Genomic DNA, 243793 nt, shown 5'->3' with positions numbered 1-243793 from the left:
ATACAACATTTTTTTTCTGTAGAATACAGTTCCTCGTCCTGTCGCCTTCCACAGTTTGCCTTTGCTTTTACATTGTGTTCTGACCCAAATAGCTGTTCACTACAGACCAGCTGTTGCTACTACTTCACAGTAGCCTCTACAAACAGATCATGAAACTGAAGGTCTTGTGAGGAAGTAGTGGAACAGGTTGCTCGGAAAGGCTGTGGTGTCTCTCCATCTTGGGAAATAGTTAAATCCCAGCTGGATGTGATCCTGAGCAAAGTGATCCAGGTGACCCTGCTCTGAGCCGAGGGTTTGGGCCAGACAATCTCCAGAGGACCCTTCCCACTTCATCCTTTCTGTAATTCAAGCACACAAAAGTGCCGTAAGACTTGTAAAAGTTCTTTATATAAAGGATATAAAGATATATTATTTACTGTTGTAGTCTGGTAGGGAATAATTTTATAGTGAGATCAAAACATTAATCTGCGTTACCAGTTTTAAAGAACTTCATTTTGCCTGATTGATTTTTGTTAGGGTTTCTTTGTTTCTGGGTTTGAGTGTTTTGTTTTGTGGTATTGTGGGTTTCTGTTGGTTTTATTTAGGTTGGGGGTTTTTTTGGAGGGATGTGGTGGGGGGTGTGTTACCAAATACAGATCTACTTGGCTGATTTTAGGCCTGACTAATTCCATGCCATTTTAGTCAGTAGGAGCAGACTGAAAATATTTTCTGCTAATTAAATGCTAGGTAGGTTTTAAACCAGATTTCTAAAGAGGCAAGCCACAGCAAACTTGAAGACCAAGCCCTAAAGATTGTTTTGAAACAAAACTTTTACTTCAGATGAATCACAGAAGCACTCCGAGAGGAAGGAAGAAGAGTTTAATTTTCCTGTCTTTATGGTATTTGTAGATCCTTTTTAAAATCTAATATTAAAATGTTCTGAATTCTAAATATGCTTATTTTGTTGTGGTGGCTGATTTGGCTTTAGGAAACGTAATGAGTATTTGGAAGAAATGTTAACTGTTGTATGCTTAATGGTTTTTTCATGTGGAAGTGCAACTGTTGTGTTACTATTATTTTAATGCTGGCTCGCTTTCTCCTTTTTGGTCTACAATCCATTGCCTGTTCCTCTTTAAGAGCATGCTTATGCACTTTACAGTGGGAAGTAGCAACAGTCTTAAAAAGACATTGTTGCCTGGATTTTTTGTAGAGAAATTTTCTTTTTAAACAAATTGTTTTCAGAAGTTGATAGGATATTGAGTTGTGTATTACAGAGAATGAAAAGAGGATGACTTCTTCTAAAAATACGGTGCTTAGCTTGGTGTGCAGCTGCCATAATTACTTAAGTAAGGTATTGGTGTGTTTGGATTAGGACTCTGTGCATTTGTATATGCAGACTTGTGCCTACACATACACACAGACTTAGGTTATCATATGTCAAAGACGACTGGGAACTTCCCTGCAGCCCACATACCCAAAGCACCTGCCCCTCTTCAAAACTTTGGTGGGCACGATTTTCAGAGGTACTGAAAAGAGAAATTAATTTATAACTACACAGTCTCTCCTGAAAAATGGTCAGTAATTCAATTGTGATAGTAGCTCTTTGCCTGGCTATTGGATAAGTTACTTGACGGTTTTTTAGCAATATGCTCTGCTATAAATTAGAACCAATGTATAAAATAACAGAAAATACTGCATCAGGGAACATATTCCTAAGAGAGAGGAATCTAGTATTACACCCTGCTATTAATTAACATTAGATTTACTATCTGAAAGAACGTGTTTAAAATTCTGCAAAATGAGACATGTTTCTCTTCATACAGTCTCTTTCTCATAATCTTCATTTTCTAAAGGCACAAAGGGACATTATATTTGGAAAATGGAAATTATTTAAGGGTAGTTAAGATGGAAGTTTTATTTGGTAGAGGAATTCTCATAATGTTTGGAAATACTCGGTTTAAATCTCATCTCAGTTCATACTCTTGCTTTTTAGAATGAAATTCTATGTAATGAAGGGAAACCACAAAGAGCCAAGCCACGTTTCAAAACTGCAGAGACATTACTTGTGTCCCTTAAAGAAGAAGAAAAATTAAACTTCTCAACATCCTGCGGTTTTGGTAACCATCAAATGGATAGAAGATAGGACTGAGTTAAATAAGAATCACAGTACCTTGAGGAAACAGAAAGAACTGAATGGGAGGTACGAAAATACACTAACCTATAAAGAAATTGTTGCAGGTGGCATAGAAGGGCTGCCACATTTCAGCTAAAAATTAAAAAACTTGTAACAGATGTGGGCAGAGGTATTCTATTGAAGACTTTTTTTGCCATCCTAAGTTCTTATTCATAGATAAAGTGACTCAACTGATATCTTGTTGAAGTTAACAGGAATTTTGTCAATACTTTTAATTGGTCTATAATGTTCTGAAAGCATTAATTTGTGACTGGTCAAATTGGTTGTGAATAGTCTGAACTGGGAGGTAGACTGAAGTTTCTTGGTCATGACGCAGTAGAAGCTAACAACAATCTTATTTGACTTTAAATTGCTTCCTACTGAGCAGATACTTGATTTTCCATATGCCAGTGTTTGTTTCTCTGAGCCATACCCTGAATCCAGTTGCTTTTCCAAGATAGTTAGCCATGTGAGTCAGTGTTCTCCTTGCTTCTCTCTTGCTCATTGCAAGGAATCCATTTGCAATGGAAGCAAAATGTTACTCTATTCCTGCCCCCCCCCCCTCCCCCCATCAGTTCAGCTTGTCTTGGCTAAAACTTTGAGAACAAATGTGAGGCATAACCAGCTCCCCCATGCCTGTTTCCAGGGGAGGAATGATGACTGTACCACACCTACTTCTACCCTAAACGTCAGGATGTGCAGGCTGTGGGAAGACGCTGGGCTGTGAAGTCTTTTACCTCTCTTTGTCTTCAGTCTAGCTTTAGAAGGAGCTAAATGTAGTCATTTTTTCTTTATATACTGCCTACTATATACTAAATTGTTTACTTTAAGCCAGAAATATCTGTAAAGAATATAGAACTAGAACAAAACTGGGGAGCAAGAGGGTGTTTCTGAGGTTTCATTCAGTCCTTTATGTTTGCAAATGTAGCCTCTCTGTCCTGAGTTATAAACTCCGTAGCGTTGGCTGTATTTTTTATATGGAGGGAAGAGAAACGATTTTTCTGACAAACTTGTCATTTATTGGAATACTGAGGTCACCAACCTCACATGTTAGACTGCACGACAGGGCAGGTAGCAATCAAGATTGGCTCACTGAGGGGTTGGATGAGCCCTAAAGAAGACGCGATGTTATGGTATGAATTGGAAGCGTGGGACAGAAGGTGCTGCTAAGTGGCATGCCGTTTATTTAAGCACATTTCTTTCTGCCTGGGAGTTTACTAGATGACATGTTTGTATCCTGCTTTTTTCTTTCTGCCTTTGAAGCAGGGAGCCCAGTACTGTTTCATATGGCTGAGATGTGTTTGGTTGTTTTAGCTGAGAGGAGATAGTGTGTGTCATCTTTTAAAGTCTCGTATTTGAGCTGTGAGGTTTACCTGGTCTGTTGTGATACTTTTTTTTTACAAAGAGAGGACGATCTGCATCATTTCTCTAAGTATCAGATCTTGCTTATCCTTACCGCTGTGTTCTGGACTAAAGAGCCCTAAATCATCTCTGTTTGGAACTGTGTTAGTTGAGCTAGGCAGACACAATCTTTGGTAGCTTTTCATAGCTGTTTCCCATTGAATACGATACCTTCCTTTGCATATTCACCTTCTCTCTCCAGTCTTTACTCTTCATACTCAGTTCTTTGATCAATCACACACTAAGTTTTTTAAATATGCAGCTTTTTAAAATTACCAACCACTTACCCACCTGCTTAATATGTCACTCTACCAGGAAAGTAATAAGAAGATGAAAGGAGGAAAGTGACTTTTGTGTAGAAATCTGGCTCAAGGTGTGAGTGGAGAAAAAAAATAATAGTCCTATTTCATTATGTCTTATCATCTTTGAAATTATGTAGGTATTTTTCAGTCAACAAATTAATTTTCAGATGGAAAATTATGGTATGAATTGGGTTTGGTCTGCCTTTCACTCATCATATCATACCATTACAGCAAAAACTGGAGTTCATAATGATATTGTGGAAACTGCTGATCAAAGGTTGTTTACACGGACTGTGTTCACTGATTTGCAAAGGTGTCTCATACAGATGCACTTTGATGACTATTCTCTGCAAAACTGTTTTTTCAGAAAGATCCTTTATGCTGATTGCTCTGTAAACTTAGCTATTCTTGAGAGTGTGAGATTACATACACGTTTGTTTGAAAGTATGTTTACATGACTATGATTCAAAATGTTTCATGAAAGGAAGGTATCGGGAAAAAAATTAAAACAAAATGTGATTTATAAGGAAATAGCAATTACAGCTGTAAGTCTAATTAACCCATTATGAAAATCATCAAAAAAATGGCTGTAAAAATCTAAAATGAATTTGAATTCATCAGTAGACATATGTAAGTAAGAATTAAATATAGGCTTTTATCCTGAAAACGTCGAACTAGAAGTAAGTTGTACGGATTTGTACTTTTTAGATTAATTTTACATGTTAGCATTTACAAGGCAGAGGATTCATATGATTTTGATACCCATGGAACATATTTTCAAAATGTATGACAAACAAATTAAGCACCTCTCAACCACTCTTCTGGGATATTTTACCCTATAAGCAAGTATTCTCGTAAGCAAGAAAGCAGTGCAATTGGGATCTGAGGCTACTTCTATGGGATTTATTCTGACAGTATAAGCCTCTAGTCAGATTCAAGAATCCAACTTGAAAAAAGAAAATAATTGATGAAGTAGTCCTTCCTATGCTCAAAATGGGGAATTACTTCCAAAATCATGCTGTGCAGAATCAAAATTCATCTCAGAACTGTAATTCTCACCATTCAAGTAAGAGCTACTAGGTAAGCAAATAAAAAAGGATTTTTAAAAGTACTGTAAGTCAGTTTTAGAAGTTTCATTGTTCTGAATTCTGCACATTGGGACTCACAATATGTAAGGCTTCTAGCTCATAAATTAAGGAATCCGAAATACATTCGGATTTAAATGTTTAATGTACTTTTTCCACAATGTGAGACATATTGACAGGAGTGTAGTTTAAACAGCTTCTGCTATCCAGGAACCTTTAATACTGCCAGTCCCCCAATTTGTTAAATACATCAACATCCATGCAAATACAAAAATGTACAAAAGAATATTATATACATGTGTGTTCTTTTTTATATGAAGTTGGGTCTAGGTAGATAGGAGGCTTCCTATGGGGAAAATGTAAATTTATTATTTCTGCCCCTCTGTTGTTACAGGGTGTTTGCTGCTGACTGTGCAGAGACCAACAGTAGATCCTGCGATTCTGTTCTCAGAACTAAATAACAAAATTGGTGAGCAGTTAGTGCTGTTTGATCTTATTTCTTCTTCAGGGAAAACAAATATGCAGTCAAAAGTATTTTTATGTTAGTGCATCTATAGCTACATCCATTCTAGCAATTTCATTGTAATAAAAACATTAGGAAAAATAAGTACAACATCTTTAACTGACAGTACTATAAGAAAAAGTTTCCAGCTTATGCTTGGTTTAAAGAAACCAGAGAAATATCACACAGTCCAAGTGTAAGCTAGAAGGGGGTCTTCTATTTGATTTGCTGTTTGTTTCCAATCTTGTTCCTGAAAAAAACCCCGAGTTAGAATTAATCTTTACTCATTTTGAGCTTTTTTTTTCTTTACGCTTTGTTAACAGGCTTGGTTTGTGCTACGGTAAATCTGAGTGAAAGTGAGAAAAATGGGACTTACTTTCAAACCCAAATGGAGCCGTGTGCCAAAGCAGCTGGGGAGACCCCCACTCCAGCACACGGGACAGGAACCACGGACCCGGACAGCATTTTCTGCCAGGCTTGAAGGCCTGTGTGGGAACTAGTGTTTTGGGTGATAAGTTATACAGAGGCCTTCCCACATCCAATACTTTTCTGACTTATACCTGGCATTACCTAGCGAGAAGGGCCGGGGATGTTCAATAGCTCTAGCCTTACCAGAAAATACCAGTTCCAAACAGTTTACTCAGATATTGTTTATGCTACTGCCCTTCAGAACGATGAAGGAACTGTGATGTGCTCTATTCCTCTTTATGGACAACTTCTGTTGCTGTGCACTGTGAAATGACCTCCTTCCGTTCTCTGCTTGAGAGATGTATTTAAATGAAAACACCATTTTTAAATATTCCTGTATGTTTATCATTATACTTTAGGGAGCTGACAATTTCTCTATCTTGGTTTACTGAAAGGAGGCACCCTGTTATCAGGGTATGTGTGCAGAGACCAGCATGGAGAAATTCAAAATAATGCCTGCGTCAGAATACACTGTTTCCACAAAGGTAAGAAAAAAGAAAAAAAATATTAAATTGATGGCTGCTTTTATTTTTTATTTTAACGTAGATTGTTCTCTAAAGTGTCGACAGTGTGTTCTTCTAGTATACAAATCACAAAGGAATTGCACTTGAAAGTACAAAAAAGACGCTCAGGGGTTGGGGGTTGTAACCACGTTTGCAACCCTGCGTTTTCGCTTTGAAAGACAGCACACACCATCTCTCTCCACCTTTGCGTTTGTGCAGAGCAAAATGCCCCGTTGCTCTCGGTAGTTCCGAGGCGCGGTCACGTCAGGGCAGGGACACCGGGCGCTTTTCCCCGCGCCCTTTGGCGCCCCGCGGTGCTCCCGGGCTGCGGAGCGCAGCTGCGGAGCGCCACCTCGCGGTGCCCGCCGGGACCTCCCCCGGCTGGGAGAGACCTTGTCACTTCCACCTCCCTCGTCCAGGGCCACTTCCCCAAGCTGCCGCCACCGCAAGGTGACATTCTGACTAAATTACATGTTATTAAATGTAAATTAAATGACAGTTACATGTGATACTGAATATACCCGAAACGATGCGGCCATCGCGCTCTTCCTTCTCCCGCAAAGGTGCAGGTAGGTGCTGGGCAGCTTCAGGTTTTGGCTTATGATTATACATGGGTTTGGGGTATGAACGCACATATTACGGAAAATCATGGCCAATAGTTTTTTTCCTATGCTAGCCTAAAAACGTTGTTTGAAATGAAACTCATTATGGTATTTAGACTTCTCGAAAAAACGGGTACGAAATATGTAAAGGTAGGGGAGAAAAAAGTATCTAAAAGTTATTTAGACTCATATTAATCATACTATGTTTTCTACAGGTAACCAAGCCATAGGGAAAGAAATCTTTCAGAAGGTAAGCGATATCCAAAAAGCATTCTAGACAGGTTATCCTCTGATACCGGCCAAATTACAAAGGTTTTGTGGCGTTCATTCAGACCTGGTATGACTAAGAAGGGGATATAGTCTACCATATAATTTTTTGAGACTTCTGTGTTTTAGTTCAGCTGGCAGGTCAATTTTTTGCATTCCTTTTCAAAGTCATTATATTTAGACCTAGCTATTCTGGTATTTTCGATTTACCACTGTGTAAACTATATATTCATCTAACTTTCCAATGTGTAAAGCTCACCTGCAGACATCTGAGTGGTCTTAGGGTTTCAGAAGCAAAAGAGGGAGTAAGTTTTATTACACTACAAGCTGTACGATCAGTACTGCTCAGTGAGGCTTATGCATCTGTCCAAGGATTTACCACCACATTTTACTGAAGGCCATGCTTTCACGTTTCCTCGCATGATCACAGGACAAAATGATGCAACAAATCCAAGGGCCTAAGCCAGAGTGCTCTGATATTTTAGGAAAACATTTGAGCACAGAGACACTATTTTAAGTGATGACTTGCCATCCAGATTGCGAACAAATACTGTTTCTGGATTCACATAAATGCTGGTGGTGTAGATCTGTACAATAATTACGGGTGTTTCTAGTAAAAAATAATAGAAAACTGTTTTCCTTATCAGTGGTTCAGAAAAAAAGCATTTAATAATACGTATTAGGCAGAAATTTGCTTCTTTCTTGCCAAAGTATTATTTGTGTAGTTGGCAAAGCAGGAAACTAAAGCAGAGTGCGGTTTGGAGGATTGCCAGTGCTAGGCTCAAAGGCTTGATAAAGTATTCCTCTCAACCCTTGGTGGTATCAGAGTCAAAATATTATTCACACTATGATTGTGACATAGTTTTGCAACATCCTGAACATGTATATTCAAGTAACACTAAGACTCTGTTCAAGCCACAGAATTTTGCGGTAGGAGATCTCTGACATCTGCATAACACGTAAATGAGCATTTAATGATCATCTTGCCTGCCTTAGCACGATCAGGACCTAATACAGCCAAGACACTTTGAAGGAAGTTTCGTCTGAAAAGCCCGCTGATGAAGGTAACCATGTCAAAAAGATTTCTGGAAATGCAACCTTCAAAGGAGAGATGGTGGGAAAAGATTTAGAGCAAAAAAAAAAAGAAAATACATATAGCAGGAAAGAAATTCAGAAAGAAAAGGAGGTAACAGGTGATCGCTACGGCATGTAGCGGGAGAAGGTAGATCGTTTCGGATATGAACCCAAGTGGAAGTTGCACAGCACTTCAGAGGTGCGGGCAAGGCGCTTGCATTTGAGACACTGAAGAACAGGAAATTGCAAAAGGGTTTTAGGAACTGAGACAGTGGTTTGGCCAGAATAATAACGTTATTAACTGACCGGAGATTTTAAAGTGGCACTGTGAGGAGAGGAAGATAGCAGCAGGTTGCGGTAATTGAGACAATGGAATAACCTCAGCATGGGATTTTTGGTCACAGTTTAGGAACAAAAAAAGAAATCTGCCCTGTATTAACTGATTTTTTATTTTCTCTTACTTTTTTATACTTGACATAGCATGGATTTTGTTGCCATTTTCCCAACCTTGACAAATTGCTTCAGTTTTGGTTATAGCATTTTTGTAATTCTACTGTGCTCAGCAGTAGTCTAATTACAAACAGAAACGCCTCAATTTTGTTCTTATATGCCTTCTCTTCAGCAGCTAAACTTTGTATGTGTATGTCCGTGTCTGTGTAGTTAAGTTAACACTGTGTGTATGTACACCTCTCAGCGGCAGTATCGGAAGCTGATCTGTAGTATTAAATTAAAGGAGGGAAAAATCCAGCTGAACTGTCGGGTGCCACGCCGGTTTTAGAAGCCTGCTAACATCGTGGCGAAGGTCTGTGGCTGAGGGAGGCGGCGCGGGTGCGAGGCGGCAGCGCCCGTGTTATGTGAGGGGGGCGCCGCCCGGCAGCTCCCTCAGCGGCCCCGGCAGCTCCCTCAGCGGCTCCCGCTGCCCTGCGGCTCACGGGCCCCGCCGCGCCCGGCTCGCCGCCTTTTCTCCGCACTCGTAACTCCGGCGGCGGCGACCCCGCCCCGGCCGCGACCCGAGAGGCGCCGTCCGGCAGCGACCGAGCCCGCCTCAGCCCGCGCCCCCAGGCAGCTGCGGACCGGCCGCAGGCTAATGGCCGCCCCGGCCCGAAGCCAATGGCGCGACTGCCCGCTCCCGCCGCCGGCCAATGGGAGACGCTCGTTTCCCTAAGCTCCGGCCCCGGCGCTTTCCTCCCGCTGAGAGAGTGGCAGGTGCGTCACCGCCGGCCCGCCCGCCCCAGACGGACAGGCACCCGGGCCACTCCGCAGCCGCAGGGCGGCGCCCTCGGCGGCCGCACGCCCCGCGCCCTGACAGGAGAGGCGCCGGCCTTCTTGCGCCGCAGACAGGACTGTGGCTGTGATTGGCTGGATTTCTCCCCGCGCCCCGCCCCGCGGAGCCTTCCCGGAAGAACCGGGCGGTGATTGGCTGAGGGGAAGGCCGGGTCCGGATGTGCGATGGTGAGGGGCGGGCTTTAAATGGGGCAGTGGCGGGGGTAGAGGGGAGCGGCGGCGGGGCCTGGGCCGCGCGTGCAGCGGAGCGGCGGGAGCCTCGGCGCGGGTGAGCGAGCGGCAGCGCGGGGCCCGGCCCGCCCCTCCCGGGCGCGGCGGTGGTGGCGGGGAGCCGGTGCCCGCCGGCGCGGGAGGGCAGCGGACAGCTCCGGCCGCGGGTCGTCGGTGCGCCCCGCGGGGCCGTCACCTGTCGCCGTGAGGAGCCGGGTGGCGCCCGCTCGTTCGCCCCGTGAGGGGCTGCCACCGCCGCGCTGGGTGTCCGCCGGCCCGGGCGGCCCGCTCCCCCGGAGGGGCACCGGTGCTGTGTGAGGCACCCCCGGCCCTTCCCGCCGGGGCCCGGCAGCGGGGCCGGGCCTCCTCCCCGCCCTGGTGAGTGGCGTCGCTGTGCGGGGCCAGGCGCAGCCCGGGCCTCGGTCGGGAGTCCCGCCGCGGGCGGGCAGAGACTTGGCCCGGCTCGGGCTTTCGCAGGTGTTTCTATTTATTTTTATTTTTTCTTTCTCCTGTGACCCACCGGGCCCCCAGCTGACAGTCCCCTCCGGGTGCCCAGCTGCCCGCTGGAGCTTGGCAGGTGCCTTTCGGGCTGTCAGCCCGTGTATAGGGGCCGGTGCCGATCTCGTTGAGAGGCGCGTTAGAAGATGAAGCCGTAGCAGCAGGTGTTGGCCTGAAAGGTGTAATCCACCTGCGGAGGAAGGGTTGGCGAACAGGCCCAACTGGTCAGCATGCCTGTTCCTTCAGCGACTCCCCTGTTGGCCAGCGGGTTAAGGGGTGGGCTAGCCAAGTCCTTGGGCCCTAAGAAGATCGGGGGTAGGTGTGCTGAGGAGAAATAAGTTCTGGTGTAAACTGGTGGTTACAGTTGCTGGACAACCATGCAGTAGTGTTGTAATCAACACGTATTGTTCTCTAGTGCTCTGCTTAGTCAGCTCTGTTTATTCTCAGGCGTACAGGTGGTTCCTTTTCCTTCTAGGTAGGGAACAAAATGCATCAAAAGACATGCATAGAAATATACCTCTATTATAGATTTGTCCATATGTGTTTCTTTTTCTTGAGGAATTGTTTGTTTCCAGAAAATACTTAAGTACTCCGTTCCAGGCAGATGGAGTTTTTGTTGAATTGACTTAGTGTTGTATTTAATCTGATGACAGTGGAAAAATATGACACATGATATGGCGGTAGGTACAAATCATAGAATTAACCTTTAGTGAGAATAACTACTGTAGAGAAAAAAAAAGGTGCAGAACCCAAGTACTTAAAATTTTGGTTTTCATCAGCGGTGAGTTTGGTTTTTGACGTGTCAGCGTGGTGATGAAGCGCTGCATGAGTTTACACTTGCTGTGACTGCCCTCATAGATTGTGTACCTCAGTGCTGGTGAACATCAACAGGGGCTGTGCCTGGCAGCAGGGGGCTTTATTGGCCCAGGTGCGATAGGACCTTAGTAACGCAGTTCTGTGTAGAAGTTGGAAGGCTGTTCCACGAAGCAGCGTTTGAAATAATGTTTCTTCACAAGTTTGTGTTGTGCCTTTTTTTAGTTGCAGCAGAGAAAAAGATATCTATAAAAAGCCCATGGGAGGATGACTGGTTAGGAGGGTTGTTGTTACGTTCTATTCTTGAGCTAGTGGAAATTAGTAGAGTATTACTGAGCAGTACTGTTAAGCCTTTTCTTAGGTGAGGCACTGTGAATGATGACTGTAAAGGGAGACAGGGTGATGATTTTTAATGTATTTATTCCCTTTTCATAAAATGAGGAGAGTGTATAGGCATTTTTGGGAAGGCTGATGGTTTTGGTAGTTACAGTACCGTAAGATGCTGTAATGGTAAAATGCTCTAGTCCCGTGTAAGACTGAATGACTAGGCTGCCTAGAAATTGCACATAATGACATTGGGACTTTGCTCTTTGTCTGATGCAGACCTTTGGCATAGAGAGAGCTAGGATAAACAAACTAACTTAAATGTGCTGTTAGTAGATTATTTTTTTTCCTCATTATTCTCCTGATCAGTGTGGGGTAGTAAATTGTGAGGTGAAGCCACTAGAGAACATGAACAGTTGCAGGTAAGTTTCCTGTACTGATGCCATTCTCCAGTTCCAGGTAGTGTAGCTGGAAGGAGTGAGTGTGACTAGAAATAAACAAACTCTAAAAAGTCTTGAAAGGCTTTTTAAATGACCCTTCTCTGGGAAGCTGGTACTCTAAGGTTATTAGTTCTTAATCGTAAATGGTGTTTTAACAGGTAAATGAGACTGGAGACAGTTTAACAATAAGTTTAGGACAACATCATGTATGACTTTTTACTAGCAAGCAACTGGATAAAAGATCTCTGTACGGGATAGTCTCTGGGAGTTTTTTTTTGTAGTTTAGCGAGAGCTAAAGTAGTGTTTGATATGGAGATATAAACTGCTCTTAATAGCCTGTAAATTGGCATCTCCGTAGTGAAAAGCTTTTCAACAAAGCTGGAAGTCTGCTGAGGTGCATACTTTCTGAAAGGTGGAGTCAGTGACTGAACTCCTCTAGCACCAATTATCAAGCTTCTAGATCAGTTCCTTGTTTTACTGGTAATAGGTTAGGCTGTTTTTTATGTACGTGCATCATTCTTTGTACTGCCTAACTCCTGTATTTCATATCTCTGCTTCAGGAATAATGCGATTTATATTACCTAGTCTTAAAAAGCCACTAGGCTAAAATAAACAAAGAAAAAAAAAATCCAAACCCATAATCACTCTAGATTCCAGCTAATTGTCTTCCAACCTGTACCTCAGCTTCCAGCACTTTTCTGTCTTGTCGAAGCCTTAGCACTCGGGTGCTCTCTTTGTGCGTCAGTTCCTCCACCCTCTGGTTACACTGAAGTTTCCCAAGAAAATATCTTGTACCTTCTTAGCCCAGTGTCTTGCTCTCTTATTTAGTCTGGCTGGATTTCATGGAAGAGAAAAGGCCCTTGGCATAGCCCTGTGGCCTGGCTCAGCTTTCCACATAGGGGATGGGGAAAACTGAAAACATTTTCTTCCTGCTATCATAGGGCATGCCTCAGTGCAGTAGCCATCTCTTGACTTGGTTTTCAGTGGCTCGGCGTGATGAGAGACTCTCTCTGGCTGCTGAAGAGAAAAAGTATCTGAAAGAATCATGTGGAATGTTTGAGATAATTTTAGGGTGGGGTAATTTAATTTTCGTCACTTTTCTGAATGAGGTTTGCATTTTTTGAATGCTTGGCTGCTATATAGTCTAGAAGGATACCTACAATTTGCTGTCAGTCATCCTTTTAAAAAATTATTATTGCTAGACTTTCTTTGGATAAATTGTCTGGCTTATTTATTTATTTTTTAACAGGATTGACTTGCTTTCCTTTCAGAAAGGTTTTTGATCTCAATGTCACCATGTTTTCTAAACTAATCACGGCAATGGGTGAACAGGTGGTGCCGTTTACTGCAGAAAAACTTAGTGTGGACCACAATAGCCTGTGCTGTTCTCTCTCGCATCCTGTGAATTGCCTTCATCAATGTTGTACAACCTCCTGTTAAAGAAATTGAATGAAGTGGATTGTCTCAAAACCTTAGTTAATGTAGCCAGAAATGGGGGCTGGGGAGTGGCCCTTAGGGAGGGGAAGGGAAACTAAGAGAACCGGAGAAGAAAGAGTAGAGGAAATGGGCTATGCCAGACAAGAGGTGCTGTAGTCGAGAGTTCTTGCACAAACAATAGCAAGACTTTGGGGGGGAAGAGTAGACCAAGGATGTATTCAGTAGGTGACACACTGAAACTCCAAATACTGCTGAAGTCCTTGTTATTGAACTGCTGATCGGAAGAGCTCTAAGCCGTGGTGCCTGTAGTGAAACCATTAAATAAGCTCCAGAGAAGCTTCTGTGTTCTGCGGCTTTGTCTATTCCTGGTGGTGTTCCAATGCAGATGAAAACAAAATGACACATCCGTGATGCAAACTCAATGGGAGGATCATCTCTTTCACCAGGAATGACAGAGGGTTTTTTTTCAAACCGGAGCACTTCAGAACTTTCAGAGTCAGCAGCATATGCGAGGGGCAGCACTTAACTGTGCTCCAGGAGTCAGACACTGTGGTACTGTCTGGTGCTGGACTGAGAAGGTGAAGTGATAACTTCATATTTCTCTGTGTAGAGGATCTTCCCCGAGTGTGGTGAGCCAACAGATGGTTTTGTTTTTTTCCAGTTAGCAAGACAAAACATGGAATGCAGAATGTAGAGTCTCTTTCTAGCAGAAAGAAGGCAGGGATTCATGTGCAAAAATGGTTTCATAGACCACTGTAATATTGTCCTGGAGTCTAATACATAATACAGCTTTGGCAATTTTAACTGTTGGCAGTTTTAACTACAATAAATTTTCTTCTGAAGTGACAGAAATGTCAGCCTGGTTGCAGAACTGGATCTGAATCCTATTTATATATTGAGTCCTGTTTATCTGTTATAAATGCCTATGTATTGTGTCTATTTTTAGGGTGTAAAACAGAGGGACCCGAGGACTCTCTGAAGACACTGAGAAGTTGCAGGCCTTTGTTTGGAATACACGTTATGAACCCTTTCTGGAGCATGTCTACGAGTTCTGTGCGCAAGGTATTTAATGAATGGATGCCGTAAGGTGTTAACGTGCTTTGAGGGGTGGTAGCCGTGCTGGGAAAGACCATCAGATGATCTATAAATGAAGTTGGAGTGTGCCGTTTATCCCAAGAACTGTGAATTGTCTTCAATAAAAGTGTAAGCTAGCTTTGAGCTGCGTTACCTGCAATGTACCTGTGGATGGAGTCTACTCTGGAATTTGTTGATTTTTTTTTTTTTTTTTTCTTATCTGAAGTAGGAAAAATGAAACCACCTTGTTCAAATGGTTGTGATGCTTGTTTCTTAGGACATTTGTTTACTGTTGTGTAGAGCTCAGCCAGGTACTGCGTGTGGAGGGATGTTGACAAAACTGTGCCTCCATAATGCTATTGCTTCTGTAGATCGTAGCAGTGATAAAAGCGTCATAGTTCTAGGGTTAATCGCTTCCTAGGTATTCGGTGCTAGGGCCAGTGAGATAACTTCGATGATGCTTGTGACACAGGTAGTATTTTCTAGTCCATGTCTCGAGTGCTTCAAAACACTGTAGCTTAAATTATGCCTTTAGACGCCACAGCTAGCCTAATCGCAAGTCTGCAGCCTGCAGGTTTGTCCTGGCAACCTATAGAATGTACATAGTACGGTGTTTGCTAGCAGTGACCAATTAAGTCAAAAAGTTTTCTGGGTTTTTCTTTTCTTTTTTGATAGAAGATGACATAAGCATAAAAATGTTCCTGGAGCAAAACTATTTAAACTTGGTATCACTGTCAAATGGTGATTCTCTCACGGTGGGAGTGGGCTGTATGATCAGTTCCAAGTGGGATGTTGGTGTCTTAAGCACAGGCAGGAAGTGCGATAACGTGAAATTTTCTGTAGGAAGTTCTTATTTCATCTCGGCTTTACTGTGCTACTTCTAAGGACTCTTTGAAGTCTAGAACATGAGGATCCTTGTCAGTAGAAATGATTTATCTTGATGCACTGTGTGCTAGAAATAGATTGACTTCTAAGCTGATGTTACATGCTATCTGGTTCCAGTTTCTAAATAAATGTAAGCCTCCTTAAGTATTTGTCCTAATCTGCAGATTTCCTATCTAGCATTGATTACTTTTGTACTTGTAGGCTAGGTTTGACTGAATAAAAGTCTGTTTAAAAACAAAATCCAGAGACACCCCCGCAGCAATAGAACACTGAAACACAAGATACATTGGCCAAGCTTGTAATGAGCAAAGTTGGGTTTAAACCTGTGTTAAAATATGTTCATATCTTAAACACTTATGAGATGCGGTCTGTAATTTCATGGTTCTCTTTTAATCTAACAGAGACCTGATGCTGAAGAGAAAACTTTGAGTGGAGAGCTGCGAACCAGTCCTCTACGAGCCTCTGCAAAGAAACAGTTGCCTTCTATTCCAAAGAATGCTGTGCCAATAACCAAGCCTGCTTCACCTGCCACGTCATCCCAGTCGACAAATGGAACGCATGCTTCCTATGGGCCTTTTTATTTGGAGTATTCCCTCCTTGCAGAATTGTAGGTTTTCACTTTTTTTCCTCTTTCTTTTTAGGTCACTGGGCTTATGCTTCAGTGGAGAAAAAACTAATTGTTGTGTGGTGCCTCTCCATAGTCCTTGGAGTAAAACTGAAGTTCCACAAAAGTCTTCTGGAGCAGCAGTCTCAATCTCTTGAGGTAGAAGGAGAGAGGAAAAGAGATGAGATTTTCAGGAGTGCGTTTAGATGTGGTTTTCTTAGTCACTGTATTGCTCAGCCTTGAAGTGAACACATTTTGGGTTTAGGCATCCTGACCAGGTATCCTAATAGCTTTTTGGTCAGAAATACCAAATTTTTGAAACAAATATTTAACATAGTAGCGAGCAGATGTCTGGTGGGATGATGGTTATGAATATATGGTACTGTCTTAATGGAGTTAGGATGTGGGAGCTTCCTTTGGTTGTTACATGGAACACTTGAACACCGCCTGATACAGCTTAAGCGGATATTAGAAAGACTATATTCTTTCCTGTCTACCAGTGATATTTTACATGAAACTTATGAGGGAGGAGCTAGTGTGATTTTAAATGGCTTTCTTTGGATCAGTTGCATTTGATCCAATCTAGTGGTTTGTAGACTGCTGTGGGAGCATACAGATCTCTGTCTGCAAAACTTTCTAGTTATATAAAGTTACATAAACTGTTTTGTGCTACAAAGCTGAAGGGACTTCCTCTGTAATAGACATGCTGGATTCTCAAGTATGTAGTGCTTTTTGGAACAAAATCCCTGGAGTCCTTATGCAACACTCTGTTTTTGCGTTTAACCATTCAGCTGAAAGTGAGAACTCTCAAAACAATAATTTATTTTTTTCAGGGAACTGACACAGACTTCTTAGTCCAAGAAAGATGTTTTTCTTCTGTAGCATGCGAAAATACGTTGTTACCCTAATGTAAACTCCTCTAGTTTAACAGATTCATTATTAGAAAATAGTAATGAATTTTATGGCAATTGTAAGTAGAGAACTGTGTTAATACTTTGCTTGAAGATTATTGTGTATTTGCGCAGGCATGTGGAATTCAATGTAATGGACCTGTATGCCAAGTAACTGGAAAACCTACAAAGTGAATAATTTTGTTTATCGCTTATAGTGTTCAATAGTGTCTGCATACCATACAGCTACAGCTGGTTAAACTTACTAGGAACTTCTTGTGCTCATTGGTTTGAAAAATGGGAAAAATAGCACATTTTGCCCCAGTAGCACTGTTAATTATCAGTGGACTTACCTAAAAGGCAAAGGACGAGGTAGAAACTCTTTTCATAGTGCACCAGTCACTGATGGCTGAAGGTTGTGACTGCATTATCAGTGCAAGAAGTGAAATGGCAAATAAGCGCAAGTTTGAGAAAATGGCTTGGTCCATCCTGTTAATGAGATGCCTGAGGTTGGTCGATCCGGATCTGTAATACACCTTGCTACTTGACTGTCCTTTTTATTCTCTGTTACTGTGTTTTGTCAGTTGCCAGTGTAATTTGTTTGACCTGCAGCATAATCTCATCTGAAACTGAAAGACTGCTTGTTTAAAATTGAAGTTAAAGTTTGGTCACGTTCCAGAATTAACTACAACTGACTGCAGATCTGCTTTCAAAATTAGTTACATTTTTTTTTTCCTTCTTTACTTTGAAACTGAGGATTCAGTAGAAAAGTGGAAATTTTGATACTGACATGACCTAAATGGGTTGACTGGGGAAGAATTTATTTCTATTTCTCTACTTACAGTTTTATCAGGAGAAAAAATGTTTCACGTTAGTAACTCTAAGCGGAGGGGTGGGAACAGCAAGAGTTAAAGAACACGCTTTCGCTGGTTTTCTTCAGTCTCCTTCTGTGAGCAATCTGCCCTTGGCAATTGAGTGTAAGTTTGTGGAAGAAGTCCCCAGTTAAGCTATTGTTAGTAAGTTCTGGGTTTACTGTTGTCAGCTTGCTGTAGGCTTAGTGTTGTTGTGGGGCTATTCTAAATACCGATTTTAATTGCAGTACCTTGGTTGTAAAGCAGAAATTGCCAGGTGTCTACGTGCAGCCATCTTACCGATCAGCGTTAAGTAAGTTTAAACTTTTAAGATTTTTATGTATGTAGATTTTTTTTTTTTGGTAAAAAATCTTTCACTCAAGCAAACTTTTTTTCCCTTGCAGTGTGGTTTGGTGTAATATTCATAAGACATGGGCTGTACCAGGATGGTGTGTTTAAGTTTACTGTTTATATTCCTGATAATTACCCAGATGGAGACTGCCCGGTAAGTGGTTATGTGTGTCTTGGGTTTTTCTTTTTTTCTGGTGTTCTAGGTATGACTTTCTGTTAAAGCTGATACACTGACTAGCTTCTCGTTTCCTTGAACTAAGTTTATTCAGTTGGCTGCACTCATTTGTGATACCTTATACATATTTCCTAATATCTGTGGAGGAATCCTGTTACTCTGATTACTGAGACTGGTGTAGAGTGAACTTCCTGAGGTTAGATGCATTAGAGTCTTAAGTAATCAACCAGTTCTTTACCTCAACTCTTGATCTGCTACTTCCTCAGCAAGGTGGTCAATGCTGAAACACTTGAAGAAGTATCCAAATTCTGAGTAGTGATAGAATGGAACATAAAATCTGGGCACGCCGGCTGTAGTGCTGAAGGATTTTTTGCCTGTTTTTCTTCTAAATTACGTTGAAACAAAGAACTAAAAAAACTTGAGGATAATGTTGGTGAAACAAAGGGAGAAGGAGATAGATGGTGTGGTGTTACTTTCTATCTCTGCTTTCTCTTTTTTCTCTAAGGAAAAGTATCTAGAGTTATTACATCAGTTAAAAAATAAAAATAAAATAATATTGTGCCAATCTGACTCTCCAGAGCAGAGCAGCTGGCTCCCTTGGCCAAATTCCTTTAAGGGGAGGATTGGGAGATGTGTGTGTAACTGCTGTAGCTGAGAACAAGTTGCTATGTCAGGAAGCTGTCTGTGTGGTGTCAAGTTTTGTGTAAAGCTATCATCTTTAAAAGGACAGAACTAGTAGGAAACAGTTTCTTTTGAAGATTAGACTTTAGTACTTCTGGTACAGCCATCATTCTCCTGTTGGAATAGGGCTTTAAAGCCTTCCTGTCTAAACTAAGTTTTCTTTTGGAAGAATGCACGGACACGAGAGGAAGCTAGCTGTACGGAACTGGAGACACCGCGATGTCACTGCGCAGTTTACTTGCAAATGTGTAGGATAAAAAAAGTATTGATTGTAGCTCAAGTATGTAAAAAGCTTTCAGTCACAAATAGCTAAACCAGAAAAACTCCTCTAATCTGATCTTATCTCATATTATTACCTGTGCTGGCACCAGTGCCTGTGCAGTTAGCTGGATTAGTTTCCTGATTTGGTGATAAGCATGTGAGAGAGGACAAGACCCTGCATGTAACATGGGTGTGTTGGGTTACAGTTTCACAGTTGGTATAAATCACTTCAAGTTGCTTTCTTTTCACACAGAAACAATTAGTATTTGGAAGCAACATCTGACTGACCTTCACCCAGTGATTTTAGCATAATAAATTACTTTTTTCTAATGCAGCGCTTGGTTTTTGATCTGCCCGTCTTCCATCCACTAGTGGATCCTTTATCTGGTGAACTGGATGTGAAAAGAGCATTTGCAAAATGGAGGTTAGTGGTAACATATTGATGTATAATTGGAAAGAAGTTTGTTCCATTCTTCATTGCGTGTTTTTTTTTTTTCTTTTTAGGCGAAATCATAATCACATTTGGCAAGTGTTAATGTATGCTCGCAGAGTCTTCTACAAGATTGATACAACTAGTCCTCAGAATCCTGAGGCTGCAGTGCTGTAAGTATCTTCAGTGCATACAGACATGGTCTTCTAAAAGACTTTTGCATAGACTTGCAGAAACAAGAGGTTTATTAAATAGTTTATGAGTTCGTGGTCTCTACCTCAACAGTTGGTTGCACTAGGAACTCAAGTTGAGGCTTTGACAAGCCTATCTGTGCTTCTAGAGCAAACCTGTGCCTCCTTGCAAATACTTAACGTTGCTTCTCTCTTGCAGGTATGAAAAAGATATTCAGCTGTTCAAAAGTAAAGTGGTGGACAGTGTCAAACTATGCAGCAGTCATTTATTTGATCAGCCCAAAATAGAGGATCCCTATGCAATCATGTAAGTCCCATGAGCAAATTCGCCATGCCCTAATGGTTCAACAACAGGTTTTGGTATAGTTGTTGGTTTGAAGCCTTTTGCTGCCAAGTTCTGACCTGTTTTTTCATACATGTATAGCAATATTTTGAATATTCCTACCCTCATTTCTGTCTGTTTTGAGTTGAGTGAATCTTAAATATAATCAGATGCTTGTATTTGCTGGGTTTTTTTCACTAAGCAACCAAGAGTTAAAAAACTGTCAACTAACCCCTGAACAACAACAACAAAAAAAGGCCCAGAACACCCCACCTCTCTTGGAGGTACCCATGGAGTAAATGCTGCTTTTGGGCTTTCTTGAACTCAGTTTGCATTACTGTGGCTTCGGTCACACTTTTTAAATACTTCTGACCTTGACTGCATGGGGGATGGAGCAGTCAGCTCCATGGTGAATATGAGACATATTTCACATAGCACCTGCTGAATTGCTGGTTCTCATTGCAAACAAGAACAAAAACCTAAATACTTTTTGTTGTAAAGATCCATGACAATGTAAATTTAATTCTTAGGTGTATGTTTTAACACTGAAAACTCAGACCTGTAGTTTACTTGAAATTCAGCGAACTAACCCAAGGGAGACTTCTGCTTTCTACATGATGCTGCAGTTTGCAAAAATACAAAGTGAGACATAACTCTACTTTCTCCATAGTTTTTCTCCGTGGAATCCAGCTATACATGATGAAGCTAGAGAGAAGATGTTGACTCAGAAGGTATGCGCAAGGTCGAGATCCTCGCTGTAGGAAGGGTTTATTGCCTGATAAGGGAAAAAAGCTTCTCTGCCTGTTTGTGATGAATGAGTATGAGACAGACCTTATTCTGCCCCTCTTTTGGATCAGCTGGCGTGCTGGAACAGATTCGGACTCCTAACTAAGCAGTTATGTCACTGTTCTAACTTCAGTGTGTTAAGCAGTTAATCATTTGGCTAGCTTGAAAGCTTTGTCCGTACAGTTGTTGGCACACTTGGCAGATGTGTTTTGTTTAGGGATGGAAGGGAAGGAATAAGGGGAGAGAGGAGATTTGCTGACAGTCTTAACAGCTTGTCCTGCACTTGTCATGGCCATTACCGCTTCTGCATAACCTGGCAGCCCCCAGCGTCTTTGTTCTCTTCTGCTGTGAGATCTTTCACAACTGAACCAGAGCACAAGCAGAGTACCTTGCTCACCTCTCCAATGCTACTGATGTCTAATGAAGACATCGGCTAATTGAAGGGTGCTTAGAGTTACTACTGACACAGCAAGGATGTGTTGGTTCGTACAGCTTTCACCTGAGCAACACCTTTGCTGTTGGGGGGGAGGTGGTTGTTGTTGGGGTCTTTTTCTTGAAATTATTTCTTTGCCCTTGACAAGAGCTGTCACACAGCAATTCTGAGTCTGCACTGAGTGGCATGACAAGCCACTCCACTTGCAGTGCCTAAAGATTCTGAAACTGTGGCTGGTACCTTTGCCTGACATGCAAGGAAATGCCCTCTACGTGGTTTAGTTAGTGACTTGGGCTCCTTGCTCTAGAGCTGTGGTGTGGTTTGATGCTTTTTTTTTTAATTAATTGTTTGGGGGGGTTTTTTGTCAGTCCAAACCTCAGTCTTCCTTGCTGCAAGCTTTTAACTCGTGTTTTTGCATGTCTTCTGGCATGGATGAGATTTTTACATTGATTTTAATAAAATGTGCTGCTCATAAACTCAGTGTAGCAATGTTCCCAACTGCCAGAGTCAGGGCTAGAGGTGAGGTGGCCTTTTTCCAGCCTTAGAGTGCACAGAAAAACATTTTGATCAGGTTCTTGATGTTCTTATAACTTTAAGAAATACTTTTGACTTCTCCCCCCTTCCTCTCCTCCATTCTCTACCTCCTTATTACCTTTCAAATCAAAGACCTAAAGAAAAAGAACAGGTTGAGGTGCCTGAAATGAAAGGGGTATGATGTCTTGGAGATTGATAGCAAACAGTGACTTTTCTTTTGTCTTTTTTTCTTTGGAGATGCATGTTAATTTCTTTAAGTGAATGCTGGTGTCTTCAGTAACTGTTGCATGTGTGGTACTTTAGTGCTTGAGTAGTTCGTTGGTAGCAAGAACGGCCCAGCTCCTGTGCCTTAGATTTGTTCCAAAATGTCAGTGCAGCTGAGAACTTTCTCTTCCTTCCCTGTAAAAGGAAGTTTCCTAATCCTGGGTCCTTGTTTATTACCTGTGTAATTCCTGTGCCTTGGGAAACGGCTGGGCTATTCTAGAGCTGTAGCCCTGGGAAGGCTGCGAGTGTCCCGGTGCCCTGCTGAGCACTTGGCTTCTGCTAGACGGTCTCCCGTGTGCAGGAGCTACTCTGCCAGGCTCAGGCTTAACTGGTCCCTCTTGTTTGCCGTTTTCTGATGTGGTATGGCAATTGTGTCAGCATTTTTACACCTTTTACTCAAAACGTGGGGAGGGGCAGAGGAAGTGCAGGTTCAGTTTTCTTGCTGGCTTAGTTTACTTTGTTAGGCAAAGGGCTTGCCGTAGTGTGACAAAGTCTACTCACGTAATTACCGCTTTCGAGAACTTGATGCGTCATTCCAGGGTTGCTGTGCTCGGTGTGGAGGTGCTCAGATGAGCCCATAGCAGCGTGGAGGCAGGGCTAGTTCCTGGTATGCAAAAAACACCTGCAAGCTATTCTGTTTTTGACCTGCTAGAGTATGTATCCAATTGACTCATCTTAAACTACTTTAAACCTACAGATGCTTGAAGTTGCATCTTTCTTCCTCAGCTTGAAGACTTATTTGTCTTCGAAATCTCAGTAGTCTGTCTTGAATGTTTGTTGCATGGTGTTGGGTAGGAATAGTTACTGTTGAAGCATTTAACTGCGATAAATACTCGGAAGAGCCATCCTGGGAAGGCATTTGGAAACTCCATGGTATAGCAACTGTGTGTGTGTGTGTGTATATATATATGTGTGTATATATATATATAGCTGCTGCTTTGCCATGTTAATGTGTGTTGGGAAGCCTTCAGGGTGGTGGAGTGCTCCTCCGCAGGATGCCCAGCGTCACAAGGTACTATGCGATGGTTCTGACTTCAGGTTAATGACAGAAGTGTTCGGATTTGGGTCGGTGCGTCTCTCTGTAGAACCGAGCAGTTGGGCAAAGAGCAGTGCAGTGGTGCCGGGCCATGGCCTTCAAGCAAGAGGCACTATTCAAAAAGTATCTTTTAATCTTCATGGTATGATAGGGTGGCAGTGCAAGGACTAAGTCGGTAAAACTGTCCTGTACCATCAGGGTGTTTCTACAGACACCCCACACGTTCCCAGAAATGAAAGCAGTGCTCGCTTGGCTGTTCCCCTCTGAGCAGGGGAAGCGATGCTAGCCTCTTCTATGCCTGTACGTGCCAAAGAGAAAATGGATGGGGTGGGACTCGGGGGGGGTTGGGGTACCGAATGATTCTGACTGTGACTTTCTTCCACCTAGAAGAAGCCAGACGATCAGCACTGCAAAAGCATGCACGTTTCTGGCCTGTCGTGGGTAAAGCCTGGCTCCGTGCAGCCTTTCAGCAAAGAAGAGAAGACGATGCCTACTTAGCTCTTCCGGACGATGGTGCACAAAACACTTTCTGTGGGCGGAGGGAATGTAATGGAGGGAGAAACAGCGAAGCAGCAGTTTCCTTCTTGACTACGGATTAGTAAAAACAGAATGGTAGCAGTGACTCCAGTAAACCTGTTCAAGGGATTACTGACTCTTAATGTTTTACATATGCATTAGGTTTTAAAGGCTTGCCTGGAGTTTGGAAGTCTCTCGAACACTGCAGTACTTCTACCTGAAGACTGTTTAGGGTGGGTAATTCCTCAGGGCTCTGAAATGCCTGGAGGTTTTGGGTTGGTTTTTAAGCTTTTATTTTTTCCCTCCAGGAATAGCAATTTTTTTAAAAAATCTAAAATTACTGGCAGAAATATTAGTATTGGAAATATGATGCCAGAGGTAAGCTGTGTTCATGTAAACTAATATAGCAGAGTTAAACACTATATTTAATGGTTTTAAATACTTTTGGTTTCTATTGTAAATATATTAGGATTTGAAATTGTAAATAGTTGGTCCATTGACTCCATTTAGCACTTTCCAGAGATAAAGGTGGGGATGATGTATGATGTAGTATTGATTTGTAAACGGATATTGTCACTAAAGCGCACATTAGTCTGACAGGGCGAATGCAGAATGTCAGGCTTGTTAGACTTTTATTACATAAACACTAAAAATAAAGCTTTTAACGGTGGTCTCTTGAGCTAATAAAATCTTAGAAGATTTTAGATTCCCTAGTTGTCTAGGGGGGTTACTTAGGATAGCTTGACTAATGTGTGTTAGTAGTGACATCTTAAAATAAAAAGAAACCATGATCTAGCTTTTGTCCCTCTGTTTGTCTATATTGTAGGCATTTAGCAAAGACTGGAACCGGGGTGGAAGCACCTGGCTACACGCGTACTTGCCTGCGAGTGTGTTCAGGGTGTTAGCAGCCAGCAGGACGTTAGGTGCCAAAGAGGCTGGTTAAATAGTGGTGTTCCACTCATGGGAAGATCTTTCAAAAGCGTGTGTGAGCTCGGGGCAGAATCTGTTGCTTTTCACAAGAGTCTTCCTAATGTCGTAGCCTAGCATAACACCTTATTCTGCCCTAATAGCGTTTTCCTATCAAAACCTGTAATGTTAACCCTTTTGTAGCTGGGCTGCTTTTTCTTTAGCTCCTCCTACCTGTAATGTTGGCATTAGTGCAGAGCCTGCTGTTGTCATGGGGTAGTATTTGAAGTGGTGTTTGGGGAGGATGGGGGAGCGGTGTGGTGCATGTCCTGGGTTTTGAGGGTTTTTTTTCCTCTTTTGTTTCTATCTGACAAGCTAAATCCACTTGTCACGTAACAATGTTTCCCTCTTCTCTTTGAGAAGAACCTCTTGGCTCTTAAAGAAATACACAAAGACTTCCCAAGGAACATGCTACCATATACTAAATGATTAATTTAATGTACTGTGAAGGATGACTTGAATGGTTTCTGTGCAGCATGTAACATTGTATAAATTACTTTGTTTTAGGTAACGCTGAAATCTTACTGCATGATGTTGCCTTCAACCTTTTAAAGGTTCTGCCTTTGAGATGCAGTGGTTTCCTGGGGCTGCCTGGGGTGTCCCTAGTACTGCTGGAATGCCTCTGTAGCCAGAAGAAAGCAGAGGGTACGTGGTGAGCGAGGATCCTCTTTAAGGCAGAGACGTGCGTGCATCCAGAGGTGCATTTCTTGGGGCTACTCTTTCCTCTTTTTACCTCCCCTCATCTTACACAGTGTCTGTTACAGGACCTGGGTCCTTGACTAATGCTAAAATGTGCTTTCTAAACCTTAGTGTATCTGTTTGTACGTGGTGTAATAAGAGAAATGTAATTTAGAGTGGCTCCTTCCTAAACAAATTTGAGGTTAAAAGTAAGGGCTTAAATTGCCAAGTGGGTGCTTGTGAACAAGGTATTTGCAACTGAGCTATTGCCTTCGGCTCTCTGAAAGCTTTTGCTGCCTCTGTGTGCGTGAGGTGTGGGCCTAGCCAAACTGAAGGCTCTGGCACGCTCTGGTCATGTGAATTAGTACAGCAGACGTAAACATATTTAATGGCTTTAAGTGCACTGTGGTGTTTTACTGCAAACTGCGCTGTGTTAAGCGGTGGTTGAGTGCAGATCTTTCCCAAGGACGTTTTGGCCTAGGTTGAGTCAGTCGGTGAGTGACATGTATGTGACTCGGTATGATTTTGTAGGGCAGTTAACTCCAAGTAGGCTCGGTTTGTGCTGTCTCCGATACAAATCTATCTCCGCTAGCTCAGAGTTCAATCCGACTTTGTTGGGAGGCTGAGAAGATGATGTGTTAAGGCAGTGGTGTTTAAAAATGGATGGGGAGATCTAGAGTAAGTCTGCAGCCTTTAGTGCCGCTGACGGTAGCTGCTGATACCTTTTCAGACAATTGCAAAATTGTTATGAGAATAATTCTGTGTGTTTCCACTTGCATCCGTATAGCCACGGCATCCCCGGGGGAGCTCCTCACACCCTGGTGCTTTGATGCATCAGTAACTAGGGTAAAGCCGACAGACTCGGTGTAGGACGTTTTGCTGTCTGAGCCTTGAAACGGTGGCTGCTGTTGGGGGAAGCAGTATAGCAGTGCTACAAACCAGCGCCAGCAAGGTAACATCAAACTAAATGTTGCTTTCTTGCTGATGCTGATGGCTTGTTGGAGCAAAATGTTCCACTGCAAACCTCAAAATAAACCTGTGCAAATAAGGGATTTGACATTTTTAAATGGCGGTTTCTCTTTTCTCCCATTCCTGCCTCTTTGGAAGGAAGGAGTGGGAAAAGGCTTTGGACTTCCAAGAGCTTTGCTCTTACTCCTAAGTATTTTTTAGAAAAAGATACGTAATATAAACTGTTAAGTCCTGCCTTCAGATCAAAAACTTTGAGGAGAGCGCAAAATTGTGAATTGGCACTTTGGTTTGTGTATCCTTTCCTACAGTAGGAACATTTTACCTCTGAATTAAAGATATTTTTTTTTTTTTCTCACATGGTTTTTGCATTCTTTGTCTTGCATGCTAAAGTTAGGTATTTTGTGAGAACAGGATTTGGATGGCAGGTAGCTGTAACCCTTCGGTAATTTTGTACATGTATCAGTATAGAAAAGGAAAAACCTGTGGATCACGGGAGAAGGCAAGCGATTCTCTCTGTTACGTTCTCAGTTCGGTGACAACGTGCGCAGACAGACTTTGTCCTTCCCTCTCTTCCTTGCCCACCATGGGAAAGCCAAAGGAAGCACCAGCCTTCTGGAGCAGCTGCTTAGTGCCACAGCTGTTCCTGGAGAGCCAGTAACGGTGCCAGAGAGCGTGAGCGTGCGCAAGTACATGCGTGTGTGTGTGGCCGCTCTCCTGTGTGAGCGAAGGCACCAGTAACTGGGCACGGAGCGCTTCTCCACTCCGGTCCTCCTCATTCAGCGGCCTTGGGGAGCTGCTGCCATTGTAAAACAGGGGTTTGAAGCTCAACTTTTCAGTCTTCCGGAGCACGGCGTGCCATTTTTACGCCATGTTGCCAGCCACGGAAGCTGTCTGGCCCACCTCCGTTGGCGGGAGGGGAATCCTGCGGGGCAGGAGGCTGCGAGTGCCCGCTCCGGGGTGCAGCGGTGAGTGTGTGCTGGCAGCGCGTGCGGCGTCTCCTGGGCTGGCGTGGCCACGTGAAGCTCTGCAGACAGCTCCTGGCTTCGTCTCCCAGCACGGGTGCGATGGCTTCCCCCCGGGATCTTTGCTGAAGGGATCGAAGACTGTGTCCAGCCCTTGTGGAAAAGGGTGAGTGGTCTCGCTGCTGATCCCCTCCTTCGAGAGGGCGGGAGGGAGGGAGAGGGGAGGCGGTAGCGGGAGCCGGTTTCTTGCTCGGCCTCCCTCTTGCAGCAGGAGGAAAGGCTGGTAGGTGGGGCAGGGCTGTGGCAGCAGCTGTGGTGTGGGGCTTCAGCCGGCGTCTGCCTCCAGCACTTCTGAGGTGCTTGGTAGAAGCAGAGGCCTTGGGCGCGCACGCAGCGCGGGGCTGAAGGAACTGCCCCAGGACCCCCTCGCTCTGGAGCGCGCTTGGCCGCGTTCCGCTCCTCCCTGCTTGCGGCTGGGCCGAGCTGGCGGTGCCACGCGTGGGGAGCGGCCTCTCGCCGGGCCTCGGGCAGGCCAGCCGTGCCCTCGCGCGGCCGAGATCCCTCCGCTGCTTTTGGGTATCTCGGCAGCTCTTACCGGAGCTGCGCCCTGCCCCTCGTGGCGCTGGGAAGGGTCTGGGCCCCAGGCGGCTCCATCCAGCCTGGCCTTCCCCAGCGCTTGGTGCCGGCGGGCGGGTGTGTGGCACAGCACAGGGCAGCGCTGGCGGCAGCCGCGGCTGCTGCTGTCTTGGGCTTCAATCAAACAGCTTCTGGGAGCTGCTTGGCAGCTAGCTTAATAGTTAGAAAATGTTTCTTTGGTTGCTCTCTTACCTTTTTCTTGATTCTTGTGCAGCTGATTCACTGCTTAAAAAATAACGACGATGATAATCCTTCATAGTGTTCCTGGGTTTTGTTATTTGCATTTCAGGGAACAGATTTCCGCTAATCCTAAATATGCGCTTGTTCAGTTCCAGTCCATCCTCCGTGTCACGTGCGGCTGGTTGTTAACCTTTCTAACAGACATATGGCCTTAGTCGAGCACGGCCCTGCTGTGGAGCAGCTTGCTTTCAGTGGTCCCTTGCTGCCGGGGAAGTCTCTAGAACGGGGTACAGCACCGAGTGGCTTTAACGCAGTGTTCGACGTGTAAACAGCCATGAGAGAAGCAGCCAGCTGCTCTGTAACCCGGTACAAGGGCGAGGGGGTGGCTCCGTGCCGCATACCTCAGCTGGTGGTCCCTTCGGTGTGGCGTTCAAGCCCCCGCCAGCCGGTGCCCTTGGGACACCTGGCAGGTTATGCGGAATTGCGAGTGCCTTGGCATGGCCCGGTGCCTCTTCCGAGTCGGGGATAGAAAACGGCGATGGAGGAGGCGCTGGGAAGGCTGAGCGGGTGTTGCCGGGGCAGTGGTGCTGAGGTGTGGGCGTTGGTTTGTTCCAAGGAACGTGTCTGGGAGACGTTTCTGCGCTAACGCTTCCCGGGAAGGCTGAGGGCGAAAGGTAAACGCTTCGGAGCGGGCATGAGGAAAGCTTCGGTGCAGGGCTCTGGGTGTGAGGCGGGACATGGGGTTCGCGCTGTGCCCGAGCACCGGGTCCCGGCTGGGTGGGGAGGCACAGCTGGGCTGCACTGCAATGAGAGAGCTTTTTTTTTTTTTTTTTAGTAATTATTCAGAAACCTCTGTATTAAATCACTGACTTGGGAATTTCCTAAGCCACTTAGGTGAGGGGCTTGCACAGAATTTTAATCCCTTCCAGTCTTGGGGTGCTCTCCCACGGGAGCTGCAGCAGGGCAGAGGCAGGGCTCGGTTGGGTGTTCCTGCCCGCCCCCGCGGTGCTGGGGGGCCTCAATACGAGGCAACGCCTGGGGAGCATCGCCCGTGGCGGGCTCAGAGATGTGGCAGCTGCTGTTTCCCTTTGGTTGCTGCTGGGGTTTAGGAAACACGGCAGTCTGCAAAAACAGGGAGAAGGGAGAGCGCTCGGGTGGCGCAATAAAAATGAGGGTTGGTCAAGTAAGTTTTATCTTTGAGCTGCCACGGGCCTCTCGGTCTGGTGAGCGGGTTGGATTGCTCTAAGCTAGAGCCATGCTAATAGCAGTTTGACTTTTTTTTTTTCTGTAGAGAATGTGGAATTTTGTTTAGAAAGAATAATCCAAATAATATATTTTTTTTTAGTAGACTGAGAAAGGGGAGAGAAGGCAATGTCTTCCTGCAGTTGGATTTGTGTGTTAAAAGAAGCTGTTCCAGCAGCAAGGTAGGCAAATGAGTACTGAAGCAATAGCACTGCGATCGGAGCTTTTTCTCCTGGCGTGACCGTACGGGTGTATCATTGAATGAACAGCTGCGATGAGGTCCCTGCCAGGGGTTTAAGGGCGGTTCTGATGGTATCTCTGCAATTCTGAACTCCAGAAAGAATATTTCAGAAACTGTAACTTGTGCTAGCAGGCTTCAGCAGCTGCGTGTGCCCTTGGCCTGGGTGGTTGCTGTAGGTCCCTTCCAACCAAATGACTCTACTAAATCTTGAAAGAAATATTGTGAAGCTACTTCAGATTTTTTTTTTTTAAATAATAATGTTTCCGTACTAGAGTTATTTTCCTTTGGAGTGCTTCTGTTGAAGTAGCTTTTTTGTTTCACAGCGTAACACCCTGTGCTGCTGTTACAGCTGAGGGTTACTGAACTATTTGGTTTCAGAAAGGGACAGAAGCAACAGAAGCTGCTGATGCTCAGTGCCACCAGGTGATGACACAGATGACATCCAGCAGGTACTGAGGGGTAATGGTGCAGCACGTGGCCACCGGCAGCCGCAGCCCTCAACAACTTGATGAAGAATTTTTAGAAATTCCCCTCCCGTAGTTCGAAGGTGAGGGTGTGGGCTGGTGCACAGGACAGTAATTCTCCTTCCGCTGGAGCGCAGCGCAGTGCAGCCAGGCGGCCTCGCTGCTGCGCCCCGAGAGCGGCCGGCCAGCCCCCTGCGGTCCCCCGTGCCGTGGGAGGAAACGCCATGACTGAACTGGGACAAGAGAAAATCCTTACCTTGTGTGACTAATAAGCATAATTATTTTATTATTATTTTATTATTATTATTTTTAAACCATTAATTGCAATGTTTGACTGAAGTTTTTCTGCTTGTATACTCCACCTATATATATGATAGTTCTGTTAATTTGTATTTTTTTGCACGTTTAGCATTTGAGAACTACAGGCTCTCTTCAGCTTTGCACACATGCTGCTTTTTTTCACGTAAGAGTGTGAGTTTATAAGTTCTTTATTGAAAAATACACTCGCAATATTTTCATACAAAGTAACGTAAATGGTACAGAGTAACAAGAATTGTCTGACAATTTCATAAATATTTTTACAGAGACATCTACACAATTTCTTGACTTCAGCCTTTTTGTTACGCAGGTAAGAACAAAAGATGCTTTTATGTTGCATGAATTGAATTGACAGTGGAATTAAATCCTAAGTTTTCCAATAATTCAGAGGAGCAGGAATGATTAAAAACACAGAGCTTTTAACTTTTGTTTCCTTATATAAGCTTCTGGGAATCCACGTGTGCTACGTTCTCCGTTAACGCCACCGGTGTTCCCCATTGTGTCACTGAAGCCGTCAGCTGCCCTGCTGTACCAGGTGTTAGTATGTTTAATGCTTTCCTATTAAGTCTGGTATTTTGGAACTATTTTATAAGACAACTATAGTAATATACTTGCCGCTTCCTTATCCTGGTAGCGGGGAGAGATTTCTCCGAGGCTGCCTCATTTAGTCCACTAAAAAAAACAAACCCAACCCCCTGCAAGCCCTGTCCTTTACAAACAAAGTAAAAAAGCTACATAAATGTTTTAAGAGCTGGACCCCACCGTCCTGCTGCTGAGTGAGGTGGCCAGTTCCTGACTCTCAAGAAAAGCGCGCTGCAGGAACGTTACAAGTATATAAAATTCCTCGGAAAAAGCCGACGTCCCTAGCATCCTGCATTCCTTACTGCAAAGGCACCGCGCTACAATGAAACCTTAATGCCATTTGCTGAAGAGGGGAGCTATGGGCTGTCAATTTGAAAATAAATACAAAAATCAAATTGCTTCAATACAGAAAAGACAGCTGAAGTCAGCCTTTGGAAAAAAAAAAATAATTCACATTTAGAAAGTGCCATTGCAAATATACAGCAAAACTACTCTGCCTTACACGTGGTGCTTCACAGCCCTACCAAAGTGCCACCTTTGAACGTGAGTTCACTTGAAAACATTGCACAGCTAAAACCAAGGCGTCACAAAGCTACCTACTTCTGTACAGGGCGCCCCAGCAGCGGAGCAGAATGACATGATGGGTGGCAGGGGCACACGGCACATCCTGGACAGGGAAAGGATCCACTCGGCCAGCTTCCTTCGGGGCTTGGAAAGGTTATTCCCATCTTCCCTTCCCAAGCAGAACTGGACTTTGCTGGAATATTACCTGTAAGTCATTGTTTTTGTGGAGGTGGTTACTGTTAAAAAAACCAAGACGCCGCTGAAGCTTGGTGCAGCGCTGCCACATGTGGCGCGTGAGTAACTTCCCAGTCCAAAGGTGAGGGCGACGGGGGAGCCCCGACACAAGCAGCGCGAGTTGACGGGTTAGAGCAAGTGGCTGTCGATACCTGTCGCAGGGGGGAAAGCTGGGTTAGGGGTGCGACCGCTCAGCTCCTTGGCCCCTTGCGGCAGCCAGAGCCTGGAGGTGGGCAAGGCAGCCGGGGCCCGGCCGGGCTCCTCGGCACGCTCTGCCCGGGCTGAGCAGCAGCGAGGGAATACCTGTGTGGGGGCACTGCGCTCAGTGGGACCCGCGGTCATTTGCTACGTCTTGTAGTCGTCTTAACAGAGCCGTGTGATTCTCCTGACAGATCCGCTTAGCTGGTGCTTCGGTACCATCTTCTAAGAGAATGCCTCTCTTCTTGGTCGGAGTTTCTCCGGTTCTAACCATGCTGTTAATTTCCTTTAGCCTCTGGAGGGAGAAAGGGGGGGGGGGAGCAGAATTACCTCTCGTTGTTGTGATGAGCAAAACATAAAGTGAACGGCGGTTAGTTGTGTTACAGCGGGATCATGTAGGCTTTGTTCCTGGCGATCTGCTGCCTGTGACAGACCAACCTGTTTAATCCCCGTACTGCTCGTTGCAGAGCTAGAGTACGCCAGCCCGGCTGGAGCTCAAGCGAGCCGCTTGTTCCAGCACACAGAGCTGAAGGGCCCCCTCCTGCCGCGGGAACGACCGCTGCCCGCCCCCGCAGGCGCCGCCACTGCCATCTAGAGTGAAGATGCTTCTGAGGGAAGATTCCTGCTTCATTCCTGGTGACCAGAGGTGACAGGACCCAGCCTGTTACGTATCCACCTGGTAAGTCCTTTTGTGTTAAGAGCCACTTGGAGGACTCTTTCCCCCGCTAGGTAGATAAGGCATGTGACTGTATTTAATGTTCTCTCTGAGCGGTGGCCATGCCACGTAACTCACCTGTTACCTGAAAGCAAAGGGTGCCCTGGCTGCGCCTCCCCAGTCGTTCGTGTGGATCAGCGACAAGAGTAACTTTTAAAAGTACACAAGTACCTTGGACGCCTAATTGCTTTACAACTTCTCAGAGGCCTGAACTGACAGTTTGAAGAGTGTCAGGTGAAAAAGTACAGGTTAAACGGTGTCAACAGAAAGGTGTGTTGCACCACCTTCTCTAATTTCACTACCAAAAAGAAAATAGCGAAGTAAGGATTTATAAAAGCAAACTAAACCCCTGCAGTCTCACCTTAGATGGGCTGCTGCTGAAATAATAGAATATTTTCTCTCGAGGAGAGAGAGTAGACTCGTTTTTGTGTGGCGAGATGTAGACTGGGTGATTCTGGGACAGCTGGATTCTGCGAGGGGAGCCAATCCTCACAAAGGGGTAGGGCGAGAGCGGAGGAGAGTCGGTCTGCACAAGAGAAAATGAAAATCACGTGATGGTTGGTACCTGGTCTCGGGTGTTACTGCAGTAAGGCTTTAGTGAGTTGGTTGCCTTAAACACAGTTTAGTGTTTTTCTGCTGGTGCCATACCATCCGTTTTTAGAACAGATGCAAGTTTTGTCATGTTCTTAGGCCAGATTAGTATTTTCTTAATTTACTTTTCTGACCCTGTCTGAGGCTGGCAGTTGATACCGCTCGGTGCTGCCTATTTCATCCAGGAGGAAACGGCAAATTGGCATTGAAAGTACTTGGTGTTTTAGCAGCACAGTCTGCCCTTGAGGTGAAATTACTGTCGTAAAAATATAACCCTTTGAATTTGCTTACGGTGAGGTTAGCTCAGAGTATTTTACTGCACGTACATTACAAAAAACCCCAAACGAATTACTAATGAAAAGCACGGAATTTAACTTACTGCATTTGAAGTATACTTCAGGGCAAATTCTTTAATCTGCTCGATATAGATGTTGTTGTAGAATTGTATAAGATCCCCGCGCTCTTCCTCCTCTGTGTCACTGTTGGCACCTGTCAGCCGGGTCGGGGTGGGGGGTGCGCTGTTGGGGTGCGGTACGGGCAGGGTGCTGCTGGAGCGCATCACTGGGCTGGAGTCTCTGCTGGCTGCCGAGAGGAGCGCAATCCCTCTGTTACGCAGCCACAGCTGCCTAACGCGCCCCGGCCCCTCACCCCCAGGCACGCAGCCGCGCTGGGGTCCTGCACCGCAGTAGTGACCGCGAGCCCGGTGTCAGTGTCAGCGACGCTAATTCTGTTCCCTTAGCATCTTCCCTTACAAAAAAGCAGTCTGGTGTTCGAGACCAACCACCTGCTCTGCAGGTGTACAGAAACGTGTTTGATTTCTAACCTCTGCCTGGATAAACTGCAAGTGGCTTTTCTGCATAAGCGTGAGTTTCGTCACGATATAAGCAGAGCTGAAACGCCATTTTCCAGGCATTTGTGCTATACTTCCAGGAGCTGGTCTCGCTCGGTGCCAGCTGGCACAGCCTCGGGTAGGGAACGGTAGTCTTTTTCAGCTAGTAGTAGAAATACTTGGCTTAGTAATACTTCCTGCTGGTTTAATGTGGGAAGTTGCAAAATAGATATCATTATTTCCTCCCCTCCCTGCCGCCTCTCTGTGACAGAAAACATCAATAGCTACAGTTTATACTGCCGTCTATTTAAGTAAAGTGGGGGTAGGAGTATACAGCATCACTTACGTGCTTTCCTGTATAAATGTTATTTCAAGGAAAATGTGTCTGTTCAAATACCAGGGAAAGAGTCTTCAGGGATGTCAGAGATGCCCCAACAGCTGCTGCGGGTGGCTGGGCTGTTGCGGCGCTGCCGTCAGCCAGCTACTCTAAAGGAAACTGCTGCAGCCGCAGGAAATAAAAGCGGCCGAACGCGGGCTAGCACTCATTTTCTTGCATTCTACAAAGACACCTGCTTTGGCGAACAAACTGAACTCGGGGAGTCGAGGCCAGCTGTCACGGTAAACTCTTGATGTAAGCACATGTCGTGGATTCAAAACTGTCAATGTGGGTGTAATGCTAAGCTTGAATTGCAGCAACTTTTAAATGTTAATGATATATTCCTAATTGGGTCCAAGTTTACCAAAGAAGGAACTGTTTGGGGTGGGGTGACATAAAATCCCGCTCTTATGCACACTGCTTTGGAAATGGAATTAAAACCAAACATCTGGGATGTGGAATCACTCACTTCTTTCTTTGTTTCTTTCTTTACTTCTGTCTGTAGGCGAGTTCTGCTGGCTATTGCTGTCACTGCTGCCAGAGCGGCACCGGCGTCTCCTGCCTTTTATCAGGACACTCCGATACACCTGCGGGGAAAGAGAGGAGCGTGGCAAAGGCAGGATGACTAGATACGCAGTTACATACTCTGGAAAGAACAGTCTGCATCACATTGTCTCCCTTTTAGAAACTTATTCCTTCTTGCAGAAAATACAGCCTCCTAACGGGCGTATTATCCGATAGGCACTGCCTCCTTAGGTTCTAAGTAAAGACCTTTCCTGTTGTAGCTATGGTTTAGCATACAAAGCTTTCACTGGTGCAGGATTTTGGAGGAGAATGGCTCGCAGGCTGCATTTATTTAATGTCAAACGTTACTTCAAAAAGTGATCCGTTCCTGAAATAGAACCAAGGCATTTAATAAAGCTGCTACCACATGGCGTAACGCCAGCTGTACTTACATGGCTCTTGGCTTGCGGTTGTGTCCGATAGCAGCGCATAATGTTCTGAAATGATCTGTCCTCCTTAGTAACCTAAGGGGAGATGAACAGGACAGGTTCGTAGTGTCTTTGTGGTTTGCTGTCTGGGGCATTTTTGAGGAATTGTAGTCTTTGGAATACTAAGTCTTAAAGTTTTGGGGTTTTTTTGCTTGTTTTCTTTATTCACGCCTTACCTTAGCCATGACATAGATGGCACACATCAGCAGCTGATCCAAATGTCTGTCCATCATGATTTCAGGGCAGTGCACCAAGGAATACTCGAAACACGTCCAGATCTTTTTCCGCAGGTCGTCAGATACATCGAGCTTGACACAGAGATCCCTCAGACGAACGCTAGCTAAATGATACACCTGTTGAAATGGAAGCTGTGCTTAGGGCCACAGCCGTCCTGCTTTTCTTACCCGGCTAGAGAGTGGCTCAGCCTCGCACACCCTGTGGAACTCGTGCAAGTGAGAAGCCAAAAGAAGAGTCACTAAATATAACTTTTTGGCTTACAAGACGCAGACATTCTCGGTACCGGTATCGATGCTAAGAACAACATTTGTTTGAAACTTCGGAATGCTGAGCTGTCCTGCCCACAGGAAGGGCACTGCACAGCCTAGAGAAACCACGGTATCTCAGAGGTGAATTTCTTCCTTTTAAAGAGCCTTAAAGAAAACGGACACCTTCGAGTACCTGCTGGCCAAGAACATAATCTACGTCACAGGTAGTGATGCAGTAGCTGAGGTGACGGGACTCCTTTGCTAGCGAGAAGGTGCCTGCGTAAGAAAACTGCTCCTCAGGTAGGGGTGTGAATAGACAAAGGGCATAGATTAGCTCCGAAATGGAACACGCTCTCAGTACTACTAATATAAGCATACCATTTAAAATCACTGCAGGCTTACTGAAATACAAACTAAGCAAAGCACAAATTAGACCAAAAAGTACCTTTCTAAAGAAGAGTGACAGTGAGCCCATCTTCCGAGGCCTGACGGATGTGGCAGTGGTAAATGGCTGGGTTTGTCTTTGCTCTCCGGGCGAGATCTGCTGCACCGTTAGCTGGCCGGGTAACTGCAGCGTCGCCCCGCTCATCGGGGGGTTCAGGGTCCCAGCAAGCGCCTGGGCGCTGAGAGGCTGGATGGGACCAGAGACAGCTTGAGGCTGCGTACCTACGTTCACTTGCACTGGGAAGAAAGTTATTCCTCCATTTTCATTGGCAATACCTGTAGTTTAAGAAAAAAAGAGTCCAAAGTAAGAGCAGGTTGGGGTGGTTTAATTTTGTTTTTTCGACTAATTCAGTAATTCTTTTATTAGTTGCTTATAACTATATTTAGCGTATTATATATGAAATTGTTTTGTTAAAATACTCTGAATTTTCCACATAAGGAGATAAGATAATGAAATTGGACCAAGTTTTTCATGCTAATACAACTTTTATCCTATGCCAGTTGAGAAAGGAAGGCTTACTGAAATAACTGGTTTTTATAAAATAGACATTGGCAGCCAGAAGTTCCTGGGTTGTCTCTAAATTCTGCTCACCTAGTCAATTTTTCCCCACTATGAATCCTTAAGCATACTTCTTTTTTTTCCCCCCTCCACTGGCGGACTGTTCCCCCCTCTCCCCCTTGCTGTGTCCTAATGCTGTGATGGGAACAAGTCGAATAATTTGGCTGTGCTTTTTCTCTCACCTTGTACTGGTATTGTCACAGTTTGCCCATTATTGGCTGTGACGGTGGCAGTGGCCACTGTAACGAGCGTCTGGCCGGGCACTGGAGTCACGGACATTGCTTCGGGATTCATGTTCTGCACTGGCACGGTGTTTACCACGGGCTGTTGGGAAACTCTTACTGGAGTTCCACTGTCAGAGTTGTTGTCGTTGTCAACAAACAGTCTTCTCCTTGTAGGATTGGCGGCAGGAGAACTGTATCTGTCATACAGGGTAGTCGGAGAGGACGACAGGCCTGTGGATGAAAACACCCCCCCCCCCTCGGTGTAGTTGGCTCTTGTTGTATAATCCCTTATTAGACAAATATGTGACAGAAATCTAATGAGAAACAAACTCCGTCCTGCAAAGCTCTTCAGGAAATATTTTTTTTTAAATTCCTTATGTCTACATTTGTGGCTTACAGAGTGCTTTTAGAGGCAACTTAATCTCAAGTAATGCTTTGTTTAATACTTTTCTAACCTAAACATATTATGTTTCATTTTTCCAGAAGAAAATAGTTTGAGACTTCACATAACTAAATATACAGTGGAACTTTGGTATAACAGCAAAGCAACCTGTTCAAGTGCTACCTATTAGAGCACAAGTAGTGTATAAATAAATAGCATATGTATGTATACATATGTATATATTATATAATGTTGATGTAGCTAACTGTTCTGATGTGGTGTTTTCAGGTGGTTAAGACAAATGCACTCAGTATTTTGTTCACACTGAAACCATGTGACTTGCAATGGAAAAACCATTTATGAATGTGTTTGCAATGAACTGTACGTTGACATTAAAGCAGCCTCCTTGCTGTGCACGACTTAGACCACGGCTTTAATTTTTAAATCTATGAAGCTTAGTCTCACCTTTTCCTAGGCCTCCAGTTTCAGCACGAACCTCATTTATTCGTCTTGGTGTCAATGGTGAACCGACAACACTGTTCCCAGCAGATCTCTCAAAGTACTGAGGTGGCATTACCTAAAATATTTATACTCCTATTAGAGTGTCTGTATCACACATGGACTACATAACAAATTTCTAAAAGCTTCTGTACTACAGATTTTGAACAGTGAAACAGTATGGGGGGGGAAAAATAAAAACAGGAATGCTGAAAAACTTACAATAAAGCCTAACTAAAACTTTGTTGTGACTGTACTACTCCAGAAGATACAGTACTGTAATAATCTTTCTGTGCCTACAATTAAAAGTCTGGACTTTTTACCACATTTCTGCCTGTCTAGTAATTTTTTCACATGTGAGTGACTGGTTCAGCCGTCCCAGTTTGGCCACGGTAAATGGATGTAAATGCAGGGTGAAAATCATCTCAGCTGGATCCCTCCGTAGAGATGTCCCCAAACAGACCGGAGCACACTCCGTCTGCTGTTTTCTCTGCACTGGTTAGGTTGCAGGGTGAAACTGAAATCTGGACAGCTGAAGCCTCTCTTTCAGGGGGTAACGTCTGCTCTCTACCCTCCTCTCCAAATAGAAAAACTAGGTAAAACACTGCAAAAAGTCCTCACCTCTTCACAAGTAGGAACTTTGTTTTCATTCTCTCTGATTCTGTCCCACAGTATGGATTCCTGTTTCCATGCCATACTTTCTAAGATCTGCTCTTCGATATGATTAAGGTGTTTTACCACTTCCCGACAAAGGCCGTCCTCTGCTCTAATGAAAACCTCAATTACCTGTAAGGCAGATAATCGTGATCCACATGACGTACTTGTTTCATATATTTCTTACAAAAAGATCTCATTTTAATTCCCGATATTCAAGGAAAAGAGATGATGAGAAATATTAAGGCTGCATTACGGTGACTCAGTCAGATGGTATCTCGAAGATGGGTATTTGTATCTTTCTAAACAAGCAAACATGTCAGGCAGTGTTGCGGAACAGTTGCAACAGTAGCTCATGATGAAATGATAAAGCACTAGTTTCTATATAGATACTTGGACACTGCTCCTGCATTAAACCGCTATTTTGATTTTTAAAATGCCCAAGGCACGCCCTGGAATGACAGACACCTGGGTAGTATTTTTTCAGTACAAAGAGGGGCAAAGCTGAGCATGAAGGGGTAACGTGCCAGTTAACGTCTAGGCAAGGAGATGACCTAACACAAGTCAACAGAGCACCCATGGCTTAATAAGCATTTCTAGCTGTCAAACACTTTTTACCTTATAAAAATGATAAACTGGAATGTCAAATATTTCAGTGATGAATGGGAAGTTTCCAGGTGGTTTATATGTAAAGGTAATTATCTCGAGGCAGCATGCCAGCAGAGATCTGTGAAACACGTCTTGCTCCAGGATTGCCTGCAAGAGAGGTGCAAATTGTAATGCTTAATTTACAGTAACTATAGAACAATGAAATGCTTTCTGTTCTGCAGCAACAGCAAGATTGTCAAGCTTATAAAAAGAGACGTTATCTTGCAAGACACAGAAGAGAATCCAAAAGGAGCCATCTTTAGTCATTAAAAATCTCACATGTCTTTGTGTCTGGAAACACAACTTATTTCTTGTACACTTTCCTGTTCCATTCAGGTGTACTTACAAGCTATTTTTCAGAGATTTACCCTCCTGTTAAATAGCTGCCTAGTCTGCTTTACAACTGGTTTCCTTTTTTGTAGGTCCACCTTTAAAAATCAGGTACAATTTGATTAGTTGTCCTTACAGATAAGTCAGCATCTCCCAGTCTCCTCCTCTCCTGCTCAATGACTGACTCCAAGACCTTGTAGTACAGCACCTCAGCACGACGAAAATGCTTACTGGCAACATCTGCAGGAATTATAAATAGAAGCAATATTGTGATGTAGGATAAAATGATTATATTCTTATCTTAAGCTATAGAAATACAGCAATTCAGTAGCTTGTGTGGATTTCCATGCTGCTGCGGCTACAATACTGTCAGGACTAAACCAATTAGTCCTAGGTTAAGTTGGGAATCCTTCTCCCATGCTGCACTGACTTGTGAATGCAGAGCAGAATAACTTACTACTGAACCCAGATTTTGAGGAAAACACCACCTGTAAGAACAATCCTTAACATTGCCGTAATATAATGTACGTATTTCAAGTTCAGAAAACACAATGAGAAGTTATGCCTCTGTGGAACCAACTTGCACTGTGCAACAGAAAACACAGAAGCAACCTGCTGACAAGAACAGAGTAAAGCCTTATTAAGAAACAAGAAGCTCAAGAGCATCTTCCTTATTTTCAATCCCTCTTCACACACTTTCAACAACTTTGCAAATAATACTTTGTGTTTACACTGGCAGGATTTTAATATCCATACTAATCCACCCTTGTATGTAAGCCAAAATTGCTGCAGGATTTTTAAAGACTACAGTTAGTCAGGTTTTTCATGCCAGAAATCCACGCCACCACTATTGTATTGGAGAGACAAAGCAGTGCCCTTAACAGTGCTTTTCATTTCAGCTCTGTAGAACTGAAAGTATCATCAGATTCCAGTGATTAAAGCTAAGGCTGATTATAAAATGGTATGCAGTGTTGAAACCTGCTATGTCTTAAGAATACAGGAAAAGACAAAATAGAAGAAACACTTGTGCCAGAGCATAACCTGTAAGTGAAACTGTAAGTTAATTACAAGTTAATGGCAGAAGAGCAATGCGTTTACAGGCATTTTAATTCTTTTCTGTACAAGTAAAATGTTTCCCACCTTTGGAAAAATTACTGAATTCTCCTTCAGACTGCACGCTCTGGCAGTACACTTCATGCATTTCTTTTACTCTATTTGCAATAGATTGAGAAGGATCCCTGGAACATGCCCTGTAAATAAAAACTAAACATTGACAACATACTCTTCCTACCAAGACAAAAACCAAAATCCCACAGCTATTTTCGTAATATGATGAAAGCATGAAACTGTAAAAATATTGCATAGCAACCCCCCCCCCGTATGTGCCCACCTGTACATGCACTGTAAAATGTCCATAGCATATTGTTATTATATCCATTGCAGTAAATATGCATATCTTTTTGTGACAAGGGGTAAATACTTCAACACCATTTTCCACACGATACAAAAAGTGTTTTAAAATATATTGTACCTGAAGCAACGTTTATCTGCATGGAGAATAAATTTTATTTTGCATCTCCTGCAGTATGGAGTGATTTGCTAGGTAGGAAGAAGAAAAGTCTTGAAAGTTTTGTATTAGCAGTTTGCTGTCAGAGCAGCTCAGAACCGCTTGTTCTTACAGTCATCAACGTCTTAAGGACAAATGTATCTGAATAAAGAGAACAAAATCTTTCCAAATTTAAATGTCTCGCTGGGTCCTATTTTATTCCAGAACTTCAAGACTGACTCACATTTTAAATTACACTGGTTAGCATTAATGGTTGTTATTAAAACTATTTAAAAAATAGAATTATTTGATTAGCTGGACATCAAACTTACCTGAGTATTTGCTCCAGGTTTTCACTGGGGGCATTTTTCAGTCCTGCCAGCATCGTATGAAGGCGGCTCAAACTGTACGTTGCTATGGAAACAGGTGTCACATATGGGTTGCTCTCTTTAATATACTTGCGGCCAGTCAGTGGGGTTGTAATCCTAAGTGATTTGGACTAAAAAAAACCCAAAAAATAAGCATACAAGTGTACGCTGTTATAAAACCGAGATACAGGTCACAACCTAGAAGTGTCAAGCTGTAGATTTCTTACCCTGTGTTATGATATAGGCCTGGAAAAACTGGCTAGGAATCAATCAGCGCAAACAAACAAACGGAAAAAGTTAATAGCCAGCAATGAAAGATTTCTCCGCGTCACTTGGCTGTTTCTATAAACTGAGATGATGTGACCTCACACAAACACAGATACTGGGAGTGAGGTGGGAAACAACTAGGCCAACCTGAAAAAACGCCAAAGCCCCTAGCAGCCCCCTCCCGTCCCCTGAGCACCAAAGACAGCTGTAGCTCACAGGAAAAGCATACTGAGCCAGGGTTCCCTTTCAGCAGGTGTAACTCCCGATGTGAGAAGGCCTCCTGATTAGCATTTTAATTCATTTGCATCAGATCAAGCCATCACATCAAAATAGTTTAACATCAAGGATGCTCCCTCAATTAGTGTACAAGGAAAACCACTGCATCTTCTAATTATCTAACCACACAATTACTTAACCAAGAAACACTTCCCTTATTTTAACAACTACATTACATTTCGCAGTCTTTTCACCATGAAGTCTAGCTCCCAATGCTCCTCCCACTCCCCCCCCCCCCCCCCCCCTCCTAAGTGTGTTTTACTTCTGTGCCCATACCCTGCCAGGGAAGAGGGCTCCCCAGCCCTGCCGGGACGCCCCGGAGCACAGACAGCACAAGCACTGCAGCTGCGAGCTGCTGTGTTAGGGGCCACACCGTTTCATTGCTACAGAAACCTACAGGAGTTACACACCCAGAACTACACCAGCAGAACTTCGTGGTTGATTATTTCTTTAAATATATCAGACGCAAAGAATTAACTCTTTGCACTGATGTTGCAAATAAGGTTATTGTGATCTTTTCTCTCCAGAATGTTGAAAGCCATCAACCAATTCTCACACTGGGAAGAGCTCACGTTAACTATCTCAGTGACCTAGACTTTTTACCCCTTTGCTCCCTGTCATCTGATAGTGCTAATAGAGCTTATATCCCTCTTTTATTTGCCTGCCTTGTGTCCTTCCTCCCTTAAGACATCTTTTACATCTTCAGGAACGTTTTGACATTCTGTACTCATAGGCATACATGTAATTTCTAGTAGCTGCTTCTCCTCGTCGGACACAGACCAGCTCAACTTATTCTCCATATAGAAACAGCAACACAGACCGTGTCATACTCACCCTGTCAAAGTGCTGCTGCAAATTATGCTTCACCTGTACTCTTTCAGCTGTTTCCATTCCTGAAGTTGTGTTTAAGCACCTCGTGAGCGTTCCAATTTCTTCATCTGCATCCTCCCCGAGAAATATTCGCTCATCCAGATTTCCTACCGACAACACATACTCCTCGTAGGCCTTGTTGATGGCTTTGCTACAGCAGAAAGGAAAAGGCAGATACAAACCCCTCTGTATTTAGACAGTGCTTTGTTCACTTGGTTATTACCGAACACAGTTCTGGCCTGCTGGATGTCTACTTCAGAACTTCCTTTAACCCTGAATTAAGCATTGGAGTGCCTTTAAAATCTACAGCATCTCAAACGTGACAGTGGCAAGAAGGTTATTCTCCCATTATGCCTGATGGCTTGCCACTTAGTATAGCTGCACGAGGAACACAATAAAACATCGAGAATTTGTATTTGGCTGGAAACTCCTCCAAACTTACACAGCATCACATCACCATAAACTCTGCTTACCATTTTCATACTATTTCAAAGAAAGTCCTACTCATAAGCATCTCTGGGTTTATACAGAAAAAAATACCACAAAACCCCATTTTTTCCCCTCCCACTTCAAACTCATTCAGTGTGCTCCCACATCTTTTAAATACAAACACTTTGAGTTATATAATAAAAAAATATCTGAGGCAACATAGAAACATAGGAATAAAAGCAGACATCAAGTAACACCCTCCCGAGGAATCACTCCTCATTCAAATACGCCTCAGACCATACCACCTCAAAGAGAAGGAACTGAAACACAACATAACATGTAAACTTCAACAAATACGCAAGTCAGCTAGCTACTATTACTGTTAAGATACAAATAATAATGCAAGTGCAATTGTATTAGAGAGGGATGCTAATGCAAACCAAAGCACAAATACAGTGACTCACAAACTATCTCCAAAGTTCCCAGGGTCTAGAAATCCAGTCAGATTTTCATCTTTTCCTTTTAAAAGCTGCAAGGCAGATAAGAACAAAGGATGGACTTGTCAGTTCTTAAAAAGATAATGAGTAAGAAGAACTTTTTCTACATTACAAATTTAGGAACCAACCTTTTTGTCAAAAAGTTTCCGAATATATGGCTTCCAAAAATGTTCCTTTATGCCTTTTGCTTCTAAAACTAATCCATAATGTAATGAACACAGTTTTTCAATGATGCAGGGAGGATCAGAGGATACTTTATAATCCTTACTATGAAAGTCTTCGGGTAAACCTATAATTAAAAATACTGTATTATTCTATTTTGCATATCCATATCCTGTTTTCTTACTAAACTTAAATTCTATGCTGTGTAGTCTAGTTAGTGTGAAGTTAAAATAGGAAACTAATTAGTTTCCTTGAATTAATTATTAATTATATAATGCCCACTCAATTTGATAATGTTCTCGAAAGTCAATTTTTAGTCAGAGATTAAAAAAAGTTAGATACCGAGTAGTAAAAATTTAAAATATAAATTCTAACTAAAAAAACAGATCAAACTTGTGAACCAAAAGATTTATTCAAATAGATCTGAGCTAATGGTCCCGGTTCACATCCAAACCACTACAAAGTAAACGCGAATACTGTACAGCACTGAGAATGAAGTATAAGCCTGGAAAGAATTACATCAGAAATTCAACGGAAACTTCTTACCATTCATTTGCCTTTGTGGTTATCAAGCCAACCTACACTTCCATTCTTTTCAGAAAAAGAAAAGCAGCGATCCAGAAATGAGAGGAACAACCAGCTTGCCACTCTCGTATCCAAGCACTGGATCTTCCCAAGCTGCTGCCTCACGGGAACTCTCCAGTCTGACTGTCTGCAGTAACGACTGCATCATGAGGCACTCTGTCACTGCGATGTCATCAACTGAAATTCTTACTCTGGAACTTTCTTCCATGGTATTTCCATTGTAAATTAAATTCTTGACTTACTATATTATTGACAAAATTCGGTAGTCTGTTATGACATACTACATTAGTATAAATCTGTGTGGCCAGATATGCAAAATATTAATTCCCACATATTTCAAAGCAATTATTATTCGACTTGCTCTCTGCCACACAGATTCATACTAGCTTCAATAGCCTTAGAAGTTCTTGCAGGCTTTGCATAGAGAGTTTTTTCCAGCATACCTTTAAAATTAGGGTTCAGAAGTTCTTTACGGTTAGGACACTGGAGAGCATTTCCATACACTAGATCCAAAGCACATAACAAGAGGTGGTAGGAATTGACCAAGTCATCACTGATCATAGGAAAATTACCTTCAATATTAAAAAGACATACAACATTTAATTAAAATTCACATAGACTTAATATTCTTTTAACCAAGAAATTGTTGATATTTGTATTACGATCAACCATGGAGTCTTGGAAATACAGACTCTGGTGACTATAAATATCTGGATAGAAACGCAGGTAGTAAACCAGACACACACTTAATAAAATATAGCCAATATAATAGGAAAATATGTTTTCAGAAACGGCGGCAATTGTGCAGGAACTCAAATATATTGTGCTGTTTTGAAAACAAACCTTACCAAAATGTTGATAAACATGATACTGCAGACTCCCTCATGCACAGTAATCTGATTAATCAGCGAATAAATAACTTGAAGCAGTATAAACTGTATAACGCAAACTGCCTCAAGGAAGAAAAATTTGTTACCATAACTCTGGCAACACAAGCCCCACTGCCTGGCAGCGCTACGTCCTTCACAGATTCTTACTCCATCTGCCTGAAGCAGAACGTTATGCTAAAGGCGTGTTAAGGGGGAAGAATGGGTTCTGACTGAGACTTTCCCTTTCCCCAATTTTGCATCACTGTGAAGTGTTGCAAACAACTGTAACGTTAGCTAGGCTAGACCCAAGCGTTCAGATGTCGCAGAACAAGAAAGCACCACCCCCTCCGTCAGTCCCTGCCCTATTCTCCAGAATAAATCTATATTCAATGCCAAGTCAGGAGGTCATTTTTCTTTACCAATCTTTTGTTTACAAAAAATGTTGTTGGGGGCATGCTCATTATAAACAGTAATAAATTTAACTTTATATCTCTTGTGCTTTACAAAAAGAGTTAAAACGGCTGCCTCTGATCTGGTTTACAATGTAGCAAGTATTTTTTTATTTATCATCTTCCTGCAGAAAAGAATCCCTGTAACCTCTTCACTCTTATTATTACCTTTCACAAAGATCATATTCAGCTTCATTCGTCTTTTTACTGAACTCGTTTAGGTTTATGATACTCCTTTAGAGGAACAGCCATAACTAAAAAGAGTCTGGTAAAATAAACTGTACCATTAATTAAAACCATAAATCACAATTCCATTAATTTCTATGCACAGCATGATTTTCTATTACTCTTTCAATACTAATAACTCTTCTACTCTCTCTTTTTTTTTTTTTCCTCCTCTCTTTTCAGGTAAGCTCCAAACCACTTAGCTGAACCCACTATGAAGAACAGTTTTAAATCCTTGAAGAAATCTAACACACAGTAATAAAATCACTTAGAACACATCAAAATGTATACACGATTAAAAGATTTTTTCTGAATTACGCTGTTACTTTTCTACTAGTAACATACTATTTCGTTCAAATTTATATTCAATTTTCTGATTCCATGTCTGTTAAAAGAGAAATAATTCCAATACACATATCTGGATCTATTTAAAACAATGAAGCCTACATGAAATTTGAATTACCTGTACACATTTATCAGTTATCTGCAAATCATTAAACATTCACAGCAAAGCAATGAAAGCTAAATACAATAGCAAAATGTTAATAAATCAGAATCTTCAAGGAGTAACTCTTGTAATATAGCTTCATTTTCATAACCCTGAACTCCAGCATGGCAATTGTTACTGTCAGCCGTCAAAAATAAATCCAATTTTACAATACCAGTAGTTTCATACAAATAATTTGTCAATGACATTTCAAACAATAGCTTACTACTCCCTTTCACAGCCTTTTACTAAACAATTAAAAAAACAGTTATCACAGTGCAGCGTAATTTTTTTTCCATTTCCATTTTAAAGAAAGACAAAAGTCAAGGTAAAGAATTTAAATAGAAATTCTTAAAAACAGTACCTAAGAAATGCAGTATTGCTAAACAAAGTCACTGCCTTACTTTGCAGCGCGTACCAAAGGCACGAACAAGACCTGTACTTTCCGCCTTTGTGAAACTGAACGCAATGATCTTCAGGCTTGCAGAAATATCAGAGACAAGCCTGAACTTGCACTGATGTGCGGTTGCCATGATAAGGATTACTGCCAACCCTCTAAACACAGTGAACAACATGAATACTTAAGTGCCTTAAATGATCACCATTTAGTTTCCATTTCTGTGCTGCCACACTTGAATAAATGTACCACTAGTCATTTACTAGCTTTACAATTACTGTATGTTTTCCTTTTTTCTTGTCACATTTATTTGGGTACGTCATCAACATGGTATTCTGTACAAAGTTAATTTCTATCTGAAACTGCTCGCTAATAAACATGTAGTTAATGATGATGTAGTTCCTCAAAGATATTAACCAATAATTTGGCAATAGGAAGACTCAAAAAGTCCCTCTGCATCTTGTCGACTGTCCAGTGTACCCATAAAAGCAGGGATTTTATAGAATGGAAAAGAAAACCCTGTGATTTTTCAGAATGACCTACTTACTCTCTCAGTTGCCTAACTATGCTAAAGAGGTAAAGTCCTGACTGACTAGAAATAAAGTACAGGACCAACTCTCCCCCGGACTCAGTGGAATACGAATAGATATTTCATACTACTTGCGAGCGCTATACTGGACTGAAGAACAAAAAGAAAGAAAAAAAAAGAAAAAACCCAACAATCATACTGTTTGAGGGTTGCAAGCAACCAACTTGTTTAGGAAAGGTTCCTCTTCCCCAGTGAAGTGGAATTTGCAGCCTACTGGAAAACGGCATCTTCTACATAAGATGCAATGTTCAGTACCGCACTCGTGCAGTACCACACCCCTCTTGATCCTTGCCCAAAGACGTGGTGGTGAGGGTCCAAGTAATGTGGCCAGTACCTTTTCCTAAAGGGAGTTGCTGGCAACCCCCTGCAATGTGGTACAGTGTAGAAAGAAAGGCTAATCTGTGTTGTACAAAACAAGTGCCAGATAATTCAATATTGTAACAGTCTACTCTGTCCTATCCTCAAAAGCAGCCAATTAAGGAAATTACAGCACACTGCAGGAATCTTAACACTGATTCACTTCTAAATCGGAAAACAAACACCCCACCACACACCTCAAAACCAAACCAAAACTCCTTTTATCCCTTTCTTTTAGAAACGGAACTGTTAGTTTTCTTCTACTAGAAGTTATGGTACGGACAAATGTAAAATGTCTCTGGAAATTATCGATGGACCTGAACCTACAAAGGCATTCTTTCAGTGAATGTAAATCTTGTCTTTATTTTCCTCAAAACACTCTCCTATACAGAATTCCCAGCGAACACCCATCTAAGCAGTACTTGAATAAAGCCCTAGGTATGCAGAAACTCTTTAAGACACAGGTTTAGTGAGGGAAGACTTCGGACTACATGTGGTATGACCGGACAACTTAGGCCTAAAATAAAGACTTAATCTCGTTCCCTCCTGTGGCTTTTTCTCCATCAGTCATTATCAAGAAAAACTGTGAAATCCTCTACTATTCTTATTAGGTTTAAGGCTGCTATTATGATAAAAGTTGTATATACGTTGCAATATATTGTCTGTTCATTGCATTATTTCTACAGAAGCATACTAACAGAGGACCCCCTCACATCTTCCAAAGGAATCTCAGTCTTCAAGTCAGCCATTTCTGTATATAGTGCTATGTCCCAAAACCAAAAGAAAATCACCCTTGCAAGACAGGCGTGTGCAGACCTATTTAGTAATGCATATAGTTATTTGGTACAGTTGCCGTGTGCTCATTTTTTAAAAAGGTAGGGGAGCAAACAGGCTATCAAAAGAATTAGAACGCTGTCTGTGATACTAGCAGGAAAGTATACAGATCTAGCATTTTAGGATAAATTTTTAGTAGGTTGTAGAAAAAAATTCATTAAATATTTTCAGTGTTGCTGGAAAGGTAGGAGGAATTCAAATATTCTTTGTTCCCAGTAAACATACATATACACCTTATGTTAATTACAACAACATCTAAATATTAATTCACTAAAATGCTAAGCTAATTTTTCTCCGTTGAATTACAGCATAAAACTTCTCAATACTGGTAACTTTGTATAAAATGTTCCATATAAAAGCCACCTATTAATTTATTGCATATAAAAGCAAACTGTTTGGTCATATGGCTCACCCTACAAGTGTGGTAAAACAGAGACCTGGGGAAATTAAGACGAAATTCATTACTTCGGGCTGTTCTGAGAAGGCTCCTTCTCCAAAGGCATTTCTTAATTCAGCAATGCTTGCACCTATTCAGTATTCAAGGACTGATGTAATGACTAACAAAACCAGGTTTTCTGGATTTAATCCCTTTCAAATCTCTTACCTTTTGCATGAACAAACAGCACCCAGCAAAACTGGAAAACTTCAGTCACAGTACACGGTTGTCGCCTTTTGGGGAAAAACACAGCAAGACGACACCCAATAAGCTCCATGAATTAAGACCAATAGAACATCACACAACGTTCAATCGTTCCAAAAGAAAATTAAGTGTTACAATAGCGTGGCCAAAATCTTACACCCTTCCAACAAAAACCTCACTAAAACAAGCTGCACACTGGTTTAGTGCAGGCACAAAGTGGAAGCCCAGTCTCAGCGTGCACGTAATGATTCAAATACCACTACAGCAGATTCCATTAAAAGTAGGCCAAGACTTGAGCAGAAAATCACTTTAAATTTAAATATGGCTCGCCTAAACGTTTCCTTTTAAGACAAAAGTGTGATCTGAGTTCCAAAGAACAGGCAAATATCTGTATTAAAATCTACAGAAAATGTTATTTCTGCTTTTGCTTACAACAAACGGTACATAATATAGTCAACTGAAATAGTTTGAGAACCACAGTTGAAATTCCTTCTTCATAAGCAACCTCAGCAATATAAACATGTGTACAGGTTCCTGGAGGAACACATCACACAGTGTGTGTTTATATTAATATATTCACACAGGCGAAACTTTCAGAACTGTGTGTCATCTATATACTGATGTAAAGCATTTTGTATAGAACTTTATATAGTATAAAGAATTTCAAAATATATTAAATTTTATCAGAACCAAGTTCCTCTGCTTGTCTTAGTTTTAAATACTTTCAAACAAAATAAAACTCATTCATGAGGACTGCTCTTAAATCAAAAGTTTTGCAGCTATTGAGGATTTGTTATTTCTTAATACTATCATGTATAACATACTGGACAGTTTTCCTAAATCTCCTGCCTACTTTCGTATTACTGGCTAGTAAGTTTGGTTTGTGTTCTTCGTAACATATTAATAAACATAAATAATAAATAAATAAATAAAGACAGAACAAAAAAACCCACCAAAAGACTCCCCCAGCACTGATTCTTATAGCTTCACAGCATCATTCCTTGTTTCCATATACCATGTTATACCATATCCCTGGAAGTGCTATTTCATATATCGCAGCTCATCCCCAGGGCAGCAGAACATTAGAGCAGCAAAGAAAGAAGGTGGCACAGAGATGTTTTGCCCAATATTATCTCATCCCTTCTAGTTTTTTTTTTTTTTTAAAGTGCATTTTTTAATTTAGATTGTAAAATAGGCATGTGAGCCTCAAAACCAAGCAGCATTTGCACAATGTAAACAGTTTTTATCAGGTTTCCTGTTTCTAGAAGCATTGCTTGCTCCATAAGACTGTATTCAGTATTATTTATTTCATCCAGTATTATGTATTTAAGTTGGAAATTATTTCATTAAGGCCTAATTAATTCATGGTGAGGCCATAGTCTTTTCCATTTCTCCAGTAGTTTAATCAGCCTTAATCTTTTATTTTCTTATTGCATCAGGTTATGCTAAGTATGGTATTAAACGTCAAAATTAACCTGCATTTCACCCCAAAATAAGTAAGTATCATCTTCCAACTTAAAAATTACTTCACACCTTACTATCCAAGCTAACCAGCTAGAAGGGTTTACTCTAGTTCTAATCATAGAATTACATACACACCATATTTTAATTTCACCATTATATGCAAATATTGATCTCAATACATAACTCTATTCCATCTATAGTCCAATGGGATTTTACTCACCTTTTGCATTCTCCAACAAAATTACTTAGGAACAATCCTGTCTTTTATTATAGATTCAAACACCTTAATGCCACTAAGTGATGCTAAGTGAATCTAAGAAGAAAATCACTAAGAATCACTAAGAAGAAAAAAAAGCCAAAACCCCCACCTAGAAATAGCCTGTAAATGCTAGAAAAAGAAAATAATAAAACCAAAACAAACAAACAAACAAACAAAAAAAAAAACCCAAACCAAAAACCCCTCAATATAAAAGCAACCAAAAAAACACAGTTCACAGCAGCAAAGACTAAAGAAATAATGAAAGGGAATAAATCAGTCTCTACTAACTACCAGGAGAAATGACAAGCCAGGCTAAGTGCTGGCACAAACAGATGAAATCTTGTTAAGATCAAAATAACCAGAAAAAAATGCTAGCACTAATTTCCACAGCACCTCTAATATGAACAGGAACAAAGAAACAAAGCTTCTACAATAAAGTAAAATATCCAGAAGATCTGCATTGATGAAGACGACTATGGGAATGAGTAGGCAGTGAAACAGACCGAGTTGTTCTATGAGCTATTGAGGCTATACAGATCATACAGTGATCAAATTCTTCCAGCCTTTCTCAGCTTAGAAACACTAATGTTACGCTCGTCTACAAACTGATTTTAATTCCCTGCCCCCTCCCCCCCAAATCATAGAAACTTAGCAGCTGTGGGATTTCCTGCACCTTGTCATATCTGAGAAACTGAAAAAAAACGATTCAAAAATTACTGTGAGCCAGGACACAGACCAATTCCGATATTATAAATAACGGCTATGAAAATACAGTCAAAAATACAACTAAAACAACCAGTGGCTTTGTTATATTTTTGTAACAGAAATGCTCTAAAATCAGGCTGGAAGTAACAGGAACGTACCTCTGTTTCCTTCCTCTCTGTTGACGAGGTTGATCTTCTTGAGGATATCTGAAAATGTCCTGAAATATGGGCTCGTACTTCTTAAAAATTACTGCGGAAACTGTAAAGTTTCTCTCTAATCTCTCAGTTCGTTCTCTGAATTGGGACGGTAGATTTGCCATGTCTTCCCACTTTTTCATCTTGTTAAAAAACTCGATCAAACTGAAAATACCAAATGGGTTAGATGTGAAAAGCTTGTTTTCCTGCAGAAATACACATTCTCCACAAAATTTCTACTTCCCAAGGTACTGATAAAAAGGTGGTATTGCAAACATGACAGTGTACCCTCAGCTAGTCCTTCACCCATAACCCATGAACTCAGACAGCTCACAGAATATTTATAAAAATATCTATAAAAATATAAAAATATAAATCCTCGGCTGATGACCACGTTAACTATAATTCACAGTTCCGGCTTTTTCTCAAAGACATAATCAACTCCAACAGATTAAAAACAGATTTCCCTCATTTTTTTGAATAATTCATTAACTTAAATAAAACAAACTCTGAATTCTACAATGCTAAAAGGATTCTACAAAGTATGAATAAACCCTAAGTTTCAGTAAATTTCACTCCATTAATCTGGCTTTCATTTATTTTTCACTCTTCTTTTTTCTACACCTACTTTTTCAGTCTTACTAGTCTTTGATGGCCCAGATCACAGAAACATTTTATCCACATTCAGTTTGCTGAATTTCTGATTCAGGGGGAAAAAAACATTAAGTTTTTAAAGAAACACTTTTGCATTGTTTAAACCGATAGCAGTGCTCCAACACTAAAGGAGATAGGGAGAAAAAGTACATAAGAACATTCCCGCTCCAAATCTACTAAATTGTTACAAAACAATCAGATTGCTAATAAATAAAGTCAACTGTTTTAGGAAACTGCTCTTCTTGTTTTGTAGATATAAATATTTGATACAAACTTGTTTGTCAGATTCTGACACCACTGCAATTTCATAAAGCAAGTAAAACTTCAGTCTTCTTAAAAAAAAAAAAAAAGAGAGAGAAGAGATAAATTGTGTGCCTATTTTCACAATCAATTAAAAAAGGTTTCTCATGCGAGAAGTTCACACTTTGCACACTCTTCAAAAATAGGCTATTACTCAGGGACCAGTTTCTTTCTCCTTTGAGACAGGGAATCAATCTCCGATTTTGAAAACCAGTGTTTCTGCAACACGGTAATGACCAAATGAAAGTGTCTTACTTGTGTGGCAACGAGCTCTAACACAAAGATTCCAGTGATATATATATTCTGCCTGTAAAAGCAGGAAACTAGAAAGACATTTAGCCTGCGTTCTCAGTTTCTAAATTTCATAAGCTGATAAGCAATCTTCAAAATTTTGTAAGTGTGTAAAAATTAGCAAAAAGAAAAGTTACCTTTGTTCTGAACAGCGCAAAATTCTGGTTAAAGATACGTAATTTCCCTCAGCTGTCCCTCTGCTCACAGTTGGAACTGCTTTTCTGCAAGCCACGTACAAGGCACACGCTAGCCAGTGCAGATCATTTCCCTGTGAATTAAAACATCAGGCATCTAAAAGACTTCATGGAAAACACCCCTTCCAGATATGCACCTACCATGGGGGGGGGGGGGGGGGGAAGGACCAGAGGGGAAGGACCAGAACTGCGTCCTAAAGAAATCAATTTCAACCAGTAACAAAGTTGATACCTTGTTTCAAAGTTCTCTTTAACTACTTTGTGTTTTCAACTACAGGGAAAAACAAGGGCTTAAACAGATACTTAATACTGAACAGTGTCACTGCTACAATTACATAGTTACTAGTTACCTTCGTCAATTTCACACTTGACCCAAAGTTTAACAATATATTTTCGGTGTTGCTCTTCTCCAGTAATAAGGTTTGAACTGCTGCTCTTCTATAACGTTTTGTACTGCCTTGGCCTTCAAAAAAATATTATTAAAAGCTCCAGTTCCTTGCTGTCAGAACATTTTTCTGCCGTGAACAGGCAGCGGGAACGGAAAAACGTAGTTTCCGTTTTTCTCTGTATTGCACACCACCACCATTCCTCGGTCTGGTACTTAAAGAGAGAAATTAATTCCAACGAAAACCTTTCGAATCATACTCTCCGTCTTCCGTTTAAAAACCCATATGTTTTAATGGGAAAAAGACAGTTAAAAAACCGGGGCACAGAAGGCTGAATTCGACGCCGTGGGTTTCTCGGGCTATGCGGTGTCACAGGGCCAGACGAGCAGAGGCTTTTAGCAAAAGGAAAGTTTTATTTCTGAGCTTCCCAGCCCCTTCCCGACGGTGAGGCAGCGTGACAGAGGTGCCCGCAGGCAGAACAGCTCCCTCGGGCCGAGCACACGGCCCGGGCACGGCAGGGCTAACCGCTCCCGGTGTGCCAACGGCCCGGCTGCGGCAAGGGGAGCCCCGCAACGCCCCGAACAGCCCCCGGGGGCCGAAGGCGGGCCGCCACCCTCAGCGCCACCTTTACGTTTAAAACGCCACCCGGTAAAAGGCATCGCCCAAACAAAACTGCGTCACGTCATGTCACCGCTTTAAAGAACGATGTTACCAACCCCGCCCGCCTTCGCCCGCCTGCGAAGTTCTGCGCCGCGATCGCGCAAAACCCCGTTGGTTCTAATTGAGCCGAGAGCACCTAAGCGGGCAGGGGGCGGCCCCGGTAACCCCCCACCGGGAGCCCCGCACCGCGCCCGGCAGCTGCGCCGCTGGAAGCAGAAGCACCACAGCCATACGATCGCGTTTGGTTTTAACGCCTTTTTACTGCTACGGCCCGGAATGGTGGTTGTTTTGGCTTTTCCCCCGGCCCAGAGCCGGGCAGCACGGCCAGCCGGCAGCGCCCGGGCCCGCGGCAGCCCCGCTCCCCGGCGGGCATGGGGGCCGCTCACGGCGGCGGCGCCGGGGGAACGTCCCTCCTCCCGCGGCTGAGGCGCGGCCCCGACCGGGGGCTGGCGGGCCGGGGCCGGGGGCTGGCGGGCCGGGGCCAGCTCTGCGTGGGCGGAGCGGACGGGAACGTGCCCCCTCTCGGTTGCGAGCGAAGGCCCGAGCGGTGTGAGGGAGCGGCCGTTGCGCCTCAAGAACCGTCCCCTTCCCTCCCCCCCGCTTAACTCTCTCCCTCCCGCTGCGCTGACCGACCAGGGCCGCTCACCTTGGCGCGGCCGATCCCCCCGCCCCGCCGCCGCAGCGCGACCGCCAGCTCCGTCGCCCCTCACCTCCAGGGTGTAGTTGCGCTTCATGCTCTGGTAACTGAGCCAGGCCTCGGAGCGAGCGCGCTCGTCCATGTTGAGGCTGCTGCAGAGCTCCTCGTAGCGCTGCCGGGTGTCCCCCTCCTCGGCCGGCGGGGAGGGGGCGGTGGCGGGGGGCGCGCCCCCGGCCCCCGGCTCGGCCTCGTCCTCCTCCTCGCCCGGCATGCCGCACCCCGGCGCTAGGGGGCAGCGCCGCCCCGCCGCACACCGCGCTTGCGCCGCTGCCCCTCGGCCTCGCGACGCGCATTCGAATCCAAACACCCCGGCGCCGGGCCCCGCCCCCGCCCCCCGCCGCGCCCTCTCATTGGGCGGCGGGAGAACGCCCGCCCCGCCCGCGCCCTCGCTGCGCGCAGGCCCAGCGCGCCCCCCACCGACGCCACGGCCCGCCCCGCCGGGCACGCACTGCGCCCTGCTCCCGGCATGCAGCGCGGCCGCCCCTCAGCGCGCGCGTCACGGCGGCCCGCGCCCCGCCCCGGTGACCCACCGCCCTGAGGGGAGGCGGGCGCGGCCCCGCGGCGCGGCTCGGCCGGGGCCTGACACGGAGCGGGCGGTTACACCCAGCACGGCCCGGAGACCTTCGTGAGCCTAAGAAAAGCGCGGGTGCGTGGTTGTCCTCAGAGAGCAAATGCGGCGGAAAGAGGAGGGGGATTGAGTTCTGGTGGAGGCAGCTGTGCAGAGCGCAACGGCGTAGAAACAAGGGCAGTCAGTTCTTCAAATAAACTTGAGGAGTTTTAGACTGTTACTAAGAGAAAAAAATAAACTGCTGCACAAGACAAAAAAATACACAAAAGTAACTTGGGTCAAAACGATGCTTTGTTGAGCCAAAACTTTTACAAGGCTGTCCCAATAACGGGGTGGGAATCAGGCGATTTCCGTTTCCAAAGGACAAACAGCATCTCATCAGAAAGAGACAGCAAGGGCGGCTGCTGGAAGGCCCCACGGGGCAGCGAGGAGGGGCCCCAGAACAGCTTTAAGGAGAGGTCGGGCTTACAGGAGCTACAGTGAAGGAAGGGAGCAGCAGAACAGCACTTTTTTAATAGAGATTTATTGTCTATGCCTCTTTGCTTTTGTACTGCTAGCATTTCAAAGCTAACAACAGTGACACCTTTGTGGGAAAAAAAAAATGTCAAGAAAAGGTGATCTGGCGAACCTGAAATATTTTGCAGGACACAAGCACGCACTTTCACCCCACAGCGATGGCACCAGACTGCGGCAGAAAGCCCAAGATGAGAATGGCAGCGGGGTCTCCCGCTGCCTGCAGCCCCCCGGCCTGCCAGGGACAACTTGGGCACCTTGCCCATTTCAGTGTACCATTAAAAACTAAGGGTTAGGCTGTTATCTGATGTCTTGGATTTTTATTTTAACATGGAGGAGCTGTGAACTTTGCGGTAAGGTAGCAGCTCCTCTGAGGTACCCAGGACATTTATAGGATGCTGTCTGCTACCCCCAAGTCTGTATATAATACCATAGGGCTTTTCTGTTAAGCCACATTTACAGTATTTGTTAAAGCAGAAAGCAGCAATAACTTACTACAGTATTTTACCTTCTACGGAGAAAACACGGATCTACTCTTTTGAAATCATTTGGACACCTAAAAAAAGAAATAAATGTAACAACCCCCCACTGTATAAAAGATAAAGCCTAAGGTTAAAGGTGAAGTGGTTATGCTGTGGTTGTACCTACATACTTTCCTGTGGGTTTAGGCATCCAGACTTTATAAATAAATAGTTCCACTTGACTGCTTCTGTGTAGAAGACTTTAAAAAAGGTATTTTTTTCATTTAATGGTCTACTGAAAAGTTAAGAAACACTTTAGACATAATAGACGCTTAAATCTTTTTCATCCCTGAGGACTTAACTTCACTTGTTCGTCCACTTAACCTCTCCCCCCCTTTTTTCCCCCCTTACAAAGAAGCAAGAATTTTATTCAAGACAATAGCAATGTTCAACATGAACACTGAAATGAAGAGATATCCTCATTTGGCATGTTAATTTGAATTATTTCCACTACTGGATTCCATATTATATCTACCAATATTCTAAGTCACTGCCACCAATGCAAAACTCCAATGGAGACAGCACATGCACCCTCTCAGCCTGGGTCCTTGGCAGCTGCTCGGCTGTCCTACAGTAAAATACATCTCCTACTGTTTTGCAGTTTCAGAAATTTAGCTTGTGGACATGCTATGAGATGGACTTCTCTGTGAACTACAAATGGCACTTGGAGCATCAAAGGGCTGCAAGCATAAATATTTCTTTGTATTGCCCCCCTGGCAATGTCACACTGGGGAACGCAGCCATGGCAACCTGAGCTCGTCAGGTGGCACTCCAGAGACACAGCTACTGTGTGCGGCTCAGAGAACTGGTGAACCCTTTCAATATAGGGTTGCAGAGAAACAGGGCTCTGAATTACCTGAAATTTTTTCTATGCTGGTGGCTTTCACAATAAAATATAGTCTCCTCACAAAATGTAAGAAACAGGTAGCAAATCTTGAGGCCAAACAAATGCTGCAGTGTCATAGCACAGACTGTACTGGCATCAAGTAGTGAAGACTGACTGTGACAAGAAATTTTTGAAATGGTGGTTAAAGTTGTTTACCTGCAGGGAAATAAAGGGGCCTCCCAGGTAAGGCCAGATACACACCAGGCAAAGTCTGTTCTCCTAACAAGGCGAGTCCAAGATGACCAACTCTTGGAAGTGTGTACACCACTAGAAAGCAAAATACCAGTTTATTTAGGCTAGAATTGCTGCTGCATTAAAAAGAATGAAGCAGTATACGCTTATTTTGGGATTGGGAGTTAGAAACTCTGCCTTACAGGAGCGAAAAGCTGAGCTACCACCGGCATTGAGAAGTTGAGCAGACATCAAACAACATGAAACAGAGAAGCTGACATAGTAGTTCCCAAATCAAAAGCTGTTCTCAGATAAGATTAAGAGCTTAAGGACATGCTTTGGTGAGCACTGGTGAAAAAGAGAGACGATGATGCCATCTCTGACATTAGGATCCCAAGAATTTTCCAAACCAGTTTCCCTCGTATGCACAAGAAACCTTACCTGGAACACTAAGGAGAATTTCGCACTCTTAGGTTTCGTTCATGGCTGGAACAGACAAAAAGCTGGGGAAAAAAAAAAAGTCCTCATTTTGCAGAATAACTCTATGGCAGGATCTTATGAGTGGCATCTTCCTTCCTTCCTTCCTTCCACGAGAGCCTGAAAAGAGGCAGCGTAAAAATAAAAATAAAATCATAGCCTTAATCTGTTTATTCTGAAAACATCCCTGGCTACTTTCAAGTAGAGAAATGCTAAGAGTCTGATTAATGCCAAGCAGTTTAGCGTTTTTTTAGAAAGAAATCTGAACATCAGCTAGCTAGAGTACAAAATAGTACAAAATTCTAAACTGAAACTAGAATTTAAATTATGTAATGAAACATGTTTTGGCATTGTAACTATTCTGAATGGAGACACTTACCTGTATTTACCTCTCTTCAGCCCACCCTATTTTGTGGAAAGTTTTCCTTAATTCTTTGTGTTTATTCTCAGTGAACTGTGTTCCTAAATGCTGGGTTGAACAATGCTGTATTCGAATTTTTATAATTTCTGGCCAGCTGGAACTTTTGACAGTAATGTATGATGTAATTAGTGACACCACTAGAGTTATAATGCATTTCAACATCCTTACTCTGCGTCTATTGTCGTTATTTTCAAAAACTTATCTCACGTGTACTTCATTACTAAAAGATAGAAAAGCTTTTCTCCAAAAAGAACAGTTTTCCTTGGGAAAATTTTAACTGAAACTTGTCCTTGTCATCAGAGACACTTAACCATGAGAAGTCCTTGCTGTTATCTTTTAACAGAAAAATTTCATTTTACAAATCATTAGTTAAAAAATGAAGTGACCAAGATTTTCTTACTGTTTAGTTATGGAAAACTATTATCTGTATTTCCTTTTCCTCTAAATGTGACAAAGATATATGCAGAATGTTTGCATAACATTAGGGACATTCAGATAAGCCAGGAGAGTTATTTTGTAAACTCCCGTAGCTACACTAGTGTAATTAGCCTGCTCTGCAGATACCAGCATAACCGTGATGTTCCAGCAATGCACAGCTGGAAGTGTTGGTCAACTACAAAATTTGAAGTGTTGGTCAACTACAGCAGCGTAGACCCCACATTATGCTGGCACAGCTCCCTCATATTGAAGATAATTATGGGGTGTAACAGAACTCGATCAGAAACTGTTCATACAACTGAGTGTTAGTAACCTTCCCATTGCGAGTGATTTCATGCAATGCTGCACTGCAGATCCCTTTATACTAGCCACATACACCAGGCACACTTCCTCTCGCTGCAGCTTAAATGCAGGCTTTAACAAGTAAACATTCATTCTGAAGGTGCGAGTACTGTCGTAAAGAGCAACAAATAAAAAATATATTACTAAATAACATGGCAGAAGGAATTTTTTCAGAGACGAGAGGTAACACAGGACAGCAATTTGCGTGGGACATCTTGTTAATAGTCTCACCTAATCACAGCCTGTTGCAAAACACCAGATACTGTTCCAAAACAGTTCAAAGGAGTGCAAGAAATTAAACACCAATACTGCGCCTAGATTCTCTGTTCCTTGGAAACAGTTACATCGAAAAATAGATCTAGTTATATTTCCATTTACAGACTAACAGGACTGGATTGTAAAATTACAAGACATGATTCCTCCTCTCCCCTCTCCTTTTTTTTTTCCTCCTTTTTTAATTCTGTGATGTTTCTAATAGACCTGCTAGAAATATACGTTAAAAATACTCGTAGGGATTCTGCAAGACTTCGAAGGAAAAAAGACGCAGGGGAGAACATGAGAACAGAGCTCCTATGCATACGTGCATTTTTATCACCTGTGTACAGACTTGAGAAAGCAGCTCAGAAAGGACGATCGTGATCTGAAGACAAAATCCAGACTGGAATAACTACGGATACCACTCAAACACTCAGCTGCAATGACAAGTTAAAACAAGTGGGCAGCTGACAAGCAGCAGGCTACTGACGTTCAGCAGACATGTCCGTGACCTGCATAAATACACAAAAAATAGCAATAGTAAGTGCATTGTACGTAATTAAAAGATTTAGCAAATGCATAGAAAGTAATGCAGCGTTTTAAAAAGAAAGATTCCAAAGGTACTTTGCTGCTTACCCTGGAACATGAGATGCGTCATTATTTCAAACTTTCAGACCAGAACCTAGACTGTATATTCCTTTCTAACCGTAACTACTGAATGGCTGGAACAACAGCTTGTTTGTAAGACAACAGAGTAACAGGAAATTCATTCCCAGAAAAATTATACATCAGTAAGGCATGGTCTTGGGGGAGGAGGGGCGTGGTGGTGGTGTTTACATGCTTGGCTTGAGTTTGTTTTTTTTTTCTTACTCTTTTTAAGGCCTGAAGAATAATTTCAGCATTAAAGCTTAACACTGGAAATTAACTTTTGCTGCTGAAAGATACATGTTTAATCCTAACACAGACAGCATTATTTTCACATACTGAGGCCAACATCATGGGTAGTCAAAGAATATGTTTAATAAAAAATAATTAAACTTCCATTTGCTCTATAGAACATCATAGAAAGTAATTCAATAAATTACAAATGACTTTTTAAGACGCTTGTTCAACTACAGAAAGCAAATTCAGACTACACAGAACACAACTGGCAAATATTGCAAATGTCCAAAAAAAACCTGGACTAAGACTTGGATCATGAAGCCTGAAACAAGGGATAGAAATACAAGGCAATAACAGCTAAAGTTCTTTTAGTAACTACCAACACACACTTTTATCATCACCTTGGATATCCTTTTAATTTTAACTTCAGTATTAGTGTAATTCTACTGAGGTTTCCTTATAACCCTTAACTTTATACAACCGTATTTGCATATAGTTTAGCTGACAGTGGGACATTTTCTCCCCTTCTGGTTCAAACCGATTAAAAATAAACCCAATATATTATGTTCAAGTCTACACCAGCCTTCATTACTTGAAACTGTAATTGCCTTATTACATAGAAAGAATTACTAGAATGGTAACCAAACTCACTTGACCATAATTAGGAAAATACTTTATTTCATAAATCTGATATAAATTAGGTTTTAGCCACAAGATTTAGGATTTGTTTTGTGGGGTAAGGGTGGGAACGATGGTATTGTTGACATACTCCATCAGCAAACTAATTTAATTACTGTTTGTAAAACTTTGGCTATTTCATAGATGCATCCTAGTTAAATAAAAGTGCTATATTACAAAGGGCAAAATATTAAATAATACCTTTTTTTTTTTTTATGGTGAAGAATTGCTACCCCCTTCTCTTGGCAGTTTTTCATTTTTACTATTGCTAAGACACTGCGTGAAGGGCCAAAAATCAGAATACTATTTGGGAAAATACATAACCAGCACAATCCAAATGGTAGTTGTACAGTTGTGTAATTACATGTAATACTGCTTCTAATCATGGGGCTAGTTATTTTGCACATAGAAACTTATATTTCATTGGTAAAGTTCTTGATAAAAAAAACAACACAGTTGTTTTACTGTACAAGCAAGCAACAGAACTATATCAAAATATACAGTTTTTGTTTTTTATTTTTAAATTTATCCCTTTGTAAAGCTTTTTCAATGACTTCTACTAGTACCTGTGTCTATTTTCTCTTAACACTTGCCTATTCTTGGACCGCAAACGATGTAACAGAGGTCAACTGAAGTCAGTCAGTTCAGAACTTCTGTAAATGTGGATCTGGGCCTTTGACTGTGTCAGAGTAATAGCAGCTTAAGAAGAAGGAGGAATCATATCGCACATCAAATCTTCGACAGATTTCATATAGTAAAGGGTTCTAAGGATTTGGACTCGAACAGATGCCTTATGCCCTGTTACTGTGGTTTCTAGGAATAATTTGTCTTCCTTACTATTCAAAGTGCTTTTTCTTCAGTGGGTAACTCAGCATAATATATGAAGTGACATCCCAATAATGATTTTGAGTAATATTTAATATTTAGTCAGATTTAAATCTGCGGAGAAGTTTAAACTCAAAAGGAGTTCGAAACTATCGGTACTTTATTTACCATTATTAACTGGTAACTCCAGGAGGTTTTATGACATAAAACACAAATAGAAATCTACACAAACAAAGCAAACAAACAATTTTTACATGAAGTATGCAGTGTTGAAAGGTCTTTTCAGTGGCACTTTATGACAGTTTGCCTCTTCTGAGTCTTGGGGAAACTACTCCTCATTTTGGGACTTTTAATTCTGCAGAGGGAGCCCAAAACTTTGCAAGGTGTAAACTAAATAGATCTACATGGTGCCAAGTAGCATGAGATAAGACAGTTTTTGCTTTAATTTCCCCCTTACTGCCGTCAAAGAGAACAGCTGTAATAAGGGGGGGAAAAAAAACAACCCAACAGTCATATCTCAAATAACTCAGATTTTAACATGATATACAGGATGTCTTTAGAAAACAAAACAAAACCTGAAAACAAGTAATAGAAACCAATGTAAACGTCCTAAACTAACTCAGCTGAGGTAACAGGTAGCCAGTTCAATTGGCTGATTGGGAAAAAATTTATCTTCTTTTAAACACACTTGTACCTGAATTGGAAACAGCAGTGCATCACAACACTAGAGCATTTTCATGTAATTAAAGCAATGGATGGTGATGTAGATTCTACAGCTTTCATGACATTCATTAGCTGCCCAAATTATTGCTGAGTTTTGATCTGTAAATTATAAGTGTCAAGGAGGCTGTAAAACTATATTCAAATTAAATCAATAATATGCATAAAGTATTCTGTGTTCACTGCAAATATATTAAATATACAGCTCTTACTTGAGCATTATTTTCATAAAATTAACCCCCCAACAAAATTATAATGCCTTTTGTTGTAATTTTACACCATTGTGTATTTGATAGTACATACAAGTTCAGAAACTTATGAACTTCAAGAAATATTACATGCAAAACGTCTCTGAAAGCAGTTTGCACTTCTAAACAAATACTGAAATGTTCGGTCAGTAAATCATTGATGCACTCAACACTGGGTTATTTACAATGAAATAATTAAAGAATAAATTCAAAATCAGTTTATAATTTAAGTGCAGAGTCTGGGGTCAGTCTTCATCACTAGAATCTGAATCCTCAGATGAAGACGATGTACTATCAGATCCAGATGAAGCATCTGCTTTCTCTGAACCCTCATCTGTGCTGTTTTCGTTGTGAGAGCTTGGCTCTGTTCCCCCTTTGTCTTCCTGATCTCTAACCCGAGAATTTTCCTCCTTTTCTTCTGTGGGCTTGGCTGAGCCCGTGTCATTGCTTTCACTGTTCTGTACATCAAAAATATTAGACTGAGACAAAGCTGGGATATGAAGATTAAGGCCTGGAGTGAGAAGCATCCCTGGGTAAAGTATGTTGGACAAAAGTAATGGATTAAGAGAGAGAGGATTGGCAGCTGCAGCAGCCGAGGATGTTGAAGGAGAACTTGAAACAGAGTTTTCACCACCAGTATCCGTATTTTGGTCTTCTGTCCTTTCTTTCTTTGTATCTGCCTCTTTCGAATCGCTTCCCTTTTTCTCCTCTGAAATTGATTCTGCAGACTTTGTTAGAAGTCCTCCCATGCCCAGCAAGTTTGGTAATCCAGCCATCCCTGACAGCAGCATGGGGAACATGGCAGCCATGTTCTTAGCTTCTCCTCCAGTAGTTAAGCCAGCTGGCATTCCCATTAACCCTGCTGTTACTTGCAGCGACTGCAGGTTTTGCAGGTTTTGTTGTAAGGCCTGAAGACCAGGCAGATCCACTCCTGGAAGCAATCCGTTAGCTAGCAGAGGGTTAACTGACACGCTTGCAGCGGTGGCAGCTGCTGCAGCTGCTGTTGCCTTAGCAATCTCGCTTTTGGGGCGCCTTCCTCTCCGGCTTACTTCTTCCCGCACAACAGGTCCAGTGAGAATACGGTCAAACATACCTTCTGGAAGAAATCCCTGCAAGAGACACATCGGGTATTTTTAGTATTTTGAGAGCTCAAAGATGGAGAAGTAAAAGCCAACGTAACACCCAAGTGTACAGTAATGGTGTCAAAGATTATTCTGGTATGTTAGCACAGCAGCTTCATCTCCAGACAGCTCACTGCAATTTGTGGTGACTCCATGCCATCACATCTGACATGTCTAAAGACCCATTTCCACAGCGAGGTCTACTCAGGTGTTCTCTCGCACCCTTTGCTAACTTGTCCTTAGAGGTTTGTTTGCAGATCAAGCCAAACACAGCTAATTATAGGAGCAATCTCAATTTAAAACATAAACCAGCATTGCTTTGCAATACTACCACATTCCAATCATTGGACAGCTTAATTAAAAAAATTAGTTATTTAATTTAAATAGAAATGTGTGATTGCACCTAGACCAACGAGCTCTAAGCCCTTTTTATTGTTGCTAGTGTCTGTTAAACATCCTCGTACCTCACCTCACCCATAAACTTGACAATAAATAGTAAAGACTCAAGCTGTATTAAAACGAAACTGAGAGCACTTCTTTTTAGGGCTTGCACAGTATTACTTCACCTCTGTAAGCCCTCCTACCTAACAATGAAGAAAGAGTTACAATGGACCTAATATTCCCTTTGAAACACATTGTCTTGAAAATTCCTCTTAAAAATGGCAATCTTAAGATTGCAACTATTACTTATCTCCATACTACACCAGCCTTTTTTTCTCCAGCAGCTCTCTCTAATTTAAACTAGTCTAACACAACTAGAGGAATTCAGAACTCTTGCTCTGTTCTTCTGTCCTGCGGGTAACGACTAAATTCTAAAAGTAATTCTGCTATTATTTACACCTTTAATCACTGCAGCCTAATCCTATTCCTAGTCACCTATTTTTCTAACAGAGTGTCCCACAAGGGTATTGGAGAGCCTGGCATTTGGAACTTCACAGAAAGATTACAAATTCTGCTGACAGTGAACTAGGGAAAAAAAAATTAACTTGGTCATTTCTTTGCTAGAGGCTGAAGTGTAGCGTAAATATAATATACTTCTGAGAAGTTAATAGCAGGTGAGGAAACAGACTTCACATGAACCTTGACAAAACCACCCTCATTTCTGTTAGACACAGGGAACGGAAGAGTAACTGGGTTATCCAGAAACCATTCTTCATTATACAACACAACTTTTTAAGGTTCAAAATATTGTCCTTATCTTCGAGGCAAACAGGGAAAGAACTCAGAACCATACACCATGCTTGAACCAGCCACACTTAAAAGGAAAGAGATAACGGCTATACAATTATTCCCATAATGAAAATGCATACCTGCTGTTTTGTTGGAACTGTGGACAAAGCCTATCAAAAAACTTCCTTCTTTTAAATTTAATGAAGTACAAAGCTCAAACAGAACAAACCCTCAAACTCCCTGAGTGCATTTGCAACTAGTAAGAAGCTGACTCGGGACTACCAGGGTCTGTAATACTCTGTTGGTATTCCATACAGAAGGAGCACATGGGCAACGCTAAAGTTGTAGTGGAGACTATTATCCTTGTTCCCTCCACTGGAATCTCAACACTACTTTTTAGTGAGAATCTTTAACAAATAGAAAACAGACGTTTTAAGTAGTAGAAAATAGCTATATTAATTTTTTATTTATGTTTTGATTGAGGATACCTATTTCTTCAAGGCGCACATTGAAAGTGAATTAATTCAGAAGTAAAATGAATATTTAAAATTGTACTTATCTTCCTAACTTAACTTTAAGAATAAGGAAGTATTCTGGGGGCTAATACCTTTCTTAAAAATCTTCAAGGCTACATTTATGAGATGAAAACGTCACAGTATTACAGCACCTTCAAACAAATCTCTAATTTGGGGTTGCCAGCCACTGTTCCTCCCTTGCTCCAACTCACAGCTGTGCCAGCAAACCAGCTTAGGGAACTGAGCTGGCAGAAAGAAAAGCTAACATTGACTCACATTCCACACTTAATGCAGTACCCGAAATGAAAAGTGTGCCTGTTGGCACGCCTTTTTTTTCCCCTGTTTGCCTTCTTTGTTTTTCAAATACATTTCATGTCATGGTTATCTCGTTCTGCAAATACTCACAGACTGTTTTACAACTTCTCCCCATTCAGGAGCCACTCCATACTCTGGATTTTCTTTCAAGAACCTGCACAAATCCTTGAGAGGGGGAGCAAATGCACCCCCCACCTGAGAAGAAAAAGATAGAGGTCAGGAAATACTTCTCATTCAGTAAGAAAAAAAGGCAACATTCATACCTCACACTTTCACTTTTGCCTTTTATGTAAAACAATACAAATAAAAGCCTCACTTTAAACTATCAATGAGTATGACACGGGTTTTGACCGATTCCCGGTGAAGTTATGTGAAATATTCTTTGGTTTGTTTTAAGTCTACTAAACTCACACTCATCTATTAAACTCACGCTTTGCAACTTTCGTATTAGACATTCCTACTAATGTTTAATATCAGAGTTTATGAAGACATGCAATGAATGGAAGAGCAACCACATGAATAGCTAACGGTGGTCCAGGTATTACCGAGAAGGTTGTAACCACAAACCTGTTAAAACTTTTCCTTTATCTACTACATCAGTCCTATCATCTCAATCAACTTCTAAAAACACTTCTATTAAAAGGCTCTGCTTCTTCTGTGAAATTATTTCTTGTATTTTCTTTCACACAAAAAAGGCCAAGTTAAGATGGCTAAACAGCATGTCCTAATAAAATCATATAAGCAGGAGAGTAAGCTCTCCGGTTAGTCAGAAGTATTACTCAGATCCAGAAGGAAAGAAGAAATGGTAGAAAGAAGGAAGGAGAAAGAATTCCAGTTTCTGTTCAACCTTCTCTATAAACAGCAACTTAAACTCACATTTTCCAGGCTACTTTTGGTCCCCTCACCCCCTGCTACTAAATGTGTAACTGAACTAAAAAAGACAATGAGACAAAATGAGTTTTGTCTGGAAACTGGTTATAAATGGGAAAAATGAGATTAATAAAGTAACAGAGTCTCAACTATGGTGTAGAAATCTGTTAAGAGGAAAAAAGCCATCATGAAAACATAGGCTTTAACAGCAAGCACAGATCAAATCTCTCACTCCTTGATCATCAACTTTGAAAAGATTCCTCAGGGCATGGATTACTGTAGAGCAGCCGAGGGTCTGTGTTTCAAGAGACTGGCAGCCACACAGGTTGCTCTTCAGAGCTGCTGTATCAATGCACCGAAGAGATTAAAGACTCTCAAATTCTGCCTCACTCTCCTCTATGGATGCACAAAGCTTCTGACCTTAATACAGTAGCACACAAAAAAAATAATCCCGCTTTCCTTGCAACTGCTCTGTAACAGAAGGACAAGCTAGCAGTATCACAAGACAAAATGCTCCACAGGTTGACACAATACCTCAGAGACTCCCACCGGACTGCTGTTCTGGTACTACACTGACATTCAAAGAGACCATCCCACACACCTGTCCAAATTTATTCAATAAACAACAGTAACGTTCTGCATGCTTTCCTTGAGCACTGCCCTTTAGCTTTTCCCAAGGCCTATTCAAACGCATTATTCCATTCCCAAACTTTAGGCAATTTGAATTCGGCACCTTATCTCCCATCTTCCACTGTCGGGACATTAGAAAAGAATTCCCCTGTTACACTACTGTTTCGCCTAGCAATGTGATTTACAACAGACACATGCTGCTGAACCACGACAGTCAAATGTCAGAGAACTCAAAAAAGAAAAAAGCAAAACAATGCAGTAGACAGGATTTAAGCAATTCCAATGGACAAGGTTCTACGCAAAATATAATTTTCATCATGTCAGAAGTAGTAGTTGGAAGATGTACACATTATTTAGAACTTCTGAGAATGTTGCTACTTTGATCACAATGACATATATTTCAGTGCCCATGCCTCCATATTAGTGGCATAAATATTGCCAAATATTGAGTGTTCCATTTTATCTGAACATAAACCACAGGGTAAGTTTCTAGCTGTATCTTACATATTTTCATAGTTGCAAAACACTGACTAGAAGATTATTGTTTACTTTCTTGCTGGGTGCCAAAACCTTACAAACGTTTCATTTGTGCGCAGTGTTTTAGCATGGGCAGTAGACAGACAGCAAGGGTAGTTCTTCATTTTGGGGAACATCAGAATGGCAACAGCATTATGAATACCTTTCGGGCGTTTCTTCTGTTTATGAGCTGAACACGTTCTTCACCAGTCAAACTATTGACATCCAGTTTGTTAGGGTTTCGACAACGGTGTCTTTTTTGTTTGGGCCTCCCATCATGCAGCTGCATCCTCTGTTATGAAGGAATTAAAAAGCCAATTATCCTTCTGACATAACTGTTTTAAAAATGGCGAGATATCTGTGCAATCTCTTGAGTCAGGCATTCATCTGAAGTAATCTTTGATTTCAGAAATATTTCAGTAACAATACTAATCACAACCACAGAAGCAGCCCAGCAAAAAGCACGAAATCCTCCGATTCCTCTAGCCATTGCTTTGTTTTAATAATTTTACAGTTTTCAACAGCGCTATACTTTTTCCAGGTATTATTATTTATATCTTTTTGAATACAAATCCAAATACATTCTATGAGAAATGTTTTGCTATTTAGCTAAAGCAGAGCTGAAACGAATACTCACAGGAATACAAGCTCCTGAATCTTCCACATAGCCGGGATGTTCTTTAAGCCACCTTTCTAAATCTTTTCTTTTGGGGGCATCATCACCTGCAAGCCTTGTTCCATCTTTTAGGTTAATAACAGGAACTGGACTGTCTGCATCAAGCATGCCTTGGGACTGCGTGTAAGTGAGTGCTGGGTTTATTCCTGCAGCAACTTGACAGGAGTTAATACCTGGGTTAACCTGGAGAAATTCAAAACATTTGACTAAGTTCTCCACAGAAAAATTATTTTGTGTACCATACAACGAGGGACACAGTCCTGCAGATCATTACGCACGCTCAGGGACTCAGTGAGACTACTCATGCCTTGGACAGCTCTCCAAGGCACTGTACAATCAGGTCCCGTAAGAAACGTATGGGGAAGGATGTCCAAAGTGTTGCTAGGTCAAATATCAAGGTTTTAATAATACATTGTTAATTACAGTTAATCAAAGCCACAATTAAACTTACTTTTTAAAAACAGTTACCAGTATTGTATCTATCTGGTGTTTAGTAGAACTCCACCAGTTCTCATTTGTGTAGTCAAACTCTCAGTTAACAGTCTCGGAAAAAACCCAAACCCAACAGCATTTTTTGTTGTATGTTGACAGCTAGTTATGCTCAGTTAGGGGATTAATAGTAATCTGGACCTTATTTTTGCATACAAAAATGTAACTTTACTTACATGATTAGGCTGTTTATTTCTATTTATGAAGAGGACATCAACTCCCTCCACATTCTTCCTCCTTCCTCTTCTCTTTTTGACTGCAGGCTGACTGTCAACTATGATTCCATTGGCACTGGCTGTTAAGTGACTGGAAGTACCTAATTAATGATGTAATAAAATCAGCGTCAGATGCTTGAGCTGTTTATAACAAGAAACACGTCTGGAAATAAAATTAACTAGAATACTGCAAGTGCATTTAATTTCTACATGTAAATACTAACAGAAATTGCCTATTGTTTTATGACTGGTTTAAACACTATTAATACCAAGACTCTGAAAGCGACTCTACTACGAAAGTTTCCTATTGCTGCCCCCTACCCACTCCAAAGAAATCTGTACAGGGAGGTAGAGCTGCTAAAAACCACTGACACCACACACACACGTGAAGGCAGACATCCCTAAATAAATGTTTATAACAAGACCTTAATGCTGTGCTGCAACAAGAAAGTACAAAATGCAAGTGACAGGTAGTACTTTTTTTTTTTAAAAGGAGATTGTCTCCTCCACTTACATACGCAGTCTCAGTGAACTGCAGCCATTTAATCAGTAGCTGGCCTGAATCAAGCACCCAATTCTAATTATTTCAAAAGGTTTAATAGAAATTTTAACAAAAATAATTTGCTTTAGGCTCCTTTTTATTTGACAGTGTACACTTACTCTTACCTTTTGTGAAAATAAGCTACGCATTTTTGGCTGCCAGCCAAAAATTGGTTCTAGATCCTCTACTGTTTCTTTGCGTGAAATGCAGGAAAGAATACGAAGAGTGCGAATTGACACAGGCATCATCCAGAACTCTTCATCTTTACTTATTAACTAGCCACACTAAGTTCCGAGTTAAACTGATTACTGTCAGGGTACAGTGATGCACTTTACAATTAGGAACACCTTCTTGTAACGATATTCATAATGTCTAACAGCATCATTCTAATAACATTACAATAACTGACACTGTCAGAGAGTATTCATGTGGTCCAAGCTCATGCCTCAACCGGTGCCCAGTTTGCTAACACACTGGGAGAGAATTCCCCCAGACTGCAGTTTAGAGCAAACAACACTGCAGACATCTCTTTCCACTGCCTATCCACATATCTACAGAGGTCAACAGAAGAACCCAGAAGATAAGATTTCATACCAACCCTTAGGCCCCCAGATATTTTACGTACCTGATTTGGGAAGTGATTTTGGGAAGTTGACAAGGCTGGTTTCTGAAGCATTCTGGAGTTCACGTAGCCGAGCCAGGTATTGCTGCTGTCCGAGTGCACCTTCGTCACTTTCAAATGGCCTTTTCTGAGACAGTCCCTGCTTCTGAAAAGTCAATTTCAAACCACCTTCCTGTTAAATAAATGCCAGGGTTAGAAGAGTCTCTTCTGAAGCAGAAATATGTACTTCATCATCAGGATTCTCACATACAGTTACTCCAGAAGAGTTGAGGAAGGATGAAAACCTTGTATTAGACCTTAAAAACAAGTCTTGCTTCTCCTCCCTGTAAAAAACAAAATCTGAACAGAAGTTCCATAGAATTGCTTCTATGAATGTAAACTTTGATTATCTACTATCCTAACTGAAAAATCCAGACACTGAACAGGTGCTTACCTCCCTAATCCAGTCCTAAAGAAATGCCAAACCCAAATACAAGTGGAAATTTTGATGTATTTTTACATGCTACAGGTTTCAAACTACAGATAAGAAAAATGTTGGAAGCTTCCAGCCTGCACTTACTACTGTAACTCTTTAAAAGGCCAAGAAATAAGAAAGTGCTTGCTGGATACAACAGGCCGAAACATTTAGAAAAGTGCCAACCACCAGAAATACCCTTTTTTACTGACCAGATTTCTTAGAAACAGCATGAAACAGGCTGTCTGAGGAAGCTCCACAAGGGCAAAATTTCAATTCAGAGAGAGAAATAACAATGATTCCTTCCAGTGGCTTATGTAAATCGGAAAACAAACAAAAAACCACCCCCCCAAAAACAAACCCAAACCCCAAACACTCAATGCCCAGAAGCAGCAGACCCAAATACCCACAAACAAGTGTGTGAAGGAAGTGAGAGTGAGAGCAGGCAGCCACTTGCAGGTAAAGCATGCCGCACACCGCAATCGCAATCAGGTCCTAGGGCAATAAAAATAAACATACGTCATTGATTTTCACTGTAAACTCCTTTTCTCGTACATGCTTCTTCACCTTTGACATCTGCGGTGACTGATCATATTCTTCTTTAACACCTGCAAGAGGGGGTGTCGGTGCAGCGGGCTCGCTGTAATCTGCAGCTGCACCAGGGCTATCCAGAAGTTTGGTTGTGTAGAAAGATGCCACCGTATTGCTGTCATAGCTCCTTCTTGCTGAAGGCCATTTACCTTTCAACACTGTTTGACAAATACTGTCAAGCCGATTAATCATAACTCGATCCTAAAAAACAGAAAGTATCTCTGTAAGAATAATGCTTACCAACACCGTACACATTACATTTAAACATTATGTTCTAATTCTAAAAAGAAAAAACAGCATTTTTCATCACTGGACTTGGACTGAAAAGATTTCTAAGTTCCTAGATTTGTACCAATTCCTTGTAAGAGCTTGTGAAAGGCACCTCTGTAACTAATTTCACCACCTGTAAGCAAATATGCAATCTCTCTCATCTATACAGGGTCTGGGGCCCACAACCACTTGAAACACACTATCTCACTGATTTTTAAAGGAAAGATATATGTTAACTACCAAAGTAGTATCTGAGGGTCTGGCTTTGACTCACTGGTAGCAGGTTCTGAACCTGTGAGAAGCACCATAACATATCTGACAAATTGTAATTGAGAAAACTAAATCTACAGACTGTTACTCATATCTTGTTTTAGCTTTCGAAGCCATATTTTTCCTCATTCGCATTCTTCAGACACCAAACACAGATTTGACTTCACACACCTGCATGACACACAGATCTCAAGCCCCAATAAATTCAACTAAGTACAAGCAGACCCCAGAAACATTTTCTGGTAATTTCAGAGTGCTAAAATTACCTGTTCTCTAAGCAAATTTTTTTTTTTTTGGTCAAGTTCAAGACTCTTCCCTGTATTTAAAAAAGTCCAATTTTGCACACTCTGAATGTAATCTGTCACAATCTGCCAAGCACCTGTGACATCAAAGTTAGGCTCCCCTTCTCAAAATGAACATTCAAATACTATGAAAAGTGGTATTTAGATTTAAACGCACCTTCCAGGAGCAAAGGTAAAAATAACCAAAAGCTCCTGAGGATCAGATCCTACATCTGTTTTCCCTGCTTCATCACCTGTTTTGTCTCCTGCACTGCCTTCTTTTTCAGACTTTCCTCAACTGCTTGACCTTGAAAATTTTCTTCGTTACAAGCTTGTGATGTGACTCAAATTTGCAAGCTGACTTGCAACTCATGCCTGTTCCCCAGAAGATTATGAAATTATTCTTTTATTAAAATACCAGTGTTCATTGCTTTATATAGCATATGCCTAGCAACACACTAAATACGCTAGAAAGATGCTAAAATTGCTTTAGAACTATTGCAAAAACCCAAGCATTTAAGAAATCTGTCACAAAAATTAACAGCATGTGGGTTTTCCTGCTCTTAAAAAAAGAAAAGTCATACACTACAATAAGCGTAACACTGACTATAAAAGCAAGTACATTTGTCAGACCCAGAAAATGCTGCAGTCAGTCTCATTCTCCTTATATGTCAGGAAAGAAAACTATCCAAAAATATATCACAGTTACAGTTTACGTAGTGAACAGACATCCCAGCAATTTACAATTTTTGCTTCATCTTGTTAGTTAAGCTAGTTAGCTGGAAGTGTGAGAGACTGCTCCACGGTCTTCCATGCCATGTCAGCCACAGACATTCAGATATGACTAAAGATCTTCAAAATGGTATTTCAAGCAAAATGAATTTCCAGTCACTCAGTGTTACTATCTTTTCAAAGTATGCTTTAGAATTTCACTAGTTCACATACGGAGCCATATAGTTAAGTTTTAACGTAAAAGTTGTATTACACCAGTGCTTCGGCCAGCCTACACATTCACATGACTCAGGATTCTGCAACGTACCTGAAGGAGTCCTACTACTACTGCAAAAAGTTTTGTAGTATTTAGCTAACTAATTTCTTGCTCTATTTAATTTTTTACATTCTTTTGTAGTACTGTAAACAATTCTTCTCATGGACTTAAGAACATCCAAATACCTGATAAATTGTCCCATCTTCATCTTAAATACGCTTCCTTTCATCTCCTATGTGACCATCCTCCCTTTTACATACCACTGATGTATAAAATGCTGTCGTCATTCTACTATAATTTACCATAAACGAAACTTCTTTTCCCAAGATTTCCCCACAACTCAGTGGTATAGGTTTAACATTTTTAATCGAGTACTAAAGTCACAGCCCACCTTCCCCTACAACTTTTGTTTTCATAGTAGTGATATAAACTTGCCTTTGGCCAGTAGGATGCAGCCAACATGTATCCACCTTGCAGGAGATAACTGGAATTTGGAGTCCCATTGTTCATCTGGAAACTGTCCTGCGTCTCATCTTGTGTTGTACTCAGAGAGGCTACACTCTCTTCATCATATGCTTTTATATGTGGGGTTCCTTCTGCTAAATAAAACCACCAAAATCATTTGATGTCACAAACAAAAAGTTAAAACACTCAATGTAAGAGGTTCAGGTGAACGAAACACACAGAACAATGTTCAGAGGAAGCCCAAACACAAAGTTACACTGAAGAATTCATCTGATGGGCTTTTCAGGATGACCGCTGATCCTTCTCTAGACATGTAAATTCCACATGTATTCCCTTCACTATTTCGAGAGCTTAACATGTCATTTAGCTATTTCCAAACAGACATGCTTCAGAGTAATCTGATAAGACAGTCCTTACTTAGGCTCACAAAGGAAATAAGTGAAACAACATGCACTAAAATCTAGAAGTAAACTGAAATTAAAGTGCCCATCTCCAGAACATGGCAAATCTATTGGGATACTACTACAAAAAAAACACCCCATTTCATTTACTGGATGGAATGCTGGATATTCCACATCTTGAACACATGTCTGCATGAGATAATTTTTCGAAATTTTAATCACAGAGGACTTTCTCCTACTTTCCAATGTCTCCTTTGACTGTCTTACACTCATTATTATTTTACTTTTGCTTCCATCCAGACAACAATGTAAACTTCATTATGACACGGGGAAATAGTCTGAAACTAAAGAAAAACCAACAGAAAACCACCAAACCCCAGAACAAACAAACAAAACCACCCCACTCCCCACCCCCCAAAAAAAAACCCAAACAAAAAAGCCAACCCGAAAACCATAAAACCAAAAAGGTGCTGCCTGAAAAGGTAAACACTACATCAGCACAGCGCGTATGAGGGACAACCGTCCAGAACTCCAATTTGTCCTTAACAATCGGTGTTTATCAAGTCATCTGATATAATTTAACTCTCCCCTTAAAAGACTATTCAAATGGGAAAAATATGCCAAAGGTTCACATTAACTGTACAACATATGAAATAAAACCTGGGCTTAAAATTAATATACAGAAAAGGCTAAGAGTTTTGCGGCATTTACCCATCTCTTCAACACCAACTCAGCAAAACAGCCACAAAAAGAAAGGCTGAGTGATTTATAAGATTTTTGCAATCTGAGCATGGCACTAATACTTGCCTGATCAGACTCAGCTGGCAGAAATAAAGCCTAATGTTTGGACTTGTAGCACATGTTATAATAGCCACTGTTTAGATCTAAATATTTACGCCATATCAGCATTCCTTTTCTCTCACTGTTTTAATGTTTGCATACAGCTGTTTCCCTCTGAAAGTGTCCTTCCACTGCTACAGGCAGCAGCATCTTAATCGTTTTGTTTAAGTGGTGTTTTTACTTGCCCAGTAACCATTTCCCAGCATATTAAACCCTATGGTTTCTGTTTGCCATTTCCACAGACAAGAGAATTTATCTGATCAACACAGTGCCTTTTCCCCTGAGGTACTGGGAAAAAAAACAGGTTTTTCACTTGTGCTGTAACCCCACTGCCTAACTTCATCCTCCTCCTTTTCTTACTACCATTTGTTTTCACACAGTAAAGGTATCTTTTCGCATTTTGAGTTTCAATGGGGCAAGAGTAGGGGACGCTTCATAGTATCAATAAAGAACGTATTAAATAAAGAGTGACTGGCTTTGTAAAAATTTTACATCACTTCACTAATCAGAGATTTCTGCTTCTACTTCAAAGCTTTCAAAAGTGTCTCTTTTGTTTAGTCCTATGCTCTACAATTGCCTCAGTCTTTTCTAAGGAGGTACATATTATAAAGTGTTTGAAAATTTCCCGTGCAAGTACACTGCTCGGCCACCTCCAATTTATAAGAAAAAGCCGTCTGCATTACCCTATAGCTTGGACAGAAGGAAGCTTGCAGATTTTGTGAAAGCACAGTGAGGAAGCTACAATGACAGGTGAGCAAGAGTGGAAAAAACAGAGAAACCAGGAGAATCTCTGTATTTTGGAAGAAAAAGAAACAGTAGTAGGGAAAGCACACAGAGCACACATATCCAGGGAACATTAGCTATTCAACTCTCCTCCCACGCATGAACCACACGCACAGTAGGCTTGCTCACGGAACTGGTCTACAAATTTTAAGTACCTCATCCAGGGCACTGATATGAAGGAAACAAAATGCTGTATCCCTGAAATTCCTCCAACTCACTTGAAGAATCAAGCAAATGTGTTTAATTACTTATGCTGGACTTAATACCCTTTTTTAAGACATTTTTCCATTAAGAATGAACTTTTTCAGTTTAAAAGTTACACTACAGAAACAAGACTACACACATACCACGTTTTTGTGCCTCCTCTTCATCACTATCACTCTCTTCAGACGATGATGACGACGACGATGACGACGATGATGATGATGATGATGAGGAGGAAGATGCTGAAGAACAAGATGAAGATGATGAAGAGCTAGAGCCTGACCGAGAGTGTGAACAAGATGAGGAAGATGAAGAGGATGAAGAAGATGACCTGGAAGAACAGGATGATCTATCTGAGTCAGAGTCTGAGTCCGAGCTAGAGTCAGATCCCCTTTTGCTGACTCTCTGTTTTTTGGAAGCTGGGTTTGGAGTCAGAGGCTCTGTCCTTGCTGCCACCATGCGCCTGTCCGTGTCAGTCTTCACGTTGGGTTTGTGGTCTGCATTTTGTATTGGTGTGCCATTTTTTGGACTCAGAGGTTCAGATTTCATTATTGTCTGTGTCTCCTCTGTAGACATAGATTCCTCTTCAGAAGACTGAGGGTCCTCTTTCAGATTTTCATTTTTAGTTTTCGTGTCCTCAAAAACATTCACTTTAGCATCTGACAATCTTGACTGAGGTGTAAGAGGAGAAGCAGATAATGCCATCTGGTACTGATGCAAGAGTGGAGTAGAAGTCCTTGAGAGTGCCACTTTGTTTTGATTATAGTTCCTCTGCGCAGACATAAATGAGAGTTCAGGATCACGAAGAATATGATAATCTGTCCTGCTAACTCCATGCTTAGCAGCTCCAATAAGTAAATCCCTGTCATGCGTCCCACACTCCCACCAAACAGGTAAGTCTGGGTTCGGCTGGCACAGTTTTAGACGTTCAAACAACTGTGGGTGTCTAAGAGCCTGTTCTCTCACTTTCCTTAGGAGCTCAATGCGGTACAAAGTCCGAGAAGCACGCTCCTCTGTAATTGGCTGGATAAAAATGTTTGGGTCTACAAGTTCTGTATTAAAAACAAAACAGAGATAAGAATCTGGCAAAAAAAAAAAACAACAAAAAACCCTCACTGCAAATCAATACTAGAAATAGATGGCTTTAATCAGTTAATGCATGTCTCCCCATTACAAACTTTCAATTTTACACTTAGGATGTTTCCTTATTTCCTTGTGTCATGTCTGTCCGCCCCCCGCACCCCCCTTATTGTTTTTTGGAACACATGAAAAAAAACGCTTTCTCAAGACAAGCACTGGCAACAGAAATTACAGATAAAACTAGAAGTAAAACCATTTACACCCACCTTCTTTTGAGGGGAGACGACAGACTCTCCGGCACATTGACATAAACGCATACAAGTACTTCTCTAAGCTCTCATCAGTTTTCTTATGTAGCCGAGCCATTGCCCTGAATTTGGTCCAATCAAACCGTCCCCTTTCAGGATCAAACACCACTCCAAATGTGGACACAACTCTGTAAAAGTCAGCTTCTTCTCTTCTCGTCCATCTTGATCAACAAGTAAGAAAAAATGGAAATGCTGTCACTTTCCTCACTATTTCATGCAGCTAGCCATTATTATTTCTTCAGTATTTTTTATATAAGGACATTGATCAAAAATGTCTATTTGCATGCTGCACGTACCTTTGCTGTCTTTCAATCTTAGCAGCCATCTTTGGATTCAGAGCAGCTTCTTCATACGGAGGCTGCATCATACTAGTTTGTATTGGGAACGCTGGCTGGATCTGCTGGGCCTGCCTATTTTTACTTGTTCGTTGATACGCTGTTATTAGGCGGCGAAGACGTGTTGTTAAGGCAGACTGAGTGGGCCAATAGATTTTGTCACCTTCCATCATTTGTCCATCTGTATTAAAACAAAGTTACAGGGCAAAGAAAGAAATTAACCATTGCTGGTGCCCTACGGTTCTACACTACGCAATCTATATACATTTTAGCTGAGTCAGGAGAATTGGAACAACTCAAAATAGAATGAATTAGCTTGGATTTAAAGTTTTCTGTATTTACCTCCATCTGCTATTACTAGATCACCTGGTGATGAAACATCATCCTGTAGAGAAATGAAAGTGAAGCAAAATTTAAAAAGTAGCCCGCTCCACAAGATTTAGATTAAGCCTGCATCTTGCAGGCAATTTATAAGTATGACAAAGGAACAAAGTAACATATATCTTGCAGGCAATTTATAAGTATGACAAAGGAACAAAGTAACATATATTTTAGACCAGTGGCTAACAAGGCACACAACAGAATTAGACGAAAATTCCTTCCCATTCCCCCTTACTCACACAACTGCAGAAACACATGGAATAAGTTCTATCAGTTTAGAGAAACATAGAAAAATGAAGTAATTTGCGTAACAAAAAGGTGGAAGTATTACATCCTAGGTGTGTTAAAAAGAGCTATTAACAGTTGCCTACTATACCTCTATGTCATCTTTAAACATTGCTGGTGCCGGTTTATATTCTGGATCTTCTACATCCCTGTTAAAATTTCAACACAAAAGAACCCATCTTAGTAATATTTTAAAGTCCTTACATTCATTTCAATCAACCAAAACTCATTTAAATTTAGATAGATATATTGTATTTCATTTTCTATTTGAAATGAGGGAAATATTTCATGGCAGCTTTGGTTTGAATACGGCCCCCCCCCCCCCCCCCCAATTCATTCTCTCATTAAAAGATGCTCTTTATGACACAGCTGCTAACCTCACTGATGAAGCAATGAATAAAAGCTGTTCTCCCTTTCAGCAGTTATCAGTGATATTCAAATCGATCTGCTGGGGTCACCACTGCTTAGGTACGCGAGACTAATACACTAAGCTGACCGACCTGAAATAAAGTTAAATAGGTCTGTAGTACTCCGCCTCTGAAGGCTTTTGCACTTCAGTGCCTAAGTAATATTTCTGATACAGCAATACAAGGTGAAAGTTCTTGTTAACAAGCTGCTGCCTTTTTCCTTTAACTGTGAAATCCAAAACTTCAAGGGTTCTGGTACACTGTTCCTAACTCTCTTCCACTCTGTGGGAGTAAAATCAAAGTAGTATTCTTCACAATGACATCAAACTAGTAGAAAAACTAGTTGAGAAGACAATAAAGGACAACATACAAATTCAGTCTCGTTTACTTTAAGGCTAAGAAACATTCGTGCCCACTTTTAAGTGCTCATACCCATCCATGTAATCATTTGCTCTCTGTTCAGCAGCAACTGCTTTTTCATCTGGCTTGCCAACCCTCTCCAAGAAGCACAGCGCTGGGTCTGCTCTGATAGTGTTGTATTTTTCATAACCTATAAAGGAAAAAAAAAAGAAGTGGCATAAACTCAACTTTCAGAGTAAGCTATAAAAAAAAAAAAAAAAATTTGAGTGTAGGGTTTTTATATTGAGGGGTGGGGAACATACATATGCAGTCATCCATATTACTCACCATGTTTAAAAACTCCAATTAGAAGGGATTTATCTGCATCTGCATCCCACCACTCAGCAGGAACTTCAGAATGATCTGGCTCAGGGACCCAAACATCAATTTCACTAAGGAAAATCACCAACAGCACACCAACATCAATAATATTCAGAGGAAGAAATAAATTTTTGTTTTCTTTTTGTACAGTTGTACTTTATGTGGGTTTTGTAAACTTCTCTCTTCCGAGTACACATATACAAAAGCAGCAATACAAAACACCCAGACAGCTTGGTATTTTGCATTTGACAGAGACCAGCAACAGGGAAAGAATACGAAAGCAGTACTAGCATAGAACATCCTTCCCCTCTCAGTAAACTGCCAACTGCTAGCGGTTTGTGATTGCAAAACTTAGCAAACCAAAGATTATCTGCTTTTGTGTTTAACAGCACTAGATGCACTGCTCTTCCACAAATGTTTATAACACTTTCTGAATCAAATTAAAACTTTCTATCCATCAGAAGCTCCTGCAGCAGTGAATTTCCAAATGGCAATACCACCATTATAAAAAAAAAGTAATTTAAAAAATGGAATATGCAGCACATTAACCAAAACTGTGCACAAAGAGGCAGGAAAAACCTGCCAACTGGAACGCAAAGTATATAATTCTATCTTTCACTTGCTTTTTCAGACTACTTGATTTAAATAGTTGTTACTTTATATAGCTAGACTCATAAACAGGAATCAGGACTTCCTCGTGTCAAGTCAATACAAAGTGCCTAGCAGAAAGTACACAAAAACATTTTTCTCACAGCATAATTATAAAAATAATTGGTTTTAATATCTCTTTTTTAGGTCTAGGAAGATTTCTGAACTTTCATTTAACAGTTTACATTTAAAACAAACAAGGTAAAAAAACCTCTATAGTTCACCTGGCATCAATTCCATCAAACACCTTTTGGAATTCATTACCAATGACTTCTTGTTTTAAGTAATACAGCATTCTTACTCGAAGCAAGACTCTAAACAAAAAGAAAAAAAAGAAATACAAGTATTAGCACTCAAAGTTTTCAATAGTTGCGTGTGGGTTTGTCTTTGTAGTATCACAAAGCTTTCACATCATTTCCCAAACATATTTCCTTCAGTTATAAGAGGAGAACCTCCAGTTCAGGTCACCTTTTATTGCAATCACTTTTACAAATTGTTTCATTGCAAAAAATTCTTTCAAATCCAAGACACAGACCAAGGCCAGCAGAACACTCCTCCCTAGCTTCATAAAACACTGCTAAGAACAAACTGCTACTCCCCATTTCCTACTTGGAAGATTCCCTTAGAATGAATCGAGCGGGCTGACAATGAACACTTTCCCCTTTCCATTCCTTCTCACTTAGCATTTGGTGCACGACCCCAATGGCTTCTCCACGCTTTATCTCAATTCTTGACTATAGCCGTAGCAAGTTTTCAAAGAGAATATAACAAGTTTTGCTATTGAAAAATATTTCATGGAAACCAAGCTCATTCATGGCTGCGAGTGAGCTTTCAACAAACTAGTAGCTCAGATTCTCAGAAGCCTAGAAAGTGCGCCAGGTAAACAGCATGTTAAGACAGAGGGGCAACTACTTTAGTGCTTTCAGTTCCTTTCCAAAGTTATTAAAGAGCTGGCTGCTACAAGGCTCCCCAAACATGCTAGTAATATCTCTCACTCTTTCTCTGTACAGACACAAACACTGTTGCTTTCAAAATAACAACAGAATTATTTTAAATGTGAAATACTCTGTCCACCTCATCCACCTCCTGATACCCTGCAATCTATTTATTCTAAACAAGCTAACACCATTAAAACTTGTTCCTTCATGGGGCGACAGTATTTGTAAGTCTAAGACAACGAGGAATCAGAAGAAAGAAGTATCTTTACACAAACATTGAAAGACATTCACACTTCAGCTACCGCTTACTTGTTGCAATGGTGTTTTATGTGCTTTTTGTATCCTTCATCTTGTAACAGATGTTCCGGGTTGTACTTTCGAAGCCATTCTGCTTTGTGTATATCAAAAGTGCTAGCCTGGGTCTTCACTTTTTTTCCTTTTCTTCCTCTGGGCACAGGGGCTGATAAGCCTATATAATTTAAAATATATTACAGTAACAGCAATAGGGAGGTACAGATCTCCATGATACTTATAGTTCCTATAGCCTATATCAGTATTGTGACCTGCAGTGCAGAAAAAAAATGCTAGCACCACAGCTGCTGGATCTGAGGTTTTTTTCTCTTTTGTCTCTTAGAGCACCTCTAGAGTACATTTTACCAGCTAAGGACAAAGCAGGAGATGGGGGGCAAATAAAGTAGTGTGTGTTGTCACCTACTACGGAACACAATAGGTTCTTACAAACTGAAATGAAAAGAAAGCTTACACAGAGTATACCAATGCATTTGGGTAAGCCATCCAATACAAAGAAAAGCAGAAAAAAAATGTTTCTTTTCCCATCAACTGAATTGCTATCTGAAATAAGTTCCATTTATTTTAGAGTAAGACTCATTCAGAGAGAATTTTTAGCTGTTTTCACCCCAGTACCACATGTGTATGTTTATTAATCTATTTAACTGCAGAAACATGTAACGCCTTACCAAGGTGATTCTGTAACTCTCGTGTCTGCCCATCCTCTGTTGGGGTAATAAGATCCCATATAAAACTTTTTATTTTCTCATCCCCTCTGTAGTGAACAAGACAATAAGCTAATAGAGCTCGGCAAATTATCTCCACATCCTGTTCGTTCAATTGTCTCTTGAAGCGACCGTGTGATAAAATTTCTCTCCATCGGCCCCACCTAGTCCAAAGCGAAACACAAATCAGCACTTAGAAGTGAAACACTTGGGTAGCCTGTCGGTTTCTGTTATACAAGGGAACTTCTCTGTAAAATATTTAGAATTCCGATTTTTTCCTTCAGCTTATGTTAAGGAGTAGGAACATGAAAGTAACATTTGCAACAGAATTCCACCTATTTAAAATGAGAGTTTTAAACAAAACCTGCCTGTTGTAAGAAAAAAAAACAACAAACCACACACACACACAAAAAACAAACCCCGCATGATTGTTCAAGCTTCTAAGACACAAAACTGACAGGAACTCGTACTGATAAGCACACAGTCATTTATCTTATAAGGTGGGCAGAGAAATCCTAAGATTTTACTTCCAAACCAACATACCTGATTTAAGTATGCTTAAAATAACTGCTTAGATTTTTCAGTTCCTGTTTGCACCTCATCGAAGCGCAAGACGTTTTGCTATTATGAACATCAAGTCACCTACCAAGCCTTTATATCACATGTTTATTTAAAGTTTTGAGACTGCCTGCAGCACTTAGGGTAACAATTTTGAGAGACTACTGTAATGCCCTTGTTAAATGCCAGTCTCCCTTAAAGAAAGGTTTTCACCTCTCCCCTCTCAAGTGTTTCTTCAATTTGCAAGTTGTTAGAAAAATTTATACAGGGTGCACGATAAATTCATGCACATTCATCTTCTAATAAAATTCTATATACACACACCATGTTATTGCCAATATAGCTAAAAGTTATGCCATAAATATAATTTAATACATAAAAAAGTAAGTGTTTTGTAACAAACTTCCTAGAATCAAGAAGGATGTATACAATACCCATAGACCAGTAAGTTTTTTTCCACCCGAAAGCACTCGGTTCTTCCATATCCATTGGAGCGGTCACAAGGTCTGCGGAGTTTTGGTTTATCGTCACCCTCGCTCTCCACTTCAGACAACTCGGCCAGCTCATCTTTTGTAGCACTAAAGGGCCGTGTTTGTTTCCTAATTCTTGGAGTATCAATAACCAGGCTGTTCTGCAAAGTTTCAAACAAATCAGAGAAACAGTTGATAAATTTTTCTTAAAGTAGACTGCTTCAGTACAGAAACCACAATTTCTGTCTAATGTCATAGGTTTTTGTAAAGACATCACCGTAAACATCCATAAAGGAAGTAAAACATGGTATTTAAGGCAACAAAAAATGGGTTTCATACCATGACGCTAGTACAGTAGTTACAAATGGTATCGAATACCTCATCTGAGCTGAGTATTTACACAGACCACGCTGCAGTCTCTCTGAGTAAAAAAGGAGCACTAAAACCTTTTTAGAAATGAACGCCATGAATGTCTTCAAGCACAGGGGACAACTTCCAGCATTATAAAATTGATACCATTCGTAGTCAGCTATATTGCAGCTTCCAGCCCAGGATTTACAGACAGAGAAACAGGGCAATCAGAACAATTACACACTTTCAACCATTTCCAGGTCTTCGACAAATATCAAAGACCCCCAAACTCTTTTGGGACAGCAGGGAGCTAAGGAGTACTAAAGCTAACCGCAGGCTGATTACTCATGCACAAACCAACCAGCACAAAAAGCCTGATTTGTTGAAATATTCATCCAAAAAAGCACCAGAAATCCTAGACCTGCCATTTCAGAATTAAACAGCAAGCACATACTTGAAAAAACATGCATTAAAAAAAGAGAAGTACTTACTCTACCACTGAGAGCATCTATATCTATTTCTGCTTTTTTGGCCCATTTCTGCCAGAAGTTGGGATCATCTAGTGAAATATCAGTCCTGTTTCCAGATGCAACAAAACTAGCCTGTAATAAATAAAACAAAATATTACCATCATCATATATCAAAAGTTTCTAGAGTTTGAATGTCTCAGTGCTGTGAAGCCTGCATAACCTTATTTAATCAAAAATCTCCCCAGCAGCTGTTAAGACTTTAGAAGTTACAGTGCAAAGCAACTCAAAAGTTCTCCTCCCACTTCATTTTTTAAGATCAGATCCATAATATATCAAAAAAATCTAATGAACTTTAATGCCCTATCAGGAGAGAAGAACACTAAGCAGCAAGATTCTTTGGCTTCTAAGTCTGAATCTAAATTACTTGAATAGGAGAAAATAGAATCTTTTGAAGCAGCTTATCAGCATTTGGGGATTTCATCTCATGCAAAAGCACTCGCTTGAGGGAAATTTCAAAGGAGTGTGTAAACTACCAACAATCAAAGCTTGAGAGCATGGAATAAGCTTAATTTCAGATGGCATTTAAAAAACCCTGATACACTGCTTTTGGGAATAGTGTAAGTGCGTACAAAAACTTCTTACTCCTCCGATAAAAAAACAGTGATGATGACCTTTAAAAGTCTATTTCTTATTTAAACCACAATCAGCAAGATGAGGGCCTAAATTAATGTATAATTAAGTAATATTTATGAATATTATTTAAAATATAGTAATATACATTTATATTAAGATTTTCCTTTTTCTTTACCTTTTTTTTAATTGTCACAACTGCATTCATAAAGTACCCATGTTCCAAGCTCAGTTATACTGTTTGATGTTTAAAAAAAAATTACGAATCAATTTTTTAATTTACCTGAATTGCTATTTGTTCAGATTCATATTTGCACATACTTTGGAAATTAAGGAGTCCAAATGTTTTTGTTCTGTTCTGTTCACCCAATTTTCCAGCACAGCTTTTTGGCTGTTATGATATTACTGTTTATCTCTTACCCTCCAAAACTTAAGAGCACGTCGGTCTAATATTATTCTACACTATTACTCCTAAGACCTTACACTAATCTCAGCATCTCTCTACATATGTATATATACACACACACATACACTCCACCCCATGCTATTTTAGGAACTTTCTTATTTTGCTTTTCAAACTCTTACCAAAAAGCTCAAAGTTCAAACTATAACCTATGTGTAGGCATTTTCAGAGTAAGCCTGACAATTTTTAATCTTACTGTTTTACATAAATCTTCCCCTACCTCCAATATATCTGAATATAAAGGATCTACAAACAAAGCTGTTTTAATGTTCTTGGTTAATGCAGTCCATTGTATGGCCTTTTCTAAAGCAGCACACACCTATCACTCATCTTTCCTCAAGCATGCTCTTTGCATCTGGCTTTTACACAATCTGTACATGCAAATCTGATTTTGCTATGTGCATGTTAATATAAACAGATGTAAGAACCTCAAAATGTACTTAACATACATACACATTAAACAAAAGTAAACATAACTTTAAAAAAAAAAAACAAAAACCAAAAATGCATAAGCTTTACAACATTCAATTACATTCACAGCTCTATACTGTCAAAGAACAACTTGCTGCTTCTGCACCTTGGCAAATGTGGAGCCCCTTCCTTCGGATTCAATTGTGATAGTTTTAGTACGACGCTGCAAAATTTGGTCAATGTCTTCCTCACAGAATTTAGAGCCTTCATCTTCTTCATCCATAATGGCACCATATGCACCTCTTCGAAGCAAGTCTTCTATTTCTTTTTTGGAGAGTTGCTGGATCTGAGACAATAAAATAGGTTTCAGACATATAAGAAAATAAATCCGCCAAAGTCTTTTCTGTTTCTCTTTCCCTTTCCAATGTTTCTGCAACCTGTGCTTTATAATTAATAAGCTTAAAATCTAGATTATTAAAAGCTAAGAGAAAAGTCTAGTTGACTGTCAAAGTAATTTGTTACATGGTTACAGTAAACATTTTTACAAGTATGGGTCTTTTTTTTTTTTTTTTTTTTTTTTGGCTGTTCTCAACACTACGATGAACATAGCTTAAAAAACTTACCTGTTAATAACAGACATAAATCTCACCTTATATTAAAGTAACACATGATATTAATATGAGAAGATACAAGGAAACAAAGGTAAACTTTACTCATTGTTTTAACTTTGACATTAACTATCTTGGACCTTAAACAGGCAAGAAACAGTGAAAGATTTATCAGAGCAACTGACTACATTTAAAATTATGTCAACTATATTGTTAGTCCACACGTAAAACATAAGAGATGCAAACAACAGAAAAATGGCAGCTTCTGTAATTTAAAATAGTTCCCACACAATTACAAGAAGAAAAGGAAAGATATTTCAAGAAATAAGTTTACATACGCCACCGACACTGTTTTCTCTTCCACTCATACTCTGTAAGACAGCCTTATCCAGTCCCAGTTTCAGACTTGCTCTGTCAAACATCTCTCTCTCGTAGGAGTTTCGCGTTATCAGCCTGTAAACCTTCACTGCCTTGTTCTGACCAATCCTGTGACAACGGGCTTGAGCCTTTTGGAGAAAGGGAGAATGGCAATAAGAACTTCGACTTATCTAGGAGAGAGATACTATTCTTTCAAGAAAGTATTTCTGCGGTAGCGCAATCTGAAAAACCACCATATGAATTCAAAAGGAAGTCAAGTCATATTTAAGTCAACAGAAGCTATCAGGCATTCCACATTGCGAACAGTTTTCTAAAAACAGTATAGTAAGTCACGTACAGATGAATGACCTGTGCTGAACGCTACTAAATGGTATTTCTCTTGCAGCAACACTCAATACAAACACATGCTAGCTTGTAAGTTATCTGCTCTCCAGACACAAATGGTGAAGTAGTTGTGACTAGGACAAATTCCTACATTTGATTAAATCACCGTTTCTTAATACATATTAATCCTTTTCTATAATCTTACGTTGTAGCTAAACAGCTCTATTTCGATAAACTGTTAGTCACTATATGCAAAATCTAACCCCTACTTTCATAGCGCCTTCAAAATCTTCAGGGTTTTATCAACTCACTGACTTAGTTTTCCTGTGTTGTGCTTTTATAATGTAACAAATGTGAAAGAGAAAGTTAGAACCCAACCAAACCCAGATGACCTCTCCTATCCAAGCAGAAGGTATTCATCAAAAACCATTTACATAGCCGCCTTAAGAAAACCTGAACCTTTTAAAACCATGCATGTTCAGAACACAGACAATATTCACAGTGACCAAATTTATATCAACCAGGTTTTCCTTCTTAGGCCCCACTATTAAGCTCAAAGGAACTTACCTGCAGATCATTTTGAGGATTCCAGTCAGAATCAAAAATTATGCATGTATCTGCTGCAGTCAAATTAATGCCCAAACCACCAGCTCTGGTGCACAGAAGGAAGACAAAGCGATCGGAATCTGGTTTGCTGAACCGGTCTATTGCAGCTTGTCTGAGATTCCCTCGTACTCGCCCATCAATTCGTTCATATAAGTATCTGGAAATTGTCACAGATAAACACACATAAATAATTCTTTGTTTCTTTTTTTTTTGTAATTTAAAGGGGGATTAGAACAGCTCTGCTTGCATGTTTATTCTTTACAGTGAATAAAAGCGATACAAGCTAGCTTTGATTATCAGTGGATAACATAACGAGGAATCATGACAGAACTTGCACATCTGTAGCATTAATACGCATCAAGAAGTCCCAACACCAGCATTTTAAGACAAGTGCTTCTGAACTTGGTCCACTAAAGCAAGCACCTGATTAAACGTATCAGGAAACATGTATGACCCTGACACTTAGTTGCATTAAGACATGCCATAACCTTAAAGTCACATGCCATCGCGCTTGGATCGCTGCCTAAAGGTCACAGAAGCAGGACAGTGTACTTCTGTGTTATATACCAAATTGTCTGAATGTGTTCAGGGGTAATCAAGTAACCAGCAGAAAGCAGTACTTGGTGAGCTGTCACTGGACAAACTGCATATTGATTCTGTCAAGATTAAGAGAAATGGAACAAAAATTACATGACAGCACCTCTAACAGTCTATCAAGGCATCAATGAATACAGGGCTTCCTTAACTGAAACCAGCAAATTTAAAAGCCTGAAGTAAAACTGTCATTTCAGTTACCTTTGACAACTACAAAGACGCCTATGAAACTTCTGACTTCAGGTGAAATGCTTAAAAAGGGAACAGATACTTTTGTACATTGTAAATGGAGTAAGATGCTGAACGTGTACCTACTAGCCAAAAAGCCTCACAACAGTTTTTCTTCTAATCAGCAATAAAATGTCACAGCAGACAATCCACAGGACCACAGGCATTTTGGCAGGCAGCCATCTCCTACAGCCATGAATTCTCCTAAGTATTAAGTCTAATCACGTGTGCACTCTAACATTTCTAATCAAACAGTAGCATAGACCAAATTTCAGCTTCTATAGATTTCAGAAAATTCCACCTGTAGATATGATGCAGTGGTCTACGTGTCGTACAACATTATAGAATAAGGAGTACATGCCATATTGGATTATCAAGTCCTACTACCAAGTTAAAATTAGTCTATTAAAACAAAACATATAAACTGTTGAGCTCTTGGTTCAAATTGATAGCTTTACGAAACAAAGCACATCGAAACACGGAAGTCATATAAAATTATCACAGAAAGAGGTATTATGCTCTACTAACAATTTTCAATATATATTTCATTATCTATTGCAGGAAGGCTTGACATTTTTACTATTGTTTTTACATGTTAACTCCGTATTGCTATGTAGTTCACTGCTAGATATACAGTACGTACATTCCAATAAATCAACTACTAAAACCACCGGAACCATGCTTTTTTATAGTTTTTCAGGTTGAAAAACTACTGATTGTAACCAAGTTTAAGGTTAGATTTTTATGGGCTACGGCTTTACACACAGTATTTATTCACGTGCTTAAATAAGCTCTCCGTTTCCGTGGAGTCAACAGTATAATCAAAGGGTAATATTACGTGTGACAGCAAGAGCCAATCTAAGGAGCTGCTTTATGGCTGGCAGTTCAGTTCTGCTGCAAAATTCAAAGCAGTAATAATTCAGGAAAGATAGGAAGCACCTTTTTATTTTTACATTACCAAAAAACAAACCTCCAGTCGTTTACCACTTTGTATTTATATTCTGCTCGGATTAAGGAGCTGCATTTCCCCTGTCTGCTCTGAGTTGAACAGATGTAAATAAAGAACATGTTCTATGCTTCCCAGAGTTTTGATCAGCAATGCCAAGATTGAAGTTACTTGGTTTCTGACAGGCAAGTATAAAAAGTACGTACATACAAGAATGCAATAGAAGAAGCATCAAACTCAAGGCATGTGGTTTACTCAACCACCTCTCTTTAGTTGCTCTCTGAAGTTTTTCATTTGTTGGTGAATAAATGATAAGCTATCACACAACACAGCAAGTCACACAGTGATTAGCGGAAAAAAAAAGTAAATCCTCTCTTTGGTATGTTGTAATCATTAATCCTGCAATAACATTCAAAGATATGCCTACTGAGAACCATGTACTATCGGAGGCAGAATATGCAGTATCTTACCTTTTATGTATAAGGTAATCCTCCAAAATATCAAGGCAGCGCACCATTTGAGAGAAGATAAGGACCTTGTGGCCTCCTGCTTTCATTTTTGGAAGAAGTTTATCAATAAGAACCAATTTACCAGCAGACTGGATCATTGCTTGCAGATGGAAGTCAGGCGCACTTGGGCTGTAAGTTTCTTTAAACTCTCCAAGGATCTTCTCTTCAGCACCTGGCAAAGAATGTATTTCTGTACCTATAGGTCTATCTACGAAACACCTCCATACACATACAAGACTAAGTTACTAAAACCAGTGCCTAGACACTAAATATCCCCCATTAACCACTGCTGGAGACAGAACTGAATGCTGGATGGATTTAAAGTCTAGCAAGAACACTTCTTTCTATGATCTCTGAAAACAAGTTTTTTAGCAGAACACCACAGAAAAAAACACCTAGAATGAGCAGAACCCCCGCCCCCACCCCCAGAATTGAAACCCCAAAAATACTATTTCTCAAGTGTTGTTCAACAAAAACAACTAAGAAACTCTTGAGTCCTTTTGTGTCTGTTACTTTAAATGGGTTGTACAGTCTTAAAAACAGTGTTTTGAAAGCCTTTTCTGAAAGTCCCACTACAACTGAAATCATTGCAAAAACTTTACGAGCTTAAAGGGTATTTTCTTGCAAGCAGGCAAAAACATCCAAGTTAGTTATAGCTAAGTGAGAAAAGCAACGAAGAATGACACAGACCATATCACTTGCAAAAAGCATTCATTTAAAAAGTTAGCTCTAGAAGTTTTTCATACTGCTTTTAAAGAGATCTAATGTTTCCATGAGGTAATTGCTTCTGAACATCCTGTGAAATCCTACAAAACAACGATTTCATGCTTCAGGCCGCAATTATGCAACTGCCTCACAACTCTGCCTTACATCTATCCAAAAAATGCTTCCACCTAATCTGATCCCTGGAAAGTCTGATGAAAAGTTACATATTTTAACTAAAAGTACAGAAGTAGTTAAAAAGTAGTACAAGAATCAGTCTTTATAAGTTATTTACCTTTGATGAGATAAGGGTGATTACAACACTTCCTGAGTTCCATCATAGTGTTAACCAGATTGGGTACATTTGCTTGCCCTGCTCCTTTGGATAAGAAAGCAAAATTTTTCTCCAAAATTGCTCGATAATATTTCTTCTGAATATTAGTTAGTTCTACTTCAATTATAGTTTCCTCCTTAGGAGCCAGCTTTTTTTCTACATCTTCCTTTAATCGTCTGAGCATCATGGGTTTCAGGATAGCTTGTAGTTTCTGAACCTAAATGAAACACAACAGTTTGTTGCAACATGAAAAATTAATAGCGTAGTTCATTTAAAAATTTTTGAACGCTGGATCACTCATCATTTTTTTTCCTATAATTACATAAAATGTTTTCCAGGTGGGATACAGCCTTATTTTTAACCCCAAATTACTGAAGAATTTTTTCACGTACTCCAAAACAACAACAAAAAGGGAGCTTTTTTACTAAGACTTGTGTTTACAAAGCCAGTAAATGCCACTTTTTATTATTCTCACTGTTTACCTGCCAAATTTACAAAGCCAACCCCAAAAAAGTTAAAATTATTCTTTAACATAAAGTATCATATTTAAAAGACTTCTACTGCCTGTACAGTTTAGAGAAACTGCATGACTAAAGAACTCACAGGGGCTATGTGGGGTGTGAAGAGGAGGGTGGGGGGATTGATTAACTGTTACTATCCAAAACAAGGTTTTCCTTCAAGGAAGTTACTCTTACACACTGAAGCTCAAAGGGAACTTAGCATGCAATACCTGTTCCTCTGTTTTAAGGTCTCCAAATTCTTGCATGAACGTAGATTCAGCAGGAAAACGCAACGGTTCAAGAAAATGAAGGAGGCTAAATAATTCTTCTACTGTGTTCTGCAGCGGGGTACCTGTTAACAGCACTTTATGCTCCTGTAAAAGGAAACAAAACTCACATGACCTATGTGCACACATCCGCAAAAATCTGTGTTAGGTCTGAGCATCATAACCTGAAAGTACCAGTTCTGTGTGTCACTAAGCACACATGTAATACGGATGAACAGACTTATAAAAGAACAACAGTAAGTATCTTCTGCTAGCTTGTCTTTAAATTCTGGTCTTCCTGTATCTGTAATGAGGAAGTGACTGAACACTTCAACAATGACTGTAATATCCACACGTGTGAATTCACACATCCTCTCTATAGTGTGGAAAATATACAGTAGCCATGCATCAGAAAGCAAGTAAGACAATTTCAGAGAACACATAGCAACAAGTGTATCAAAATAATAAAGAAATCAAAAAAACAATGCAAAACTAGTCATGGTGCATTTTGTATTAATGCACCAAAAGCATCAATATCCACGGTAGTATCCACTTTTTAAAAGCTTGCACTCTATCAAATGAAAGCTTAACTATGGGACTAGACAATAACTCTGTTTTAAATTCTGCTACTTGCTTGCTTTTATTGTAAAATAATTTGTTTAAAAAACTTTCCAGATTTTTAAAGATTAATTAGTGCACAAAAACTATTCTGGTGTAATAAATCAAATTTTAAATGAAATCGTCATCACAATCAAACTAAACTATAGACTAGTATCACCAAAAATAGATTCTGCTTGTAGCTGGAACTTGCCACGTTTTATTTAATCAACAACATACCAGCTATACATAAAATTGAAGAGACTATTAGGAATAGATACCTCCTGAGAAAGAATGCTCGAGAGGTCTTTTTTGGCAGGTAAAACAAATTTGTAATTTATTACCATATGGTACTTAACTAGAATCCAACACAAAGTGAAATATAGTTACTCACAAGGTTCATTAATTTTAGTCCTTCCAAGAGTTTGCAATTTTTGTTCTTCAGTCTGTGAGCTTCATCAATAATAACGCACCGCCATTCAATTGCATTTAACTCTGGACACCCACCAAGAATCATTTCAAAGGTTGTGATAATGGCTTGGAATCTGTAGGTACCTCGAACAATACGTCCCTAGAGATTAATCAACACGAAAAGATCTGTTACATTACCTTGAATCTACTCTATTAAAAGATATTGTTGCTGATATTTTATCCAGAGCCAGACGTCAGATTTTACATTACAAATGTGTTGGGGTGACAAAACAATTTATTGTATCTCTATAACATCGTAACTGATACTAGTGAGTAACTACCCATAGCCACAAATCCAATACTGTCTAGCCAACAGTGAAATTTTAACCTCTTCTAAATTACAGATATAACTATCTAATAAAACTATTTCAAAAGGTACATGTAGATTGCATCACATTTTTAACTCTGGGAAAATCTGAAAGACTGACAGGAAAAACCCTACAGTCGATCAATCCAAACATACGATGGGAACATTTAGCACTTGTACAGTAACGCAGTAAAAATATCACCTGAGAATGAAGTGAACCCTTTTTGTACAGCTTACTCTACTCCGCTGGTCTGACAGAGAGAACGCGTAAGGCCTTCACTAAGGCAGTATACAGTAACTGACTAGAGAAACAAGATATCATTTTAATATTTAGCACTACTTAAAAAAGAAGTTTTTCGCCTTAATGATTTTGTAGAAGTACCATGACAGTCTAGAAATACTTTGTTGTTGCGGAGCATATAGAAAAGGCAAAAAACTCATTTTAAAAAAAGGCAGCGCTCAAGGTTTTTTCAAGTAATTTAATGTGAAGTATTCAGACAGAAAAGCACTGTACACGGACAAAGCTAGTTTACACGAAGAGAAGGAAATCGACAGCTACATAAAGGTAACATAAAGCTTAATCGGCTGTACTTTTGTTCTCACTGCTCTTCAAATTCAGGACCCAACAGCAACCATCTGTGTACACTTTAATCTCCGCATGAGTATCAGCGTCACTGCTATTCAACTACAAAATTACTCAGCATACCGAAACAACACAGAGCTTGCCGCAACCACTTTCATAAAATCTACTCAGTAAGCATATGTTAAAGACTCTTAATATGTACAAAGCCTAAAAACGCACATCACAGGATGTAAAATGATTTTCATTCAGACATACATACAGATAACGGAAAGTATACTTTTCATTACTACTACCTGAAACAGGTTTCGGGTAAGTTACTACAATCAAGTGACATTACACTACCTGGGAGTCCCTGAAGTACATTTCATACTGCTGAATCATCTGCCGGCTGATCATACTTCCATGATACACAACAACATTGAGGTCAGTCCACGTGCGAAATTCTCTTTCCCAGTTTGTTATAGTGGAAAGCGGAGCTATGATCAGAAAAGGCCCTCTTATACCAGCCAGGAGGATTTCATAGAGAAATGTAATTGACTGAATGGTTTTGCCAAGACCCATTTCATCCGCTAAAATGCAATTTCGTCTGAAAGTAAAATACAGTTCTTTATCAGCATCAAAAAAGTACAGACGCTAAAGCTGTTACTCAAACGCACAATTTATAAAAATGAACCTCAAATACACTCACAGAAAACAATAGTCAAAATTAAGGCCCTGTAAAAGATGCTTGCAAAAGCTCCTTGGTTATGGTGAAACAATGTACTCAGTACACAAAACCACAAGCTTTCAATCACGGTTTGCACTGGCTAAACCTGAGAATTACATGTTCCATGAGGAAAATATTCCAGAAATATTCTTTTGGAGCTACATCTGCCCTAATTAAAGGAATTCATCAGATTTCCTACATGTAACGCTCACCTTGACAAAACTGCTAGAAGTTAATGAAGATTCCTTAAAAGTCACAAAGTACCCCAGCTACACTCACGTAAAAGGAGTGCATTACAGCACCGCTGACCAGTTTCCCCTCATTTCCAAAACTGAAACAGACGCATATAACCAAATCACTACATGGAGTACCGCTGGGCGCTCTCCCTTAGCCATACATTCCAGCCCTTGGGCTCTGTTTGCACAGGCGGTCACACAGCTACGCAGTGCTTGACTGAGAATGCAAACAGTATTTTTGCAGATCGTGAAACTGTATGTGAAAATCATATGCTCACTGATGTAACCTCTATTAAGGACAGGCAACTGGTATTTTGGAAGTAAAGAAAGCAGGAAGATTCATGAATAGAAATCCAATTCAGATACAGCAAATAGATCATTCTGGAAAAAATATCTTTAGGATCATCACATTCCCGTTAATTCGCCATAGCACTGATGAACATAAGTTAACTTCAGCTTAGAATGTAGAAAACAGAATTATTTACTAGCCTTGTTTTTGAAGAGAGGTAACTTTATTTGAAATACATACTAATGCTAGAAATCATTTTCAAAGACTCAAGGTGTTTCCCAGTTGTTCCAAAAATTCTAAAAGCTTGCACTTTAGCGGAAATTGCTTTTTTGTTTTAATTTCCTCATAGCTATTGAATATTTCTTTTCAGTAAGGTTAGTTTTGTCCTTTTAAGATTTGTTTTTTGTTATTCTTGTGGATAAAAACATACTACTTGTATACCCAGAGAAATTTGGTTTTTCCAGTTACACCCTTTTAGCTATAAGCACAGAAGGTAAGATAAATTTAGTTTAAATAGTATTCATTCCCAGTAACAGTGATTCACTCCATATGGTTTAAAATTTTCATTAGAAAACATTCCATGCATATACCTATTGTACCAGTTGAACAGGAGCCAGTTAAGTCCTTCCAGTTGATATTCCCTGAGCTGATTGCCATTTTTATATTCCCTGGACTGTTCTATCTTCTTCCAGGAGTTTGGAGGTGGTCGGTCCTTTGAGGGAAAAATTAATACATGTGCAAGTTGGTACATGTCTTGTTTTTCTGAAACCTTTTAACCCACTATTTCCCGAGTGTAACAATTTAGATTTAGAATGTAAATATTCAACCTTAAAACTGGGAAGGTATCACTGTTAACATTACTTACTAATTACTAGTCTGTGGAAACTTGATTTTTTAATTTATTTGTATATTTATTTATATTTTTAAAATTAATTTAAGACTGTATTATAATAACAATTAAATGATTTGTAAAACTAAGAATACAAATAGTTTAGCACTGGTGATTTTAAACACTAATTCATTTATACAAGAAAGTTCAAGAATATAAAAAGTTTCACTTTGAAAGCTCTAGGAAAGCTGTCCTACAACCAGACTAAACCACGTACTGGGACTACTAAAATCCCCAGAGTCTTAAGTATATCTGGATGCTGATGCTATCCTCCTGAAGCCATTTGGGTAATCTACACTGAATTACTGTGATCTTGCCCTTTCCCTTCAGCACTTGCAGAACCTGGTCACTGCTGATCACTTGATCTTACAGCCAATTCAAGAAGCATGCGGCAAGACTACAAAGAAGTAAGACTTGTGAGCGGTTTAGTTCCCTGAATCAATTTCACCAAGGGATCAGATGAAAGACAGTATCAGCAAGTGCAGGATCATGATACAAAGGACATGACAAAACACACTGTAACAGTATCAAGGCATATCATCTTAATGTCCCTAGCAAGCTAAAGGAAAGCTGAAAGGCTACCTATCACAAAAAACCAAACCAACCAAACAACACGCACACCACCCCACCACCCCCCACTTGCCAAGCCTGGAGACTAAACAGGCTAGACACGAGCTTAACAGGCAGCTTAACAGAGAAATCATGAAGTTTTTGGCTGATACTAGATAGGATTCCAGCAGAAAACATCTCTTATGGTTAGCTTTTGCATCCCAATGTGGACAAACTCGCACATTGAAGTATTTTTAGTAAGAGCTTTTCTGGTCAGCTATACATAGCGTCCCGTCCCCCCTCTGCATTTCTCAGTATTTATAAAAGCCTGCATTCACTCTAGACTCACATGGCCTTATCTGGTAACTCTGAATTTTAGATTTGAATTATACATCTCTGCATTGCCAACATCAGCATCACCTGACACCAGGTCCTTCAGCAGCAGCAGTAGCTGTCCCTCCCCAGCAGCTGTGGCTTCCCCCCCCTCACCCAAAGCAACCATCTGTCCACTCCCCCACACCAGGAGCAGCCATGCTCCTGCTCGCACGGCTGCAGTCAGCAAATACTTTCTTGTAGTTGCTGAAGCTTGGAACAAAAAATACTTGCTGCTGATGCTAAGATGACTGTCAGTTGTACAGCTGCACTTTAATCATCTTCTTCCTCTCAAAGCCAAACACGGTAACAGAGAGGTATAAAAGCCCTTTTTCCCACATGCCAAAATAGCAGGATTTTAAATAAATACTAGAGAAATGAACTTCATATCATATGAAGGTGTTAATTGTGACTACTGCCGTGATCTGTAGATGGAAACCCCATTAAAATAAAAACCAAAGCTTACAAATTAAAAGTTATGTAAAATAAGTAAGTTAGAAGAAGTGTTGTATTATACCACACAGGACACATGTCTTACTCTGACAATGACATTTAGGACTTTAAAATAGAACTAATTTTTTTTCTCCTGCTCTGCGAGACAGAAGATTGATAATTTAAAGAGAAAACGCATTTCCTTATTACACGTGTTTTTCTTCCTTTCAGTTAGCCCTTTATGACAAGAAGAAAAATAAAAGCAGGAAGTAATTATGGAATCCGTTTGACAGATCTCATTTGCCAATTTCCTTCAGTGCTGAAGTACAAGACCTAACTCTGTTCTCTGTAAAAGGATGTTTATACTTTATTCTGTTTTCTCCTCGCCTTAATGGTGTTTAGATTCTGCGATTAGCTAGTTTCAGTGCGTTGCTCATCTTTCCGTTAGAAACTCAGAAAGTTAAAGCACTTCATATTTTTCTTAAGTATAAATTATTTCTTTTAAAGTAACAAATTAGATGAGAGTATTTATCTATGCCTACCTGAAAAAACATTATTCCTAGATAACAAGGCACACAGATCCTTTACAGTGAATGCCAATGAGCCTTATGTTTAACACAAGTTTAAAGTTGGGAAAATCAAATCCAATTTGCCAAGACAGACAAGTAAATTAGGTATAATTTTACCAATCTCCTTGAGTCAGGCCTGGAAGCTTGCAATTGTTCAAATTCTTCTATTTTTGCTTGATCTACATCTTCTTTCAGCTCCCACGTACTGTCTTCATATGGCAACGAACACCACTTTACTAAATAGTAAATAACAGGCTGCAGAAGAAAATTCTGAATGTTATCAGCTTTTAATTTAGTGTACAGACTGCTAATATGCCTTACTATTTGAGCAGCTAGCTCACATGAGAACTGGAAACAAAAGCACATTTCTCCTATCTTTTAAAACGTTTGGTGCAGATTCTTGCTGTCTACCTAACTTATCCTTGGCTTCTCATACTCTGCCATTTGTGGTAGGCCCCTGGAGTACTTTTTAATCCCACTTGCCCACAAGTACATCTTAGTTTTAGGAAAAATAAATTGCTACATTTGTGATGTTTGCGGAAACAGGGCGGGGAGGGTGGAAGTAACTGCAGCGGTTAACTACAGAGATGCTACCCAGAACATTTGCTCCACTCTCCAAATCAGGTTACCTGACTCTACAACCAAGACCCTGAGAGAGTTCCTCAACAGGTCTGCTAGGCAACCTATAGAAAAATTTAGGAAAAGTCTCAAAAGATGGAACCAACGCAGATTACTGTAGAATCAGTAAATAAATATTTAAAAACCAAATAAAATGTCATCTTTCAAAAAGCTGGGGGCAAACCTTATGACATCACCACACTTCTTCTAAAGGCGTTATGACAAATCTGCTGCATACAATGAAAAGTAATTTTAACCCTCAACCCTGCTTTAGGAAGATTAAAGCAGAATTCACTGGGTAAGTCTGCTCATTTTGTTATCTAGAAAAACAGAGTAAGTATCATAGCTATTCCAACAGCCTTAATCAACTACTTTGTCAGCTCTCTGCCTGCTTCAGACTCTTTTTTGCATATTGGCAATTTATTTGCTTTTCTGTTTTTTTTTTTTTTAAATTTATTTATTATTATTTTTATTTTCTAATGTCATGGGTTTGTTCTATAATAGCATTCCAGAAGAGGTACTTCAAGTTAAAAAAAAGTTTCGATAAATACAGAGGAAAAGGTCCACTTGTGGCTGTCAAAACACCTCTCAATCACTGGTTGCCTAAAGCCTAGGGACAGAGTTAGAGAGGAAGAGGCAGTCACCACTGCCCTGCCTTCAGCTGTGACCCCTTCTCACTGTCAGAGGTAAGGACAGTAGATGCAATCAGTCTCTTGTTGGAACTCACAAGGCAATTATCAGACCTCATATTTATGGTTAGTAACTACCTAAGCTTTCTCTATGATGACCTATTAATACTCATAATATAAGCCACTGAACTCTGATTTCTATTTCAAAATAGATGTCTAGCATAGGAAATAAGATCGTCATGTCCCATAAAAAAATGTTGCTGAAGCTTAAAATCATTAAGGCAGTACTCTGAAATCTGCTAAAATGATGATTACCAAACAGTGCTTGGAGATGTATCTTCTTGATTTGCTTTAAGATTTATTTACCTCACCAGTGTCCTTATCTTCACAAAGAGATACTTCTAATACCCGATCTACTTCAACATAGTCAGGATTAAAAGGTTCTTCTTCCATCTGCAATGCAAGATTAATAAAGTCAGTAAAGAGGCAAAAAAATGCTGGTATATGCTGACACTTGGTGTCATCGTAAACAAAATTAATTTGGCAGCTGGAAACTACTGAGGCTTTTGCACACATCTTAAAATCCCTCAACCCCCACAGCCTTTTTTAAAAAATTATTTATTTGGGGTTTTTTTTGGCAACAGGCACCAAAGAGGGATCTGACATGAGAATAGAAAATGCAGTCATTTAGGGATGAATTGCTGTTTTGGGAAAGCCATATAGTAGTGAAACTAGTGATACTAACATCATCTTTCCCTCCTTACCCCTTTGAAGTAGTTACCCAAACAATCCCAATTTTAAACCGTGCAGGTCAGGTTAGTTCAGCTACTCCAGAAGACTCGCTCTTAAAATTACATTAAACAACCAATCCCCTGCCATAATCAACCCCTCAACCCCCGACAGCTCATTCTTACTTCTCAACATTCAGTTGTTCTATTTAAAAGCAAACTATTAATCACAACTTTACAAGGAAAATAAAGCTTAATTAATTGTGTATCTCATACTCACATCTGCAAAAAAGTGAGCTCTTTGTGCTTGCCTTAGTTTGAATCGTTTTATTTTCTGCTGGATTCTTTTATCCTTTAAAAGCTGTTGTTCTGTGGCCCACTCACAGTGGAGGTAAGAGCTAAATTTACAAAGATTAACATTAACGTGCTAGTGAAAGCAAAAGCTTACTATTTTTAATATACAGTTAATCCAGTATATTTTATAAACCAGAATTTCACTCAAAAAGAACATTTTATCATTTAAGACAGAATTCACTATAAAGATCAAAGATTTATTCCTCCAAAAAATCGTCTCACAGCATCTAGTTAAGGCAGAATTTTTTGGCTAGGACCTCTATGGATTCACTGATTTCCTTTATGTGTCCTAACGAGAGAAACAAGTGTATTTAAAGTAAGCTTAAATAAATGAAGTTTTAATCAAGTTTAAAATCTGACACCTCTATCAGAAAATACCCAGAGATATGAAGTACCGAATATACACCGGAGCTAACTTTTTCATGTACTTCAGGTGAACATTTCTTGACAAGTACTGCTGAACTATACAGCTGAGCCCATTAAAAGATCAGTGAGGAGCGTCAGAGCCCATGGCAAAAAGGAACATGCCATCAGACTGGACTGGGAGAGAACACAGCAAGTCAAAGGAAGGAGGAAGCATGAGCACCGGTACCTACACCACCTGACTGCACCCCACGTGAGCCTTTCTGAAGTTAGACTGGTTTGACAGAAGTACATATTTCTTCCTCACACTCCCTTTTTAATATGTTTTCATCACTCTTTATGCTTTCTAAAGATATGGTAGAAAAAAAGAGCAGCTGCTGCTGGGTATTACTCATTCTCGGATGAAAAGACAGACTTTACCCTTTCAGAAAACAAGGGCTAAATGGTCTCCAGAAACATGTGAACCCAGAGTCTCAAAAAAACCCAACCCAAACCACCACATTTATTAGCAAGAATCTAATGAAATTACTCACATATGTAAAATTAGAAATGTACTGGCACTTTCAACATCAAGAAGCAGGTAGTGACAGAAAAATAGGTATGACATTTTAAATAGGAAAATATGGAAAAAGCTCTTCTTCGTTCTTTATTTCCTGCTTCAGATGTAAAAATAATTTCCATTGCTAAAAGTTTTGTTCTTTTTAAAATGGTACAGCTGACTCCTACATCAAGCTCTCCTCAATGTATGATCCTGTAAATCTAACTTAGGTTCACAAAATAGCTCTGATCTAAATTCATGAAATTATAACTAGCCTCAGACATGTAGCCGCTGCTGAATTTAATAAAATATATCTTCTCTAAAAATTCTGTTCTTTTGGCAATAACAGCTGTCAGTTTATTGGCCAGTGCTGGTTTCACAATACTGATAATTTTAAAGTTACTACTAACAACATAATGTAGATTCTTAGCAATTTTAAGATTAAATCTGTAAAGAAAAATTTCAAAAAGATGACAAAATCTGATTATAAGTCACCTTCAAACAATATCAAACTTTAGCACGTGCTTATGGTACTTATCATTTCAGTCAACACCTCCAATGAAACTTTTAATACTTACTAGTTCTTATATTTCACAAAGAACTCTTCTGTTTCTACTGTCATCCCAGCAGATATCTAGGAAAGGAAATTCACAGGAAACATCAAATAATAAATACAAATCCCTTTTTTCAAATAAGCAACTTCGATTCATGACAATCACTTACTTCTTTCTTTATTACCCTGGAGGATAAGATCTTGTCTACAATTGCTGCATCTTCTTCACTTGGATTTTCCTATAAATGCAGGAAAAGACTTCAGTCACACTAAATTCCCTCTCTTCAAAGTTATCAGGCTTAAAACGAGATGTCCTGGTTAACCCCAGCTTGGGTTAAACCACACAGAAGAAAACAGTATCATTATAAATTGTAGTAAATACCCTCTCTCCAAACTCATCAGGCTTAAAACCTTCAAACACCAGCAGCTGGTTAAAAGATCAACAATAAAGGCAAATTTGACCTCTACCAGCAGCACTCTTTTTTTAACAGTCTGGGAGTAAAATTTAAAATGCAGGTCTATATTCAGAGCGAAATACATGCAAAAGTACAGCAAGTCTGGCACTTCCAAAGAGCATCAGATGCAATGCTCACCTGCAAAACACACTTACAGAGCAATGGTGACTCTGATGCCTGCCAGACACAGACTCCCTGTGAATGCCCCGCTGAGTTGATGCGATACAGTGAACATACCCAGAATCTCGTTATACAGATAGGGAGAAATAAGAACTTTGGCAGATTGGTTAAAACAAACAAACAAACCCCAAAACCAAAACAAAGCAAAACCAACATATGTAGAACTCAATTCAACAGATTTACTCTGAACACAGCTAACAAACGTGCTGTGGAGTCAGGTAGACAAGGTCATGCTCGGGTATTCCAGCAGGGCTTAGGTGTGACACTGATAGGGGATTACTTGGCTCCACCGAGAGCGAAGCTGTGGTTCCAGAGATCAAGAGTCCATGTTTAAAAGGTTGCTTGCAATAAAAAAAATCACCTTTTCCCTCTTGTCTTGATTTGTTCCCAATCACACTATCTTTCTCCTTCCAACTTTGTCACCCTTCAAACTTCTCACGAACACTTTTTTTCCTGTTTCTTTCCTGCCACTTCGTTTACCTAGAATGGCTCAACAGCAAGTTTGAGTACCAGAGCTGGCACAAGTTAAATAGTGAAGTGCAAACCTGAAGGGGGGTAAAAAGGAATGAGTATCCTTTTTAAAAATCTCAGTAAGCAGAGACCCCCATAGGGTCATTTAATGTTATACTTCTGAAAGTCATCTTTTTATCAGCATACAGGTTTTCCATATGCCTACAGAGCGTAGCGCATTATTTGAGACATACCTAGCCTTAGCCTCATCCTTCAGCTAATGACTGTTTATAACAGAAAAGAAAACACAGTAGTAAGCAATTTCTTCCAGTTTTCAAGATCTTAGCAAGGTGTCACATTAAATGAACCGTGGCTTAGTAATAACAATGTATTCCTTCCAAATTAGGAGCTTTATTCACTGAACTCCATGAGAGAAATGAGAAGGTCCCACTACAGACCAAGCCAGTTTTCACTTACCACAAATAACTGTAAAGGCTGTTCAGCAGGTAAAGGGGCAGAATTCTTTTTGATTTTCACAGACACTTTAGCTTCTTCTTCCGACTGTTTTCCTTCTCCTTCTTCAGCATATTTTTTCCTTTTAACTTGACGATTTGATCTTCTCTTCTGCATGCAGGCGAATAAAACCAGAAGCGTCACCAAAAATTTCCTCTAACATGAACTGCAAGTGCTGGGAAACTATAAGCAACACTTACATGTAAAACCTAAGGCCAACGTTTGATAGAAAACATGAAGCATGTGAATCACAAAGGGACAGAAGTAGCCACATACTATTCTAGATAAATTAATTTCTTTTTTTCTGTTTCATATAAACATTTGCTACTTTTATTTTTAGAGTTTGAAAGCAAGCCTAGAACAATATTTTCAGGGTATAGAAGCAAAGCGGGCATATAACAGATCTCCCATAAGCATCAGTATTTCAACAGCAGTTCCATAATGCAATGTAACAGCAGTGTGTTACCATTCTATTAAAGATACAAAATATGCTGAAGCGTCTCTACTGTGCAACAGTCCTATAAATAAAAAAAATTATGAAGATTTTCATTAGATCCCATTGGTCAGATTGGTGATGAAGCCTGATTTGATGGCTAATAAAGCCTGTTGCTTTGTTAATGTATTTGTTTTCTCCTCCACCTTAATCAAGCTTGTTTAACAGCAGCGTTTGGCTTACTTTGTGGTTTCTCTCTCCCATCTTCCACTCCTGTTTCTGCAAGAATCTGAGGATAACAAGTTCCAGTTGCAGAAATAATGTTCAGTCTAAGAAAGTAATTCCTTCTCACTCACTGTTTAAGTTTCAAATACTTGGATTATTAAGATATTGCATATCCTTTCCACCCCTCAGTACCATTATACAGGACACTGCGTATTTAACCATAAGGTTAATTTGTAAATCCATTAGACAGATAATGACAGAAGAATCAAACTATTCAGCCAATATTTGAAAGCACTGCAATCTGCTTTAGAGAACAAAGATAAAATCACCTAAGTAAAATAGTCTCTATAAAATAAATTAATTATATTGAACAACACAGCAAGATGTATTTTTGTTTAGGAAAAGCCACTTAATACACTTACTGTGGTGCAATACACCACAGTAATGAGTTGGGAGAAGAAGAAGTTGTGAACAGAACAAACCCCAAAATCCTGCGGTCATTATATCTGCTCCGCTGAAACCAGTAAGTAACAGTAAGATTGCAGCACAGGAACTTTCTTCCTGACTGTTAACTTCAGCACTTGGTCTGGCTGGTATCTGGTAAAAGACCTAGCTATGCTATAAGTATTTTAGTTAAGTATAGTAGAAACATTTTAAGTTTTTTAGTAAGGTAGAGTAGAAATACCACATACAGAGTAAAAAACAAAGGATAGGCATCACCATTCATCTGGAGAAGCTACATATATGAAACTACTCAAATGGATTTTCACAGTAACGTAGCCAGATTAGGTATTTTTCAGTAAAAAGTTGACTGTATGCAGGGTGGGGTGTTAGCATAAAAAGAAACTTCAGATTTAAACAGGCACATTAATGTGACATAGAATGTCACATTATAGTCAAGTCAACAGTTTGCTGACAAGGGGTAGATTTTATGTATTTATTTTTAAAGTGTCAGCTAATAGGAGCAATGCAAAATGATGTATGAATTCGGAAAAAAAGGATTAAGAACCACGCTAAAGTTTTACTCATTAAGCATTGGTTGGATTTTTCAAAACCTAACGAGGCATTAATTGGCATTTTCAATCCTTCTCAGTGTGTCTTTTCTTAAAATACGAAGTGATGAACAAGACATCAACAGACACGTTCTCCGACATATAAATACATAACCCGAGTCGTCTGAAAAAAAACCAAAACCAACAAACTTCCCCTGAGCCTAGAAGAATGGTCATAAACAAATGCTCTAAGGCACAGAAGAAAGTAGCACCACACATTTTTCCTAGAAATAAATCAACGTATTTAAGGAAGACACTTACTGTGAAACTAAGCATACAAAATGAATTAGGGAACGAAAAAGACCTAAAATTGCCCTCCGGAGCTTAGAAATAGACACCTATTTGCAGTACGAAAAGAACATCATTAAAATGTTCAAAAACTAAAGAGAGAATGAACTCATGACTAATACAACTTTTGTCTTTCCTGTTACGCTTCTCCCAAACTCCTCTTAAAGTAGACAGGGCAGTGCTGTGTCACGCTGCTGAAAGTTTTTCTAACCCGTGCCACCCCTTACTATCTCTGCTCTCTGTTCCCTTCACACCGGGATCATGCATTTTATGATACTCCCTGTTCTCCTCACACTAGAACTGAAGACGACCCTCGTCATGCTAAAAATCAAATATCAAAAAACCCAAAGACAATGAGAAAAAACAAAATACCTTTAAGTCTTTTGAACTATATCTGTTGGCCTACAAATCTATACCTATCTGATTACTGAACACTATTGATAAGTTACAGTACTTCAGAACCAGCAAAACTGCCATCACCTCCTTCAGCGTACTAAATGGACATTCTATACCAAGACAAATTCCCTGGGAAATAAATAATTTCACATTCCTTTCCAGGTAACCTTCATCTAAGACAAACTATCATTTAAGTTAATAAAAAGTCATTCTGAAAAATTGCTTCTGATCTTCCCCCCCCTCCCAGCATTATCACCAGTGAAATACTAAAGGTCAACTCAGTATCTCGTAACTGTTTTCTGACATTGTCATCAAATAAGGCAATTCATTTTTACTCAACACCACCTTATTTCAAATATTGATTCCATCTCTGTGGATGACACCGCCACAGGATAAAAACCTGTGCACTTCCAGCGTATAACCTTACTTTTAATGGAGTTTGCCCTAAAGTAAAGTTGTAATTCTGCTCCTAAGATACACATAAACAGGATATTATCTCTTATGAACAGTTCATACTTCTTTGCGGATAAGTTTTGTAAACAATTAGCTATGCTACTATTATACCAGGGCAATTATGAAAAAACTGCAGAAAGAGTTACAAGTGAGATACTCCTCGAGGGAATGATTCTACCACTTCATCTCTTGATCTGGCACTTCCTTCAGAAGTATTCCACACGCAACTAGAGCCTATCAGCATATTGATCATCGCTGCCTTCAAATCCAAGATTATAGGAAACCAATTCTTTCAGTTTCTACAGAAGCAGAACCCAGAAAAAACAGGAAAGCTTGAAACAAGCTTTTTAAATGTTCTCAAAGAGCCAGTTTCACTGCTAAGTGCCCATACCATTAGGCAATCTTTGCATTTTCCTCGTAAAGTCAGCCCAAGTAAGGATCAGGTCTAACTCAAGGTCAGCTCAATAGATAAGCACCTGCAGTCTCAAATCTATGGAACTCTGCACTGAAATGGAACAGGTACCAGCGGGGCGTTGACGTCCCTTTACAGAAAGGGGACTCAACCTGTAGGATTTTCTGATTTTCAACTGGGAAAAGCTGCTGATAATGTACGATAATGAAAATGATAATACCTATGAGAGACAGACAGCAGTGAGAGAATAACTGTCACAGCGTCACAAGGAGTGTAACTACTTGGAGAGATGGGAAAAAAAGAGACCTGTAGAAGTAACAACACGTACAAATTTAAAAGGGAAAAATTCTGACTACTTACCTGTGAGTCTTCATCTTTCAATGGCCGCTGTGTAGTCTGCTTAGCATCAGACAATTCATCTGAAGATTCATTTTTTCTTTTCTGCTTCTTACCCAGTGTGATGATTAGCTTTCTGTTAGGGAAAAAACCCAACATCAAAGTAAATGCCGTATACTAGTCTACTTAATTTCAAGATTAAAAGTAATGCTGCATCGATTAGCAACTCCCATGTTTTTCTTAATACAAAACTCAGGAAGCACCGCTGACTGAAGAAGGAAAAATGTACCTCCGAACAAAAAGGTACAACTGTACAGTAGACAGTATTTTCTACTACCGCTACTGAGTTTCTCTACAGTGAAGCAGTTACCTTACTATTGCAAACTCCTCTGCATCATACGTATTTTAAATCTATACATGACTAAGACAGATGCAAAATCCAATATTTAACCGACAACGGTAAACTATACAAAATTAGCATAAATACCATGTGCAGATGATGACAGTAAGTGATTTATCATAAAACCCCCACTATTATGAAATGTATCTTCTCTTATTTTTACATAAAAAAGTTAGCTATAGACAATGATCCAAAATCATTCAAAGCTGTCTGACATGCAAAATGTTTATGTTTAAATAAATCACTCAGTGGTAAAAATGCATGAATCCTTTTTGCCTCTAAAAGAAAGAAGTAAAGAAGCAGCTGTATTCAAACTCCAGTAGTTTTATCTGTAAGAAATCCTAGAACATCTCAGAATATGTTAAGAACCAATATTATCTTGGATAAATTCATTAAATTCTAATGAAAAAGCACCAATTATTTCGTTGTTCAGATTTAAAGGTCACGCTGTAAATCACAGTATCAAATCATTTGACTTGTTTTTAACTAAAGGGTGTCAAAATATTTATTTTTTCCTATTTGAAATGTGCCAAATACTCCTCTTTAAATATGTTTTCAGCGGCATCATTGCAGAATGATGACAAACTATCCAGTAAAATCCACAGATAAAGAGCTGTCCTAAAATATATATTTTGTATAGTATCAATCATCAAAACTGTGTAACAGAAAATAAGGTAACTGTTCCAGCATACAAGCCTCTTCTGCTATTTTACAGAACGCAAGACTTCACACAGACAATAAAACTTATTTTACATCCAATACATTGGCCACCTGAAAAACTGCTGATGAGAAGGTAGTGGTTGTAACACTTGTATCTCATTTGCTTGTCTTTGCAAGTGTCCCAAGTGAGAGAACTGTCACATATGTACCAGGTCCAAAGTAACAGACCGCACAGGAAATGAAAATCTTAAGAATTACCAAAACACTATGGATAGTTTAAGCAACATGGCTTACAAAGTATCACAGGCATATTTTAAGAAGCAATGAACTTTTTCATTGGTTTTTAGTATGTAATCACTAGGCACCTTCAGTGGAAAGGTAAAAAAAAAAAAAACCAAAAAAACAACCCACCAAAGAAACCAAAGAAAACATTTTCCACTGCTGTATTTTTCTAGTATGAACTGAATGACACTGACGAATGCATGTTGAAATTAAGCTGCAGTAAGCATAATCACAGATCTGCTTGTTCACAGAGCTGCTGACTGAGAAGAAAAGACTGGTCCTCAAGTCACTGCTTTTCATTAGGTGTTCTCAGCTTAATTATTACTTAGAAAACATGTTTATAATTGCAGAAAATAATTTCAACATGGAACACACTGGCTTTCCTACTGTCTTCAAGAGTAGTATGGGAGCTTTTTTCTCCTCACATTTCAACCTCTGATTTGGATTCTTTTTTCCTTCTTTAAGACTGTTGGATGCTAGGGTATTTGTCCAAGATAACTCTTCCTGGTGATGGACTTGGATAAAGCACTTTTCCCATTTTCATCTCACTTTGTTTCATAGAAATTAAGTGTTACATTAGCACTTGTCAGCTAATATGTCAAATTAGCTAATATATTCCAAAGTGACGCAGACAAGGCGCACTGTGATTGAACTTCTGAGCTTGTTAAATGGAACTGTAGATATAAAATTTAACATGGATTTAAAGGGAAAGCCAATAAAACTTTTGAGCGAGAATACCTTCGAAGACCAGCAAATTTGTGAAACAGCAGCTATCCCACAAAGATCCTGGTTTGCATCTTTTGAGTTTGGGGAAAATATTAAGAGGTATCATGTATGTTTTCCCTGCTCTTAAATTCTTCCCATTGCATCCACTTCTGGCCTTTGCTAAAGAGAGGATACTAGCCTAGATGAAACTCTGGTCTCAACTGGGTATGTGCTCTTCTAAACTTTATCCATATGTTATTAAGTGCAACAAGCTGTGCTGATTTCTACCCATCCCTTGCTGATCTTTTAATTGAAATAACTGGACATAGAGTATATTCAATCCAGTGAACTCACATACCATAATGTGTAAATAATTATTTTTTGACCACTAAGATTCCAAGTCTTCTCTGATATGGAGCAAAAGCATTAAAGGCCTGATGGATGTATGGTATGTAGAGATGATAGTGAATGTGATACACATATTGATTTTTAAATGAACAACAAGACTACTAACAACAAAGAAAAAAGGATAACTACACGTTCTTTCATTAAATAAGTGTTGAGATACAAGTCAAGCTGGAACAGGTCTCTGGAGGACATCTGGTCCCTACTCAAAGCCAACTTCAGAGTTCTTTTATGTTGCTCAGTCCAATCCAGTTCTTATTTCCAAGGCTGACACCTCCCTCGGAAACCCATTCCAAATTTTGAACCTCTTTGTGTAAAATGGCAGAATAAAATGTTTCACATAAATGCATGTTGCTATATTAAGCATTTATATCCATGCAACCACAGTTCAGCCTCATTTCATGCACTACTGCCTAATATTTTAGGCTCGAGTTCCTTTTGGATTCAAAAAGCCCATGGCCACGACTATTTTACTATGAGTTGTAGTGGCATCCATCAAATAACAGAGGATTTTAAGGACATTCTGGTATAGAATATAGGTTTATTTTATGATTAGACTGCTCTCTAGTTACACCTTCCCCTGCACATGTTTTCCTCTTCTCCTCTGTAGTTGTAGTCCCTCCCTCGTGTTCAACTCCTGCTCTGCCCCTGCAGTCTTACACATCATGTTCGACTTCTCTGTCAGCTTTTGTGTCTTATCTTCATCTTGTGTTGCCTACTCCCTGTACTTCTCTTCACAAGCATCCTCCTGAATATTTTTTTTTTAACATCTTCTCTACATGTTGCAGATCAGAATGTTTCCTCCTTTATACAGATACGGTGCCAATGTGAGGAATAAATGCACAGTTTCACTTCTTTCTGATCCAGTGCCCAGAATCACAATGCTCCTTGCTATCAAAGTTTCTGAACGACAGTATGGTGCTAAAGTCACGCGTTTTTATTAGTAAAAATGCAATCTGCTCATATTTTGGCCCAAAACCTCTAAAAAATCTGCTATGTGAAAACAATGATTTTCAGAAGCTTGTAAACTGGATCAGTTCTGTGAAAATTTTTCATTGAGAGCACAAGTTCTCTTGCCAGTTTATAAATTTCTGCATGAAAGCACGAAGATCCTTGGCTAAAATCCCTTTTCCACCCCGAAACAAACTGTTCTGAACAGAAACTATCTATTCTGTTTCTATGAAAAGGAAACGGCACACTGCAGACACAGAATAAATAGTATCACTAGACTCCATTCCAATTTCACCTTCTCTTGCCTTTTCAAATTTAAAATGCATCTTATTACATAACATCTAGAAATACTTTAATGATTAGACAGCATAAGATTCCTTATATATGTATTTCCTCCTAGAAGGAGAAACTAAAGATCTTGAGAAGCTTATACCAATGGAAAAAATTTAAAAGAAGCTGTCTTATGAGCCATTATTACTTCTGACCCTTAGCATAAGGCTCTTAACGTGGTTTAGATCCATAAAACTGCAAGACATTAAGTACCAGCAAGACCACCAGGAACCACTACTTGAGAAGCATTGCAACTTTTTCTTATAAATTAAGAACCACTAAGAATCTGCTCCCTTCCCACCCTTCCATTTGATAGCAGAGAATGTGATGGAAGAATTGTCAGTACTTTGAAGAGCTTTTAAATTCCAAAGAACGGTTTTCAAAACCTTCCAAATAGTAAACATGGGGAAGTATTAGAAAGTAAAGAAAACCAGCAAATATTTATTAGGCTTGTAAAGAAATAGTAAGTATTGTTGGCCTTCAATGCATGCCTTTAATAAATCATTTCACTTCAATTTTCCCAAAGCAGAGAAACACCAAATAACTAATTATTAGCGTCCAAAGCCCTCTCCTGACTATTTGAATTTGCAGTCAAAGCACTGTGTTATATTACTAGCCATGGTCATCAACAGCATTTGTACGCTTTTAGCACTAAAAACTTAGCTAAGTCTTATCTATTCGCAAAATACAAAGCCAATTATTTTCTTGACAACACAGCGTATCCTCTTGGAATGAGAGTTAAACTAGTGATATAAAAACTGTTGCTCTTATTCTTTCAGCATATATTTAATACATAATACTAACACACTAAAATTAGCCACTATCTCCTCCAGTTATAGTTCAAATTAATAACTTTTGGATTGTGCACAGATTTTTAAAACACTCCTAGAGTCTTACTGGAACCAACAGCCATGAAGCTCAGACAACACTGGAATACGGATGTAAGAGAACAAACAAGCGTTTACTTATTTACTTGATAAGGCCACGCTATTTTGCATTCATATATTTTGCAGTAGAAACTTAAAAGACTCTGTAACTCAGACCCAACTTATGCATTAAAACTAGAACCTGGGAGCAGAGAGACCTTCACCAAGGAGTCACAGCTCAGTGCATGCAAAGATATCCCAGAAGGATGATCAAATTTGTAGTCTGTGTGCATTTTCTGATCATGACAGAAGTTTAAGATCTAACAGAACAAAAAGACTCAGTGAGCATCTCCTCCCTTTGTGCACAGGCCTATTAGCCCACATTTGCTTGACTTACATGAAACAAAAGACAACGCACGATGTCTGCCTTTAGGTAATTCACTTCTGAGTTCTGGCATTTAAATTTAAATGATAGAGGACCAGCATAACAGGTGAATCACTGGCTTTCCACACAGGTCCCCCCACCATGTCTCCTGCTGCTGAGTTCACAAAGGTTTCAAACCATCTTAACACCACCATATCAACAAACGATTGCATCAGGATTTTCTGTCAGGGTCTTAGGTCCTAAAAATGCTCTGTCTTGTAAACAATACATGCCATGAGAGACCTGCTTCAAGGCAACAAGGACATTTACTGATCTGAGTAGTGATTAAGATCACACAGGACTTGCTGCATTCATTACTGCCTAAAGTAAGGGTTAATTAAAAAAAAAATTAAAATAATCTACCATTGGTCTTCTAGCACATGAAATAATACAGCTATTTCTGATAACCAGAAACGGTTCTGAACTTAAGGACTACCACCCTGAATCAAACATCTGTAAAAAATTCTTAGGATTGGGGGATTTATTTATTTAAACTATGCAGTAATAAAAAAAAAAATCCTATCCTAAATGCAGTCTACTGATACTGTCCTTTACATCACCAATGCAGAACTGCTGCTTTTCATCAGGACCATGATATTTAATTTTATGTTTGAGTAGGTGGGAATACATTGAGAGCTATAAAACCTAAATGCCAATCTACTTTTTTGAACAACAGAATGTTCACAAACTCATAATTCTTCTATCCTTCATATGAAGTGTTAAGAAGTAGATTTTTTTCGTTTAAATATGCATGACCTTACATGGAAGAAACAGAATTATAACCAGTTAGAAAAAGCTTATAAATGGAAACAAATGCTATGCAAAAATATTAAGGGCTTAAATGATTCCTAAACATCAATGCACATAGCCAGGCTCTGAAAAGTGGTTCTGCAGTTCTCAGAAATACTGTCAAGTAAGTTACCTTTGAAGATTTAACTTGATCAGTATATCAACACATAAAGCAAACTGGTTACTTAATTTGGTAACAGTAAATATATTATACATGCATTCTTCTAATAATTTGTCATAAGTTTACAATGTTCTTGGTAATAACAGAATTCAGTCGTTTACCTTCACCAATGCTTACAGTACAGAAACTTTACTAATTACTGAATCCAGTTCTAAACCATCTGACTGAAACTAACAAGCATTATTTCTTTGACTTCAAGAGGTCAGAGGATTAAAAAGCTTAATGCCCACCTTTAGAAAGGAACTACAGCCTGCCTAAAAAGAAACTGCTAGTAATTTATAACTAGCAATGGTAAACTGTAAAGAATCATGCTGTAATTTTTTTCAGTACACTTACATCTCAATAGAATCACTAAGGAAAATGTAAACACTTAACATGAAGCCGCCGAACACATACCAATTATGTTTAATAAAAAAAAAGCCAGGGGATGATGACACACACACACACGACACTGATGGATGACAGGATGGGATGACTTAAAAAAAATCATCCTGTCGCCTGTATCCCCTAAATTCAGAAACAGCAGCGAAAACTCATCTTGATCCTAGATGAGGCCTACTCAATTTCAGTGAGAACTGCATTACTTTTAAAAGCACACTTTTTTTTTTTTTTTCCTTTTCCTACTGCCGGCTACAAGGTAATTTTACTTATCAAGGTCTGTTCAGCAACTACTGTTAAAGCTAGAGATCAAGGATGTAGAACCTATCATTTTCACAGACTGACAACTGTGTAACTCTGCAAATTCTCCTCAAAAGCAATGCAGGAGGTGCTACACAGGACATGCTACAGAGACAGGACCCTTCTAAGATTCCAGTGAGGTCTGCAATCACCAAGAGCTTGCTGAGTGCTGGATTAGAGAAGGTATAATTGTGCCCATATTGGATAGGCTATGTTTGATGCTAGCAGTGATGTCAAAGATCAGATCAAAGCCAGTCTCCAAACACTTCCCAAAACTAAAAAAAAAAAAAATAATAATAAATGCATTTCTCAGCAGTTCCTGCTCTTTCAACTCTATACTAGCCTACAATCAAACAGGAATCACCTGAAACATGCTTCTGCCCAGATCTTCCCAAACACATGTAACTCCGCACCACCTCCCGCACCAGCGTGGCTCTCAGAATCCACACTGAATCGGGACAGCTAACCATTACTGCAAGTTAAAGGTGTCTGCTACGGAGAACACTGAAAAGAAAGATGCTCATCTGGGATGGACATATCACAGCGAAACGGAAAGACAAAGGCTTGTTCTTTTTTTATTACAGATCTTTATTGGCTGTAAGGTTTTACTCATGATGTTACTGCTTGTAGAAGAATTACAGTTGAGAACAGTTTATAACTGTTGGAAATTGTTTATTTATCTTTTTTTACTGTCTTGCGAGTTTCTTTTTGTGCTTAAATGCAAACAATATCATAAATACAACCTGACTATTTTTTTAGTTGTTCTCTTTATTCAGTAAAGAAGAAAAAAAAAAGTAATTTTTTATTCCAATTTTGAACCAATCTCAAAAATCCTTAATTCCAGAGAAAACAAGAAATTTTCATAGAATTGATATCCTCCCCTTCCCCTTGCCCAATACAACACTTGGGTTCTAAAGGTATTATTTTATCATGGCAACATTTTCTTCCAAGATTTAGCCCGGGTTTGTTTCAAGGCAGAGAAAACCAATGTAGCAACCCACACATTTAAAATCCCAATCCTATTCTGACATAATAATTTCCAGGATGTGCTTAGACTCGTTAAGAAGTATTTTCTTAAGCATGTAAGATAGGAAGAAATCTTTAGAAGCATTGTTGAACCTTCTAAGACCCTTACTATTTACTGGATTTAATTTTGTTCTTCTCTAAATAAAACAAATGTTATTAATTACACTTTTTTTTAACCAGTTGTGAAATGACAAGCATAGCCACTCCATAGTAAATGCTCTTATATAAGATCAATAGATACATCTGCATAGAGAAGAGTCTGGTAAGATTACCCTTTAAAAAAAAATAATCAAGGCCTTCCTGCAATTACGGCTCTTCAAAACCACTGTAGCAGATGTTGTTGCTAAACAGTTCGTATTTTATGTATTTATATAAATAACAAAAAACAGTGATAACCCAACATAACAACAGACAAAGCTGTCTGGATGCCTCAAAGCATTTGATTTACTGCTGCCCACCAAAATACGCAGAAATTCTAAAACATCTGTAGCATGTGGCTCTAGAAGACTCTCTTCACTGCCCTTTTCACTGCCCTTTAATAGGATGACTGCTAAAATCTTTAGAGACATGTCCCACGTAGCTAAAGCAATACTGGGCAGCATGATAAACAGAACGCTGACTAGAGCATTAGTTGATTAAACTGGTAAATAATGGGGAGGCAAATCTGCACAGCTCAATGCAAAATTATGAAACGTTGACCATGCATAATTATATGGGAGTCACTCTACCAGCTTCACTGTGCTTTGGTTCAAGCACAAATACCACGATTAAAAAACACAGTTCGAGAAACATCTCTTTCTCAGCTGGCACCGTCTCATGAAATCTTGAAAACTGATCCTAACTGATGTGCACAGCTAAGTGTTTCATGAACACAGAAAACTGAACGCAGAAATATAAATTGACGGTAACAGTTTATTTCACTTTTCTGATTAAAACCAGTAAATGTATTGTGGGAACTATGTAGTTAAGCATAAGGACGATACTTTGGCAAGTTTTGTTAATTATCCAAAAGAATGAATAAAAAGGACACTAAAGGCAATTCACATAAAGCTTCAGGAAACCAACACAAGCTAAACAAGAGTGTGTAAGCTTTCCGATTAGACAGACCCACCAAATGTCTGTTACAGAACAGAAGTAAATTCAGAAACACAAAAGTGAAATCAGCTTTGGAAGTACACATCCAAAATCCCAATTGAAACACGACGGAGGAAAAAAAGGAAGCACTATACAGTGTGCTAAGCAGTGCTGTAAGCAGCACTCAATGCTAGCCCACAACCAGGAGGGAAAAAAATTAAAACCATGAAAGTTCACGTCAAGAATGAAGTTGAGTTTAAAGCAGTAACCTTTACACTACAGCATAACTTCTCCAGGAAGTTGTTTACTTTGAACATATAAGAAAAACACTGATCTTGAGGAGGAAAAAAAAAAAAAAAAAAAAGAAAAAGAAAAAGCAGAGAAACAGGCTGATTAAAAGAACATTCATTTCTGCTCCGTATACATTAGGATATACATATGTATATGAGACATTTAAATTTGGAGAGATATGCCAGTTAATATTTCCGTTACCGCAAAAAGAGCATGTTCATAAAAAATAAAAATCAGACTGTAGCGAAGATTTCCATTCCAAGTTCTGACTGACATACTTAACATCATCAATTACACACTTTCCTTTAAAGGTATACAGGAGAACTGGGTTAGCTCTTGAGCCAGAAGTTGGGCCACCTACTGAATCCCTTGGAGCAAGCACCTTAAACCAAGGTATCCACCCAGCTTGACCCAACTGAGTCTGCAAAATTTTTAAGAGGACAGATTAAAATGATATGACTGAAGATTACCAAGTGCTTACAACGCAAATTTCCCAATATGCACTTCACTCTTGATACATGCGGTATCTGTAAGAATACTCACTTGCTAACAAGTTCATTAAGCTTCCAGTTCCTCCCTGTGCAGTTTATCATGCACACTGTATTAATGCCAAAACCGATAAAAGACAGCATTTATAATATCAGATAAACTTAATTTGGAGTCGGAACCGATTACAACACTAGATGAAAGATACTGTGGCCTTGTCTCTGCCTCAAAGCAAGTACAGAATATTTCAGATTATGAGTTTAAAATAATTCCTTTCAAAAGGACAGTCCTACAATCATTTTATCCAAACAGAAAACAGGGCATTCTTGTTCCTGAATGAGAGAGTCCACACATGGACTTAATCAAGAAGATTTTTGTGTAGGCAGGCAGCAGAGAACATTTTATTATCAGTAAGCAGTTTTCACTTTAATCAAGGATTTAGAGTTCAAAGAGAAGTAAGAAAACACTTCATTCTACTTACCCAATTTTTGTTTTCTCTTTAATTTTGGATGAGGAACCAGTTTTCGGCTTTTTGCTCTCTTTGTCCTTTGGTTTGGATTTAACTTTTCTACCCTTCTTCTCCTCTTTTCCTTCAGCTGAAACACTGGGGAAGTTTTCAGGACTCATTACCCGTGGAATGTTTCTCTCTCCTCTCTCTTTTGCTTTTGCAATCGCTTCGGATATTATGCGATTTGCCTTCTCTTGTTTACTTTCTGAGTCTGCTTTTTTCTTCTGCTTCTTTTCAGACATTGCCCTCACCTGGGTATTCTGCAACTTAGTACATGATCCTGAACCATCAGTCTTCTTGGAAGAAGGAGGCTGTAGCGGAAGACAAAAAGTAAATAAAATCACCTTATTTTAAGAATGTAAGCACTTCTTGAAAGAAAAAGTACAAATATTTTTCATGTGGGTATGCATTTCTAAAAAAATTAAAGCGGCAGGGACTCACGCAGACGCAAAAAAGAAGGAATTCTGTTTATACCACAGAATGGCGTGGGTTTCAGAATAACTGCATCAATTCTGGTTTTGAATAACCAATCCACGTACTGGAAAAAAAAAATCTGCAAAAAATATCTAAAAATTCTCTCAGCGTTCCTTCCACCTCTGCAGTTAAGAGAAACCAATGCTTAACCTTTCCGGCATTCCCATACGTTCGGCACAGTCTCCAACATCTCCCATACATGTCCTTCTCTTAAAAGGCGAAAAAGCAAAGAACTCCCGAAGGTAACGGCATCAGTGTTTGACCTTTGTAAGATACCGGGACCACAGTTACCTTAGAGCAGAGGAAGGATCTGCCAGACTAACTCAGTGCTACACTGAACAGATGCTCGAACAAAATCGAGATAAAAAAACCAAAAAAACAGAACCCCAAAAAAACAACAAACAAACCATAAAACCAAAAGGAAAATCACGCAGCTGTACATTCATAAAAAAATCAGAAAGAGGTGTTTCTTTTATTTAGAGCAGTAAGGTCAGTGTCTTACAAAACGTGACTCGCTTTTATTGGGAGGTTTTTAATCACTGTTTCGTCGAGGCGGAGAGTTGTTTACACTAGGAAGGCAATACCCAGATTATCTGCCTCTCCTTCCAGCAGGCTAGGAGACATGTTTTTGCTTCCCTCCCCTCCCCCCTTCCCCTCCGAGGAATGGCAAGAATTTCCTATTCAAACAGACAAAAAGCCCAGCAGATAACAGTTACGTTACGTTCTCACCCGTAAATGCGCCTCTGCCTACAGCACGAAGAAAAGCCACCGGGAATTTCCACACACATTTTCTGGCCAAAGCCCGGGCACTTCCCCGGGCACCTTTTCTCTACGCGCCTCACCGGGGGCTGCCGCGCGGCGGGCGGGACCGCTCGCTGAAATGCCACCTGAAGGCCTGCAGGCTCCAGCGAGTCACCCGGCCCCGGGAACACGGCAACGAGCTCAAGATGGCGATGCAGCACGGCTCCCGCCGCAGCAGCCAGTAATAAGGAAGGTTATTCAATCCCATTAGCCTTTTAGCCCAAAGAACCCCTCCTCCTCCCACTCATTCAGGCTTTCACTTACCCTTCCTCTTGGCCTCTTCACTGAAGACATTTCTGGCGTCAGACAAAGGCTTGCCCTCTGCTTTTTCAGCACCCCAGGCAGTGCTCAAGAGAAAAGCATTGAAAGAAGATTGCTAAATGGCCTATTTAGGGAGCCGCAGCCGAGGTACGCGCAAGCCTCCACAAACACGCGTTGCGATTTACCAACATCGCCCTGCCCGGGCGCGCCGAGCCGCCGATCCCGCCGCCCGCCCGGGCCCGGCCCGCCCGCCTCCCCGCCACGGCGGGGCTCACCGGGGCTGGCAGGGCGCGGACCGCCAGATTCCGACAAAGCACCCGAAGAAACGAATGCACAAAGCATCAAAATGCATCGGCGTGAATATTAGAGATGTCGTTAAAAATACCGACTCCTTCTGCGGAAGTAGGCCAGCAGATGGTGCTACCCGTTATTATTCCATTAGACTCTGCAGTTTAACCCCCGACGGGCTGCTCTTCCCTACATGTGGCCCGGGCATTAACCCTTGCTGCCCCGCTCCCGCGGCCCAGGCTGGCTGGCAGGGGGAGCCGTGGGAACGGGGGGCTTTGTGCCCTGCATTCACCCCGACTGTGCACCCCCACTTCTCGCAACGGGCGGGGGGGGGGCCCTGCCTGAGCCCTAAGTCTGCACCCTCAAACATACCTGCCTCCCCAACATACCTTTTTTTTTTTTTTTTTTTTTTTTTAACACTGACTTCATTACTATAAGCTAACCGCGAAGGTGTATATATATATATATATGTATATATATTCCATATTCTCCCCCAGCAAAGGGGAGCGCCCCCCGGTGTGACCCCTCTGCCCCGCGCAGGGCTCCTTGCCATCGGTGCCTCCTCACCGACAGCCACCGGCTGCACAGCAAACTCCACTCCGAGGTCGGCTTAAAGTGCTGTGTTAAAATATCAGACAAGTTTTTAAATATGGGTTGTCAACAGCTCAAATAAAACCAAAAAAGAAGGCATGATCGGTCTTTTTGACGGGTTATTGAAATAAAGCCAAGGTGCTTTTGACAGCGTAGCTCTGTCCTAGCAATACCTTTTATTCTCAGAAGCCCGCTACAAGAGAATAAAGATCAGAATTTTATGTGTTTTGCTTCATATATATTTATACATTTATTCTGTGATCTATATGTGTTTTTCCATAGAAAATTTACAATGTTGCAAAGACTCTGAGATTGTTGATTAGGCCTTACACTTCATCAGAATTTCACTTCTGTTTAATTTAAAAATGTACCCATTGAAAACACTATTGGTACTAATAGGTGACATAGATTCCTTTCTTAACAATACTGCTTAAATTCAAAGATATTTCCACAAATATTTGGCTTAATTACAGGGACAATTATTAAGTTTTAATTTTACTTTTGAGAACTCTAGCCAAGATGCTTCTCCATTATAGTTACAGTAGCTATAACAAATTGCAGTGGTTTATCTTTAGGGTTATTTTTTCATAACTCAGTAAAAATGCTAAATAATGTACCATTTTGCATTTTGCGATCAGCCAAACAAAACCAATATTCCTAATGTACTCTTGGTCTAATTTCAGCTCTAAGCCAAATGCTACTAAAGCCAGTACGGTTAGAGGATTTTTAAAAGAAATTGGTATGTCCTTCCACATTCCTGGACCAGAAACAAACAAAAATTGCCTAATAATTAAGTGGGCGATATAGAAATGGTGGCTTTTTCGTAATTCTTTTGTAATAATCTTCCTACATATTTTATTCCTTTAAAGCAAAGTTTCTTAGGCTACTTCTCCTCAGAGCTCAAAGCTGCTTCCCAAGTTACTCCTCAACAACTTCTACTACTTCCTTACTGTAGAATTGTGAGTATGCTGGGCTACTCTATGTTTTAATTCGTCAGGCTGACCCTCTGCTTCTTGCTCTATACTACTGCTTCTGTTTATGTCTCCTGCACTGCACAAACAGTAAGCTATTTGTTTAAAAAAAACCCACAAACAAGATTATTTTTTTTTAATTGTGCTATGACATTTTTAACCATGTGGAAATCACATTCATATGAAGATGCAGGAAGGCACCAGCCAGCCATTCTAAGCTAAATAAAGCTGCCACGAAACCTTCATCAAGGAAGCCACTGTTGTCACAAAAATCAAAACTGGAAATTAACACTAGCGTTTTGAGATTAGACTAACCAGAAATATGCTTGCACGACAGAGGACGATATCCAAGTGTCTGCAGCAACCAAAGCAACAAATATCCTCTAATTCAGCAGAGGTCTTTTATTCTGATGATCATTTCATGCTTCCAAAAAAATGTGTGGCTATAAAATAATTAAGCAGTTATAAACCATCATGCACACTGAAAGCAATTTCAAAAGCTACGTAGCATCTACGACAAAAAGGACAAAGCCTTTTGCCATGCCAAAAATACCCCTCCCCCTTACTGAGAGGGGATGCAGATCAAGCATCCTAAAGGAGACCATATCCTTTCGCCAACCGCTTACAAAGCCATTCCATCTATCAGCATTAAGAAATAAATTCTTAACTGACCAACATACAGGAGGAGGTGGAAAGGAAAACCCTGAGGCAGCCACATATTTAAAAACTAAAGATCTTATTTGGAAAAATAGCTTTTTATTTTTCATGGTTGCAAAGATAATGAACCAAATATAAATGAACATAAGCAATGCAATGTTGTCTTGAGTCTGCACGCAGAGGTATCTGCTGCTGCTAATAGCTTTGCCAAGCAGCAGCCGAGTGCGATGAACAAGCCTTCCGTCAGTTCGCCACTGCTCCCCGCAATCCTGTGGGCAGCAGGGAAACTGGCAGGAATCACATCAAATCCATGCTACTGCTGCCGCCTGCAAAAGCCATTAGCAGCAGCAGGTACAGGCCGCACCGCTGTCCACACGGAAGCGCTAGCCCTAAAAAATACTGAGGGTGGAACAGATAAGACAACAGCTGTAGACCTCCCCACATATGCCCTTATTCACAGCAGCCAGGGGAGCATCTTCTCAGCAGCCTTCAAAAGAATTTGACATGCTGTCTTGCAGCAGTAGAAGGAACACCACACGCCTGAATGGTATCTTAATTAAACTGACGTAAAAACAATCCAGTTACCAGACAATATTGAGAGGCAGAATCATGACAGCAGTCTTCCCAACAGCTAGCAGTACTCTGCTGAGCTGGCTTTTCATAGAAAGGCATTTCTTCAACATTTTGTTGTGGTTTGCATAGGACGTGCATTCGAAGGCCTCTACTGGCGTAACAGTATTTCTCACAGCAAGGACACAAAACTGTCCTCAATGCTTGCAGACACTGGGGTTTTTCCCCCCTCAAAGGCCTAAACCCATTTTAATTTGCTCCACAATAACCAATAGTTTCTTCACATCCTCTGCATATCACTACAAAGGAAGCCCCAGCAAGGTGGCAAGTTTAACATAGAGAAAGCTTCTACCTCCCAGAAAACCCTCCCAAATCCTGCCTTACCAGTTCCATAAGGAAAACACTGCTTCACTGTAAGAACACCTTTCTTGCAGTAAGTATGGCCATTCACGATAGACAAATATTACTTCCAATTCTGCCTGTGCGCAGAATCTTTAAGACCAAGTATCTCTCCTGAGTTGCATCCATTCTCTATATGCTCCAAGGACTGGTAATGTCCTTCCCTGCAATTTTCGTTGAGTCACACTGTCATGATTTACTTAGACAAAACACACTTTTAAAATTATTTTCACCCAACTACTCACCCAACCCAAACAGCATCTACCACTAAGTAGTAAATTATGACCCTGACTAGTCTAAAACAATAGAAAGCTAAGGTTTACATTTGCAATGACTTGAATGATTCTTTTATTTTGTACTAGTACACACCTGCAAGAAGATGCACATATAAAGTACCATATGCCTCAAGAGCGTAACAATTTCTTGCTATTCCACCAAGCCCTTAGGAAAATCAAGATGACCTTGGCATCAACCACACTGAAAGCAGCTAAAATTAGCCACCTGGAAACCTGATCTTCAGGCATGACCACATCATCTTTGTCCGTGTTTATTACTACACAAGGAATCCTTTTGTGCGTGTCAAGTCACCAAAAGAGCATCAGTATCACAACTCTAACAACAAATAAATGAATCGTGTAACTAACAATAATCAATAGCTGGGGGGGGGGGGGGGGTGCGTCCAAATTAGCGTCTCATTTTTTCTCATTACAATCACATCAAAATTTGAAAACTGCTGTTACTTTTCAGCTGCTACAGTGAAAAATTTCGAAGGAATATCCATCCATCATTTGAATTATAAATTGTATTTAGGAATGCAATTTTGAAAAAAATTGCATGAACTCAGCTCAGTCACTTCTGAGTTCTATTCTAGTACTCTAGAACCCTTTTTCCTCTAGGATAGCCTGCATAAATAACTCTTCCAATGACTTTTTTTTAATGGCTGTTTCATAATTTAAAAAAACGTAGCTATAAAACACCCAAACAGGTATGAGCTCACACTCTTGACAGAGCCAATCTGTAGAAGATTCCTTACAGTATGACTGTGTGTCACCCCACATGGATGCAGAAAGGGAGCACCCTTTGTTGAATGGCAATCCCAGCAAAAGAAGTGGTTTTATTTAGATACAATCAAGTAAGATTTCTATGGTTAATCACACTACTTCTGCACAACCGATGGGAAGATCACCTAAACATGCAACAGGGTTTCTTTTCTCCAGAAAAAGTGCCTTCTTTTTTTTTTCCCTGTCAGAGTTCCTTCTGAATTCTGTTTTATTTTCTTGTTCAACAGTTGCCCACACCATCTGTTGGGATTGCTCTACAAAGCCAAGCGCACTGGCAAATGAAGATCCATGGGGTTCTATAACTTTTCCTTTCTCTCTGGTGCATATATGGAACTACTAAGAGAGACAATAAAGCACTCCAAATTGTGGTTCTTTCTATATGATGATAATACACTTCCTTCTTTTTCTTTCTTAGTATCATCGCTAATGAGTACCTCAGTGTTTAAGGGACACAGAATCTCAAAGACATACATATGTGAAACCTAACCTAAAAGAGACATGTTAGAGATTTAAAAAAAAAAAAAAAAAAAAAAAAAAAAAAAAAAAGAAAAAAAAAAGCATGGGCTGCAGGGGGGAAACCCACCTTTCCCATCTTCCCTATTTGTTATCTGTAATGTTGATAAATGAACGGCTAACAACTACAGCAATGTAGCCAGGCAACAGTTTTTATCTCTGTAATAGTCACTTCCAGAATGTAAATGTGGTTACGGTGATTTGTACCTTCCAAGACATTTAACGCCAACCTCATGACCGAATTTTAAATTTATGTGGAAATGAAAACATTAACATCAAGGTCAGCAACATTAAACTAGTCATGTTTCTAAGATGAAACAAGCACCTGCTTTACATGTCACACCCTTTCTACGTAGCTGTTCCTCATCCAAATGCTACAGAACCCAGTAATAATATCACTCATCATGTTTCACCACTTCTATAGCTAAGATGTCAGTTGTGATTAGTAGCTGCTTCTGAACCAGTAAGCCCCCGACTTACTGTATCTTTCACTGGGACAAATCAAGGCACTGTCCAATGTAACCAGATGCTGCTAACCTGGGCATGCTGCAAAGGCAGCGTTAGATGTTACACAATGAGTCTACAGCACACATAAGCTTCCATTCGGAAGACTTTGTTTGAATACTTTTGGGGGGGGGGGCTCAGTGCCAAATATAGTTAGCTTGTGTTCCTGATTATTTAGCAATGGTACAAAACCTGTGGGCAACTTTCACTAATTCTTAAAGGAGGTACTGTGTAATGGAGCCTATTAAATTGCCAGGAAATGAAAGAAATAGAGAACTTCATTCTGCTTGCTCTGCCAAGCTACCGCATTGGGTGGCATGTCAGTTTTCAGTGGCTTGGTGTTCTGGGCCCATCATGTACCCCCTTTTCTTTGGTTCTAGTCTGTAATGGTGAACACAGCTATCTGGAAAATGGCACACAATACTCATAAAAGCCACGTCCTCAGTGAAACTTCTGAGGTGCTGTTTTTCACAAGCGAAACTAGTAACACTGAGTACTTATACTGATCTAAGCCTGATGCGGTGCCTATCTCTGTTCCACCCGTGGGGTGGGGTCCCCAACAGAAATGCTGCTGTGCTTAACATGAGAAAACTGTGAGCTCTGATATATGAAAAGTGTCACACCAGTCAACTGGCATTGTGGATGCTCAACAGATTTGAACTACTAGGCTCAGACCAACTTCAGAGTCACGCCATACCTCTACCTTTACAGATTTTCTAAAGCGTTTAACACCCGTCTTAAGGGTCAAACTGTTTTGGTAAAAAAGTTACACTACCCTGTTTCTTTTCTGCACTCTTGACCCATCTTACCTTACTATTTTCACAATTATTTGACTCCTTAAAACACAGAGTTGACTTAATTCTGTCCTCTATAAAAAGAAAGTCAGGTTTCAGTTCACTGTTTGAAACAAGTCCTCTGTGTGCATCTAGACATTAATCTGTAAGATACTTCACTAAATACCTACAGGCAAGAAAAACAGACAGATCTTTCTGATTTAAAAATACTAGTCATCGCAGTTCAAAACTCCCAGGTAAAGCCCTACAAATATATTGATCCACTGAAATCTCACATCAAAGACATTTTTAGAAGGTACAGGTAATAGCTTCTTCTGAAACATGCCCCTGCTTTTACAATGAGAATATTTATTTAACAAGTAAAGCTGGATAGCTTCTGTAACCATGGGGAGTGGAATGCTGCAAAGCAGCAAAAGACAACACATCTTCCCAACTTTTTTTAAATGACCTTTTATACACAGAAAAATTTAACATTAATAGAAATGGCACTAATTTCTAGTCTTTCACAACCAAACAAATGTTGGTTAAAGTAATCTCTTACATCAGTAAGTGGTACTTCAAGAACCTGCTGAATAACAATACTGGAGAAAATCTGAGTAAGCTGTTAACTGTTCTTTTCTGTAGGAAACTTTGCATTCCCTCACAAGATTAAATTCAGTTTATCTTTGCATTATATTTTGTATCTGAAGTAGGGTGACTCCCTGAACAGATATTAGATGTAAATAAAAAGGGCAGCGAGGGATGCTAAAAGTAATTTTTATTACATATAAAGATCTGAACTTTTCTTCAGATAAATGTACTGAAACACGTCTCTTTTTGAATGCCTCTATGATTTCAAAAAGCAAGAAAACTTTTATTAAACTTGCGTCCTCCCTTAAAAAAAAAAACCAAAACCAAAACAAACCCAGTAAGAAGATACTTTCTTTCCTTACTTCAAGACTAATCCAGGGAACACAAAACCACATCACAAAATGGAAGCAAACAACAGGAAATCCCTAGATGACTTTTGGCTGGAGTAAGTTAAGAGTTTTGTTCTCCCCCTCCCCAAGGTAAGTCATCTTTTCAGATATTTTCCTGGGGTTATTTTCTGAGGCTTTGTAAAAGAGAAAAACAATATACAAATACATTATAAAACTGCAAGAACAAGCACCACACAAACAAATCATACGCACATGAAAATTTAATTATCCTGTAACAGAATGATTCAGTATTCCATCTTTCCGTTTGCAAACATCAGGTATCTTGAAAACATAACATAGAGCAACAAAATGTACCAAGCATAAGCTTCCTGTGGGCAAGATTTTCTATTCTTCCTGCTACTCTCTGCTGAATTTTTAAAAAGCGGATATAACAGCAACATGAATAAAGATGGCACACAAATGCCAGTATGAGTGTTGTTAACCACATCATTGCTCTTCAACTGTCTACAGAGCTCCGAATAGTAAGGTAGCAAAAGGAGCTCCCCAGACACCAGTGGACTTCTTCGTAATGCTCCTCAATCTAAATAATCCCTACGCCAATTAAACCCATGCCAGTCTACAAAATGCCACACATTTTGAAATTTAAAATCGCAGCACAGAGTAGTAGCCCATTTCCCACCCCTCCCCAGCTGTATGCTTCATCACTGGAGAGATAAGACATCTTCACGCAGTTATAGTCCAGATTAATTTACCCAAGTACAACATGCCACGGAGCTAAGTTTGTTCACTTCATCAAACCTCACTGGCTGCCCTGAGGAAACACGTTAGTAATACCTTCACCTGACCAGCCTCCTTCCCACGTTGCTTGATCTAAACCAAACCAGTTAAATACACTAAATGTGTCCGTCTGTCCGTTCCCCGCCCCCCCCCCCCCCAAGTGACAGAACAGTTGTCCCTCATACAGCAAGGAACACTTCTGTCCCTTATTACAAAGCCAGTCTTTGATAATCATACATTCTTTGACTAAAGACTTTCTTGTAAAAGATTTCACTTTAAAATATTTAGCTAGGTTGCTTTTTAGCTCTCAGGTTACAGGTATACATGCACATAAAAATGGAACAGCTGTCAGCTGTGGTTTAATGTGGCTTGCTTTTAAAAACAAACCAAAAAAAAAGGCTATACAACCATGCCATACAAGTCAGCGCATCTGCGCTTCCAAGCTCCTAGTAATTCCTAACCCACTGAGCAAATTTGAGTGAAATTAGGAGTACAGAAATCTCAGAGATGTTCTTATCTTACTGAGTGAAATGGAACAAGTTCAATCCTTCTTTGACCTCTGAGAATCCACACAAGACATTACAATTACAGTAACCACAAGCTGCAAAATCCAACCCTTTGCCACTGCATAATTTCTTTTCCCTACTTCCATAAAGATTCTCATCTGACAGAGAAAACCTGAACAGAAGTTCTGCTAAAAGCTATGCTAAACGGGCCTTCCTGTTACCTACCTCTTCTTCCCCCTTCCCTGAAGGCATTCAAGTGCATCAAAACCAGCAAACTGTGGAAATGCTGTAGGGACCCTTCTTGCTTGTATTTCTTCCAAAGATGTTTTGACTAAGTGGCCAAAATGCTGGTCTTTTACACCTCCTGCCTGTTATCCTTGTTTTAAATTCACGTTTAGTAGTATCTGAAATTGCCTTCTAACATCTGTTTTTTTCCTTCATACTTCTGCATCTAAGCCTCTTAAATGTGCACCTACTGACAGGACTACAAGAAAATTATTGCATTATACAGATTGAGAAATGGCTCAATAAATACTTTTGAAAAAGGCAAATGCTGTGGAGTGTACTTGTCTTTTTATGACAATATTTAAACTGTTGTTCCTCTACTGAAGTATTAATTATCTATGCATAATATCATTCTGTAGTGTTAAATTGTGATTGAAAGGGAACTTTTCAATGTATAAATTAAAATGTATTAATTCTGAAGTTTTGAGAAAATTGTATATTCCCTGAAATGCAGGGTTTATCACTCTTCCCTCCTCCAAACAGTTTAATATAGGTTACTTAAAGTTTAGGGTAATATATCCTGAAAAGAATCCACTTGGGTATTTCCACCCTGATTACTCAAGCCTGATTCAATTCTCTATGCACAATAAAAGCAAAACAAAAAGAGAGAAGACTGCTGTAAGAGTTTATAATTCTAACCATCAATTTCAGAACCTACCGCTTACTTTCTGCACTTTTTTCCTTTTGATATTCTAAAGCTCCTGTCCTGAAAGAAAGACAAATTCACAAGTTTGGTTGTCTGAAGTCTGTAAGACAATTCACACACTCAGGTTTAAAAGCAGAAACAAATCTTGCAGTATGATGGTCAAAGTAAAACTTCTGAAACATAATCTTTTTTACTGACACAAAGGAAGTTTGTAATGGCAAAGATGCTTTCAGAAACTGTCTGTCTGGACTATAATAATAGCACAGCTTACTTAAAGGCCTAATGAGTCACAAAATTAAGTTACCTACTAGCACTTTTCCAAAGCTGCAGGCATGATCAAAAAGCAAAACAAGGGGACACATAAAATCCAAGCTTGTGTTTCCTTGGAAGTACAGAATACTGGAATTCTGTAATCAGAGTGCTAAAAAATATAAATTAAAATCCGTAACAAAAAAACCAAGTGAAAGTCACCTGAAATAAAATTATACTCCATCCACAAAATAAGGCAAAAGAAAGAAATGTTTCACAAAGAATAGACTGAACTTTCCACTGCATCTTTTATTGATGTTTTATTAAGGTACATACTTTTTGTAAGTTGAAAAACTCATTTATCCACTAGAACTCTGTTACAAACTTCAGCTTAGTACAGAAGTATTATAAAGTGAAACTGTACCAAGCAGATACAGAGTAGGAGTTCACTAATGTAACTTTAAGGCATACCAGTTACGAAAGCAACATATACATATTCTGTATATGCAACAGTTGCCGATACTGACCTAAAGTGTCCAAGTGCTACTGTCACCCAGATAGCAAAGTAGTATCTATGTCAATGACCAGATACCAAAATAAATACAAACTGCAATGGACACCATGAGAACTAAAGAAACGATTTTACAGCTACAGGCATTTGAAAGCATACCATAGCTATCATCTGCATGTATAAAGTTACCTCACACCAAAAATTGGAAAGGGGAAACGGGGTAGAAAGATGTGCGCAAACTCAATCTAAATAAATTGAAGTTTTAAAAGCTGCTTTTTCCCCCCCTACATTATAGATTCATGAAATCATTTAGGTTGGAAAGGACCTTGGAGATCAAGTCCAACCGTTCACCCAGCACTGCCAAGTCTACCACTGAACCATGTCCCTAAGCACCACATCTATGTGGTTTTTAAACAACTCCAGGAATGGTGATTCCACTAGAAAGTCTTTCATGCTCAGGAAAACCTAGGAACTGGCAGAAGCAAGCGTGCAGCTTTTTCACCTGCCACTGTAAACTCCGGTGTGAGCTCACTGGAAAATACCAAGATACAGGACAATCTTTTCAACACAGTAGATACAGACAGAAGATTCTAAATAATGGTTTTATTTTCGAAGCTGCATAAAGCTTTAAAACATAAATAGCAGCTTGAATTGTGACTTTATTTTTATGGAAAACAGAACATCTGAAAAACCTATACATGCCATACGAACTAGAGGGCATGAAGCTGAATGTGTTGAGACAGCTTTTATCCAGCCTCTTAACTACACACCCAATAATTTAAATAACAGGCACTAATCACACTTACGGTCTTCAGTACATTTCCATATTACTTTAAAAGCATTCAGGTTTTTGCTACTGTCTTCTTTTCAAGTAGTCTTAAATCAAGTAATTTGGTTTACCTTTAGACAGAAATTATCATTTACACAAGATGTCTAAATCCTTAAAAATGCTGATTTTGATGTAAAACAACAAAGAATTGGCTGCAAGTGTGCAGAACAGAAAACAAAATTAAAAAATCCGCACAAATTAAACTCAAAAAAGAGCTGCCCTCTTCCCACTTCCCTGAGTTGACACCTGCCCACCCATGTTCTAAACGGCCACCACTTGTATGAGCCAAAGAAATTAATTTTGTCATGTGTTTTATTACCAAAAAGAACAACACACAAGGAGCTTTTTATTCACCTTAGTCCCAACATCCAAGATCAGCTTCAGCATGCCTATCCCAAGCACACTCAGCAACCAGCAAGGCAAAGGTCTCTTTCTGAAGAGAAAAAGCAATGGGACCTTAACGGTAGATGGTTTTTGTCAGAACTTCAATTGAAGTGTTCTTTCTGCACCTCTCATGGGAGTGGCCTTGTAAGGAAACATGTTTATAATGAAACCCAAAACCTCTCTAATCTTTAGGAAGTTTTACTATTGTGACTATATTTCCTTACACTTCCCCCCCCCCCCCCCCCCCCCCCCCCCCCCGCAAAACCTCTCTAGCTGTTTTTTGTCCCTCAGTCAGCAGACATTAGAGTTGTGAAGGGCTGTGAACTGCAGAACCATCCATGGTCTATTTTTTGTACTCTTCTGCTACTTAAGCTACTGGAGCGATGAAAATAAAGAGCAAGTAGGCAAGAACTATGCAGAACTCGCAAGAACCTGCCCACCTTTTGTCTCAACGCTTCGCTTCTGCAATTACCTACAGAAAGGAAAGCAGGGCTAGGTCAGAGAAACAACCATGGACTGAACAAAACAGAGACAGATTCTCTTTCACAACATGTTTTAACAGCATAACTTACCAAATTCTACTCAATTTTTGTAGTACATGAAGTGCAATGGTAAAATAAAAATCACCTAGAAGTGAACCACCTTATTCAGAGTATGAAGACTCCTGGAACAACATGCTGCAACTGATCATTGTCTTGGTCAGTACCAGTAAATGATTCTATGATAATATTGGCAGCCTCATCAGTAATTTTTTCTTTCTTTTAAAAATACCTATGTATTTTCACTGCTTGTTCAAGGCAGAACAATTGAATGTTGTGAAAGATGGCAAAAAAGGTATGACTTCATTTCACATTAATAGGAAAATACTGATAATGAACTATCTTTAAATCAAAAGAGATTGCATATTCAGAAAGGCTAGCATATAAAATCTCCACGTACAAGATTTTTATTCACTAGAAGCAGTTACGTTTAGAAGTTTACTCAATATTTGAACGTGGCCTTTCTTGTAGTATTCCTCAATACCTAACAGAGTAACCAAAATGTTTTCAATGTTTGTGATTTCAGTAAGACAAAAAAAAAAAAAAAAGATCACTTGACACACATTAAAATATACTGACAGAAATGAAGAAAAGTATTTTTAACATCAACAGCTAAGAACTCACTAATATCATTAAAGCCAGTACCAACTGCACAGCCTATTTCCATTTTAATCAAAGGGGGACATACTTCTTCCACTTCAAACCAACTTAACTTATTTTTCATTTCAGCTTCTACTTCTATGTCAGAATCTCCAATATCAGACAGTACTTTAGCATATATGCAAGCCTAATGAAACCACTCCTGTTGCATCTCGTCTTCTCAATTAAATATTCCTGGCCAAAATCCTCCCACCAGAGTTGAGGAGGAAAACTAGAAGCCTATAGAAAATTGATTTATCAAAAAGAGGAGAAGTTTTGAAAATAGAGTTCAGAAGAAAGAGGATGCTACTGGGGACCAACAGGAGTCAATTTCAGGCAAAATAAAAAACCCAAAAGCAAAAGAACCCCAAAACATTTCTAGAGAAAGATCACAGCATGCAAGAGCTTCACTGGTATAACTATGCAAAAAAACCAAACCAAACCACCACAACCCAACCAAAACCCAAAAACCCCCGAACAAAAAACCAACCCCAAAATCAAACTGCATGGAGCACGAACTTTTGGTAGGGATTAAACAGAAAAAGTTGCAAGACTGTTCTCTCAAAACATAAGCATAGCAATAATTTTAACAGAGTTAATCAGTAACTGCTATCAACATAGCGCATAATGACAGCCTGGTTAGAGCCCGCAGTGTGCTGCTGCCAAGGGCATCCTCAAGCACAGCCAGGAGCATGAGCACCTTCATACCTTTGTCCCAACAAGCAAGGCTGGGTGACCACTTCTGAAAATTCCCTGAAACCAGTCAAAGCCCGTACACATTTGCATTAAACTGTATTAGACCAAAAGCACACCAGGCTGGCACCCTAAAATGTGCCTCTTGTCCAGTATCTGGAGCTGAACACATTGCATAACACTGCATGATGGCAGGTCAAAGAATCCTCCATAGAATGATATGAGTGACAACACACACGCATCAAAATAAATTTGCCTAATTGTTTTTAAAAATCGTTCTCACTAAACTCAAAGATAGTAAAACACATCCAATTTTGTCACTCTTATGTTCCTTAAATTAATTTACCTGACCTCCCTGTGACAACTTGTGTTTTGTAACAGCTGGTTGCTGCTTTTAGGACTTGCACGAACCAAAGCTCCTGCTGCAACAAAATCTGCGTATCAAGCTGAGCCATACCTGGGCCTCACGAGCAGCTGCTACAAAGATTTAACAAAGAAGAAAAACAACCCAAACGTACGGTGTATTGTGGTACTATTTCTCATCCTTCTGAAGTATAAAACCAGGTACTATAAGCCATAGCATGCTGCAAGTCATGAAAAGCACAACAGCTATGTTTTGCCAGTAAGTTTGCTTAAAATACTATTAAAGAACTGTCCTTCTGTGTGTGTGGTACTCAGCAAAAAAGAAGGCACAGTGAAACAATTGTTTTTAAGATTGCTCTTAGGATTCTTCCAAAAACCTATCAGTCAGAACTCTTTCTAAAACAATGTTTCAAACTATAAGGAAAAAAGAAACAAAACGCTCAGAATCAAAATACTTGCAGTATCTTCTTTAACACTAAGGCCAACTTCTCTCTTCTTTCCAACATACAAACTAAAACTGAAAAGCAAAGTCACGAATCTCTCTCAAAAGAGGCCTTCCTATCAATCCATGAAACCATAGTTCTGGTTTGCAATTCAATATGCTATTGAATTGCATTATGTGCACATACGTGATACGCTACTAACATTGAAATTACTTTCAAATACAGACCAACTCCTGAAAAGGCAGCATGTAAAAGATGGAAACAATTTATAAGATACAAATTAAAATGCTACCCTTCACAGCAAGACATCAAGGGAGCAAAAAACCTGAGTAAGTGCAAACACAAGCCAAATAACCCCCACAAAAGAAAACCTGCCACGTATGAAAGAAAAATCAATCTCTACTACAAATTACACAGCTTTCAAAAACGTAAGACTTGTCAACTACTTCTAGCCTAAAGCTACATTTCTACCTCCATTTATCAAACATATTCAAATCAACATAAGAATTCTCAGTCTCATCATCCTAGAAATCCACTCGTATTTATTAGCCTTAAGAGTTCCCAAATTCAACCCCTTCAACACACCTCATGGCAGACACTCTCTTTGAAATCCATGTCACTGGAAATTTATGCCAATTTTTTAACCTGATAATGAACAAAGAAAACAGTATCTCTCCAGATGTATGAGGCTGTTAGGTGGACAAAGTGTTGGAAATTATTTTGATATTTCTCTATATATTTAGAATTAACATAACAGCTAAATGAAATTGTAGAACCTGAGTGCACAAAGCACGCAAAGCATCTGCACAAAAGCCACATCAATTCCAAATGTACTTTCAGGTTCTTTGGCTTCAAAACCATACTGCTGGTTAACATCTTCACAAATTCTGCTTCTCTTTCAGTAATAACACTTCACTAGCACTTTATATAAAGTGTTGATTTTCTACAAAATGTCTCAAGATAAAGCTCTGGTCTAGAAGTTTTAGAGGCAATGGTATGTTTGAAGCCACTCAAAAATTCAAACTTTAGATAGTAGTGTTAGACAAAGGAGATTAGTGGTTACCAGTGCCAAGGCGCAGTCCCACAACGAACGCACTTGGATTCACTCTGCATTTGAGGCTGCAGTTCCGTGTACAATTACGCTGCCTCTACTGCAGAAAACTATGCTTCCCACTCCTTTCTCTCTCCCCACCACTGTTTCTATAGTACACAATTCTGTGCAACTAAGAGGAGAACTAAATCAGGAACTTTTATTCCTGAAAAACACCCTCGACAAAAAAATTAAAAGTTTCTCTGCACCCTAAATGAGCTTCCCAGTGCAGTTCATAGCACAAACGGTTGCATTAACAAAATACAAAGTGGAAGAATATGGAGCTTTTTTCCCCTTAAACTAATTATAGTTTAGGCATGTATTGAACTACAGCTTTAACAGTCTATAGTATAGGTTGCTGTCTTTAGAAGACAATTTCAGATGGGTTTTGTTTTCTGTTTCTCTGTAATTAGGTACCACTTCCAGACGCTAAGCTTGCACAACTAGATCAGCACTCTCACATTACTCAATTGTTTTATAGTTCTTCAGTGTTAACAAGACACCTGCTCGCAAATAATTAATTCATTCCATCACACTTATTTTGCAATATAATTAAAAAAAAAATTACTTATTTTTGTCAACTAGTCTCGCCTTGATGTCTTCAGGATTACTCCTGTAAGTTGACCTAGCCAGAAGCTTCCTTCCTATGCTTGCCATCTGTTAACTTCTTTTTACAAAAATGCTTCTCTTTTGGCATATTTTGAAGACAATTATTGCAGTCATTTAATGAATGTGCAATCATCTCAGGAAAAATTATATTCTCAAATTATAACAATCATTAAAACAGCCAGTACTTCACTTTGAAGAGGAAACATACACAAGGAATTGGACAGCCTAATTATTTGTGTGATGAAGGTTGAACGAGACCTAGGAAAAGCATTAGTGAAAGCAAAAAACATTCAAAAAAAAAAGAATGATGAAATAATTTAACTCTACCCAATAGAAACGGTAATTACTAACCAACTCATAAAGCCTTTAAAACAGTAAAGCAGATCCCCTGGTGCATTTTCACTGTTCTTAAAAGACCAGCAATTTTTGTCTTTCCCTTACTATACAGCTGTATTATGAAAGGAAAACCAAGGCAAATGAAAAATGGAGAAATTAAAAGTTACAATAAATACTAATCCATAAATACGTTACCCACTAATCTCACAAACATGTACCTTCCTTTCCCCAGCCTATGCAATTTGAAATAAAATGTATTAAGTGCTTATATAAAACTTAGATAAAATATATACGAAAGGATATGCTGCATACACATTCAACTATAAATAAAGCTATCAAAATATTGCTATCTTCAATGATGAATATATCATTGGCAAAAAGCCACAGATTAGTAATATTATATACAGCTATAGATTAAAAGACTCAGTTCCCTCCAGGAACTGCACTACTCAAGCTCAGGGATGTTGCTCTAGTCCTCTCATTAACTCTGTGCATTTGACACAGCTTCGCCACTTTCACTCTCCCTTATTTGTGCAGGCCTTTCTGAAAATAATAGAAAGAATGCAAAAAAACCCTGCAAACTATGGTACAAAGAAGGTCAGTGGAGGGATAATTTTTCTTCATTGTACATATATGATAAACCTATTAGGTGCTGGGAGATGACAACTGAATTCTGCTGCCTCACTGTGGCAGAGAATTTATTAAGCTCCGACAATGAAGGGAAAAACTGTTCTATAAGCACAGAGAACTAAATCCAGAGCATACAACCCTTAGAAATGTTTAAAAGAAAACTTCAAAGATTTACATTTATTAATGTGATGATGTCACCCATAAAATTAACCATCATTAAAGGAACAAGGAAAATATAAATACAGTGGATATGCTTAATGGGAGCTATTACCAGTACTATTAAGCTTTTTTAGAAAAAGAACAACGTTTTAGTGCTGTTTCAGTTTGAGGGTTAGTTTTTTGGGAGGTATGGTTTTTTGCATTTCAAGATTACAAGATGCAATTTTTAATGCCCAACCCAAACACAAATGCTAACTGGAACATTTCAGTTTCCAGATGATGCAAAGTAGGGTGAATTTTGAGAGATGTATTTTATTATGCTTAGTCCCACTGAAAACTATCATCCACTGTTCCACAAGCAATATATATGTAACAGCATCAGCACTTCACAATCTTGTATTGTAACAACACTTAGGAACCATAACCTATAAACTCAGCATGTAAAACAGCCAGTCTCTTCTACAAAGGATTTATATATAGTTCATTACTTTAAAATATTTCTCATTACAGGCCCACTTAAAATTAAACTATACAGAATATAAGAAATACACTCTGAAAAATACTACATCCTTGACTTTTATATATCTTCCATAACTGCATATATCAAGTACTTGGCTTGCTATACCTCTCATAACTAGCCGAGAAAGCACATCACTGCTTACTGTGCATTTGTTCTCAGAAGAACATCACAGTGCGACATTTCATAAACGAGTAGAACAGCAACCAGTGGCAGAGTTAAGAGGTTTACAAGTGGAATAATCCAAGGGAAACTTGTCTACAATTAATTTAGATTTGATATCAAAGGGAGGAGAGGTGAAAGGCCTGTGACTGTTCAGGGCATGCATCTCAGCAGCACGCAGGCCTGGACTTCCATCAGGTGAAACTTAGTTCCATCTCTGATGATACATTCGTGTATGAGGTTATGCCATTCTGATACATACAGATGTCCCAGGGTAGAATTCCAAGCACGCCATCATCTACAACGTTCAGACTTTGCTAAACTTCCAACAAGGGCAAGACAAATTCTGCCCAAAAACACAGCGGCATCTGCTCATATAAAACAAGCGGTAGGAAAGGTCATGCTTGCAAGCATAAAAGCACTAGCATGTTTCAGGTAATTTGGGGAAGGAAAAAAAAAAAAAAAAAAAAAAAAAAAGGTGAGATGTGAGATACTGGAATTCATGAACAATTATCAAGCTAGGTACCAAACTTTTAGTCACAAAAGGGAAAAAAAAAGATTCACCTGATTCAAGAACTAAGACTACCACCTTGTCCGATAGCACTGAAGGTTATTAATATTATTTTCCAGTTTAATCTCAACTACTCTGCTTTGATGTATGTAGCCAAGAGAGATTAAAATGCTTATTACAAAATAACATACACAGTGAGATAGTTGTAAACTTCTCTTAGGACAGTTTATACTTAGATTATCTTTCCAACTTCCTTTTTCTTCTGGACTAGCAGAACTGAATGTTGAAACCTGTATTTTTGTCATCTTTTTTCAACTTTATGAAAAGGCAATAATTTAGCTTTAGCAAACTCACAACAGTTTTAAGTGGAGTTAAAAAGATCAGATGTGTTATTATTAGTCAAAGCTGAGCCTACATGAATCTTCAGTGTGTTTCTCCACTTTACTTTCTGTTCTCAAACTAACTGATAAAAAATGCATGATGTAAAATTAAGAGGCACAATTTATTTACAATTATAATTTAATTGCAAGCAGGCATAGAAAGTATAATAGCAGCATAAGACATTCTAGATTGTTTTTAATTCTGCAGCATTATTACAATAAACAGATAGAAATTAATTTAAAAATTAATACAATCAAAAGAATAGCTGTACAAGTAAATATGTGATGAGTGTGCTTGCTTTCAAATAACGAAACAAGTATTTTAATCCTCTTTCTTAATTTTACATAACCTCTGCATAACTTTTAAAGATCTTTCCTTCTCTAATGTTGGGTCCATTCCAACAGCTACAATCCATTAACTATTTCATAAAATAAAAAGTTTTCCTTTCTGAAAAAACCTCAATCATTATCAAACTAAAAATGATGAAAATAATTAAATCCACTAGTAATTGTTTCCTCAGTGTGTACAAAAGCCAGCATGAAACACTGTCTTGTTAAACAATAAAAATTTCACCTTCACTATTACATATCAAAGTTATCAAAACCCCTTTCCCACTTAGCCTAAAGGCAACCAGTTTCAGTAAGACCAATATTCCCTCCTCATCCCTTACCCCACCTTTTGCTCTCAAGTTAAAAAGACACACATTTGTAAGAAGCTCAAACAGAACAAACTCATCTTGAACTTTAACTTCCACACAGTGATCAAAGAATAGAAGTGTGAATTAGGACTAAAACCCTTTTTAGCATTGCTAACAGACGAATGACAAATCTGAAACACTTCTGAACTTCAGTAACTGCCATACTTTTATGTTACATACACCACTGATTTAAAGAGGCTTCTACATTGTTTGCCTCTGTCACTCCCCCATCAACACACTCCTAACCACGGTTTGACAGCTACCATTTCACAAGCAGTTTCTGAAGGAAACATTAAACATCTGTCCTATTAGACAAGCTCAAGGTCAAAATCCAATTTATGCAATTTGTTGCATACCCTGAAATAATAAAAACCAAACCAAGCTGTTCTGCAACAGTTTTCTGTCTGTTTCATTTCAAAGTTCCAGGGAAAAAAACCTTAAAAAAGTTTAAATACTGTAAAGTTGCTTTGCTTTCACACCACAATAAAAAACAAAATCAAATGCCAAAAAGCTTTAACACTCTCCATAGGTCTCAGAACTTTCCTTCTACTCCTAGTTGCAAAACAAACTGCTAAAACTTATGTCAGCAAGATCAAAGTAAGTCTTAAAAGGTTCTGATGTATACAAGAGAAAAGTCACAGCACCAGAAGGTTTTATTAGACCTACTTTTCGCCGCCTAGCTTGATTCCCGCATGCTCCTCACAAACGAGACTAACCCCTGGATTTCTCGCCACCCCCACTTTTCCTGGAATCCACTTCCTCTTCACCCTTCCCCCTAAGTATGCTCATGGGAGACCAACAACCTCAGCGTTACTGTTCGCAACCCTGGGTTCTGCTGCTCCGCTTCCTGGCCCTGCTCCCTCGGCACTACTGTACGCACAGTAATAAAACAGGATCACATTTCACTAGTAGCTACTATACCATATGTCTTTAGGTTACAGAGGTAACTGACGAGAGTAGCTACTTGGGCTGTGCTCTCTTCTTCCCCCTCCCCAGTTAAAAAAAAAAAAAAAAAAAAAAGGAAATTTTTATCAAAACCAACAGATTGCATCTACCGCATCATTCTGTTAATCAAGCTGATCTCAAATCCGCAGCTGTGTACGTGTTCTGTCCTTATCACATCACGATTTCACAGAAAGCTTCCCTAGTAGGAACTGACAATTACACGTTCCATAAACATAAGCAAAATTTGTAATGGAGAAGCAAGATACTGAACCAAGACCAAAGATTAAACGTGTTAAACCCTTATCTCTACCCTAATGGCAAAATTAAAGGGGGAGGGGAATGTTACATTGCCTCCTTCACAGGCCAGTTTTCTGCAAACTAAGTAGAAGCAAGAATTGGCAATTAGGATCCTTTCCTTCCCAATAATTTTTTCCTCCAATAAGATACCATTCTATATTCTCAGGTAGAGAAAATATTGGTAGCAAGAATACAGAGAAGTAATACAGTTATTACAACCTTTTTAGAGCTGCCTGCATGTATATAATAGATGTCAAGTTGCCTCTATCTTGAAAGACGCAGATTGAAAACTGGAAAACATTTCTATTCCCACTCCTTTCCCAAACAGAAGCTTAATTCCGACCAGAATTTAAAACGGACGTTTTAAATGGAAGTTTCTACTTCCACTGTTCACATGTACATGGATTTCAACAGACAGTCTCGCGGTATTGGAAACCCTAGATAACCAGCAATAGCGAATGAATATGTGCCTTTATTATATAGAAGCTACAGCTCCTTCTGCCAAACCATCTAATTGAAGAAGTTTCAGTCATTCCTGTCAAATCAAATTTGGGCTAGAAGCTACCAAGCAGAGCCAAACTGTGATAATATTAAGGTATTAACTTACAGGTAATGCGGTTACTGATACCACTCTTCAGGCATTAACAAAAAAAGCTACTAAACCAGTCCCCAAAATCATAGCGATAGCTTTTAAGACTGATACATTTTAAAAGCTGAAAGAATAATTATTTGTGCTTTTGGTTATTAAGTCTCTTCTATATTCAAGATCATTTTCTTTTGATTCAGGAATTTCTCAAGCTGAAAAATCAGCAAGAAACTCACATATGCTGAGGTTTCTAGCAGCTGTAATAAAACCATGATTTTTCTGGTTACAGCATTGTGAAAAAAGAATTTTACTTGCCCTATTTTCTTTGGTTTTGAAAAGTTCAGCTACTCTTATATGAGACAATCCACCAGCACCAGTCTACATTCCAATGTATTGACACTTACATACTTCCTATAAGAGAAGATGATGATACAAATTAAGATAAAGGTCAGCATTAATAAAAAAGGTGGCCTTAATAATCTCATTTTAAATGATCTGAAATTCCACTACATTACATATGTTATGAGAGAGCACATGTAAGAAAACAGGCAGAAGGACCGAAGGATTGTGTTTCTGAACTCTTCAGTGCTCACACAATTTTAATTTCTCTCAGATAATCTGAAAAGCAAAGTTCATTTCTCTTGTATACCATTAAAAAAGCACAATATACATTTGGTGCTATCTTGTCCTCCATGCCGAGGGCTTTAATACTTGCAGTAGATGTGCACATTATACTACAAAAACTACAGTTGTTTGATTTAGCCAAAAATAACAAAATCAAACATACGCATAGCCTTTTATATGTTTTCTGTTATCACCAAACACATCAAAACCAACAACAAAAAAGCCTGTATTTTTAGCCAACAAGCACGAGCACAAAGATACCAAGCGAAGGACCACATAACAACAAAACCAGTGCAATTTTTGCAGGAAGCCAACTACACAAGCCTTATTAAAGCTCTTAAAAATACGTTGCTGTGAGTACTTTAAAAGACAGTAACCCATAATATTTGCACCAAAATCATAAAACAACCAATTTTCTCTGCTGTACTTAGCAAACATAAGCAGCAGATGGACCGACACAATTTTCTCCCAATAAGTATTTCAGGTTATATAAATCTTGTCTTCTGCAATGGTAAGAAAACAATAGGAAAAAGGAAGGTCTGCATCAACAGGTCGGGGATTTTTCCCCCTAAACTAGCCGTTACTTAGATTTCTTCAGGGCCAAATAAACAACAGCTCAGAGACTTCGATTATCATGCTTTGGCAAAAGCACCAGTCACTATTACTCATTTCACCAGATCAACCAAACAGCTCAAACCCTCGGCCCCCCAAAACCCTACATACCTGTCCTTGTAAGGTTGCACGACTTCTGTCTTGCAGGTGCTGATTAGAAACGGAAGAATGCCAAGGATGGATCTGACTTTGAGACTGTGCCCGAACAAGATCAGATGACTGTGTCACTTCCTGTGGGGTTATGTGGTGTTCTAGGTCATGCTCTAAAACATGGCTTGTGCTATCCTGAACAAATGCAGAATCATCGAACTGTGGCAGAAGGTCTTCCTGAAGGAGGTCATCTGGGTCAAGTCCTGTAAATGGTTCATTATGAGTCTCGACTTGATGAAGTAAGTTCTCATCTAAAGATGTAAAACCGTTGCTTTCAATAGGGTCAGTGAAATGGCTTATCTGAGAAGCAGAACCAGTAGAAGCTGGAAAATTAATATTCACAGGAGAGAGTTTCGAACTACTGAAGTTGCCCTGAGGATGCGCAGAATGCAACATTTGAAAAGTATTTGAATTCAAAGGTGTATTAGGATTCAACATGTGCTCAGTTGTTTCTTGCTTGGTCCCTGTTTGAGATGTAAAGGCATCGCTTCCAGTGAAGTCAGAGATAGAGTGTGTCTGCTGGCTAGTAGAAAGAGCTGCTGTGGACTGGAGAAGGCTGGTAGGAGAAATGTGGTTATTAGAGTAAGAATAAGGAGATGAAAATTGTTGGCTGTTACTGACAGAACATGGAGTAATAGTTGGGGACTGTCCATCAAAATTTCCTTCTTGATTCCCACAAAAATGTATTGAAGCACTAGCAGTTTGAGAAAACTGTTGAACAGACAGAGGTTGCTGTGAAGCTGATGGATTAGAAACTGGAGATGGGTGGTTAACACTGACTCTGAGAGAAGTAGATACATTAACTTCCATGAAGTCTTTTGGCTGACTCAGAGCATCCTGCCCCGTGCTGTTTCTGCTTTGTTGCGACCGTAGCGAGGCACACTGATGCTGTGGTTCATTAGCCTGAAATAAGGCAAAGTCATGGTGTGCTACAAAGCTTTTGTTTTGCTGCATAGACTGAGAATGTCCTTGGTGAAAGGGGGACCCATTTTGATTTGAAACAGTTGTGGCAGTTTGATGACCCCACATAGGGCTACCATCAGCCACATCTGGAAACATCCCGTTAGACTGGTTTTGTGGATGAACTGGTGAACAACTGAATTGAGAGTGTGGTGATAAGACGTTGTCAGCTGAGCTGTTAAAAGACTGATTTACTGAATGAAGTTTCAGTGAATCATACTGATTCAGCTGATCAAACTCACTCATCTTTTGCTGATTTTGAGCATCTTGCACATGGTTCAATGAGTCTATGTGCAAAGGTTCAAATTCTGCACCCAAATTCAATTCATCAACAAGTGAAACAGGTCCAGGTTGAACAAAGGCATCATCTGACAAACCTTCTAAGGTCTCACTAAAAAGATTGGCATCATCAAAAAAATCCATCATAGGATCAGTCATCTTGATAGGTCTGTACTGCTTTTTCTCTCAACTCCAAATGGAGTCAATTTTGGCTCTCTGCAGTGAACAGAAACAAATGACATCCAGCGGTCACCACCTTATCCAAGGCATGCCAACATCCATTAGTGCTTCTGAAGAAACATTTGTCTTGAAGTGGTAAAGCATCCTGTGGAAGAGAAGGGGGAAGAAGGAAGAAAAAAAAAAAAAAAGAAAAAAAAAAAAAGAGAAATTACTTTCACAACTCTCCTCATTGTTCCTTCCCCTCTCCAACACTTTTACAGATTTTTGATATATTGAATATAATGTTACAGTTTCATTAAACCACAAATCAGTTATTTTTGCTTATACTTGATGCCATGCGCAGCGTTTATCATTTTTGTACCTTCTGTCATGAAAGTAACATTTGATGCTTTAAATTAAATGGCTTCATTTTTTTCAGTGTGCTCTACTACCTAAGCACAATTTTAGATTGTTCTTTGCCATATTCATTAAAACTACCAAACTATAACATAATTGTGGTTTTAGTAGTCCAGAATTAAATTTTGTTTGTAGAGAGAAATCATGTAATACATAAACATACACAATAACTCTGTATGTTTAAACAGAAACTTAAGAGGTTATGAACTACATTTAAAAACAAAACTACCTTGACTACAGTAGGTAAAGCCGAGATACTCTGTTTCTTTGACTTAAGTTGCATTAAGTAATATTCTGGAAAACTGTATTTTATCTCATTTAAAAGACATAATAGAACTCTTATTTAGAGGAAGGACAAGAGGATGAACACAGTGGTACAGTCAAAGATAAACACAGGAAAAGAGCTACCTTTGGTTCAACAGCAGAGTTTACACGCTTACATAGTTTTGAAACACAAGTTGGTTTTCTTTTTTTATTCATAGTACCACTGAATGATCACCAAGGAATTAGTTTGCAATCAGAGATTTCAGGCAAGAGGAGCTGAAAAGGGTGTTTAGTTTAAGTTCAGCCTAAAAACTTGCACATTCAAAGTATAATCAAAAAGAATGGTAAATGAATAGTAATTTGTGTGTGTGATCATTTACCTGCCCAGATAACTAGTAAAACTCTAGAACAGAGGAGCAATCGCTTTAAATGAGCACATTCATGGAATAATCATTCCTCTATCCTGTCAATACATATAGCTAAATACTATTAAAAGAAAAAAAGGAAAGAAAACAGCCATAGCTTTTCTGACCCTACTACTAAAGCTCACCTTCATGCGCTCCTCCTCCATTTCAACTGCAGTTCTTCATTAATGAATTCTCCTAAGTATAGGGTCTTTCCAGAAATGGATACCCTGGCAATGTAAAATATTTTCTGATGGACAAGGTTCATGTTGAACCTATTAAGTACAAAGTAGCCTCTGACAAGCTGAAGAAAACCTGTTCTACTTGTACTCATAGTTCACTGAAAGTGCTGTGACCATAGTCAGAATAAAGCCTAACCTCAACTAATAAACCTAATAAACCTAATAAACCTTGTTGAGGGTTTGGGTATATAAAACTTGTGGTCTACACAGAAGGAGGACAGGTGGATCCTGTATCACACTGAAAGACAATAACTGGCGACTTTATCAAGTATGAATTGGTATCAGTCTTAATTACGATGAGTACAGAGGACAGGCATGCTATAAAAAAGGCACAGAAGCTTAGGAAGGTGACAGCTTAGCACAGCAAAGTAGCTGTCGATTCCAGATGATACATATACAACTTACCAGTTAAAGTTAGACCCTCCTGAAGTACCAAGTTAAAGGAAACACTGACATAAATTAGACTCCATTACCTTCTAACACTGATTAAGTTCTCTGCTTATCAGAGATAACTTTGATTTATCTCTGATAATAATCTGATTATCAGAGATAATAAGTCAACAGAACGATGACTTTCCCTGTATCAAACACCTTCCAACAAATGATAAAACAGCATCAGAATCCAGGCAGATGATGTTTTAGGTTTTCGTAGCATTTCTAATAATCTCTCATCTTAGCACATTTCAACTCAAAAGATTTTTATTTTTTTTGCATTTGGGGGAGAGCTGTTTTAGCTAACAGAAGACAACCAAGTCAGATTAAGTACAAGGCAAGAATATCATAGATGCAGAACAAATGATCTAATTAAAGAAACCCCTAACTGGGGCAAGATAGATGGAAATCATGGTAGCCACGTGAAAAATGTCATGTTCAATGCTACTGAAGACTCTGCTGTTAAAAACTCAAATTTTAAGCCTGTATCAATAAAAGTTTACATGTTGAGACCAAGTACAAATAGCTCAGCAGACTGCATGAAGCTCCTTGGTTATGCGGAGAGATATAACTATATTTCACTGTGATTTATAAGGATGGCTATTTAACTTGTGCTAACTTGATAAAACAGGGGAGGGGGAGAGAAAGATTTCTTCCATCTTTAGAGATACAGATACAATAGTATGTACCATTTTTTTTTCTATTTTTTTGTTAAGTTGGGCGGGTGTTGGTGTTTTGTTTTTACATACAGTGACATATGGGCCAGCTACTCTATGGTAATTAACTACCATACACAGTCTTGACTTTAACTACATAGTACCCTAGAACTGTTGAACAGGACTAAAACAGCCCCGCATAAAAAAAAAAACCACCAAACATACCAGACAATCTCATAATGCTTAATTGAATGTGTATGGTAAAAAAAATGGGAAAAAAGCACGCATAACAGCTGGCACGACTGCAGTTGCAAAACTGTAGAACCGAGCTTGCCTCACAGAGATTTGCTTCTTTGCTCAAAGCCCAAGAAATACAAGGATACGGCTGCAGATAGCCTGGACACAACTCTCTTTCAAAGACACATTTTTTGACCAGAGAAGTACTTTTATCCCTAGCCTTTTTCTTCAGTGACTACAAAAATCCATCATGTTTTTTCAGCCCAAAGAAAAGCATAACGTGGAAATTCAAAGATATACGATTTGGAGAAACTAGCCTTTCACATGCAGTTATCTTCCAAATTTATTGAGCAATTCTCCTTTTTGTTTCTCTCTGCTATACTTGGATATGAAACCATTAGATGCTCAGCTTGCAAGTTGTAAAGACATATAAAATCAAGTTGTCATGCATTTCTGAACTTAACTGGAATACAAGTACTATGTTTCTGTTCCTTCCTTAAAAAAAACAAACCCAACCTCCTCACATGCAACTTAGTGAAACAAAAAAGTTCTGACATGAGAACTTTTCACGTGATCTCTGTAAGCAACTCTTCCTCATGTCCTTACTCCCTCTTATACAGAAAATGATAGCAGCTACAATTATGTTTTAGCACACTTTCATCCAGGCTTCTCCTTCCCCAAACAGCTCTGTGATACCAATTCAAACTTTGGACATGCTTCCTGCCAGCTGGCAGAAAAGCATTCAAGGGAAGAAACGTTTTGAAGACGTTCTTCTATTGGACTTCACAACTACAAGTCCAACAATGCAATCCCAGCCAGTGTTTTATAGTCCAGTTCCAAAATCCTTCTCATGGAAGATAAGCTCCTATTGGAGCTGCATTTTCATCAGAATGGGGAGACTAGTTTTGAATTCCTACTCAGTAAACCAAGCTACAATAAAAGAAGCAGAATGTGTCTTTAAAAAAAAAAAAAAAAGAAAAAAAGAGGGGGAGAGAGGAAAAAGAGCTCTTCCTTAAAGAGGAAAGATCTCTGTTTTGTGAAAACTAAGTATTTCACTGCAAGCAATCACTGTTACGGTAAGCAATTCCATTTTACAGCAATCTAAAGCTTGATTTCTCTTGGTAAATAGATTTTGACATCTTCATGCACTCTGACATTGAGAATTTGTGATGAAGTTACACTTCTTGTGAAAAATTAATACTTTGCATTTTTAAATTCTCTACTATTATTGTATACTGATTTAATATTAAACTTTACCCAGCCTAAAGTTAGCAAGATCATTCTACAAAATCAATGTCTAAGTACTGCTTGGACCAATTTTAATCAATGAAATGAACACCATAGCAAAGGTACAACCTGACAAGCAATTAGAAGGCTACAATAATTGTACTTGAATTTAAGACGTTACTGCCCCCTATCAGCTAGAACAGCTTCACCAACATTTACCAACTATAGGACACTTGGCAAATTTAGAATGTTCTGCAGTGGGTTTTGTTTTGTTTTCTAAATATAATGGAACCCAGAGGCATTCAGCAGTGTTTCCTACTAGTATTCAGTTTCTCCCTTTGTATTTTAAACTCTCAACTTTGTACCAATCAAGCTGATTTTATATAAAAAACTACCCAACAGTAACTACTACTGCCTAATGGCTACATAACAGAATCATGTATCAGACTCACTATTCTGAAAAAAAAGCCATTTCTTTAAAAAAATAATATGAAGTTTTCTAAAATTAATTACCAGGAAACATCAACAGTATCAGCCAAGTTAAGCTCAAACACATTTCAAGGTTTGTCATATTCAGATATGCTAAAACATCTAGAATTGAAACAGTAAATCTTTTCAGATTGCCAACTGTTTGTCTTGAACAAAGCACAGCATTTTCTTCAAGAAGTACTGAAGTTATTCTGCAAACATGCTTGAATCATAACAGAACATCTCCCAGCTCTTGGTTTGCCTGTTTGGTCACTATTCAATAAACTAAACACCTACACTTTCTTTAATCTACTAGTTCTTAACATTAAGAGACCTATTTTAAATTAAAGATTTAAACCAAATAATGTCGTATTCGATATGGTCTAAAAGTATCTTTTAAATTACAAACAGAATTTAAAGCAATGAACTACAGTTGTTCATCTTAATCTGCAAAATCAGCTGTCTCTTAGTACTACATTTTAATTTTTTTAAACTTTAAGATCTTTTTCAAATTAAACTTACCAAGTTCAAAACCACTTAGAAATGAAATTGGCTACACTCAGCACAGTTTGCTTCCTTTCCTCAAGTGTGTGTGCAACACACATGAATCAATACCAGAACCAGGTTAGGAAACTGAGGTTTCAAGTTAACATGGTTAATGCAACTCCTTGCAAGAGGGTAGAGTGGGGTGGGGAGCGAAGCTTTCTCCATGTCGGTTGTCCATCACAGTTTAGTAACAACCATATATTCTTGTGAGAAAGAAAGAAGAAAAAGAAACAGGCAGTGTGAAAGTCTGAAAGAGATGATCCCCTTTTATACTATGTTAGAGTGCAGTAGATCTGAGTTGTAAGAAGAAAAGATGTAGTTACAGACACAACCAAGAACAGAAATAAAGAGCATAGTACAAGAATTAAAGACCAGGACAAAAGGAATAGAAGATTTATTTTACAGAATACATCAAACAAGAATGAACAGATAAGAAACCAGAATGGAACAAAGACATGAAATTTTGCTTTTTTTTTTTTTTTTAAAAAAAAAGTGGGAATACCAGTAAAAGACAAGATAATAAAACCCACTGATATGTTTTATTTCATTAATTGCATTGTTGATTACTTTTGATGAAGTGACAACAGAAAACAAGCTACTCTAGTTATAAGCAAGTAAATCAGGTAAAGATTCAGCACATTACCATCATATCCACGCTTCTGTATTTTGACAGACTAAGTATCGGTGCTTCACAAGACTGATGCGTGACAGTTGCATAGATGAGAAGTCAGTGACTTTGATGGCCATTTTTCGCAAAAGAAGTCGAAACAATGGCTACTCAGACAAACAAATAGAAGCTATCTCAGAAAGTAGCGAGGGACAAGTCAGTAGACAGAAGGGATTAAAACTGAATGCATAAAAGCATGACATAGCAAAAATCCAGACTACAGGTGAAGGACATACAAGGGGTAAACACAGTTGTAACTAGGGAAGAGTTTGACATTATATGCATGCAAAGTGTTTAGGGTTTGTGGTTTGGTTGGGGTTTTTTGGGGTTGTGTGGGGTGTGTGGTGTTTCTGGTTTTTGTTTTGGTTTGGGTTTTTTTCAGGAAAGCAATGCCACCAGGAATAACAGACTTGCTTTCAAACAAGAAAATCATTCTATTTGCCAAGTTCTATGCAAGCATGACAGGTTTGTGGCTTTGTATGATCTGCCCATCTATTAGCAGATGGAACATTGTGTCAAAGAAGGTAGACAACACAGCATGCTAAAAAACATACTCAAAAACCTGTTCACTTCCGCACAATATTTGGAAATGACAGAGACATTCCCTCCTCTATATTAAAAGACAATTCCACTATCGTTATTTATCAGATTTAATTATACTAAAGCTTTGGCTGAGTTCAAAAAGCTGCAGTAAATTAAATAATACAGAAGTTACTTCCCACCGATGTGCCAATATAAATGATATTCTATTAGAGATTTAAAGATCAATGTACATGTTAAATTTGAAATGCACAGAGGGACAGCACAATTTCCTCAAAATCCCAGAAACACAGATTAAAAAAAGAACATTTAGACATTTAGTAGAGATGAACTCTTCTATTTCCTGACAGAAATGAATAAGTAAGTCTTTGCACAAGAATGCCATGGTGTCTATAGCTAAATATGGATTGAAAAAGATGCATTTTCTCTGTATCACTGAAATTAGGAAAAAACGTGTTTGGGTAGCCTGTTTCATTAAATAATAAAAATACTCATATCCAATTATATATATATAAAATATACATTATTTTATTTTAAAATTACTTTTCACTGGTAGGCATTTATAATTATTTTTGAGTTATGAGCCATCACTTCACTAAAATCGTACACGCAACACACTGGTTTCATTTAGAATTCTATTCTGCTACAGAGTTTACAGACATCATAGTAAATACTCAAAAGATAACTCAAGTACTTTGCATTTTCATTTGAAGATTAGAAAAAGAAAGATTTGAAACTGATAGTCTTAAATTCTCAGGACTAGGTTCCAGTCCACAGCTACAGTTCCAGATCTGAGTAAGAGCACAGAACTGGAGCAAATGGGACTGTGTGTGTTTGTCGCCATAATTCATCGTAGTCTGTTCTCATACCTAGACTGGTTTTGCTTGCACCAAACACCTCATGTAACTGTTTCCGCTCTACTCCCCAGACATGCACAAGCTCCCTTCTACCACCTCTCCTGCTTTCTTGCAGGTAGCCTCTGGAAAATAAATGCTAAAGTTTTACAGAATCAAAAAATATTCAGTAACTATCAACTGTTACGGTCATTCATTAAAGTTCAAGTCGATCAACATGACAAATGACACGTCACTTGTAAAGAAAATCTATCTTCCAGTACAACTAAAGACAAATTTCAACCGTTCTCAATGATGTTTGCCTTCACTGTGAACGGGACAGCTTCCTTCACTGACAACAGCTTTGCTCAAGCTGAACAGAGCAAAAACACACCAAAGAGAAAGTATATCACAGAACTCCCTGGGTAAAGCAGCATGGTATCGGAAAGCCCCACAGTAGATGTTTGGGCTGCTTAATAGACTTAGGAAATCCATTTTAACATTCATTTTTAACTCCAGGTCAATTTATAAAGTCTCAGAATGGTATTTCAGCAATTAGTGCTTAGTATTTGGAGAAAACAAATTCTGCAATGCATGAAGCAATTTGAGCCATTTTATTTAGAGATCTAAAAAATTAAAAAAACCTAAGCATTTAGAAAAAACCCTGCATACCTAGTGAGATTTTTGCAATTGTTTTGTTTCTACTGTCTTAAAGTGGGGGTGTGTAATACCACAAATTTTCTTCAGATTAAACATAGTTAATCATAGACAAACATGAAAAAACCCACATTTTTTTAATTGTTCAAAATTCAGATCCATTCCTTTCATTGCTTACCAGGACAGAGTTTTTTTTCCCAAAACTTCAATTCGAAAAGATGTACAGCAAGATTCACAATTAAAGCCTGTAGAACTGTTGCATACATCAGAAAAGGAATCTCAAATCACATATGAATTTTTATATTATTTACTTATATATCACCAAGCTGTTTCTCTATCTGTAATACCAAGTTAGAATTATTTAGTTAGAGCACTGACACTTCAGACACATGAATTCCTAACTTTAATAATTAGCCTAGCTCAAAAGTAATGAGCTAGCACAGGCACCTAAAGAACCCCACACTTTTACAAAGTATCTGTTTAATCTGTAAGACAAAAAAATAAGTTGCTGAAATCTTCTAAATTAAAAACGTATCAGAAAATATTTGAAGAAAAGGCTCTAAGCAGAGATAAAAAATATTCTTACCCATGAATATAGAACACATCTCTTTAATGAAGAATTAAGCAGCTCAGAGATGGCCTTTAAATCCAGATGGATACCTCATCATCAGAGATCTGAAAATGAAACATGGTAAACAAGTCACACAAAAACCAACCTCAGAAGTATACGTTCAAACACAATACTCTATGAACTCAAAAATTTAACAGATAGTATAAAAACAAGGACACCAGGATACACAATCAGTAGTAGCCATGATTTCAGAAATGTCTGATAAATAGCTAAGCTCACTTTGTAGGACAACTGAAATACAACCCAGCCCTACAAACCTCTAAGGTTGAAGGGTAGAGTCTGTGCCAGAACACTAAAAGTTTTAGGGCAACTTTAAGACACTGTATGATGACAAGGAAAAAAAATAAAATTAAAAAAAAGGGTTCTGAGGTTAGGTTTTAAACCTGTCAATACAAAAAGCCCCGTACACATTATCTTTTAACAGCACTATGCCATTACATAGTGACACAGATGTACTTGCCAACAGGCACTGACACTGCCTTTCTAGAATGACAGTTTTATCCTACTCCTTGCCTTGACACTAGGTAGAGGAGCTCAACTGCAAGAGGGTCTCAATCTTTCTGAAAGAGGCTTCAAAACATTACACAGTTTAAGGGAAAATGTGCAAGGGATGAAAGTAAAGATTTCCAGGGCCTGTGTGTAAAAGTCTCAAAGCAAACAAAAACACCCTCTAACATTAAAAGACAGAGAAAGTTTGCATATGAACCTACATTCTATACCAATGTGTTCCTCCATAAACAATAATACCCTTTCAAAAAAATAATAATTCCTTTCATGGCACAGAGCATCCTCCAATTCTCATAAATACACATTCCCCTCTCCCTAAGTACAGTTTATTGGTGACAAACTCTTGAACACCTTTGCAGGACTATTAATAAAGTTGAACCTTTAATCTTGATTAAAAGATAAGACAATATGTATTACTCCATTAAGAAGCAGATTTTACTTCTCCACACATATTTGAGACAATGTTTTAACATATGTGAAAGATATCAATTGCTTATAACAGCTATCAAAAGCCTGCAATGTTCCAGTAAAAAAATTTTATTTGGTACTAATTTAGCACAGAAAATACTCCACTTATCCTCCTTTTGTAATTCAGTAACTTCAAGATTTATTCCGAGGTTGCTAAACTGTCTCTGCATTAACAGAACACTTAAATAATGTGCAGAATTTTTTTCCTGAAATTTATAAACAATAAGCATGTACCCAAACCCATACTTAGGCAAAGGTTGCTAATACTTCCATCTGTGCCACCTATGTGAAGCGATACAAATTTGGTATCAGAAACACCAGAAAACATCCTCTAGTTGTTCTCTTTTTCTATACTAGAACTCTGACGAAGCAAATAGAGCTCTCATCATGCAAAAGTCCTCTTAGCATTTAAAAATTTGAATCAAGTTTGAAATTATTTAACTGTCAGGTTTTATGCAGCATTTTAACATGTTTCAATAGCTAAACATCTGTTAATTTAAAAGTTCTTTGTTGACTAAACAAAGTTATAGCATAAAGGTTTTACAATATATATGTTAACTGAATTGAGGCATTCAAAAATTATTTTTATTTGAAAAAAAGAAAAATTAGAAACTTGCAATTGGGTAACTTATCCTAGCTGTAAGAGTTCAGCAGTAAAATAAAAAACATAATTCACCTGTAACTACCTTACAGTACAAGTACTATTTTAAGATCTTTAAGATCCTCCCTCAATTGGAATTTTCGTGAATCCTCGAAGTAAAGAGAAAAAATACGTTTCTTACTCTTTAGGACAGTGTCCACTTGCTTGAACAGCTTCCAATATGGAGACAATTGCGGAGTACTTAATAGTTTGAAAAATCCCATGTTGAAAAGAAGAAAAACACAAATGTAACTAAATATACATTCATCAGATCTACAATACATTATTCTAAATGTAAAATACAAGAAATACTTCAGACAGCAGAAGAATCACTGATTATACTAAGTGCCAAAGAGAAATCTACACAAAGGGAACTTAAAGCTTTCTTAAGCAGCAAAGTGGGACCTATCTCCACAGATTCTCAAATAAGCTGTACTGCATGTAAACTTTTAATTACATATACACACACACACATATAATATAGATGCATGTATACGTATCTGGTAATCGTGATATGGTAAAAAAGAAGTTCTGTAAAGTCATCTTCTTTGGAAGAGTCTTAACGCTTGCTTTTAAATCTCAAATTGGTAAAATTTACTGAAATACACTAAAGCTTACACTTTGTTAAATAGAACCAGTACCAAATTTGTTATAAGCGTGCATAAACACATACTAAGCTACCTTAGGAAGTTTTTCAAAACCTTATCTTCCACAGCCCCAACAATATAGTATCTTCATAAGATATTGAAAGAAAAATACACATTTCCCTAAGTGCACATCGATTTCCTTATGTTCTTGATGGAATCCTAAAGAATTACTATTACTAACAAAAAATTCTGAACAATAGTAATAGTTTTCATTTTGGACACTGAAACTCAGACTTTTATTCAATGCTAGCAGAACAAGAAATAAACTATTAATTCCAATAAGTTTAGAATAACCACTTTACCCCAATTTCTTTTTTTTAAAACATCATGTAAATTTAAAACTATGTTTTGTACAAAATCCTTGTGTACTTTCATGTCTCCAGTCCTTGCAGATACCTTGCATAAAATTTAACAGCACCAGTTTAAGAAGTTTTTAATTTCAACTACCTGCTTCATCTCTCTGCCAAAGGTTACTGCCCTTAAAGCACAGCCTGCAGAACACAACATGTAGGTGTGCATCAGCTGCTTCAGCATATAGTCTCCCAATTTAGTTTTAAGCCTTTCTCTTGTTTCTTTTAACAAGCCCATATAACTTGGCATCAAAACAGCTGAGGTGGATACATACATGCTATTTTGTCACTTCTATTTTGTAGGCCTTAATTGCAATAAAGGGACAATAACAACCGAGAGAACGAGAACATCCTAAATTGCTACAATTGGTTGTGTGCTAGAAAGGTACCAAAGTTTGGTTAATCTTCTTGAAAAGAATTAAGTTTATCCCCAAGTCAGTTTATTTTAATAAAAATAACTGTTAAGCAGTTCAGGGCTTTGGCCACAACACTACTGAAGGTTTATGAGCAGCTCCTTCTGCTCTTCAAACACCACTGCCTTTTGCTTCTCCAAAGCGTACCTGTGAAGACTTTCATAAATTTCAGGACTTCAGCAAGTTACTGCTTGTTTTTCTAAGACTGATAATTCCCCCATGTTCTTTTCTTCAGGTTTGAATATCACTAAAAACTTTTTTGTTTAAGAGATCTGCCCATAGATCTTAGCTTATCTGTACAAAATATGAATGCCTCTTTTTACCCTCTTTAATTGTCAAAAGGGTTAGAATAACATATTCATTGTAACTTATTTGTTATTTACAGCTTACTTCTGGTCACTAGGAAGACTGTTACACAAGCTTACTTATACATTATTTCTTTTCAAAAATCCTCTTGGTGCTGCTCAGATTTCTGATTTGAGTATTACAGGGTTTCTATAGTTTTGTCATAAGTTTCAGCATTGCACCTTAAATTACATCTACAACATACGTTTCTGAAATCCGGTATCTTTCCTGAGTAACTACGTTGGCATTTTAAGACCTAGAGAATCATTTGCATTGAAAACTAGAAAAGAAAAAAAAAAAAAAAAAAAAAGTGCCTTCTCATTTTCACGTGGCCTAAACCAAGATTTCATTACAAAACATCAGAGACAAAAGACTTCACAGCATAGCCCTCTTTCAATTCACAATCACACAGTACACTAACTTCCAATAATTCTCATGTTCTAGCCTGATAAGGATCTTTGTGAACTGCTGCAAGTTAATAATCCAGAAATACAAACTAGAACAATGCACAGAATCACGTTTATTTTACAGATGCCTATGGATCACGATCTACAAGTACAGGCCAACAGTTGTGAAGACACTGACAGACAGAAGTCCCCTCTGTGAAAAAAGGAGCACAATTTCAAATCTTGACACAAGCGGATTAGGGTACCATGATAGTACTCTACTGAACAGCACAGATTCAGACTCCCCACTCCATTAGCCAGCATAAGGAGTTTCATCTGTAACTGAAGTCTATACCTCTCAGAGAGAGGCTGCATACATTTGTTCTGTTTAAAAAAACCCAACTATTTCCAAGGAGATTCGATATGAAAGTTTCTCAGAAAAGTTCCTCCCAAGCACATGTTAAGGAAGGGATGAGTTTGTGATTTGTTCACTATCCTCCTCTTAAATTAGGCAATCAACTGAACCTGGTAATAACTCAAGCAAAACAGTATTTTTCATCTTGTTTCATGGTTTCCAGCACACACAAGACATGCTCCTCAATTCACCCGCAACAGATAGAGACTCCAGGCAACTTCTACTGTAACATCAAGACTCTGCCACAGGAGTCTGACAAAGTGGACTTTTTTAAGAGACCTTCCCAGGGGAAGGGACAATACTCATCTGTCCCTCAAGGGAATCTATTAATTATTTCTTAAAACTTACCTAAAAATCTAGCTCCGAAGCTAAATTTTAGTTTAGCTTCTGAAAACCAGAAAAAACAAATACTTTCAAAAACTACATGCTGAAACCAGCAACATCATAGTATATGGAATCAGGCCTACTGTCACACCTAACACAATTTTTAATGTTGGCGGAAGCCACTAACTACAATGGCTTTATTACGTGGTAACGGAAAACAAAAATATATCCTACTTAATTCTCAGATTTCTTCTGACATATGGAATATCAGATGGGTAGATTTTCATGCCATTATACAGATGTAATCTTTCTGAAGCTTAAAACTTTCTTCATTAGGGAGTCAGGGATCAAATGTAATAATATAATTTCCTCTTCAAAAGCCATTTGCAGAATAGATTTTGGAGGAATTACTGAATTTTAGTGACCAGTTTAAGAGTGAACCAACCTTTTAATACTGTTCATGCAATACAAGAAAAAGCACCCAAGAATGCATTGCAGAAGGAAATAATTTGCTAACCAGAGTTACTACATTTTCTAATATGACTCAGTTAAAGAACACAGTCAAAATTACTATTTGTCTTCAAAAAAAGGATGGGAAGATTTTTCCATCTTCCTGCAAATGTTAGCTGTTGATTTAAAACTAGAACAAAAGCATGTATCTTGAAAAAAGAAAGATGCATGTACACTGGCAGCCTAAAGACAGCAATATTTGGTATCTCTTTGGTAACCTGTATGAATAAAGTTGAAGATCAACACTTCTGCTCACAGACAGATGTCATAACACACCAATATCTTTCTGCTGAGTTCTGAATATAAAAAAAAAAAATTGTTCCCTTATAACTTGTTTCTTGCACCTTGGTAAGTGAATATAATGTAAAGCAGCACTGAAAAGTGGAGCTGTGTTCCAAGGTGCTGCCAAAAGCAGCCACTTAGTTGATCACTAAAGCTCGTTCCATCTGAATATTACTATAGATACGTTTTGATAGTACTACCGAGATGCCAAAGTTTCTGAAGTCAAGCTACAGCTTCAAGAACCACACTGCTAAAAAACGTTTGACTTTGAGTTGGTCTTCTGCAAGTTTTCAACACTGTTACTCAAAACCACGGTGATTGTAAAGCACATTATACTTTCCTCATGTCACAGTTTAGAAAAAAAATACTGCTTAAAAAAAGATTTCTCCTCCCTGCACTACTGAAAATAACAAAGTCACATGTTCAGCCTGTGTGACTTTTGGCCAGCTCGCTCTCACATTTATGAATTGGCCAGATGGACAAAATATGAGAATCCTGCTATTCCTTCAGCCAAAGCATGAGCTGCAAACTCTTTCCAGTGGCTGTTGTATCAGCAAAAGGATGACTCCTTAGCATCATAGTTTCTTTTGCGGAAGGCGTAAGAGGATACTTTATTAACAGCCTAAAATATTTCCAATAATCCTAACTATCAATTCTTGAACGTTTGACTAAATAAACAGATGGTTTCTCCATTACCCATTTATTTGCGCACAGTTACCCGGAATTCCTGAAGCACCGTTTCTAACTACAGGAAGAGCACTAGAAAACAGAATGAAAGCGCACAACATGAGCCCAAGAAAGTGTGAGATTTCTAAGTGTTCATTAAGCTCACAGCTCTATAGTTTGATAGAGCAGAGACCGTTAATAGGACAAATACAGCTAAGTCAGTGGAAGAATATAAAGCATCCACAAAGCCAGTTTGGTTAGAAAAGAGGCTGAGTGCTAAGGGCTACCCGATTTCAGTTAAACACAGAAAAATATTTCAACTGGATGATTTATGAACATAAGAACCAAACATTACCGAGAATTTATTTCATATATAGTGGTGGAAAGAAGTAGAATACTGCAATCCAGTGATGAATAGGATCATGCTATTTGACTCCACCAGATTCAACTTATCCTAAATTGTATGAAAAGTATCAAAGACAGCCAAAGATGCAGTGTTTGGACACTTATTTCTACAAGACTGATATCAAAGAATAAAATGCACTGTAAGGAACTGGATCCATAAAACATATAACTGTCCAGCTTACCTGTACTTTTGAAGTGTTTGAAGGATACAAATACTCTAATTATAAGAAAAATTTGTACTGTAAAATTGTAACACACTAAAAAAATAATATCTTTCAACTATTTCTGTAAAACAAGTAAGAACAAAAGTGCATCTATTTACTTCATAGGCTGTACAAACAAGGTAATTTTAAAGCAGCATGTCAATGTTTTTGTTTTAAGCTGCCTGCATCACTAACTTGTCTCTCACTGAAAGAAACCAATGAACAATGCTTGTTTTAGGGCCTCTATAGTCTCTTGGTAGTGGTTCATCTTTTAGATAACATCACTAAAAATACTTTTTAAAAACCACACAGTGCTTTCATCAACATTTCTCCATGACTGAGTTCCTGGACTAATTTTCAAGAGCATTTAGCACCAGCAGCTCATGTGAAATGAGTAGGTGCTGAGAATCCTCAAAATTCTTGAAAAATTGTAAGACTTAAAATTCCAGTTCTTTTTACAGTAAAAACGACAGCTTTACTCAGAGTGAAGTTAATACATCTTCATCATGAAGAGCAGCATAAATTCTTATAAACAGAACTGCTTGGTTAAACACAAACAAGTAAGTTCGCACAAAGCAAACCAGCGCAGAAGTACTGTATCTACTTACGTGCCCGCCCTTATCATCTTATATACGCCAAGTAAATTGATGTAGCTTACATAGCAATGAGGAAGAAAAAGAGAAAGCTACTTTGTATTTACTTTAAGGTTAGAGAGTTCACAATGGGCAGCAATCACAGAGTTCTTGGTATCTGAAGTTCACATCCTACCTTACTTCCCACTAACTTCTCTGTGCACCCTTGATTTATATGTAGAGCCTGGCACATGGATCCCAAGACTGGTTAACTTCAAGAACACGTATGTTAACTTTTGCTCTTTGGTTTACAAAAACTGGGCACTGAAGCCATTGGCTCTTTGGAAGCCTCACCTGCCAGATACAGAAACAATGAAAGTCATCATGCTATAGTTGGGAGTGTGCAAAAACTTTGTGAGCTGGCAAAACTAAAAGATACTACATTGCTACTCTTTCTTTAACAACAAATAAAGTATAAGATAGGAAGAGTTATTCATTTTAAAGTATTTACCTTGCGAAAGGAACTAGTGAAATGTTGATCTAGCCAATAAATTAAAACTCAAGAGCCAGGCTAAAAATCCAGATCTTGCCCAAAGATGACCAAATGTTAATATTTTGCCTTGAAGACTAAACCTATTTCTATATTTGCATACAAATGATTACATGTAAAACAAGGTGAAATAACTGTTCTACCTCACACCTGCCAAATGGGAACTTGATGGTGTCAAATGACACAGGTTTAAAGAACAGATGCAGAGAGCTCTTAGGACTGAGGGCCTAGTTTTCCTGAGAGGAGGTTTACTTGTTATGGCTGCTTCTTACAAAGTCTCAAAAAAGACACAAGAGGAGAACTAGAAACCTTAGCCTTTCACAGATTGTTATTTTGTCCTCCATGAGCACCCATTATAACACTGACGGGTTCAGATCTCTTCTACGTGAGGGAGGGAGGCTGAGTTGTATTTTCTCACCCTGCTGAAGTTAAACAACATTCATCAACCGGAGGAAGTTTTTAGTTGCTAAAGATTCAAGGTGCTTACAACACAAAGACAGTGAGGAGCACAAACTGTTTCTTACGGATGGAAAGCGTACGCATCGACCTCGATGTCAAAGCTATACAGCCAAAGAGAGGATTCGGACTCTCTCCACCTGGTTTTTATTCCTGTTCACAAAAATGTGCGTGTGAGGAGGGAATGAAGAGGTGTTAACATTTCACCGCTTCACACCTCAGTAGGAAATAGCTTAATTTCTCCACCTCACCAGAATAAAGACGCATGCCACCCCTCCACCCAGCACTACACGCAAACAGCACAGAGCTAGCCTCAAAACCCTCCCCTGGCCATCCCTGAAGGAAGCCAGCTTGCGGCCCCTACCTGGAAAATGCCAGCCCATAAACTCCAGCCTCACACTTTCGTGGCCAAGTCCAACCTCCACCAATGGAACCCGCAGCCACATGCCACCGGTTCTCCTCACCCCAGCCATGCTCCGGCGCAGAGGGCCGGCAGGCGGCATGCCCATCTCCATCTCTCCCATCTCCACCCCTCCCTTCCAGCTCCTCTCCCCAGCTCCCACGTTTTCTGCTGTCGTGGATCCAAGCCAGCGGGCTGCCAAACTCAGCTCCCACCGCTTTGCTCGCCCTGGCAAATTACTGTGTTTCCTCCCTCTGCCCACCTCTGTTACCCTGCGTAGTGAGAAACCAGGTCTGACATTAATGCTTTTCTGCCTGGGAGGGAGCCACACTCCCCCCACCCCCACACAGCCCCCTTCCCAGAGCAGAATATCCGGGGGGGCTGGGGGTATTCCCACCCTACCCCCCTCCAGCCACCCCTCTCTCTCGCTGAGGGCTGAGGAACCTCCGACCTCCGCCTCCCCACAGCCCCTTCCCTCGGCCCTGCCATCTTCTTACCTGAGCGAGACCGGGGGTAGGTCACGCCGCCCCTCCGGGTGGGCCCGATCCCTCCCCTCCAAACTTTGCCCCCACCCGCCGCCCGCGGGGCAGGGGGGCCGGGGTCCGCATCCCCGGGAACCGCCGCCCGCCCCGCCGCCTCCACCCTGCCCCGCTCCACCCCCGCCGCCCCCGGGAGCGGCTCGTCGGGCCGCCACCCCCCCCTTCTCCTCCCACCACCGTCGGCGAGCTGCGAGGGACGGGCGAGCAGCCCCGCGCCCGCCGGCCCCGCCGCCGCCGCTGTCGGCGAGGGGCGGAAGCGGGTCGCGGCGACGCGGCGGGCAGAGCCCGGGCGGCCGGCGGAGCCCAGGCGGCGGGGCAGAGCCCGGGCGGCGAGCAGGCCGCGCCGCGCCGGCCCCCGGCGGCGGGGCGGGAGGGGGGGGAGCGGCTGACGGGGCGCCGGGGCCAGCCGGTGTCTCCGACACCTGGAGCGCGGCCTGCACCGGAGGTGGCGAGGAGCAGCCCGTCCCTTCGCACGTACTCACCGCCGGGTTCGCCATTACGCGGCGGCGGCCGCCCGGCAGGAGGCACACGCGCGGGGAAGCAGAGAGGAGATGCCCCGCGCCTGACAGCTCCCCGCCGGGGCGGCCTTGGGCAGACGCGGCGGCTCAGAGGCGGCGGCGACGGCTTCCCCTCCCCCCCCCGGGGATTCCCCCCGCCCCCCCCCCGGCGTGCAGGGAGCCGCTGGCCGAGAGCGGCACTTACCGGGTGGCAGGGTGGCTGGCGCAGGCCGGGAGAGGCGGGCGGGCGGCGGCGGAGCGGGCGAGGGCGGCGCGGCGTGACTCGCTCTCCTCCCCCCGCCGCCCACTGCGCAGGCAGGGCGGGAGGGGCGCCCGGGCTGTGGGCGAAGTTTCACTCGCTCCGCGCCGCGACCCCACCGGCCCCAGCGAACCCGCGGGGACGGGCCGGGGGGCGCATTTGCATATTTGTCACCCCCGCGCTGATTGGCCGCCCGCGCGGGGGCCGCCGCGCGCTGACACGGCGCCTCGGGAAGGGGGGGGGGAGCGGGGTGTGAGCGGCGGCGGCGGCGCGGCGCGGGGCGGGGCGGGGGGGCGGCGGCGGCGCGGGGCCGGCGGGGCCCGGGAGCGGGGGGAGCGGAGGAGGAGGAGTGAGGCCGCGGGCAGGGGAAGGGGTGTGCGCGGGGAGGAGTGTGCGCGGGGGGCGGAGAGGGAAAACGGGAGCGTGCGAATTTCCTTCCCGAGACACCTTCGGCTCACGCCGCAGCCCCCGCGGGAGGGGGCACCCCGAGCGGGGCGGGGGCAGCCGCCGCGGAGCCGATAAAATGGTGCGTGCGCGGCGGCGGGCCGAGCCCATCCAATATGGCCCCCTTCGCCGGCAGAAGCCAATCCCGGCCGCCTTTACTCCGCAGGCCCCGGCAGAGGCCGGGCCCGGGAGGGTGGGCAGGCCCCGCAGATGAGCGACGGCCGGCCGGCGGGGCAGACCGGGGCGAGGTGCCCGCGGAACTCCGGCGCGGCCCCGCGGGGCGCTCAGGCAGCCGCTGCCGGCGGTTTCCTCACGGCGGGCGGCCCAGCGCCCGAGGGAGCGCCGAGCCCGCCTGGCCGCCGGCGCTGCAGCCGCGGCGTTACCTCACGGGAGCGGGGCTCCCGCGGCGGCCAGCGCGCAGACCGGCCCTCGCTGCGTTAAAATACTCGTGCTCGTGGGGCACCACCGCCGGCTGGCCGAGCCCCCTCCCTGGGGAGAGCGTGCGCCACCGGGGTTCCGCTGTGTGTGACCTACGGGTGGCACCACCGGCTTCTGCGGCGGATGCCGGGTGCTCCCGGCGGGGAGAGCGGGAGGATCCTCGCCTCGGGGAGGGACGCGGGGGTGGGCGCCCCGCAGGGCCAGCGCCGCCTCGGGCGCGCCCTGCCAGCCTCCTGCGGCTGGGTCGCTCCAACGTGCTGACCGGGCACACGCGTTCCTACAAAGGCTTTACTGTCCCATTATATATATATTATTTTTTTTTTTCAACCATACAAAGCAAGAGTGCGTTAAAAGGTAAGTTTTGTTTTCAAGATCAAAATGTAGCAGTTCACAAAGCACTTCTACATTGGTATTAAAGAATCTTGAAGGGCAGAGTTGTTAGCGCACACGTTTCCCCGTGGCAGGAGACGATAAGAAAAAGCTGGAGGAGTGAGTTTCAAGTTTCTAGCGTGGTTGGAAGGAGCATCACTCAAGCATTTTTTTAACCTACAGTGGCATGTAAACAGGAGAAAAAAAAGCTGTTTAGGTGAGCCCTTACATAACTGGCTGCATTGACCGAAGGAGCAAGTAAAGAATTTGAGGAATACAAGAGAATTCCTCCTTACCTACACTTGGATGTTGTGCCTGGGAGGACTGTATGCACAGTAGTTGGGAAGAATCTCACCCTAAGGCTTGCTTCTGTAGCCTGCTAGCAGGGAACTGGGGATATACTTATTGTTCTCTCCAACCTGTTGCTTCTGTATTTAGAATATCTTTCAAGAGAAGAGTTTGTCATTATACCCAGTATCAGGCTTCTTGTGTGTCTTACATGCTTAATTATATATTTTAATACATTAATTGATTCCAGGGCTTCCAAACAGCTCAGCTGGGCTTCCATAGATGCAAGTGGAAGGTAGGTTCTTAGCGTTCGTTCAGAAGACAAGCCTTTAAGCAAGCTACTCAAAGGTTCTAGCTTTACAGCACCTTTGCCGTTCTCCCTAAATCTCAATTTCTTCATGGCTAAAACTTTAATCTTGTTGTCAGGCTGTTCAGAAAAGTTACTGTTAACAGTTACACTGAAGTTTCTGTTACTTTCTTCTTTTAGCCAGCCCCATAGATTTTCCTTCTTTTTAATTTCCCTTTCTCTCACTAACAATTGAGAACAACTTCAAAAAATGAACATGCCTGATTCATGTCTCCGTTCTTCTAACTTTCACAGAAAAAGAAGCAAGTACTTTGTGAAAAAAAGGCAGCCTTCACCCTTTCATTCCTTTCATTAGAATTAGCCAGGCAATTGTAGTACTTCCTTAATAAAGCTATCAACACTATTGTAACATTGTGAAGGGCTCTCAGCTGTAGATAGTGTGAATGGTAATGTCATAAGTTGAGAGCACAGGCTTAGAATCATAAATCACATGAATGACTGAAAATAGGATCATGCGACTGGTTATTCGGTTGCTCAAAAGGACATTGAATCTCATGAACACTTAATGTCTGGATGGGTCCTCTCAGAATTTAGAAAACAAAACAAACCAGGTTTCTTAAATGTACAGAATGAAATACTGATTTTTGTTTTGGGCTTCATTTTCTTAAATGTGCCGGTACCTCAGCAGTTTTGGAGATAGCTTTTGCACAGTGTTAAACTTCTATCAAAACTTCTGCCACTTTATATCATCACCCTGAAAGCCTACTATTGTTTCAAACAATCGTAATTTTACTGGGTTTAAACTTCTGCCACTTTATATCACCACCCTGAAATTCTACTATTATTTCAAACAATAGTGCTTTTAGCAGGCTTTATACGTGTTATGAGAGCTTCATTTTCTCAGCGCCACTGCTTAACAATATAATTGCATTGCCTTGATCCATCATAGCTTACAGATGACTCTTCTAAAATGTTGGGTTTGGTAAGAGTGGAAGAATACTTTGTCCCTCCTTTATTTTCCAGAAGTGTTTTTCTTCAGATATCCCACGTATGACGGAGTTAGGATATGTGCATTTTTTGTGTTCTGGACTCTCACAGAACTACAGCAACTTATTCAGACTTAGGATTTACCACGTGCGTGCCTTGTAGCGCATTGTAATCTATAGAGGGAGAAGTCCTGTGGTGTACTCAGAACAAGGGCACTCATCCTTTTTTCTGTGAGTGTGGGATAAAGTTTTCTAAGAAAGAATAACAGAGGAAGTCAGTTGCTGCACTTACCTGGTTTCCTGTACTCTGGTTGTCTGTGGAAGTTGCTGCAGGGGTGTTGAGGTCAGGGCTGCAAATATAGGTTGGAAAAGACCTTTAAGGTCATCGAGTCCAACCATTGACCTAGCACAGCCAGGTCCACCACTAAACCACGTCCCTAAGTGCCACATCTACACATCTTTTAAATGCCTCTGGGGATGGTGACTCAGCCACTTCCCTGGCCAGCCTGTTCCAGTGCTTGACAACCCTTTCAGTGAAGAAGTTTTTCCAAATACCCAATATAAACCTCCCTTGGCACAACTTGAAGCCATTCCCTCTTGTCCTATGGCTTAGTTACGTGGGAGAAGAGACTGACACCCACCTCCCTACGACCTCCTTTCAGGTACTTGTAGAGAGCGGTAAAGTTCACATGCGACTGATTCAGCTGCTGAGATTCCACTGTTGCCAAGTGACTGCTTTGATCCTTCTCAGTAGCTGCTCTGTGTGACGGGAAAGGAAAGAGCAGCTGTCTGCACAGATTGCTGCTATTAGAGCAACTCTTTATATGTCTTTGTAGACAGGCTCTAAAAGCCTAGTAGGAATGTGTGATGCAGGTGAGGACTTGTAGTGCCATGCAAACCGAGCCCTTGCTGAGGTGTTTTGGCTGTTTGGTGCATTGCCTCTGCAACCTGCAGCATGAATAGGGAACAAAATGCTTTCTCTAGATGGCTTTTGGAGCCATTAACGAGTCTGCAAGGGGAGGGTAAGATCACGTCCTTTTTTTTCCCCTCTGATTATATTCAAGTCATGGGTTCCCATACAGGTCAGACTGGGGAGCTCTGCTCGTTTCGCCGTGCTGTTGGCTAGCAGTTCGTAGGTCTCTTTGATCTGGATATATACTGGAACTCCCTCAAGGAGCAGCTATGCTGTGCACCTGCAGATGTGAAACGCTGCAGATGCAAAGTAAGTACAAGGAAGCAGATGGTTTCTCTCATGGCCTTGCAGAGACAGATGCAAACCAGGGTATGGTTATAAATCTGTTTAGATTAGGACAAAATTTACTTCTTTTGAGCCTATGTGTGGGAGCAATGGCATCCCGGTGTATGGATCAGAAAGAGAAGCTGGGATTCTGTATATAAACCTTTCATATTGTGATAAACCACGACAAATAAAAATCTGATTGCTAATTTAATGTGCGAGTAATCTCCTTTGTAAGTTGGAAGTCTCTTGGCAGCTAGAATATTTTACTCACAGGATGGTATGTCCTAAAAATTTACCTGGCAGCTGGATACCGCTGATTTAAATTGAGTAAACCTGCAGTCAGGGTATCAAAATGCTGATTTCTAAACCGGCTTCCACTGTTGGTTCCTCAAACACCTGCATCTGTAGTTTGATTGTCTGCCACAGCCACAAGAACCCCTGCTAATTGATCAAATCATGATAGCACTAAAATGAAGTCTGCCGTGAAACAGGCAGTGAGAAAGGAGAACATACTCAATCTGAGCTTCCTGGAAAAGTATTCTTGTACTAAATCATGTTTTCTTTAAGAAATTTAGAAAGCGTATTTTCTAGGGGATTGCTGGTAATAAGCAATTTTAGGTTTTGGCAAAGGTTTGCTGCGTTGTCTTTTGAGACATCAAGTTCATGTCTTGATAGACTGAGGCCAGTTTGTGAATCTGGGTGCTAAGACTGCAGATTTGTGAACTGAGGTTTAAAGTCTGGCATGTAAAAATCACATTCAAAGAAAAAAGGTGATACAGGACCTCTTCTAGGCACATGTGTTAGGAAGAAAGTAGCCCTTTAAGACCAGAATTAGGGCCTTCGGTGACCAGGTGGAGCACACAGCTGAAGGTCATCAGACTCTCTTTTGGGCTACATAAGAAAACCCTGAAGCGTTGTTGCAGATTTTTTGTACGGTGGTTGAATGTGGAGGAGTTCTTAAGAAAGAAGGGGAAGTAACAGAAGTAGAAATAGTAGGTAAGAGGTTTTATTAAAGTAGAAACATGTTGGAGATTTTAGGCTGTTTCTAGGGGAAGCCTGGAAGTGGCTTGAGTGATCTGGTAATAGGTTGAGTAATTTTGAATTGTGTTAGTAAGAAAGATGCTGAATGTGAATACGGTAGTTTGGATTTTTCAAAAATGTCTCTTTCCTGGTTTTATCTTTAATTTTCTGTTGTTTGTTCTGTAGAAACTGAAAGGATATGCTATTGCTTCATTTTTGAACATAGAGCTTAGAGTGAGTGTAGTATTCTCTTTGAACTTTTGTGTTGCTAAATACTTTTTACTAGGTTTCATTTACAGTTCATAGGACTAACTATCTGTGTTTATTGTCCCTGGGCTGGCTTCAAAGGTAGCTGGAGATGGGAACTGCTTGAATTTAGGAAATTTCTAGAATATCCTTGAGTAAGGACTAAGTAGTTCTTATGAGGAGGAGAAAGGAGAGGGGTAGTATTTAAGGGAGTTGAAGTAAACTGTATTTTTTTTATGATTATTTTTTTTTTTAATGAGAAGACCTTTTCTGTAGGTGTCTGGCTCCTGACTGTAAGATGGTGACAGGTCTCTTCCTAGAACTGAATTCTCTTCTTTGCTGTGGTTTTCCTTTGCTTTTCTCTTTGATAGTGGAACGTTCAAAGAGCTATTTTTAGGTGTTGTGAGACAAGACTGTCTACTGGAAGGGATATTTGAGTAGTTACAGCCACAGGGTTTTCTTTCAAAAAAACGGATGAGGGTTAGTGGCAACTTCTACTCCCTGGTGAAGGCTTTTGATGCTTTTAGTCATGTGAAAGTGGTAAGGGTATACTATCAGAAAATCAGATAAGTGTTAAAGATTCAAAGTCTCTGGTGAAAGTATGGTAAGGAGTGGGAAGAAGGGGCAGTACCATTGTGGAGCTTTATCTGATTCTGAATACGAGATAGGGAAACACTTCAGGCAAATCAGAAAGGAGGTTTAGAAACTCTTCAGGTCATTTGTAAAAAATGTGACAGTAAGTTACTAGTTTGTCAGCTGCTGTATTCTGGGACTGTAGTAGGGAAGGAACTCTGCTGAAGGAAAACCAAAGTTGCAGTCAAGAACAGTTGCACTATAGCTAGGGTTACTAATCATAATCAATAGGCTCATTAGGTTACTAATCATAATCCATGTGGGACTTGCCTGCGTAGCTCTACTAAACTTCTTAGGGTTTTAGCTTCAGGATGGTTTTCAGTCCAAAACTAAAGCCGGACAGTATTCCGGCCCCTTGAACTTGTCAGAAAGCACAGTAACTCATGTGTGCTGGTATGATCGATGCACTGGGTTCTCCTAGGCACCTCTGGAAATACTGCTTTAGGTAATATGGACATTCATATTAGTATGCACAGCATCATCAATTGTGAGCAGCGTGTGAAGTAAATCCCTTAAATGTTAAATTTTAATGCATTACTTTGGTGTGGAATGCTGTTTGTTTCCTGACTTTATACGAAGTGTACTGCCACAAAAGAGGCAACAAACTGTTAATTATCTTATGCTTTACTCTTATTGCCCATTTACTCTTTATGTAATAATAAGCTGTTGAAATAAACCCTGGAAATTGACTTGTTACTTGCAGCGCAGCGTGCATGTATTGCCTTGTGAGAGCCCTGCCATCACAGATAGGTGTCTGGAGGGTTTGGGTTTGATACCCTAGTTTTACGTGAGGCATTCATTTATCTGATGTGGCCTGGTAAAGCAGACCGTGACTGGGCAATATGAACGGGTGCTCGAAACCAGCAATACAAGACTACACTGCTGATTACAAAGTGTAGAAAGCTTCTGCTGCCCTCGTGTGGTCTTTCTATAGATACGTTTTTGCTCTGAAGGTGCTAGAACATTAATTTTCATTTAAAACTGATTTATTTTTTTTTTTTTTTAGCTTCCAGTAAAGATGCCCTTGCTCTGGTCAGTAAGAGCTAATGTCACAGGATATGGAGTGTTTTTCTATGTGAAATCTCTAGCTTTGTGGATGACAGGAGAGCAGAGGATGTCACTCACCTCAACTTTTGCAAAGCTTTTCGCAGCACCTCCTGCAGTATTCATGTGTCCAAGTTAGGACTTCATATTCTGAATGGGTGGATAATAAGATGACTGGAAAACTGGATGACAGGGCCTGGAGGGTCTTGAATACTCTGTACAAATGCCAGTAACAGATAGAATACCACACTGGTCTGTATTGAGGCTAGCGCTGTTTAGCATCTTTATCATTTGCTCAGAGGAGTTTGCAGGTGAGATGAAAATGGGGGAGGACCAGTTGAAAAGACTACCATTGCAGGCAGGCTGGAAGACTGGCAGGAACCTGCTTTCCCGAAGCTTGTTTTCTAATACCAGATCTCTAGACTGTCTTCAGAAATCTCCTGTGCTATCTTGAACATGTTCAGGGATTTGTTTTGTAAATCTAAACAATGTAATGTGCCAAACCAACTAGCCAGCTTTTTGTCTGACAAGAAACGTGGATTAGTATTGGTTGCTTTACAAAGCTTGTAATGAAGCTGTAAAGCAGTGATTCAATCTCTTGTCAGTCTTGGCATAAGTAAGTAAACCTCAAATTTGCACTGAGGTAATAGCCAAGCAATCATGAACCTGAAAATGAGGATGTGTTCATTATGATTCTGTATTGTCAACTTGCAGTATAACTCAACTGCTTTTAGACCAATTTAAAAAAATCATGTTAATTTTTTTGGTGTCAGTCATGCATAGCATTTCTGAAGGGAACCCTCCTCCCCTTGCTTTTATCTTGGTAAGTGTAGAAGCAAGATCTGCAGTTCAAGACCTATGTAAAATAGATTTGGTACTGCGTGAACTTCATCAGTACCATATAGCTTGTGCAGATTGTTGCCTTGTGAGTTCCTATGGTATGAGTAACTGCTGATGTTACTGCCTTCTGTAAACTTTGTACTTAAGCACTTAAAATATATGCGCTGCAGTAATCAACCCCGATCATCTGCTCTAGGCCAGAAATCTTGCTGGTCTGTGTGGTACGCCTTCAGAGTGACTGTGTGTGACTGCGGTGCCTGCCATACAATTTTCAGTAGGGTTCTGATTGTAAAATCTCTAAGCCAAAGAAGTTCTACATCTATGTGCCCTGAAGTATCTTTGAGGTAAACCGCGTGGGATTCAGCAGTCATTTGGCTAAAGTGGTTTATGCAACCCCTAGTAAAGCTGGAGTATTGTGAAAGCCACGCAAGCTGCTGCCGTTCTGCACATCTACAGCACTGGAACTGCCCGGGAGGGAGCTGCTGGCGGAACAGATGTGGCTGCCTGCCAGTGGGCTTGGGAAGTCATAGGAGAGAGGTTTTGTTTCATCGGGGGTTTGCAGCAATTTGGACCCGTGTGCCTAAATTCAGTTGAAATAATTCTTTGGATCTGGGCCTAAACAAATGAAGTTCCTTTGGACCTTGACTCTCTGGGCTGAAGTCAAATATTTAACATCTGCTTACAAGTGATTAGTTAATGTGCTAAGATGAACTTTCAGAGACATTAGTTCTGGTTTGGCATTTCTTGTGTTGAGCTTCATTTCTGTGAAACTTCTTTACAGTTGTGAAGTGCAGCTTAGCCTACAGGTGATTGTTTCTGTTCAATGGTTGACTATAGCTGCATATGGTAAACCAGATCTGTGTGAGGGAAATGAGAGAAATTTCAGACTTTTAGCTAAATATTTGTTGGCAGATATCACACCGTTACTTTTAAGAAAGTTAGGTCTAACATGTACCTCCTAGGCAGCAGAATCAATTGTACAGCACTGTTTCTGGTGCCATAAAACTTAATAAACTTTCAGATATTGGTAACTGATCTTGTATTTTTTAATGTTGTGGAATACAAAAATTGACCTTGGGTTCTCAGAGATTTAAACTGCTGACTTCTAGGTAAACTTCTAACTGTAGTTCACTACACATGACATCTTAAATATTTGTTCTATCCAACTAGCCATGCATTACCTGTACAGACTTTTATCACAGTCTTCCAACTGTTCCCCATAGACATGTAGGAATTAGGACTGCATTTTGGCTGTACTGCGTTTGATTCTTCAACTGCCTTACTGCTTTTACCCTCTCTAATACAGATCCTTTTCCTCCTTTTTTTTTTTAATTTCTACCAATAGTTACCTTTACCTCCTTGTCAGTCTAGTTATTTAATGCTTAAATTGTAGGTAGGCATGTTTTGAGTGTGTGTGTGCCCGCATGCATATGGATTTGTGGTTTTTTTCAGTAGCACTTCATAAAAAAGGATTGTGACTCATGCTAATGACTCCAAGAAACTGGTTTTTGGTTTCTCCTATTTAGAAGTTAGTAATAAAAAAATTAGTCCATTTTCCTTTTTACGAAGTTCAGTGGAATTTAAATATTCTTTTTTCTTTTAATATGAACATCTTTATCAGTTTCAGGACAGTTAGCTGGAGGAGGTGTGTGTGTATGTATGTAAAATAATTTTCTAACAAGTGCCACACTCCTGCTTAAGAAAAGGCAGTTTGTTGTGCAAATGCTGGCCAACCCTCACAATATCAACGCTAAAACTACTTCGGCAAAAATGAGATTTGACTGCTCACAAGAGGGCACTGCGACTTTACTTGTGCACACCTTACTGTGAGCCAGGAGATCTAGCAACAGAAAGGCAAATAATCTTGTCAGTCTCCAACATAATTAGTTTTGAAACCAAGCTCTTACCAGTCAAGACTGCCAGCTCTTTTTTTTTTTTTTAAACAAACAAATTAAATTATTGACAGTAACGCAGAAATTTGAGTCAAGAGCTTTGAAATGGGTCCTTTTGTCGGCTTCAGGGTTACAGTACTGTAGCTGGTGATGACTGAGTAAGGCAAGCTACATCAAGAAATCTGTGATCTCATGTAAAAAAAAATAAAAGGAAAGACTGTCTGACCATAATGAACTAATTTATTTACTTATCAAAGCCTTAAGTGTCATGAGACAGCTCAGTAGGCAAGTCATCGTAAGAGGAGTATTCACTTAGTAAAGATTAATTATAGCCTCCAGCATATCAAGTTTATTATGTCCAATAAGTATGGCAAACAGCTGGAGGAACATGTTTGTCTTTACACTTGATAGCATTCTCTTGCTTCAAAGTCTGACTCCTGAAAGAATAATTAGTTGTTGTGGGTGAATTGTTCCTAATTCTGCAAACTGTTTTTTTGGTATGTATTTAATTTTGTGCTTTCAGTAAAAAAAAATTGGGAACGATACTGAAGTTGTCAGTATATAACTTCTAAAATAGTGCCTGAACTCTAAAGCACAGTGCTATTTTTGTATTGATAACTTCTAATTCACACATTTTTTTTAAACTTTTGATGTAGAATGCTTTTTCTCAGTGGAAATATGAAAGACTAGCAACCCACAAATGGTTGGACTTTTAGGGTCTACCTGCTGAAGAAATTATTTACAACAAGGTGGTTTTACTTTTTGTCATAACAGCTCTTTCAGTTCTGAAATTACTTCCCATTGAATGACATAGAAACTCCTGAACTCTTAAGTTACGAAACAGCATATATCACTGAATAGACTAGGCAGGTTTGGAACCAAACTGTATGAATAGCTAAAGGGGTCGTAAAACTCTACTGAGGAAAATCTGTATTCTATAGTTTCATTGTATGCTTTTGAAAAGCATATATACTGTAGGGTTATGACCTGTGTTGGAGGGAGATGACTCGTAAAAGCTATAGAGACATCCAAACACACACCGAGAAAAAAAGGTTACTGACGAAGTGAATAAGAAATAGCGTAAGGTGCTTCAGTAGCAGAGTAAGGAAAGCTTCTGATAGCAAAATGAATTTAGGATTTCATAAGCAGGATTTAGCTCAAGAGTTTAAATGTGCTGTTTATGCAGTGCTCTGAAGGTAATGTCAAAATAGAAGATAATATTTGGTTTAAACAATAAGAATTTCATATTGGTAAGAGGTAGGGACAACTGTTTTGTGTTTTGGAAGTTAAGCAAACTGAGCTGTCAAGACGGACTTTTTGATGCAGTTTTGAAATAGGGGGAGAGCAATTTTTCTTAAATCAGAATGTCTAGATAAATAATGCATCAAGAACAAACCTCACCCAGGCACCCAGTGACTGTTATTTGTTTGTTTTAATGTTGTCTAACTGCTGTCCATGGCACATGAGTGTGACTTAATAAATTTGATATGCTCCTATGTGGCAGGGATAAATTGCAGCTGTGCATTGCAGTACACTTGCAAATCTGAGTGGTGGCACTGCTGTGATCCAACTTGAACATACTAACCAGTCTGAAGACCTTACTCCGTAACTTACTCCTTATGAAGAGCTACTAAGTCATGATTAACAGTCGGTTGTCTGAGGACTGGAATCTTAATTCCAGCTAATGAGCCTAATTTCACATGCTCTAGATCCGGCAGTTCTGCTTCAGCAACATGTCCAGTGGTGCTGTTCGGCTTGGACTCTTGCTGTGCTGACCCGTGTTGAAATGGACCGTTTCAAAGTGGTGCTGGAAAGAACTTTAAACAACAAATTCTTTCAGAAGCCCTTTACTTTGTCATTTTGGCTGTTAAACCCTTCCACTTGCAGCAAGAATCTCTAAGCCTTGTTAGCTGAAGCATTTCGTTCTTAACTAGACCTGATAGACAACCTTTTTTATCCCCTTTATGAGAAATGGTCTTTAAAGCTGAAATAGCAAAACTTTGAGTATTTTCTGTATCCAGCTTTCTTGTTAGTGATAATATTAGGATGTACTTATTGGAACACAAGAAAGAAAACACTTCCCCTATGAGACTATCTACCCCAAAAGAGAACCTGACAACAGAAAGTATTTAATAAAAGGCTAAAATGCCTTACTTTGACTGCATTAATAGAAGAGCCTTAAGAAAAAAAACCACCAACCCACTAAACCCATTGTCAGTACATTTTTCCTGATGCAGTTTGTCTTTAGGACTAAAACATTTATTTGAAGCTCTGTGTTGACAATGTATTGCTGAGGTTAGTGGTTTTCTGTTTCAAGCCATAAATGGCCCTAGAGGGCTTAGGAGCTGCTGTATTTGACAAGCTTGGGGATAAAAATAGTGCAGTTGCCTGAACTTGTTCACAGATGTTTAAATATTGCTGTATTCATTTGATTGATTTAACTCTGGGTTGAAGGGCTAATATACATTTTATGTCCCTATATGTTCCACGTGCCTTTCCCTGGCAGTCACTAGGCCAGCTCTCTCATCTTGCGTACTGCTTCCAATTCTGTCTCGACAGATTATCTGGTGTGGGTGTTTTCTGCTGAGAAATGATCACTCAAGATGATCTCTGTTACTGTATGGGACAGCTCAGTGTCTGAGGCAGGCCTGAAAGGGTGGTGGTGGCTCTACTTATTTGGGATACAGACAGTCTCATTTTTGTAGTCCTAAACCATGCGTTGTGTTGTGTTTCCGTGCAAATGAATTCTCAGGAATGCTTGGTCTCCTAGTGTCTGGTGACTTTCTCCAATACCAATTCCCCAAAACTGCCCCTTTACCTGTCTTGGCAGCTATTCTTACCAGCTTGTTTTCTCTGTTTTCAGTAGCTTTGCCTGTTTTCCCTTTTGAGTTGTTTATTCACCTCTGTTTTGGAAGCACCTTCCTGCCTCTTGAAATTGATTCGGAGGGAATTGCGAGGTGCGTTTTGCTTGGCTCAAAGAGCAAATAGCCGTGAACAGACTGTCTGCCAAAATCAGGTTCCACTGCCTTTTGGGAAGAGCATTTTGGCCATGGCACATTTTCTTAGCGTGTGTGACACGGCTTTTGCAGAACTACCAGGGTACCTTTCCTCATCTGTAAGGTGGCTTATTTGGTGTATAGGAGCTGCTAGCTAAACTCTAGACAAAAAGATCAAGGAGTTTCCCAGAAGGTGTTTCATTAAGTGAGAGCTGTGTGCTGGGACTTAAGTCTTCCGGTTTCTGTTGACAGAATTGAGTAATTGGACTCCATCTCATGAAGAAATGCATGAATTTGAGTGCAACTGATGGAGTTGATTTTGATTCTAGGTTTTTCTAGAAAGATAGGGTTTGGTTCTGCACAGCTGAAAGGATTGATTCACTGCATCAACAGTCTACTATAATGCTATTGGTTATGTTATGTAAAAACTTGCTAGGAGACACAAAATAAAAAAAGCTAATTCTCAATTGCCTGTGCACTCTCTGATTAAAGGAAAACTCCTTGTACCTTTCTGGTAGTACTGTGAAATCACTATTCAGAAGTTTATAGGTCAGCTGAGCTTTCTTCCCCCAGATGGTTTCTGGTTAAATTACTTCTCCGAGGTAATTGTCACTGTGGTGATAGAGTTTACATGTATTGTTGAAAAAATGAACAGTTGCTGCGGCCCTATTGCTTTTGAACTAGTGTTTGAAATGCCTTGCTCAATTTATTAGCTAGGGCTAGTCATGCTTCATAGTAACTGGAGACCCTTCCATCCTGGAATACACCGTTTATCACAGTCATGACCTGTCACACTGGAGGGCTTGGCAGGGGCAGCACTATTTGTCTGTGTATTTATCTGACACCTGGAGCATGTCACTAAAGCCCTGATGTCTCCCCGAACTTGTCATGGTTTCAGACTGAAAAGGCTTCTTATGTGGCCTTTGGCATCCAAATTGCAGATCTCTTTCAATATCTTCATTAGCAAAATTGTTACACGTTGTGTATGACTAGAATGGATCTATGTTGTAAATCTTCCAGTAGAAAGATAGAATGACAGGACAGTTTATTGTTTGGGTGGCTTTTTTTTTTAACTTGGTGATAAGATATGATTAGATACTGTTATAAAAAAAACCCCAACCTTCAGAATACAGTAAACCTGCACTGGCTTGTGGGTTGGCTTTCTACCTTTTCTGCTGTGCTGTTTCTGACTCCAGAGGTACTGGGTCAGGCTGTCGGTGCCGTCTATTGTATTTGGCTGGCAGATGCTTGTTGGCATGTGGAGGACTTCTAATCTCTGATGTCAGAATGGGATTCTTGCAAGATTTAGAACATGTATTCAGCAGAGTTTTATTGCTTAATATTCAAGAGAATGATTTAATAAGTACAAACTGATCAACAGCATCCAATAACACCAATTAGTTAATATCCAGTGCTTTATTTTAGTTGCACAAAGTTGAACACGAACTGTCAAACATTAAAAAAGGCACAGAAGTACTTTGCTACTTTGTATTCTTGTTCGTTTAAGTTGCCTTCTATTATGTTCAATTTTGCAGTACTTAAAGTACATTCACTTATTCTGTAGCTCCTGTAAATCTTCACACTTGAACTGTTGTAGCATCTTATTTGTATAATAGCACTATATATCTAATTTTCTTGTAAGGATTTGGGATCAATAGGTATAACTTGTGGGCAGCTGAAGCTTTTGAGCATGAAAGAACAAGAGCTATAACACCGTTGTGAAAACAGCTACACTGGGCAAAGTACAGTGGAATGTTATATGAGGGGAAAAATAGCAGTGGGTAGAAGATGTGATTGGATAAATGGATGTTCAGTCTCTCCTTCCTGTCTTTTATGAAGGAGTAAAAGAAAAAACCCTTCTGTTCAGAAAGGTATTGTGGACTATATTGATTTCAGTCTTTTTTTTCTTTTTTAACCTCCAGCTCGTTCATGAGTATGCTGGACTAACAGTGCTTTTCTAAATATCTAATGTATATCTAACATCTTTTTTTTTTACCAGTCTCATTGTCAGGTTTGAACCTGCATGTTTATTTCCAGCTACGTGAGCTGACCCCTTTGATTCAAAAGTTGCTCCTCATAGTGGTATTTAAGCCAATTTATTCTCTGTTCTAGCTTACCTATGGAAACAAAAACTTGAAAAAAATGAATGTTAAGGTATTGGTCTTGGAATTCATTTTTGAATATTTATTATCTGGATACTCATTTTTAATGTGTCTAATCTTGAAATAGGGGCAAAGGTACTACATTATTTTCTTCTGTGTGCTTCCAGCTCCTTAAATGTGCCCAAATTTGACTTTGCTGTTTGGAAGTGTAGTTAAATTGTGGTCCCAGTGAGTTTATGGCAAGTTACCTGATCTCGGCAGAATTAGCATTTCAGCCACTGTGTAGAAACCCTAGTTAAGTGAATGAATACATGATTCTGGATCTCAACGAAGACTCATAATACAGGTGATGTCCTTGATATGAAGAGTTCATGGATGGCATTAGCATTTGGATAATGGATAGCAGTGACTTAAACTCCAAAAAAGCTGATGAAAAGTTGAGCCCAGATAGCTCATGAGATCTGTCAGGAGTGGCTGATGTAGAACAGCTTAAGTTCTGATTCCAAGTTGATCAGCAAGAGCTGTTCGGCTTAAATAGCCGTGGTAACGTGAAGATACGGAACAGCAAAACTTTCAAAACATTATTTAAAACTTTGGTTCACAGTTTTGCGGTGTCATGACATCTTGGCTGGTATCGAATTTTGTGGCCTCGAGTTGTGACAGAATAGTGTTGCTAATTCTTTTATTACTGTTTCAGGTTTTTCATCTGGTGATGGCCATCTGACTGTTTAGGAATGCTGCTTCCAGACTACAAATTGTATGTTTGATATAGCTGCTCACATGAATGACTAAAGCTCAATAATCCCTGTAATAAGTTGAAATAACGGAGCACATGGAGACACAAATAAGCTTAGTTAGATAAGGTACCATGAAAAATACATTGAGACCAAATGTTAAAAGTTATGAATAGATCAAAATTGCGGAGTTGATCAGTTGTCTGTCCTAATGCTTAGTAAGTTATTACGTTAGTTCTGCAGATCGTTAACCCTACAGAGCATTTTAACACTGTTTTATAGGCAGTAACACAATAATTTTTGACTTAGCTAAGGTAACCAACCCAAAACTTACATAAGAAGAAAAACTGAAAAGCTGCTTGAGAATTGCATGCCTGCCTTGGAATGCAGGATTGGAATCCCTGGGTTGTGAATCTGTGATCTAAGGTCCTGCTACGAGATTTTGGGGACTTAGAATAGTTGGGTTTATGTGTTGGTGATTCCCACCCTGACATGGTAAACTTCCCAACTGTTTCATGAGCCATAGAAAAAGATGCACTTTCCCTTCGTTATCAGCCCATGCTTTAGTCTGACTTTTTCCACTCCAGGCTGCCTTCTTTCTCTTTCCCTTTTCATTGTTTATTCTGCCCCAAACATGATAGAACCTGTCTCTGTGCAGGCGCTATAGCAGGTAAAACTAATGTTTAGGTTGAAATCACGGTCTTTGTTCCATACTACCGGTTCATAAGTCTAAGACGTTTCCTTTCTGCATCATGTTAGAGGAAGGTATACTATTTGATTAGCTATTAAAACAGTCTGAAGTGGAAGTTATCTTACCTTAACAGCGTGTGTCTTGTTAAAATCTCTAATAGATACAACTATTCACTTCAAAATGTTTGTTCTTATGTCCCTTCCTATGCACTGATGTTATGTTTATCCTTTACCTGATGCATTATTGTAGGCATTGAGTGTTAAAGCAGTACTTGAACACTGAGTTTTTTAGACTGTTCTGCCATGCTGAACTGTGTAATAAACTGTTGATGCTCTGCTCTAATGTGGATTTTGGATTTGGAATATGTATGTTCTGGGATTCAGGACTTGGGAAAAATTCTAGTTGAAAAGCAAGGCATCTAGGATACAGAAGGGGAAGCTGGAAAAATAGAAAGACTCCTTTTAAATGAATTTTGTGTTCTTTTTTTAGTGTGTGTGTATGATGGACTTCTGTAAGTGAATAGTTCTGTACTTTGGCAGGAGGGGTGGGTAAGAAGAGCAGGTAAAGTAGCTTGATGTATCCTGTTATAATGAAAAGAACAGTCTTGTTTTGTTTGTCATGTTATTTTGTGAGGGTTCCCCACCAGTATACAGGACCTTGTTAGGTGCTACATTTTCTAATGGTTGTAGTAGTTAAGAGGATACTGTGATTTCTTTTCCTGCGATAAATTGTTTAACTTAAGGTCTAATTCTGTTTCTGATACTCAAGGACGCAGAAGACTCTTTGTACTAGTAGAGCTGTAACAAAGTTGTATGTGATCTGGTGGATAGAGAATACTTGTCAGATCATTAATGGAAATTATATTTGGTTTGCAATTCAGGCTAGGTAACAAGACTTCCAAGAAAACAGAAAACAAGTTATGGTAGATAATAATTTTATGTGGGAAATTTCTAGTGCGTGGGGTTTTGTGCAGAGGTAACCTTGTCTTCTGGAAGACTAGACAAAAGTTCAGAATTTCTGGGTCCTCTGTCATGTTATATTGTAGGCTTGCTCTTTCTGTGGTTTTTGGGGTTTTTTTTCTGCCTCACCTGGCAGATGGAAGAAATTTCTCATTGAACAATTTAGTGAGACACATTTCTTACTGATGTTAAAAAAAAGTATGCATGTCAAGCTTAGAGTGATGTAGCTCACTTCAGAATTCTAAAAGCTCAGTTCTTAAACTTAGTTCAAGTGAAGTTGTCAAGTACTATAATGTACTTAGTAGTTTGACAGACTTTTTTTTTTTTCTTTTCAGCCAGCCAAACACAGCTTGTGTTTCTAAAGAGAGAACAGATTGTCGTGGTTCCTTCTCCTTAGTGTACAGAAACACAGGCATATTTGACAGCAACAGAACAGCATGTTAAGATTGAGACAACCAAGATAGACATATATGGATGAGTTTTCTGTTGAGCTATTTACTGTCTTCCTCTTCTTAGGTTAATAAACAGCAAGTAGGCAATCCTTTGAGAGTATGCTGCTAAATTAATCCTAGATATCTGCTAATTAAAAATAATTAGGAAATACTCTCTTTTCATATTGCTGTTTGGAGTTTAAACAAGACCGACTTGACATGAATTTAATAGTAAAATGCATTGAAGCTACTTATCTGAGGTGGGCAGACCACTTCCTGAAGAACCGTAATTAATACAAGTACAGAATGTTACCAGTCTAGTGTAGCCTTTCAAATAAAAAAAAAATATAAAATCTGGTTAAGAAATAGAGGGATGAGAGTATGTACTTCATGTGCCACTGAAAGTTTTAGCACTTTATTTGTATTTTCACTGGAAATGCAGAACACAGTAATGGGGAAAGAAGTAATATAGTACCCACAAATTGATTGTGTACCTGCAAAATAATTGCAGTTTATTCTTCTTAATTGGAAGTGCTTGATCGGGTGGATCTTGCTGTTGGTGATAGAAAACCCTTACTCAGTAGGAGGAAAACCATAAAAGTACTAGCGAAGTGCATGATAGGAGGCAAGTGTTCTGAACGTGTCAATGGGCCTTGTCGTTAGCGTGCAGTGCCGAGTGAACGCTGTCACTGGAGCGGCGTCCAGCTATGTTTTGGTTCATGGAAATGTTTTTCAGGCATGGTAAGGAAACAGTGTGCTGAGCCTGCTTGCTGTGGGAAGACGCAGATGTTTCTGATAAAGAATTTGTCCAGGCAGGGATTCAAATTGTTTGAAGATTGCTGGCTTTCCTTTAAGAAGTTTGAGTCTTCCTGCCCAAAACAAGTTGTAGGCCTAATAGCTTACTGTGTACTGTAGTTGTAGTATGAAATAAAGCCCTAATGTATTCCTGCACAAGCCACTGAAGTAGGTCGAAATATTTAAATGCCAGATTTCGCTTTCCAGTAGACCTCTATTTTTAGGGGTCACATCTACGGAGCCTTCTAATTCATTACCTGTAGTAATGAGCAAGAAAGTTTTCTGTTTAGCTGTTTGATGAGATGGTATAGAGGCTTGCCTTGTGTGTTAGGTAATTCCGTTTTGAGCAAGTATTGTTTATCTTTTCAGTTGCTGTAACTGCCAAAGACACTCAGTGTTTGAGCTAGGTACAATGTTAAATATTAGACTGAAGACCCTATATCATATGTAAACAAATTCCCCCCTTTTTATTTATAAAGACATTGGGGGATGTTCCTATGCTACTCAAATAAATGTGCACATATTAAATGAAAAAACATGAAGAAATGTTTAGAAGTCTTCAAGTTTGTGTTTCTTTTTTCATTACAGACTTGTAAAAACTAATATGGTCAATTAAAACATTCCACTGAAAAAAGTTGGGATGAAGACAAAAGCAATCCTGGTTCTCCAGACAAAGCGTGACCAGGGCCGTATATGTCACTGTAGGGTCTTTAAGAAATGGAGTCTACCTAGAGCTTTAAGAGTTGTAGAAGAGATGTGCTAGGTGAATGGGGAAGCTGACATTAATGTGTGGTATGTGACTTTTTAGGCTGGTCTCTTGCTCCTTGTAACTTTTCTCAGTCTATCCTAGGTAAATTGGGCCCAAAAATCTGTTTTAGTTCTCTTTTGTCTTCATAATAAAATTATTCAGCAAGATTCAAGGCATTGGTTGTACAATTATCACTTTATCATTTATTTGAACGTTGGCTGCTCTTCAGAGTCTGTGCTAGAAGGTATTCTCAATCTGCCCTTCAAGAGCATGGAATGTTTCTTCCATGACTGTGTTGTGTATCTGTAATTCATGTAGCTGACGCTCTCCTAGTTAACTGGCTTACTGGTCACTGTTCCTAGGCTTAAAATATTAGAATTTTAACACAGGAGTGCATAAGATAAGCCAGGAACTAACTAAAGAACACATCTCAATGTAGTTGAAGTGGTTTGAGGCATTCAGTTCCTGGAAGTCTGTTAGCTGCTTCCTAGTTCCTCAGCCAGATGAACCTGCCATGCCTGTGGCCCACATGGCTTATAAGCAGCATGTGTTGACTGTCATATTTAGACTTGGCATGTGACTGACTTGAGAGGAGGTTTTCTTCTGCCTTTAGGGCAGATAGGTGGAAGCTACTCCACTCAAACCTTAGGAGAGGCACAGTGAGCTGAGACTGCTTTGTAAATGAGATCTACTAGGTAGCCCTTAAACCTTGGAGATGATGGGCTAGTTATGACACTTATCAGGTGATTTCCCTTACTCTCATGGGAAATAAGGGTAAAAATATACTCAGTGAAGAGTATAAGATTAAGCACAATGTGCTTAGGAATATATTTCCATGTGGCGTTTTCTCTGCTGCTTTCAGGGTGCTTCTAGAAAAGTAGTTGGCAAGTAATAGTTGGTCCAACAAGCAGACCAAGGAAAGGAGTTGTGGTTTAGTTAGACGCATAGAAAGTGTCTCCATTTATTCAAAAACAGTGGTCTGCTGCATGGTTTAGAGTACTTTCTCATTTGTCTGGCTGTTGTGCACTCCCAATTTTGAAAAGGAAACACAGGATGGAAAAACTAGTACTGCTGTGGGAGCAATCATTTGCTGCAATTGAATGGAAGCCAGTCGTCGCTGTTAGTTTGTAGCACGTCAGTACATTGACTGCTGCCCAGACTCTAAAACCGTGTGCAACGAGACTAATAGGGAGAGGTCAGAAACTCTTGAGGGTGGGATGTAAGTACCATCAATAACACCTTAAGCCTTTTTCAGATACTCTTACATAAAAGTGGTTCTGTATTTATTGTCCAGTTCTAATACGTATGATACTCACTGTCTGAATTGCACTGAATCTTACTTAGGCTACTAATACGAGCAGGGCATTAGTACTTCAGCTGGATGATTTCTCATTTTGAACAAAGCTGTTTTGGAATGTTTCAGTATTCAGGGATGTAATGAAGAACCTCACAAAAAAATGCCTTCTCTTTCAGCAGAGGCAGTAAATATGTTTACATCGAGAGATGTTCCAAAGAAATACCTGACTGTTAAACCTGTGTTTGCCCACTATTGCAGACTGGGCTGAGCTAAAAGTGGAATGCAATGAGACCAAAATAGTCTGAAGTAGCAGGATAGTGTAATTATGTACCTCTTAAACATAGCCAGGGTTATCTTTGAGTGTGTTGTCTTTTTATTAAAAGATATTGTGATTAATCCTGGAGAATGGTAATCATCAGGTGCAGCTGTTGTGGCTACAATGGACTGTATAATATTGCACAATCAACACAGTATTCAGCTACCATCTAGTGGGGAATCTGAGGCAGTGTTCTGAAAATGCAGGCCGCTAGGCACTCCAGAATCATGAGTACTTCTGCAGGTATTATACTTCGGGGAACCACTGAGATTTTTGCCTGATCATAGCCCTTACAAGTAAGACCTTTCTGCCTCTTAAGGCCTGCCTGAATTAAAAGGAGGAAGCATACTAAAGCGAATGAAGCACGCAGATGGTGAAATGTTGAAGCATGGAATTGTATTTCTCGTTTTTCCTTATAAAACCAGAACTTACCCGTGTCCCTTTAAAGCCTAAATGTCTCCATCAACCTCCTTCTTATTTTTAAACAGGCATGCTGGGTTAAGTCTGTCTGGCAGGTAAAAATTCTGAAGTTCAGTAACTAGATTATGGTTGCTTTGGCACCTAGACTGTACATAAATTGACTGTAAGAGTAAAGCAGTAAGTATTAAATTTCCAAAATGGATATGTTAAACCTCTATGTTTCTCAGGTATTTTCATAATGAAGTATGTTTTTTTTTTTTCCTGCTCTGTTTACTTACCAATGCTTATAGAGGTAAGTGGTTGAATGGGTGTTCTTAATGTTACTTGAATAAAATGGAGGGTGAACAAAAATTAACCCTTGCTTAACACAGTTATTGAAACCAAGAGAAAAACAGTGTGAGCCTTAAAGCAGAAGGTGATGTTGCCTCTAGTGATAACTGGGCAGAGGCAGTAATCCAAGAAGTGTTTGGAGTCGTGGAGTTATACTCAGTGTGGTGCTGCTCTGGCTCACTTCAGATGCAAAGATCTATGATCCTCCTTACTTTGGGGTAAAAAGAGTGCTTCCTTGACAGAATCTTAAACATTGTGCAGCAAATTCAATAGTCTCTGCCTCAAAAGACCCGAAGATGGGTTGGGTTTCCCCTCTTCATTTCCATTGAGTATCTTTGAGGCACCTGTTAACCTTGTTCTTCCATGTTGACATCAGTCTTCCTTTCATGCCAAGACAGTTCACCTTGTTGTACCTCTATTAAAAATGTTTGTAGGGAAAATGTCCAGTTCAGCGTCAAGTGATGCAGCTTTTACTGTGCCTGGAAGATAAGGGCCTACTTCGTCCCGTGCAGCCAACCTGTGCTTGTCACTTAGATTAACAAGTAGCTAATCATTAAAGTAGCGGTGCATGCGTATGGCTCCATTTGTGATTGTGTAGACCTCAGTCTGACAAGCTGCTTGTAGTTTGCTTACGTGTAAGCCAAGTTAACTCCCAAAAGCCACTTAAACTGGATGTTCCAGAATTGCCAGTAATAGCTAAGATCACTAAACTGAGGTGGAACTCATAACTGGTTTAGAGGATTTGGCTGAAATGTGCTGATTTTGTATTGGAAAGAGAAAATGTGGTTGTAGACTGTTTAAAAACAGCAAGGGAGTAATTGCTTAATGTTCCAGCACAGCTATAATTCTCCTCTGCTTCCTCCCCGTGCTTCCATTCAGCTCTTCCCCTGCTCCCCCGCTCCCTGGAGCTGCTGGATGCTGCATGCCCTTTGATCAGCTGAGGTTAAACTAGCTCTAGCCTCGGAATGGAAATGGTTCTGGAACTTCCCTCCTAAATTCTTTCTTTTATGACTTGGTGGATGGGTCTGCTACAATTCTCACAAGTGTTTCAGAGGTTGGCTTCTGTTGATCCCTGAGGATATTATGGAGAATTGTTGCTAAATGTGTGCTGTGCAGGAGGAAGGATCGTCCTGTAGTCAAATATGTGTTTGTGGAAGCCCATAGGATGGCGGTGTATGGCTGTAAGATCTGGTACTGCTGAGCTTTTCTCTAATACGTAGCTCTGTGCAATACTGGCAGCTTTTGTTTAGTGAAATAGACCTCTGCAGTTGATTTTCATGGGGAAACAAATAACTGGGGTCTATTTGTATGTGAGGGTACTAGTAGCTTGTAGTTACTTCGTAGTGGATAGATGGTAGTATGAGCCAGTTGCTCATACAGTGAACTCGCTGTATACCACTTATTAGAAAATTATCTGCTAGATTAGAAAGTAAATTGGTTTGGTGTAGAATCTGGTAGAGATGTGCTATTTGATGTGCTTGAATTTTGAGTTAAGGCATTCAGTCTTGCTTTTCAACTGAGAACTTAAAGCTACTCCACTGTTGAGAGATTTTTAGGGGGAAATCTTTTGTATTTCTTAAAGTCTAAGATTCAAGCTGGTATTTTAAGAGGGTTTGAGCATATGGACTTCTCTCACTTATAACAGACTAGTGTCTTGAGCGAGGTGTCTCCCTACTCTTAGGGCTTTTTCTTGTGGCTGGTAGTAACAGAAGTGTTTTATGAGTAAGCTTGAAAAAATCAAAAGTTCTTGTATGGTGCTACAAAAAGCTCTATAAAATCACCTACTTAATGATGGGTTTAGTAATCACTCTGCTACTGTTATTTCACAGCTGTGTTGAAATGGAAGCCTAATTTGTCAACAGGAAAGACATGCCAATAGCCTAGTTTTTGTTACAAAAGTTGTCATGTTTAACGTGACGTTATAATTTCATTACTTACATGAGGAAAGTGGATTATATAAATGAATTGAGTAAACTGCTTATCCCTCAAGGATAGATCAAGGAGTTCAACTAAAACTAGCATTAGAACTGGAAAGTTGTGGACTCAAAGCCATTAAAACAACAGGAACAAAGCTAGAGGTGTTACTGTTTATTTAAAATGTCTAGTCGATGATAGTAGGTATAGATTATGATCCTGAAGGTATTTACAAGATTGTACAGACTTGCTACTTTGGCAACATAGGCTTTCCCTTCACCACGTACTGTTTTCTAGTAGTGAACTTCAGGATGTTTAAAAGTTAAGATAAAGCACACTTCCTTGGGCAAGGCAATTGTGAGTTACTCTGTTAGGAAAAAAAAACCTAATGAGCAACAGTTTCCTAGTCTGAAAACTTGCCTTCTGCTGACTGCAATAAATCATAGCTCTTCATTAGCCAGTGCTCGACTGGCAGGATCAGTGGGTTGTCACAGAAACCAAACATACTTGTTCTTAATGATACAATTGGGAAGACTGTTCAACTTCTGGAGTTCCTTGCCTTGTTCTTCATTCCTGCAATGCAGGGAGCCTTTTACAGACATCTGCCAAAAAAAAGAAACAACCCCACCAAAAGATAAGTCCTCTCGTTGACTGTTTAAAACCAAAATGGACTGCAATACCAGTAAGAGCACAACAGCTGTGGATCTGTCCAGAAGCCTGGAGGACAGCCTGAGGAGGAAGAAAAAACCCAAAGACCCTGGCACAGAAAAAACCTGCTGATGCTATCCAGAATTTAGTTATAAAGGACAGTGCGTGTGACAGAACAAATTGGGTATTGATATGCTCCCAATACAGACTGTAACTATGAAGTAAGCAACTTGTTTATTGGCATTTTGTGCATGAAGGGATTGATCTTTGTGTTGCTGATGCTGTGGAGCTAAAGGCAGGTTTCAGATTGGATCTTAAGGAAATCTGCGTTTACAGACACCAGTGTGAGATTGCTATCTAAGCTGATGAATTCCCTGCTTGAATACTCAAGGAAAACTATGTATGTTGCATGAGAAGCCTTGCCATCCACATAGCCTCCTGGAAACTTGTGCTGAATCCAAAGTAATCTCACAGAAATCAATGAAGCTGTAAATCTCAGGCATTAACTGATTTTCAAAACAAAACCCAAACCATATGTGTATGTATCTGTTTCACTCTCTGACTCTGAAACAGTTTCTGTTGCAATGACTTCTAAGTATAAATAGCAATTACATTTGTTGAATAACTTGAAAGTGTAGTCTAAGAAACATCTCACAGAGATCTAGTTTAGTATTTCAGAACTGAAGTACAAATTAACTTCTGTCTCTTCTCAACAGTAGAAGTGGATCCGTTGACCTCTCTTGGTGTTTACTATATAACTGCAATGGATAAGATGGCGATGAACTCGATTGCAGCAGTTAGCAAATCCTAATTATAACCCATCTTGATTCCTCTTGATGCAAAGACTTGCAACAATTTCTCAGAACTCTGTGCTTAGACATAACTGAAGTAATGTAAACAGTAAACTATACTAAAAAGGCCGATATCACTTGTATTTTAGCTTGATGGGAATCTGGCTAAAATTTAACTGATAGATATTTTGTCCCTTCTGCTGTCAACATTTGTACTGGAAGATGCATATATGCCAAGACATGCTGCTAGGTGTAGATTTCTTTGTGAACTAGCCTATGCTTCTGTTTCTTCTATTAAAAAGTCATCTGATAATTCTTAAAGCTTGTTTATTAAGTGCTTGTGAATAACGCTTATGTATATTTGTTGTGAGAAGGTGAGGTCTGTATTCTATGTCTGTTAAAAATGTTGACTGGTGTTTGTTTCTTAAATGGAGGATATAAAAGTCAACGTATCTAGAGTTAGAATTTCTGTTTTAACTGATGTATTTACAGAGCTGAGCGATTGCTTTGTAATGGCACTGAAATTCCGGGGGTTTTTTTGATAGCTGTATATAACAACTCAGGAACAGGAAAATATATTTGGGAAACCGGTTTTTATAAACATGGCAACTGTTAAAGTTACTTAGGTAGCCTATTACTAATCCAAGTCTGGTTTCTGGTAGTAATGCCAGAACGAGATAGTTTTATCTTAATTGCTTTGAAGTGATGTAGGGAGCCTGCAAAGGAATTGATTCATAAAAAGTGTAGTGAGCTGGAAAGGAACTTCTAGTTTCTGAATTTAGAACAAGCTCTAGTTTAGTCACGGGGCTGTACGTGGCTTTGATTCCCAAAGAGGCATATATGCAATATGCTTGGCAAGCCACTTAAATATCTGAGAAAGAGCTGTTGCTGAGTGATGGTGGTATGTTGCCTCAAACTGAGTAGAGGACAAAGTCTGTTTGTTAAAAGAGAGGTTAATTGGGCTGCAGCAAGGAGGTTGCTGGAGACTACAGGGGTGTTGTTTATCAGCTGTTTGTTTTTTTGGTTTTGGCTTCGTTGGGAGTGGTGTCCCGCTCTCTGGATCTCTGTCTCTGAATGATGTATCAATCTGGAGGCAAAAAATTATTCTCATTGGGTTGAGTCAACTAACAAGTAAAATCTTGTACATGGAAACACTGTGGTTTTTTTTTTTTAAATCAAAGACTTTGAGATACTTGAGTCAGTTGTGTTCAGAGTAGTATTTCTGTCTTGCGTTTGTGTATCCAAACCTCATGTAAACAATAACTTTCATGTTATGTTATACATGTAAAGGACAAAATTAACCTTTAGGTAGATGAAGGAAAAACAGAAGTTGTCTTGCTCCAAATGGTTTGTTTCTTGCTATGTTGGCTATCTCATTAACATGGAGTTTGAAGTCCAGTAAGCTGTCTGAGTTCGATAAATAGCACTGTCTTGAGTATACCTATTGGGCCTACCTCAATTTCCGTTGAAGGAGGGATGAGTAGAAAAGGGAGACCAGTCTGCTACTGCTTGCTGTGATTTGTTTTTCTTTTCATTATATCCTCCAGACCAAGTAAAGAAAGCAGAAGGTAAAGGTGGCTGGCACATAGAAATAAAAGCTCAGCGCTTGTGAGAATTAAGCTGTAGCTAGCATATTTAGAGTCTCCCTAGCCAAATACACGTTGGTTGGTGATTTTGTATATCTGCATTACCATATCTTGTTTTAAATGCTGGCAGCAGTCACTTGGGAGCATGAAATACAGCTGCTATCTCTGTGTAAACTGAGAGTTTAACTGGAGCAACCTAGGCATAATTTTACTGCCAATGAATAGGCTAACAGATAGGGCAGCCATGTGTGTACTTGAACCTGAAGCTCAAGTCAAAGCCAGAAATTTTTAATAGGAATTATTCTGGCACTGAATAGCTGCCTACCTATTAGCCTTGGTGGGGTGGCTGCTATCTAATTTTGGATTAATATTGGACAATTAGTTTGAGGTGTTAAACAAGTGGTGGGGGTGTTCTTGATCCAAGTGACTGGTGTCAGGCCAGTTGTTCCAAAGTTGTGTGCAGCCTGACCGACACCTGGCAGTGGCCACTGTTAACAGAGCTGCCTGTTGCTACTGATGGTACAGTGTATATGTGTGTGTATATATATAATGCTAACATTCTTTCTTTCTCTTGTGAGCTGGATCATAAGTTCTTAGTGGTAGCTTGGGACCTGAGGTATCATACTTGGTCATATAAAAAAATCTTGCTGTGCTTCTCTTTCGCTGGAGACACAGTGCAGGATTCCCTAGTGTATTCACAGCCTCTTTATGGCAGGAGAAAGTGGCACTTCCAGGGAAAACTGTACTTACAGTTTCAACTGCCAGTTTAGTTGCTGCACTTTACAGCCGGCAGTTCTAATGTGAATTTTACAAATGGCACTTGATCCTCAAGCACTTAGTTTAAGGCCTTGACTGGATGGTTATTCAGCAGTTAATGGTACGACTCGAAGTCACAGAACTTACTAGTAGTTTATAGTGCATTTATAGTAAGAAAATAATGTATATTGTTCCAAGGGTGAGCTCTTCACCCTCGAGCAGGGCTGCCCACAAGTCGTGCTCAGGGCTGGTAATGAAAGCCATGCCTCCACTTGGCAAGGGATGGACCTGTTGGCCAACCAAGATGAGGAGGGTGACCAGGAGACCTGCCAACTGGAGATCAACAAGGACACCAAGAAATGTGCCTTCAGGACCTACACTGGGAGGTACTGGACCCTCACCCCCAATGGAGGCATCCACTCCACCACTTCCAAAAAGAACGTGAGCTGCTATTTCAACATGGAGTGGTGTGACAAGCTCATCACCCTGAAAGCTGCCAACAGCAAGTGTGTGAGAGCAATTCATTTTATCTGAATTTTTTTTTTTTTTCTTCTTGTGTCCTTGAAGTTAAGTAGATGATAGTTTAATGTTTTAAGCTAGTGGTACTGAATGTTCTGTAATTCCTTAGTCATTGCCCTCAAGTCCCTTGTTCCTTCTGTTTTCACCAAGATAATCCTGTGAGATGCTTTTTGGCTTCCTTAAACTCAGACTTTGGCCATCTTCAACAATCTCTTCCTTTTCCCAAAATAAAAGGGTTATCTACTATTCTGTCCTACCACATTTGTCATGATTCTTCCTCTGTGGCACAGCTAACCTGTGGATATACTGGGGCTACAGCTCTTCAGAGCTAGAGGTTTTGGCTTGAGGCTGTTGAAACAGATTAAGTATAGTAAGATTCTGTTACAGAGTGAGATGCAGATCAGTTTGTTCGTATCTAAACCAAATTCTTAAATATGGCTCTACTGGATCCACATGCAGCAGTAGTGTTGTGGAGTCCTGGACAGGGTTAGCAAGCTGTATCTTGGTAGCTAGTCATGTACAGTGCTAGCTGAGAAGGTTGTGCGTTGTGTACCATGGTGCATCACAAATGTTGCAGGAATGGAAAACTATGTGATAGGCACACACTGTCTTGGGTCTTAGTCTGGTATGAGAATATTTGACCTCCAAACTTCAGGGCTATTATTGCTTGTTTTTTGTTTTTTTTTCTTCTTTGCTTGTGCTCTTCCTTTCCCCATACACCTGTTCTGTAATACTATCTTTGTATCCTGGGAGCTGTTACATGCCCTTACCTTCAGCTCTCTTCTTTTCTTGTTACCTCTGTGTGTGTCTCGAAAAACAGTTGGTATATTACATTTTACTCAAAGGTAAAACTGTTGCCTGTGCTACATAACTATTAAGTGACTTAAATATTGCTGAGTCCTGGCAGTACCTACTCTGTTAATTAAGAAACACAACCAAACAAAACAAAAAACCCCACATACCCCTGTCCCCCCCAAACCCAACAAACAACACCTCTTGAAACATGGGGTTTTTTTTCCCGATCTGCCATCTAGCCATCCTTTATGGAATGCTTTAGGGGGCTGCAAATGAATATGCTGATGACTGAAGTACTGGAGGGCGCTGGTTTTGTGACTTTGTCAAAGGTAGTGACTCATGTTTGTGGGGTCTGTTGTCCTGCCGTGAGGCCCCCATGCGTGCCCCCCCCCCCCCCCCCCCCGCAACTGTTTTTAATAACAACTAACATTTCTCAAGAAATAATCAATATCTTGATTACTTGAGAGAGGGTATGCGTCTATCTGTATGCGTAAAATTACACACTGAAAAAAAATTAAAAATATTTTTTTAATACTAGAGTGCTCTCTATTCCATAGCAAAATTAAATGCAACTTTTCAGAGAAGTTGCCAGCAAAACTTGGTGCATTTGCTCTGTGTCTTATTCTCTACTTAGCAAAGCCACAGAGTGGCAGAGAGGTAGATCCGTAGTCTGAACTTGAATTTGCGGCAAGATCTGTGCACTAGGCTTTTTTGGAATTAACAATCCTTCCCTCCTGCATTTAAGAATTTTTTTTATAGTTAACTGAAATGCGAAGAAGGTTGGGTTAGATGAAGTCAGACTTTATCTACATATCCTTCTCGCCCAGCTATGAAACACTGCGTACAAAAATACTTGGTGAGACTTACCACTTTTTCTCCCCAAGTACTAAATTAGTGAAGCAAAGGAATCGGGCTGTTGAGGGGCACGTCTGCAGGCAGAACGCACTAGAGGGCAATGTTGTAAAAGGAATGGCAGGACTAAAAGCTGTAGGAGGAATGTGGTACACAGTCTGGGACAAGTAAGGAAGAATGCAAGACCCTACTCTTGCCTACTCTCCTGAATCTACGAATAGGAAAGGCTATCTTTTTTTTTTTTTTTATTATAAAAGCTTTGATCTAGATGTTTGCCATTTTTATGAATCGAATGCTTAAAATCTTTTACCTAGTGCTTACATGGGGAAGTATTTTCTGTTGCCAGTCCTGCTGCTGTGTAACCAGTGCCTACTGGCCGCATCTGGGCATCTGTAACTGCGTTACGGAGGCTCTTTTTAGAGGCAGATGTGTGTGTGCGCGTGCCTCTGCTCTGTCAAGCTCTCTGGTAAAACTTCAAAATTGTTTTTGCTATTGTATCAAATATGACTCCCAAAGGGTACAAATCACAGCTAAAATGAAAGTTAAGCAGTAGTGAAAGGTAAGGTTAAGTGGCTCAACGGAGGATCCCGATGGGAGACCTTTGACGAAATACATGCTGCCTCTAAACTATGCTTTGGAACTTGAAATTTCCTTTGTTTTTCAGTGGCTGAAAAAAATACTTTTGCTGTGCCTTACAGAAATGTGGTGGTAGCACTCTGGCGAGAGTTCAGAATAATGCTGGAGGTGTAAGATGTTTGTTATAGAGAATACCTTGAACTGCTGTGTACTCTTTAAAACTGAGAAGAAAATATTCTGGAAGTACAGTTCAAAGTCATCATGTATGTAGGCTTGCTGTCTTTAGATAAGGATTCTTATCAAATTGGAGACAAACAACTTAAGGTCTGCCATTGTAAACAGATTTTGAATCTCTTTTAATTTAAATGTATTTCATTCTCTTACAATGCAGTAAGAAAATCATTTACTTGTCAATGTACAGAGGTATAGTATGGCTGGAGGATACCATTAAGAAGCTAAATTCTTCAAATGAAACCTATATTAGAGGAAAACTAATAGTTTTCTTCATGGTTTTATGCATGTAGCTCTAGAAAACTCCAGAATTAATGAATCCTTGGAAGCAGACTTTGTAACTGAAAGCTGTCCGGTATTTGTTATGCAATTCTGCAGTAAATAGAAGTGATCTCAAATTAAAAAGAATATTTGTTTGTCATCTACAATGTGTACGAAAGACACTACTTAAATGCTGTCATAATAAGTGTTGCTTTTGTACATCCTCGATTCTTTAATCCGTTTAACTTTGTAGCTTCTGTCAAGCCAAAATTGCTGGCTTCTGATGAATTTATTCTAGGTTATGTAACAAAAATGTCTTAAATACTATAAATGCTAGCTGTATATCTGGTTAAACTCCTGGGCCCTGCCATGATGGGAAATTAGTATTATAAACAGATCTTTCAAGTGAAGCCTATGTAATATTTGGAGTAGCGTGTCTCAGCTGCGTGTTGGCTCTTCACTAAGGTTGTGCTTTAGGATCTCAACTCCTGACTCCTGGCATTGTTTTTGTCTCTCTAGCTCTGTACTCCTGGGTCCTGATCTGTCCTGGGGTCAGCTTCCTAGCCCTGGCCCATTTTAATTTAAACTTTCTCGAGCTTGTGTTGACTCTTCCTCTGTACCTGTCAGACTCCATCCTGGTGTATGCACATCAGAACTATGCAGTCTCTTGGCTTCTATGTTTTTCCTTTTGGCATGTTCTGGGATTGTTACTGTCTGCAGTGCTGGCATCAGATCCCATCTGGATAGGCTCAAATTCTCTGGTGAAATAAATGTTATAACTGAGCGTTGTTTGCTTGTTTAATTGTAGTGTTTTTACTCCAGCTGGTCATGTGTTACCAAGTACGTGTATTGGTAAAAGATATTCTGTTTGGGACGACAGTCACTGGCAGATCCGTAGTTTCTATCTAGGACTCTTTCAGTGTCTAAAATGTAAGGATACAGGATGATTCTTAAGTGCACTCTTTACTGCTCTGAAAAGTTTTGTAAGATTGTAGTGGCGTTTATGGTTACTCCCAGTTTCAATAGTACTTAGTTACGCAGTGATTAGTCGCTGAGAATGCTGAAGAAGACTGTCCTCTGTTTTGGTGACTCATTCAGCCAAGAGAACGTAGCTGCTCTTGTATTTCAGACCACTCTTTATACACAACGCTATGTTCTACAGATACTAAAACATTAAACATGGATATTATTTTTTCAATCAAGTATTAATGTTTTTAGTGTATATCATGGGTGCCAGCACCTGTGCTTAGTGAGGTGTCAGACCTCTGGAGCTGTAGGAGTTGGGGCCAAGCTTCTGGCCTTGGTTTCTCCAAGCAATATATATACACCCATATTTATATGTATTTTACTCCATAGCCCTCATTTTCATTCTTCTTGTGGTCCCTTTGTACTGAAGCAAACAATCCCTGCCCAATTTTCCTGGTCTCTATGCTGAGTCTGGTACTTGAACACCTTTGGAATGCAACATTTTTTTCATTGTTCCTTTATTATTATCACTTGAAAGACAATAATTTTGAAGTGAAATCTAATTGCTCTGTTAGTTCAGACATCTGCTAGAAGGTTTCTGTAGAAAATGGTACTTCGAATTGCTGCAACTTGTTTTTTGTTACTGATGGCTGGCAAAAGTCTCTAATATATTAGCCTTGGGGCTACCTTGACTAACAGTAACAGTAAACAGTCTATACAAATGGAGAAGTCAAAGAGAAATACTTGTGTAAAAATTACTCTGATAGTTTTATGTCTTTTTCAAAAGGTTCATTCTGTTGACTAGAGATTCTAAACTCTAGTAGGAGTTAAAAGTTCTTTTGGAGGGTTTTTTAATTTTGCCAAGCCATATTAAAGCTAATCATAAATTGGAGACAAAATAATATTGGAAAATTATTCTTATACAAACAAACTATTATAACTTAAAAAGGTGTAAATGAAACCGTACTTTCTCAGAAAGAGATCAATGAAAAGCACCTTATTAGAAAAAATAAATCACTTGTAAATTCTAGATGCAGTAAGAAATAATACTCCTTCAGTTTCATTGAAATTGATTGGTACACCTGCAGAGAAAAGCAGCTTTATCATCTCATTATCAGTCAATTAATATTCAGGTCTAAATGTGAATACTGTTTCAGTTAACTGTAAATGAATGATTTTATTGAAGTCTTAATAGACAAGGAAAAGTAGGCTTCTGCTGTGCTAAATGAGGTTGGTGTGGGAAAAAAATAAAATTGAATAATTCTGTTAGGGATTTAAAAATCTTTTCAGTGTTTCCAGAGGTTTAAACAGAGCCTTCTTGAAGCAAACTTCCCTTTTGATCATACTGAGTTTCCTTGTGAGGGGTGCTACTGCTTGTATTGGTAAGCCTCCCCATTCAGGCATTCTAATATTTTCAAGTGTAGAAAGACTGACTTCCTTAAAGTCAGAAGAACAGATTTGTATACAGAAATGAGAGCAATATCTAAATATTTATTACTTAAACATTTGAAATTCCTCTTGTACAGTTCTGCTTTCTCCTTCAACATGTGCCTTGTTACTTTTTTTTTTTTTGAATAGTTGGGAGGAACTTCTGAAAGGGGAGGAAGAACGGGAATGGCAAGCTTTCCTTACAGAAGGAGTAAATGTTCTGCTGAAGTATAAACAGAGAAGTCCATAGTTTCAGTTACGCCTTGAAAGATGTTAGGGTATAAAAAGACAGAAAAGTCAGCTGATCGCAGTTAAGGTGTGTGTGTTTACCTGAAATGCAATTGTCTTCTTGGGCTTAGACATGAATTGGGCTTTAAGTTAGTGCTTTGAATGAGGTTGAAGTGTGACAAGATCACAGACACACACAGAGGGGGTAAAGAGCAGATATTACGAGTCCTTTAAAACAGAACTACACGGGGAAAAAAACTATTAGAAATTGGTTGAGGTTGAACTTCTTCATGGTTGAATCCAATTCTTGGATTGGATTTTCTTTTATAAACCAGTATAGTACTTCTAGGGTACTAAATAGAGTGTATTTGTCGAACAAAAAGTATTACTGTATAGGAATATTGGACTTGCTTTGAATTTCAGTAACTTTTGCTGTATTTGGAAGTTAGCTGTAGTAAAATATGTAGCTAATGAAGGAAAAATCCTGCTTAGGACAGAATATTGCAGTAATACTCAGCTTTCAGCTTTCTTAACTGGAAGTGTTGAACTTTTTTTTTTTTTTTTAAAAGGGAATTTGAGAAATTGTCAATAAACATTTGATTCAAAACAGCTGCTCTGGAGGTTCAGAAAGCACACTTGTACTCATCATTCACTATTGCACAGATGATAATATTGTTAGGCTAACTTGGATCAATAAAAGCTTGTGTAACCAAGAAGTAACTTACCAAGGTGTAAGTAGTAAGCTCCTTCAGGCACTGGCAAGTTCTTCATTAAGTGTCAAGGGGGAGAAAATTGCTATCTACTTGGTACCATATTTTATGCCAGAAAGAAATCCTCAGACAGAAATGACTGGAATGGGTATAAAATATTTTTAGGCATCTGCCTCATCTGGATAACTTTAAGGGATGAGTAGATACCTGCTTCTGAGTTCTGAGTTGTGCTTTGTGGGCTTTTTGTTTGTTTAAATAATAAAAATGAACAAATAAAATGGTTTCCAAACCAAACTCAGGATGAACAGTAAAATTTCCAAGATTTGATAATAATCAAAGGAAAGCACTGGAGTGAACAGATGGCTCACATGATAATTGTAAGTTAACTTGCAATGTTTTTAAACAATAAGCTGTTCTGAAGCACCAGATATGTTCTCTTCATTTACAGAATGTAGAACCATTTCAAAACTTCTTAAATTTCAAAAGTAATATTTTATAATTTTTTTCTGAAACAAAAAGGTTCCATTGGAGAACTGCCAGTTATCTCCATGTCTTAAAGGTGTTTTCTTGCTCTCTTCCCCTCTGATTTAAAGCTTTTATGATCAACCTATACTGTTCCTCCTCTCCCCTGCCAAAAACCCAACCAAAGCTGCTAGCAGGATTATTTCAGCTCTAAGCATTTCTGTGGTCACTGTTGTAATGTATAGTCAGGAAGAACCTAATTTGAAGAAATGTGAATATTAACTTCCTACACTTTTCCTAGTTCATTAATTTCAAATGGCTAATGAGCTGGAAAACCTGCACAGATACAGCTATTATGAAGTTGTTGCCCAACTGCCACAAATTCTGCCCAGAGAACAAACCATCCTGACCATGTGCTCAAAACCCATGGTCTTATGTTTTAAGCATAGAAGAAACTCATCCACTGCTTCAGTTAGCAAAGAATTTACAAGCAAAGACTTTTCTGACCCTAGAAGCAACCTAATGTCTTAAGGGGATTATGTTTTAGTGTATGATGCTCTTGAGCCATTGCAATTTATAAGCGTGTGTGTCAGGATGAATACCTGTTTGTTTCTCTAGAGTGCTTTTACATTTGAGAAATATATATTTTTCTGTTCAAGCATCAGTTTTACTGTCCGTTATTTGAGCAGGTACCTGATATCTGCCAAACAGTGTGTGCTGGTGTTAGTTACACATCTCATGTGAAAAATGTTAAAAATGAAGTGAAGGCAAATTGCTCGTTGATATATGATGGTTCACAAACATGCAATTGCAGATGTAAATCAGGTAGAACTGAAATGTATGGAAGGGGAATAAATAGAGAGCTGTTTCAATGTCTGCTTTAATCATTAGCAAGCTTCCCCCGTGATCCTTAATTATCTCATTTATCTAATCTACTGAGGCATAAGACACTAACTGCTGCAAAAGGACCAAACAATCATTAGTGGCCTACTCCTACGGATAGGATAGGTGGAGTAAGAGTATAAACTCATTATGGTCCTTTCTAGAGACAACCTCTGCAGGCATCTGCTTAAGGAGACTATTACTGCTGATACTTTCCCCAGCTTCTTTATTTTTAAATTGCTATAGCAAATCCAGCTATTGACCTGAAGTTCCCCACACTCTGTAGCTCTATTGAATGCTCATCAGAGGGAACTAAATCTTCTGCAAAGGATTTGTCATTGTTTCTTCATTCAAAGCTGCGGCCTCATTATCTTTGTACTGCATTTGATCTGACTTTCGGTGCCTGATTTTTTTTTTTTTTTTTTTTTTTTTTTTTTTCACAAGACCAAGTCATCAGATGAAAGGTATAAATGTCCTGTGCATGGGTCAGAAGCTGCTACAGGATGCTTTTTTTTCCAATGTCGTCAAATGATGTAACATTACATGGCTAGAACAAGTGACTACGTCGTAGTCTTGTAATAGCTGAATACTGAAAGTTGCAGTTAAATATTCCAACTTACTCCACAATTGTGAAAGTAGGTAGAACTGGATATTCTGTACAGGGGTATTTCTCCTTTACATAATCTGAAGTGTTTGTTGAAATATTAAATGTTAGCATGTGATCATATTGAGTCTTGAAAATTTGAGTCTATAGATCTGTTTCTCTGTTCTATGCTATCCTTCCTTTCTGTCAAAAATTGATTCTAAATTCCTTCACTTTATCAGTGTAATTCTGTGGAATCTCCCACAAAGAAGAGGGGAGCTAAGACAAAATTATTTGTGTACTAATTCAAAGCTGTCTTTAATGAGGCAGCAGTGAATGACATTTTTGTACTTGTTTGATTCTAGGCTTCTTGAGTTTGTTTATATTCTCACTTAATTGCAAAGGGGATGTCCTTGTCATTATATTACTGAGCATGTATCTGTAATTTGTATGTAGTGATGTTCCAATGATTACACAACTGTTGCCTGCAGAGCTAAGGAAATAGGAGTTTCTCTGGACAGCAGGAGCCTGAGGATCTAACAGCACATTTGCCCTCGCCCCTGGCCAAGTAACTGGGGCAAAGCCAATGCTTTTTGAGCATTTCCAATATCTTTCAATTGTAGGGCAGGGTGGAACCCCAAAACACACTTTTTTGTAAACCTAACACTGCAGAAACAGCTAGAGTTTCTCCCCTTTCTGCTCTAGAATCATTCTATATTGCTTTTTGGTGGTCGGGGAGGCAGAGTTACTTCCATTGTTGCCCATTTTCAGATGTTGATCAACTTTCCTGTGTGCACACCCTTAAAATGTCACACAGGCAGCCAAGCTAAGAGGTCATTGGATCATGGACTAGATCAGTGCCACATCCATCTAGTTCAGGGTTTACCTCTGCCTTCCATAATAAGCTAAAAGCTGTCCAGTACTGTTGTTTAACCGGTACTGTCAGAAACCCCTTTGATGTAATGAGTCACTTGTGGATTAAAGCTGTGAGCATGAAACTTCATTAGCCCTTCTTCAGGTGTTCTGAACCACCTTACTGCCTTCTGTCCTGGTCCATCCTGCCCCTTTCAGTTCTTGCTGTGGTCTTGAGTCAGAGTCTTTCAGGCCACTTCCACAGAAATACTGGTTTAGATGTACTGCTTGACAGTTTGTACCGTGACACATCATTAATCAGAGAAGAGGTTTCTATGATACACAACACAATCTTCCCTGTTTCCATCCAGGTTGCAAGCAAATCCTAGAGAAAGCCAATGTGCACGTTCTCCTTCTCAGCTTCGTACTGGATGGTGCACGTGGATGGTGCTTCAGAACTGGGTTCAGAGTCAAGCTGCTGGGAGTATTGGAGCTGGCCGCTGACCCACTGCAACTCAGTAAAGATCTCCCTAGCTTTGACAAATTAGCAAATATGTCCGTGGATTTTTAACTGATACCAAAAATCTCTTGCCGTTGACAACAGAGGTAAATCGGCACGTGCAGTTTGTTACTATTCCTGGTTGTGGTTTTGTAAGTATAAAACTGTGGCAGGGATGAATTGAAGTCTGAATTCTGTGAACCAGCACCTGACACTTGAGCTCATTTTAAAAAAAGTGTAAAGGTTCAGTTTTCAAATCCTGCTTCCAGTTCTAAAATGTTTAATGTGTAATATATGGAATATATACTGGACATGCTTATAAATGTGTGTATATGTAAATAGATATATAAAATATACCTTCTTTACCGACTTTTTAAAATAATAAAAGGGGGAAGGATGAAAAATAATACTAGAAGCAGCATCTCTTTCTCTTGCTCAAGTTTCCACCAACCCAATCTTTCATCCAGGTGCCTTGGGCAGGAATTTCTTTATTCAATTCACCTCAGTTAAAATAAATGGTTGATACAGGCTAGATACTAGGTATGGAATAGTGATGACAAATGTGCCTGGGTTAGGTAAGTCTTGATTTGTATTTAATTATGCTAGTACATGTTAACAGACCTTTTGGGACCTGTGGATGAGCTTTATAAGGGAAAAGAAGATATTAATGCAGTTCCCCTCCTGGTACTTGAGTTTGTGTATTGGGTTGGTGCTGCAGGGCGGCTGTAACAATTACTGAATTAAAAGGACTGCAGGAGTGGAACAAGCAACTACTCCTCAATATACTAAAGCTGAAAAATGATGTTGGAAAAAAGCTTGAAAAGATTGTCAGTTTAAGTTGTAGGAATCTAGTTTGACTTATAATCTCAGGTTCTAAGTTGTAATTTGCCCGCTTGATCTAAATATTTCCTTTGCACGGCTAACGTAATTCTTCATTCTCTGTCTTCTTTTCTCCAGTCTCCTCGGCTTCTGTTACTTGTTTCTGTTCTGGGCTTACACAAAACTGTGTTCTGATCATGCACATAATTATATTGGTCTCTCAAGCTACTGTAGGTGCAATAAAGGAATTGCTACTTGGGTTACAGAAGAACTAAAGCAACAGGGAGCTACTTTGGAGGGTGGAAGGAAGTGTCACAACTCTCATCTCAGTTTTCCAATATTTATTATCCATAAATCTGTTCTGGTTTTCCCCTTCTGCCTACAAAATAATTGATTCTTTTTCTTTTCTTGTGTTTGTGTGGGTCTTTTTGAGTTGGTTTGGTTTTGTGTTGTGGGTTGTTTTTTTTTTCTTTTTTCGTTTCCTTTAATGGGGTAACCTAAACTCTAGGGTTTGAGTTGATCCCTGTTTTTTCTTTCCTCCCCTCTCCTTCCTAGTGAAATAAACAAACTGTGTTCCTCTGAGCTGTCACAGGAGGCAGAAAATTGATTTCTTAATAACAGCTGGGATTCTCAATTACCTTGCTTTTTTCCTTTTTGTTTTGGTTATTTTGATATTCCAGATAGTGCATGCCTATTGTAGTCTAGCTTATGTATACTAAGAAAATAGGTATTGTGATAAATTTGCGGTTTTGGTAGTTGTTTGCTTAGGGTCTGCTTTTAAACAGCTGAAATCTTTCTATTTATTCTTCCAGCAGCTCCACAGAGGTGTCTGACAAGATCAGGCCCCAGAATTCAGGTTTCTAATGTGAATAGATCTGAAACTAGTTCAGCTAAAAAACTATGAAAGTGATGTTCTCGTAGTTGATGACAATTTGTTGGAGGCTTTTTCCTCTAAAACGTTTTTTTATGTCTTGTTTTTAACAATGCATCTGTGTGTGGGAATTAAATAAGCAGTGCTGTAGCGCAATGAATGTAAAGAATGAGTATGAAGTATAGTATAGCAAATTGCATTGTTACTTTCTCATGTGAACTGTAGTGCAAAATTGTGAAGGTTACCTGGTTTATCCTTTGTTTATACTTTAACTGAATGTTTTGGTTCGACAATCGTGCTGTTTGTTATATTAGCACAGAATATAAACAAACGCAACTAACCCGGTGTTCTTCTGGTATGTGTGCATAGTTTGTGTGTGTGTGTATTTGTGCTGAAATAGAAACCAAATAAAAAAAAAAATATTTCCTGCTTGAAAAGAACAGCTGGTAAGTGTTGGCAATGGCCAAAGAATAAACTGACAAAATAAGTAGTGACTTCTATCCTCTGATTACATGGCAATATCAGTATCTACAGCAACCAAGTGACTGATCAGCTGTCTGTAGTTACATCTGACGCTAGGATATGACAGGGATCCTAAACAAGGTTTGTCGTATTGATTTTGCTGTTCTTTGTTAGATTACCCACATATTTGAACATAAGGAATGTGATACTACTCCTTTTTATTCAGTAGAATCTAGTAGGACTCCTGTTTTTCAGGGAATAGGCATGTGTTATCAAACTATATAGAATCTCAGATGATAATATAGGAGCAGCAGTTATATCTAAGCAGTTACTGAGACAACTGTGTCACTGCTATTTCTGTAGACCTCTTTCTGTTTAAAAAGTGTAAAACAGTTATGTCTTTCCCTGTGTTTTTTCTGCTTTTAAGCAGAAATTTAGGGTGAAACAAAAAGATGGATACAGTGGATGCAAAATCAGTCACTTGGTCATAAGAAAGGATGGTTTGTCAAACATCTAAGGAGGATGCAAAATATTTTAGTGCAGAATGTTCGTTCCCAAGCATTAGCACAATAGCTCTTAGAAGAGCATGCAGAATAGATTTTTGGACGACTTCAGGAGTACCCTGATACGTAGGAGGAGTAGTTTGGCCGTCACATCAACGTTAAGAGACTGCCAATGATCTAAATGTGGTTGTGTGTGTAGGGGAGGGTGTTTTGGATTTTTTTTGGTGGGGTTTCTAGTTGGGATTTTCCCCCACAATTTAGGATGATTTAACATCTATATTTTGTTGGCTTAATAGTTTATATGAGGATAGCCACTGCAGGTTTTCCTGGTGCTTTATGGATAAGGTGGTATTGCTGAGGAACTTTATTTAGGAAGAGGATGAGTAAAATAAATCTCGAGTGCAAGGTGCTGCAACAGAGCAGATAACTCCAAGGAATAATATACTAGAAGATTCCAGTCAGACATATTCTATACTTTTGATAGTGAATTGTTGGTCTTTTGGAGTTTTATTGTTCTGAGAAAGAACCCCCCCCCCTTTTTTTTTTTTTGTCACCGGATAAATTTGTGCAAAAATTCTTGTCTAATGTAGGTGCTGTAAATCAATTCTACTTGACCTGTACCTATACTGAACTCTGACCAAGGAAAATACATGTTAAGTACCTACTTGGAATTGAATCTAGTGACAGTAAAGCAAAATAAAAGATAAAATGGAGATTATGGACTCATATTTAGGTTTCTCCCCAAGATGCACAGTCTTTAGGGAAATCTCTCCAATGGCAATGTTTATCTGGCAACATGAACATGACTCCAGCATTTCAAGAGCCTTGGTCATGTTGCCTGAATGTAGATTATAGTGCCATTAAACTGTGTTGTCCTAGGTCGTGTATGTTCAGTTAAGCAGCAGGAACAAATTTAAAAAACAAGAAAATCAAACCAGCAAAGATCAAACAAAAACCCCCAAACCAAAACTTATCTTCCCCCCAACAACAAACAGAAGACACCCTCAAACACAGAACAACACTGAAAGTGTAAACAAATGGACAAAAACACCCACCCAAACCAACCTCAACTTACGTTAATAACCTCAGGTTTCTGCTTTTCAGGTAAACTAGAATAGTAGACACCAGTTTCCCAGAATCTTCAGGTTTCAGGTATTAAATAAAATCTATGCAGCTTTTTTTTTTTTTTTTCTCTAATAGGTACCTGTCATGCAACTCTAAACTGATGGTCTTGGGTAGGAGAATTACATCCATATGAAATAGGTGGATGCTAAGGTTAGATCTGTAGACTGGGGTAATTTTTGATATATTCAACTATAATTTCCCTTTTATTTCCATCACCTTCAGTGTTCTGTAATACTAGCTGTATGTACCTGGTGGTTTATAAATCCTAGTTGGAAAATAGATCCTGAAGACTCAAGTGCATGTTGGTCTAAAATAGCAGGAACTTATTTTTCCCTGATTGTGGCAGATGTTAATGTAATGTTTTAACTGTGCATTGTTTACCTATAAGGGTTATTTCCAATGAAGACCAGTAGTATTTGAAACTCAACTAAAACTTTCAGGTTTGCTCTGTAATGTACAGATATGTGTCTCATCGCAAAGCAGTGAATGTCAGATCAGACAGCATCTTCAGGGGTTTCAAAATTTCATTTAATGTTTTTGGAAGCAAGTGAGATGTAGGGTAAAATAACTTTGAATAGAGTTTTATCTATCTTCCCTGTGGATAAGACATCCATTGTTAAACGATCTTTTTTTTTTTTTTTTTTTTTAATCCCACATGTAATGCTTCAACTTTAACCCTTTGGCACTGATATTTCTTGATATGAATGAAAGTTGAAGGTACTCAGAACCTTACAGCATCAAGCTGTTGTAGAGCAAAATCATTACTGACAGGTTTCAGCTTGAGTTTTGTAATTGTGTACATGGCTTGTTTTGGTCCAAATTGAGGTTTTGGAAGAGAAAAATCTTCTGGTGATGGTATACTACTGTTCACAGGTGACTTAGAAGAAGTCAGGGATAATTTGTTTCAGTAGACAGGAGATGAAGAGTTACAGGCAGGCTGTCTGCAGCAGTGACATTGATCTGAAATATACATATGGGAAATGTCTTTTGGATTTTATTTCTGCTGAAGTTGATAATTTACTTTAGAGAACTTGACCTGTTAATAGATCTAATATGTGTTTCACAGCAGACTTCAAATTACATACCTTCAAGTTTATAAGTAGAGTATGGGTGACAAAATGATTCCGCTTCTGTCTTACTTAATGTTGATGGCTTCAGAAAATCTTTTTATTCCCCTTCTCTCTCCAACAGATAATGTGGTGGTAGAAGTGGCATTTTTCTGTGTTAGGTATAGATTTACATAATGCTTCCAGAAGCTCATAATTGTAACAGGTACTTTTTTCCCCAGGAGCAAGACATCTCCCTTTTTTTCCTAAAATGCTGCCTTAGTTTGTGTCTCCTTGGTAAGTCGTATAGTATCAAGCAAAATGATAGGATAGGGGTGAGGACTGGGAGAATGTGGTATTTTTAAGAGTTATATGATGGATTAATAGCACTGCAAAATACAGCATGAATATTTACAGATTTATCAACTATGTAAGGCCATCCATCTGTTACTTTCATGCCTGAAAGCAAGATAGGAAAATGATGTCGCTGAAGTACACTTAAACTATAAGACAACTCTGGTTAAATGGTATAATATTAGATTCCATTTAAACCTGATGAAATCAATGCTATTTTATAGGATGTGTGGTGGCTGTTGTGTGGACATAGTGAGTTTGTATTCATGCTGAGGAAGAAATCATCGATTTTAATGCTGTGTAGTTCTGTGTGAATCTTGACTGTGATCTTTACTTTAGCTGGTAATATGAAATTAATCTTAACGGCGCAGTTAATTGGAAAGAAAAATGACATCAAACCCAGAAATAAGCCTAATGAAATCCATTAAGTAACTTAATGATTACATAATTATATTCATTTAAATTCAGGATTTGATCACTGCAAAATTAACTTTTGCTATCTTTGCACACTTTAAGTACACTTACATATTGTTGAAGTGAGGGATCATTTCTGTTTGATTGGCGTTTTGCCTTATATTGTTGTAAAAAGAACGTTGTGTTTTGGAGTAAACTTACATGACCAATATTAACCTTTTAAGGGAAAGTCTGTTCAGTGTGGAGACAATGGCAGCTTAATGGACTCAAGAGCAGTGACCTAACCGAAAACTGGAAGAGCCAAAATGTATGGGCAATTCAAGTGCTTATGTTTGAATAATTGAGGCCAGACTTGGCTGACCTTCAGCTGTTCTCTCAAAACCTGCAGATTTCTTTCTACATGTGTAATATCAGGCACAATACTGTGATTTGTACTTTGATTATCATCGTTTCCAGTCTGTAGTTTTGTCATTAGAATTACTGAATTCAGATGGGAAGACTGTCTTTAACATTTCTTTGATTGTAGAGTTGTTTCGTAATGCTCTAGAACCAGATGTAAGGTCGCATTAGTTACCAGTGTGACAAGGAAATGACAAAAGAAATCTTAGGATGGCTACAGCCTGTGTTCTGCTATATCCAGCGGGTGTGAGCCCAGGCACACACAGCCCCCACGGCACGGGTTTAGCTGCGGGAGCCTGGGGTGGGCCTGCTGGGTTAGCAGCCGCGGGGAGCCTGGCTGGGGTCTCCTTCCTTCAGCTCGGAAGCAGCGCTTCAGTTCGGGCCTTTGTCCTCCTGCTGTGTCCCAGCTCCATTGCAGCTGCACCTGACTGTCAGACCTGACCCTGGCCTCAACCTCTGGCTGCCCCGTCGCTGCGGTGGCTCTGGCACCCGCCGGCCCTGCTGGCTGCCATCAGCTCTGCTCGGCTTTGGCCGCTGTGGACGGCCACCTTTGCTGGTGAGGATCTGCCCTGCTCTGCCTTGCTGGCACGCTTACCTCCGGGCTTCCCTTTGGGAGCAGCCCGCTCCGGCTGCTCGCTCGCTCATGGCTCCTCAGGTCTGCAGCACGGAGGCTGCAGGAGGAAGAATGGCAGCTCAAAAAGTGAGCCTTAGGTAGGTAATAGAAGGAAAAAGGAACCCAGAAATCCGAGAGACTTCATTGGCCTCAAAAGTGCCTAGGCTGAGTGGAAACTCAGAATCTGGGGAGGCAGCAGAAGCTATGTAGTTTTCCCTGTTGCACAGGGCTCTTAAATATTACGTGAAACCTCACCTTACCAGGTGAATAAACTCTGCAGTTCTAGAGAGGCATGGAGGGAATATGTCTGAGTCAACTAGCAACTTCACTCAGGGGAGGTGTTGGTAGATAGTGGACTAGTTTAAATGACAGGTGTTAGTCAGCAGAGGTTTCTGACACTGTCCAAGGGGCACCGATGCGTTAATGTTGTGTAAAATGGATTTAAATCGGGTATTATTTCAGTCTCTTGATGCAGCGGCTGTACCTTTTGCCAGAGCACTCCTGACCACGGTTTTAGACGTGCAGTCTGTCCATTCCTGTCATTGATGATGCAGCTTTATGGAGGAAGAGAATTTCCTAGCAGAGGTACAATTTAGTGCTAGCATGTTTAATCTCCTTGGAGATCCACACTGGTATTGTTGCGAAGTGTTGCAAACTTTGCCTTTTTTTTTTTTTTTTCTTAAAACATACTGACATACTATACTTCCTTGGGATCTTGTTTAGTACAGTGCATGTATTCCTAACTTGTGGTATGGAAAACCCTATTCCATCCCATTTTAAGGAAGACTACGTTGCAACTGTGTCATAATGCTACTGTGATGCACAATTATCGTGGCAGAAGGATTTAAAGAATGAACAGGCTCTAGCGGGATTCCATTACCACGCCATTAGTAGTTCATATTACGGTGCCAAAAAGATGTCCACTCACCTGCGTGGAGTGTGGCACTTGTTGTGTTGCCATTTTGATTACAATTTGCATTAGTAGTTCTAAAATGACTTCAATAAAATCTTATGAACAACTAATTGTAATGTTTTATCAATTATTAGATGTGGTCACCGTGACAAGTAAAGTTAATTCAAGAGTTAATGCCATTCTAACACAAGTATGTGGAAAGCATGTTGCGGTTATACCATAATTTCTGAGTCAGATGATGACATAATGGTTACGATAGAAAAGTGAAAGTAACTTCTAATTTATTAGTGGCCCTATGGAGTTGGTTAATATAGGAAATCAGAGTGCCAAGTAAGGGTAACTGTTGGTGACTTTATTTAATTTTAAAGTTCGTTTAGGAATCTGTGCAACTGAATGGATTTCAATTTGGCTGCAGGAACTGTCAGCATCTTGATTGCTCCCTTTTTGCTTTATTGTGGGTCATAACTTTTATTTTTTCGTAGTAGATAACCTGCATTATGAAACAACAGAAAAGCACTTTACTGTAGTGGGAGAAACAACAAACAAGTCATCAGAGGTTTGGTTTTTTTTTTTCCCCTCCCCCCTGGGTAGACAGCTAATGTGGACACCTATCAAGGAACTTTTAGTCATGTTGGTCACTCAGCAAAAAGGCAAATAAATTCTACAGAACGAGCTCTCTACACTAAAAAACAGCAGAGCAGACCAAGACCAGAAATGGATGTTTTCAAGGAGGATTTGTTAGTGATCCAAGAAGTGACGTGGCAAAATGTGGAGCTACAAATCTAAACTAAGCAGCGAAGGCTCTGGGCTTCTTGTGCATTGCACTTTGAATCATTTTGCATGAAATATTACTATGAATAGATAAAAAATTCAAATAATCCTGTGCACAGGTTTAAGATTCTACTAACTCCTTGACCAGAGAAGTCCTTGTATTTGTTGATTATGTCTTCATGAAGTCTTTAACAGAAGAATCTCAAAATTGTAAGACATACAGTCTTTGGAGAAAAAAAAAACCCAAACCAACACCAAACCAAAAACCACAAACCACCCCAACACCAGAACATAAAGTGAAGGTATTTCTCTGCATATATGCATAAATATTTTTTGAGGTAGTATGTCTATAAAACTGCAGTCCTGAAAACGTGGTCTTGAAGCGATTTCTTTACACGTTTCAGTTCCCTGCATTCAAGACCGGAACTAGTTGTTTCTTCAGCACCACCTTCTCTCTCTTACTCTATCCATATAAACTTCTGTTCCTGTGTTGTTAGGGTATTCCTCTGATAACAAAATGTCTCTCAGGACTGATGTTTCCTTTACCTCCCTGTGATTTCTGTCTATTACCAGCCCTCTAAAGCTATTTTTTCGGCTCTTCCAAACCCACCTTATGTTCTAACTGTCATCTTGATGCCACATCATCACCTTTTGCTCTTTCTGGTCTTTTCCAGCACTGCTTGCACAGCAGGCTTGGGGTGGTAGAGATGAAATGTAAATATGGTTTAGGTTGTAGAAGCTGTTCCCTGTCCTGATAACGGCAGGAACATGAACATTATTTTTAATGGCCCTAGTTTCTTCTGGAGCATCCAGCACTGAAGTATGTGATGTGCTTTGATTCTTGGGCAAGTGACAAGGTTTAGAGAAATGCTTGAAAGTGGTTGAAAGATCTTGTGTTGAATATCTGAAAGGAACAATGTGAAGCTGCATTTTACCTGTGAAGGACCTTGGCTGCCTTTTTGTTTGGGATCTGTATGATTTTTCGAAGAAAATCGTGATGTCTTTCAGAATAATTTCTTTTACTAACTCTGTTCAGGAAAGTTGTATATTAGTGCATATGCAGTACAAGCTGCATAAACTTGTAATTCTTAAGTTAGCTGATGAGAATACTGTATATCAAGCTTTCAATGATTGACACTACAGAAAACCCAAGCTACTACAAAGAAGTTTACTCGTCATCTCTTGCTTGTTCAGTGCCTCCCTGTACTATACAAAGTGAAGCTACCCTCAGGTAAATGAGAGCTTTGAGATGCCTGATATTCTCATAAGCTCAGGGAAGAAGAATACTTTTTTCTCTTTACGTTTCATAGAGCTGTTGAGTGAAGCAGCAGTGTCCTCTATTTGGGCATGAAAATGCTTTCTGCTTAGTCCAAGTCTGTAACAAGATTGTACAGGAAATAAATAAAACTGTAAATCTCACAAATCTCACTGTCTCACTTCCAAGTGCACACAACAAGTCATTTCATCTTTTCACAAACACAAGTCTATATGTCTGCAATACAGTAAGCAGATGGAAAATACAAAGAAACTGCACTGAAGATACAGCTTGCTCTTTTTAGGTAGCAGATGAAACAAACTGAACAGTATCATCCCCTCACAGAAATGAGTTTGAGCCATGTTCTGCTCTGCATAACCGTTACTTGCTCATGACAAATTGAGTGTTTGATGGTGCAGCATGAATTCATTGTGCACTACAGTATTAGCTGATTGCTAGCTAAACATTTGTAGTAGCGGATGTTTTGTTCTGGAATTGGTTCCCTGTGGATCTTCTGTATCCCAAATGTGAAAATATTTGTTTCTCATCTAAGCTGTCACTTGTCTTTTTTTTTTTTTTTTTTTTTTTCCCACAAATTCTGCTTCAGGTGTTTTGCTTGGAATATTGGCAGAATATTGACCTGAAATACTCAGTTTTGATCTATCTAGGAGGAATTGGTTGGGGAGGTGAATTCAAGGCAAGATGCTACTTGAGGTTTTGGTTTTGGCTTTTTTTTGTTTATTGTTTTTTTTCTTTCTAAATCTCTTCCCTTCATTCCTTTTCTCCCCAAATAATAATAGTAAATATTGAATATAAAAAATAAAAATGCTCTATAAATAGCTGTATAAATATTTATATTCAAGTGATGTAAAGTAGCAGTGAAAGCAGTTTCTCCACTATTTAAATAGTATAAGATATAACGAAGCTGAAATTGACAAAAGCAACTAGTCACTACTTAAAATCTGCTGTAGTTCAAAAAATTTGGGCTCTGTGTCCGTGCCTAAACCAGCACGAGTAATGAGGTTGTTCAGTATTGTGAAGAATTCAAAATAAAATGCTCCATGGCACTCAGCATTTCTCCAGCAGCAGTGGGTTAAGCATATGCATAGGTAAAACTGTTGTTTCGCACCTGTATGAAAAGGACAACGTCGTCATAAAGAAGTGCTCAGAGACTCCATGACTATCTAAAATGTTGTGGTACAGTGGTTCGCTTCTTATTGAATTAAGAATGTAACGAACTGTATGTAACTTAGAAAAGAACGGTAGCTCCGTGTTGAGGGAAGTAAAACTTGTGCAGGAGTTTGCCATTTCAGAGGACCGGTCAGCTGCAGGACAACAGACCTAAGTAAACAGCTTTGCCTTTATGAAGAAAACCAAATGTAGAATGTCAGCAAATGTCCTTTTGTGTCGTTAGTAATATTGCTAAAATTGGCCTAATGCCAGGATAAAAAATTGCTAGAAGTTTGAGAGTGCCTGAGCTATTAAATTGGATGTGCTCTGGATATTAATAGAACCTAGAGGATGTAAGTAATGAATTAAATATTGATTGAAATATATCTGTCTCATAATCATGCCTTGGGTAACCAGTGCTTTTGAAACTGCTCTGTTTTTTATCAAATTATACATTTGAATGTTTCCTTTAAATGTTCTTTCAAATCGGTATAAATTATTGTATGTAGCTTGTATGCCTTGATCTTCAGCTTCCATGACAACAGGATATAGATAAATATATTTCCATAACAATTGTAGACAAGGTTTAGTATCACTGCTACTTTCTGTTAGTGCTGCCTGCTGCAAGAAGAAAATAGCATCACTTTATGAGACTTGAAAGGAGCTTTTGTTGTAATAATTGAAGAAAAATGTGCACAAAGTTGATCATTTGAGGAAAATTGAATGACAGTGCAGATAGAGAATAGAGGAGAATGCTATTTTCTAGTCATTGGAAGTTGTTTCTGGCCAACTTTATTGGTGATGCTGTTTGATACATTTGAAGGAAGTATTTAACTGACATAATACTGAGTTCAGATTAGTGGATGTTAAAACAGATGCAAGATAACCTCCTAATAAACGTCAGCCATGAGTTTTTTACTTTGCAGAGCTTTAGTCACTTTCCAATTCAAGAGCAACAGCTTTCAGTTTCTTGAACGCTACCTAAGTTATCTATACAGTAATGAGCTGTTCCATCTCCTATTCCAACTGAAGAAAAAGTGACACAAAAATCAGTGTTTCAGAGTACTTACATTTTATGCATCTTAAATCGGACCTTTTGTAAATATAATATTCTGAAATGGAGCTTGTTTCAACATGATGTAATATGTTGAGACCAGATTGTACCTTGCAGATGTCCGCGTGTTAATTCAATGTGTATGAAGAATTCAAGGCCAGTCGCTGAGCATTCATGGTTGACATAGGAGATTGTAAATGGGTGCTTCTATGTCTATGTTGTTACACAAACATATTCATAAACAAAGGATCAGATCTAGTAAACGGTTGGTTTTCTGTTGTCTTTGAGACACCCCTCTTTGTGGAGGTGCTAGAAGCCAAGTGGAGAGGGTTGGTTGGCAGACAGGGAAAGCTCAGGTTTTGAAATGAAAGGACTCGCCAAAGCATTTTGCTTTATGGATAAAATCCATTATTGTTGCTATTGTGAGCAACCTATACTATTTATTTTCTTCAAGAAATCTCAGTAAAATTGCCTAGAAAAGCAGAAATTCCAGTTGGCAGCTTTCCTCAGAATAAGTGCTTATTCATTTGTTTTATTAGTAAGTTTTAACGAGGCTCTAAAATTCAAAGGATATGTTATTCAACTGATAAGTCTTTTATTGTTCTGCTTTTGGTTTCTGTTTTGAAGAGTAGATATTTGTCAGCTTTATGCCCAAATATCCAGAAATTTAATGATTATTGCTCTTGGGTTTCTGAAATTTGACAGGTTATTACTGCTTTGTATAGGAACTCTTCTCCAGTATTTATTTTCAAAATCTGGAATTGTATTTGATTTTGTAAATAATTTGGCCTCTCGAGTGGAAAAAATCTGGCCATTACATTTTTTTGCAATTTTTTTTTTTTTTTTTTTAGGGGAGGGATATTTTTTTTCTTAACAAAAATTAATTAAATATTATTAAGAAGACTTCTGGATGTCTGAAAAAAGTCAGAATGCTTATGTTAAATGGTTTTCTTTCTTGGTCAACATATCTAGGTCTCGGTAGTCTGAAAATGAGCTTTCTTATGTGTCATGGACTTCACTAGCTTTGTTCTCTCGAGGTTTCTTCTTGTTGAAAGAAAAACAACATGAACAAGCTTTTTATCTTTAGAAAACTGGTTTAACTGTCACTGTCTTGGGATTTCAGTTGTGTGCTTGTGCTAATGGGAAAAAGTATTTTTTCCTTTGTTTATATTTTTATATTGAGAGCAAATGAATCATTATGATGTATGAGATAGTGTTTATAAAAAAAGTAATAGCTGAGCTTTAAGTGGTTAATATGCCAGTAGTTGTCATTACTTCCTAAAATGCAATATATTTTTGCTTTAGATTTGTTGACAATGTTATTCTTTAGAGTACTAACATACGTATTGGAGAATCTTGTGCAACACTGGAGCTTTATGCACATTAATGTTATTTGTAAGAGTGATATTAAATAGTGCATCTCTCCTTGCTCTTCTGCAGGTTTTCCTTTCCTACGCTCTTCAAAATAACCTTACACTTTCTGATGAGTCAGATGTAGATCTGAAAGTAACTTGAAGGTCTGTACAATTTGCTGTATAGTCATATGTAGTGCTTAGACCTTCAGAGCTGTAGAGGCTTTTTCACGTACCTTCTACATGCATTTTTCTCAACACTGAAATTGAATAAAAAAAGTATTACAGACTTGAAATAACTTCCACTCTTGCCTATTAAGTTGTTTTGAGACAATGCTTCAGATTTTATAAAAATAAATATTTTTTCCTGGCAATAGTTAGAACTATTCAGTAGTGCCTGTCAGGTTATACTACTAAGCCAAAGAGATCCATTAGACCGATGATGGAAGCAAATGGATGTGAAGAGTTGGCTGGAGAACACTGTGTTTATCTTTTGAGGATGGAATGTATTTAATAGCTGAGTTAAAAAGCCCATAAATGTAACTTTGGGAGTTTGTGATGTAAATGCGTCTGTATTTTAAATTTTCTTTGTGGTGCAGTAGCACTTTGTGCTCTGCCCATAGATGTTTTTGATGCTTCAGCAGCTTTAATGGAGAAACAGTATCTACAGACATGCTCATAAATATATGATACAGCTTGCAGTATACAAACCCCACATCTATTTTAAGTGTAGCCTAAGTATTCCTTGTAAATATTTGAGCAGTTGCTTAAAATGGGTTTTACAAGTTCTTGTAACAGAATTACTGGCTTCAGTATTGGGGCATATTTGTTCACTTTTACATATGTTTCTGTACTTGGTGTAGTAATCTATATTGCTTCCAATGTGGTCTGTGCTTTACACTTTTTACACTTTTCTTCCAGATAAGTGAGCAGCTGTTTACAGAAGGGAATTAACTGCTCTCTTTTAGACAAGTGAGTACCTTGTACAAATAACAGATGTGTAAAACAGGGTTAAATTACTTGCTCGCTGTTGTATTGGGATTCTATGGCAGTAATGAAGGGGAAAGGAAGGAGTCTTGTTCAGTTCCATCCATATGTGAGCATAAATGCTGAATATGTGCAATAACAAAAAAATCTGAAATATCAACAAAAATAACTTAGATATTTAAAAGATTTCAATCCTCTATCAGCCAAGAATGAAGCGAGTGTGTAATACTACTGTTCTGTAAATAGAGTAACATTACGGCATTGAGGGAAATCGTAGTTTTACGGAAAATAAATGAGGGTGCAACACAAAGAAGCAAAAAAGGTCTAGAAATGGAATAGTTTGACAAGGATGTAAAACAATGTGAAAATGTAAAGTATTAGTACAGCTTGAGGAGCAGTGCATTTACTTAATTCAGCGGTGGAAGTATTTGTGCCAGCACTTCATTGCCAGGATTGGGGCCAGAGGTTATCTTATTTTCTGTGCAGTGTCAGATTTCCATATGGATGATTTTTGTGTGTCATCCCTGTGTATCACTTATTAACAGACTATGGTGGAAAAACCTGCTCTGTAAAGAATCTAAACTTTCCTTGATGGAGCAGGATGGTGGACTAGACTTTATATAAGGGACCTGAAGTTATTTGGCAAACCCCGTTTCTCCCCATCTTTATTGTAGTTTTTTAGACATGACAATGGAAATATTTTGTGTTCTTTCAGTGTTTATATAGATACATATATTGCTAAATGTTTATATATATATATGGAATATGTATATGTATATACTCATATGTGTAATATTAAAAAATATATGGAATAGAAGTTAAGTGCTTGTATGCGTTATTTTATATCTTGAGAAATGTTCCTTGTTGTAGTAAAGTGGATAAAATGACATTTTAAGGTCATGCATGCGTGATCAAACATGATGCTTCTATTGAAAATATACTTCTATTTTTTGACTCCTTTTAGTAAGTTAGGATTAGGTTTCTCAATTTTTTAATTTTTTTTTTTGTTGGTTGCTACAATTGTATAATTTGGGCTTTGAATGCTAATTCTGTATACCCTTTCTGTAAACACATGTAACCAATTTTTAAAAAGGTGGTACTTACAACCTCAGTTCAAATTTTTTTCTTCTTCTCATATGAGCATTGATAGAATATTTTCTGTAAAATATCCCTAGTACTTTGTACAGAATAACATTGCCTTGAACTTAGATCATTATCTGTGTTACTTCAGTGAAACCAGCTCTCTTATTTTTCGTAGCTTAGCTGGCAAGAGCCTTATGATTTAGTATGTAGATACTCAGAATTGTTTTTCAAAGCTGCAAGTATTTTTTTAAAACTTAGGTTCTTAATTTTGAGAATTTGGGTTTTTAGTAGAAATCTAACCGTAACTTGAAGGTACGATTACTACCTTCCAGCATAATCTCTGTCCTTAGCTCACTAATTGAGACAGGTTGTTAAATTCTGCTTGTCTGTTTCTCCAAATACTTATTCAATGCATATAATTTCCCTTAAACACTTACATGCCAATCATAATGTAAGGGAAGTGTACCAATTATATATTTTTAAGACCATTTAGTACTTGAATATTGTATGCATGAGACATGAAAAATTGGCTTTTGTTCTATTTATTTTAAAATACATTTTACAGAAATTTCATAATAGCCTTGCATATTGACAGATTAATATATTTTGTCTCAGTTGTACTGGGAATATATTTAAAAAATAGTATCTGTCCCAAAACTTGTATCTTCTAGTAGGCAGCAAAAACCATGTGTTGGTGCTAATCGTGATTCAGTTGTTTGGTCTTTTTGTAATTACAGTACAATAAGTGGAAGAGAAATACTATTAAATTGCAGGGAACAAAGACGAATGAGGTAATTATACTTTTATTTAGATCATATATAAATGTACTCAGGGGCATACTTTTATCATAGACTGATTACTTATCCAAGAAGAAAAAAATCATGGAGAAAGCATTCCTGTTCACTGACGGGTGTTAAAGCAACTGTAGTAGCCTGTCTTGTAATATAGACTATACTGTTTTATCAATGTAACTTTATTTTTGATGTTTTCTACAACAGTACATGTAATTTAATTTTTTTTTAAAAAAAGTGGCCAGGTGTAGATTCTGCTAAACAGGAAGGAGAAAATAAAATCCTTTTCTTCTTGAACACAATGGGTCCTGTTTCTTTATAGAGTGTGGTAGCAAGTCAGCTTAAATCAGGAGTAAATCATGGGCAGAGATAGTCCTTCAGGGATCAAGGTCCCAAACCTCTCTTCCTGCTAAAAATAAATAAATATCCCTTTGTACAGTTGTTTGGGGTTTTTTTCCACCTCACATGCTGTTATCTCATAGACTATGTAGTTAGGATTTTGATGTGTTTCCTGTAAAATATGTTGCTCTGCAAGAGAGTAAATTTGTGCGTAACTACTGTAGACCAAACTGCTCCCATGAAATAATTTACAGGCAACTCTTGATATTTCTCTTTTTACTCAGGTATTCATGACTTTCATACCAAGTTGACCACTTCAACTGTTACTTACTTCGTGGGGGGAGGAGAGTGACATTCTGAAACAAGTAATATCTGTATTTGTAGAATCATAGAATTATTTAGGTTGGAAAAGACCTTTGAGATAATCAGGTCCAACCGTTAACTCAGCACTGCCAAGTCCATCACTACACCATGTCCCTAAGCATAGTGTCTACATGGTTTTAAAACTGCTCCAGGGATGATGCTTCTACCACATCTCTGGGCTGCTTGTGCCAAGGCCTGACCACCCCTTCAGTGAAGAAATTTCTCCTAATACCTAGGGCACAGCCTACACAATAAGCATCTTTGAAAAAATACCACATTAGCTATATTCAAGATGTTTCTTAATATATTGTCCAGTCTGGAGAAAACTATTTGTTATCACACTTTCTGAACTTGAAGATACCGATGCAGTACTATCCATTTTGATCAATAGCATGCCCCAGAGGTCAGTTAGCCAGTGAGTGCTTTGCCTCCACTGCTACACAAATTATTTTAGGCTTTTTTTGATTGACATCCATTCACAGTTAAAAATGTCAGGAGTATTTTTGTTGTTAGAGAGGATTTTTATGGTTTGTAAGCTTTTTACGGTGAACCTTTGAAAATTAACGTGAACTTGAGTTTTGGCAAATGCTTTTCAGGAGTTCCAAAATGACAGGAACAAGCAACAATTAAAAACACTGTGTTCCTCATAAGATGGCATTCATGTAATTAGCATCAGTCACTACTTTACCCACCACTTTTAGCTCTTAATGTTCTTCAAGGCAGTTTAACAATATCCTGGAATTGAAAGGGCACAGCGATGCTAAAATGAGACAGGAGTGATATACAGGCATGCTGTGGGATTAGTTATAGAGTCTTACAGTTACAAAGCTCTAATACTTGCAATGCTTTTCTGCCCCAAACTTACACATGTTTGGAGCTGACCCAAAGTATCCTAGTAGGAGTGGGTCCAGTACTCTTACTGGACATGTACTGGTTGGATTTAGTGTTAAGAACTGTGTGCGGTGTCTGGTGTGTGGCATTTGAGTGCTCGGCAACAGAGTGGCTCTTCTGTGAGTGAAGATCAGCACAGTCCAGGTTTCTTGACGTTTTGAAGGTTTCCTTATGGCATCACGCTAAGATTGTCTTTTGGCTTTTAAACTCTCTTCATTGTTTTACGTTACGACAAAAGAAGTAAAAGGTCATGTAGAAAGGGGTTAACTCATTTTGCCCTTCAGCCATATGCTGAAATAATCGGGACTTTTGTACTTGCATTAATATATATTTGTACTCTAAAACATCTCGTTCATACTAATGGAACTTAGGGGAAAGATTCCAATTTCTTTTTTATTTTTAATTTGGTCATTGTCAGTCTATTATTAGTTTCTGTAGCTGGGCACGATGAAAAGATGGTGAAATAGGAATTTCTAAGAAAAGCAGTTTAATGGAAATTGCACCAAATTACAGCACCACATTGACCTCTTTCACAATTTACACCATACAAAATGTAGCTGTTAATATTTGATACAAAATTATTAAACTCTTAAGAAGCCATGTGTCTCATGTGATTCCCTACCCCCCACCCCCCGAAGCAGACCATCATTCTCAGGAGTGCTTAAGTTTCCTATTTTTCCAATATGTTCTGCAGAGCTGTTTCTGAATTTGTATTAAGTGCTGTATTACAAGGATTTTTAAAGAATCTTGCACTGCAGCGTGTTTTCCTTGTTTCTTGTCAATAAATACTTTCATATCATTGCGATAAGACAATTAGAAATTGCAGGTTATAGTATGGTCCCTTTGTTTAACAACGTACATTAATTGCTAAGCTAAGCTTTCTGTATATTTGGAAGGAAACCATTTTGCAAAACAGAATTAGGGGAGTTTAGAGACATATTTCTGTTGTACTGCCTCATTGCTATTCAGCTTCAAGTAATAAATGTGTTTCAGTTAGTACTATGAGTTCAGATGCAGCTTGGATGCAAAGAAACTGGCACCTTTGAATTTCTATTAGACTTTCATTCTGGAGCCCATACTGTTTCTGTGGGGCTGATTTTGACTGATGGATTTGTGCTCTTTCATTGATTTGCACCAGGCAGAAAGAGTCAGAGCGTTATTTCCAGGTTTAAGTCCACTTTGTGTTCTCTGTATTAATCCTACATGTGTTTGGTGTGTTGGATTTCACCTACATGTCTTCTAATAATCAGCCTCCTACCTAATTTTTACATAGAAACACTTAAAGCTAAGCAGTTTAAGTTGCAGTTAGATGGTAGACTAACAGGTTAAGAGAGATTTCTTAGGTGTGTGATTTCTATATGGGCTTCATTTTAAAGAAAAGTTTGAAATAATCCTTATGCTCTGTATTTGATAGGAGTTATTTCCCCTTGCATTTTGAAAGGATCCATGCCTGAGTAAGTCAGAGGGGAGTATGAGCAAAAAATACAAAAGTAGTATGAATGTGAGTTCAGGAAGAAGTGTATTTAGCATCTGTCCTCTCTAGCTTTTCCAACTAATTTGTGTGTGTTCACTAATGAGAAACTTGTGGTCTCCATGGCAACTCTTCCATTTTGCCCCTTCATTTCCTAATATGGAAAATTAATTTCCATGTGGATGTTTGAAACAGGAAAAACAAAATATCCCCCTACCCTTCGCGTCCTCTTTCTGTTCTCCCTGCCTATGCCCTTACACCCAAAATCCACGTAAAACAGTTTGGCTAGAAAGAGATGGCTCAAAATACATTCTCCTGATGCTCCTATGCTCAAGTTAATCATGCCTGAGGTGGTGTAGATTATTATTTTTTTTTTTTTTTTTGCATGTCCCTGGTTTCAGGTGTCTTTTACCGGAGAGAGGGTCATCTGCTCTATAAAAGGCATCCTCTGAGCCTTGAAGGATAGAGCCCTGAGAACATTTTACTTTATCCTCAGTAGGAGGTACCAGGATGCCTGCTTCCCGCTCCCCAGTTAGCTGAAACTTCTGGATTTGAACAAAAGCAGTTTTAGCTAGGGTTAATGCATTTGTAGATGAGAAAGGATATAGTCTCATTAAATAACTTAACATATATTTAGTAGATACTGCTGTTTAAAAGATGATTATTATTTTTTCAGGGCAAGTCCATCTTTGCTCACTGAAGGGAGGAGATGTTAGCAAAAGTTATGAGCAGTTAGCGTAAAATGTAAAGTAAAAGTTAATTGAGGTACGACAAATGCCATGTTGTTTTAGTTCATCTATTACTACAGCAATATGATGAAACTAATATGTATGTTGCAGTATATCTAGACAGTGCATGGTATAATTTTTCTAGTACCTTTCATCAGTGGTGACCAAGTGCCTTGCCCACGTGCGTAGTTTTTAGAAAAAAACCTCAACCCCAACAATTATAATACTAATAGAAAAAGTATCTTAACCTGCAAAATGTTATCTTAGCACTTACTCTTCTGTGAAGAGTGATGGCGCTTTCTGTATTACTTTAAATATTTAAGGATTCTTGGGGCCAAATGAGACCCAGAAAGATAGAATTATCACTTTCAATTCAAGTTATGCCAGTGTTCTGGAATGCAAATACACAATGAAGGAAGCTATTAAGGTCCTGCAGTCTCTATAATTTGCTTTAGTCTTAGTGTAGCATTGGCTGATTGTTTGGGAACGGGAACACAATGAAAATGTTGACAAAATTTCCCATGGCAGTATCATTACAAAATATCCATATGATTTTTTAGTCATGCATTTTCACTGTGTTCTTAGACAAAAGCTTATTGCTCACTGCACAGTATAAACAGTTTGCACTTAACAGTGTATGGAATATACAAAATGTAATTGTTTTAACACACAAAACATCTTCAAAATGTTCTAATATCCTAAATTAGGTATTCTCGGCCAGACCATGAAAATCTTATTTGGGTTTTGCTTAGGTTTGAAGACTCGTATTATACAAAGTGATTATACAGTCTTTATATAAAAAATATTTATATTTGTATAAAAGTCTTTATCTGAGTCTATCTGACTCTCTAATGTATAAGTGTACTTATACATTGTTTGTGTTATGCGTTTATATATGTATTATGTATTATACGTGTTTAGGTACTTGTAGATTACTTCATATAGGGTATGTATGTAGTAATCTCATCCTAAAATTTCATAGGGTCATTGATGGGCAGGGGCATTTGGGGGGAAGCCCCAAACACCTTATTAAACCAAGTCCCTCTGCTCCAAACCTAAAGGTTACATGTTGTATAACAGTCAAGGTTCCAGATGAGAAGCAAATGACCAAAATGTATATAAACAAGTAATATCAATGCAGACTTTTCTTATCATCTCCTCCTGCCAAGGAATCTAAATGTTTTAAAAGAATCAAAGTAATTGAAAAAAAAAATGTGTTCTGTGGCTATTTCTGTATTGGGGCTGACCTAAAATTCCAGATTAAAATATTCTCAATCTTTGAAAAGCTTTATTTCTGGTTGGGTAGTGTGCTTTCAGTGGAGGTTTTGGTAGGAGTTGGTATTTACTGCTTGTATGCCTGCAGGAAGCCTGTTGAAGTCCTGGTCAGTGCTTTCTTTGCCTGGGTGTTCAAAATCAAATGGGATATCTATTATGCATCTCATCCAGGTGAATTTAAGTCTTGAAAGTGAGAAATTGTGATGAATGAGTAAATCCTAATCCTCCATATCATAATGTATGTATGACACCATCCTATTTTTCCAGCAGACTGGGGGGAGGTGTTTTACGCTGGTTCCAGCTTCACCTTCCCTGACAGCACAGACAATCCTCCCTAGAATAACAAATTTCATCCCAGGTACTTTGTAAGCATCGTTTTTACAAAGCCAAAACACGGCTTTACCTGTTCCTTGAAATATGGTGCATGTGTGCATGGCTGACTCCTTGAGCACTGATGTTCTTGAGTTAGCATTTTTAGTTGCAATTTGTGCATTTTCTCCTGCTGCAGTTCCCAAAGAACTTAATGAGCCTTTACTGACTGAAATGGCTGCAGGTTTTGCAAGCATCTGTTAAGATGTTAAGATGATAATCTTGTAATTCCTAAGAAATGCCAGCATCTGCAGTTTCAGACTGTGTATAAAATGTCATCTAGGACTACACCTTGTAAACTGTACCTACTGATAGCAGGGGTGAGGGGCGATATAAAAGTGGGGAGAATCTCACTGAATGTAGCTCACTCATTTATGTGCATTTTGCACATCTGGATTCAAAATACAAATACTATAGAATTAAATGTGAAATGACAATAATGTGTCTCTATAGTACTTTCCACCCATCAGGATCCCCAAGCATTTCATGGTGATTTACACAGCTTTTACAGGCTGTTTCTTTCTCATTGAAAAACAGCAATTATGCATAGCTGGCTTGGTTCTGAGCAGGATTAGAATATAGTGTAACCTAATCTGATGTTCTGAATTTTGCTAAATTGCTTTCGTTCAATTTACACTTGATTTCGATATTGTTGTAATAGGAACATCATTCTTAACTCAGACTATGGAGATAACTTTTTTTTTTAAAATGTCGTATACTTCTATCGGTCCAAGTACTTGTGAAGAAAGTTTCATCAGCATGGAAATGTGATGAGCTAGTGTATATTTCCTCACTTTTTTTTTTTTTCTCTCTTCCTTCCTTCCTATACAGGAAAGCTAAGCACACAACTTGTTTGTTTTGGTTTAAATAGCAGTGAACTCTAGTTTCTTTTAGGCTTATACCTTAATACGGTCCAAATGCAGCTAAAGTAGCATAACTTTAAAGCTTAGATGAGGAAGGACAGCATCCTTCTGCCTTGAAAGCGTGGGCTATCTGCTTTTCAGGTTTTTGCAGCCTTCCTCTAGCATACCTAAATCCTGCCTGTGCTTCAAAAGGAAACGATGACACTCAACTGAGTTTGTGTTCATTTCTCTTCCCCCTTCCAGCTTCTTTTTTCACATAGAAGATTGGCCTTATGGAAAATCTCTAAAGCTTGAGGTCCCACCCCACCATCCCAGGTTGTGTGATTGCAAGTAATATTGGCTGACTTTCGGTAAGTGTGTTTATGAGGTATTTTTGTGTTTCTCTTCTTAGTAATCCACGTAAACCCCAAAAGGGAACCGTACAGTAGACCAAAACAAAGCTTTTCCAAGAATGTGCTTTAAATAAACTTGCAGATGCCTTTTTCAGTACTGTCTGGCCACAAGTACTTTATGTTGGCAGGTGCCTTTCCTGTTAAAGATTAGAGCCCTGCCTTTGAAAGATCCCATCAAATAGCACAGCCAACTGTGTTGCTTTTCCATGAAACTTTTTTTAGTACTTAGGTGCATATGAACCTTTTTAACCTTAGATTTATCATCTAGGTGAAGCTGCAGCTGACCTGATTGAGTAGTCCTGCTTTGCGTGGGAGGCTGAACTGTACGAGCTGCAGTGGTGTCTTCCAGCCAGAGCTTCTGCCCTGAACCTCCAAGCAGCTCTTCTGTTTAAATAGCAATGTACTTATATCTTCCCATGCCCTAGAGGCAATTTTTTCTTTTAGTAAAAGCTGTGGTACCTGGAGTTCTGCCTCTGAATGTCCTAGGAGTAAGTGTTCAGAAAGACGACTTAGTACATTTAAAATGTAATCAGGGACTCAAGGAAAGAAACAGCTGGTGACATACTGGGTTTGTGAAACAGATGAGCCTGAGTGCCTAGAACAAAGATGCTTTGGAGAAGTTGAAAGACACTTCTCAATTAATGCCTCTAACAGTCTTTCACATCAGCCCAGTTCCCAACTGGTGGCTCCGTGCTTGCATTTCATGATTTTACTTTGCTCTCTCCGTGGAGGAGGGTGTCGGAAGATGAATAGAGTAGATGGGTTCTGTACAGCGTGCTTAGTTTGTTACCGGTTTTTGGAAGCTTTCAGCAGTTTAGTTTTGCTTCTGCCTTCAGGGCCTAACTAACTTGAAATCTTTTTAGTTTAGCATTTAATTCTTATCTGCTATTAACCAATGTTAGTTCTTATTGTGATAGTTTCCTGGGAGCGTTCTGTTTGCACTTGCTCATACCATGGTTATTGAACTTGTCTAGTGCACTGTTAGAGTAGCCTTGCTGCTTGGTGGCTATAACCTTGGATGGTGCCAAGGAGAAATATTTCTTTCATGTCCTGAAAAATGAGTTCTCGGAAATTTGCCACTCCATTATATATGGCTTCTTGTTATGGAGGTAGTTCAAGTAATTTTTTTACTATTCCTTTATTAGTCTTTTTATTGATCTTGTCAATTCCCCTCCACCCCTGAACAGTCAGCACCTCTACTAAGTTCTGTGGTTATAGGACGTGGTTGCTTCAGGCAATGTGGGTTCTGTTGTGTGCCGCCTTCTCTTCAAGCGCTGTGCCCGGCAAGCTGGATGCGAGCGTGTGTGTGAGCAGGAGGAATTCGGTTACGCAGGGTCGCAGGACATCTGTAGCATGACCCAGTCCTAAGGGTGCTACTGCTGACAGCATGTCTGCTGGAAGGCAGGCAGCTGGTTACTGCCAGCCAAACATCAAGAATCACGGGATGAAAATAGAGAAGTTTCTCCTAGGTCTTGTTAACATGTTTTCAGATGCAGAAGTAACTGTGTGTGTTTAACCAAACCGCTTAAATCCCAGGAATACCCAGCAGATGGCAGTTTGATCAAACACGTGTTTATAGGATTTACATGGGACTCCGAAAAGCTTTAAATATTTACCCAAAATCAATAAAACTCTGCTCATCAAAATATATGCTTGCAGTTCTTCCAGTACTTTGAAATGGTATTAAACTAGTAGCCTAGCTTGCTGTAGTGTTTGGTTGTATGAAAGCTGGTATTTCAAGTCTTGACTTAAACCTGTAAAACTAGGCTGAAAAAATGTATTTCTTCATCTTTTCAAAACTCTATTTTCATAAAAACCTATTACCAGTCCTTGCAGTAAACTTAGGGAGTCTAAAATCACTTAAACCTCTAAAGACTAAATAGTGCTGTCTTGTCATGTTGTCTCATGCTGGGTATTTGTGAATGATGTCTCTTTGTACAAAAGCCCATCTGTATCTGAGAGCTGGGAAACAGTGTGAAAGGTTCATTCTTGCATACATACAGATAGCTGCGTGTTTGTGCATGTGGGGAACTACAAATGATAGTATTAAAGCAGCAAATTTGCCCCATGCCTATACTTCTCTAGTACAAACTGTGCAGAGAATCTTTTTATATCATTCTGCATAGCTGAACAGAGGAGAGTGTGGTATGTGCACTTAAACTTTAAAATTGGAAAAAAAAAAAGTCAGATGTAGTTAAATATTGTACAGGAACTCTGCCTGTATGTATGGTTATGGTTCTGTTGTTCATTCTTGTTCTTAATTGCTGTTTTTTCTGTCCATCATTTTACACTTATTAAAGAAACAGAAATACTGCTTGCTCTTGTGCCTCAACAGTGTATGTGTACGTGAGTGTGTGTGTGTAAACATCACCTGATGGTTTTTGCTCTGGTCACCTAGCAGAGTACTATTTGTGATGCAAAGAGTAGTTACTGAGGTCATGCAGAGAGAAATTACTTAAAAAACTAACGAGCCAAGAAGGCTGCAGAACTTCACTGAAAGGTAATGGATAGTAATTATTGCAAAATGAACACAGGATAATCAGTTTAGTAGGCAGACCATGAAAAGAGTCTGGTTTTTGTCTCCATGTTTCCTTACTCTAGATATAGTTTTAGGATGAATCAAAGTAGTTAATGCACTCACTTAAGTAATTGCTTTTTTATTTTGGTCAAACTGTTTCTTTTCTTAGCAATACCTGGTGTCACATGGGAATGTTTCAAATACTGAAAGTTTCTCCTTCCTCTGTAAGTTTCAATCAAGCTTAATTTACTAAGGCCTTGAAGATTGGTCTTTGTTTGGTCTGTTTCCTTGGGTTCTGTAAGTGTTTGTTTCCAATAAACATTTCATTTAAATATTTCACTTACTATTAACTAAATATTTCTGTAAGATACTTCAGTTAGTTAAATGAAAAGTATGGGGTCCTCCGGTATGCACCTCTTCTTCTCTGGAGAGGCAGTGGCACACCTGTGATGGCTGTGGTCTTCATGTCTCTGTCTTCTCTGTGCCTGGGTGGGAAACACTCAAACACTGCTCTGACAAGTAAGTTTTAATGGCTATCACCAAAGGGAGCCGTAATATAGACTGGGTGGATGGGGGTTTTATTCTCTGTTTACATGCTCTTACCCAAGTATGATCACTGTCCAGGCCAGAAACTGCTCTTTGCATTTCTTCTGGGTGTTGTGGGACCTGCCCAGGGAGCCCATGGCACACCTCCTTAGCCCTCAGCCATGTGGCTGACTTTCTGCTTGATGCCAGGCCGCTAGCATAAAGTGTGCTTGGAGAAAACCATGCAGACTTTTTTATTATGTAATTTAACAGTTCCAGCTTAAATGCAAAGAAGACTCAAAGGTGATAGCTGATGATTTGATTTTATAGTTGGATTTCCTTGATAGTAGGAACACTCCCACACGCTGTTGTTTTGATGGTAGTTCTTCAGTTTCTATCCATAGACTCAAAATCCCCTTAAAGTGAAAAGGAATACCTTGTATTAACAAACTCCTAAACTGAATCGATATTGTCTGCTCTGTTAGTTAGGTTCTTTCATTTGGCACAGGAGATGTTAATGGCTAGTGTGTAAGTTTTAGACTCTTGTGCAGTCTGTGCCTCGTGTTTTCTGTTAGTCCTGCGCAGTTTTGGGGGTGGAAAGGAAAGCTTTCCTCACTGGAATACACACAGGAAAGTAATGTGATCAGACTCAAGGTTGACACACTGAGTAATCTGTGATATGCTAACGTTTCAGTATCATGTTAGTATTGCATTACACTAATATGACACTAATACAAAATGACAGGAAAAATGACTAATACAATAAGACTTTCATATATTACTTTAGGGCTGCCATATCTGTCCTTTTTAATTCACCTGAAACTCTGCTTACGTGCAGAATGAGAGCTGCGTCTAGAGCACAGCTGAGGAAAAAGCCCATTTTAGGGGGATGGCCATCTCAAATACTGTGCTCCAACTAAGAAACGATCTTACAATGCTTGTGCTTTACGTGCTAAGAATGGTGGCAATTTTCCCAAAAGGATACAACGCAGTGGTGAACTGCAGTAATTTATTTGAACTGTTGGTGTCTGCAATGGTGGTTGAAAAGAATTCTCTCTGTTTTAAATTGATGACAGAATAAAATTTCAAAAGAAGGGACCAGGATGCTTTCACGTGTCTGGAAACTCAGTCATGAAGGATTGGTTCTAATAATGAAGGTGGTTTTGTGGATTTATTTTTTTACTAATCCTTAAAACTTTCTGAATTCCAAAATGAAACGGTGAAGAAGCAGCACTGTACTTCAAAGAGTACACAACTTGTGATTTTTTTGATAGTACATAGGCTTATTATGGTGAACACAATAATACTTTTCCCAAGTCTGTTAACTGTCCTGCAGAACTGCAGTTCTGTGTGGTTTTACATTTATGATGGATTACCTTAAGAAGCATTTGCCGAATCATTTTACTTTTTGAGACTTTACTACTTCTCCCTGTGTTGTTCTTATTAGAATGTAACAGATTATTTTGGAAGCTTAACTTCTAGGCTATTAAGTTATAGTCATGTTCAGCTAGTTGTGCATGTGTGTCTGAGTAATTAAGTAATGAGCTGAAATGGAATTAGAAAGACTTTTTTAAAGGGATATGTCAAGTCTAAAGACTTGTAGGGATTTCAGATATGGTCTCAGGGTAACACGAGAACCTCAGCAGAGGTCGTAAAAAGGAAAAAAAAAAAGGCATACAAGTTTGAAATTGTAGGTTGTTTTTTTGTTGTTTTTTTTTCTTTGGCTGTTGCTTTTGTGGTCAATAGAAAGGTGAAGGAAAAATTTCCTGTAAGACTATCAGCTTTCATAATGAACTCCAGTCTCTTGTTGCTTGCTCGGGACCAAGCATGTAATGCTAAAAGATGTCCCTGGGTGTCTTTTGAAATTAAACTAACTCCGAGAAAAACGGAGTGGCCAAATGGAACCGCCGGAGATCCCTGTGTTAGTAAGTCATCATGAACTCTATTTGAACAGTCTTGGATATCCATCTGCCTCTCTTTCTGTGACTGACTTGCTATATTGATTACTAGCTAAGGCAGCTTTTTCATTTATCAGGTTGCCGTGACCCTTTGCTCAGAAAGTTTAGGTAAAAGCATCATGGTGGTAGAATTTGATTGCCATGGCAATGCAAAACCATGTAAAATGAATTTTTTTCCCTCTCAGAGACCAAATAATAAGATAAAAATACATACACTAAATCTTTTTAAGTACGTGTGTTAAAATAAGCAAGTTCAAGTAATATTTCTGTTTTATATTTAAATGCTGTAACAGGCTGGCAGTGGAAAAAGCTGGTAACCTGTTGTGAAAGGTGCGCTGTCAGGAGTAACATAATCCACGCAAAGGCTGTGCTTGTGCTTAAAACATTCTGTCATTCTTTGGCTGTGTGTTTACTGGCATCCCAGGAAAAAAGATTCACTCAGATTACTGATGTAGGAAATGCTGGTGCTGCTGTGAGTAGGAAGGGAGGGAACGTGGGGAGGCAGCAGCTCAGTCCTAGATGGTCTTAAACCATGAGTAGGGCAGTGTGTTAAAGAAGTGAATGAGTTTCTTGAATGTGTAAGTAAAGGTACTGGAGACAAGTACCTACCTGATATTACTGTTTTATTTAACCCTGTTCCAGCTGTCAACAGCACAGATGGCCTTACTGAAACCAAAACAGGGATGCTGGCGTCCAGTTCTGATGTTAAAACTTCAAAAAGGTTGCTGATGAACTGGATAAGATTCGGAAAGCACTAAGAATAGCTGGAAATCATGTCTTTTAAGTGAACATCTGTGTCTTTTTTTTTTTTAATTTATATTGTATTTTTAATCCAAAAGAAATTTCTGAGTTATAAAATAAATTATATTCTGGTTATAAAAACCAAGAAATTACTTTCTGCCCTCTGAAATTCTTCTTGTGCTTAATGTGTGTTTCTAAACAAGTGCTGTGGTCTGCTACAGAGCATAAAGTAAAAAACAGGTGGTCAGAAGCATATGTAAATGAGAAATCTGTATATTTTTAGTTTCCCTCCCATTAACTTAAAGTAAAGGTTAGTGAGTTCATCTTGTTTCTTTTACGCAATGCATTTATTTGTTGAATATTCAATATGATGGTCAGATCACAGCAATTTCGATGTTGTTGTAGGTCGAACTGAGGTTTTGTTAACAGAGACCAAAATATTCCTCAGTTTATGGAGTTCACAGGCACAGTTTATAGGTACAACTTTGGAAATTAGTAATGGATTGCTTTCTTCTGCCTGGTTTTGATCAAACCCACAACATTATTGTAATGTATTTTTCACTACTTAAGCGTGAGAGTGAAATAAAATGTGGATTTTGATATTGTACCTGCTGCTAAGTAGCTCTTAATGTAGCTTGAACAGCATTGCATGTGCAAATTGTTGGACAGCTCATCAGAGAGGTTGTTTGGAACTTTGCCATGCTTAATGTACTGGGTGGTTCAAAGCTCAAGATTTAAGGACAGAGATCTGTCTAAGCTACTGTGCAAGATTTGAAATGGTCGAGACTCTGCGGTCTCACCAGGCTCTCTCTTCCAGTCTCTACTAATAGAGGGGGTTTTGTCTGTGTTTAAGCTGAAGCTTTCTCATTGTAATTTAAACCCATTACTAGTCCTGTTCACGACGGGCATGGAGAACAGACTACTTTTTTTTTCTTCTTTGTATAGCTGTAGGGGGTTATAAATGCCACTTTTTGTACAGAAACTTCAGGTGAGAGTTTGAGAACCCTGCAGTCCTATTCTTGTGTATGTGAAACTACAGGGGAGTGTCTTTATGCTGTTCTCATCAATATGTAAACTATGATTCCCTTCTCAGCATGAAGATACTCATGAGACAGTGGTGAAAATTCACGTGCATTATCACTGCTAGCATTTCGACGGGGGCTCCCCATAGTTATTTCTTAGCCTGACAACCCTTCTTAAGGATAGGAAGGCTGGGAAATGGAGATGAAGTGTTCTTCTAATCTTCCCAGTTCAATAATTTGTCAGCAATGGGTAACATCGCAAAAAGTCTTTTGAGCCAGATAGTCTAATACCTTTGCTAAGACGTTGTTTAAAACCAGCAGAGGTAAAAGTCTTTTTGTTTTTTTCCCACAAAGAATGCATGGGATGGCATGAAAGCATAGGCCCACAGCTACTTTGTATAGCATGCAATAGGATAAAGTTGTAAACCTTGTAGAAGAAGCTGTTTATTTCCAAAGCAGGAACTCTAAGTTTTTAACAAGGTGTCAGGGTGTTCAAATTTTCTAGCAGTCCCTCGGTCATTCTGCAATTACTGCCAAGCTAGAGTCTCTTCAGAGATACTGCTTTTTTACGTGTATAGAAGAGACACAAAAGCATTTCTTGTGTATGTGTTCGCCAATGTTTCCCCATCGTAACATGTTCTGTACCCTGTGTTACTCATAACAGCGGACTGGCGCAATTTCCAGCAAAGGCAGCAGCAGAGCAGGGGTCAGAAATGAATCTGATCAAACAGGGAGTAAAAATCCGGAGGCGGTAGTTGTTAAGTAAGAAGTTGGTATGTGAGCTGTGACTGAGGAAAGGGGAAAAGGTCTGGTGTGTTGCTACAGAACATTTGGGTTTTGGTATTTTAATGCTGATTGCGGAGGATGTGACCGAAATGGCATTAACTCATTATTAGACCTACGTTGTGTGGTGCATCAGCTCTGCACAGGTGTCCTGTTGTTATCTGCCTTTGGTGAAGTCAGAGAAACAAGGTTCTTCCGAGTAGCACACAGAAGAAACAGGGATCCAGCGTTTCTTTCCAGAGGGGTCCACCTCTGATGTGCAGAGACAGACCTTTCCCAGAGAAAGACTTCCTTGCAGAGGATACAGCCACATCTACATTTTAACCAAGTTCTCCATATTATAAAACTCCAGTCGCTTTTTAAAATACCTTTTATACATAATTTTCCAGGTGATACTACTTCTTGCATACTTTGTGTCCTTCTCAGCTTTCATTTCCACAAACGGCAAAGAATAGAATGTGAAATAAGCTCCAGAGATCACAAGTTCTGAAAATTAAGCTGTATTTGAAGGCACAAAGCTCCCTATCTATATATTCATTTAAAGTGTGTATACTACTGCTATTATGTAGCAGGTAGCTGTTGACTAGACAGTATGGTTTATAAGTGTAATTATTAGCTTATCTGTAGTTAAAATTCAAAGTGGATACTATTATGAAATGTAAGAACCAAAAGCTAATAAAGGTGAACAGGTCAGGGTTTGGACTGGATTTTTCATCTTCATGTGTATTCTCAAGTAACTAGACTTGAACTGCTTTTTGGAAAAAGAGGCACAGTATCTGGTGCTAGTGTAGTAAGTTCACTGTTTAAAAAAAAAATATCCCAGAAACAGACAACCAAAATGAAGTTGGCACTAATGAAATTAAACTAATAAAGTATTCAAGTAAACATGAAGTCATGTTGTATTGATTTAAATAAACAGATCAAATCACCAGGATATCAAAGAAACGGTCGTGAAGCTTATCAAGTATGAGAGTGAATCTATAGAGGTGTGTGTTCTTTTACTAAGTTACAAAATAATTGTGCAGAAAATAGCAAAATTATTTAGTTGGTTAACCTGCCTAGTGTTTTAATGAAAAAATCAAAATATTTCATGTTGGAACATTGAACCCTTTTCGAAGGAATACTTACAACCTCCTCCTCAGATCTAGTCTTCTGAATAGTAATTAATCGTCTCCTGTCAGTAATCTACCTCCAACTTTAATTGTAGTGAACAAAAATATAACAAAGCTTGCATACTTGAACAGTATATGACAACTTCAAATATTTGAGTTTTGATGTGGAGGTCAAAACGTGTGGTGACATGGGACCTTTTCTTTCACGTGCCTTTGTTGTACACACTTTTGACACACGCACAATTGCACCTTGTTCATCTGTTAAACTGCCTGCGTATGTAGAGTCCTGTCCCAGCCAAGTGCTTTTTAGGAGTAAACAAGACACCTGGAGAATAAAACACTGTCGTCTACAGTCTTTTCATCCTTCTCGACTGGGAGCAGCAAATGCTGGATGGTGTCAGAGACAAACTGAAGATGGATGATTGTTTCCCAGCGATCCCAGTTTCTTGTCTTCTGTCCATCAACGTGAAAAACTCAGAGACAATTAATGTTGTGCTATCTTTCTGCTTTGATTCAGAGCTCTAAAGTGAGAATTTTTCTGGGACATTAATCTTGATGGCATTATTAAGATGAAACTGCTTTAAAATAAATTAAAAATAATATGTATTCTGCACACTTAAGCTCTTGCCCTCTCAGGTTTTGTATTTACTCTCTGGTTTAGCGCTGGACTGGAGGTTTATTTGGCTTTGAAATAGAGAGCTTGTGAAGGCTGTCATAGAGGAGAAGAAAAGAAGAATCTTGGAACTGGCTACTATTACATGGTGTTAAAAATAATTGCTTTGTCAAAGAACATTTTTTTTCTACCTGTAATTTCTTTTTGCTTCCATATTTGTATTTTTAAATTGTCCTGCCATGTTTCATCCAAATCTTCTAGCTTTGTCTCTGAAAACTCAATTTACATTTGATGAAGAGGTATTGCAATTTAAGATGTTTCGAAGTTGTTTTGGTCATCTTGTATCCTGTGCCCTGAAGAAAGGGGTTAGGAACTACCGAGTGGGTGCTGGTATGAAACTAATGATGTGCTTAACTGACAGTGGTTTCAGTAACTGTTTCACCCTCCTACACACTCTACCTATTTAAATTTATGAAAGCAAAGTCAGTGTTGGCTGGCAACTGTTATTAATGCTCATTGATCTGCAGATTTTGATCTGCTATTTATGTAAATAGTAGTATTTTATCTGCAAGAAAAAAGCTTTTAAAATTATGATTTATTTATAACCTTGTGAAGTTGCATTTTGTGATATGTATGTTTACATTGAGTGTAACATTTATGTGGACAGTTAATGATTGATGGTGTCCCTCACCTGTCGTTTCCTTGTTTTTAAGCAGACAATTGTTAAAGGATGTGCTGGTTTAGTGTTGTAACTGAGCAACCTCAAATAATTTTTGAAATCTGTTTGCTTCTAGAACTTCATGCCCGCATGATGCATATAAAAAACAATTAGGAGAGAGAAAGGTTTGTGATCAGTTTTTTTTCATAAGTAAATGGTTTCTTTTTCCATAAGCTGAACTGATTTTCTTGCCAGTATGGTCGGAAATGTCTTCCAACGTGTCATTGATTTTTGTCTGAAATAATGGCAGACTATCACACTCAATTATGTGAGTTAACTTTTGTAATTCCAGGAGAAGCCTCCTACCGTTTCCAAATCCAGAGTGCAGGTCCCCATCAGGAAGCTTTCTCTTTCTTCTTGCCCATCTGTCTCTCCAGATCTTGTGTTTCACACAGCAGGTCATAAGCTATATTTTCAGAGGGTTCTGTATAATATTGCGTGATTGATCAGAAGAAAAATTTATAATACGTACAGGGAGTCTTGCTGTGGTGAGTTGATGTCTTTTTTTCAGATGTCAGTGGACTTGTAAATACTTGAAAAAACCCTACATTTTTCACTGGGCAGGGCTTTCAATATTGACTTTAGAGCTTTGTTTGTGTAATAATTATTTTCAAATAACTGTTAACTTGTGTTGTAGAAAGGTTATGCTGGCAGTGTGAAGTCTTCTGGTGACATCGCTAGTTAGCTTCATTACAGCCTATGGAATTCATCTGGTTGATTATGGTGTAGAATGTATGTATGTAGAAAAGGAATGTTTGTCTTGTTTCAGCTGTAATGTTCTATGCATAAAAAATGAGGAAAGGCTTGAAAAGAGAAATAAAATTATTAATTAGGCTATCTGGTATAGGTAGGAAAAGCAAAATTGCTTTCTGGAATATAGAGGTTTTGCAGGGGCCTAGGGAAGCTGTTTCCAAAATCTTGTCTGCTTTTTCTAGCTGTACTAGTTTGTTTAGCAATAACTATCGCTTCTCGTTATGAGGGGGGGGGACGACACAGAAATAACATAATTAGTTTACAGTTCTATAAGTCGTTAGAGAAAATTTGGGCCGTTTTCATGTTTAAAGTTAAGGAGGTGCCTGTCTTTTTTTTTTTCCCGATACTAAGGCCTAAGGCTTCATTGTGCTGATGAATAACAAGGAATTTTGACATCTAAATCGTTAGTAGATTTATTTGGTTTTATGATTAATAAACAGGCCAGGAAAAAATACGGTATTTTGTCTGAAAAATTATGAAAAACCCATAAATTAAAAAATGTTTGCTTTGCTGAGGTACTCAGTGCTTTGTAGCCCAGAAGAATAATGTAGCTGGTAGAATGAATAGCAAGTGATAAGTGCTTAAGTGGTACCATAAATCACATTTTAGAAGAGTGCCAATATGTTTTACAAAATGGATTTCTATGGACAAATGGAGAAAAATGTAAAATAAAGGAACACAAGGTGAAAATGGCAGTAATAGAACAGCGTCTTTACAGCAATACATGCTGTAACTTAATTTTGAGAAAGCTATAAAATGAAGTTCTGGTAACAGCAGCTCTGTGAGATAATACTGCATGTCTGGGTGTTTGGTTTTGGGCTTGTTTTTTTTTAATTCAGTAAAAATAGTGACTGACTTTGCAAATGGGTATCTGCCTCAGCAAAACAAAGCTCTTAGTCATGGTTGGAATTGTTATTTGTATGTACATAGTTGCCCTCATAAAATAGAGGCTGTTGCTGGAGCAGAGGCCTTGTCTTGAAGCACCGTTAGAGTACACGTGCTATTGTCTTTAATTTGACTCTTATGAGCCCAACAGATGGAAAGTAGTGTTTAATCAGGAGGTGGTTAGGACTCGCAAGCTCTGCTGCTAGTGTACTCATCGGTGTTGTATGATATTTGACATATCATTGAGTTTTTGTCACCTGGTTTCCTCAGAAGCCACGGGAAAAGGCAATGCCTACCGTACAGACCTGTAGAGCATTATTTATGTAATGAGTTTCTCAGGAGAGGTATTTAAATGTTCTGAAGTATGGAATAATCAAATAGTCCTTCAGACTCATTTGGAAGCCGCACTCTTGTAGATACAAGAACCAATAATTATTATTGGATGTCCAGAACTTTACCCATGGTGTAATGTTCTTGCGACTACTTAACTGATGAGAGATGTGTAACTCTCTCTTCAGTTTAGTTTTTTGGCATTTCATTTATCTGACTTAAACACAGTTGGTGTGCAAACATCATCAATCCTGATGTTATCAGGGAATGTTTTTGGCGATAGCACTTCAGATTCAAATAAATATCCCCTGTTTAACTCTTAGAAACCTTTTTCTGTTTTCATAAACTGAAGCTTAGGTGCAAAACTACTGAGAGAGTGGTAGCAAGTGTCTTGGTATTTACATCTGATTGCTGATGTAATTTCTTTAAAAAAAGCCCCAAACAACAAATATGTGTTATCCAATTGAGTGGATATTAATTGTGACATGCTTAAAGAATTTGATTTAACCCTCTGTTTTCTGAAGAGATCAGTTTTCAAGCATTTTTGTATTCCTTGCCAAGGACGGGGCTGGATATTTGCTCGTGGGTTGGTTTTATGTTTGCTGGTTTTAAATCTGCAGACACTTCTCTCCTGTGAGTCTTCAGCTGAAAGCCAGTTTGTGTTGTACTTTGCTATGGATCAGTTGCGCAGAACAGCCTAAGCAACAAAATTGGGATAAAATAAGAGTTTTGCCAGAGTTGAGCAGCATCTGGATTTGAGTATTGGGTCTTTCTAGTTGTTGAGTTGACTGTCAGCTCAGAATCAAACCTAAGTTCACTGTTTCATCCTGGGATTCTGATTTTTCAATGATGTTAGTATAGTGTTGACTTCATATGTCAGATATTTTTTTTCATATCAGGTTAAATGTTTCTCTAAATCCTGTAATATTTAGTGATGGGAATGGAAAGAAAAAGCAATGTTGCCATCAGGACAGCCAGTTCTAGAAGCATGAATTAACAAAAACTCTGTTTGACGGAGATGTGGGAAACCCAATCTTATTTTTATAGTTTCTCTTTAGTCTGCACAACAGTTTTAAAGCTCATACGGTGAGAATGACTTATCCATGTGCTGAACTACTTGAAAAACGTTTTTAATTACATCTGATATTTCAACTTTAATTGCCTGTTCATCCCACTTTAACGTCAGAAGAGCCTTGCAAGTAAACATATTGTTTACTTTTTTTATTTGGTGAAACCTAATGTATGTACATTTATACCAGACCAAAGAACATGTTTATGCAGTGATACATAATCCATGTTCTATGTAGTCATTTACCTTATAACCGTAAAGAATGCCATGGGGAGGAATACTGAAGACTCACTGTTTTTCTTATTTTGCTGCACGAGAAGTTCCCCTCTGATAGATTAGATGCTCTTAAAGATGCTTGGAAGCAAACATTTAATTTTCTCCAGTATACTGGTTTTCCAGACTGTACAGATTGCTGGAATCTTGTACAGAAGGGCTGTAAAAATTGTATGTTTGTTAGGAAAGGACGTGGCTTCCAGTACAAGATGAGGCTCATAAGAGGGCAGCCCTGCGGTGCTGAGTTTGTTACGGCTGGCAGTGCAGCCCTCCTTATTGTGTCACCCAGGTGTCGTGGCTTTGCCAGATGTGCGGCACCCTTATCTGTGCCCTCTGCAGACCTGTCACAGTAGGCAGATGGGGTCTGTAGGAAATGCGTGTGTGCTAACAGCAGCAGCTAAAGTCTACAGAAGTTTGCAGAATTGGATGGGTGTCTGCAGCTTTGGGAAGACTTCTGAAATCTTTGTTGAGTATAAATATATATTTGGGTATATACAGCTCCACGGTTACATGTGATGGTACCAACTCTTCGTGCTGACTGTGTATTCCTCTGTCCTACTACCCTGAAAAACAGCCCTTAAGGTTTGACCTCACAATCCGTGTGGTTGCTAGCAGCAGAGGACTGGGAGTTGCACGTTGCGTATTGCAGGTTGTTACTATCATAAGGCAAGTCCGGTCAAAATTAGATATTTAAGAGAAGTAAAAAGAGATGATTAGACTTAACGCTAATGGGGATTTCCAAAACTGCAATGCAAAAGACTAGCAAAACTGATTTTTCTCTATAAATAAAAATGTAACTTTCAAAAATTGTCATGTGAGTGATACAAATGTTAATATAATAAATACAAATTCTGTATTTAAAAAAAATCTCTAGGACTTCAAATATTGGAAATCATGAATATTAAAGTTACCTGGTTAATTGAAACTTAGGCTTATATTTCATTCTGGAAGTTTATATCACATATTTTATTATTGTGTAAGATGCATACATTTAAACAGGTAAATTGTTAATAAATTACATTTATATTTTACTCTTACAAGTAATGCATTGTCATGTAATGTTTGTTTATATGATAATGCATTTCATGATGGTTTGTGCTCTAATATATCTAAGATATTCTTGTTTAAACAAAAGTATGCAAAATGAATCCTCAACTTCAGATGGGTATGATTATTTTGGACTAACAATGATATTGGGAGCCCAGGAGCCTGTGATTTCTTACTCGCTTTGGATATTTTTTTCTTGTTACCTTGAACCAGTAGCTCCGCTCGCCCTCTCAGTTTTGCCACCTGTGATATGAAAATAATATATAAATAGATATTGTGGTGGATCTTAACTGTGCAGTTTTTCCATGGCACTTCAGAGTATGTCATGAACACTAGCTATGCGGATTATTTTCAATGAATTTAGATTTGCAGCTAACATGCTTTACAAATTCTATGTACCAAGGGGAACAGGGCAGTTTCAAGCTGAAGAATCTTAAACTTGGTGGGCTTTGGTTTTTTACAGAAAATCTATTACAGTGAAAGCCTGTGGACTTTGAATATCACAGCTGGCTGTGTGAATTTTATGATATGTTTGAGCGAGATCCTGCAGCAAAGTAGTAACTTGTAGTTCTATATTGTTATATATAAGGCTCTTAAATCTATTTAATCACTTTCATTTTTCAGTTTAATGGTGCTGCACTAAAAAACATACGCTACTTTTTCTCTGAAGTCTTTCATGCCACAAGAATCCTATAATAAATCATCCAGAAATTCTGCTTGTTTTAATTTTTTTAGACTTTTTTAGTAACTTGTATTATTCTAAGTGCGTGAACATAGGTTTGTGGGGTTTTTGTGTGTCTGGCTTTTTGGCTTTTTTAAAATGTACTAAGATAACATCAGCAGAACAGGAGTGAATGCAAGTAAGTCCATCTCTATTGCTGTAAAGTGTAAAATTCCTATAGGAGCATAAACACATGAGTAGCATGGTGTTCCAGTGAACAAATAATACAAGGCAGAAACTGCAGAAATTATCAAAATCTTCTTGTATCCGCAAAGTACCAGTTATGATAGGTAGATGCTGTCCTGTATGGAAATACAGAATGGTTTTGCCAGAAACGTGTCCTGAGACTATTCAGTACTTAATTGTCAAGATTTTCTCTCTTGCCCATTATAGTATTTTCAAGTTGCCTAGAAATAGAGTACTAATAGTTTGTTCTGTTTTGATGTTTGTTTTTTTTTTTTTTCTCCCCCCCATCCCCCCAGTTCTTTGACATGAACTCAGGCTAAGAACCCTCATAGTTTTATATTCTGTTTGTTTTTTTCCCCATTGAAGAGTGATATGCCAAAGTGTGGTGTGTGGTTTTTCCACCCCCCCCCCCCCCCATGCTGACCCTATATGCCTTAGTACAAACTTAGAGGCTGCATTGAATATAAAGAAAATGTGTAAATTCAGATATTATCCCTCAGTTTCACTACTTCAGAGCTGGCTTTTTTGGTGCAAATTCTAATGTGAAAAAAAAAAAAAAAAAAAGAGCAAGGACTTTGGGGCCCTGCCTATGATGCCCATCCATGAACTCAGGAATATGTGAGATGCTTATATTGTCTGGTAACTAAAATCTGTGACTCATAAATGTGCAGCTGTGATTGGCACAGAACATAGGCATATTGCAGTTATGAGTTAGGAAATGTCTTGCTCATCCTTTTCCTGCACGAGTCTTAAAGTCAACAAGTGCACTTAAAGCAGTGACAGAGCCAGTCAATTACTCTATAGTGACAAACAGACCAAAGGTTATTGTGAGAAATGAACAAAGTTCCACAGGTTTTACAGTGGGTGAGAATTGTGGTATCCAAATACTTCTCATGTATGTTTGCTACTCTTTATATCTTGTGGGATTTAACTTGCCCCAAGGTTTAGGAAGTGTTTTGCTGATGTTGATTATAGCTAGAGAAAATTTAGTGAATAATTTTACTACTTTATAAACATTATCAAACCAGAACAGTTCCTGACTTTGATCATACCCATTAAGAATAATTCTCTTAGTGATAAGAAAGTAATAATTTGTTTCTTGCTATCATGATAAAACTGGCAAAGACAAGTTCATACTAGTAGGGTTTTTTTGTTTGTGCAATATGTAGAAGAATGCTTTCACTTAAAGTATTTTGGTTTTGGCCACCCTACAAAAAAGAAAAGCCCCCATCTTCCTGCTTATTACTTGGCATTTGAATGTGCTAGCTACAGAATGCTCCACAAAGTTTGCCTGTGGCTTATTTAAATGTGAAAGAACACATGTGGGTAGCTGGGAAACACATTTTTGCAAGCTATTATCTTTCTCTCCCCAATTCAGTAATTCCAAATAGTATGCTTGCCTGCCCCTAGGTAGCATTGATATGTAATTGCCTTTGACGGTTAGTTGTATTTGGCATTGTCATGAAAAACAAATCTATGAATTCTGTATGTTAATTATAATATTCTTAGAATCATTTTTCAAGATCAATATAAAGAAGTTTAGCTACAGTGTCTTTGCATGCATGTAATCATCTACATCAGAATCCTTGAGGAATCACAATAACAGTGATTCATTCATAATTCACAATTTCCATTATCTTCTTTCTACATTTAGTATGTGGTAAAATTTATAGCTTCATTTGCATTGTGTTCTATGAATAATAGAAGAAATACAGTGAAGACCATGGGAAATGATCTTGTTGCTGCAGATGCACTCTTAAGCAAATCTGCATTACAATACGGCATATTGCCTCCTGCACGACAGTTTCTACAGAGCCTGCAGCTGCAATGGGGACACTTCAGATGGTCTTCATTAAATGTAAACTCTTTCATTTTCATCTTCAAAGCAGCGTGATGGTGAAATCTTGAATAAATTGCTGTAGGTAAATGATATAGTTGCAGCCCTTAGTTATCCAACTACAGTATAATATCTTAATTTGAGCGCACTTGTAGACAAAAGGTAGAAACAGGAGTACCTAAGCAACTACAGTTTGTAAGGATGTTCTTAAATTCTTAACCAGTTAGTGCTCTGAGTGTGTAAAAGCACTTTTACATACCAAGGTAGAAACTTTTTCTATGGTAATTTTAGCTACTGTAGCAACACTGGTTTGGACCATAATCTCTCATTTAAAAAAAAAAAAAAAAAGTCCTAATTGAAGTAATAGAAATATTTAGAGAAGCTTGGTAATGTGGTGTAAGTATTTTCTCTTTTTTAATGTCACATACAAATATTTTTTAAAAATTTTACTAAATTGTTGTCAGTATTCAGTAACCTTGCACTGCATTACTTTCTCCAAGTGAATGCATGCAATCATCAATAGAAATTACCTTGACCTTGAAGTTACCTTGACTGTAACTTGCTGAATCTGACAGTACATTTGTGATGGATTGTCTAAATATGTTGTTATGATGTGTTAAGGTTTGCTTGTTAGCTCCGTTAGAAATTAGAATTTAATTTTGTATTTAGCTGTTAAATGTTTAGCCTGTATCCACTGAGATCAGACAAATAACTGTACAATCAACTGAGGTAATTAAATAATCTTTTGGCTCTTACACAAAACCCTACAATAATGTCTAATACATAAAAAGTTTTTTCAAATAGGAAGAGATCACAATACTGTTTTCAGGATAGTAAATGTGACTAACCTATTAAATAACCCAACCAAAACAAAAAAACCAGAACAAACCAAACCAAGTTACAAAAATGAAAGCAATTAATTTCTTTTTTTCCATGGGAGAAGGCTAAGGAAGCTGTATAGTAAGTTGTTTTGAATAAACTGCAAACTTGAATTTGATTGATTTAATTCTTATCCCCTTTTTGTGCCAATACTCACTGGACATCCTTTAAAGAGAAACACTCTGAGTATAGGCTTTGCTATAAATAACTGACACGTTGTCATTCAAACAAAATAATGACAGTTAAGAGAAGTGTAGTATGTTTTGGTTTCTGAGAACTCAGTGTTTTCTTGCTAAACAGCATAGCATGGGTTACTTCTCTCAAGTATTATCCAGAGCAGTATTCAAGGTGTCTAAGGGGATGCCCGTAATTTTTTTTTTTTTTGTAATAGCTGGTTTCCTGCCTAAACTGATCTTACCTGTTCAGAGCAAAAGCCACTTGTGTCTTTTTTAGAAGACTGACATAAAGATACACAAAGTTGTTTAAGCGCTTCAGTATTTTTTTTTCTCTGAAAGTGTTGATACTTAAATTATGCTCTCAGCTCTGTGATCTTACTGCTCAGTTCTGCTGGTTTTGGTTCCTACAGTACTACACTTTGTCTAGTTTTGCAGACATGTCAGATACATCCACGCTTCATCTTTAACATGCTTGTAGCCAGGCTACTTTAATTGGTTTTGATAATCCTTTCAGTGAAGTTCTTTGAGACAGATCGGACCTAATACAGTATTGGACTCATTGGGTAAAATCCATGCTTTGCACAGGTCAGTAGCAGCTTCTCCACTGATGCCAGTGAAGTGAGATATTGACCATTTATTTCAACACAAGGGAGTAGCAGAGTCAATCCCAGACTTGTTTTTCTCTCGTTTGGCCTCTTGGAGATGACTGTTACTGTTCAATGAGTTCTAACTGGTAGATAGAAATGCATGTGAGACTTTATTGTACACTTTATTTCTTGTATTTTTGTAAATTATGGTTCTACCTCTTCAATATGGTTCCATTTCTGTTGGCCAGACAAGGGACACAACTTTTTTCAGAACAGTCTTTTTGGAAGCTTTGCAGGGAGGCTGTGGCTGGCTGTACAGGTGTGAGTGGTGCGTGTGATCCCATAGACCAGCTGGTGTCATCCTGGGGGGACTTGACTAAGCAACGTAGAGAAACGGCAGTTGCACCTCATGGTTCTTGTTTACTTTCCTCCATCTGCGTCTAGCCTTAAGGAGATATGTTCACGCAAAGCAGGCTCCAGTATCAATAATATATACATGAAGTATACTTTGCTTGTCTTTATTGTGTGTGGGTCACAGGATGTTGGCTACATAGTTTCTGGAAGAAGTTCCGCTTCAAGCTCATGGTCTTTCACACTGCAGCAAAGCATGTTAGTTTAGTGATGACAGAAAGCCCAACTGGAAAAGTTTTTCCCTCCCATGCATAGTCCCCTAATAACAACATGAATCTAAAAAAATACATTTCTTCATTTGGTCAGAAAACTGGAATGTAGTATGTGACCAAAGCAGGACACTTAGGAGATAAAACGATATTTCCTATTCTAAACCTGGTTTAAAGAAGTCTGGATGGCTCAGTGATCACAGCCTACTCTCCAGTTCAGTCTTTGATTAATCCCCACTCTTATTGTAAATGCCTTTACATTCAAATCCATGTATTTTGCAGATGCATGGAATACATCTTTTACATGTTGTTTTCTTTAGCTAGAGTACTTAATAATCTTAGCTTTGCAAAGAACTGTTTTATGAACAGTCCTTTTCATTATTGTGTAAAGGTTGGCAATAATGATTCTAGATAAATCATTAAAAAGAAATGTACAATAGAACTGTATATTATCCTTCTTTCCTTCTTTATAATAAATAAAAAAAAATACTCCATATTTACTGTAATGTTTCCATAAACCTACATCTGTCTGCCTATTTACCAAGGGATAACAGTCACTGTGGTGTGAGCATGTAAATGTTGAATAGAAAGTTTCCTAAGGTATACAAGAAAATATATATATAAATATTTGTATATAGCTGTAAATTCAGCTACTCTGTAGAAATCTGTATGTAACGCTTGTGTGTGTAATGCTAAGTGTGTTGCACATCAAGCGGAGAGGCATGCATAGTACATGGGGTGAAACATTGTGTCACTTGACATAGAATACCTTATGAGACCACTATTTGAGATTTCACAGAGTGTGAAAACAGGCTTTTTTTGGAATAGAAACATTCTAACAGCATTATAAATAATTGGATCAGAAATATAGTTTGTCATCCTGTTTTTATAGCTAGATGTTTCGAGAGTTACTCTTCTAGCTAGATTTTTCTACTGTCGGAAGTGTTTCCATGTTTTAAAACTGAAAACAAAACTAGGATCCATACATTAGTTTTTTATCTCTAGCTGCTGTCTTGCATAAGTCAGTTTTTTTCAATTGTACAGTAACTGTGAGAAAGAAAAAAAAAAAAAATATGATTTGTTCCAGTCACTTCCTATTAAATACCTATAAAGTTAATAAAGGTATGTCATTATTGTGAATTTGCCATCTGTCTATGAATTCTAAAAGAAGATTGGCTGAAGTCACTGGTCAGAGAAGTGTTAAATTGTCTGTTTCAACACTAATTTAGTAGGGTGTGTTCTATTACTAATACCGCTAAAGCGTGCCTCTCACAGAGTGCTTGTGTTGTACCCAAGCCTGGCATCTATTTGCATGCTGGTTTATTTGTACCAATGTTGAGAACTATGAAGAGCTTAGATCTTGCACTTAGATCCGCGTATGTAACTCCCGTTGATTTCAATAGAATAATTACACGTATCTAAATGCAAAGTTCTAGTAATATGTTTGTTTTCCTTAAAAGTTGCTGAGAGAACTTTGGCATTACTGCAGTATGCGGAAATTTTGATCGGTAGCTAGAAGGCAAAACTCCTATTTATTTTTTCTTATATTTACTTAAAGACTTTTGGTGGTGTGGGTTTTTTTTAACTGTTTTTTTTTTTTTTTTCTTATTCCAACCCACAACCAGTGCTCTTTAATGTTTGACCCTGCCTCTGTACTTCAGTTCTTCGTGGGATTCCAGCAGGAGGGTATAGTTGGAGGGAGCCTTTGCTCCATTACCGCGGCTCCTCATCTCTTGAAAAGGGCTGTGAACCTGTTAAAACACATGGTAATACTGTACTGATTTTTCTACAGTGATTTTGAACATTAATTCACTAGTACATGAGCCGTAATTCTATCTTAAATACAAAGTTTTTAATCCCTGGAGGGATGGGAGAGACTATGGAAAGTACAGCCACCGTGACTTGTGGCTGTTCTACTATGTAATAAAAAAAAATCATAGCTGGTGCCATCAGTCCTGCCTGGTAAGACTGATTACTGAGGTAGAAAAGAAGATGAAAGAGAGAAAGCCGGAATCGGAACCACAAGGAGAAAGATGTAGTACAAGAACAGTAGAAGTTGTGAATCTGAAGCAGAAAGAAAAGAGGAGAAAACTGTGAAAAGGGGAACTGAAAGAGGCTTGGGAAGCTGAGGGCTTTCCTAACAAATGTAGTGGTGATCAGAACTGGGTGGTAGATATGGAGAAGCAATAGAATGGGGACCAGTAACAATTGGATGAGATGAAATCCTTTGAGGCGTGTTCAGACTCTCTTGCTGCAGTTTGCCGTTGCTGTTGTGTGGTTTCTTTGTCAGGCTACAGCCAGAATTCCAGCCTTGCTAGTGTCCCTGGTGAGCATGGGTGCAATGCTGCAGCGCGGACCACTCCTATCACAGCCCTGGACTTTGGTCATTGGGACTTGTCCCTCGCTGACAGTACATCTCCTGTGGTGATGAGTCAGGGCTGGGTAGATGGAAAGGCTTTTGTCTTTGTAATCTTACCTGAAAAGTTAGAATTAATGGGATGTGAGGTGAAAGAATAGCCTCGTGTTAAATACCAAACCCTCACCTCGTGGGAGAGGCGCAAGAATCCAATATTAATCCATGCTTACGAAAGTGTAGGAATGAATACTGATGAATGCTAAAGAAAAATGAAGTGGAAAAACTAACTATTGCCGGACTACTGTTGTAAACAGCATGCAGTAAATGAAGTAGGAGTCATTTTGGTTTGCAGTATCAACTAACCAAAATACTGACAAGCTGCTCGTTAAGCAAACTGCTGTTCTGTGGACCGAATGAGGCAGCCTATTCATTAACTTGGTTGTTTCCTAATTTAAAGGCTTGAGTTTGCAATCTCACTTTTTGCATCTGTATATTGTCTGCGTTTCAGCTCTTCTAAATGTTAGGATGTTCTGCCTTGGACTTCTGTTTGCTTTGAAAGTACAAAAAGTCTATATTAAGTTGCGTATTTCCAGCGCAGGCTGAGTAGCTTTGCTGGGATCATACAGCTAGGACTGAAAGAGCAAATTTGAGGTATAATCTTATTCTTAATGTTTTACAATATTTATAGTAATATGTTCTTTTGATACTGTTTGGTACTGTATTTTAAAGTCTTCTGAATATGCTGGATGATTTGAAAATCTGTGGGATTAATTCAGTTTAAAAAAGAAAACCCCACAAAACAGAAAAAAGAAAAGCTGCTTATAACTCCGTGATGTTGGTGGCATTTTGCTTGTTTAATTTAAGGCTATGTTTGCTTATGCATCTTGGATAAAAGACATTGTAACCCAGCGGGTACTCCAGGCTGTAATACTGTGTGTTATCGGCACAAGTGTTTAGGTGTTCTACCTACTTAGGTGTAATACCTAAAAGTAAACTATTTCACAGCTGGTAATGATATCGTGGTAAGGTACCTTGTTCTCATCTTCAAATTGGTCGTACATTTGTGCCTTATCCTGTGCTAGAAGGTACTGTATGAAAAGTCTTGTGGATAATACTTAAAATGATTAGAGAGCATGTCAGTTTTTTTGTAAGATGAAAGGTATTAGCACCTTTCATATCTGGAGTATTTCCAGCTCTGCAATTAAGTTCTGTAATTATCTACAGCAATTTGAAATGAATAACAGCAATTTTTAATGTCCTGTCATAAAAACTGATGTGTGCTGCTGAATTGCTGCTGTATTCCAATCTAGAAGTGGCTCCATTTTACTGTTGTGTAGAACTGCATGGTAGCTACCTTTTTTTTGAGGTTCTGAGAATGTATTTTGAATCTGTGATGTATAAAATCTTGAGATGTCTTAATATATGAAACATTGATTCCATGCTGGGTTTATTTTTTTGGGTTTTTTTGATGATACCTTTGGTTATTTCTATTAAATCATACATGAATGTGATAAAACCACATACATTTTATTTACCAGTTTATCATCCTTCCCCTCCTTTAATCAAGATATTAAATTACTTAAGCAAGGAATATTTACTGTCACTTACCATTTGGATCAACTTAACCCTTTTGACCTGCTGTTTAAGGCATACCCCTATGTCACTGGGAGATAACCAGATGGAAAGATTCATGTTTAAAAAACAGTTGAGTATAAGAGTACTAAAATCATTTGATGGATAAAGACTGGAACATAACCTTACCTAATTTAGGTTACCGGTATGTTCTAGCACCTGAGCAGACGTTTAGAGATAGTAATCTCTTTTCTTTCTGTGTTATACAGCCTTTTTGCTTTTGGAATGAGGCTGTTGCTCCGCGCTGAACTCTTATGCTTCAGCATTTCAGATCTATTTTTGCCCGATGCAGTTAGTTGCTTTATGGTTTGAAGGAATGTAT

At 39.3% G+C, this 243793-nt stretch overlaps 3 protein-coding genes and 1 long non-coding RNA gene across 20 annotated transcripts; 2 read left to right on the top strand and 2 right to left on the bottom strand.

The window, feature by feature from the left end:
- Window positions 1-9727: 9727 nt before the first annotated feature.
- LOC119157622 (AKT interacting protein) lies at window positions 9728-24442 on the top strand. 5 transcript variants are annotated; one of them, XM_037408661.1, is made up of 10 exons: window positions 9728-9808; window positions 14309-14424; window positions 15723-15928; window positions 17915-17979; window positions 18071-18171; window positions 19470-19558; window positions 19639-19737; window positions 19955-20062; window positions 20748-20808; window positions 23521-24442. In XM_037408661.1, the coding sequence occupies exons 1-10, from the start codon at window positions 9799-9801 to the stop codon at window positions 23626-23628; spliced, it is 963 nt and encodes a 320-aa protein (XP_037264558.1). In that variant the 5' UTR covers window positions 9728-9798; the 3' UTR covers window positions 23629-24442. The 5 variants fall into 5 exon arrangements, with proteins under 5 accessions (XP_037264558.1, XP_037264557.1, XP_037264559.1 ...); XM_037408660.1 differs by having other exon boundaries at window positions 23518-24442; XM_037408662.1 differs by lacking the exon at window positions 9728-9808 and adding an exon at window positions 9816-9908 and having other exon boundaries at window positions 23518-24442.
- A 3053-nt stretch (window positions 24443-27495) lies between these two features.
- Window positions 27496-32077, top strand: LOC119157623. The gene is made up of 4 exons (XR_005107607.1): window positions 27496-28403; window positions 29386-29461; window positions 29844-31836; window positions 31979-32077. It is a non-coding gene; the product is annotated as an uncharacterized LOC119157623 (long non-coding RNA).
- RBL2 (RB transcriptional corepressor like 2) lies at window positions 30457-55567 on the bottom strand. Of its 7 annotated transcripts, none has more exons than XR_005107606.1 (24): window positions 55272-55566; window positions 53866-53978; window positions 53459-53589; window positions 52041-52241; window positions 49419-49483; window positions 45051-45179; window positions 43989-44149; window positions 43828-43892; window positions 42899-43085; window positions 41486-41652; window positions 40748-40857; window positions 39744-39847; window positions 39248-39385; window positions 38597-38761; window positions 37943-38054; window positions 37054-37326; window positions 36314-36588; window positions 35560-35736; window positions 35348-35419; window positions 34861-34978; window positions 33566-33768; window positions 32957-33121; window positions 31944-32175; window positions 30457-31880 (listed from the first exon to the last, which is right to left on the bottom strand). XR_005107606.1 is itself a non-coding variant. In XM_037408654.1 (24 exons), the coding sequence occupies exons 1-23, from the start codon at window positions 55549-55551 to the stop codon at window positions 32005-32007; spliced, it is 3582 nt and encodes a 1193-aa protein (XP_037264551.1). In that variant the 5' UTR covers window positions 55552-55566; the 3' UTR covers window positions 30457-31834; window positions 31986-32004. The 7 variants fall into 7 exon arrangements, 6 of the variants coding, with proteins under 6 accessions (XP_037264551.1, XP_037264552.1, XP_037264553.1 ...); XM_037408654.1 differs by having other exon boundaries at window positions 30457-31834; window positions 31986-32175; XM_037408655.1 differs by having other exon boundaries at window positions 30457-31684; window positions 31986-32175.
- A 5280-nt stretch (window positions 55568-60847) lies between these two features.
- On the bottom strand, window positions 60848-152358 carry CHD9 (chromodomain helicase DNA binding protein 9). Of its 7 annotated transcripts, XM_037408675.1 has the most exons (41): window positions 152276-152358; window positions 150474-150562; window positions 150066-150140; window positions 140861-142463; window positions 116899-117236; window positions 106894-107005; window positions 103239-103385; window positions 101847-101915; window positions 101702-101757; window positions 100149-100266; window positions 99507-99593; window positions 98011-98148; window positions 95673-95794; window positions 94194-94437; window positions 92885-93061; window positions 91858-92001; window positions 91089-91344; window positions 90053-90263; window positions 87776-87971; window positions 86845-87012; window positions 86065-86244; window positions 84416-84526; window positions 83538-83734; window positions 82510-82709; window positions 81842-82001; window positions 80819-80908; window positions 79914-80017; window positions 79659-79776; window positions 78911-78968; window positions 78496-78538; window positions 78115-78334; window positions 77777-77979; window positions 76574-77482; window positions 74173-74336; window positions 71857-72129; window positions 70887-71055; window positions 69682-69821; window positions 68978-69199; window positions 68504-68632; window positions 66415-66519; window positions 60848-64312 (listed from the first exon to the last, which is right to left on the bottom strand). In XM_037408675.1, the coding sequence occupies exons 4-41, from the start codon at window positions 142295-142297 to the stop codon at window positions 63449-63451; spliced, it is 8679 nt and encodes a 2892-aa protein (XP_037264572.1). In that variant the 5' UTR covers window positions 142298-142463; window positions 150066-150140; window positions 150474-150562; window positions 152276-152358; the 3' UTR covers window positions 60848-63448. The 7 variants fall into 7 exon arrangements, with proteins under 7 accessions (XP_037264572.1, XP_037264571.1, XP_037264573.1 ...); XM_037408674.1 differs by lacking the exon at window positions 150066-150140; XM_037408676.1 differs by lacking the exon at window positions 150066-150140 and having other exon boundaries at window positions 74173-74333.
- Between the last annotated feature and the right edge of the window lie 91435 nt (window positions 152359-243793).

This window comes from Falco rusticolus, chromosome 15 (assembly GCF_015220075.1).
Source record: "Falco rusticolus isolate bFalRus1 chromosome 15, bFalRus1.pri, whole genome shotgun sequence".
NCBI lineage: Eukaryota > Metazoa > Chordata > Aves > Falconiformes > Falconidae > Falco > Falco rusticolus.
This window is presented reverse-complemented; position numbering and strand designations above follow the sequence as displayed.

Excerpts from the sequence above, each read along its gene's own strand:
- LOC119157622 (XM_037408660.1), top strand. Across the intron at positions 14,425-15,722 it reads CTACGAGTTCTGTGCGCAAG|AGACCTGATGCTGAAGAGAA; the intron begins GTATTTAATGAA and ends TTAATCTAACAG. Across the intron at positions 18,172-19,469 it reads ACCCAGATGGAGACTGCCCG|CGCTTGGTTTTTGATCTGCC; the intron begins GTAAGTGGTTAT and ends TTTCTAATGCAG.
- RBL2 (XM_037408654.1), bottom strand. The coding sequence starts at position 55,551 with ATGCGCGTCGCGAGGCCGAGGGGCAGCGGCGCAAGCGCGGTGTGCGGC. Across the intron at positions 37,327-37,942 it reads AACTGGAGGCCTAGGAAAAG|GCCTGTCGTCCTCTCCGACT; the intron begins GTGAGACTAAGC and ends TTTCATCCACAG. Across the intron at positions 35,420-35,559 it reads CCATCTATGTCATGGCTAAG|GTTACTAAGGAGGACAGATC; the intron begins GTAAGGCGTGAA and ends ATCTCCCCTTAG.
- CHD9 (XM_037408675.1), bottom strand. The coding sequence starts at position 142,297 with ATGACTGATCCTATGATGGATTTTTTTGATGATGCCAATCTTTTTAGT. Across the intron at positions 103,386-106,893 it reads TGAAAGATGAAGACTCACAG|AAGAGAAGATCAAATCGTCA; the intron begins GTAAGTAGTCAG and ends GCCTGCATGCAG. Across the intron at positions 94,438-95,672 it reads CTGTTCAACTGGTACAATAG|ACGAAATTGCATTTTAGCGG; the intron begins GTATATGCATGG and ends TTTTACTTTCAG.